At 42.9% G+C, this 288,358-nt stretch overlaps 2 protein-coding genes across 2 annotated transcripts; both read right to left on the bottom strand.

Annotated features, from left to right (window-relative positions):
* Positions 1 to 50,298: 50,298 nt before the first annotated feature.
* Positions 50,299 to 227,838, bottom strand: LOC118084139 (protocadherin-11 X-linked). Its single transcript, XM_060270233.2, has 5 exons — positions 226,937 to 227,838; positions 126,657 to 127,237; positions 72,282 to 72,329; positions 60,084 to 62,570; positions 50,299 to 52,307 (listed from the first exon to the last, which is right to left on the bottom strand). Exons 2-5 carry the CDS (start codon positions 127,194 to 127,196, stop codon positions 52,302 to 52,304), a joined length of 3,081 nt encoding a protein of 1,026 aa, XP_060126216.1. The 5' UTR covers positions 127,197 to 127,237; positions 226,937 to 227,838; the 3' UTR covers positions 50,299 to 52,301.
* Positions 149,785 to 150,381, bottom strand: LOC118084283 (HAUS augmin-like complex subunit 2). Its single transcript, XM_035113659.1, has one exon. It carries the CDS (start codon positions 150,379 to 150,381, stop codon positions 149,785 to 149,787), a length of 597 nt encoding a protein of 198 aa, XP_034969550.1.
* Positions 227,839 to 288,358: the final 60,520 nt, after the last annotated feature.

The following is a 288,358-nucleotide window of genomic DNA, read 5'->3' as shown; positions in this document are numbered from 1 at the left end:
ATTCCCCCCCCCAAAAAAACCACAACTTTCACACCTAAAATAATGATTAAACACAAAAAGTGGCACCCAAATTAGACGTCACCACCAGAAGCTCTGAAGGCAGCATCCAGTAGAAAGGCAGATCGCACGCTGCTGCCTCCAAAGCTGCGCCGCCAGATGACACCACAAAATTCCACAACAACCAACTGAAAACAGTCCTTTGGCAGCAACAAGGCCCAGCTTTTTCAATAGGCCACAGCATTGCCAAGCAGTGAAAACTGAGTAGGCCACACCATTCAGTAGGCCACAGGCAAAACCAAACAGAATAGGGCCGTTCACAACAGGGGGGTCACAGGGATGAGGCACAACAAAGGGGGGGTGACACATAGCCATGGGGGGGGAGGAAGAACCCTGAGTCCGCCAAAGCAGTGGGGGGGTGGGACAGGGAAAATTGAGTAGGCCGCAACATTGCCTAGTAGGTCACAGGCAAAAACAAACAGAATATGGGCCTTTCACAAGGTGGGGGAATCACAGGGATGAGGCACAAAAAGGGGGGGCTCACAGGGATGAGGCACAACGAAGGGAGGGGGAAACCCCATAGCCATGGGGGGGGGAGGTAGGACCCTGAGTCAGCCAAAGCAGTGGGGGGTGGGGACATTTTCAGGAACACGCCCGGGTGGGGGAGTCTTAGTTTTGAAACTTACAGTAGAGGAGTCAGGGTTGGGACAGTGCAGGTGAGGGGACTCTGAAGGTCCATTTAACAGAAAAAGGTCCACTTAACACAAAAACCCACAGCAATGTGTGGCCACTAGTAAGAAATAAATATACTTATAATGGTGAATGTGAACAATTCCAACTTAGAAACTGTCCCTAATCTACCTAGTCTCAGTGCTCTACTTCACCCAGATACAGTTTTTAAAATTGTTAAGTAACTTTGAAAAATCAGTAATTATTAACATTTATGAAAAACTGCAGATGAATAGAACAAATTGTATCAAGCTTCACTTATTATCTGGTGCTACTCCAAAGCCTGTCATTTTATTCAGGCCTTTAAATCCTGATGAAGAATATCCTGTAGGTAAATTTTCCATGCCAGTAATTTGTGTGTGATGTTTTTAAATGATGATGACCACCACTACATAATTGTCCCCTTTTTAATTTCTGGTGTTCATAAGATTGTGCATCTTGCATTGCATTCATAAGTAACTTACAGATCTGCTTCTCATGAGATTGGCCATCATTTTTTTTTTAAAATAAATATTATTTTTAATAAATAAGAAATAATTTTTATTAAAGCTTTCTCACTTAGAAAAGCACATGCGTTGTCTCTTTCTTCAGGTTGTGTTTTCTACAGATCAGTTACATTTGTTGTGAGACATTGGTGGTATGTGCAGTATGGGGTGGCAAAGCTTATATTATTTTATATAGTTTATGTGTGGGGGTTTTGTGTCAGTGTCACTTGCGTAGGTTCTCTTTATATTCACTTGTTATGTTTCCTTGGTAGTGAGAGAGGTTGGGGTGGCCTGGGGTATGGTTGATTGTCTTTGGTTGGCTGCAGTGGGATTTGTTTCTGGATGTGGGGGGGGGTGTTGTTTGTTGGGTTACGTTACGTTAACCATATTGAATCATGCTTTTGGTGGGTTCATGTTGTTGTCTTGTTGGGCTGTGTATGTGATAAAGGGGAGCCATACTGGAGTGAAGGTGTCAGTTTCAGTCTATTGGTTAGCTTTTCTAGTAAGGTTCCCCCCCCCCAAATACTACTTGATACCAGTGTTCCATGTTTATTCCTGACAAGTCCCTCCAGTGTCTGCCTATGATGTTTCTGGCTGCTGAGAGTAGGTGGGCTATGAGCTCCTTATAGTGTGAGTGGGCATTGCTATCATGGAAGATGTTCAGTAGGGCCAGTTTTGAGGTGACTTCTAGCACCTGTTTTGTCATTTTGCTTATTTATTGTATGACTGTTTTCCAGAGTAGTTGGGTTTGGGGGCATTCCCACCACATGTGGAGTATGTGCCTGTGGAGGTGCACCCTCTCCAGCATTTTGGTGAGGTTCGCTGATATGGATTTAAAGGGAGGTTTAGACCCATTCTGTTCCATTGGTGGGGTAGTCTATGTTGTCCTCCCATTGTTGTTGTTTTTGATTATGTCAAGGGGGGTTGTGGGGCTTTGGAGCAGTGTTTTGTATATTTTGGATATCATCCCCTTGTCAGGTCCCGTTGTTGTTAGGAGAAGGTTTTTGAAAGTGGTCAAGGGCCTAGAGGCTGTTGATTTTACTCCTGAATTGTTTAAGATTGTCCCTCAAATAAACATGATTATCTTCCTCAAACCTAACTTCCAAATATAAAAGTAAGGAACATTACTCTAGTTACATTAAATTATGTTACATTACATTGTTAGGCTCTTATGCATTGTAAGAGCCTAACAACAGTGTTTGCCAAGTCCCTGATGTCCCTTTTTGAACATTTCTGCTTCATTTTTGGGAAACGAGATATGTTTGTATCACATAAGACCAGTCCCTCAAGTTGTCACATGCTATCCTCTGGAGGGAAACAAATTTGATTGATGTAGTCCATTGCCCTTAAGGTGCAAGCTTCTTGGGAACCTGTGGGAATGCTTCTTCTGAATTCCATTGAGAATGTAGAGCTATCAATCCTTCCTGTGAATGCATCGCTTATGGCAGAAATTGTAATCATCTATTTTCGATGGGGGAAAGGCACCAGAATGTTGTTTGAACTTAAAAACAACCACAACCACAGAGATTTAGTCACATTTAACATTTGTTATAATAACCATAGCGAACTTTCTAGCTTTTCAGTTAGGCGCATGCCAGCAAAATATCCCATGTTTACATCCTAACTAGAGAAAGAAGATGGTAACAAAAGACTGGCTGGGGCACCTAGTCACTTAGAAGGGCCTCACACTGGCCTGTAACATCTTACTGTTTTCCTTGCTGCGGTGGTGAGCAGACATTTCAGTGTTGGGCAGGTAGGAAAATGTAACACCTTGATCCATGGATATATAGTCCCTGTTGGATCCTAGGATGGTGGCATGTGTTATTATTGTTGCAGAGGGCTTTCTTAGTAGTGGCATCCTCCCTGTAGAATGCCCTCCCTTCAGATGTTAAGGAGATAAAGAATTATGCAACTTTTAGAAGACATCTGAAAGCAGTCCTGTATCAGGAGGTTTTTAATGCTTGGTTAATTAATGCTTGATGTTTTTATTGTGTTTTTAGATATGCTGTAAGCTGCATAGAGAGGCTGGGGAAACTCAGCTAGATGGGTGGGATATAAACAATAAAGTTGTTGTTGTTGTTGTTGTTGTTGTTGTTGTTGTTGTTGTTGTTGTTGTTGTTGTTGTTACTTGCTCATTATCACTTTTGAACATTGCTTAGAATACCCCCCCAGCAGCATTCACACAGAACTGTCATGGGGAACCCATGGCCCTCTAAGATGTTGTTGGACTCCAACCAGCCTTGGACAGTCCAACAATATTGTAGTCCAACAATATTGGGAAAAGCCACAGGTTTCCAATCCCTACCACAGATACTCTATTTTATGTGGGGAGTGTTCACATAAGCTGTTTCATCCACCCAGCCACCCACCCCACCGTTGCCATCATTTTGGAGGAACTTGGGACTCTATATGTCCGACTTTCCAAATAATGGCTGCAGTTTGTTTGTTTGTTTATTTGTTTATTTATTCATTAGATATTTAAGAACCCACATTTTAGTCCAAAGGCTCCCAGAGCAGTGTACAGAATTACAACAGTAATAACAATAAAATTAAGTCATGAAGTTAGAACAGTATAAAAACCAAGAGTGAAAACGAAAAGATGTAAAAAGCCTAAAATGCCTGAGCAAAATAAAAAAGGCTACAATGCCCCAACCAAGAGCCTTAAATTGTTGTTCAGATGAAATTTTAACGTTTTCCATGCAGTTCCATACAGGTGATCAAAGTGCATCACATTTCAGCTTTCCCCAACCTGGTGTCCACTTGATGATTTGGATCTCTTTCCCTCCAGCCCCAGCCAGCATACAGTTCACCAACAAAGGGTGGTAGTATCAGATGGCAGGATTTGGCAGCAGCAGTTACTTGATTTCTGGTCACCTGTGTTGCTGCTGCATTCTGAGATAGAGAGGGGTGAGCTGGGGGTGAAATTAGCACAGTGAAAGCACAGTGAGAGTGTTTATTGAATGCCCTGGCCAGTTAGTTTGAACCACGATAAACGTGGAAATATGCAATTTTGTTAAATTTTATTTTTATTTTTATTTTACTTATTCTTATTCTGAACCCAAATTCTGAATGGCAAAAACTGTATCTGACAGGGGCTTAATTCTACAAAATGGCCACAAACTCTATGTTTGAGTCATAAGGCCATTCATTTTTGCACTAATTTTATATCTTTCTTTCTTTTATTCAAGAAGAAAAATGTTATTTTTTAAATTAGAAAATAAGGGGTTTGTTTGGATCAAAATCTAATTTTCAAGATACTTATATGGTCAATAGTCAGGTATGATGGGAGTTGTAGCCCACCAATATCTAGAATATATCATATTGGGGGAGGTTGATATATTTGTAGTCTTGTTTGTAAATCACTCCCCCACAAGACTAAAAATAGTCAAAAGGAAAGCAACAGAGGAAGAAGGAACAGTGTAAACATATTCAGTTATTTCAGCTATGTGGATTTTTTTATCGCCTACAGGCAGCCACCCAATCTTAAACAACTCCTCACCCACAATAATACAACAACCAGACTTAACATGGACACTGGTTGGGCGATCACACAGGGACACCCCCCCCCCGGACGTTTCATGGTTGATTGATCCCTGTGCCACCACGGTAACTCGCTGCCACCAACCAGGAACTTCCTGGTAATCACTGAGTCCAATCAGGGATTTTAAAGTGAACCAAAACTTCAGTTTATTTCTTAGAAGTATAGCAAGCGTATGGTTTCAAAGATGGTGTTCAGTCAATATTAACTTGGTTCCTATACCTTCCACCCTCAAGTTCACAATTCAACCAACCTCCTCCCAGTTCCCAACCAGAACTGCCTAGGTCCTTTTCTGTTCCTTTCAGATGCTGACAGTCACTGACTCAGATTTAATTTCTCACACAGCTTAAACCAACCCACAGACTCCCCTCAGCTCAACAACCACAACTCTCTCTTTCTGTTTCCTGCTCAGCTCTTATTCTTTCTCTTTCATTTTCCTGCTCAGCTCTATGAGACAGTAGTTTAGAAGTTGATTAATAAATCAGTGGAGATGATGATAATGTGCACTAAATCTGGTCTGCAAATGTGCACAAAGGGGTGCTTCTTGTAGCTGTCCCATAACTTTGGAATTTTCTTCCTTCTCCCTCCCCACTTCAAGCTGTCATTTGGTAGTTAGAGGTAGGGAGGGGACAGAGCAGTGTAATTATCATTGCATTAGTTTCCTAAAGCACTAAATGTGGGATAAGCTGGATGTCAAACACATGCATTATTTTCAGAGTGAAAGTTAGTTTTGTTCTGGATCGAGTTTCTGAATGTGCGAAACTGACCCTTGAGCCTGAGGGGTCTTTAATATCACACAAGGAGGAGAGATTCTCTGTCAATTTCACAAGCTCCTTTGTTAAGACACTAATTTTGCATCTGGCACTTCTTGTCTCCTCCCCCACCCCACCCAACATAAGAAGAAAAATATTAACGTTTTTATTCTTAAAGTTTTTAAGAGGCACATTTCAAATATAGATAGTGCTATTTAAAATGCCTATAAAATGCTCAAGCAAATAGCAATAATTTCTTTCCTTGGCCCCAATACACAGCCAAAAGGAAGAAGGATTTGCAACGTCATACAATACTGCAGGAGAGAATTTCTCCATTAAACTGAAAAATAGTGCTTCAAGTGCCCTATTCAGATGGGTAACATTTAAGTGTCCTTTAAGAAAGAATGGGGAGCCAGGCTAAATGAATTCTATTGTTGTCTTAATTAACACACCAGGAAAGTCTTCTTTTTGACAGAGAGATATGGCCTAAATCATAATGAACCAGCCTCTCCCCCTCTCCCCTCCATCATTGTACAAAAGGACTTTAAAAACTCTTTACCGGAAAGCATGGGTTGTATACACCTTTATAGCTGCTATCTTTCACCCCTCTCTTTCTTCTTTCCTAGTTCAACTGCTCCTGCAGTTAGTAGGTCACAGAGATTCCCTTCACCCCCAAATTCACCTTTGAATTAACTAAAAATGAAGCTCTATCAAACATGAGATTCACAGTTGCTGATCCGTACTCCCTCAGGAAATGTACTACATTCATAGACACCTACTCAGTTTGGCAATTAACGAGAAATCTTCCATTCTCTCACTCAACAACAACCCACCATTTCCTCTAGGTTAAACATATCTAGGCTTTTAACACCCTCTCCTCATTTGACCTGCCTTTTAAATATTCATTTATTAAAAGCATTTCTAAACCACTTAATATTTAAAAATATCCAAGAAGTATACAACACCCTAATAAAAAACAATAATAAAATAGTGTCATAAACACATCGATTACACACACCCCACACCAGTTTTTATAAAAAAAAACAGGAATTTGTAATATCTGGGTAAAATCTCATGGGCCAGAGGAGTCATAGGCAAACTCGGCCCTCCAGATGTTTTGGGACTACAACTCCAATCATTCCTAGCTAACATGACCAGTGGTCAGGGATGATGGGAGTTGTAGTCCCAAAACATCTGGAGGGCCGAGTTTGCCAATGCCTGGGCTAGCGAAAGCCTGGGCAAAAAGAGATATCTTTACAAGATGTCTGAAGTAACTGATGGAGCATGATTCATATATGGCAGAGGGAAAGGCATCCCTCAGTATAGGAGCAATGACAGAAAATGCCCCCCTTTGGTGTGGGTCACTCTCTTGTGATGTTCTGTAGGACTGGGTGCCTCAGGTAAAAAAAAAAAATCCAGGTGATCTGATGGATCTTACAGGTATACGGGTGTTGCTTAGCAACCTAGCAAAGTGACATGATCTTCATTGAGGTAGCACATGCGATTACCTGTGTAGTTTAGGGGGAGTTTTCAGGAGCGTGGCAAGGGGTGCGGTGGGTGCGGTCTGCCCCAGATGTCCCCACTGAGGGATGTGACAAAATGATGAGTGGCACTCACCGCGGAGCCTGCAGCACGCCCGAGCCATGCGTCTCCTGGGAGTGACATGGTGGCTTGCGTGCCCGCAGGCTCCATGCTGCCCAAATGGTCCACTCATTGCCTCCTCTTCAGCTATAGGGCAGCTGAGTGGGAGAAGGCAGGCAGACTCCTTGGAGGCCCCGCCCCAGGCCCCAGGCTTGCTCCGCCACTGGGAGTTTGGTCAAATATAACCATGCTATTTGAAAGGCCTGAACTAAGAAGGACAAAACTGCACTGTTCCATTCCCTCATATTAAACACTGTTTTTGATCAGTTTGCTCAGTAAAGTGTTATCAGGACTTTTCTCTCTGGACCTCATCTGCTTTGTCGTCTTGAGAGTCCCATGGATTGCAAGAAGATCAAACCTATCAATTCTTAAGGAAATCAGCCCTGAGTGCTCCCTGGAAGGACAGATCGTGAAGCTGAGGCTCCAATACTTTGGCCACCTCATGAGAAGAGAAGAATCCTTGGAAAAGACCCTGATGTTGGGAAAGATTGAGGGCACTAGGAGAAGGGGACGACAGAGGACGAGATGGTTGGACAGTGTTCTCGAAGCTATGAACATGAGTTTGACCAAACTGAGGGAGGCAGTAGAAGACAGGAGTGCCTGTTGTGCTCTGGTCCATGGGGTCACGAAGAGTCGGACACGACTAAATGACTAAACAACAACAACAATTTCCAAGGGGGTAGAGAGGATAAGTGTGAATGTACTCTCATCTTTCCAGGAGTCCTAAAGTTAGCAAATCTCACCCATGCTACTGTTATCTCCCTTGCCACCCTTCAATGGCACATGCTTTAAAAAATGAATTTTCAATAGCAGATACACTACATATATTACCTTGGAGATGTCCCCCACCCTACACCAACACACACACACACGAAATCTATGTCACCTTGATATCAAAGAGGGGTGCAGTCAGCCTCTCCTTATCAGGCTAATACTGGCAAAGACTATCTCCCAGCCACTCTTCCCCTGCTCTGCTTCTCTTTGTGCTTTCTGATTACTGTCTGCCCAGTTAATTTCTCCAGCTTTTCAAATAGCACTAATCAGGAATTAAAAGCTAGCATCAGCTTTGTGAGCTGCAGATTCCTGCCCCGACTGGTTAGAGCGGATTTTCAGAACAAGCGCAATTCTCGTCCCTTGCTGATTATCTCCAGACAAGCTCATAATCCAGCCGCTAGTATTTATGAAGTCAAGCAGTGAAATAAACAATGTTGATTATAATCAACTGTTCTTTTTTTATTATTCTCACGAGATAAGCAAAAAAACGAAAAAAAAACAAACCCAGACTTTAATGCCACCATCTTTCTGCCATCTGGTTTTCTCTCTCTTTTTTTGCTTGGCTTGTGTTTTGTTCTTTCTTCCTTTCATAGGAAAAGTAGGACAGAGATGCCTTTGCATGGAAAGGGAAGCAATTTCACTGATGCCCCCTGTACTTTCTAGATCCCACAAGGTGCAACCGCAGACGACAATCCCTTATCTTTTTCAATCTCTTGTTTGGCAAGTAAATTAAGAATTTCAGATGGGATTATAGCGATTAAGATGTTGGCTAAAGAGCTTATGCATTTCTAAACAGGTATAGATTTTAGGGGACAAAGAGAAGGTCAGCAGATTTGGTCAGGAAAAGAAATTCTTTAGAGACAGAAGGAATGAAGGGTGGATGTATCCTTTTGACTAGCGTGTAATCAGTAACAGTGATGCCAGAGTAATTAAATGCTGTTCTTTTTCCAACAGAGTTGAAACTATTTGGAGACGTTAGCATTTCAGGTTCCGTTGTGCGTTTTCTTTTCTTTTCCTTTGTGAATATTTCAGTGGCAGGTAGTGAGTTCAGAAAGGCAAATCTTATCAGTGATGGGGGGGGGTTGTAAAAAGTACGGTAATTTTAAATCAGAAGGTTACAACTAAAAAAGGAAGGAAAACAGCTGCATATCAGAATGCAGATGGTATCTCAGTATCAGCAGTGGGGGGTTTCTTAGCAAGTTCAAATCTAGGGTTGCCACATCTTGAAGAGCAAAAAAAGAGGACAGCCCAAGCTGCTGCTAGCCCAAGTCAGGGAAAGAGCCATGGGGGCATGGATGTGGGGGGCTGCTGCCACTGCACCCGTCCACCTCTTTCCTTGGCTTGGGCTGGCAGCAGCTGCAGCATGCAAGAGCAGCCCAAGCTCAAGCCTGAAGATCCCAGACATTTCTTTTAAAATATAAAAATCTGCCTGGATGGGCATGTTGGCCCCCCAAAAGAGGACATGTCTGGGTTTTCCCGGATGTATGGCAACCCTAATTTAACATGTGGTATGAGGACTTTGATTTGGAGTGTAAATGGCAATATGTGTGGCTGGTATGGATGGGGGCTGAATTCACTGCAGTTTACAAAACTATATGCAAACCGAAACACAATTACCCATTGAAATTCACACTTCTCCAAATTTTGAAATTCAGTTCTCCAGCCAAGGAAATGCACATACCAGGTGAAGTGTGCATAAAAATGCATATATATTAGTGGAGCCAGTATATTTAAAAAAAAGTTTTTAAAAATGTGTATATTAGGCAGAATCACGTACAAAATGTGATTATTAAGATAATTTACTCCAAAATGCAAAATTTAAAATAAAAATAAAAATCAGAAAGTGGCATGGAGAACTGCAATCGGAAAATTGAGAAACAAAGAGAAACTGAAATTGACAGCTCTGCTCATCCCTTCCAGTTAGTTTAAGTCAATGTCATAAAAGGTAAAGGGACCCCTGACTATTAGGTCCAGTCGTGACCGACTCTGGGGTTGCGCATTATTGGCTGAGGGAGCCGGCGTACAGCTTCCAGGTCATGTGGCCAGCATGACAAAGCCACTTCTGGCGAACCGGAGCAGCACACGGAAACGCCGTTTACTGTCCCGCTGTATCTACTTGCACTTTGACGTGCTATCGAACTGCTAGATTGGCAGGAGCTGGGACCGAGCAACGGGAGCTCACCCCGCCGCGGGGATTCGAACCGCCGACCTTCTGATTGGCAAACCCTAGGCTCTGTGGTTTAACCCACAGTGCCACCTGCGTCAATGCCATATGATGGTTCAATACGATGTCTGATAACCTTCCATGAGTACAGAGTGGTTGGGTAACTGTGGATTCAGGAAGATTCAAGAACATGTGTGCCCATGGCCCATGGCTCACAGAGCCTCCCGGTTGAAACTTCTACTTCTACTTGAGCTTGAACCAACTTGAACACATATTCCCTAGAAGGGTGAGGAGGACAGCAATTTTTGACTGAAGTGGTAGGGTTTTTTCTTCTGCTGTTTTTCTTTTCATTTAACTATTCTTTGTTGTAATTTTATTGTTATTGTATAATGGTTTTCCTGTTAATGTGATGTTTTAAAAACTTCCACAGGCCGATAACAAGACCTTTTTGGGGGTGGGTGAGGTAGGGTTAAGGAGGCAGGGAATCATATATACAGTTTAACTTGATTGTATTAACTACTAATGTATTTGTACTCATTGGCTAGAACACTTGGCAGCAGGAACATATTTACCATCTAGTTAGCAACCGGGTAGAATCCTGCTTGTAATCACACACATTCACAAGTAAATGGGATGATGACTTTTTAAATGAATAAATAAATTAAAGAAGCACCCTGGGGTGTCCCTGAGATTCAAAGAGCTAAGAACAGTGTCTAGAAAAGGTGCTACTGGGAAGGTTCCTACAGGGCTACAGTAGTACCTCGGTTTAAAAACAGTCCAGTTTAAGAACAATTTGGTTTACGAACTCCACAAAACCGGAAATAGTGTCCCGGTTTGAGAACGTTACCTTGGTCTAAGAACAGAATCTGAATAGTGGAAGGGCACCGGCGGTGGAAGGCCTCATTAGGGAAAGCGAGCCTCGGTTTAAGAACGGACTTCCGGAACAGATTAAGTTCGTAAACCAAGCTACCACTGTACATGCAATAAGATAGATAGATGATAGATAGATAGAGATACCGTGTTTCCCACATTTTAAGACACCGTCTTATATTAATTTTACTCAAGAAAATACGCCTATGGCTTATTTTCGGGGGGTGTCTTTTTTAAAAAAATATTATTACTGTAAGTACCCCTCCTTACCGCGGCCAGCATTGCTGCTGCTGGGTCCCGCTAGCTCAGGGCGCACAGCAAGGAGGACGCCTCTGACCAAAAGTTTAAGGGGGGCGTGTCGGGAATGTTCCATTTGGCAGGGGGGAGTTGGAGGCACAATAGTCCTCCATTGCAGGGCCTTCGTGGTCCCTTCCAATTCCACAATTCTGTGAAACCGGAGGACATAATCGACAATGGTGGCATATGACAAAGGCGACGCTAAGCAAACCAAGCCGAGAACGGATGGCATAGGCAGAAAAGTCCCTCCTCCCCTCCTCCCCCGACGCTGCGGTGGACCTGCTGGCGGTGCTGAGCGGGGGGCCGAGGCCGTAGAGCATGGCTCATGCAGGTGGCTGGAGCGGGAGCGCTGGGGCTGCCGTGGGGCTGAGCTGCACCATGCAGGCATTGCTGCTGGCGTTGCTGCTGAGGCTGGCGCCGGTGGGGGACATGCCCGTGCCTGTGCCCGCAGCAGTGGCGAGGGTGAGGGTGCTGGCCGGCTCGGCGCGCTGCGCTTGGCTGTTGCTGCGCCGAGCACCGGATCGAGGACCCGGTCTGCAGAGTTAGCGCCCAGCAACGCCGCACGGAGCATCGCCTCCTCAATCCAGCACGGCGCTGCTGAGCGCTGACTCTGCAGACCGGATCCTCGATCCGGTGCTCCGTGCAGCGCTGATCAGTGCTGACCCGGCAGGCCACCGGATCAAGTAAGCAGCCTGGAAGCTTCCCAGGGTGGTGGGAAAGAAAGAGGGAAAAGATGTCGGCGGGGAGAGAAAACGCGTGAGTCCTCTCCCTTTCTTTCCTGCTTAGCCAGCTTGTGGGCAGGCCGAAGCAATCGAGCCGACGTCTCTAATGACAGAACAGCTTCTGTTATTAGAGACGTTGGCTCGATTGCTTCGGCCTGCCCACAAGCTGGCTAAGCAGGAAAGAAAGGGAGAGGACTCACGCGTTTTCTCTCCCCGCCGACATCTTTTCCCTCTTTCTTTCCCCCCTCCCACCACCCCGGAAAGCAACATAGGCGAGGATCAATTGCTTTCGCCCAGGGGTTGCCATTTTACAGGAACAAACAACGTGAAAAGAAAACAGAAGCAACAAGCCCAGTCAGCAGTGCCTCCCTCCCTCCAACTCCCCCCCCCCCCGCCAAATGGAACTTCTCGACAACCCCCTAAACTTTTGGCCAGAGGCGTCCTCGGCCCCGTTCCCACCTTCGCTGCTGGGCGCCGACCCTGCAGGTAGACCTATGTCTTATTTTCGGGGTATGTCTTATATTTTAAAAATCTTAAAAATCCTGCCATGGCTTACTTTATGACTACGGCTTAAAAAAGGGGAAACACGGTACCTATGCAGCTTGAATACCTTTTCTGAACAGGGTTAATTCTACCTGCTAGCTACCTTAGCACATGATACACTGAATTCTTTTCACTCAAGGTGCAAGTTATTTTCTCCAGATATACACAAGCTATTCTAATTGGTGTCTGACAACCTTTTCCTTTTATTTCCCTCACCCTGCATTTTCTTCCCTCCTTGTCTTCTTTGTTTGTTTTTAATCACATTGCACAAACAGCAGCCCTTCTTTCATAGGTAACACCCCCCCCCCCAAAAAAAGAATGTGCTAAAGGACAAATGCAAACTTTCCTGGGTTTGATCTTTGCACTAAAACTTTCACTGAATTGGATGCACGTTATGAGAAAGGATGTGGTATGAACACTTTTGAGGCTTTTCATTTGTTTTGGTTTTCCAGGCTGGGAATCGTGCAACCCCCAAGAAATACATGAAGGCACAAGCCTGGCCCCAGAGCCACGTGACCCAGACCTATAAGGAGAGTCAGACCCACAGCATATTGGTCTAAAAGTGTAGCTTCCTCAGCCTCTTTTAGAACTAATAACCTTCATAGCCAAGAAAATGAGCAAACAAAAACTGGCCAAAACATAATGTGGTGCCCAGAGGCTGACCCCAGACTAAAGTATTTTTGTAGTTCAGGTAACATTTAAGGTAGGTAGGTAAGTCAACCCAATATTGACTGAGGTGACTTGGCTCAGTCTATTTTTATTTTTCACCTCTGAGCTTATCTCCTTGTTTTTAAAAAGTGGTTCTGGGTGGTGATAGTGGTGGGCATATCTCAGTGGTCAGGATTTTTTTCAAAAAGGGCATTCTGAACATGGGCGTATCCAGCGCGGGGCAGGGGGCAGCTGCCCCCCTAGAAGCAGGGCCAGCGCAGCCGTGGGCGAGAGCAGCGCTGCCAGCGGGGCTGGTGCGCAGAGGCAGAGGCGGGGCATGAGTTTGGCGTTCCCGCCCACCGCACCGCACCCTCCCTCCAGCTCCCCGCTGCACTTGTCCTTGCCGGAGGGCGCAACAGGAAGCTGGAGGGCGCGGTGCAGTGGGCGGGAACACCGGACTCGCGCTCTGCTGGGCTGTTCTCCGCCTCTGCCCACCAGCCCCGCCGGCAGCGCCACTCTCACCCACAGCTGCACGCTCCACCAGGGTCCTGGCCATAGTGCACCGAGGGCAGCCCGGAGGCCAGAGTGAGTGCCCTGGCTGTGTGCTGTCAGTGGAGCCCCAGCGCCCCGACTGCAAAAAGCTTCGTGGCGCCTAGGTGAGACCGGAGTCAGTTTCACCTGGGCTCCGCAGCCCCGCCCATGTTCCCACTTTGTGGCCCCTCCCCTCCCGTGCCTTGGCCCCGCCCCTTGCCCCCCTAGTTTTGATCCTGGGTACGCCCCTGATTCTGAATGCAAATGTACTGTGTAAAAAAGAATGACTGATAAGAAATAGATTGGCAGGGGAAGAAGATGAAGGAGCAGCAGTTGCACCTAAGTTTATTATGAGATCCATCAGCTCCTGCTTTTGTAGAATCTACATAATTGTAGGTTTTGATCTAATCTGCACAAAAAAGGAGGGGAGGAGGATTTCTTGAAACTTGATGTGTTTTTTATACTAGCTTTATTATTAAGGAAGTAAGGAGAATGACAAAAACACTTATTGATATCGTTTTGTTTTCATCTGAACATAAGCGAAGGAAGGAAGGAAAGTCTTTAGAACAATAACAATGCACACACACTCACACACAAAGAGAGGGAGAGAATATATGCTTGAATTATTTAGCATATCAGGGACTTGGCTGGAACTCCCGAGAAAGTGCCTCCAGTACAATGCACTGCATCCCTATTTTATACACCATTGCACAGAACATCTCCAAATTGCCCTGGAACTCATGCATTGCCCTAAGGCTCCCTCGCATTATTCCCAAGCTGTGGTTACTTCTAATGCTCTGTTAATCGTTCTGTGCTCTAACATGCTCTGGAGGAAAATCAGAACATCCCCACAAAGTCAAAGAGAAGTCCCACTAATGAAATTAAGCGAAAGGAATATAATGTGTTTTTTGTCAATGCAGACCCCCTTAAGCTAAACTTTGGATGGTGATGCACATGGATTATTCAGTAGGAAACACTTTTAATTAGTGTTACTTTTACACTTATTTTGCAAAGGATGAAAGGAATCCAAACTGTCTATTGTCATTGTTGGGGCAGGGGGATACATGGGACCAGGCAAATCTACTCTCAACAAAGCATTCCTGGAACCTCTACCTGTAACTCAAGCTACCTTAGGATACAATCAAGCTCTTGTCATGGAAAGCGCAAATTCCTTCCCTCACTTGTCTTTTCCCACAAGCTATTTTAATCAGTATCTAGCATTCTTTTCTTTCTGCAGCCTACATTTTTTTATTGCCATGTAGTTCTTTTTGTTAAATGGAGAGAGAGCAAGGGGAAAAAACTATGTTCAAAGAATACGGTGTGAAATCTTTAAGAACATTTAAATTGGCACTGCCTTAAGAGCATTTTGCAGGGTATAAAAAAAGATAAGGGGGAGGGAAACACACATTTCTTGACTATGCATTGTTATTGATTTCTAAGCAGCCTGATGTGTTAATGTGTTAATGTAATTGCTTTAATGGACAACTGTCTACAGCTTGTAAACTCAAATGAACCCACATTGTTCCATTGTAAAGACATCCGAAATAGTATCATTTGTAATAGGGTCCATTAAAAAAATGTAGCAAGAGAGGGTGGTGCTGATGGTGGTGAGGAGATAATCTTTTGGGGAGTCTTCAAACTTAATTTGTAGATTATGTCTAAGTGATAGGAAGCCAGTATTGTCATCAACTGAGTGCTGACTGTCCTTGACAGTTCTGACATTTAAACAGTCAGTTGTGAGTTGACAGATTCAACAGGAATGGCCTCATTATTTATAGTGCTGTGTGGGAGTTGGGAGACCTAGGATTTTCTCCCCCATCAGCCTCTGAATGGCAGACAGCCATGGACCCCCTGTTGCATTTCAAAGTCCTGTCTCCTTCCTTTAGATTCTCTAATTGTATGCTTCTCATCTTCCACCAGCTTCTTCCTGGGGTTTCTTTGTGTCCCAGTCAGCAGGTTACAACCAGTACAGGACTCCCTAAAGTGAGTCATTGTCACAGTGAGAAGTTATCCAGCAAAGATTGCTTAGAAATGAGAAGGCCTTTGAGAGCCCTTAAGCAATTAAGCTAAGAAACTGGAAGTCCAAATCACTGGCTCTGTTTGCAGGATTTACACTTCATCTTCTTCCCACTTACGCCTCACACCCTTCCCAAATCTGCTGCAGTGGGTTCAAGGGGGCTCAAAACACATTTAGGGGGCAGATGGGGAGGAGAGGGGGCAACATTCTGTTGCACAAAGCAGAAATTTTGCACTGATGGAATGCTCAAATAGTGCTACTCACTGGAAGAATTTGGGCAACTATCTCAGTTGAATAATCCAAGACACCAACAAATGTTCTGCCCATGCACCCAGGTCCATATAACAGCATGGCTCAGAGTTGGTTTGATATCAGATTGTTCTGAAAAGTGTTAACCATAGTTTCTTATTTTCAACAAAACATGAAATGGAAGACTTCTAGTACTTATGTACTAGCATCCCTTTCACACTGCAGAACCTGTGGTGTTACAGAATTGTGACCAATATCCCCATGTTATTCATCCATGGGAGTGACAGGAAATAACTGTATGCTGGTCTACTGCCCCAAATTTCATCATTTTACTCCCACAGTTTTCCAAATTAAGGGTGGTGCCAAGGTTTGGGGTCTCAAAAATTGTGTCAAAAAACTGGGGTCATCCAATACACGGATGGTGGCATGGGGGGGAGGAGAAGCAGCATGCACGCACACACACACACACCAGTTGGCGGGAGTGCAACTTCCCCGATGCCGCTGTGCACGGGAAACAATCTAGGAAGTGTTTCCTGTCTGCAGCTGTGGAGGGAGAATCTCAACAACTTTGGGCTATCTCCCCTCATTTTCTTAAAATTGAGTCCCCCCAAAATAGGGGGGTCTTATACATGGGGGCGTCTTATAGATGGAAAAGTATGGTAGAAGGAACTTAGGAAGCACTGGTGGGAATGACCTCTGCTTTAAGAGCTGCAGTTTTCTGTCCTTTACCTATATGCCAAACCACTACTGCTCTGCACTCATCCATCTCTCTTTCTGCCTTCACATACCCTTCCTTGGTTTCAGAAACCATGCTAAGCTTAAGATTGCATGCCTTACAAACACACACAAATATATATATACACACACACACACACACACACACACACACACACACACACACGTCTGCGCACACACCTGCACACTGCATTCTGAGAAGTTTTCTCAGGGCATTAAAAAAAATGAATTTTCAAGGGAAACATTGGTAAATAAGATGGCAGCCAGTACTTTTAGTGGGGCCCACAATCTTTCCCCACCCACACCATTGCTTCAGTTGAAGTGATGCTACATCATGACATAGTCTCATTCCAGAAACATTGTGGAAGAACATGAGAGTCAGTCTGGCTACAGATTGGCACCTGAAGTGGTAGGACACTTTTTTTTAAGAAAAGGAGGATGGGAAGATGCTGCTCTCACTTTCACCAGTAGGTTCTGTAACCCTGAAGTTGTTCACAATATATTTCTGCCCCACACCAAAGACAAAGAACTCGTCGTCATCCCCCCCCACACCATTGCCATTTGCAAACCCTCAAATCATTGATTTCACTGAAAATGTTCTTGTTGAAATATTTGCATCAGCAATATACTCTCCTATACCAACTGAGTTTCCTTAGTGAATTTTTAGCTATATTTAGCACAGAGTTTGAATGTGACTATATTTAACAAGCTCTTGCCAAATCCAAGGGCACAGAGTCAGAATTTTCTTGGATAGATGGAGAATCATGTGTGCAAAGAAGTGTGATGCATGTGATATGCAACACAGTCAAACAGTTCTAGAGTTGTACTCCTGACCAGATCATTGCCAACCATCTCTCTTTAGGAGCAATAGGGGAGGGACTTCAATCAGATCATTAACTCTTCCCCTTATTGATGTGTTCATTGATTATTTGACTGGGTGGTGGTGATTCCTTCATGCACCTAAAGTCATGTTTGGCCCTCTGGCTGCTCCTTCTAATCCACAGAGGTCGTTCTCCTCTGCTGGAGGGCAGAGCAGATCTAGCACTCCCTAAAGTAGCCTGCTGTGTTCAGGGGCAGTCTATCTCATCACCAGTACTGAAGCAAGATTTAACCACTAGATCAGTCAGCTTCTGTACATGGATTAGAAAGGGGATACCATCTTGTCCTTTTCTTCAGGCAGCAAAATGTCACAAGACAGCCCTGCCTATGGTAGTGCCAGTATATATACTTGTTCCTTGCATTCTGTGCTAGTACTGTTAGCAAACATAATGCCCTGCAGTTGTTCAACTCCCATCAGCCCCATCCAGAGTAACCAGGGATGATGTGACCAACAATATATGGACATAGCTGCCAAGTTATCCCTTTTTAAAGGGATTTTCCCTTATGCTGAATAGGCTTCCTCGCGAGAAAAGGGAAAACTTGGCAGCTATGTATATGGAGGGCTATTGTCAGTTACTCCTGAAGAAGGTGGTGGTTCTATTAAAAAAACACACACAACACTATTTTGACACAACAGGTAACACCAAGATTTCATCAGAAGATGAAAAGGGTACATTAAATAATTCAGAGTATCTGAATGCCCCATATAACCCTTTAAGATTGTGAGATGTTTAATCTTTTAACCTCTGCATTTCCTATGAATTCCTGGATGCCTTGCTTCCAACTGTGCCACACTGTCAGGGAAAAAAAGTAACAACCACAAAAGTTTCATTTAGTTTTAATGCTTCCCACCCCCTTTCATTTTTCACACACACACACACACACACACACACACACACACACACACACATATTTGCAGTATAATGGCTAAAGTTAGAGAGGAAAGTGCATTCAGCAAAAGTCCTTAGAAGATATGTTCAGTATTATGATATCTCATCTTACAGGAAACCCACGAAACTCATTGGAATTCTTTAAATACATGATAAAGCAGTAACATTTCAAGACAGCAATTTATCATTTCCAAAGGTTTCCAAACCTCTGGTCAAATCACAATGAAACTGGCTTTAACTCACAATTACCAATGAGGTCAAACTTTGGAGAGGCGTTTTCCTAAGGAACTGAATGATTTAGTCATTTTTGAATGGATGTTTCCAGTATATAGATTAGAGCAGTCCAAATGCCCAGAAATCCATGTAAAATGTCAGCAGTAAAAAGGGATGCTGCTACAGGTGATGATATTACCCCTTTTCATGTACAGTGGAACCTCGGTTTATGAACACCTCGGTTTATGAATTTTTGGTTTACAAACGCCGCAGACCCATCTGGAACGGATTAATTCACTTTCCATTACTTTTAATGGGAAACTTTGCTTCAGTTTATGAATGCTTCAGTTTAAGTACTCCGGGGACCGTCTGGAACAGATTAATCCACTTTGCATTACTTTCAATGGGAAAGTTTGCTTCAGTTTATGAACGCTTCAGTTTATGAACAGACTTCCAGAACCAATTGTGTTCATAAACTGAGGTACCACTGCATTTAAAGACTTTAATGAGTTATTATTAATTGTTTTAAGTTATTCTTATGTTACATTTGAAAGGCCAAAAGTACCATCTTTGGCCTAAACTTGTTAACATCTAACAGGATATGACTAAAACCATCAGTCTAATAAGCACACCTCAGGATGCCTATTCACCCAATGGGATGTTTATTCAGAGCACTTGCAGTGATGAAGCCCTCTAGGCCCCAGATGGTAAGACATTCCAGGCTTCCGATCCGTCACGCTGGTGGAAAGAGGACGCAGGGACTTCGCGCTCCGAAGTCCCTGGCTTCGTGGAGGGGGGGGAAGTCCGCAGAGCGAGCGGACTCCCCAAAAAAACATCGGGTAGAGAGTCCCGGTGACATAGCGCCCAGCTGTTTGCTCCGGACGCGATTCCTCCGCTGCCCAAGAGCTCCGTAGAGTGATCGAGAGCCAGCGGAGTGGAGTCGCGGGAGCCATTTTTGGGTTTCATCTTACCTCCTTGAAGTGAAGCTCCGAGTCCTCAGCCTGCAAGGGGCGGATTCTTCCAAGAAAATAAAAGACTTTTACAAAGTAAGTTAAATCTTTATTTGGACTTTAAAATTTCAATTCTGAAGATAGGAAGAGATTTCAAAACAACGGAAGCCGATCTCTTCCAAATGGTCAATTGGGAGGCGCATTAAATATCCTCAAGCCGAAAGGGGAAGTTTTCTCTAGATTGTGGACCCGAGAGAAAGAAAGACATTACAAAACCTTCCCAGCCCCCGATGTCGATACCCCTTGAGGTTCAGCAGTAACAAGGGGGAAGACGTTTTGACAGCTTATTTTGTATGTTTTGTATGTTTTGTTTCTATAAAAATCAATAAAAATTATTATTAAAAAAAGACATTCCAGAGAGGAGAGGCCCCTGTAAAGAAGGCTTCCTCCTAATATTCTTAATGTGCCTAATAAGCACATAATGGATTTTTTATATGTTGTTTTCACAAATATTTGCATTTTTAGGCAACTTTCCCCTTTTGCTTATATATTACTTGCAGGGAGAACTGCACTGCAAAATTTGGAGAAGTGTGGATTTCAAAGGATGGCTGTGTTTCAGTGCCATGTAAACTTTCACAATGTGTTGGGTAGGTTTACCTATGAATGTGAACTAAATCAAACCTCCCACCCCCCCAAAAAAACCTAGTTCAAAACAACTAAATCTGTGGTAAGAAAATGGAGCAAGATAAACACACAATTCTGAAAACTGCACATTTTCCAACAGCAGCAATTAATGAAAGAGTTTTACCAAGGAGATCCACAATTTTAAGTGTACTCTTTTACATAGTTTTATTCTGATTTGCATTACTGGTGGTATATTTCACTTTACTCAGTTTCCTATGTATTAAGAGCAACAGTTTTTTTCGCATCTTAAGGGGCAAGACTTGATTTGCCCAGAAAATCCAGCATTCTAAGTTTGCCCATGTTACATTTTACTTGTGTTCACCTTGTCTTATTTTTATATTGTTAAACTTTGTTTTGTGATGGCCTAAGGACTAGAAACAAATCTGATTCCGAGAAGCACAGTGGTAAAATCACCACAGTGGAGTACACATAATGTTCTTCATGTAACCCAGCAGCTTTCTTTTCTGGGGGTGGGGGTGGGGGTGGGGGGGATCATGCCATGGAAATTGCCTTGGGATAGAAAATCAGACAGAACAGATACACATTTGCACACACCCACATTTCCAGAGCATATTGATTTATGGCAACAAGCAAACAGCAACAATATTTCTTCCTTTATTCTTTAATTATCCCTATCCTCCTTGTCAATTTCAAGTGGATGGCAAAGATTTTCTGTAACTACTACTGCCATGCAGGGGGGAATTCTTAAGGAGAAAATGCAATCCAGCAAGACAAATTCTTTTCTCTTTTTATAGGAACAAAGAATAAAGTTAAAAAGATGGTATAATGAAATACTATCTGCAAAATACGAAAACCTTTCTTCCTGTGGCCAGGTTTCTGCCTGATGGGTCGTTGCAATGGCATCTCGGTTAAATGAACCAAAGTGACAGCTACTGGGGTCAAATCAGCACTTTGTTTTCTCTCTTTAATAAGATTTGAAGGAAGCCGTTAACTTTTAAAATACTTTTAAAAGCTCATACCAAAATAAAAACTTAGTTGGTCTTTAAGGTGCTACTGAAGGAATTTTTTTTATTTTACTTCGACCCAGACCAACACGGCTACCTACCTGTAATTTTAAAATACAATTATTTGAAAGCCTGTGAAAGTCGTCTCTTCCTTCCCCCCTTTCCCGCCTCCAAATGATTTGTACAGTACTCCAAAACCTCAATCATATAATTAAATATATGCATTTAATTTAGCTTGACATTGATAGGATATACCAATTTCGTTTCCAAATATTGCATGCAAAACAAAAACAGTATTAGGAAGTCAGGTGTTCATGACATGCTCAACACACACATGCATGCTCCTTTTTCATATTTGTAGTAGGTGTTTCAATGTTACAAAATGTGTTTTCTGTAGGGTAAAGGAACATACAGTTTGGAATTAAATGTTCACAAGCCATACAGGGAGCATACTCAGGCTTCAAATTTTATACTTGGGAATAAGTTCCATTTAAATCAATAGGACTTCATTCTGAGTAGTGATAGATAGGAATGTACTAGTGATTGCAGAAGATGACACCATCATTACACACTGCCCAGAAGTGTCTGGCAAGCCACTGTTGAAAACAAAGTACTGGTATTTCAGCCTGTAGTCCAATGATATCATACCCTCCAACTTTTCTCCAATGAAAATAGGTACGTCCCATTTCATACTGGTAATTTTACTATTCATATCTCACACACTTATTAGGTTGCCCCAGCCACTCTGGGCAGCTTCCAACATATATAAAAACCTTAAAACAAAAACAAAAACTTCCTTATACAGGAATGCCTTTAGACGGCTCAAGGGTTAGATAACTCCATACCCTCCAACATTTCTGCGATTAAAATTGGGACATCCTAAGGAAAAGCTGGACAATCTGGGATCAAATCAGAAACCAGGACGGCTTCTCTAAATCAAGGAAGTCCCTGGAAAATAGGGGCACTTGGAAGGTCTGTGATCTATGTAAGCTACCATACCATCTTTCGGCAGAAACATTGTTCCTTTATACAGGAAATTCTGAGTGATGCCTTTGATTAATATTTGGAAACTACAGACAGGATGCTGGCAAGAAGTTATAATGGACCTTATTCCGATATTATCCCAACTCCTTTGCCTCCTGGTTTGTTTCTGACTCCAGAACAAATGCTTTGTTCCACATCCTGCTTCCACCTGTGGTTATGTTGGTGGGTTCATATGACAGGGCCTTCTCAGTAGTGGCACTAGTAGGCTCCCTTCTTTCCTTGGAGACACTTCCTTCTTAGCCTTCATGGAAATGGTGAACACTCCCTCTCCATAGGTGAGTTTTTAATGTTACATGCCCCTATATTATTTGCCTTAGGGAGGGAGTTGTTATTGTGTTTTATGTTTAAGCCACCTTTCATACCACATACCTAACAGAAAAATGGTATAAGAGCAGTAAATGAGAACACATGTCATTGAACATGCAGGAATAACCACACACTTTCAAGCTCTTCACAGCTCTGTGACTATTCTTCCAGTAAATAATAATGAATTGCAGTTAATTGTTGAGAAACAACAGGTGTTGGGGCTCAATGAGATAAAATGGCATCATCATAATTTCTTATTTCTAAAGCACTTAGTATGTGCTTGGTAATGCACCGAAATAAAACACTAGGCCTTGTCTGCAGGCTTGCAACTGAATGAGTGACTAAAAAGGCAATCAATGAGAGTGAGTGACTGAATATTCAGTCAGATAGGAGACATGGAAGGAAAGGGGGGGACTCCTATATTCCCTCCACTAAACAAATTGGATAAAGGGACAGATTAAAAACTCCCCCCTTAAAGTAAGCCTGGCCATTTCAGTATTTTCACTTTCTCACTTTCCCAAACTTAAATTCAGTTCCCCATATTTCTGCAGCAAGCCATTATGCTTTGTTTGTTTGGTAGGGGAAAACATTAATAATAATAATAATAATAATAATAATAATAATAATAATAATAATAATATATTATTTATACCCTGCCCATCTGGCCGGGTTCCCCCAGCCACTCTGGGTGGCTTCCAACAAAACATTAAAATACAGAAATCCATCAAACATTAAAAACTTCCCTAAACAGGGCTGCCTTGAGATGCCTTCTAAAGGTCTGGGAATTGTTGTTCTCTTTGACCTCTGGTGGGAGGGCATTCCACAGGGTAGGTGCCACTACCGAGAAGGCCCTCTGCCTGGTTCCCTGTAACTTGGCTTCTCGTAGCGAGGGAACCGCCAGAAGGCCTTCGGTGCTGGACCTCAGTGTCTGGGCAGAACGATGGGGGTGGAGACACTCCTTCAGGCACATTATTATATGGAGTCCTTACTAATGTACACATTTTTGCATGCAAGTTTCCCTAATATAATGCACTTCTGTATGTTATATTTGTTTCTATGCACACCTTTCCCCAATTTATATATATATATATATTGTAAACACTGTTGGATTGGAGAACTGAATTACAAGAATTGGAAAGCCAAATTTCAAAGGATAGTTATGTTTCATGTATTTGAGAAGTGCAGATTAGATTAGATTAGATAGTTTCTCACTGGAATCGCCAAGCCCCCAAAACTGATCCCATACCTATAGTGCTGATGGATAACTTATGGTGATTGGTGAGAGAGGCAATCTGCATAGCCTCAAGGGCACTCTTTTCAATATGATCATTTCAGGTGTGAGGCCTAGATGTGAGATGATGCTCTAAACCTGAGCTCAAGACTGTGAGCTCTTCATCATCTCTCCCCTCAGCTTCTTCCTGAATGTCATGTCTCCATGGCCAGAAATGTACTAAGTTCTTTTGTAGGTCACACTCCTAAATGCCAGTTGCCAATTCCATGCATGTCTGAGCCTCCTTTAGATTGGGAAGCCTTAGAGAGGATTCTATTTGGTGTCATATTACATATGCGAGCAGTGCCTCCGCTTCACAAAGGAAAACAAAGACCAAGGCACATCTATTTAGCTGTCATAGTGCAGCTATTACAGATGCATGCATTGGATCTATCCATCATCCAAATTTTAAAAGCCCAGAGATGAAACCTGAACGGAGAGAATACCTCTCCATTAAATTGGAGCTCTTCAGCTTCATCTTAATTATGAAAAGGTGACAGATACTATATGGTGGAGAATGTAAGAAAGCTTTTGAGGGTGACTGATAGCCCTTTCTATTCCGACACAGCTGAGGAAGAGAGGTCTTTCTCTGTGTTTGCTGTCAAAAGACCAGCCTGTTAATATGCCAAGCCCTAATGAGACTGACAAGCTTAGTCACAGGGATGGGGAAAGTACTGTTTCTCACCCCAGCCCACCCGCCCTGATCCACTAGCCACTCCGTCATTCCAAATTTGTGAGCTGGTGTGCACATTGCATTTGCCAAGGGGAATGCTGCAGAAATTGAGCAGTTTGATAATGGGGTCCCATCCTTAAAATGGGGCGTGAGTGAATCCTTTGACATGCCAGAGCATCTTTCGTTCTATTTCAACATTTTGTAGATGTTGACGCCTGAATGTGAAGTTGTTTTTGCCAAATTGCTTTAGATTCAACTTTTGCAGTTATTACTTATATAGCCTCTTTACTCTAACTCAGGGGTCAGCAACCTTTTCCAGCCATGGTCCAGTCCACCATCCCTCAGACCATGTGGTGGGCCAGACTATATTTTGAAGAAGAAGAAACAAATGAATGAATTCCTATGCCCCACAAATAACCCAGAGATGCATTTTTTAAAAAATGACACATTCTTCTCATGTAAAAACATGCCGATTCCCGGACCGTCCGTGGGCTGGATTGAGAAGGTGATTGGGCTGCATCCCGCCCCCGGGCCTTAGGTTGCCTACCCCTGTTGTAACTCCTATAATTCCTGACCATCATCAGTTAAACAAAACAAACCAAAAAGTCCCAAAGGGAAAGCACACTAGAGGTACAAGTTGGTATTCCTTTGCATATTTCACTCACTCAGACTTGGGCTGCATAGGGTGTGAGATTGGTTTGCTCATTATGCAAATAGATTGCCTTCCCAATTCATCATAAATTGGGTGTGTCGTGCTTGCAGCTGACTGGATCTTTTACCATTTTGATTTTATTCACCCACCCCATTTGAGTTCTGCATACCGTAGAACATTACCCGCCTATCTCTACCACTGCGTAATTTTGTAGTAACATCCCTACTGCCACCCTTACTCCCTCTGTGACAACGTAAACTTTTTTTAAAGGGGGGGGGGCGGAAATACCGATAGCACTCCCCTCCCCACACCACTGCAAAGTATGCTATATTGCCAAGTGGTGTCATTCCCCGTGGAATATCTGTGAAGCATTATCTATCTATCTATCTATCTATCTATCTATCTATCTATCTATCTATCATCTATCATCTATCTATCCATAGACCACTTTTCCTCCAAAGAGCTCAAGGTGGCACACACGGTTCTTCACCTTCTCATTTTATTCTCACAAAAAAACCCCCTGCAAGGTAGGTTAGGGGAGAGACAGTGGGGAAGACTGAGTGAGAGAGATTGACTCAGGAAACCTCATGCCTACATGGAGATATGAACCCTTGTCCCCCAGATCGCAGTTCAACATTCTAATCATTGTACCACACTTGCTCTCTGGCTGAGCAATGCTGCCCTTCTCAAAAAAATCTCAGCTGGAACAATGGACTTTTAGGATATTATCACCTGCTGAATGCCCTTCTGCAATGTTTACCCAGTGTGAGATAAGGAACCAGCTAACTAACCACTGCATTACACTGGTACCATGGAACAAATGACAAAGGTGAAAAAAAGGTGAGAACAGTTGTGGAGAAGTTTACCTCTCAAGTGCTATGTAAGTTTGCTGAAAGTTTAACACAGTTCAGCCTTACCTTGAATCATGGACCTTCAGTTTACAGTCTGATGTGCTAAATAAAACACCCTGCGCACAAAGACACCTGAATATTTGGAATGAGATGTAGAACTACCTAAAGGCTAGTGACTTTTCCTATTATTCAGTCACCAAGGTCAGCCAATCTACTTTCCTTGTATTAAAAAGCTGGGTGACTGGCTGCAGAGTTCACTCTACACAAATGAACTCCATTAAATATAATTTATGTTCTTGATGTGGGTGCTCTCAGACCTGGCCTGCACGAAAATCAAACCTAAATGGCATTTTTCATCAGGATTTCATCTTGATAAAGTGCTTCTCCCCCCCTCCCTCCCTTTATTTCACAGCAGCATTTGATATGCATTTTGTTCTTGTAACAATCTCTCCATCTTGAACCTTATCAAACTCTGACAGAATCTCTTCATCTTAATGAGACAAAAACAGGGATGCTGCGTGTTTGCCCTTACTTTGTTCAGATCGTCAACAGGAGGAACTTGATTGACACTGGCCAGGGGGTAAAAAAAAGAGAGAGGTATTGATCTTATCTGAAAATATCTATTCTCGGCTTGGGTCCCTCCACCCCCATGGAAAGTCTGTTTGACCTGGTTCAGTTGCACATTGTATAACAGGATCAGATATCCCTCACTGGTTAAAAACACAATAAGAAACTCTCTCTCTTTCTCTCTCTCTCTCTCTCTCTCTCTCTCTCTCTCTCTCTCTCTGTGTGTGTGTGTGTGTGTGTGTGTGTGTATGTGTAATTGTGAGCCATACATGTGTGGGCAAGTGTGATGTAAAGGTTAGAATGCTGGACTAAGACCTGGGAGACCAGAATTCAAATTCCCATTAAGCCATGAAGCTTACTGGGTGATATTGGGCCAGTAAGAGTCTGTCAGCCTAACCTACCTCAGATTGTTCTTGTGATGATTGAATGAGAAGGATAACCTTGAGTTCCTTGGAGGAAAGGTTTGAAATAAATGTATTATTATTATTATTATTATTATTATTATTATTATTATTATTACCCTTCAGTTGTGGCAGTCAATGCAGTAGGCACATGTTTCTGAGGCAGGGAAGCTGAATGACTTGTGCATCATAAATATGCTTATGTTCCTTGGGTAGTGATGGCTACCAACTTGGATGGTTCTAAGAGAGGATTGGAGAAATTCATGGAGAATTCAAGCCTTCCTTTTGCTGCCAGAGCATTACCCCTCTGAATATCAGCTGCTGTTGGGAGAGTGCCACTGCAATCATGTCCAGTTTGCAGGATTCCCACAGGCACCTGGTTGGCCACGTTGAAAGCAGCATGCTGGACTAGATGGGTCATTGGCTTGATTCAACAGGCTCTCCTTATGTCCTTACACCTTGTATAGTTCATGTACAAAGAGAGGCCCCTCTTTACCTGTATGCCACTGAATAAACTGTTTAAGGTGAAGAAAGCTTGTTGCAGGAACACCTCCGGTTGCCACAGTTACTGCTTTCAAAATCCAAATGTGTTGTGCAATGTTATATATCTATGTTGCATTTTATGGGTTTAGTACAGTTATTACCTCTTGAACTGTTTACTGCAGTCAGTATCTTTAAGAAAAATATTGTTTAGTCTAATTATATACATTTCTTGAATCCTATTGAAAGCAACATACCATTGTTCAGTAACATTATTCTTTACATTTCTTTACATTTAATACACACACACACACACACACACACACACACACACACACACACACACTAGCTGGCCCTGCCACACGTTGCGGTGGCTCAGTTTGTTAAATGGAGCCTCAGAGCCTCAGAGTCCTACTTCAGACTCCCCTCACCTTCAGAGTCCCTCTGTTTTTCGTATGTTATGTTTACATAGGCACATCCCTGTGTCTCCCCCCCACCCTGTTCCGACCCATTACCTATCCCTGCCCGCTATTCCTCCCCCCACCCACCCCCAGGCAAGGCCCTACCTCCACTCGGCCTAGTCTGGGAAAGCAGACAAGTCTGGAAAGGCAAGCATGTGGAGAGGGTAGGTTTCCTAGGTGTAGCACCAGTGTAGCCATCACTAGAGGGCACTGTGTTGCAATCTCTCCTGTGCTCCCAGCATGCACTTGCGAGTGATTTGTGAGTTCTGGAACACAGGGTTTTGGGGGTTCTACATGGCGTAGGGGACACATCTGTGTTTGAAAATGGTCTGGGGACACTCGTGCAGTCACATTTGACTTTGTGTCCAAATTTCAACGCTATCGGTCAAGCGGTTTTGTGGAACATTGGAGACAAAGGAACATACCCAGTTCACACACACACACACACACTCCATATAATATATTGTCGATTGTGTACCTTGACTTCAATTTTTTGCATTTAGCAAGAGATAAGAGAATATATTCTCTAGGTTTGTTTTATAATAGCGGACCTGAAACAAACGGATTCATCCATGCCCATTGCTAGACAGTACTGTGTCCAGACCTTGGTCAGATCCAAAATACTGCAAGTTGCTGCATCACGGGTCTTCAGACTGCAGCTATTTCCATGATTTATAGTTCAAGTCCTGGCCCTGTGTTCCCTTACAAGCACCTCTGAGATCTGAAATGACTGAAAAATTGAGCAAAGCCATGGAGGTTTCAGGGTCAAGTTGAAATGAAGGCTTTGGAAGGTTATGCTTCCTTCGCTACTTGCTTGTTTCTTAAGCCTATGGCACAGCACACCTACACCAGTGTGAGAGGGTGCAAAAGGTAGCTTTCCCCATCGTAAGAATTTGGATTCTCTATCAAATGCAGAATGCACATTGAACAGGAGGGGAAACTGCCGACTTGCAATAGCAAAAGGCAACTCTATCTGTGATAAACTACTATAGTACAGGCAATCCCCCATTTACGTGGGGGTTACGTTCAGAGGCACAGTGAGTATCGCATATATTTGAAACACCATTGGAAAAGCCTGTAAGCACTTCATTCTTTCCCCACCCTGCCCCTTTTTTGTGACATTTCTGGGTCACTTCCAGGTTTGGCACAATGTGTGTATGCACAGCCACACACTTATTGAACATGTGTAAATGGGGGCTTGTTTGTACAGAAAAGGCATATTATGCATTTCCTGTCACCCGCTGCCCCAACAGATACATGGTTAGTCACCTTACTAGACCTTTTTCTTTTTCCATTTCAGAAATTTACTGTCCCATTTTGCTGCACATGTAACCCAGGCCTAAGATTATCAGGATGGGGAAACAGTAGCCATGGCTAAAGTTTGACCAAATGTGCTTCAAATTCTATAAGATGTGACATGGAAGGAAAAACAGCAACAAGTAACAACAACACAAGAACAGCAACTCAGATGAAACCAACATTTCACTGCTATGCAATATCCACCCACTCTTGTTAGACTCCCATTCATTTCAACAGGATTTGCAGAAGACGAATTTCAATTGATACAATCATTCATTTACCAATATTTAATACAGGATTGACTGATACTTTCAGATTATCTGGAATTTCGTTTCTGCTTTCCCATACATTTTTTTTATAAAAAAAAGCTTATTGGGAAGCAACAGGGAACCCAGCCAATAAATGTGTTTAAATAAAATAACCTTATATTTGACATTATGGCCAATCAAGCTACAAGGAGAAGGGGGGGGGATGCAAAACTTCCAACCTGGCAATAATACATAATAATAATATTAACTTACTTGTAGCCTTTCACTTGCAGTTTCTAGTGATGTCTATTCTAATTATAACTAACCTTTCAGAGGAAATCATCCATCAGTTTCTATTAAAGTTTGCCCTGTGTCATTGACAGGACATTTGTCCTGTTAGACAAAATGACAAATTTTAATGAGCTGTATCCACTACAAAGTGGGTTACTGCTATGTCAGGATTTGTTCTTCTACTTTTTTTTTCAAAACCATGCCAAGGGCTGCAACTGTACCTCTTGGAAGTTAAGATAAAAATAAGTGATGAATTGCATTTTTAAAAAGATGGCATGCGAAACAGAGAAATGCAGAGTGTTTGTTGTTGTTTTTTTAAAGTCTGACAGACTTGTACTGCACCCCAATATTTGATCCCCAGTATTGGATTGTATTCAGCATAGTTCTATACAGCGTAGACCCAGGGCTTATCCACACTTACATTCTGCCCTTTTTCCAGGCAGAGGTCTATGCTTTAACGCCCCATGTCCAAATGTTTTCTGCAAATTGATATTTGCACCAATTGAGCTTTAAAGAACAGGTTTTCACAGGGAAAGCTTGGGGGGGGGGAGATGCTCAGACATGGAGCTTTAAATCAGACTTTGCCTGGAAGAAAGGGAGGAAAGGTAAGTGTGAATAAGCCCCCACTGAAGTTAGTAGACCTAAGTCCATTATCTAAGTAAGGAATGCCCATTATTTTCAATTGATCTACTTTGAGTAGGGCTAATATGGATCTATCTAATCCTTTGTTGCATTTTTAGAACTAGATTGAAGAGGAGTACAAGAAAGGAGCTCATCACACAGATAATAACAGAACAATTTCCTTTTCTTCCTTTTTCTCCCTCTGTGACTCTATCATGCTCTATCTCTTGATTTCTGTCCATGTGTGTGATCTGTTCCCTTATTTATTTGTACTATTATTGCCTTCATTAGCTATGTTGGTATGTTAATGTGTCCCATAGATCCATTATCGATGTTTCCACGCAGTTTAGAAGTGAAACTGCTCTGTAACTTATGCTCCCCCACTTTCTCTCCCTCTCACCAACCCACACAAACAAAACTAGGGCTGAATGTTTTTTTTTTTTTATGCAACCATTTGGGACATCCAGAAACCCATACCCCCCACACACACATCATGGGACACCTGGGACACATTAACACCATACATTTAATGCACTCTAACACTAATTTACCTGTCACTTTTTCCTCCAAAGGATCCCAGGCACCATAGTTTGTTAAGGATGCAGGGAATTTTAGCCCTATGGAGGGTCTGCTAACAACTGTCTGCAACTGTTAACTAACTATCGTTCTTCGGATTATTTAGGGACATCCATGACTGTAAAGTGAGCATTAAAAACGTGCTGCAGATGTGAGCGTGCTCTAATTATCTGTCAAAGTCTAGTGTCTACCTTCCTCTCCTTGGACGATTTTAGCAAAACTTATTCCACTGAATACCTCAGGCACCAGAAGGTAGTAACACTCAAAAATTACTTTGCATGTTCCTATAGGCAAAATTCCAACGACAATTCTTATTTTGTTTGCAATGCAGGAATCCAGGCCACAGAATTCCTGTCCTGGGTGGGCATGAATGACCAACCTTCCAGTTAACAGCCAGAGAATGTGCTACAAAGTATCCTGGGTGTCAGCTGTTTTACCAAATACCACTTCTTCTTCTCCTCCTACTACTTTTTTTTTTAATGCAGACATTTAATAAACCATTTCAGTTTTAACATAGGCAATATTGAAATGGAATGTAATAAGACTCCTCTGCAACTCTCAGCAAACCCAGTGGCATTCTCCTTTCTGGATCTTGTCCAATCTCTTTCAAAGGAGAGCTTGCAGAGATTTTGACCAAAACACCTGTTTCTTCAATAGGCTGCAATTTCCATCTATCAGTATTTTTTATTTTATTTTATTTTAAAAAAACTAACCTTGTGTAGTACAAAGTATATTAGTATGCAGGAGCCCTACTTCTGGGACACAAAATTTGTTGTAGCTCTTACACCGGTCATTGCTGAATGAGCCTGGAAATTTCCAGAAGTGATTTTTACGAGGCATGTGTGGGAAGGAGGCACAAGACAGAGGCAGGAGGAAGATGGTAATTTAGATTTATTGTTGAGAAAAAGACTATAATTTTTGAGGCATTAGAAGAAATGGAAAAATTGCTTGCACTGCTAGAGAGGTGTGAACTGCAATTCAGAGACTATAAAGGCACTCAAGTCAAAACCATTTTTCTTTATCGATGCATTGTAATTATGCTTGGGTCCTGTCTATACGGAAGCAATGGATGGTTTCACTAATATATGCATGCATGGAAGTGCAGATGCATTCTGCCAGATATGTGTTTATTGCAGCAAATCTTTGAAATGGGTAGCTTTGCATGGCATGCAGGATCACAGAGCAGAAAGGGTCATCTCCCTGTGGTAGAGAACACACTCTGAATGCAACCGTGGTGTGAAACTCACTTGATTCCATGAGTCACTTGATTCCATGAGTCACTTGATTCCATGAGTCACTGTCACAGCCTCCCCTTTCTTTCCCCCAAGAACTAGAATGGAGGAAATGGCAACAGAAGTGACAGCACATACTCCTGGGCTTCAAAACAACATGTTTTTCCTATTGGCCTGCAGGTCCTAGAATCCTTGGTGGGGAAATTGCTGCTGGAAATGTAGTTTCTGCTGAGAAGGCCCCCAGTGGCAGGAAATACTCTGTTAAGATCCATGGGAGCCCACAGCATATACCAGTACTTTTCTCCACCAAGGTATAGCCTGGGCCTTGGATCAAGTTCAGTTGGAAAGCTGTAGCACAGGAGTGTGGAAACTCCAGCTTGTGGGGCAAAGCAGATTCCTCTTCATGGACAGCCTGAGTTGCGGTGGGGGCTATCAGGACAACCTCCCTCCTGTTGGGTGGGATCGTTTAGATGACCAGGGCTGCAATTGGTGGATGCGAGTTGTTGGGAAGATTTGGATGTTGCAATATTGGGGACAGCCCATTGGCTTTTTATTCCTTGCTCGCAGCGTGGGCTTTCTCTTTCCCTTTTGCTGCGAGCTTCAGATCACCTGCCTACCCTCCCTTTAACTAGGCTGTTGCGTTTGACCTTGCTATTCGTCACAACTTGTAAGGTTGCGGTTAGGTATCTCTCTCTCTCTCTCTCTCTCTATATATATATATATATGTAAAAATCATGAAAGTGCGGGCTCCACTTTTCTCCGTAACCGCTTGACCAATTGTCCTGAAATTTTGACACAACGATCTAGGCCACTCCCCGAGTGTTGTTAGAAAGAAAGAAAAAAACCACACATCTCACACGTAAAAACCTGTTTTTCAACAAAGTAAAACAGTGCCCTCAAGTGGAATTCCTCCCACAGTACACCCCCTCCCTTCCTGTGAAATCTACACCACACCCACAAACCAAATAATGACATCATCAACCAAGCAACTGAAAGCACCAAGGCGACCATTACCAGACCCTTAGGCCCCTGCCAGGCTGCTAGGCCCCCACTAGGCTTGGGGGGAAGGGGGGTACCCAGACTGCAGGTCGCAGCACGGCCTTCGTTTTATGTAGGCCCCTGCCAGGCCCCCACTAGGCCTGGGGGGAGAGGGGGAGTGCCCGGATCGCAGGTCGCAGCACAGCCTTTGTTTTATGTATCCCCCTGCCAGGCTGTCAGGCCCCCACTAGGCCTGGGGGGAGTGTGAGTGCCCGGGTCGCAGGCCGCAGCACAGCCTTTGTTTTATGTAGGCCCCTGCCAGGCCCTCACTAGGCCCAGGGGGGGAGGGCAAGCACATGGATCACAGGTCGCAGCACGGCCTTTGTTTTATGTAGGCCCCTGCCAGGCCCCCACTAGGCCTGGGGGGGGGAATAACCCACATCAACGCACTTGGGGGCACGGCAAGGGGTTTTTACTTTAAAATTTAGTGGGCGTTGTGTCACATGCGAGGCTCCGGCGGCCATTTTAAGTAAGGGCAGTCATGCCCCTTTTAACCTACGCTTTATACTATGACTGATCGCAAGCCTTTGCGTCTTTAAAAAAAAAAACCATGCACTTTCTCTCCCCAGTTTAAGTCCTCGGAGGAACTCGCCTTCTGTTGCTACGGGGCTGTGGGTCTTCGCTATTTGACCCCCCCCCCCGGGTGGGGATTATTAAAGTAGTTCTCTAGGTTCTCTGGGTCACTTACTCCAAAATTAGAAAATCCAAATAACAAAACACACACACACACACCAAAACACACAACAATGCCCAAATCATACAATACCCACCAAAATAAATGACAACCCCAAAAATAAAATTAAACAATAATAACTTCTGCTTCTCATGTTCTTATTTCAAAAATTGTTAATCTAAATATATAAAAATGTTCACGGTGCATGTGCAGGGGTCAATGTATGGTGATACAGGGGGGAGGGGACAACACTCCCTGGGGAAAACAGAGGGAAGGGTGTCCTACCGAAACACAGGGATGAGCCAGTGGGTTGGAGGGAGGAGGGGTGGGATACGTCATGGATCGGGACAGAGTGGGGGGAATCACAGGGATGACCCACAGCAATGTGTGGCCGGGCCAGCTAGTTGGTTAATAACGCAGTTGATGGAGGGATCAGGATTGGTTGTGCCGGTCCCTCCAATGGTGTTGGTTGGTGGAGGGGCCAGGATTGGTTGTGCCGGTCCCTTCAATGCTGTTGGTTGGTGGAGAGGCCAGGATTGGCTGTGCCGGCCCCTCCAATGCTGTTGCTGCAAGGGTGACTTCCGTTAAAGGAATCCAGGGGCTCGACATGCTTTCATCCGTACCCATGACTGGGGCTAGGGCCACACAAGAGCCCCTGGGAGCATTTGGCGGAGAGGCGAAGGGCCAGCCTTCCGGCTCCATTCTCTCCCCAAAATGCTTTCCCCGCACTGACTTCAGGAAGCGGAGAAGTCAGTTAGTTCTTTCTTAGAGACAGATGTATGATGTATGTATGGGAAACAGCTGATGGGAAGTAGGAGCATACTGTACCTTGCCCAAGGAGGGAAAATTGCTTCTCCTTTCCATTGCTACCATTGCCTCCCCACACTTCCCCTTTCTACCTCCAATGTCAGGGATGGAATGAGAAGCATGGGTGAAAATGAGATACATTGGGAGGTGAAAATGAGATACATTGGGAAGTTTCCAAAGCACAGAACTAGCACCACCCCATGCAATGTGGTTAACAAGCTTAGGGACTCCACACAAAAGATTTTAACAGGTGGGCTGGTCAACCTAACTGTCAGTTATTACATCATGTGATTGACAGCAGGGTCTTCCCCACTGACCTATCAAAGTTGGATCTGGCCACCAGAGCCAAAAAAGATTTCTCACCCCTGCTGTAGTAGATGCTTTGCAAGAGCCCTTGCAAGCCCTCAACTTGCAAAGGTTCAAACATTTACAGGGCCCATGGTCTAAACTTGCAGAATTCACCAGGGGTGAATCAAAATAGCAGTGGCCAGACTTGAGGTGATTATTCTATCAGTTAAATGGATGACTGCAACTTCCTAGCAGGAATGTACCATAACGACCATGTTAATTTGGTATGGGGAGGTTTCATAGCTCAGTGACAGAGCAGAATGATAACTTCATTCCCTAAATGGAGCAGTGCACGTAGCCTCGTTTGCAAAATTAGTTCAGTATATCGTATGAGTTGCACACAGTTACTCAATGCACTCTTGTGAGTTCAGTGAAAGCAGCTGTGGCTGTTCTTGAAGCCCTCCACGTGTTCCATTCAATTTTCACTGCTGCGGTCCGCAATGCCCTCTGAGACACTGTGACACAAAGAGTCTTGAATTTGAAAAATGTGTTAGAATAAGTTAGTGGAGAGAAAAAAATCCCCTAGTGCATAATCTGTTTTATTTCATATCCGTTTCAAAATCCATGCTACCATTTGCTAATTCAAAAATGTCTTTTTATTTTTAAATAAGAAGAGAGGATTGTTAGAACAGATGCTGGGAACCTTAAACAACTAAGCACACACTCATCTTAGCCATATTTAGTGTTTCAAAGCCAAAGAACTGTAGCTAATCAATCATTCTCAGTGGCTTAAAACAAGACAAGAATGGTGCTACCTTATAGCTTGTATGCAGAATATTTCAAAGTGTTCCCTCCACACACTCAAGAAAGCTCATTGTCATCATCAGTGGTGTTATCCATTTCTCTCTATTCTTTCCAAAGTCAATCTTACCGGTTAGTAAACTTAATCTCACTACATTTAGGCTTCTTTGACATGATCCTTCAATTTTTCTACTTGAGATCCTATGCCTGAATGCAAAATGCCCAGAGTCTCAAACCAAGTATGAAATGTTCCCGTCTGGCATAGAATAAAATTAATGCTTCTTTACCAAGATCAACATCCTTTTGTTGAGAACAAAGGAAGAACTCTGCTGGATCATGTCAAACAACAATCTAGTTAAGCATAGTTCTAAAAGTGGCCAACAAGATGCCGACGGGATGCCTTCAAGCAGGACATGAATGCAAAAAACACTCATCCCCAGTTGTGATGCTGTCTTCTTATTCTATGACTGCCAAGTTATCTTGACCATCTTTTGACATTGCTGTCAAAAGCTTTATGAAAGTCCAAGCAAACAATGTTTAGCAGTTCCCAATTTGTAGCCCATGCTCTTCACCGCAATGCTACAAGAACTAATTTTTGTATAATCTTGTGTGATTTTGATTTCTATAAAGCCACTTTGGAGTTCCAAAGTGAGTTATATATGTTTGCAGCTCTACCTATCTGTTTATTGATCTATAGACAGATCTGTTGTCAGTGCCAGAGCCCAATGACAAGGGATCCTTCAAGAGGAGAAACTCCAAATCCCATGCCTTATGCTCTTGCACCAAATCAGATGATGATGATAATTACACCCCACCCATCTGGCTGGTTGCCCAAGCCATAGTGTAGCAGGCCATTATAAGGCTACATTCTAAATATTGCTCTGGAATATTTGTATCTCCCCCCCACCCCACCCCACCCCCGGGATTTCACATTTTGGTGAGCATAGGAAAGGTCTGTGCAGAGGAACTTCCAGTGCCTCATGGAAAAAGCATGATGAGAAGCTCTGATGACCAGCCTTTTCCAACAATAGCCACACTGAGAGGGTGTACTATTTGTATGGCGAACAGGTGGCTTTTAAGGATAAAGACAGTGCTAGCTTACACTGTTGGGCAATGTTGGCATACACTGCTGGGCAAGATAACCAAACTGGACTCCTCTCTAAGTAGGTCTCCTCCTCCTTGGCACTATCCATGCAGTTGCTCTCCCTCCCTTTGAGCCCAATTTGCACCACTGTCCAGAAGGAGATGACAAGTAGAGAGGAGCTTGGTGTTCCTTCCACTTCTTGCTGTTACTTTTCATCATATGTTTGAAAATGACAGGTGAACAGGTGGAAATATCAGGGAGGAGGAAGAGCAATGCAAGAGGGCTGGAGGTAGGTTCCCTGCTGTGGTGAGGGCATTGGCAGGTGTCCAACGCTGTCAGCCACTGATGCCAGCCCTGTGTAAAGGTTCAAGTGGAATGTGCAGGTGAGGTTGGTGGTTGAGATAGCTTGGTGAAAGGGGAAAGTTATGGAGGAATGGGGGAGGGGGAGGCAGAGAGTTAAGCCTCCCTCCACTCTCACTTTTGCAGAAAAACACCTCACCCAGAGCTGGTTTTGGTTCAGAGTTAGCCCTTCAAATGTATTTTTAATTTAAAAACACACACAGAAAAAACACACAGTTGAACATCAAAGTGGATCAAACCTCCCAAAGAGAACCTAACTTTCATTGACAAAATCTTTAAAAATAAAATAAAATCAGAGAACATCAGTTCATTTGCTTGTCAAGATAAGATCCCCTAGTTTTTCACAGGCACCAAAATGTAGCAGGCAATAGGGGGCTAAGTTTGCAGTTCCTTGTTTTTTTTTTTTTTTTACGGCAAGAGATTGCATTCTCCGCCCTGTCCGATTTGGACTTGCACATTATAAGCCTTTGCAATCTGACACCCATCAAAAACCTAGGCATTTCTTTGACATGCCAGCATGTGTTTTTGTCATTTATGTCAGAAACTCACATGACAGCTTCCTTGTTCTTCCACAGCTGACAGAATGCAGTTTTGGATGACCAGCGCAGGTTTTGCTTTGATCCATTGAAAACTGACTTGCTGTTAATTGGCATTATTCATATGGTTAGCCACATAAGATGCATATACCAGTGTGATTCTTGACATGTGAGGTGAGTTTCCTAGAGTTTTCTTGCAGTAAGGAAGGGGAGTCTACCTTCTTAGCTGTTTCCTGGAACATATGCTGTGTAAACCAGACCTCCAAGTGTGTGGGGGGGGGATTGTAAATATATATGCATCCTTCACTTTGTGAAACTGTTTGTTTGTTTGTTTGTTTGTTTGTTTCCATTAATTCTGCCTGTTGTGGGTTTTAGGAAACCAGTTTTGTACCTTTAGTTCTTATTTCACTGTCCCTAAGATTTAAGAACTAGAGTTAGAACCTATGGACTGCAATCAGAACTGCTTCAGCTACTGAACTCTGAACTCAGGACATACACGTATATAAGCTTTGCTTTACAGAGTTTTTTTCTATCAGAGGATACAAAAATTCCACTCTAAAGGACACTATTAAGCTTAAAAGGTCACTGGAAAACTATAGGGCCTGGACTATCTGCAACCAAGCATGCTGGTATTCAGGATTTATGGTTCTATGAAAAATATACATAGAAAATCTCTAGCTCAACAACAGAGCACATGTCTGGCATGGAATGCTCCTGGGTTCATATCCTAGCATTTCGGGGGAAGCCTGAGAAAAAAACCTCCTGGCTGAAAGTTTAGAGAGTCACTTCCAGTCAAGATACAATCTGATAAACAGTGCCAAGCTTGAAAGGGACGGTGTTGTGATTTGGTTTAAGACAGTTTTTATTTACGTCTAGACTCTAGAAGGTAAGTCCCATCCTACAGGCTCCCATTCCCTTTCCAGAGCTACATTTCCCAGAGTTCTGTGGGGAAAGGAACTACAGTGGTGCCTCGCTAGACGAATTTAATTCGTTCCACGGGTCTTTTCTTATAACGAAAAAATTCATCTAGCGAGTCCCATAGGAATGCATTGAATTTTTTTTGAATTGTTTTTTGCCCATAGGAACGCATTAATTGAATTTCAATGCATTCCTATGGGAAACCGCGATTCGCTAGACGAAAACGCATTCGTCTAGCGAGGCAACCTCCGCTCGAAAAATCATTTCGTTAAGCGGAAATTTCGTTAAGCAGGGTGTTCGTGCCAGGCCTCCTTCTCCTAAACAGCTGCAAAAGCCACCTACTGCCCCAGTGAGGGTGAAGGACACCAAAAGTGTTTGGTTTGCAGGTGATTTCTATTATTCTCAGGACAATGTTTCTGTAATCCTTTTAATTGGTCAACATCCTTCTTGAATTGCAAGAGATATTTATTTTTCCTCACTCTTTTCGGAAATGTTTGCTTTCTCAAATCACTAGCTACATACTGTACCAGCAGAAAGTGGGAAAGGAATGAAATCATTAGATGCTATTTTTATAGAAATCACTTTATAGAGATGCAAGGCCAGGACTTTGAAGCAAGTACAAAAATGGTAAAAAGACATGCCTCCTGTCCACAAGAGAAATACAATAGAGTTCTTCTTGTTTAGAAACAATGCAGGGAGAGTAGAGTTCACCAACCATAGCCAGTTTTTCCTTTTTTAAAAAAAATCACAGATCCAGACACATGGATCCCAGCAAGGGTAGAAAAAAACTCTCCATTTTGCTATCTTACAGGGGTTGTTATTTTTTTCCCCTTTCCCTTTTCCCAATCCTATGTTACATTTTACACATTTCAAAGTAACTTTGCTTTTTAAAATTAAAATTATTTGCATTTTAGATGTATGCACACTTTGCCCTAGTGTGTGCATTTTGTACACACTGCCTAGATGGACAATGTGTGTTTGGTTTTTTTATTAGTTTGGAAAGAGAATTACCGTAGGCAAGTTCACCTTTGAATGTGAACTCAGCCTAATCTATCACCCATCCCTACTTTTAGATTGTTGTATCTTTTCACTGTTAGGAACATAGGAAGCTGCCATATAGAACATCAGACCCATCCTGCTCTGTGAATGACAGGGGCTCTCTGCAGTTTCCCACTTGGAAATGCTGACAGAGATTGAACCTGGGACATTCGACATGCAAACCAGTTGCTCTACTACTGAGCAATGATTCTTTAAAAGCAGAGGGGGCTATTCATGTTTCAATTTGCCAAAGTTTGCTGTTGTTAGCCATGGCTGGTTTCTCAAGTGATGCTTAAAATGCCTCATTGCTGCCAACACTTTCCCTTACATATAGTAAACCTGCACCTTACGTCAGGGTTACGTTCTGGGGATGATGCCTAAAGACAAAATTGTGTATGGTCAAAACACATTAGGTGCAACAGTGGGTGGGATTGGCAAAATCTTTTTTTCCTCAACGTCTTTCCCCCTTTCCAACCCTTATGTATTTATTTATTTATTTATTTGCCAAGCACTTGAATGTGCACAAGTTAAATGTAAGTCGTGGGCTTTCTGTACAAAAAGAACATTGTTCATGTTCCCTTGTGAGGGCTTATTCACACTTACCTTTGTTTCATGCTTTCCAGGCACATGTCTGGGCTTTAAGGCTCTGTATCAGAGCATTCTTTTTTTCCCTTTGCCCTGGAAACCAGCTTTTTACAGGAAATCATGGTTTTCACATATTGTTGTTTGCCCTGCTTCTGTGGGTTGTTGCAGGGAAAGCTCCAGAGGTTATAAACAAAAAAAAAAGATGCTTGGGCATAGAGATTTTAAAGTGTGGACCTGGAAAGCTTGAAGGAAAAGTAAGAGACTGTGTTCAAGGGACACCATTCTTCCATTCACATAATGGCTTGGGTGAGACAATTACAGCTGCTGATGTAGGGTGACACGCAATGAACCAGTCAAGTGTAACCTGAGTGAAACCCTGGCATATCTAAAAAGGCATATCTAACACCTGGGCTGTAGGGACCCAGGTGGCGCTGTGGGTTAAATCACAGAGTCTAGGGCTTGCTGATCAGAAGGTCGGCGGTTCGAATCCCTGCGACGGGGTGAGCTCCTGTTGCTCGGTCCCAGCTCCTGCCCACCTAGCAGTTTGAAAGCACATCAAAGTGCAAGTAGATAAATAGGAACCGCTCTGGTGGGAAGGTAAACGGTGTTTCCGTGTGCTGCTCTGGTTCGCCAGAAACAGCTTTGTCATGCTGGCCACATGACCCGGAAGCTGTCTGCGGACAAACGCCGGCTTCCTCGGCCTATAGAGCGAGATGAGCGCTGCAACCCCAGAGTCGGACACGACTGGACCTGATGGTCAGGGGCCCCTTTACCTTTACCTTAACACCTGGGCTATTGCTCAGCCTTTGCTGGACCAACAAGGACACATACCAAACATAGCTATGCTGGTGGAAATCTTTCTGTGCAAATGGAATATTTAATGGTGAAGAATTTATATGAAAAGAAACCACAGATGGCAAACTATTTAGACCTTAGCTTCCAACCTCACTTCCCCAAGCTACAAAAGCAATTAATCAATGCTACCTCTGTGCATATTTAACCCAATGTTCAAATGGCTTATTTGTTCATGCCCAGAGCTTTATAACCTTCTTTCTCACATGGCTTTGCTGAATCAGAGGCCATCTCTCTGTATGTATTTACACAAGCTGGTTTACACTATAGGAAGTTAACATTTTGCAGAATGTTGCAATGTCACATACTTGAGCTGATACATACACGATCTAAAAATAAGTAATCTATATTCCCCTTTAACCTTTGTGTCTGTTCACTGCCTCAATAATGTTGTGCCTTAATTTGATTCAGTACATGTTGCTGTTCAGTTTGATGTATGCTCTCAGGGAGGCAAACTTATTAGAAAGAAGTCAGTGAATATAAGAGAGAGAGGGGGAGAGAGAGAACACCGTTTTACAGTGTGCTTGTTTGCCTAACCACTGACATTGTGATGGATGTTATATAAGGAAATGCAGGGCAGAAAATATTGGGCACAATCTCCTGAGCAGTAATACTAGGCAAACCCCATTGAAATGAATGGACGGTGTACAAGAACACTGCTATTGCCAATTTTTCTACCTGCTTCAATCTTTTCTGCAATTGTCTTCATTTCAGTTCAATGGGAAGAGGTGGTGCTAGTTCACAGAATATTCTCCATTTTCAATTTGAAACACTGAAAGAGCAATCTTATACACTCTTACCTGAGAGAAAATCCAATTGAACTCAAGGGGGCTTACTTCCAAGAAGACATGCATAGAATTTCTTGCTACTGCATTTTCCTGTTTGCTGCTTTTTCATTTCCCTTTTTTAAACGGGGGGCAGTCTTCCTGGATTTCTCACACAGGCCATTCCAACCTGCAATCTCACAATTAATATGATGGTGCTACATAAACAATCAAGTTTAGTTGTGTCATGGCATTGATAGGATGTGGCAATGGAGCAAGCTGCCTGAATTTGAAGCAAAACTGCTTGACTATGCAGACTCTTGCTCAACTCGGAGAGAAGACTCAAGGCAGGCCATTTCCACTGTCTGTTCTGCTTGTATTCCACCACCTGATATCCCTTTCTCCAAGAGAAAAGTAGCCTCTGATAGGAGAAGATTAGATAGGGAGCATGGGGTTTCAAGCAAAACAAGAAGACCCTAGCAGACCTCTCCTCCAGCAGGAAATGATGGTCAATAGTGGGCATCTCCCATCTCCACTGAACCCTCTGCAATGTGGTTATCCCTTTCCTTTCTAATTTGCAATGCCTTTTCTACCTCAGGGAGTGGGCAAGAAAGGCTAGCCTGAAGTTCCAGCCTTTAAAGTGGTATATATCAAAGGTTTGGAGGATTCCGTTGAGAGTTTCTCAACATGCAGCAGTAATAGTAAGAGTGCAACTGAGATTCAGGGAAAGTCCTTTGGTGCTTGCCAAAACTTAAGTCAATAGGGAGTGAGGGCAAGATATATGAGCATACATGTTTGGGTGGATTGTTTGGTTTGGTGGGGTTCCTGCTAGTACCAAAAATTGTTGTTCAAAAAAAAAAAGGTGAGTTTTCAAAACAGGTGAATTCTGATAATTCGGACACAATTCAGAGGCAGAAAATCCTAATGGCAGGGGTGGTGGTCTGAGGGATGTCAGTTCAGGCATAGAATGAAGTCAAAAGTAGATGACAAGTCAAGGACATCCTTCATCATTACAAAAAGAAAAAGGAAATATCCAGAGACGCTGAATGCTGGGATTCAGTTGATAATACACCCACTGGTTGAGCTTGGCAGAAGCTTTGTGTAGAAAGTGAACCTTAATTTATCTGATGTTCTCCTACCACTTGCAATGACAATAGAAAGGGCTGCCCCATTTATCTTCCTTCCTTCAAAAATTGACATGCATTTGAAGCAGAGATAGGTGAGACACAGCTTAAAAGGTTGTGATACTGCCAGTACTATCTCTTACTGAAGGGGAAAAAATGATGACTAATGTCTAGTCAATTGTATATATAATTGACCTCTATTCATCCCAAATTAAATTTACATTCAATATCTTCCTCACCCATGACAAAAAAAGTCACTGATCCCATCTATCCTTCTATCTGTCTGTCTACAGTAAGCTATGCTCAAAACAGGGATATGCTCAAAACAGGATATTAAATTTAAATATTTTATTTAACACTGGTTTCAGTTCAGTTTCCCTTTCAAATATCAAGCCTTTGGAGGTGCTGGGTAGAATTCAACATTGCACTCTTACAGTTGTTCCTTTCACACAAGCATTTCAGCTTTGCAGATGGAATGATTACCCCTCCTTCTCCTCATGTGGTGTTCTGGGGGCACTCTCAACCCCCCGAGCCAATTTTAGGAGGTGGGAGGGACATATGACAGGGTAAAATCACCAATGCGCCATGACCATTTTTTTAGGCCACATCCACTGATGTCCCGGAAGCCTGCTGAAACCTTCACCGAAAAGGAGAAACGAGAACTTACTGTGGTCCACTAGAATATACCATGGAGCATTATCAGCTCACTGAGGGACACTGTTGTAGGGGCTATATGGCTTTGAGAAACCCAATTTCCCCCATGGATTCCACTCGGCCATCACCCTAAGGTAGGGATAAGTAAATCTGTCAGTTTCAGCTTCTTTTAGTTTCACTCCCCTCACCTCCAAGCTTACGTTCAATTTTTTATATTTCTAAAACAATTCACATTTTTTAAATAAAAAAAATCCTGATGAAAATACCTCAGCATTTTAGTCCAAATTTACCCGAATATACTGATGTCTGCAGCCAGGTTTTTTTTGGCACAGCCATTTCCCCTAATATAACACTGTTTTATATGTTATGTTCACTGATACATGCATTATGATGCAAAATTTATCCTAGTATACCCTAGTGTGTGTTTTAATACATTATTTGGCTGGCAGACTGCACTGTAAATTTCAGAGAAGTGTGTTTTTAAAAAAATGGCTGTGCTTTGATTCATGCATTGCTAGAGAAAGCGCAAATTAGTCAAGTTTATTTTAAATGCAAACCGTTTAAACCCCCCTCCCCGTCAACCCCCCCCCCCCAGACCAGCAGGAGCAGCAGTGACAAAGGGCACATGCCAGATACCGGGACTGGAAACATAGCCTGGGGCTTCCTTCTCCCCCAACCCTCTTTGGTAAGAAGTGGTCTTCAGGATATCTTTCTTTTCTCTCAAAAAGGAAATAAAAATAATTGCAATATATCACTAGCTTTACAAAGTCCAAACTTCATTTTATTTAGATAAAATAATTAAATAAAAACCATTGTGCTTATTAATTGTGTGTGTGTGTGTGTGTGTGTGTGTGTGTGTGTGTGTGTATTTGGTAGGTTACCTTAAAATATTATGTGTCACAGTTTGACAGAAAATGTGTGTGTGTGTGTTCGCGTGTCCCCAACTATAGCTTATATTACACATAAATAAATCTATATAGGCCCGAATCCTATGTGTATTTACCTACTTCTGAGTAGATATGCATCACATTACACAGCCCCTTTTGGGGGGGGGAGGGAACCCCATGGAATGTCTGGGTAGGGAGGAGATAATTCCTCCAGAATCTAATAACACACTCAGTCCTGACAGGAGGACATACAACAGGCTCTCTCAACTAGCTGCAGATTAGGTGCTGATTTTTTGACCTGCACTATTAGCTCACTTCAAATCCAGGTGAGCAATAAATCTGTTTTCGAGATTATATTTGGAAGAACTGAGCTCTGGGAGACGTGCATTCACCTAAAACCCCAGCAAAGGGAGAATGAGAGTGATGTAAGAGAGTGTTTTTGGTGTAAAAATAATATTTGTTACCACTCTGAACTCCTATCACCAGTATTTTTTTCCCCAAAAAGCATGCATATGTTGGGTGGAATTACATGTTATAAAGGACACAAATGGATTTCAAACACATGCTTCCTTCATTATTCCTATACTGGGAGAATCAGTGGGTGAAAAAGATGTTTATCCTTTTCCCCACCTACCAAGTAAGGAGAACTAGAGGGCAGGGTGGGATCAATATGCGAAAAAGTGGGGTTTTTTGGTGTGTGTGTGTGTGTGTGTGTGTGTGTGTGTGTGTGTGTGTTAAACAATCCTACTATGCACCAACCTTGCTACACAAGGGTCAACAAGGGATAGAAGAATGTGTCAAGTTCAGTTTTCTCGTCTTGAATTCAGTTACTAATATTTCAGTTTGCAAATTATTTTTTTAAGTCCTTGTGGAAATCCACCAGCATTTTAGCACAAAATGCTTATATACAATTTTTCAATTTTTAAAATGAACTATTGACTAATGCACACACATTCTAAGATTATTAGTCTAATGGCGGTCATGTTACTGAAGCAAGCCATACTGAAGTGATGTGAATGTTCTCCACCAATGAATGCAACATTGAAACTCACAGCTTAAAGGACTGCCGCATCCAGTGGCGAACGGTGCCACTTGGCTGCCCGGGGCGGCACCCCCTGGGGGCGGGGCGTCGCTCCACAGCGCACAGGACGTGCGCGCCAGGACGAGCCAGGACAGACTGTGCAAGTCTGCACATGCACAGTCTGTCCGGGTTGGTGCTGCTGCTCTGCTTGGCCGGCGCACTCTAAAGCAGAGCGCGTTATGGAGTGGGTTGTTCCGTAGTGCGCTCTGCTTCTTCCTGCTCAGGTGGAGGAGGCAAGGGGTGGGCCAGGGGCTGGGGACACTGCCTCCATGTGCACCACCCACCAGAGTGGAGCTAGGGGCGGCCCGCCCCCTTCACCCCCTCCCTTGCTACATGCCTGGCCACATCCACCCCATTCTCTTCCATATCAAGAGGGAGTCATTGCCCATGAAAACCTGAGTATCAGGAACAATTCTGTCCTCCATGTGCCACCAGACCGATGAGTCAGTGGAGGGAAGAGGAGGAAGTTCAAGCTTCAACATCACCATCCAGTGATACTACCAAGGACAAGTGAAACCACTTAGGAGTGACATTGTTTTTGCAATGAGTGCCTGAAAGTCATTGGACATGGGAGGGTCCCCCTCTTTTCCTTTAAAACAGTTCCAGATTTGTCCTTTCTGACTGACTGCCCTCCTAATATGCCTCCGTTTTATTATTTTCTCATGCTTGTTGTCTTTTGCACCTGTCCCCTAGTTGATTCTTTGGTTTGCCCAGTCTGCTGATTACCAGCCATACCCTGAAACCATAGCAATTGCAGCTCTGGCTCTAGTTTTCAACTTGGATTATAGTCTCTGGCCTTGTTCATTACCTCAGCCTCTAAGTCAGGGGTTCCCAAACCAAGGCCCGGGGGCCGGATGCGGCCCAATCGCCTTCTAAATCCGGCCCACGGACGGTACGGGAATCAGCATGTTTTTACAAGAGTAGAATGTGTCCTTTTATTTAAAATGCATCTCTGGATAATTTGTGGGGCCTGCCTGGTGTTTTTACATGAGCAGAATGTGTCCTTTTATTTAAAATGCATCTCTGGGTTATTTGTGGGGCATAGGAATTTGTTCATATTTTTTTCAAAATATAGTCCGGCCCCCCACAAGGTCTGAGGGACAGTGGACTGGCCCCCTGCTGAAAAAGTTTGCTGACCCCTGCTCTAAGTCACCTGCAGTCCTATCAGTCCATGGAACCCAACCCTTCCAGCAGTCTAAACTGGTCATCAACGCACACAGTGGAAGTGCAGGTCCTGAAACAAACAGCTGCCAAAAACCACAGAGTTAAAGAAACCTTTGTTGTTGTTGAATGCAGTGTTTTGTTTTTAATTTGTGTTGTGTGTTCTGACTACCACCAAGAATTACCGAAGTCTGAGCTAGATGATCAATACCACAAAATGAAGGGGGGGATGTAAAAGGAAAGGGGAAACAGAAATATTTCCGGTGGGGGAAAAAAAAATCTATTTCTCAAGTTATTAAATAGTGTCTCTCAACAGTGGGGGCCCAACAGCCACAGCTGCAAATCTTTAGCACAATATGCTAAACTGCTTCTCTGCTGCCTTGTGGGACATCTTTGGGAGAAGAAAAGACTAAGGAGTAAACCCTATGCAAATCCATAGTGAAGTCCTTAAGATGGTTGGATCACATCTTGTACACCTCCTTTTGGCAACTCCTGCAGCCAAGCTGGGGCAAATGCATTGCTTTCCTTTTCTTTGGGAGACATCAGTGAGATGGGGTGGGTGGGGCTCATGTCATCTGGGCAGCCCAGGACCTCAATAAACACTGCCCAGGCTTGTGCACCATGGAAGGTCACTTTGGTGCTGCAAACACAGCAAAAACAACATGGGAGGCAGCAGTTGCAAGTTACCAGTTTCTGCAGCCACAGCAGTCACTGTGACTCTCCATTGGTTTGACTTCACCCCTGGAGGCACACACCATTGTCTCTTGAGACAGATGGATGCCAACCATGCAATGATAAATTTCAATATACCATTATAAATAGGATTTATTATACTTTACAGATCAGAGAGCCAAATGAACATTTCCTTTCAAAAGAGCCAGATAGCAAACAAGTGAAGGGAACTTGAGGTAAATTTCCTTGTTGACAATCTACAGTTTGACAGGTGAGAAAGTAGGATCACATTGCAAGCCTGTTTAAAGTACAGTTACATCAGATATACAGTAGCATGTGAAATTTCCAGTTTTGCAGCCTACTTAATGGATCCTCAATAGCTTTTAAAATTTCAGTTAAATGTTAAGCATACTGTGTTCTGTTGTTGTTTTATGCAAGCATACATAAAGTCCATCACCCGCATCCAGTGCTATGTTCACGTGGGAACTCAAATATTCACCATGGATTGCCAGTTTATTTCCCCAGAGCAGCTAGTGAGAACCTTTGAATCTCCAGATGCTGCCAAACTACAACTCCCATCAGTGACAGGTATGATGGAAGTTGCAGTTCAGCAATATCAGGAGAGCCAAAACTTTCTCACCCTTGCTCTGGAGAACCAGAACCAGGGGAAGCACCTTTACATGGGCTCAATCCTGCCAAAGATGGAGACTTTCAATACCCATTGATTTTGCTAGAAGAGGATTTATCCAAGAAAACGAAAAACAACAAATTATGTCTTAGGGTGGCAAATTATCTCAAAATAAAACCATGGAGACTGTCAGAATAAATATACTCATTTGTGTGTGGGTTGTTGTTGTTGTTGTTGTTTTGTCCTTCTTTGCTTGAAAAGTCACATGGAACTTTGTAAATGCCAAGTGAAACTTATTATTATTAATGAAATTTATATACCGCCCTATACCTGGAGGTCTCAGGGCGGTTCACACTGTTTACTACTCTGCAGATAACAGGACCCAAGAAAGACTAAAAATAGGTCTACTAGTGTATAAATTATGAAATGAAAAGTGACTGTGGGGCTAGATCCATACACTCTTGGAGGAAATTGATTGTATAGTTCCATTTCAATTGGGGTTTAAGCCTGGTTTTGGCACAGAATCTGTGTTGATCACCCTGTCTGATGATGTCTGATGTCTCCCTGTAGGGAGAGAGAGAAGGGAAATGTTAACTGACCTCGACCTCTCAGAGGTTTTTGATACCATCAACCATAGTAGCGCTCTGGTGTGTCTGTCCTGAGTTAGAGGTGGGTGGCACCACTTTGCGGTGGTTCTGGTCCTACTCGGATGGTTGTTTCCGGAGGGTGATGCTTGGGGAGTGTTCTTCAGCCCCATAGAGCTTTCAATGTGGGATTTTATCCCCTATGCTGTTTAACATCTACATGAAACCGCTGAGTGAGGTCAGCCGGGGGTTTGGTGTACATTGTCAGCAATATGCTGATGAAACACAGCTCTTCTTCTCCTTTACATCTGCAGGTGTGGCAGTGGATATGCTGGACGTTGTCTTGCCTCTGTAATGGACTGAATGAGAACCAACAAATGGAGCTCAACCCAGATAAAAGTGAGGCACTGTTTGTGAGTGGTTCCCTAGACTGGATCAATGGGATTTGCCCTGCTCTTGATGGGGTTACACTCCCTCTGAAAGAGCAGGTATATAGCTTGGGCGGGGGGACTTCTGGGTCCTTTGCTGTTGGCTTGAGGCTCAGGTGGCCTTGATGGCACAGAATGCCTTCCATCAGCTTTAGCTGGTAGCCCAGCTTGACTGTACTGACAGCCAACTGATTTCTGGGCCTGATTCAATGTGCTGGTTTTGACCTATGAAGCCTTACAAACAGCTCAGGACTGCCTCTCCCCATATGAACCAACCCAAACCCCATGATCATCATTTGAAGCCCCTTGAGTGCCCCCTCCATGAGAGGCCTGAAGAGCAGCAACATAAGAATAGGCCTTTTCTGTAGTGGCTCCTCATTTGTTGAATGCACACCACAGCAACATCTGCCAGGCACCTTCATTACATAACTTTAGGCACCACCTGAAAACATTTTTCTATACTCAGGACTTTGGCTGATCAAATATTCTATGACCTTTTAAATGAGATTGTGGGAGGGGAGTTATTGGGGTGTTTTTGTTTCCTTATGTATGATCTTATTTTGTATTTTTATGCTGTGAACCCTCCAGGGATCTTTGGATGTTGGGCCCTATACAAATTTAATTTAAAAAGTTGTGGGTTTTTTTGCTTTTTTTAAAGCCAACTCTGAATATATGAAAGGAGGAGCAAATGCTTAACATTTACTTTTTTAAAAAATCAATGTGAGTTAAGAGTGCTTAACTTTGGCAGGATTGCTGCACTCAACATGTTGTAGAAAGAAATATGGCTGAGAGTAGCACTCAGCTTTTGCTGTGCATTGACTTGTCCGAAAAAAAAAATCAATGTGGGCTCCAGGCAAATATAAAAGGTTTAAATGATTAGGGAGCTCATGCATTTCTTTTTTTTCAGGAGACACACATTTAAAATGTGGAAGCATGTGGCACTTCTACACCTGCTTTTCTTGTGCAAAAGTGCTTCCCGTGGAGCAACTTCTTGTTGATCTAGGCGCACAGTTAATATGTGATTGGGACAGATACCTCTTCCCCCTTCCCCTGCCATCTAGCTATCCAATTTTATATTATCATTCATACATTTCCTTTTTACTCCTTCCCCTTTTTTTAAAAGCACTGAGTGCAATCCAGTAGGAATATTGTTCAAAACATTTGAAGATAATTTCTGTGCTCTTGTAGAATCCTACTTTTCAGTGGGATATCCACAGTCAAAGTTCTAGGTGGACTGTGCTCAATGAATCCCGCACCAATCCAAACACTGTTACATGAAGTGTACATTCTTTTACATTATTGCCCAAGGATGATACAATGCAACACATTAATGCAACACATTAATGCAAACTGTGATAGGCATAGTACACATTTTAAACATGTAATAAGCAACAACCAAAAAATGAAAATGTTACATCTTATGCTAACCAAAGATAAATTCAGTGATCTTGCCAAATTGCCTAAAAAGGCAGCCATTTTAATGCTAGGCAGCAGTATTATTATTTATTTGTACTAGTGGTAGTTAAGGTTTTGATTTATTTATTTTTAAAATCACACTAAATGCAAGACCTTTTGCTTAAATATTGGGGAAGGGCGTGCCATCTAAATTGTGCCTAAGTAGGTATTCTTAAAAATGCTAGCCAGCATAATATAAAATAAGCTTTCATCGAAAAGCTTAACAGTTAGAATAATAATTAAAAAAAAGAATGATAGAGGCTGGCTACAGGTGTATACTATACATATATCTATACGGAATTGCAAGTACGAGGTACACCCTCTCTTGGGCCCAGTTCATACAACATGCAGCACAATCCTATGCATGTTTACTCAGATGTAAGTCCCATTGAAATCAATGGGACTTACTTCCCATTCCACATGTTTAGGCTTGGAGGCCTAGTGGACCTATGATAGAGGAGCAGATATACAACTCTCCCCCACCCCATGGATGCAACATGTGGAGGTGGGTGTTCCATGTAGAGCAAGGGTACCCGTTGTGGTGGGCTATAACTCCCATCACCCTTGACCTTTGACGCTACTGGCTGGAGCTGATGGGAATTGGAGTCCAACAACATTTGGATGTCCCCATGTTTCCTAGCCCTGCTGCACATGGAACCGCCCTTCACATTCTCCATGATGTGTGTCATGGAGAAAATGCATTAGCAGCTGACTTTCCACCATGCTGAGGATTGATGGCGTGTTAAGCCAGTGGAACGAGCCATTTGGCATTTTAAGATCAACAAAGCACTGTAAAATGCTCATATCTGGCTATCCTGCATAGCGGAAAAAAAGTATTTCTTACAATAACCCCCCTCCCCCCCCCAGAAAATAAAAAAATAAACCAACAATAATTTCTCATTCTGGAGCATATGAGACAAAGCATTTTACCAAGAAATGCAGGGAGTATAGATAACTTTACTTTGTCTTTTTTTATGTATATGCCTAAAAGTTATTGCTCCTTTATCATCATGTATATGGGATAGAAGGCAGAAGGTGGGATTGGGGAACCTGTGGCCCTTCACTGTTGCTGGACTAGGCAACTCACCATCCCTAACCACTGGGCATGCTGGGTGGGGCTGATGGGAGTTGCAGTCCAGCAACACCTGGAAAGGAACAGGTTCCCCATCCCTGCTATAAGGGAGGGGAGCAGGGACAACAGATATCCTCAGCGTAAATAAGTTAAGGGCATTAGTCCATTAAGGACAAAGTGGCTTTCAGCAACATAAGAGAATAAAAAGATATATCTTATATAGTTACCACCATTCACACCCAGTGATGGTTAATATCACTTATTTTGCCTTAGGGAAAAACCCTACATTATCGAACACTTATAGCACAATGTTCTCAAGTCTCTCTTTGTCTTTCTTTTCTTTCCTTTTCTGTCTTAGCGTTCTTGCCCTGAATACCTTTCAGTAGGGCAGCTTGAACAGTTCACCGCCACTTCGAAAACCCCTCTGGAGATCAGACGATAAAATTCTTCAGCAATCAGGGAGAGAGGACAAAGGGCTTTCTCGTGCTATTCCCATATTTCCATGTTTGCTGGCTTAACATCATTGTGTATACGACTTCAGTACTTAACAGCTGATGCGAAGACGTTCAGAGCTGGCAAACAGAGAAACAGCATGAGAAAAGCCCCTGCCTTCATCATCACATCTCCAACCCTACCCTAAAAGTCGGCTTGGCAGCTATCAACTAGCTTAATAGTGTCATGGGGATGGGGAGGGACTCAGGGAGATTTTACTATTTTTAGATTTAGATAGGCAATTCAGATTCCAAACATTCATATGGGAGATGCAGGCTTGGGGAACCTGTGCCCCCCACTCAGATGTGGTTGGGCACCAATTCTTATCAGTCCCACCCAGCATGGTCAATAGTAAGGAATTATGGGAGTTGTGTTCCTACAATATCAGGATGACAACCAATTTCCCATCCCTGATTTACAGGATGCTTGCTTTTGGGGTTTATCTGGATATAACAGCTATCCCTCCAAGCTGCCCTACTAAGAGGCATATCAGGATCTATATAAAGGATAGATTTGCTAGGTAGCCAGCATGGTTCTCTTCAGAAGTTGCTGATTTCCAGACCTTGGCCCCAGTCAGTGTGGGCAGCTGTCAGGAATGGTGGAAGATGCATTTCAATATCAAGGGATTAGCCAATGCCTGCAAGGGGTCATTCGATGGAAACTCTAGTTATATATTCTGTGGGGAGGGGGTGGGGTGGAGGGGGTGGGGAAGGGGTGCTAACTAAGCATTGCAATAAAGGACTCTTGACACATTCATCAAATTTCAATTCCCAGGATTCTTTGGGGAAAGACATGACTAGCAAATGGCTTTAAATCAACATAAGATCATAGTACATACATGCCCTTAGTGGAAATACATTACTTAATACAATGCAACTCTTATGTCAAAATATGTGGTACAGCCGGCTTCAGACCTTGTAAATGTATATAATTACAAAATGCCATGCACTCAAGAGACTCACTGCAACATATTTTAACCCCCCATTTTGTTAGAATTCTCTGACATTGAGGAAGGTCTGTATAAATAAACACATGCCACATCTACCTCCCTCCCTCCCTCCTACCCACCCACCAACCATGTATTGTCATCATGTTTAAGAACTTGCTGATATCAAGATAGCATATGTTTAAAATATTGTGAGAAAATAATATTGGGAGAGATGGAATATGGGAGGAAAGAAGACTGAAACAAAGCAGAGCAATTAATGTAAAATATTCTGGCTAAATCGTCATGATCTCACTGTAAAGTGCAATAGTAAAGAATGGTCAAAAGTATGCATGAAAGCAGGGCTGGAGAAAATCAATGCAGAGTAATGGCAAAGGTGTCAAACACACAAAGGTCCTGTTCCTACAGCAAGCATAGTTAAGTTTTCCAAAGTGCATCAGTGCAAAAATGCCAACTTTTGGACCCAGTTTGCATATGTAAAATTGGCCGGCTTGATTTTCAGTGCAACCCATGCCATATAAGAATGGATACTGCCTGCTGGAACACCAACAAACCAAACTGGGGAACTCAAGCAGCAGTTCTGCATGTGCAAATTCAGCTTTACCTGAAATGGTAAATGAATTGATACCAAAGGCGTAAACTTGACACACACTTAGTGACTGCATATGTTAAGAGGTGCAGAACAGGAAAAGCTAGTGAACTCTCAACTTTAAAACATTTTTCAACTTGCACTGAGTCACCCTGAGTACTGTAGTTACGTAGGAAGGGTGTGGCATAAACACTCTTAAATAAACCTTAAATATTTTTCTTCCTCTTTTTACTAATTTGCTTGGATTTTAATGCAAGAAAAAGTAAGTTGTAACTTCAGAGGAGGACCAGGCTCAGAACTGCATTCAGCTCAGATGCAGACAATCTATCCTATATAGTGCTGGGACCACACCATACCCTCCAACAATCCTCAGATGAAAATGGGGACACTTCTTACTCCCCCCCCCCAACTGAGCCTCCTTGAACTCCATTTCCCACCACCACCACCACCACAAAGCATTTCCTATCAGAAGAAGGGTAAGCGCCATCACCACCACACCAGTGGGACACACCACACGTGCCGGGGGTGGCTTTCATAATTTTGGCACTGTCCTTGGAAAATCAGGACATTTGGAGGGTATGCCACATCAGTTTCTGGATAAAGAAGGTTTACTCATCATCAAGCTGCCACAAACTCCTCAGGTTGAGGGAGGATGGAAGAAGTGTACTGGTATAGCTCTGAGTACCTGCAGCAGCTATTGGTTGCCCTGCCTCAGTAATGGACTGGATGAGAGCTAAAGAACTAAAGCTCAATCTAAATAAGTCTGAGACACTGCTGGTGGGTGGTTACCTAGCATGGATGGCTGGGTGATTGTCTGTTCTTGATGAGGTTACATGTCTGAATCTGGTCTGCAATCACCTGTTCAAGAACCTTGCCCATGAAGGGGAGATTAGCAACTTGTGGGTACCGTGGTTACTTAGATCTTCTTAATCAAGGGAGCGTTTCTTGGAGAGTGGTTTTATCTTTAAGTAGGCAGGGACAACCCCCTCTCACAAGGATTCATTAATCCCTCCCTGCCCCAGCCAGCTCCCCCCCCTATTTTTTATCAGTCAAGAGGGACAAGAGTCCACAGAACATTGTTGCACTGATCCAAGCACCTTGTCCACATCATTACTAACTGAAACTCATCCAACACAACAGGACTCAACAGTGCTCTAGACATCCCTTGAGAGTAATCTGCTGTAGCAGCAGAATTAAGATCCTAGTGAATGCAAGAGATTTTGTCTTCAAAATGCTTTGCAAACACAGTGAGGAGCTACAGTAGTACCTCGACTTACGAATGACTCAACTTACAAATGTTTCGACTTACTATCGGAGCTCCGTCTGCCATCTTGAATGCGGTTTAGATACGATTTTTTCGACTTACAAATTTTTAGATCAGGTTGCTTCAACTTACGAATTTTTCTCCCAATGCATTCCTATGGGATTCGACTTAGGATTTTTTTCGATTTATGAATGTGTGTTCAGAATGCATTAAATTTGTAAGTCGGGGTACCACTGTACCATCAATCCCACCACCTACTTCAGGTCAGAATGTAAAAGACCCTGCACTACCCAGAACAGCTCTGCCAGATGGCAGAGTGAGGATGCAATGGAGGCAGCAAATTATGCCTTCCATGCTGCCTTCACTGCTATTAGGTAGGCTCCATTGTTCATTTGCATTCCACCAGATCTTTCCTCCACTCACATTCAAGCCATCTCCCAGCTCATTTCCTCGTTCTAAGCTCTGGAGTATAACACAAGCCCCCCCCCCAATTGGGAGAGGGTGATCAGGAGTCTTCGTGTCAATGACCTGGGCCATTCAGATGTTCTAGAGGTCAGCCAGGGCTTTGGTAGGAGCATCAGTCATATCAGGAGGGAAATCCACCGAAGACATCAGGAAACCCATTAGATCCATCAGTCCCTAAGGAAATCCTCATATGTTCCCTACCCTTGCAGAGGGGGAAAGGTGCTGAAAGCCTAAATCTCAACAGGAAGTGATCTGACCATAACACACGCTGGAAATCACACCCTCCCTGCGCAACTGAGAAAACAAGCTCCATAGTGTGGCCTGCCATATGCATTGGGCCACTGACATGTTGGGACAGCCCATAGACCTGAGCCACCCCAACATCAGTCACGTTGGCATGGATGTTGAAGTCCCCCAGAACCAGCAGTCTCTGAGTCCTCAATACAGTCGTACATTGGAAGTCAAACTGAATCCGTTCTGAAAGTGCTGGCACACTCCTGTGACACTGACCCTCAAGACTGCCCTGATGCTGCACCAAGTACCGAGCTGGGCAGAACCGGGTGAGACCAACTCTAGCATGATCACTCACCCAGGTCTCAGTGATACAAGCCAAATTAGTCTCCTCGTCCATAATCAGATCAGAGAGGTCTTCCTCAGCCCTGGCATTCAGCAACAGCAGCTGTAGAAAGGAGGACTGGCTGATAGCACAACTACAAGTTGGAGGAGGGGCTGGCACACAGCAGGAACCAACTGCCTGTGTCTTGTGTCCCTTGCACAGCTTTCCCCACCTTCCACCTGCTCTGGACCACTGTGACCCCCCCCCCAGCTTTCTCCTGCTCCTCTTCCTAGACACACCCTACATCTTTTTATTATTTTAAAACAAAAACAAACCCAGAATTTAAAAGCCACAGCTCAAAGGCCATTTAGAAACAATTTTAAACATTTTAAACAGCCAGTAAATCCAGTAACATCCGATTCTCAACTCCCAAGAGTTTGTTCCAGCTTTTTGTAACTGGAGTAAGTCTGGGTCATGCCCTCCCAGGTCAGATGAAACAAACCCTCTCAAGCAGGAAGCAGGTCCTCATAATAAAATAATACTGAAACTGATAACCAGTGGAGGTTAACACACATTTGGATGGGTAGGCAGGGAAGTAAGAAAGTATAGTTTTCTCTTCAGCCCTGTATTCATTACATTTCAAAATGTCATGAATCCCTTTTCTATACTGCTACTATGTGCAGTCTGAATGGTTGAGTTGGATCCGAATAAGGACCGCTTACCCCCCGGTGTGCAGCGATTGCAGCCTCCCATGGACCACGGTTGCACTAGGGGTGGGGGTGGGGAGTGCTGGTTTCCTGTGCAGTTGAGTGGGGACATCACTTCTTCCCCAATGGTCACACAGGCTTCTGGTCTTCCATCCATGATTCCAGGCAATCACAGGAGGCCCAGAAGGGGCAAGGGTTCGGAGTGAACCTGAGTGATGCCAGCATGCACCTCCTGCTCTGGGTCTAGTTAGTGGTTAACTTCCCCACCCTCCCTCCTTTCATATCTTGCCATGGTTCTGTTTGAGTGTTAGTGAGCAGAAAGCAATTAGGACCGTGCTATGGAAGCACTGGGTCACCATATTTGGGGCCAGGGAGCAATTTGTCCTCCAGGCAAATTGAACCAGTTGGGAGTTTTTGCCTTCTTTGTAGCAATTGTCACAACTTGGGTGGGTAAGTCAAGGTGGGTGGGGCTGGGAGGTGAGCAGGACTCTCACCTCACATTCCATGGGGTGGGGGTACTTCATTAAAAGGCCCAAAGGGAGGTGCTGTGATCCTTATGCCCAGACAGTGGTTGATTTCCCAGGATACTCTCCCCAAATGGTGATCTCAGAAGACACCCTGCTTTGATGTACGTCACAGGGTGATCCTTAAACTGAGATCAATTATGAGAATCAAACAGCAGTTATGCTGGGTGCCTACTCCAATGCCTACTCCAAAACCTGTTTACATCTGTAATCAATAAAGTTGTAGCTTATTTTATTCCAAAGTGATGGCTTCTTCTTCTTCTTCTTCTTCTTCTTCTTCTTCTTCTTCTTCTTCTTCTTCTTCTTCTTCTTCTTCTTCTTCCTCTTCCTCTTCTTCTTCTTCTTCTTCTTCTTCTTCTTCTTCTTCTTCTTCTTCTTCTTCTTCTTCTTCTTCTTCTCTTCTTTCCCCCCTCCCTGGTTAGCCCCCACCCAATAGCAGCCTTGCTGCACCCAGGCCTTTAATCTATATATCTGGATTAAGGGAAAGGATTCCAGGGCTGAATAGAACCTTTGTTTCTGTTTCCCACACTTGTCATACAATAGTTGCAATTGTTAGTAATGTCTAAAAAGTAGAATGCCAAGTTTACTTTTAATAGCTCAGGGAGTGGAAGAGATAGAGGAAGAGGAAATAATCTCTAGGTTCAATCATTTAAATCACCTTCTTCCAACCTGGTTACATCCAGACATTTTGTGCTTCAGCTTCCACCAGCCCCAGCCAGCATGGCCAAGCCCTAGGAATTATGGGTGCTGGAGCAATAGCACTCATAGGGCACCCAGTTGGGGAAACAGCAACTTTCCATGGTCACAGGCAATAGGACTTTCCTATGATTAACTCTCTGATCATTCAGCATAGCCTGGAGAAGTCTCAGGACAGATGGTATGAGGAGTCATTCCTTTCTCCTTCCTGAACCCTGCACCAACCCAGGTGAGGTCTGAACATCACTACTGGGCTCTTGTTCCAGAATGGCTAGTGCCTAAAACAACATAACTCCTCTTGGGATCAGGAGAAGTTTGCAGAAGGTCCATGGCTAGGTGGACCTTGGCTAGGAGCATCTGCTTTGCATGCAGATAGACCCAGGTCTAATCCCCAGTATGTCCAGGTAGGGCTGAAATCTTCCCTGCCTGAAATCCTGTGGATTATACTGACCTAGATGGACCACTGGTCTGACTCTGCATAAGGCAGCTTCCTACATTCCACATCATTTCATTGCATGTGCCACTTGTTCTGTTTGGAAACTGTCCAATATTCACATTCCCTTCATATATTTTCTGAGCCGTGATTGAATCTCACTCTGATTTGAATAAGCCCAAAGTTTCCTTTAGTGATTAAATATAACCAACCTGAGTCAGCAGGATAGCACTCAAATATATTTCCATTCAGATATTATAACTACTGCTGAAGCTGTGTTTTAGGCATGAGAAAAAAGATGAAGCTTTCCTTCAATCAACACCCATAAAAAGGTGTAGAAAAGTTTTAGGGAGGCGGGTGTTTTAAGTTCCTTCTCCCTTAACTACATTGCCAATTGCCCAAGAAGACCCAAATGAAATCCAAAGACCCGATTCTCAACTGAGACAAGTAATTGCAACACAACCAAAGTAATGGTCAATGGAGGGAAACGGGCGGCGCACCTTTGCTGCTTCAACACTTCTTTTTTTAAGAGAGTCGTTTTGTTTGACCAGCTCCTTGAAAGCCAGACAAGCACTCATTGCAACAGTAAGCACATCCAGAGGCAGATTTAGGGCAAAGTTGCACTGGGCACTGAGCTGCAGGGCATTGCAAGTACGATGTAGTGGATTGAGCAGAACAGAAGGTGAGAGGCGGGGGAACGTGCTGAAATCCCAAAGACCAAAGTCCACCCCAGCGTATGCTGCTAGCATTACTGCTAATACTGAAGTTTTAAATTATTATTACTTTTAATGGAAATAATGCAGCTTTTTAGAATCACCATTTAGAGGTGTGCATTCTCTTTATCAACTAAAAACAAAACACGGTGTAGCTGCACTTTGCCCAACCCCTTCTAACACATAAGCCTGGACTGCGCTTTAGCCATTGACATGGGAGACTAAATTTTTACAGTGTAGTGTTAGTAAAAGCTGGGCAGCATTTGTAATGCCTCTGATATTATCTTTTCCTCCCCCTTTAACTCCAGGGCTGTTTTATGCTGTCAGTTGTGTCAGGTGCCCAGCTTTTAGGAACCAATACAGCAGTGTATATTCCTAGCCTGGAAAAAGGCACTCAGTCCATTAAGGGGAGTTGAGGGGGGCAGCCTGCTTTATTCTTCTTCTTTTTTGCTGAGAGACCTTGAGGTACGGCTCCAACCAAAGAAGTCTGCAATTCCAGACTCCATTAACATTAAGAACCACTTATCAGATCCTGCAAAGCTTTATTGCTTTCCACCTGGCCTAGATTGCTTAGATTCCCAAGCAAAGGAGGCTAGCGAGGACAGGCCTGTAACCTCTCTTTTGTTCTGCAGATCTAAGCTACTGCTATCCACTATGCAAAGCGAGAAGTGCCACACTGCCATCTGCAGACAGGAATTACCTTCTAAATATGCTCATTCAGCAATCAAAATTCCCTGATAGCCAAGAGTCACTTCATTCTCATTTTCTTCCATTTAGTATTGATGGATCACAAACTGTTTACTTCTCAGCGCTTCAGCCAAGCATGAATGCTTAAGGTTTTTTTTATATATTTATATATAAAGATTTAAAAGGCACAGCGAAATTAAAAAAAGAAGAAAAAGATAAAGCAAAAGGAAAGGAGAGAAGCAGAGAGAAAGGTGCAAATGAGCAACTTGGCATTACCTGTCTGGTGTGGATGGAGCCTGGAGTCTTGAACCCTCCTTGACAGCTGCATTCAGAGACGCTGTAAGGGTCTGAGCTGCTGGAGGAGCACTTGGAGAGTGAATCGCAGCCCACCACGAAGGTGTTATCCAGAGGCAGTTCCTGAATGACATGGTGCTTCTTCGGTGGCACTGGAGTCTCGGGTTTTATTTGGAAAGTGGGCTGTGGTGAGGCAGACTTGTAGTGCTTTGCTAAATCTGGGCTGTCAGGCTTAAAGGTTGTTGGTGTGGTGGCCCAGTTATATTTTCCCATAGTCTGTTCTTCCAGCTCCACGGGAATGTCCAGAGTGCCATTGATATGTTCATGGCCAGGATCATCAGGCTTAGATTCTTCGATGGTCACAAAGTTGAGAAGAAGGCTTTTGGGAGAGCGCTTCTTCTTCTTCTTCTTCTTTTTGATCTGACGGTTTTCTTGGTTTGGAGAAACCCACTCACCACTCTGCTTGCTTTTCTGGACAACCTTGTGCCTGGGTGTTTGACGGCATCGCACCAGGGCAGTCACAAAGATGACCAGTATTACTGTCATGGTACCTGCAATGATAGCAATTATGATCTTGACATAGTCATTCGTCTGTGGGGTTATCTCACCATCCCCAACATTTTGGCCAACTGGAGTTTCCATGTTTCGGCGCACTAACTCTTGGACAAAGGATCCATTGGTGACAGTTTCATTCACAAACAAATGCACCAGTGCTATAGTATATAGTGACTCAGGCTGTCCTAAATCATTGACTTTGATAACTAGCCTGTGTAACCCATGATCTGCCGATATGACCTTCTCTTTCAAAGTAACATTGCCTGTTAACTGGTCAATCATAAACAATCCCCGTGAATTCCCACCAATAATGCTATAGCGAAGCTCCGCATTCATCCCTGTATCATTGTCAATGGCAAACACCTTTGTGACTACAGAGCCTGGGCTGGTGGTTATTGGAACCAAGTCATACGAGTAGTTAGATGAAGGCATGACAAAAACAGGCCTGTTGTCATTCACATCAACCACATTGATGGTCACCTTGGCAGTTGATGAACGTTGCAGCCTCCCTCCATCCACAGCCTTCACCTGAAAGGTATAAGAACCTTGCTGCTCCCTGTCAAAGGTAATATTAGGCCGTATGACTCCAGTGAGGGGATCAATAATGAAATTATCTTTGCCATTCAATATAGACAAGGTCACGGCTGCGTTCTCTCCGGAGTCTGCGTCTGTCACAGTGATCAGCCCAACAGTGCCATACATGGGTAGGTTTTCTGGTACGTAGAAATTATACTCGTTATGGGTGAAGGCAGGGCTGTTGTCGTTCTGGTCCAAGACTGAAACTGTCACAGTAGCATTGGTCTGTAAGGGTGGCATCCCATTATCTTTCGCCAGCACAGTGAATGAGTATCTGTCCTGTTTTTCCCTGTCCAGCTTTCTCACTGCTGTCAGAATGCCTGTACGGCGATCCAGGTTGAAGATGGGTGGTGCATCCAAGCCCAGCATGTAGCTGATTTCAGCATTGCGCCCACTATCTGCATCTGTAGCACTAATCTTGGTCAGCTGGGTGCCAGGAGCATTATTCTCAGGGATAGACAGTCCAATGACAGGCTGTGTGAACACTGGTGCATTGTCATTCTCATCTTTGATTTTGATGAGCAACATTGCAGACTGGTTCAAAGGTGGTTTTCCTGAATCAGAAGCCACTATTTTAATGGCATATTCCCGGGTGGCCTCGTAGTCGAGGAATGTGGCTGTCTCCAGCAGAAACTGATTATCAAACACAGGCTTTAACCTGAATGGTACATCGTGGTCAGTGTAGCAGGTAACTTTGCCGTTAAGCTCAGAATCCTTATCCATTACAGTAATGAGGGCAATTTTAGTATTGAGTGGTGCTTTCTCTGACAAAAGCACAGTCCCATTCACCGGGTTGATAATGTACCTCGTGTCTATTGATGGGATGTTATCATTAATGTCTGTGACATTCACTGTCACTGTTGCTCTTGAAGGTGTTGAACTGCCATCACTTGCTAAGACTGTTAACTTGTGTACTGGAGATTCCTCCCGGTCCAGTGGTTCCTTGATGGTGATGAGACCTGTGGTGTTATCAATGGCAAACAGCCTTTTGGCCAAGGTAGTGAGCTGGCTGCTAAAGTAGAAGTGGATCTGGGCATTTGAGCCCAGATCGGCATCAGTAGCATGAAGCTGAGAGACAGAGGTGCCCACAGGGGCACTTTCAGGAACACTGACTTCAATATCATTCTCCTTGAACACTGGGCGGTTGTCATTCACATCAGTAACTGTTACTTGGAGAATAGCAGTGCTGGATCGTGGAGGGTTGCCGCCATCTTCCACTTTAATTTTCATCACATAGGTATCCTTCTGCTCCCTGTCAAGTACCTGCTGTACTATCAACTGGGGCCACTTGTCCCCCTCCGGCGTCTCAATTATATCAAGTCCAAATACATTTTGACCCTAGAAGCCAGGAAAAAAAGATGCAGAGGGGTACATTATTACATATTAGTTTGACATACCTGAACAATATTAATGTGCATCCATCAGTTTATGGCTCTTCTAGTCCTTTAAGTTGCAATTAATGTGAAATACTTTGATGCTTTGTTATGTCAACAAATAAACAGTGCAATTCTAAACATATATTTATTTATTTATAAAATATGTGTATACCACAATTTCATTTAAAAAAATCAGAGTTGTTGACATCAATTATAATACAATCAGAACCACACAAGAAATAAAATAGATTACCAGCTGAATATTGCAAAAATGATTCTCTTAATCATTTGCATAACTCTGCAGCACCGAAATGTTTTCAGCAAATGTTTAGATTAGAAGGTGCTTGCTGAATCTCAGTTGTAAGAGCATTCTCCAGGAGAGGGCCAATAACAATGAAGGCTCAGTTTTGTCTTGATGTCAAATGAGCCTTACCAACTCAATATATTGACTTCCGAGTAAAAAATCACTGAACTCCTATCAAGAAAATCTGGTTAGGGTTTGCTATAAAGCAAAACAACACTTTTATGCTATGTTGAGTTAAACCAGTGGCTATTGGGTTTAGGTATCCATGATTATCACATCAGACAAACTGCTTACATGATGAATGTGTATTCAGTCATGAGTCACAAGTGGGCTTTGAACTGGCATGGTGATTCAACAGAGAAGAAAGTTCAAAATAATCTCCACCCTCCAACATGCTTAATAACCTGACATTCATCATGGCATTGGTGATGTTGAAAGTTTGCAGAGACTGGCAATCTGGTTTGTTGACAGTGACTGAGGAACATCATCAACAACAACAGCATCATCAGTATCAGTTAATGGTAAACAGCAGAATGCATGGGCTTAGAAATATTTATGCAACAAGAGATTGTGCACATAATCTAGACCAGCCTCACCCAACCTGGTGCCCTGCAGATGTTTTGGACTACAATTCCCATCACCCCATGTTAGTATGGCCAACAATCAGGGATGATTGTATCCCACCAGGTTGGGGAGGGCTGATCTAGATCAATGGTCTTTATCTGGCGGGTCACAGCCTGATCTAAGGTGGGTCTCAACAGCAGCACTACCACCATGCAAATATAGAGTGAAATTTACTATTTTCTCGTCGTTATACTCTGCAGTCGTCTGAATCATTAGAAGCCCCATTGTCGTGAAAGCGGATAGCAAATTATTCCCTTCTCTCTCTTAACACAGCGTTTGCCACAGTGACAGTTTTAATCTGTTATTATTTTGTATGCGAGTTTGTTTGATGCCAATAAAGGTTTTACTTACTATAGAGTGAAAGATTAATAAATGAATCCGCAAATACATGCTTGGGTTAAAACTAGGTCATGGGTCTAAAAAGGTTGAAGATACCTGATCTGGAAAATCCTGTATTGTGTCACATTCACAACTTTTAAGTTGCAATTGGCCAACAGGGTTACATCAATCAAAGTTAAGAAGGAAACCTGGCTCTAAAACTTTTGGGGGTGATATCTTTTCTCTATAAGAATATTTAGTTAAATACAGAACAATGTACCTTCCTTGTGCATTTCTACCACTTGTATTTGGAGTATTTGGAGACGTGTGTCTTGTGGAGTACAAGGTTTAATAATTCAACTAATAATAATAATACTACCCTGTCTTATTTTATTGCAGATAAAGGTGATTCTTGTTTGTTCTGCTTAAATTGTAGATGACGGGTTTCTCCAGTGGATATTTGTGAGGTCCAAAAGCAGGCGTATTATTCTGGCTCTGCATCATTCTTGTTAAAGAAGGAAATAAATTCTTGCCAAGTTTTATCAAATAAACACATGGCTTTATAGTTTCTTGAAGTTCTCAACAGGTTAAATTCTCCATAAATGCAAGGCTCAATATATCTTTTTTCCTACCAGAGTTCGGTGGTATAGAAATTTAATAAATAATACTAATAAAAGTAATGGTTAAAGCAGCTGATTCTTTCCAATGCTGGGGAATTACAAGGTGGTGCTGCCACCAGCATGTATTGCATTAGGTGGTTAGTGAGCAACCCCATTTTCTCCCCCCCCCAAAAAAATGAAAGAAGACAGAGTTGTAGACCTTTCACAACTGGATACTAAATTATCAGGTTGATTTCAGCTATTATGTCATCCCAATGAAAGGACACCCCAAGAATAGAATAAAATATTATCCATTAAAACACTATTCTCCATATATGGGGTGCAACTACCACCTGCAAAGTGTCTTAAAAGAGGTTTATCCCCACACCATTACAGAGGCAAGAGATCAGCAACCAACATCTGAATTTCTCCCTGGCACAAGACATGTTTCATAGGAATTTTGTTCCCATTCTTTATATACCTTAACTTGTCCTTCGCTTGACCACATTCAGAGCCTACCCACATGGTATTCTGTAAGTCAACAGACCTTATGGATAGGTGAATGTGAGGGTCCTGTTGGGTCAGCTGACCTGAGTAATAAAGTGCTACTGTTGAAATGCAGCTATGACAGCATCACAGTTGCTTTGGACACTGTTAACTGCATGTCGTACCATGCAACCCCTAGTTTTGCACTTTGCAGTTCCCTAACATGGATTATTTTTTTTCTTCCTGCCTCCTTTGTGACCTGTCACAATAAGAATGAACAGATCTGTGCTACCCTTTGTCAAGCAGAAAGAGAAATAATGCAATGGCTGAGATTCATCCCATGCAAAACTTAAGTACCAGTTCTGTAATTTATCGTATGAATCAGAAATAACCAAGTTACAACTGAATCACACCAGATTATGAGAAACAAATCGAGATCAAGGTAATTCAGTATTTCTCTTTTAATCATAATGCATTCCATGGCTGCAGTGAAAATTAGATTCCAAGTGTTAAAAATAATGCAACCATTACATTTACACACTGAATAATAAGGATCCTGAAATAGGTTTTGTTGAACACGGCATGCCCTTGTTACAGCAAAACAGATGCGTGGGCATGGAGACAGACTCTACAAACATATCTCACACTGCATAGGGCATGCAGGAACGGTGTTTCGATACTGCTGGTGGGAGAATAGAATTTGATTCGTACTAGATGGTGTCTCTCTGGGCACCCAAGCCTGAAAATGTTTTTTTTTTAAATTCCCCTTTAAAGGAAAGTGTGGGGAGGGAAGAGAAGAGAAAGAAACAGCCAACACATCCCCTGAGGAGGAAGAAGTGATTAGCATTCATCAATAGCAATCTCACTGAGTGATGGAAAATGGTGCTGACAGGCTCCAAAGGGAACGGCGCCAACTCTACTTCACCAGAAGCAAGGAAAGGAGTGATAATGCAGAAGCACTGAGGGTGGAGGTGAAAATAAGCACCAGAAAACAAGGGACGTCCAATTTCCCATTTGCTTTTCAAAATTATCAGCACTTGTTGGGATGGATGCCTTCAGTCTGAGAAGTCCAACACTTATGAACACGGGAAGCTGCCTTGTACTGAGTCAGACCATTGAACCATCTAGCTCAGTACTGCCTACACTGGCTGGCAGCAGCTGCCCTGGTTTTCAGGCAGGGGTCTTTTCCAGGCCCAACCTGGCAATAGCCCTCTCTTCAGAGGTGCTGGCCGGGTTTCATCCCAGCTTGAAAACTCACAGGGCACTTTTGCTTGTGATGCTTAAAGCAGTTTGCAATGCAAATGTAAACAGTAAATGTCCCTGTTCTGTGGCAATTCTGTTCTGTTGCAAGTAGAATGAGAGAGACTCAAAGCCAGCTTATGCCTCATGTTGTATTTTCTCATGGAAGTCCTTAGCTCTAGGCTCAACGTTTATTGGCAGGCATGGACCAGTCATTAGGAGGGGTGAAGCCACCACCTTAGGCCCACCTCACTGGCAGCAGAGGTGGCAGCACCAATTTCTGGTGAGATCTCACCAAAAGAGCATGAAAATCTGCAATAACCCCCTGGAAATTGGCACTGTTGCTGGTGGCAGAGGCAGTGGGGCAGTCAGCATAAGTGGCTGCGGTGGTGGCAGCAGAGCATAACAGCATTTCACATTTTGGCTCAAGCATTGAATTGGGTCACATTGCCCCTGTTTTTTTGGTAAGGCAAGATCACTCTGCACATGCTTAGTGTCTCTTACTTTACCGTCATTTGGCTTTTGCATGGAATAACTAACTGACATTCAGAAAACAGATCCCAAGGCTAAACAATAAAAAGCCTTGGGCTTAAAACCCAGGTCTTGGGCTGTGCATATTTGGCAAATATTGTGTCTATTCCACAGAGGCTCCTACCAGCTGTTTTGCAGCATGTGAACAGTGGATATGGAAACACTGGGAACAATCAGTACTGAATAATCCACTGATCCCTCCAAACCCCTAATTTATCTACTAGCACTGGCCCCCAGAATGCTGAACTTCAGGAGCCTCTCAAGCACCCGATGGATATTTACTTAGAAAAGGCAGGGCTTGCCAAACAAACAAAAAATTCTTATACTGCCTCTGACCTCAGTGACTCCATTAAAAATGGATGCAGTCATTCTCCCATCCCTAGAAACCCAGAAACCTTCCCATGCATTAGAGACAGCCCTAAATCTTAAAGCATTTTTTAAGGTGCATGCCTTAAACCCAATAACTGCTCCAGCATGTGTGGAGTGTATATCAATGCTGAAACTCTCTGTCACCACACAGAAACGGACTCTTCTTCCACAAGGAGGTTGTGGTAATGATCAATCAATCCACCAGACAAGTTTCCATATATGAACAGATTACTATAAAGAGTTCCTATTATGTCCCTGCATTCATCATATAGATTTAAACTCTTAGTCCTCACCCCCAAGAGAAGCTAAACTTCAATGTGTTGAAGAGTCTTGGGGCACCTGAGAGAATAACATGGTTATTGTATAAACTATAGTCCACCACGTCAGATGCATGAAATACCATCCGGAGTAGCAGAAGGGCTGGTTTTGTGCGTGTGCGTGTGTGTGCGTGCGTGCATGTGTGAATACTGGAATCTGCCTTTAAACTGTGCCAGACCATAGGTCAAACTAACTCAGTATACTAACTGGCAACAGTTTTTGTCCTCCAGTCCTGCTCAGAGACATTGGGGATGGAGGCTGGGTCTGTCTGGATGGAAAGCAGATGTTCTACCAAAGAGCCACAGCCCTACGTGATTCACAGGGGAGCTTTCAGAATGAAAAGTACAAAGAATTATGATAGCCTTATTAACGCTTAACCAAGCTTCTTTTCTTTTCTTTTTTCTTTTCTTTTCTTATGCAAGAAACTAACAAGACTACCCCTCTGGAAATGTAAACCTAAGCATGTGTAACTGCATTTGATCAGATCAATCAATGCTTTCTATCCCTTTGTCATCTACCCTGCAACCGAAATTAAGTCTTTAGGGCAGGGACTTAACTTTTACTTGAGTGTCAAGTGCTATATAGGCAATATTGATGCTACACTAGTCTTAGACAAACGCTTAAACAAGCTCTGATTTTCTGTGTACTTTTACTGGGTATTTCCTGCATTGAATTTAAAGCGGTATCTTTTTTAGGTTCTTTACCCTGAAGTAATCACAGTCATTTCAAAAGAAACAGTAAATGGCTTGAGGGCAGCAGCCAACTTCTCTCTCTCTCTCTCTCTCTCTCTCTCTTTGCAAAATAGCTGAAATTATATATGCTGCGTTTCTTTTCCTCCTTTTATTTTGCAACGATTGGCAGAAAAAAGCAACAGAAATGGTGAGAAGAGCATCCCTTCACTTCTTTATTTGCACACAAGTTGACAGATGTGCATTGATTATTCTGTCATTAGCTCCTGAAACAACAACACACAGATTTTTAATTCATGCAAATACATACTCTGTTTATCTTTTCTTCAGCAACCACATATGATTGGGGGGGGGGAGAGAAATCATCCCCCTCCCCCAATTACAATGCATAGCATCTGATTTAAGAGAAAGGATAGTTTCAGTTCACTCTCTGTAGAAATATGCATCAGGAAGTAAGCATCGGTGGGCAGGGCAGAGGAACACTAAAAAGCAAATATACACACTAATAACTTTTCTTCATAATTTAGCAAACAAACAAGAAGCGGGAAATGAGATATTAAGCAGAAGGCATGAAAAGATGCAACAGGTTTGGTTCATGATGACTTACCTGATACCGGTGAATAATCACACAAGTTCAAATGATGTGAGAAAGCGTGTTCTCATCATGGAGAGCACGTGTTGCAGTGGGGGCAACCAAGACATCCCTCAGTTGCCGGGTGGGTTAGTATAGATGGCCACGAATCTGATTGGGTACCCCTCAGTCGTTGGGGAGAATTTGGTATTTTATGAGTGACTGTTGAGGAGCTATTTGTTCCCTGTGCTTTGAGCTTCCTCTTTTCGCTGTGCGCATTGGATCACCCGCCCACCCTATATTTAGGGTTGTTCGCATTGACCTTGCTATGCCTGTCTAGGGGTCGTCTGCTTTGGGGGCAGGGGCCTGGTAGGAATTTTACCATTTGGCTGATTGGCTGGTGCCATTTGGTTTTTGCCTACTGCATAGCAAATCATCACAACTTGTAAGGTTGCAGTCAGGCATTGGTTAATTTGGTTGGTGGATGGGGTATGTTTGACTGTGCCCACCCCTCCAATGCTGCTGCTGCAAGGGTATTCTGTTAGGAATCCAGAGGCTCACCATGCTCTTGTACAAACCCCTGTCAAGGGGCTAGGGCCACACAAGAGCCCCTGGGAGCCTTTGGGGAGAGGTGAGAGCCTGGCGCCCAGCTCTACGCTCTCCCCAAAAATGTTTTCCCTTACTGACTTTCGCAGGTAGTCATGAACCAATGTCTATGCAACCACTCACATGCTGTAATCCAGGGGTCCCCAGACTACGGCCCCCGGGCCGGATGCAGCCCAATTGGCCTCCCAATCCAACCCGCGACGACCCCTGCCGCCCGCTGCTGCCGCCCGCTCTTGCGGCGCGCTGCGTGGCGGCGCGCTTCCAGATGTGGAAAAAAACGCCGAAAATCATTTCCGGTGCACTTCTGGGTCGGGAGAGGTGCACTTTCGGGTCGGGGGAGGCCCATACGCATGCGCACAAACAATTTTCGGCGATTTTTCTGGCCTGGAAGCGTGCCACCGCGCCAGTAAATGGGTGTGTACATGCGCACTGGCGCGCACTCCCCCACCCTCCGGCCCGCCGCACGATCGGCGCGGCGGGCACTGGCCCGAAGGCGGGTAAGTCTGGGGACCCCTACTGTAATCAATAAAGTTGTGGCCAAAATTTATGCCAAAAAACCTTAAACAAAAATTCTGTGAGAATTGTGTCTTTATTTGAGGGTGGCTGTGGGGGTCCTCGACACACAAGTTCAAATGTTCCTCTGGGAAACAGTGACAGGTCAGAGGCACAGCGTGCAGAAGGTCTCAGGTTCAATCTTCAACTATAGGAAGGCTTGGACACCCATAATTTATACTATGTTCACCAAATTGTAATTGTCTCCCCTCCCCCCAAAAAAGATATGATATGTATTTTGATAACAGGTTAAATGTTTATTGTGAGTTGCTTTGGATACTGTTTGCTGTGGACAAGCAGCATATAAATAAATAAATTGGACACTTTAAAACAGAGTGGTAGAAGACAGAGGCTGCGTTCAAATGTGACGTTTATTACATTAGTTTTACCAGTTATAATACAAGAGCTTCTGTCTTGATTTCTTTTTGCTCTGCAGTGCCTATTGTGTTATGGAACCATGACTTTTCAATCGATGAACTGCTATGTCGCACTAAATTTTGTGGGGGGGGGAGGACTGGGTACCAGGTTTCCCACCAAAATTTTGATACATGGGTGGTTAGGGAAACAACAGGAAAACTACAAGATAAACATCTTTAGGGTTGCGTATCTGCATACCTGTTGACTTTTTTTGAAATAGCAAACCCAAATTACTCTCCCCAAAATAGTGTTTTTCAAGCTTTTGGAGCTGCTTTTCCAATCGCGTTGCCATACATCTGGGTTTTCCCTGACATTTTGCCAATTTCCCCCTCCCCCCCCAATACACACACACACAAACACCACTTTTACACCAGAAAATCAGGACATGTCAAGAATTTTTCTGGCATATACCAAGCTGAAACTTCATGAAAATTTCCAACTTAATGGGGTTAAAACGTGTGTGTTTTTCCCTGAAAATATTTAACAGGAATTGAGAGTTAAACTGCTGTTAGATTCCACTGGATTTTTTATTTTTTTTGCACCATGTGAGAGATCACCTGAAACACCCAAATCAACTAAGGAAATACTGGAAAGACAGAATGATGAGCCGTCAGAATGCAGACAGAGTGAAGCCCAACTGGAACACCTAAGGAATGGAGTTTAGGTGTGGCCCTAGAGAAAACTCTTGGCTGTATCCAAGGCAATTCTGCTTCAGCCATGCCACAACATGCATGCTAGAGAGGGTGGAGAAATATGTTTGGTCCACTTTTTGGAGAAGACCAACCAGATGCTCCCAAACATATATGTGGATTGAAATGCAACTCCCAGTCACATTGCACATATGGATGAGTGACGATGCATCGACGTCAGTTTGTGATTTAAAGAAAAAAACCCTCAGGGAAATTCATCAGGATTCTAGTGCTAATGTCTCCTATTGCAGATACATTTTTTTTGCATGCGTTGTTGCCTACTATACACATTTTTTTGCCAAGCAATTTCCCTTGATTTAATGCATTTTTATCTGGTTTTCATTATACAGGTATATGGTATGAACAGTGTAGCCCTTCATATGCATTTCTGAACATATTACAGAGCAAAAGAGCTGCAGTGCAAAGTGTGGATATGTGCAAATTTTGAAAGAAGGTCGTGTTTCAGTTCACATATTGTTTTTGAAAATTATTGCTTGCCCTTAAATGCAGGCAGAACTGAATTTCCCCCAAATCCCTAATTACACACTTATCCAGAGTTTGTGATGCACTGCCAAATAAACTCTCCTTTTTACAAGCATTTCAAGTCTTTTCAATATTAAATGAGCATTTGTATGTGCAGTTGTTGTTGTTGTTGTTTTGCATGGCAATACTGCACACACAAAAATGTGCATTTTTTAAGGAAATGCATTGAAATGCATGTATAAAACAGTGGATTTTGGATTAACAGGTGTTCATAAAATGCATACAACTTAAACATGGGTCTTTCATGCATTCTTTTACAATATCTGCATAAAATGGGGTTGAAAAGACCTATAATTGAGTGCCAGCAAGGCTGAAACTGGAAACAGTTTTCTCACTCCCTAATTGCTGTTACATCAAGTGATGGACCATCACAGATGACACATCCTAGTCACAGCTTCCTTATCATCAATAATATTCACATTAACCTTGACACACATCACTTTTCAGTGGAGACAAGCTGCAAGCCATGCAATAGTTAAGTAATATCTAGTGAGATACATGCATTTGATAATGAGCTGCTGGATGTACAGCTGAACCCAAAACAATACTGGTCGATGCTTAACTAGCATTGAAACAGGATGTTACACATTCACATACTGCTATCTTGGAGATATCAGTACCATTTGGATTTAAAACAAACGTTTTGGCTTGTTTTAAAATCAAGTTTTCCACATTCACCAATTCAAATTGAAAATATTGAAAAAGGGTTAGCAACTCCATTATACTTACACAGAGACAATGTGGTGCATTAACAACAAAGGGGTTTTAAGAAAAAGAAAGAAAGAAAGAAATCCCCTGTGGCTTTTATACATATTTACCTGTTCATTTGTAATGGATCCAAAGGTCCTTTTCGGAGCTGTTTTAGGCTGTCATGTAAACACAAAAAATGAGAAATTTTCTTTAAATGTTTTTCAGTGCATTAGATATAGATAGTTAGATGATAGATAGATAGACAGACAGACAAAGAGATTCACAGTCAAACACTTAACCTTGACAATCAAAATCACTCTTCCATCACTCCTATATAGCTTTGCTGAGGCAGAAGCCTGGGCTTGCAATACCTTCCTGTAGGATATAGCACTTCAATTTAATGAGCATTTGCACCTGTGGTGGTAGAGCAATACTCAATACCCTGAAAAAGAAGAAAGAAACTCAAGCAGAAATACATGCAGGGTTGAATTCAGATGCCCATTCTCGTGCACAATGGAATCACTGTTTTGGGGTCGGGACAATGAGTCTGCACATTTCATCTTAGTTATCACACACATAAATCCCTGACTGCTGGAGTTGGGCTTAAATTTCTCAGACTTTCTGATAAATTTGTCTTCTGTTTTTTCTGTGAATGACTTCAATAATTTACTCCCTCTCACCCCCCCCCCCAAAAAATGATGGGCATTCAACTGACTATTCGTCAAATACTCTTTACAATTGGTTGCTGTTGCTCCCATCCCCACAACAGTGTTCCAGAACTACACTAAAACCAGGGCACTGTGGAAAGACCCAAAATGGTCACCTGGCTGCCACCAACACAGATACTGAACTGTATGTTGTTACCACCATTGCTAATTGTAACAGCAGTATTGGAGGGGGGGGGGAGTTTTTAAGAAACAAAAGAAGCCATTCTATTCCAGCTGCTAATGGTGATCACTCTGTCCCAAGAAACTGCCAGATTCTTTTACTCCCCAAGTGAGTATCAGGTGAAATGCTTTCCTAGATTTTGCCACCAATGGAGAGAATGTAAACTTTTCTCTCTTTTTTGCGGGGGGGGGGGGATTTGGATCCAGACCTTATTTGTGGGTTTTTTCATGCATTCATTCAGTAATAATACCCAATGAAAATAATACCTCCAATGAAAAACCAAACTCTACCTGCCAATAAAGTATAAACATGTCAAAACACAGTACAAGTTCAGTGCTAGTTCTGTATTATTTTATTGCTGTAGTTTGGAATTGTGTGTGTTTTCTTTTACATGGTATGACTGTAAATTGCTTTGAGACATATGTGGAGGATGATTCATAAATTCATAAATAATAACAAACAAACAAACAAACAAACAAACAAACAGTAAACCAGTATAGAAAGTGGAGTACATAATACAAACACCCACAAGATGCAACAATAATTAAAAGATGCAAAAATAAAACAATTTGGGAAGGTTTGGAAGGAAAGAAAGGTTTTCAGCTAATCTTGAAAACATAGCAATGTTGGGGCTTGTTTCATTTCAAAGGGAAGAGGATTTGATAGAACTGATGCCACAACTCTAAACTCACATTGTGAAGTCACAGTAAGCTTTACCCCAAGAGTGAGTGGCACAATTAACATCAACCTTACAACTTGCCTCCCCTGCCCCATTCAGAGATAATCAATGTGTTCTGAGTATAATAACATACATACTACTCATTTTAAAGTAGGATGGAGCTGGCCATACATAAACATGGTGGGAGGACATGTCCAGTGTTGACTCATGAGAAGTTCAATTGAAGTGGTTGGTTACATCAAGGACCGGTTGGGGATTTAAGCTGCCAACTGTTACATCAATAGACTGTGATGGGTCTATCAGGATGTGACTGCCCAGTGGAATAACTGAAACAAGCCCGGTTTTCAATATATACAATTGCTAATTCAGTATTTAGCATGAAAAAAGCACATGAAATATCAACAGCAATGTGCCATGTTTAGAAATGTTCCTTAAAGAGAATAACTGATAGGAAATGCCATTATCTGTATCCTGCAACACATCCCATGAGTATAGAATTCTCAGTTTCATGGAATTAAGCATTAATACCTTAAGATGATATACCTTGGGACACAACATAAAATATAGAGGTATTTTTGGTATGATGCCTACTTTTGTCAATTTTTCAACCAACCAGTAGACTGCACCAAACACATTTAACATTTTTGAACACATGATAATTAAAACCCAATGCAGGTGGAGTTTGTTGGCCCTTGGCCAAGTGATTTCAATCAGTTTAAGCACCTTATACTCTCTCTAGATGGAGACCAGTTTATTTACCTAATGACTCCATTAAGACTGCAAACTATTGCCCCCATTAATCTTTGTCAAATTGTCCTTCCTAGTAAGCACACACAGGATCAGGTTTGATGAAGACACATGCATCAAGCAAACACCCCATCTGTGAGTACATGAGCTGTAGCACATGCACACGTGAATTCTGCACTGCAAGTGAATATTAAGAGTATGCATATTTAGTGATATATGACTGTATCTTGGAGGTTTCATGGCAACTGGTCGTGCTCATATTGCCTTATGTAATTGTGTAAGGCAGGTAGCGGCTATTTATTAATTACCCACTAACAGAAATTGAAAACACAACATTAAAAACTTTTCTTAAAAAAATTACAATTACAAAAAAATATACATTTGAAAATATACATTTCACAGATAAAGATATAAGAACATTCACAAAGAATTGCATAATGAAGTTGCCAGGTGCAGTTCTATGAGAGGAAGCTCCTAATGGTTGTCACAGAGCAGGTGCTCTCTCACAGGCCATCCCCACCGTGAGTTTCTGAGGCTGGTGGAAGTATGAAGACGGTCCCCCCTACAATCATAACACTGTTCTGTGGAGAAGGAGGCAGGTGATTCCACTGAGCTATGTCCCCTCCATACAGCTCTAAATATAACTGGGAGGGGGCACCATACTGGAACAAAGGAAGCTGATTCAGTCCATTGCGACTGACAGTTGTCCGGAGATGTCAGGGATGAGCTATGGACCTTCTCTGTAGCATAAATATGATCTTTGGAGATCAGCACAAGCCACCAGAATACATGGGAGACCATATTTGAATGAACATAGAAACGTGTCTTATAGTGAGTCAGGTCAATGATCCTCCTAGCTCAGTATTGTCTATGCTGTTTGGCAAAGCTTTCATGAATTCAGACAGGGAGTCTCTCCCAACCCTATCTGCAGATAATGGGTATTGAACTTGGGACCTACTGCAGTGCTCTACCACTGCAAAGTGTTGTAGGTGTGCAACATCTTGGGCTGCCCCTGTAAGTAAGGATTTCCTGGATGCCTCAGGTCACCACATAACATACAGACTGAAGAGTCCCTCTGCTCACAAGGACAGCTTTTCAGGCTGCAGTGAGGAATGGGAGGTTGGAAAAGTCCTACCCCATGAGCAGCTATCCACTCAAAGTACTCAAAGAACCCTATATCGTTGTTATTTCTGATAAATAATCCAAGCAATTCTTGTCCCCATGTGCTACGGTATGTATTTCAGTGGAAAACATATAAGGGCAAAATCTGAGATCAAACAGCAACTCCCAGAATAATTCATAGAATACTTGAACCTGCAACCATTATTCCCCACCCCCGATTTTGTTAACAGAAATACACCCTTTACTGCCTCCCAACTCAAATTAAAGGGATGAATGCAAATTGTGTGATTTTTATAGTGCTAGCAAACTACTGCCTGGAACAGATAAATGAGAATACATTCAGAACTACAGTAGCGTGAATGTTGCAGCAGTAATAAAGGATGCAGGTCCTCCATCTGCTGTCATATACCCAGTGTGTAATTCAGATTTTCATGCATTCTGAAAGATGAGGCCACATTACACCGCTTTCCCACTTAAAGCAGCACAGAATGATGCTCTTTGCACTGTATCAAGGCAGGCATCTTAATAAATGTACAGCGCAGGAGTTTTAATATTAATATTTAGCGTGCACATTTCAAATATTCAAAATGCTGCATGCGCTGGATATATAACTGCTGCTTGATTTATGTTAACGTTTTTTAGTAGGGCTTTTGTTTTCCTGTACAAATTTAAGCCCATTATATCGCTATGACATCCTCTCAGAAACTCTCACAGCTAGGGTTGGACAAACAGCATATTTGCAGTCTATGACACTTTTGCTTTTGTTCACATGTAAAAAATGAATAAGGAACTGGATAAAGGAAAGGTTACTTTTGGGGCTTCTTTGGTTTAGAGGGAGGACACGACAGAGCTTTATATATAAGTATGCATAACATGGAGAAAGTGTATTGGGAGAAGACTTTCTCCATCTTTCATAATACAAGAACTAGGGGTGAAACAGTGGAAGTGAAGTCTTGGGAGATTCAGGTCAGAGAAAAGGAAGCAGTTCATGCAGTATACAGCCAAGCTGTGGATTTCATTCCCTCAATAGGCAGTGATGGCCAACAGCTTAGACTGCTTCAAAAGACAATTAGGAAATAAATAATGGTGGGTAAAGTTATCAGTGGCTACTATCCACAATGGCTACGTCCGCCCCTCCCCTGTCAGAGGCAGCATGCCCATGTATACCAATTGTTGGGAATCACAGGTGGAGAGAAAGCTGCTGCACTCAGAACCTGCTTGTGGGCTTCCTATAGGCATCTGGTTGGCTACTGAGAGAAGAGGATGCTGGCCTAGATGGGCCATTGGCTCTTTTACGTTGCTAAATGTCCCAGGCATCTCTGCTTAAAGAAACGTAGGAGGAGGATATAAAATACTTCTGCCCAGGACCATGGGTTGCCAATGAAGTGAGAGTAGGCAAAACTGGATTATGTCAACCAATGCTTTGACCTAGTATATTGGTGTGAACAGATTAGTCCAATTAGATGGCCTATAAAGCTGGCAAAATCAGGAGCCATGTCTTTGTAACTCCTACCCTTACTATATTTTGGAAGGCGATTTCTCATTTCTTGGTCAATTAAAAAGAAACAAAAAAAACACCTCCACAGAGGATTTAAAATAGAATGCAGATAGATGAATTAAGGAAGCAAATTCTTATCTCCATCGCACATGATTAGATCTGCTGAGAGACATTTACACAAACCACAGAGAACAGGAGACTGATTCTGTATGTGAAGGACAGATTAGGATATCGGTTATGACTGTGCTTTGCTCTAAATACGCCAGTTTCTCTACAGCCTGAAGGAAGATTCCAGAAACGTTAACTGTCCCAGAAAAGAAAAACCAGACCCTTTCCCCTCAGTTTGTACAATGCTGTTATGATGGAAATGGAGGGGTGTGTGTGTGACAGAATATTTACTCTGACATTTTATACAAATCCCACAGCCATGGGGTTGAAGCACTATTGACACATTTCAGTACACGTCAGATTGTTGCTTCCATGCAAGTGAGGCCACATGGTCTGGGAGTAATAATAAAGCCAACACAAATAAGCACATGGGAGAAAAAAATAAATAAATCTGGAGGTTCAGCACTAGGGATGTCAGAGAATTCTGTCAGAAACAGAAACAAGAGCAGAAAGTGCCACAAACTGCATTCTCATCTGAAGTCCAGAATGGAAATCACACAAGCAAATGCAAGTGGTAATGGTTACAGGTAGGTAGCCGTGTTGGTCTGAGTCGAAGCAAAATAAAAAAATTCCTTCAGTAGCACCTTAAAGACCAACTAAGTTTATATTTTGGTATGAGCTTTCGTGTGCATCTGAAGAAGTGTGCATGCACACGAAAGCTCATACCAAAATATAAACTTAGTTGGTCTTTAAGGTGCTACTGAAGGAATTTTTTTTTTATTTTGCAAGTGGTAATGGTTATGATGGTTTCTTTAGTCTGCAACTCTTATGCAGATAACCAACACTGGGGTTTTTTGCATTGTTTTTGCTATTTCCCTTCCACTGAAACTAATTGTGCAATTAATTACATTAATTTCAGCCTTTGGGATAACAAGATGAATAATATAGGTCTTAGTGGAAGCTGAACTATAGCCGATCAGAAAGAAGTGTGGATTGTGATGAACACCAGGACAAGACAGAAATTGCTGCTCCCTTACACCCCTATTCAGAAAATAGTAACCATCCTGTAATTTATCCTCTGGCATGTTTTAATCCCTGTAGTGGCGAATGAGATTTTGGGAAGGTATTGTTTTCCATTCTGCCCAGCATGTTATGCAAGCAGAGCTGTCTCTGTTCCATTGCAGTTCATCTTCTTCCAAAAGCTAGTAATTCATTATTCATCTTACTGTACAATATTGTGAAAATTTGTAATTCATGTGACTTATTCACATAATTATTTATGTTAATTATATTGCCATTGCAATATTCTACCCTATTCATTTCAGTGCAAGGAAGCACAATGCAAAAGAGGGAGGGGATACTACCAATTATATATAATTTACAGACTGAAATCAAATGTGGATCATAATTGCAGAACTGATTTCTGCTCTGGACATAGGATAAATAAGCAACACATAAGCAATTTTCATTACTGTACTACTCCAAGATCCCCAATACTGTATGGGGGAGTTTGAGCAGTCAGTAAAAGTTTTGTAGTTCTGGATTTTTACTGAATATGGAACCTTTGGGTTATTCCCATAGGAACCACACTACCTCAAATATTATTTCTCCCATACGTACATTTGTCCCATACATACATTCCCAAAATTTTACAGCTGAATATAGACACAATCTTGAGGGAATCAGAAGGAAAATGCATCTTGACTCTAGTGCGTACAGTATATGTACCCGTATATTCCGGCGTATAAGATGACTGGGCGTATGAGACGACCCCCAACTTTTCCAGTTAAAATATAGAGTTTGGGATATACTCCCCATATAAGAAATATGACCCGGCGTATAAGACGACCCCCGACTTTTGAGAAGATTTTCCTGCATTAAAAAGTAGTCTTATACGCAGGAATATACAGCAAATATCTTAACATCCCTAGGGGAAAGGAGGAGGAAGAGGAAGAGGAGGAGCAATCGATTTCAATGTTCATTTTTATATGGTCTAACAGAATCCAAACAAAGTATCAGAAGCCAGATCTTATTGTTGTGTAAGTAACACTTCTTTCAAGGAAAAATGATGACAAGTTTGTCTTAATTTAGGTGAAATGAATAAACAACAGTGCTTTAAAGAAAGAAAGAAAAAAGAATGGAACTCAAATGATCACTATACATAATGAAGCATCAAAAAGAACAGACTCATCCCAGTATGGCATTATTTCATGTACACAGATTAATTTCAATCCCCACCCCCACCCCGTTGCACTCTGTGAAAGAGAAAGAAGTACATCACAGAATGCTGGAACATTCCAGTTTGTGAATAATCTACTACTACTATTACTATTACTACTACTACTACTACTAAACGTTTGGGGGGGGATATAACCCCCCTCTCTTTCATTTGTGCAAAGTAATTGCCTCACTTCCCTGCTTTGTGCTTATATGTGTGTTTGGAGTTGTAGAACTATTTGCAAAACAAAACCATGGACATCATAGCAAGCATTTGTATTTTGCAAATCAAAAAAAGATAGAGGTTTATGCTGAAAGTCCTTGTCCTTGGAGAATCATTTCAGCATTGGCAAATACATATATTTAATTGGTTTAGAAGGGAATCATCAGATGCGCCTAGCTAAACTCTTGACATGTTCCTCAAAAAAATGCCACTCCGCTGCCTGTTGAAAGATAATAACAACACTTCAAAAGTTATAAATCTGATAAAATTGCCCAGACAAAACCAGAGTTACCAGGAAGTACTAAAAATAGTATAGGTGAGATTGGATTTTAAAACTGATTGAATAAAGGCTGTTTACCAAGCTGATTGCAGAACACTGGGAACACAAGAGAAACCTCATTTATACAATCATAGAATTGTAGAGTTGGAAGGGAACCCAAAGGTCTTCTAGTCCAACCCCTTACAATGCAGGAATCTCAACATGCAGTCTTCTATCCAAGTTGAAACCATACTGGACTCTGCTTAGCTTTGCCTTCCTGCATCCCTTCTAGCATCTGATTCATAAAAAGGTCAGCTGGTTGTCCTTTCTATGTCTCAAAAATTCTAACTATTGCCCTTAAAAATTAATCCTCCTTAAAGAAGCCTAAAATCTGGAATATCAAAAGGGGAATTAATCCCAGAAGTGTTGTTTGTCTTGAAGGTTTATATTCAGTGGTATTGAACACCCCACCCCACCAAATATGAAAACATGATATAGCTGACAGAGTGTCAGCCTTTGACCAAGAAGGCCATTAGGTCCAGTCATGACCGACTCTGGGGTTGTGGCGACTCATCTCGCGTTATTGGCTGAGGGAGCCGGCATACAGCTTCCAGGTCATGTGGCCAGCATGACAAAGCCGCCTCTGGCGAACCAGAGCAGCACACGGAAATGCTGTTTACCTTCCCACCAGAGTGGTACCTATTTATCTACTTGCACTTTGACGTGCTTTCGAACTGCTAGGTTGGCAGGAGCTGGGACCGAGCAACGGGAGCTCACCCCTTTGCAAGGATTCGAACCACCGACCTTCTGATCGGCAAACCCTAGGCTCTGTAGTTTAAGCCACAGTGCCACCCGCGTCCCCTTGGCCAGGAAGAGTTGGGTTCAAATCCTCTTTCAGCAACTAACCCCTGGTGACCCTGGAATAGTCATTATTACTTGAAGACATGAACAACTAAAATTCAAAGTATATGTGATTACAACTCCTGATGTTTTAGTTTTAATTTTAAGACTCATTGGGAGGGAAAGGAGAATTGTGTTGAGCTAGTGGCTCTGGTGAGAGTTAACTCTCTTTTTTTCCCTGCAGTATTTTCTCTGTTCTAGATAGCAGCTGGGAGGGAGCAATTAGTCCAACAGGGGCCATGTTCAGAAACAAGAGTGGCAATAAAAATTGTCTTGTACTTGTACTTCCCAATTGTCATTTATTTGGGGGAAACAAACCACAAACATTGGTTTGGTTGCATCACTCAGAGTTTCATGGTTTGTTCCCCTGTACCATTTGTTTAACTGTGGTTTGTGGACCTGTGTTACATCCAAACACAAACCACTGTAAAATAGCATTTCTAAAATTAAAAAGTTCTGATCATGCATCTCCCACAACTCATCTATTCTGTCTCCAAATTATTAAAAAAATAAAAATGTGATTTTGGGTTCTGTTCATCCCAACTTGCAAACAAAAGGTCCTGATCTAGTAATGGTCATGGACAACTAGCCATGAGTAACAACAACTAATGGAACCAACTCAGATGTGTTTCCTCCCCACAAATATCCAAAGACACAGACAAGTCCAATTGAACACTCTGTAAGAGCATCTAGGTGGGGGCGTGCATCCAGATGTTAATTTGTATTGGCAAGTTCTTTAGAAGACTGCTTGGGCATGTGGCTAGCTCTTGCTGTATTGGGCAAAAAAGCACCCAGATGTGTGCTCTCAAATTTTGGGATACATGGAAAGAATGTCACCATATCAAGTCCAACGTATGTGATCAAGAAAGAAAAATTACCACCACCACCCCTTTAACAGAAGCACCTGGGTGATTTATTGTGACAATACATACTTTCTCTTTCATCAGCTTATAACCTTCACTGTGGTGTCATGTTGATTTAAGTTGCAATCCTGGGACAGGAGTTGTGTCTTCATTGGTAAACAGTGGCTTTCCCATGTTTAGAAATAATGAACTAAGAGTCACTATGAGTATTTTCCTCTCCTTCTGCTTCCTTGCAAACTCAAAAGCAGACATGCAAAGAACACCAAAGGGAACTCCCAGAGGTCAGAACATATCCACATCTAAGTCCTTGACTCCAATAAAGGGAATCTCTCACATTGGGATTTGTTAGGAAATAAGCCAAGAAAAATCCCACCCATCTACATATAAAACAATGGCTCAGATTTATTTTTGAGCAAGTCTGAATTCTCTATTGAAATCAATCAACATGTTGGTGTCTTCATCAGTTACTACAGAGGGTTTTAAGGAGGATGTATTTCTCCTAAAAGTAGGGACAAACGGTGGTCCTACTTTTGGAAACCCAGTTTTCCCGAGTTACTTTTAATGTTTGACTGCTGTGTGACACCCCCCCCCCAAAAAAAAAACTACCATTGTGGAAGTCTCTGAGTGGGAAAGGATAAAGCCATGAAGTCTTTTCTGGGTCAGTTTTGAATCCAATCTAGAGAAGAATTCTTGGGAGTTTCTCAAACATTTCCAGGCTCATGTCTAGTGAATGTCACCAGCATTTCTAGAAGTGACTCTAAATTAATCAAGTTTTTTCAAAACACAGCAGCCTTTCAGCATGTGCATCATGAGGAAAGGATCTGTGCAATGATTTTGAAATCACATGCCTTTTCACTTTTCTTCAATTTATCAAGTATTTGTGGCTAAGAAAGCATATCTATTTATTTATTTATTTATTCCTTGAATAACAGCTTACTGAAATGGAAGAACTACCATGCAGCAAATGGGGTCAATTGGCAACAGGCTGTCCTACAATCTCTGCTGGCCACGTACAACTGCAGGCAAATATACCTCTAGTTCAGTGGAGGCACCAGAATAAATTACAGATTTCCTTCCCCAAACCTGTTAGCTATTGATGTCGAATTCATATGATCTCAGAGGGGGAGGCATTTTTCTTCACAAAACTGGGTTGATGGCTTACCTTGTCAGCTCGGTTCCAATCATTATGCAGGAACTACATGTTAATAAGTTTGCCATGTGCCCAGATCAGCAGCAAAGCCCCTCAGCCATTGCATTCATAAGTGCTGTAGCTGCTGACAGGTGTACAGGAAAACTGGCTTGGCTCACATAGTGAGTGTACTTACACTGGGGTGATTAAAAAGGAAAATTGGTTCAAAATAGGGACTGTGGGAGAAATTCAGCACTTGTTGTTATTGCAGCAGCTCTATATGAGTAGCTTCCTTGTACTGAGTCAGAACATCTTGGTATAAACTCAGTATTGGCAGCAGAACTCAAGGGGTTCAGAGTGCCATCTTTCCTAGCCTACCTAGAAATGTCAAATATTGAACCAAAGTGGCTGCTTTACCACTTTGTGGCTTTAATGTGGTTGCTGTGTGGCAATAAGAATGCTTTGTCCCTCACTCATTTCATCATCAATCAACACATCTCCATCTCCTGGATCTGGAGAGCCACGAAAAGCGTTAGAAATGTGTAAAGAAAGAAAGAAAGAAATCTTCATCTTATATCTCTAATCCACACCAGCACTTAGAAGAGGCTTCTCCCCTCCACCTTATCAAATGTTAGGAAGAGAAGCCAAGGAAATAATTTTGCTGTTCTGCTGATCAAGTAAAAAAAAAAAAGTTATCTGCTTAACAAGATGCATGGCTTCTGTAATTTAAAGGGAAATACATGCACAACCAATCAGATTCACCAAATGATATTAATTAAGGCAGATAAAAGCCTCAAACAAGCTTCCCTATCCCCGAGAAGCTCAGCAATTAACTGGGCTACTTTCCCTAATGGGGTTACACATGCATCAACACTGAAGCGAAGCATCCTATACCTGCAGGCATTAATTCTGTGAAGTCGTGAATGAGCTGGGCATGGTTAAAACCAGATAGGATTTCCAAAGATTCCACTGCATGCTCAAATTGATTGATTGATTGATTGATTTTATATAGCATCCCACAGCCAGAGGTCTCAGGGCAGTTCACAAATTAAAACAAAATGCCCCCCCCCAAAAAAACCCAATATTTTAAAAGGGCATAGGATGTCAATAAAATCAACCAAAAGTCTGGTTAAAAGGGAACATTTTTGCCTGGTGCCTAAAGGTGTAAGAGAGAGCATTCCACAGACAGGAAGCCACTGCAGAAAAGGCCCATTCTTAGTTGCCACCATCTGGACCTCTCGAGGAAGAGGCCAATGAAGAAGGGCCTCAGATCTGTTGTCCTCCCATCACCTGATCTATTTAACAAGTATTGCAGAATTGCTATAGGATGAGAAAAGCATGGGCCTCCAGGCTTGCAACTCCCATCAGATCCAGCCAGCACTGCCAGTGGTCAGGGATTATGGGAGCTGTGTTCCACAGCATCTGGGGGAGTAAAAGACTCCCCATCCCCGCTACAGAACAAGCAACGAAGAAACAAAAACCTTTAATTCATTACAGAGTAAAAGAGAAATCTACCAGCTGGATTTGGTAGATTTGGTGCAATTTGTGGGTGTTGATGTCAATATTTGGAAATAATTCTGCTAAGAGGTTTCTCATGTGAACAGCAAAGGAAACACACAACCTGCATAAAATTAGTACTGGTGTTAAATGTGTGATATTGTGTTTTATAGTGTGTTATAGTTTTTTTATAGTGTTTTAATAGTTTTTATACATGCAAAGCACCCTGAGGTTAGTTATGAGAAAGGACTGCCTGGAAATTCAATGAATAAATAAAGTTAAGTATCTTTGAATCTAGCAGAGGAGCAACCAAAATGGCACTTTCCACATATTCTTAGACTACAGCACCCATTTCCTTTGACCAGCATGGCATTGTGATGAAGTTGTAGTCCCAAGAACATACATTGCCTACCCCTGGTCTAATATATTGAAAACAGGAAGTGAAGTGATAGGATAGGCTTCCTCAACCTTGGCCCTCCATATGTTTTGGGACTACAACTCCCATGATCCCTAGCTAGCAGGACCAGTGGTCAGGGATGATGGGAACTGTAGTCTCAAAATATCTGGAGGGCTGAGGTTGAGGAAGCCTGTGATAGAATAATAGAGGATTTTGAATCAAAATTTGGTCAGCAAAACTAGACCAATATTTTTTAGATGTGTGGGAAATCATAAAGACCTGCAGCCCCTGCAACACTAACAAATGGATTGTGGCATTAGCTATCATAGGCAAAGCATGGTTGTGACAAAGCAGACTACAGTACAGAAGAAAGCTCATGCCACTATACATTAATTTACCGATCTACTTTCCAGCCCCTCCTTGCCACCCACATTTGACATGTGCAAAGCTGTCAGGATTTGAGCACAGGTCCTAAACCTATTTACTGGTGACAAATCATACCATCATCACCCTAACTTGGTTCATTTTCCAGGTGCAAAACAAATCCTAGTTCTGTATACAAAGAAATGACTGAAGGGACTCATGCTATGATTTTCAATATAGAAATAAAAATGCACAGTCTTGTGTAAGGTTTTATACAGCAGTCTGATACTTCAAGAAAAATGGAACTCCCAAGCTGGCATAGAAATACTGAAGCATTACACTGACAGAGGGAAGTCCCTTGGGTGAATGGCAATGGAGCTGCACAGAGTGGGAGGGATTTTCAAATATGTTATATATATATATATATACACACACACACACACACACAGAGAGAGAGAGAGAGAGAGAGAGAGAGAGAGAGAGAGAGAGAGAGAGACCCCTCTTAATAATATAATTGTGTCTATTGGGGGTGGTTGGGAAATCCCTTGGGTGAAGAAGAAACTGTGGAGGTGGAGAGATGCAGTACTGCTAAATTGATAGGCAAAACTGGGCAATATTCAATTTCTTTCTTCACTGCAAACCCTTTGGAGGGGCCAGACACTGCCCATCTTCTCTTGCTGGTTGGTTGAAGAATGTTTCAGGGCATATTTACTTATCTTAAGTCCATAAGAAGAGCCCTACTGGATCAGGTCAATGGTCCACATAGTCTAGCATCCTCCTCTCACATTGACCGACCAGATGCATATGGGAAGATCCACATGCATCATGAGTGCAACAACCTTCTCCCCACTTGTGATTCAGCTTTACTGGTTACTCATGAGTTCTAGTATTATGAGAGAAGAATAAAAACTTATCTCTATTCACTTTCTCTGCACTGCATAATTTTATACACCTGTATCATATCTCCTCATGACTCTTCTCCACACTTAAAAGCCCCAGAAGTTGCATACCTTGCTCACATGACAAATCCAGCTTGAGAGAGGGTCATCATGGTTAAAATGTCATTGCATAGCAGATTATGCAATCTACTGCACAGCCAGAAACCTGTTTCTGCATTCTCCTGCACAAGAATAGTCTGTCGGTGCAAAACTTATCACCGCCAGAACAAGTGATTTTAACTTAGAGCTGCATTGAATTCACCCCAATGTATTTCACCTTTTGACCTTGTGATACTCAGGAAACATAAAAACAATCACCTTTTTTTTTAAAAAATAAAACAACAACCCAAAAAACCAAAAGCACAGCACATCAAACCGTCTGCAGACTACAGAACATCAGGGGAGGGGACACACAGAGAGCGAACACACAGAAAACACATCAATCAAGTCCTGTTAAAATGCAAAGATCTTTAGCTGGCTACTGTGCCATAGATAAGAGCTTAGGAGATGTCCTAGGGTGGAGTTCCATGCTGCTATAAAGAAGGTGCGTCTTCATTCTTGCACTCTGTCTTATAAAGTGCCAACTCTTCTAGGAGGGACACAGCACCCACAGGGCAAAGTGCGGTCACTGCCTCAGGCATCAGGACTCAGAGGGGCAGCAGATCCAGCCTCCAAGGAACACAATGTCAATATGGCAGCAGCAGCTCCAGCACAGTCCTTGGCAGACAGATCTGCTACCTCCTTGGCAGCCCCTTCAATGCCAGCTCCACAGCTGCCTCTCGGAGAATAGGAGGCACTGCTGGTCTCCATCCACAACTAGGGAGGAAAAAGCAGGGGCTACCCTCTGGGGTCCCCTGGGCTCTGCACCTGCCCATAATGATTCAAAGCAGGCCCCTTCTCCCCCTCCCCAACAGCCATTGATCCCCAGTTCAATCACCAGGTAAGGCTGATTTGACCCCAATCTCTTGTTCCTGATACGTATCTTTCACTCCCTCCCCCTTATTCCTTGGTGGGAGGACACATTTTTTTGGTTTACCTCAGTTGCCAAAACATCTTGGGCCAGCCCTGGAAGGACAACCAAAATTCAGTCTGCAAGTCCTTCTTTGTCCATTACGTCAGAAGAATCCCAGCTGTCCAGCATCAAGATGGATCAGAATAGCTCCATCATAGCTGTCTCAATCTAACCTACCTTACCGGGATGCTGTTATGGAAAAAAGGTGTGTGGTGCCATAAAAATACAGTACAATAAAACAAAACAGCCCAGCTTTTGCATAGAGAGTCTATCTCTGGCATCCCCCTACCCCGGAGAGGAGGGGGAGGAGGAGGAGGAGGAGGAGGAGGAGGAGGAGGAGGAGTTTGGATTTGATATCCCGCTTTATCACTACCCGAAGGAGTCTCAAAGCGGCTTACAATCTCCTTTCCCTTCCTCCCCCACAACAAACACTCTGTGAGGTGAGTGGGGCTGAGAGACTTCAGAGAAGTGTGACTAGCTCAAGGTCACCCAGCAGCGGCATGTGGAGGAGCGGAGACATCTCAGGTAGCAGTTGTGTGAATTCATCCTTCTTCCCAGTGCCCACAAGAGACAAAACTGTGCTAGATGAACCACCAGTCTAGCTCAGCATACAGTAGAGTCATCGGCTCATATGAGTTTTGAAGCCAGTAGACATTGGCAGTCACTGACTTACCTGTTAAGTTCCAGGTAAAATTACAGATACTGCCCTATCTCTGAACCTACTCTGGATACCAATAGTTTTCAAATCAGTATTTGAAGACCCCAAAATGTGCTGTTTTCTTCCCTCTCAGGAGTTGTCTAGTACTACAAGCAGCGGTAGAGCAAGCCAATCGGGCACTTGGGGTGGCGCGCATGCCAGCCACCTGGGGGGGCGGGGCCAGCCACCTGGGGGGGAGGGCGAGCTGGGGCAGGACGCTCTGCGGGGCCTCCAATGAGTCTGCTTGCCTCCTCACACTCAGCCACCCTACAGCTGAGGAGGAGATGGGTGGAATGTTTGGGCAGCACGGAGCCTGTGGGCACCCAAGCCACCGCGTCACTCCCAGGAGAGATGTGGCTCAGGTGCGCTGCAGGCACCACGGTGAGTGCCGCCTGGCATTTTGTCGCGCCCCCCCCCTCCTGGAGTAGCCAGCCCCCACCACACACACCTTCCTCTGCCCCTGACTACAAGCCACTGCTTGATTTATCTCAGCTACAGCAATTGGCAGTTATGTCCGGTGTGCAGAAGCCTGTTATTTGTTGAGTATAAGATCAGCAGTGCCCTCCACAGCAGGATTGTTACTGGGCTCCAGATTCCTGTGCAACCAAGAGAAACAGATACATCACTAGAGCACTGTGTGGGAGCTCTGCCCCTGTGGTTTGTTCCCACACCACCCCAGCAACATCTGTAGAACAGGATCCAGTAACACCTTTTAATGAATGGAGCTCACAAAGTTTCCTGGTGGGCAATTGATTCTGGAGAGATAAAACGAAACTACTTCTTCACACAAAGCCAAATTTAATTTATGTAATTTTCTGCCACAAGATATGGTGGTGCCAATTAGCTTAGATGGCTTTTAAATGGGATTAGACAAACTCCAGAGGATAGGTCTATTAACAGTCATTAGTAATGAAATAGAACCTCTGGGCTCAAAGGCAATATGCCACTGAATACCAGTTGTTGCAGTAGCGTGGGAGAGAGCCATTGTCTCCACGCCATGCTTCTGGGTTTCCTAGCAGGCCACAGTGGGAATGAAGATGCTGAGCTAGATGGAATTTTGAACTTTGCCTAATGAATATGGTTCATTTTCATTTTATTGCTATCCAACCTCACACATGATGGTTGTGTTTGTTCATTAGGGTGGGTGGGGGATTACTTCTTCATAATATCAAACCACTCCTACTACCCTTCTGAGAAAAACCCCACCCCACCCTCCCACTATATATAAGGGTCTGGTGACTTCTGTTTCAGTGTATCTGAAGAAGTGTGCATGCACACGAAAGCTTATACCCATAACTAACTTTGTTGGTCTCTAAGGTGCTACTAGACATTTTTTTTAAAAAAAAAAATATTACCGTATATCAAACCACTGTTTGCTAAAATTGTCAGGGGGAGGGGGCATCTCTTGCTGCTGTCGAGAAACAAAAGGCAACCAATAAATTCTTACTACCATATATAAGAAAGAGGATTACGTGTGCATGTCCTTTCATATTTCAGAATATGGACTGACAAGATGCACTAGCAGGCCCTCAGATCTGTTTGACAAGTGATGACTGACTCTTTCAGACAGAAGTGTGTCAAGAACTGTATGACAATGATAAAATAAGGATTTGTTTGAAACACATTTTTCATTCATATTCTCGCTCTGCCTCTCTTGTATTTTTTTTCTAGATAAGAAACACAAGCTTACTTCAACCATGTATATTTTTTATATTAGTGGAATGCACAAAGTCACCAGAAGCTTTCAATTAACCACAGTCTACTGTTACATCTGAGACCTATACTGTCTCAATTAACTCCAGTTAATTGAAGCAAGCTAGATTCATAAGCCACAGTATGGAGTAAACTTGTTTCAACAGAATAAGCCCTGGTTGAGAGTAAGCCGGGGCCAGAAAATGGATTCACATTTAAGGGTGAGCCTACCTAAGCCACACTTTCTGAAATAATACAGAAACAGTCATCTTTTGAAATTGCTGTTCTCTGAATTTCAAATGCTGTTCACCAGCCAAGTAACATGTACAAAATGCATATTCTAGGGTGAAGTCTCTGTGGGTGCGCACACACATTCATTCTTGAACCTTCAAAAACACATTCTATTAGGAGAAAATTATTTACAAAAATGTGTGTATTAGGCAAAACTGCATAAAGAAATGGTGATGGATATTCACAAAGATGAAGATTTGGCTAAACAGTACATCTGAATCCAGGTTCATGGTTATCCTGCTCTAGACAAACCACAAGATGTAGCCAAGGTCTGCTGTATCATTTCCCACTTGTGGTTTGTTGGGGGAGATAAACCATCACAGGTTCAGACAAAGTGGGCAGTGATGTGCCAGAACAACATAGTTAATTTGTAGAGCTGCAATTGTGCTGCGAATATGCAAGTGTGCCCGGAATCATATTTTCACCATGCCATGTTGATAATGTGAAATTACCCTCATAGAAAGAATGGAGAGGAGGGCTGCTTGTAAATTGCACGCCCCCATGCCAGGGAGTTTATGTAAAGATCTCAGGATTATGAAAGCAAAACATTCCCCACCACCACAAAAAGTATAAAAAGAAGGACTTTATAACATGTTTTTCAGTGTTTGAAGTCTTTGAAGTCTTGGTATTGACTTAGAGTAGACAATGTGCAGAGATTTTCTAACCCTAGAGCAGGAAAGGGCCTGGCCATGCCGCATCCTATTTCTATCTGAAAGGCTGCTATGTACCCTGAGTTAGGAATAAAGACCAGTTTCAAGCTGAAACCGTATGACTTGAGGTAGGAAAAAAGCCCTCCACAGCACTTCTTCAATGCTGACCTGCTAGAAAGGGAGAAGAAAAGATCAGGAGTGGATTGTACAGGATCGTACCCCATAGCTGGCATCTAGAAAAGTAGCAGGGTCATGACGAAAACAAAGACTGGGAGAAAAAAAGGGAGAAAGAGAGGCAGCACATTTGCAATGTACCAGTTAAAGCAGAAAAGGGGATGATTACTCATGTAACACCAGTAATAATAGCAACACCAGCATGAATAGCAACAACAAGTAAAAACCCTTCAAGTAATACAGAAACCTTTTTCTGCTCCCATTTTGTTTCTTTTAATAAGTGGCACCAGTGTTCTTTGATTGTTTTCCCTAATATCCATAAGTATTTGGTGACTCAGAACAGGCCCTTTTACATAAATTAAAAGTTACATGGCTTTGAGCTGCTCTTTTGGAAATTAAGACACTTAATCCTCACGAGAACTGGATGTGACTAAGCTTGCTGTTTAAAACCATCTCTTCCCCCTCCCCAAACATCTATCCCCACCCTCTGTCTACCCCCGCCCCACTTATTTAAAGCCTTACATCCTACTTTTCCTGTTGTTAATAGAAAAGCAAGGCAGCTAACAGAATAAAAAAAAAGTCAACACAAATCAATACAGGAATTACTATGAACGCACACGGAGACACCATTAAAGGAATAGCAAAAGGAAAATCTAGATGAATCAGGAGCAAATTGACCAGCATTCTTTGACCCCTATAGGAAGATCCTCCCCCCCCCCCCAAAAAAAAGCCAGGTCTGTAGCACAGAGTGGAAGGTATACAGTGGCTGTGGCCAGGTGGCTCTTCTGATGCCATTAATTAGAACTCATTGATTATTATATCCCACAAGCCAAACTTCATACAAGGAAGGGATATGGAGATGAACCTCCAATATTGATCGAAGCATGTTCACAAGGAGAAGCTTACACAGTGTCCTTCCAATGATGCTGGGCTCCAACCCACATTATCCCTAGCCAGGGACGACAGAGAATTCTGATGAGAATGTAAAAGAAGTGGAAATTTGCTTATTCGTTCCATGTCTGGAACAGAAATCAATCCAGTCAGCATTCACTGTTGTTATTTTCAGTCCACAAATGATACATAATGGATTATATTTCTTCCCAATTTAAAGTTGTGTTTCTATTGCATTGAAATGAAATGTGGAATTACATTATTAATTATGTAAAATTAGTAACTTCATTCTGCTATCCACTATTTAAGATAATTTATACAATCACAATGGGAACTGGAGCTCCTCAACATCTGTAGAGCACCACATTGGTACCGCTCCGGTGGGAAGGTAAACGACATTTCCCTGCGCTGCTCTGGTTTTGCCAGAAGCGGCTTAGTCATGCTGGCTACATGACCCAGAAAAACTGTTTGCCTGTTCAGACCCAGAGAGCTCCCCCCTAAATAAGCACATATTTGACTCAAATTTTAGTTCTGGTTTTTGGCAGAATTTAGGCCACAACTTTATTGATTACAGAAAGTGAGTGGTTGCATAGGCTAGCTCCCTGCACCCTTGCAGGCTGACCCAGAGCTCTATCGTAGGTCAGCCAAGGGTGAACACCTGAGGTAGGCAGAAAGCCTGGGAACAGACTATGTCCACGTCCCAGATGCTCCTCTGGACTCAGGCATGGGCACAACCCCCTCTCAGGGGTTGACCAAACCAAGTTGAGTCCTTGTATTCCTTTAACAGAATACCCTTCATATAGGGATGGCGAGAGCGTTCTCCCATCCCTATCACCTGAATCAGTGCCTATCACAACCTTACAAGTTGTGACAATTTGCTATGCAGCAGGCGAAACCCAAATGACAACAGCCAATCAGCCAAGTGGGGGAAATTCCTGCCGTGCTCCTGTCCCAATGACAGATGACACATGACGGCATAGCAAGGTCAATTGCAAAATGCCCTAAAATCAGGGAGAGGTGGGCAGGTGTTCCGATGCACGAGCCAAAAGAGGAAGCTCTGGGTCACGTGCATGGGTATATATAGGCTCCTTGGTCCGTTTAGACAGCACCCCATTGGCCAGATTAAACCCAGCAATGAGGGACCTACCAATTGGGTGTTGTGGCTGTCCAATATACCCACCCACAACCAGGAGGTCAGTATCCAGGTCTCACCGCAACACGTGCCCTCTTTTAGGGAGGACACGCTCTACGGACAAACGTCAGCTCCCTCAGTCAGTAAAGCGAGGTGAGCGCCACAACCCCAGAGTCGTTCGTGACTGGATCCTGGGTCCTTTACCTTTCTATGGTGCACTCAGGTATTTCTGAGATTATTCCCATGTACAGGTACTTGACCCCATGTCTAGTACGTGGCTTGGTCATGTCTGCAGAATGGAAGAAGGCAAGATCCCCAAGGACATGATCGATGTCTACAAATGTGACATGAAGGCTGGCAACATCAACCTGTCATGTTGGAATCCCTTGCAGACCACTGCAGTGTCTGAAGCCAGTAAAATCATGTATTCACAGCAGTGACCAAAGGAGGAATGACCACTTGGAGGAGCACAGAGAGAAGAAATGCCATGGTGCATCTGCAACAGCACATCCAGATGTCTTCATCTGCCCCATCTGCAACAAAACATGTCTCTCCCACATCGGTCGTTGCAACATTCCAACAGTTTGACCTCACCCCCAAAGGCACACTCCTCCATTGTCTCCTGAGATGGATGGATGCCAGTAACAATGACTCCACTGCCCCTTTTCATGTGTCTATATTCCCTTATTATAATGCTAAAGTGGGCAATAGTTTGTAAAACACTCCTAAGGGGAGTGGGCAGCAGTGGCCAATAATTGGCTTCATCCCCAAACTGTGGTTATAAAAGGTCTTTCCCAAGATGAAATTCAAAGCAGGAAACGTTCTCTTGCACTGATTAATAGCACACACTCTCTCTGATGTCTGCACTTAATGTTTCCACTATTGCCTGCTTCAGATGATAATGAAAGATAACAGATTCTGCTCGTTCTTTTATCATCAGCATTTTACAACCTGCTATTGAGCAGGGCTTCATTACATGTAATGCTACTTCTTCACATACACTGTAGAGATGAATAGATGCTTTGCAGGTGCAGCGATGGGGGCTATTTCTGTTTGGCCAGCAGAAGAAACTGGAAGGAGACAACATTTAGTTTAAATAAGTGATGGGCTTCATATAAGCAGTGTGCTAGGTATGACTGCAGACATGGAGGAACTGTCCACGGGGGGTTCCAGGTGAAAAGTAATGATTGCAGGAATGGGGAAAATAAAGGTGGAATTGTGAGTGAGGTGTGGGAAAGAGACAAGTGTGTGTGTGTGTGTCCATGCCAGATTAAGCCTGCAAACTAAGTGATATACATCATCTAGAAACACTTGAGCAGAGACATTTTCTGCTCAAGTGGAGATTTTAATCCCAGTCTGTATTTGTACTGGACTTGAAATTGTTTTCTTAATTATGTTTTTATTGTTGATTTTTTTATTGCTAAATCACTTTGGGATGTTTTATGGGAAACAATTCATAAACGAAATGAATGAATTCTCTTGCAGTACTGCATGTGAAATGAACTCTTTTTTTTTATTTTTTCCCAATTTGCTTTTTGTCATATTTTGAACCAGTATAGCCTGGGCAAGGTAATTTTATGGTTGTACATTTTGCCATATCCATGTGTTGTAAACTACCTAGAGAACGATAATGTAGAACAATTGTATGTAAAAGGAAAGGAAATTACTGACTCCTGGCTTCATCTCCTGGCTCTTGACTTGGGATGCAAGAAGGCATCATTCTCCATCCCATCCCATATTAATCACATACAGCACTGTTTCTGCTCCACAGCAGTTTGTCTTCTGCCAAAAGTTGTGATATTAGCCTCACAGTCTACAGTGGCAAAATTACATAACTTAATTATATAATTAAATGCATTAACTACTACATTGTCATGAAGCTACTTAGCAGGCAATGCTATTCTGGACAATGACATGAGACAAATTAAGTGAACACTGGCAATTTCCACTTCCCATTTCTCTTGGAATTCTATTACGGTACATCCCTCCTTTTGACACCCTTGCCATCCCTTTTGGCTCCAAGCTCCTGAATCACCACTGACTACTGACTACCAACAACTGCACAAAAGAGATGAGGGTGGAGGCAGTCCCTGCCTAGAAGCAGCAAGTGATGGGTGTTGGTTCTTATGGTGCTCTGATTACATTATATATCACAGGGTGACGGCTACCTCTGAACACAAAGAATTTCAGCATCAAGAAGCACCAACATTTACCATGGGGGGGAGGGGAAAAGGCCTTTCTGCTTTTAAAAAGCTCCTGTGTCATTTCAAAGCCAAAAAAACAACATGCAGAGAGACAGAATCAGATATTATTTCATTGACAAGCCTATTGTCATTTCCTGGGAGTCCAACTGGGTCAAATTCTTGCTAAGCTCTCTTTCATGGCCTGAATTCTGTTGCACATTTCAGGTTATCTCCAAATGGCTTTGTTGTAACCCACACGCTGCCTGTCATATCATTGCATACCAAACTGGGGTGGGGGGGAGCATAAACCCTTTCTTTCTACAAAGTCAGGAATACTATGATATAAAATAAAATTCAGTAGCATGTGGTGCTGCCTTTTTTCTCCTGTGGGTCGCAGGTAAAAAATATCCCCACATGTTACTGAAAGCTCGAAGACACTGTGTCTAATCTGGGCGACGAGACAGAAACTTAGAGGGTTTAGGATTGGGGGGGCTCACAGAGCTGGCATCAGGATTCATATCCATTGAAGCTGCCAGGTCCCATGACTCAGAAGGGGGGCACACTATCAACACCTAATGGACACTGGCCTTGCTGCCTCCCCCTTGTCCTGTGCACAGCAAGGATGGGTGAATATGCCAATGCTGAATTCTCCCCATTTATATTTATTCCACATGTTCTTGCACTTTTTTTTCAGAAAGCCCTCATGCAAAACCCATCATTGTAACTACATATATGCAATTTTGCCATATATCTATATCTATCTATCTATCTATCTATCTATCTATCTATCTATCTATCATCTATCTACACACACACACACACACACACACACACACACACATTTTCCAAGCTGATTTTTCCAAAATACAGTATAATGCATTTCTGTGTGGTATTCTCTCTAACAGTATGCACACTTTATCCTTGTATATGCACTCCCGTGCACATTACTTGTCTGGAGAAGCACATCACAGCATTCTGAAAAGTGCAGATTTTGAATGGTGCCTGTGTTTTGTTTTGTGCATTGTTTAGGAAAGTGCAGATTAAGTACATTCACCTTTAAATATAAAGTGAACTGAATTATCTTTAGTGATGGGGATGGCGAGGGGAGAACTCAAGAGTGTGGGACTGCTGACAACATTTTAGGAATACAGAAAATAGTGGAATCTGCCTTATACTGAATCAGGCCATTGGCCCATCTAGCTTAGTGTTATCTGCTGGCAGTGGCGTTCCAGGGTTTCAGAAAAGCAGACAGTTAGTAGAGAGGGGCTGCATTTTGGGCCCTATTCCCCCACTACCACTCTATGTGCTACCGTGGATCTCTGAGTTGGAAAAGCTCATTTAGATCTTTGTGCAGAAGCTTTCCCAAGGTTCCAGAACCAAGGTAGGCCCCACACAAAGATGTAAAGTCATGGTGGCTTCACTATTTCACATGGCCATGTAAACATGTATAGGGCATAAACAGGGCTGGGGGGAGGGAGTGTTATGCGTCATGGGAGCAAAAAACGAACGGACGAATGAAAACCCCAAAGTGCAGCCCCTCTCGACGAGTAACACAAAAGAGGACTCATAATAAAAGCTGATCTTTACATTGCACAGAGCAGTCAAGGTTTGGAACAGTGCCACTTCAGATTGTGATGTGCATGTACATATATGTGTAAATGTACATGAGCGTTCCTGCTGTGTATTTTAAAACTGCTCCCCTCATAGCATCTCAAAGAGGAACGGATCACACCAAACATTTCCTGATGTTTTGGTTTACTGCATGCAGGGAATTGTTAAGTGGAGAACATTCAAATATAAAGCGAGCCCTTCTTCTACAAACGGACTGAAATGGTACAAGTCCAACATTCTGTCCTTTTCATCTACTACCTCATTCTGCACAATATGCTGATCTACACTTAGTTATGCTAAGATAATCACCAACTCAATCCTTGCCCGTAGATCTCCATTACTGCATGATTAAGAGGAGTTACTGGAGGTTTGTGCAATACACAGTTCTGGAGTTTATTTCTCAGTTTATTTCAAGCTTGCTTCTTCTTCTTCTTCTTTTTTGGAAAAAAAAAGATTTTAAAAAATAGATTAGCAGTAATGGGAGGCTCCCTATCATTAATGCAAGATGAAGAGTTTCTAACTTTTAAATGCTGAAGGGGGTTACTTAACACACACAAGACAGATAAAATCTTTGATCACAGTAACACAGCCTAATTGGAAGTAGACGGTACTGTTTAACCGAAACAAATGGCCTATTTCTGAAATGGGTTAGCATCATTAAAATTCCAATCACACAGTAGAGCCTCGTCCACAAATACTTCTACTCTATGCCATTGACAGAGCTGGACTGAGGACTGCCAGAGCCATTGCAGAGATTTCTGGCAGACCTCCCCTCCCCCATTGCAATCCAAATGGCTGATAGACAAATGTGCTGTCAGGGGGCTATGCGCTAAAGAGCTATGCACGCTTCCTGCCCCTGAGAATGGAGAACGCTTAAAGTTTAGCCTTCTCTTGGGCACTCACCCACCCACCAGGTTTCATATCCAGCACAGAGAGCTCTGTTCAAAGCAACCCTTGACCGGGAAACACATCCCTTTAATATTGACGATTATTTATCTATTTTTGTAAGAAGCCTGTTGGATCAGAGTAGTGACCAGTCTAGTTCAGCATCTTGTTCTCATGGTGGCCATCCAGACGCACCTTGTTCTAACAATGGCCAACGGCCATTCAGAAGTATGCTTTTCTCTGATAGTGGAGGTAAGACATAGTCAACCTGGATGCTAAGGCCTCCTGAAGAAATGCTTTGGAGCTGACTGGCTCTTCAAAGTGCCATTCAGATGTTTATCTTGCATTTGGAGTTTTCCTTCTCATAGTCTGAGGGGTACTGCGGAGATTCACTTTAAAGAAGCATTGGATAACCTCAGGCCCAGTAGGCCAACGTGGCCCTCAAAGCTTGTCTCACCCTCAGAACTCTCCCTAGATCACATCCCCCATTCTTCTTATTTGGTGATTACTCGTAGCCAAGTTAAGCTTGTCTTCCATGAATATGATCTTAACAGTGTATCTGTAAGTGACTGTGGAGGTCAATTCTGGATCCACACATCCTTCCACAGTGGGGACATAGGTTTCCAGGTGTGATATCCCCCATTAGCCCTGCTTTAAACCTAAATGTGTTCCTGCCTGGCTGGAATGTGTCTTTGAACAAATGGTTGTGCCTCTTGCTTGCTGGGATGGTAGAGAGAGAGGGGTGTGCAGAGCACTGGTAGAAACCAGCCCTAGGTATAATGATACAAATTTGCATTTGTTGCTCTGCTTACTTTTGCCTGTGACCTTGCCCACCACTGTGGCCCTCAGAAGATTCTATAGAAGGGAATGCAGTCCTCCATTCCAAAGTGGTCTGCAGTATATATTCTTGAATGGCTAAAATAATGAAATTAATTCAATTCAAGCCCCAACCTACATTAGGAAAAAAGTTTCACAACTGCAGCTTGTGCTGCAGCACAAAAATTAGAAAGCTTGTGATGCTTGCTTTGGGGGTCAAGGGGGCATTATTTCTGATATTCCCCAAACAGCCTCCATAAGCTATAACAAGTGTGAATGAGGCATTGTATGGTTCTGCAAGAATGCAAACAAGACAGATTGCCTGGAGCCCTCGATTCCTCCATCTTGATTGTAGCATTCTCCCACCAGAGGATTCCAACTAAGTGCCACAGCAAGTTTTGAGAAAAGTTGTATTAATATTTAGACTCTTTCCTTCTTTCCTTCCTTCTTTCTTTCTTTCTTTCTTTATTTATTTATTTATTTATTTATTTATTTTTTTAAGGAATTCTCTTTAAAATGAAAAAGGCCAAGCTATCTTCATAGCTTCCTACCCCAACCCAAAATTCTCATGAAATCTGTGGGAAGCTAGAACAAAAGAAAACTAAAACTTGGGGGGGGGGAGAGATATATCACACCTAAATATAATTACAGCTTGAAATACCTTGGTAAAAAGCCAAAAGACTATGTTCAACTTCAGTGGGCTTCAGATCAGACCTTGAATCAATAGCAATTATGAAACAGAAGAACAGTCCTGGTAGAGAAATTAATCTCTTAATGAATTGCTCTCAAACACCAACCAAAGTTCAGAAAATTTGGGCTGGATTTCCTCCTGGATTAGGTGGCACTGGGCACATTATAATGATTAATCTTCCTTGTCCACGGCTTTTGCTGAGTAGCTCTTTAAGGGTGTTAGGCAAAGCAAGTACCTAATGACTATGTAGACTCCCAAGAGACTTCCATTCAGGTACTTTCAGAAAACCTAAGCATTATAGTGTTGCTTCTACAAGGAGGCATTCTACAAGCAGAAGTCTTGCTCTCCCCACCCTCATTCAGCCCTCACTCCTGCAGGTTGGGTCTAGGATAGGGATGCATGAAGGTACCAATTTCCTCTTCCAAAATGTATGCATCACATGCAGCAGTATTTTTGTTCAGATGTAGGCTGGTTTCCAACAGAAATGATATATATTTGTCTCTCAGTCCAATTTTACATAGGAAACTGCCTTACTTTGAGTCAGGGCACTGGTCTATCTAGTTGTAGTATTATCTGCAGTTACTGTGGCTCTCCAGGGTTTCATTCAGAAACCTTCTCAGTCCTACCTGGAGATGACAGGGATTGATCCTGGCACCTTCTGCATGCAAAGCAGATGCTCCCACTGAGCTACAACTATTTCCCCCATGAATTATGTAATGCATCAAATTGTTATGTTATTCAACACTACTCATTTCAATGCAAAAAAAAGAAAGCAAAAGCAAAATGCAGTGCAAATCTGCAACTGAAAAGAACAGCGAATCCCAATTGTATTTGCTGGACTTCCATTCTGTACATGGAGCAACCAAGTGAACACTGGTAATTTCTACTACCATTTTCATGAGAATTCTCCAACATCCCTGGTATGGGAAACAAGGGTGAGGATCCTTTTAGGGGGCAGGGCCCGACACTGCATGGAAAGAAAGTTGTTGAGAAAAAGAAAGCTGCATTCTTAAAGCTGATGGGGCTGGACTAGTGATGTGAGGTGAGAATATTCTCTGGAGAATATTCTCGAGATTGAGAATATTCTCGAGAATATTCTCTGCTAAATTCTCATGTAAGAACCAGTTTTACAACCCACATTTTTAAAAAATATATAGTAAATAATAAGTCAAGCTGTGATACTGTCAGTGTTAATGGCTTCTTTTTTATGTGTGTGCATATAGTTTTGTTCATCAAGTTGTGTTTTAGTCACCAAAACAGTTATTAAGTGTTAGAGCTATTAGAAGCACAAGATATCCTATTACTGAATTTACTTGTATCAAACCTTAACATGCCAATTGTATTTTTTGAATTGTCCTATAACATGTACATGTTCTAATGGAAGAATAAAATATGATTTAACTACTGAGTTTCCTTATACCAAACCTTAACATGACAATTACTGGTGCCATCACCTTAGAATCATTAACTTTAACTATAAAACATGTTTTACTTTTTAATTTGATACCTGCAAGTGACAAATACTCGCGAGGAAGACTATTCAGCATAAGGGAATTTCCCTTCAAAAAAGGGAGAATTTGACAGCTATGAAGTACGCTTGTGCTTATATATTTTCACTATAATTCCTTTACTAAACAACAAGTTTCCCTATATGTCAACAGTGCTGACCTGCTGACCAATAAGAGTTTTCTAGACCCCTCCCACTCCCATGATCCCATCCACACTGTCAATCACTTTCAGTTGTTTAGTGCAGGCATCCCCAAACTTCGACCCTCCAGATGTTTTGGACTACAATTCCCATCTTTCCCGACCACTGGTCCTGTTAGCTAGGGATCATGGGAGTTGTAGGCCAAAACATCTGGAGGGCCGCAGTTTGGGGATGCCTGGTTTAGTGTGTCTTGACTGCCTTCAAATCTTGAGTTGTGATTCTTGGGAGCTTAACCACTTTATTTCAAGTTTGGTGCTAATAATAATAATAATAATCAAATAATGTGAATTCACTGCATTGTCCCATTGAATAAAAGTATCTGTACAGTTATTGGTTGCCAAGCAATTACAGTATATAATTTTCAATGCATTAAAACTATATCATTTTCAATGCATTAAAACTATATCATTTTCAATGCATTAAAACCGTATCATTTTCAATGCATTAAAATGAATATTCTCCTATTTTGAATGAAAATTCTCAAATATTCTCGAGAATATTTTCCAAAAGATTATTCTTGAGAATTTAACATCACTAGGCTGGCAGGACACAAAACAAACACACTTATCTCCCCTTCTCTCACTCTGTTTCTTCTCTGTGCCCTGATCAGGGAGCATAGTTCAGTGATAGAACATATGGTGTATATAGATAATGCCCTGGATCAATCCCTGGCATATCCAGTTAAAGAAAACCAGCAACACCCATAAGCTGAACTATAATAAATATTATCATCCTGCCTATGAAAGGATCTTGGGGTGTACCAGGTACATATCTAATTGGATGCTCCACACACAAACATCACACCCCTTTGGGGGGTTGGGAGTGGGAACCACCACACAACTGGGTGACTAAAATTTGCCTTGGTATTCCTTTGCTCATTTTCTTCCAGGATGAGTCCCATGTCTTACCGTAAAGGATTCTGTCTTTCCTCGATGCAAGCCTCTATAATTTAATTTACAATCTCTAGAGGTAAGAATTATCTAGGATTTAGTGTCTACGTTTTCTTTTCATGTAACTCTCAGTTCTCACACTCTTTAATCTTGAACCACTTAATAAACATTTTTTTAAATAAATAAATTAATATCTGGAGTTGACTAATGAGCTTTTACTAGTAGAAGCTCACCCACTGCTGACTTCTCTGACACTACAGATACTAAAAGAAGAGTGGACTCAGGTCTGCTTTTTCCTTTAAAAAAATCTGGATTTCTACATAAAAATCTGCAAATCTGGATTTCTACATAAAAATGCTGGACTCAAAGAACCATACTTCAAATGACGGGAAATTGCAATTCTGAATAAATTAACTTAGGCTATTTGCGCTAGCTAGTAAATGTGTACTCACACAAAAATCAAACATGATTGGGAATGTTTTAAACAATTTTAGAATGATAAACAAATCACAATGACTAGTAATCCCTTTCCGCTTGCCTAAGAGGATTCCCTAAGATGGAGAAGATGCATTTGTATTTTAATACAGAGTTGGCATTAGAGGTTGGCACTTTGGGGCACATGATGATGCCCACGACACAGCAAGAGACCTACTTCTGTCCTCTGGCATTGATCTTCTTCCTCCTTGATACCTTCACCTGTTTCACCTGCCGTTTCCAAAAATATGATAAGTAACAAGAACAAAAGGAAGGTTCTTCTTGCCTTGCTTCCCCTCCTGGCAGTGTTGTGGAGTAGACCCAGAGGAAGACAGGGCAATTGAATGGGTAGCAGGGATGGTGTTTACCCACTCAGTGAGGGGACATGTCTAGGATAAAATGTAGGGACGTGGGTGGTGCTGTGGTCTAAACCACTAAGCCTCTTGGGCTTGCCGATCAGAAGGTTGGCAGTTCGAATCCGTGCACCGGGGTGAGCTCCCACCAGAAGTGGTTTAGTCATGCTGGTCACATGACCCGGAAAGCTGTCTGTGAACAAATGCTGGTTCCCTGGGCCTAAAATGAGATGAGAGCCACACCCCATAGTTGCCTTTGACTGGACTTAACTGTCCAAGGGTCCTTTACCTTTTACCATTTACCTTACTGGAGTAATCTTGCACAGGAGATCCACAAATCTGAGAGCTGGTGCCAAACACTTGCTACCAACTCTATTAAACGTGTGTGTGTGTGTGTGTGTGTGTGTGTGTGTGTGTGTGTGTGTGATGCTTGGAATGATGGGAGAATCTGATAATTCCAATATACCAGTGGGTTTTGTAAATTGAAGGAAGCACTGTTTAGGGAAGTTTTAATGTTTGATGTTTTATTGATGTTTTATTATCTGTTGGGAGCTGCTCAGAGTGGCTGGGGAAACCCAGCCGGATGGGCGGGGTATAAATTGTTGTTGTTGTTGTTGTTGTTGTTGTTGTTGTTGTTGTTGTTGTTGTTGTTGTTGTTGCTATACTGTCTTTGGTTTCATGTCCCATGCTTGGTAATATTTTTGAATTGCAAGATTATGTAATGGTTGCATATATGTATTCATTTTCTCTTCAAGGTTTCTCTCTCTTACACATGCACACACCATCACCACAACTTCCTTCCCCACTCGTCAGGAAGTACAAGGGCATGAGGGTAGCAGCAGAGCAAGCCGATTGCATGCCTGGGGTGGCGCATGCCCTGCACCCAGGGGCAGGGCCAGCCGCCTGCTGGGGGGCAGCTGGGGCAGGACACTCCATGGGGCCTCCAATGAGTCCCCCTGCCTCCTTCCACGCAGCCGCCCTACAGCTGAGAGGGAGGCGGTGGACAGACTGTTTGGACAGCCCCTGGAGAGACACGTGGCTTGGGCGCGCTGCAGGTCCCGTGGTGAGTGCTGCCTGGCATTTGTCACCCCCTCAGTGGTGATACCTGGGGCAGCCTATCCCCACCACATCCCCAGTCCTCCGTCCCTGCATGAGGGAAATTTACAGGATTCACAAAAGTCTGACAAAAGTAAGAATCTATTATTATTTTGTAAGGCCAACAGAGGGCATGAGTGGGGAGCCTTTTTAAGCTTGGGGGCCACATTCCTTTCTGGACAACCTTCCAGGGGCCACAGGCCATTGATAGGTGGAGAAATGAATGTACAATTTACCTTAGTACATTTCACCTCAAGCACACCTCCCTAACTTCCATCCAGGCAAGCATTATCAGCACACAATGTTCCAGCCAAGGAAAAGATCTAAAGGAGGATATGAAGCAAAGCCATTGAGGGGTGTGGCCTGGGATGTTGTCCTGATGGAGAGAAGCCTCCTGACTTTTGTGTGGCTTCAGTGTAGAAAGGTATGAGTCACATCTTCACCAGCCTGCAGTCCCTGCTAGGTTTCCCCATAAACCAAATTGACCATTAAGCTGCAAGACTAACCTTCACCCTGGCATAAGGCCACGATCCGCTCTTTACTGACCACAGAAGCATCACAGAAACCTCACAGCCCAAGTCTCAAGCGAGCAATTCAGCTGTGTGTGAATCTTTCAAATAAAAGGAGAGGAGGAGGAAATGGTCATTTTCCTCATGCACATTAGCCAAAGTGTTTTTAAAAGAAAACCCTATCTTCAACCTGATTAATACATCAGCAATTTTATTTAGTAGCATCAAAACCTTTACCCACTAGAATTTATCATGCACCTGAGATATAAGCTAGTCTTATAGTCAGACACACATATCTCCCAGAATGAAACAAATACTCAGAAATTGTCAGGAGGGCTAGCCAAGTTCCATTTAGCACTTAACACTTGAAATAATTGTTCTGATTTTCCAAGGTGTCAAGAATTCTGCCGCATTCAAGCAAAAGAATTAGAATGAAATTTTATATCCCTGAGACAGCAGCTGGACTCCTGGGTCAATGTTCAAAGTTGCATTCTTTGCCCACTGAAAGAGGTGCAACTAATTTCCTGAGAAACAAGATCTAGGTATTTTAACAGCCTGATCACAGCCAGAGTTTTGTACTGAAGCAGTGGATCACAGGATTGAGTCAAGGGATCCTTTAGCTTATTGCATATACTTGAATGAAACAGCATTAAAAGTAAAATTCGGAAAGATTTACCTAAAATAGGAAGCACAGTATACTCCATTTCTTATAAATTCATTTTGTTGCAATTGCAAAAGGCATTACTAGTAATTTTTCACACAAAAAATATTGATGCAGGCTACTGTGGAGGAGGATTTTGTGTGCGTTTTAAGCCATTTTCCTGTGCATATTTTACTTCTGCTTCTCCTCCTCATTTGTCACGGTACGGTCACCAGGCTGTGGAGATACTATGGATGAAGGCTGTCTAAAGAGAGTTTGATTGATGTTATCAGGGAAGCAGTATATTTGCAACCGATCACATCCATGTTGGTTGGGGAGTCCATCACAGACAAGGAACACTTTAAAGAACTTATTTCACAGGGAGATGGTAGATGAAGCTCGAAGAAAGAAAACTGTAATGTGCCACACCACGAGGACCAACAACACGCAAAGTCTGGATGCTCCCATACTTTCTTTGCAGTGATACCACACTCATCGGAATGCCATTCCATATTCCCACCCCCTCTGCTGAACAGATTTAGTGTTGTTGTTTTTGCTGCTGTGTGTTTTTTCTTCTTATTAAATTTGCTGCAGAAATGGCATATCCAGATTCAATTCAGTTGTGGAGGGTGCGAGGTGCCATTTTCATGAGGGTGTTGTTGTGTGGGTTCTGTGAAAAACTTGCATGCATGAGCAACACTGAGTAGGGGTAGGCAAACTTGTCAATATCAGTTTCTCCCTCCCCCCCCCATCTTAAATTCACTTCTTCACAAATCATCAGGGTGAGCTTCTTCCTTTTAAAAAAAATTGTTGTCATGCAAATTCACCAATATAATGGTGCAGATATGTTACTATATACCATATACACATGTTTGCACGCAATTCACTAATATAGGCATGTATGTAAACATTTCCCCCTATTTTTGTATGTTATTTTCAGTTATGTGGCTTTTATGCATACTTGTATTTTTAAAAATGAAATTTTACTTAAACAACAGCAAACAAGTCACTGCCTCAAAGGGCTTACAAACTACATCTTAACGGTGGGGTTGTATCTAAAGTAGTAGTGCTATATAATTTGTTCCATCCAGAAAAGGTCTTCTGTCTGCATGTCAGAACCCCCCCCCCCACACCCTTTCCTCCCACCATGCACCCCGTAAATGTAGGACCCTCATACCTATGGGACCGCATCTCCTGGTATGCTCCGCAGAGGATCTTAAGGTCCATAAATAACAACACTTTGGAAGTCTTGAGTCCCAGGGAGGTTAGATTGGCCTCAACCAGGGCCAGGGCCAGGGCCTTTTCAGCTCTGGCCCCGGCCTGGTGGAAACGCCCTACTGCAGGAGATCAGGACCCTGTGGGATCTGATATCTTTCCACAGGGCCTGCAAGACGGAGCTGTTCCGCCTGGCTTTTGGGCTGGACTCAGGGGAAGGGGAAGGGGAACCCCCTTCCCCCCATTTATATATATTTTTAAATCTTTTTTTTAATGTAACCCTTTATATGGGATTTGTATATAAATTTCCCCTTGGCTCTTTTTGCTGGCCCATGTAGGACCAGCATGGATAGTTGGCCCCAGTGAATATTTGACATTTTCTCCCCTTATGGCTTTGATCTATGGGCTACCACTAAAACGAGGCTGCATTTTATGCTGCATTTTGACTTATATTTTAATCAACTGTTTTAAAAAAAATGTTTTTACTGTATTTATATTCAGTGTTAGCCGTCCTGAGCCTGGTCTTGGCCGGGGAGGACGGGGTATAAATAATAATAATAATAATAATCATCATCATCATCATCCACTCACTGTAGCAGGTTTGGGGAGTGCACAGGATATGCAAGGTAAGAGATGCAAGGAAAGTCTCATTGCACAAGTGTAAATCTCTACCAGGCATCCCCAAACTGCGGCCCTCCAGATGTTTTGGGGCTGTAACTCCCATGATCCCTAGCTAACAGGACAAGTGGTCGGGGAAGATGGGAATTGTAGTCCAAAACATCTGGAGGGCTGAAGTTTGGGGGTGCCTGGTCTTTACACTGACTGGATGCACTAGCTGAATACTGTTTCAATACAGTATGTAAGAGAAAACAGTAACAAGAGAGGAATGAGAGAAAAGGCTATGTGGGTACAGAATAGGTTAGAAATGGTGCAAGGCTATTAAGGCAGAGAAATTCAGAGCAGCAGGTCAATAGTATTCATCACTCACTGATAGAAGCTCCCCTCTGTCACTTGTGTTTGTGATCTTCTTATTTTTTAAAAAAAGAAAAAAGAAAAGAAAAGCGAAGACAGGAAGTTATCAATGGAACAGCCATAAATACTCTTGGGGCAGAGACCCTGGAGGCAGTTAGCCCTTTAAGGAGCAGCTGATAACCACAATGGCAGAAGCAAAGTCCGACAGTTATTCACGGAACGGCCATTGATAAACTGGGCAAGAAAGCCAGGAGTTAAGCAGTTATCAGAAAATCTCTCAATAACTCACTGCTGCACAACACACTAAAGCTGTTACCAGCTGGAAAAGCTGTCAATAACTCATTGTGGTAAAGCACCACAATTATAGACGAAGGGACCACCTATAACTCATTGAAGCAATGCAAAGTTTAGAGAGCTAGAAAAGAGGTCGATGTAAAAATAAAACAAAACAGGTTTCTATATTTAGGGGCTGCAGAGCCAGGTGGTATTGTCCACTGCCAAATTCAAATCTAATGTGATTGTCTCCTGCAAGTTTCACAATCCCTACTGAACGGGCAGGACCATATTTCAGCAGGCTAATATGATTAATTGTGCTCATTGTTATTTAACGTCCAGGTTAGGAATGGCGAAGCTGGATGGTCCTCCAGGTGTTGCAGGACTATAACTCCTAGGAGCTTTGACCAGTGGCAAACTAGCTAGGAACAATGGGAGTAGGAATCCAACAACATCTGGAGAACCACAAATTCTGCATCTCTGCTCCAAATAAACCAATTATAGAATAAGAGAATCATTGAACTGTAGACCTGGAAGGGCCCCCAATGGTCATCTAGTCCAACTTCCTGCCATGCAAGAATATCAACTAAAGTATCCATGACATATGGCCATCCAACCTCTGCTTAAAAACCACCAAGAAAGGAGACTCCACCATCTCCCAAGGGCAACCATTTCACTGTCAAGCAGCTTTACTGTCAGAAAGTTCTTCCTGATGTTTAGTCAGAATCTCATTTTTTGTAACATGAAGCCATTGGTTCTAGTCCTGCCCTCCAGAGCCAGAGAAAGCAAGCTCACTCCATCTTCCATGTGGCAGCCCTTCAGATATCTGAAGATGGCTATCACATTTCCTCTCAGTCTCCCCTTTTCCAGGCTAAGTATACACTGCTCCTTCAGTCCTTCCTCAAAAGGCTTGGTTTCCAGCTTCTACTTTGCTTTGTTTATAAACTACTTTAAGTCTTGAGTGAAATCCAGAGACCTGTTGTACTGACTGCTGCACGGCAGCTCTTGAACTTTCTTTGCCGGGAGATCTGCCAAAAGCTCTATTTCAGATAGTGTAGCAAGATCTGCAGGGAAACTTGTTGGAGGCTCTAACTTAGGTCCCCACCGTACCTCGAGCAGTCTATTTTAAAGAATAGATACCTATTTGTAAAATGTTGCATCCATAGGGGGCTTTGAAGCTGGAACTACTCAGACATTGTGAAGACGCATGTCCACAATGAATCCTGAACTTAATATATTATCCACCTATCAGTTTAACAAGACACCCAGGGTAACTCAAGAACAGTAATAAAAACAGTATCATTTAGAACACAGTATATAAAAAGAGTAATAGAACAATGAAGCCTGAGTGGGTTAATAAAAACCAGAGTGCCGGCCGGGGGGGTGGTGGTCAGATTAAAATCAGCTCACATGGCATGTAGGAAAATATGGGTACATAACACACACTTTTACCCTCCTCCAAAATAACATCCATTTCTGCCCAATAAGAGCCTTCCTAAATATGACATTCCCTATTTCAGAGCCACAATGGAGAAGAACCTCTTTCAAGTTACCACTCTTCCTACATCAGTAACCCAGGGGACTCAGAAAAAAAGTCTTTTAAAATGAATTCAAGTAAGTACTCATACAAGCTTATATGAAATCTTAGTCATGGATTTGGTCTTTTATGCCTACCTCAGCTTCTGAATATAGGGAAAAAACTAAAACCAGAAAGGAAACTGATTTAAGAGATGGCGTGATATAGCCTGATTTTCTTCCCCTTGCACCCCAATACATTGCTATTGGGTACTTCTGAGTAAAGCACACTTTTACACTAGAACTCATGGGCATCCAATAAAGCTGAACATTGGAAGGTTCAGTACACAGAAAAGGAACTCAGCACACAGTTAAACTATGGAACTCATTCCTGTGGGAGGCAATGGCACTCACCAATGTAGGTGGCTTTAAAAGAGGATTAGAAAGATTCATGGAGGAGGGAGCTATCGAAGGCTACTAGCCATGATGGTTGTGTTCTGTCTCCACAGTAGGAGACAGTAATGCTTCTGAATGAGAGTTGCAGGAAACCACAGAAATGGAGAGGACTCTTGTGCTTAAATACAGTAGGCAGGTTTCCCACAAGCATCTGGCTGGCCGTTTGAGAACAGGATGCTGGCTTATATAGGAAATGGACGGGCCTAACCCATCCATATATTCTTATGTTCTTTTGGGTCTGGAAATTCTTTTTCTGCCCTTTTATGATCAAGCAGGGCCCCTCCCTCACAACCATTTCTATGGACTCAGCTCTCCCCCCCTCCCCCGCATTTGAAAGGAGACTCTCAGTCTCTCACACAAGGAGTCGGAGGCAAGTTGCAGATTCAAATGAAATAAATTGGCTACGAAAATGCTTTGGGTGTTGAATTACCCTGTGGTTCTTCCAGGAACTGCTAAGACTGTTCCATTTACAGTTGCATTTCAGTTATTCAAAAAAACAAACAAACCCCACGACAACCCATGCCCCCGTGCACACGTGGTACTATCATGCCATCGCATCATACAATTTGTTTTCTGTTGAGGCTTTCACAGTGATTTATAGGTGTGGGCCTCAAGGCTCACATTATTGATTGTTTTACCTTTCCTGCAGAGGAAACGTACATTTTAATCCAATTTTAGGAGGTTTAAAAAAAGAAAGATGCAGGAAAAGTTCAGATTTTGAAAAACTGCCAATTACAAGGCGGTTCAATGAGCAAACTCTTTTCCTTTAGGAACCACGCGTGGGGAGAATTACTGTATCCATAACACCCAGCATACGAGATTTCCCTGGGCATCAGCAAAAGACTGTGTTAATGTTAAGACAGATGAAGTATAGGATCCCACGTGACAGTTTTGTCCCTTCCAGCTTTGGCCTATCATCCCTACTACACAAAGACAAGCTTAAGCTGGACACTACTTCTCCTTGACAGCTAGTGAGAAAATCACTGCCTTGGAAGTCAAGGGATACACTGATCAACTCCTGGCCTCCAGCCCCTCTATTCTCTATGCCTGGAAGGAAAGTTTTATCTTGCAGTCCTTAGACAGGGCCCTGAAGAGATGTTAAGATAACAGAACCTGACAGTTTGGAATTTTATTTTATTTTGCCCAGCTGCGATGCCTAAAAGACCATGGTACCAACCAACAATAAGCATGGCTTTCAAATACTATAATTGTCTTTGAGATCTGAGACCACCAGCACTGTCAAGAGAGGTCAAGACACTTTGGCACAGCAGAGGAAGCAGCAGGTCTGTTTGCTGGGACAATCACAAACGTACCATTTCTCTTCCGTAAGTGCTGAAGGTTCCCATGAGATTCAGGTAGGGAAGTCTAATCCAATAACATTATAAGCACCGTCTATGTAGCATGAGACGGACAAGATGGTTGGACAGTGTTCTCGAAGCTACGAACATGAGTTTGACCAAACTGTGGGAGGCAGTGCAAGACAGGAGTGCCTGGCGTGCTATGGTCCATGGGGTCACGAAGAGTCGGACACGACTAAACAACAACATGTAGCATGATTGTAAATTGGGGAAAAGGCTATAGATTGCTGGAAGATCATCTGCTTTGCATGCAGAATGTCCCCTGTTCCATCCCTGACATCACCAGGTAGCTCTGGAGGAAATTCCCTGTGTGAAAGCCACTGTCTGAAAGTGGAGACCCACTGCCATTGAGTGCCAACCATACTGAGCAAGACGGGCCAGTGGTCAGTATAAGGTATCTTCTTATATTGAACACAGAGAATACCAATGGGCTTTTCTCATTCAATGTCCTTGGTTTGCAATTGCCCTGTTCTGCTGTAGACTAATGAATTGTGTATCCTGTACTCTGGGTAATGCCTACACTGTGCTGACTTCCTTAATAAAGCTTTCAGGTTTCCTCGAGCCGATAACTGTCTGAAGGTGGAAGGCAGGTCAGATGTAGGCAACGCTGTGAATTTAAACTGTTAAAAGCATTTTGTCACACCTTTTTATAGACTATATTCTAAGGACGCTTCCCAATGTAAAACAGTGTCTTCTTGAAAACCTTTGGGACATAATATATAATGAAATTAAGAAAAAAAATTAAAGTGACTAGACAGCAAAATCCCAAAGAAAGCCTCAACTGTATTTATGTATGTGACTTCACCGGCAAGGAATCTCTACACTCAGAAATGGAAGGAGGAGAAAGCACAAGGAAGAATGGTTGATGAAAATCTTGGAATATCCAGAGACGAAACCTCCAAGTGTCCCTATTTTCCAGGGACATCCCTGATTTAGAGAAGCCATCCCAGTTTCTGATTTTATCCTGGAATCTCCCACTTTTTCTTAGGATGTCCCTATTTTCATTGGAGAAATGTTGGAGAATATGCAGAGATGGCAAATTTAAAAGCTTTTAAAGACTGAAAACCTTTTCAAGTCTGTATATAGAGTTATTTCCCATAGGTGAAGACCATAGTGGGGTTTGAAGTGGAGGAGAATAGCGAAACTTATTAAGCAACATGTTAGAGAGGATGAAATTAGATCAGACAAAACCTTAAAACAGAATCATATGTAATTTGGGTTATAAACATCAATGTTGGGTGAGCAGGAAAGGTACCAGTAATTTTCAATGACATTTTGTTGATTCAAGCTCTGTGTGTGTTCATCTGATAATCTTCAAGTGCTCAACAAGTTTATTGGAGATTACTGGGCAATGCTTCTTTGAAACATATATTTTACTGTGTCCCACACTTACTAAGTTTTGGAAGAATGTGCTCGACTATATAAAGACACTATGGAAAAAATTTTAGATTTCCAGAGGTGAATATGCTCTTGAACATTGTATGGAAATTGACAACAGGAAAACAAAAATGGATTCTATACACCCTAATGGTGGCCAAGAGACTGATACAGATGAATTGGAAGAATAGAGATACGATTCCCCTTAATCAATGGCTTGACAACATTGGCAACATATGAACGGACAGCTTATAGATGCAGACTTTCTTTGGATAAATACAATGATATTTGGAATGAGTTTACACAACAAGTATATGTGTATTAGTATAATAACAGGTAAGGTAGCTGTGTTGGTCTGAGTTGAAACAAAATAAAAAAATTCCTTCAGTAGCACCTTAAAGACCAACTAAGTTTTTATTTTGGTATGAGCTTTCATGTGCATGCACACTTCAGATGCACACTATCTGATGAAGTGTGCATGCACATGAAAGCTCATACCAAAGTATAATAACAATATACTTATTCTTGTATATTAATGTACAGTAATGTGACGGTATTGTTTCTTTTCTATTTTCATTCTCACTCATCTTTTTTCTTTCTTTTCCCCCCTCATTCTATCTTTTTACAAATGAAATCCTCTTAATAAAATATTAATTTAAAAAGTGTCCAAAATGAATTTTAAAAATGGCACAGCCAGGCACATTTTCAGCTACGCACACAGCTGACAGCCATTCGTGGTGGGCCGTTTACAGGGCACATGGCAATAAAGCCCATAGAAGTTGCTCTGTAAGTTTCCAGAGCCTTGAGAAGAGAAATATGTTTAAAATGGATTTATGATCAGCAGTAGCTATGACTCCTGACAGCAGCAAGAACCCCCTGTAAGCACCTTCAGGGTGTGAACCTTTTGATGCGGCACTCTGAGATTTAGCTATGTAAAGCCACTGAGCTAGGAAGGCATTCCTCAGAGGCTTAGCTATGACAGCTCCCATTTGTCTTCCAGGTGTCATTTTTCAGACCTAGTAAGAAACTCTCCCAGCTCCTTTGCTGGAGCTAGCTCAATCGCTTGCAGCACACTCTGCTAGCTAGCTGGGGAATAGCCAATAATGGCCTTTTAAGAATTCATGTCTAAACAGTGCAAGAGATCTGTCAAAACTTGAACTCATGAGTCCAAGAAGTGTGAATGTTAAGGGAAACTCAAGGCTATGAAAGAGGCATGTGTTCAGATTTTGAAACGTGCAGAGAATCCACATGGATACCAGCAAGCAGCATGCTGTAGAATCACAGAACTGGAAGGGACCCCAATGGTCATCTAGTCCAACCCCCTCTGCCATGCAGGAATCTCAACTAAAACATCCAGGACAGATGACCATCCAACCTCTGCTTATACACCACCAAGGAAGGAGAGCCCACAATCTCCCGCTGTCGAACAGCTTTTATTGCCAGAATTTTCTTCCAGATGTTTAGTATCTTGAACCCATTGGCTTGAGTCCAAGCCTCTGGAACAGTAGAAAACAAGCTTGCTCCTTCTTTCATTGAACCTGAAACCTTCTGCATGAAAAGCTGACATTCTACTACTTAACTACTAAGCTAAAGAGATGGAAGTAGAGCGTACTCTGGAAACCTTCACTTCAACCAGAAATCTAACAGTGGAACCTGGTGAAACTCTTCAGACAAAATATCCCGCCCTGCACCAAACACAGGAACACAGGAAAACTGGGCTTGTTGGTTTTTTTACAAAGTTGGACCTCCATATTGTCTGCACTGACTGGCAGTGTTTTTTGAGGATTTCTTTCACCAGCCTCCTGTACTATCTGCAGGTGCTCTGGGCTGAACCTGGGACCTTCTGCGTACGGAAGAATAATAATAAGAATAAGAAGAAGAAGAAGAAGAAGAAGAAGAAGAAGAAGAAGAAGAAGAAGAAGAAGAAGAAGAAGAGTTTGGATTTGATATCCCGCTTTATCACTACTCGAAGGAGTCTCAAAACGGCTAACATTCTCCTTTCCCTTCCTCCCCCACAACTAACACTCTGTGAGGTGAGTGGGGCTGAGAGACTTCAAAGAAGTGTGACTATCCCAAGGTCACCCAGCAGCTGCATGTGGAGGAGCGGGGAAGCGAACCCAGTTCCCCAGCTTATGAGTCTACCACTTTTAACCACTACACCACACTGGCTCATGCTGTCACTGACCTACAGCCCTGCCCCAAGCTGTTGTCTGCAGTACAACATGGTGATCAGCAAGCATGCCAAATCTGTCCACTCTGGTTTGCAGCTCCAAACAAGGTGGATTCCTTGGAAATTCCTGCATACATTTTAATTCAGTTTCAGGGATGCAGCTTCTTCTTCCTGATCTGTGGGGGGTGGGGAGGGAAAAGAAATATTCACAGCCATTTCCCACAGCGCATAACATTTTTTTTTGGGGGGGGCAGTATTAATAGGTTACTGTACATTTACCGGAGGCATTTGATACTCCTAGAATAATGAAGTCTGAAGTTACCTAATCCTATTTGTGTCAAACTCCATAATTTTCAACAAGTCCTGTCAGCATTAATAAAGGTCTGTTTACAAGTAGAGGGAGCTTCACATTGACAGGTTTTGTTTTCCACATAAGGTGGACGCTGATAACAACCACCCTAGGCTATCAGTGACCTACTTAAAGAGCCAGTATACCACTTTATTGTCCTCTCTGCCTCTCCTCCCAACTGCCAGCACATGAGAAGAGGGCTTGTGAAGATGAATTTCCAAAGGTAGTGATGTGAGCTGTGGTCACTCTGCATCCCGGCTTTGATTCAGGCTAAATAAAGCAATCACTCTACCACCCCCACCCCCCTGAAGGTGGCAGAAAGCAGCAAGTTGGTGTGGCGGCAGCAGTCCTCTAAGTGAAACATTAGGCCCCTTGTAAAAGGGATTCAATTTACTTTCAAGTCGCAGTGGAGTTATTCCATTAGGCTGTTACGTCTGCCACAGGGGTGGCGTTTTCAACTGACATTTGCCTGTCTGTGCTTTCTCTCTCTCTCCCCAGCCTTCGCTCTTCTCTCCCCGCTTCAGATATTAACAGCAATACATAGCTCTGAGCAGGGATGGCATAAGGTGAAGAAAAATCATGTCCTCTAGGCCATAAAAATTAATTTTGTATGTCCTTCTCTTCTCTCTACTGTTGTTATTTTCCATTGCCCAATCAATTTGAATCAGAGTTGCTTGCTCGGCTCATAAACAGTGATTTCTTATGTAACTGAGGTGTTGTAAAGTTAGATTTAACCACAAGCTTGGCTCCAGTCTATAATCCTGGGCTCATATCTACATTTTTCTGTTGTTCACACGTAGTGGTGTGTGGGTGTGTGCATGTGTGTTTTGGGTAGGGGGAGAGTGGATGAACATATCCTTCCACAATGTTTATATACAGTGCCTTCAGAGTCATGCAAAAATCATGGGGAAACAGAATTATTACTAGCTAAAATATAATTAAAAGCTTAAAATTAGGCAGAAATTTCGGAGGCAAGTGGCAAAGGGATATTGGAGCCGCACACTCAGAAGACAACCGGAATATTGGTTTGACACTCTGTCACGTCAACTGCACATTATAAAAGGGTCACAGGGCAGTTGCACTCCCTCTGTAAAGGAGCAGGTTCACAGTTTTGGGGTGCTTCTGGGTCCACTTTTGCCACTGGAAGCTCAGGTCTCCTCAGTGGCTAGAAGTGCCTCTCACTAACAACTGATTAGTTCAACAGCTATAGCTGTTCCTGGACTGGGAAATCCACAGAGGATTTCTAATCACTCTACATGTGATTAAATCAATGCCAGATTGCCTGGGCTATCAACAATTGTTTTGTGAACTGCTGATCTTAATTAAATCATTATCACTGTAGTTTCTGTGTTTCCTTTTCCTCTGATCTCACTGCTTACACACAAACAAACACTCATATTTTTGTTTCACGATGTGTTACTGGTTTTATTGTACATCACCAATAAAATAAACAGAATGTGTGCACCTCAATATAACACTGGCGAGCAATCATAGTGGCAGAGCATCTGCTTTGCATGCAGAAGGTCCTGGATTCAATCCCCATCATCGCCAGGTAAGGCTGGAATAAAATTCTGCCTGAAACTCTGGATAGCTGCTGCCAGTCAGTGTGGACAATACTGAGCTAGATGGTCTGACTGGGCATAAGGCAGACTCCTGTGTTTTTATAAACCTATTTTGTATATGATAAAGTGCACTGAAGCCCACATAATCTTGTGCCGTGATAAATTTGCTAATCATTAAAGTGCTATTATCCTGTATCAATCACCCTTGTTTCAAAAGGTTGGGAATTGGATGGTGGTTTCAGGCCTAGATTTTGTGAGTGTTAGTAACACAGGAAAGCAAACAGGCATGAACCTGTGTGGTTGGACTGCCAAGCACCCATTTGGTCATAACATAGAACCACACACTCAACCTAGAACCACACTCAAAGGACCAGCTGTGAATGGCATTTGTTTTTGAATTTCCATGAGCTGGAGACAATAGCAATGCCATTTCTCCCAGTCTATAGAATGGATGTCCAGGCCATAAAGAGGGTTTGGGGTGCATGCCCCCCATGAAGAGAGCAGCAACACTTGAGTTGGCAATCAAATTGGGTAGATTACCACAACAACCCTCCATCTGCTGGCATTATCTATCAGAGTGTACAACCTTCAATGGGAATGAACATCACACACCACTTAAGGGATTTTTTTTGGGGGGGGGGGGGTCAATGGACATTTCTGCAGAAAGAGAGAACACATAGCTGCCAAGTTTTCCCTTTTCTCGCGAGGAAGCCTATTCAGCATAATGGAAAATCCCTTTTAAAAAGGGATAACTTGGCAGCTATGAGAGAACAACACATAATCCCAGTTCAGTTTCACTGCTTTAAGAGGGGTTTTTTTCACCCTAGAGAATTTACAGTAGAAGGTACCTTCCTGCCAAAAAAAAAACCTTCCAGTGTGTGATATATATATATATATATATATATATATATATATATATATATAGGCTATCAAATTAATCTATTTAGAAGCAAAGTGCCACTTTTATTTCTAGCTCTCCAGGCCAGCAGTGTACTTAGAAAATAGCTCAAAGCATCACACACACACACAAAATGTCTTGGAGATGGAACCACTACACAGAGTTGCAAGTGGGGCTATAAATCTGATACACAGATCCTTCAAATTAAGGGAAAATGCTGCTATAATCATTGTGGGGAATTGATATCACAGCATGACATGCCTGTCCATGAATATATTGAGTCTGCAGCATATTCCTGTGGGGAATCACATTGCTGATTGAATTAAAGCAGAACAACAACAACTGGTTATGTTTAGCCGTCTGCCCTGAAAAAAATCTCACTAAAGGTTAATGTCGGGACAGGACTTACTCTGTGCTTAATAAGAAGTAGGCAAACCTATGCACAGGGGCATTCAAAACCTGCTTCTAAGAAGGGCAGGTTGCAGAATGCTACACAAAATGAGCAATTTTAAACTACTTCTCTTTTGCTAATTATTCTTCATGGGGAGAGATGAAGACCAGTGCAGTTTTGCATTTCCACCTAGTAGCTAACAGAATCACAGAATCATAGAAATATAGAATTGGAAGGGATCCCCAAGGGTCATCTAGTCCAACTCCCTGTACAGTACATTTCCAACAAACTTTGGATCATAACAGGCTGGAAGTCAGGTTCTGCACTTTTTCAGTGACTGCAAGCAGTAACAGAGGAGGGGGGAAACTGTAGCCCTCCAGATGTTGCTGGACTACAAATCCCATCATCCCTGACCACTGGCCATGATTTCTGGGGTTGGAAGGCTACAAGTTCTCCATCCAAAACGTTCACTTCCTTTTCACTTATTTAATTTATGTTGCTTATGCCACTTTTAAATAAAGTGAAGCAAGTGTTTAAAAATGCCTATATGCCTGGTCAGTGTGATTGCCCCCCCCCCTCCCAGCTGGTTGGCATATAGGCATAGACAGTCATAATTAGCATGCCATCTGAAGACATTGGCCTCAAGCAATCATCGGCAACCACTGTTAAGTTTATTAAAAGTGGAGAAGAGGTTGACGGAGTATTTGGAGAGGTCTGAGAGCAGAATTGGCTGTAGCATAAAGCACTGATAATGTTAATGAGTTGAAAAGTTCATTCTTAAATATAGGCAAGGGCACCAAGTCTGCTGTAGTCGGCATCTGCATGTTCTGGCTACAAATTTATAATGTATTACTACTACTTGCATCAGCACTATTGTAACATCCACTGGTCTTCAGTAGATCTTGGACCAAGTTCTGAATGTTCCTTGGAGCAAGGAAAAGGAAGCAAGTCTTTTCCCCTCTTTTTCCCTCTGAGATGCTCTGTTCCCAAATCCAATTCACAGAACCTAGAATTGGAAGGAGTCGGACTCGTATGTTTAACTCCCCATTCACACACTCATTAAAGGCTCCTCTGGATGAATTTTTGTGTCACTGACACAATAACAGTGCCTTTACAACACAGATAGCAACCCAGAACATTTGCAGCATAAAACCCCCCACAGGATTCCAATGGGCCGTTATGGTATCTGCATCGATTGGAAGCAAAGTGGTATGCCACCCCAAAACATCTGCAGCTACAAACAGCATTGAAAGTGGGAACCTGTATGAACAGTCCAATACTATCATGAGCAAAAAATCATCATGAAAGCAGAATAAAATGTACACTTGGAGGGGCACTAAGATAGCAAACCCAGGATACATTGGGTCACAAGCAGTTAGCAGGTGCTGTGCAACAAGACGCATCTGCAGAGCGAATCCTATATGCTAATAGTGAAGCCATTCTCAGAGTGCAGATCCTTATGCCTTATGTCAGGGGTAGGCAACCTAAGGCCCAGGGGCCGAATCCGGCCCAATCACCTTCTAAATCCGGCCCGCAGACAGTCCAGGAATCAGTGTGTTTTTACATGAGTAGAATGCATGCTTTTATATAAAGTGCATCTCAGAGTTATTTGTGGGGCATAGGAATTCGTTCATTTTTTCCTTCAAAATATAGTCCGGCCCACCACATGGTCTGAGGGACGGTGGACCGGCCCACAGCTGAAAAAGGTTGCTGACCCCTGCCTTATGTGGTGAAAATCATCATCACCCCCACACATGAAGGCAGTATTAATAGGAGAGGTTTGGACTCACAGCTGTCCATGGAAGCGCAGGTCAATTCTGTGTCCAGGGCAGCTATTTATCAGCTCCATCTGGTATGCAGGCTCAGACCCTACCTGCCCGCGGACTGTCTCGCCAGAGTGGTGCATGCTCTATTTATCTCTCGCTTGGACTACTGCAATGCGCTCTACGTGGGGCTACCTTTGAAGGTGACCCGGAAACTACAGCTAACCCAGAATGCGGCAGCTAGACTGGTGACTGGGAGCGGCCGCCAAGACCATATAACACCGGTCCTAAAAGACCTACATTGGCTCCCAGTATGTTTCCGAGCACAATTCAAAGTGTTGGTGCTTACCATTAAAGCCCTAAACGGCCTCGGTCCAGTATACCTGAAGGAGCGTCTCCTCCCCCATCGTTCTGCCCGGACACTGAGGTCCAGTGCCGAGGGCCTTCTGGCGGTTCCCTCGCTATGAGAAGCTAAGTTACAGGGAACCAGGCAGAGGGCCTTCTCGGTAGTGGCACCCACCCTGTGGAATGCCCTCCCACCAGAGGTCAAAGAAAACAACAATTACCAGACCTTTAGAAGGCATCTTAAGGCAGCCCTGTTTAGGGAAGCTTTTAATGTTTGATGGATTTCTGTATTTTAATTGGAAGCTGCCCATAGTGGCTGGGGGAACCCGGCCAGATGGGCGGGGTATAAATAATAAATTATTATTATATACGCATTCTGGGTTTTCTAAAGCAACTAGCACATAAACAGATGTATACAACAATGCACATAACTGTCTAAAATAGTTATATATTAATACTTACTAAAAGTATGTAGCAGAAATATAGTACCACATGGAGCTTGCTTCTTTCATAACTTTATACAGTCATACCTTGGTTTAAGTATGCTTCGGTTTGAGTACTTTCAGTTTAAGTAGTCTGCGGACCCGTCTGGAACGGATTAATCCACTTTCCATTACTTTCAACGCAAAAGTTCATTTCAGGTTAAGTACACTTCAGGTTAAGTACAGACCTCCGGAACCAATTGTGTACGTAAACCAAGGTACCACTGTATATAATTTGTTGGATATTTGTAATTTTAAAAAATGGATGAGCAACTGGGCCCTAAGTGAGTGATCAAAACAAATGGTGGTTCAACGCAGGGAAAGACTGACAGGCTTAAAAATGATTTTTTTCCTCAGCAAGTTGCTTCACAGAACCAGTAGGAACCACAAAGCAACCTGCTTCCAAAGGACAAACAGTCAAATTTTGACCATGAACAAAAGACAACCTTTGGAAGGCAAATATACCAAATCCCAAAGTGCATGCACAACCAGCTCTTTTCTTTTCAGTAGCAGCATGAAAGCCATTGATTTGGAGCTTCTTCCTGTGCCCCACAATATTGTGTGGGCCTGGCAACATTACTGCCCCAGGCACATGGAAACAATGGTAAGGTCCTCCATATATAGACAATGCCCTTCCTCCCACGACATAGCTGCCAAGTCTCCCGTATTCCCCGGTAAACCCCCGTTTTTCCAGCTGTTCCCAGCCAAAAAAAACGGATTTTTTTTGTTTTTCCTGGTTTATTCAAAATGGCTGCAGCACGACTTCTGGTGCGGCGGCCATTTTGGAACAGGGCAGAGCAGCATCAAAAGTAGCTTCTGAGCATGCTCCGCCCAGTTCCAAAATGGTGGCAGCGCTACTTCCGGTCTGCTACTTCCGGTCCAGTCCCTTATTTCTCAGGCCGGAACTTGGCAGCTATGTGCCACGACACAAGAAGATAAGGAAACAAAAACACACCAAAAGATCGCCTGTAGCATGGTAGTAAGGAGATGCCTTGGGCCAAATTGATGGAATATCTGCTGCTTTCACTAAAAAGGCCCTCGTGATTTTGCAGCACTAGCAAAAACCACTAACACTTCTAATAGATATTCATCCTGATAATATTAAACCTTCACACACAGCAGCTTATTATCCTATAACAACCCTGTGAGGTAGTTCAATATTATCCCCACATTGCAGACCAGGAACTGAGAAAGGAGAACTTGCCTAAGTCCACTTAATGAATCCATAGCAAATGTGAAATCCAGACTGGAAACTTCCTGATTTATAGCTCATCTCACCACCACCAGTACTATCAGATCTACTTTTAATCAATAGACCCATGGTCCATTCATGCAAATGAGCCACTGCCCCACCAACCAGCCTGCCCTCATCCAGTCTGTCCCACTGCCTGCCAGGGGGTAGATTCTTCCTCCTTTTGTCTCAGGATTCATTCACATTTCCACTTGTGCCATGCCTACAATGCAAAAAGGGGTTTTTTTTTTTTTTTGCATTCCAATCAGTTTTTTGTTTGCCCCATTACTTTCCCCAGGAAAAGTTGCTATTTAATGCTGAATCAGAGCAAACATCAATCTATGGGAAACCCTATTGATGTTTGCTGTAAAGACTGGATTTTCCTGGGGGGAATGGCAAGACAAATGGAAATTTGGATGACCCTGTGTTGCTCTTGTAGAACTTGGCAGTGGGGCTGGAGGAGGGCAAAATCTGAATTGGCTGGCTCTCCCTTTCCTTGGTTCTAACTCCACCTACTGTTGGGTTCCATGGATTCTGCCCTACTAGTTTCAATGGGCACGAGACACCACTGCATGGGAGTAAATCCTGTTGAGCTTAATGGGGCTGCCTACTAAGCACACTTGTACAGGATTGCACTATGATGTACCTGTTATGTAAAACTCCTAGGTGTATATTAGCTCCACTTCTGCCTCATCTAAGAGTTTCTTGGCACTGGAGAAAACAGTACAAGGCACAGAGATAAACAGCTATGTGAGCACGTTTGTATGTGTGTATTTTATATAGATGCAGTATGCATTCACACCAAATCTTTAGGCTATTTTCCAAACACCTAGCTAGACACTTCAGCAAAATTTACACTCCAGTCCAAAGCAACTTTTAATGAGCGATTTCTATACTTATTTGCCTTCTACACAGGTTGGCAAAACCTCTGTTACTTCGAAAATCACTATGCCATATATTTTATGTTGCTTGATAAAGGTCAGATTTCCCCACCCCCCACCGCCCAAGAGCAATCTAAAAGCTCAGCTATTTCAGAATCCTCATTAATGTCATCACCTCCTCATTTATTAAATGGCTCCTCTTCCTCCTTGGAAGCATTTCCTCCTGCAGTCAAGTTGCAAAAGCACTTTTTGCTCCCCTTCCACCTATATCAACCAAGCCCCACCGCCCCTCTCTTTTAATCCTGCTTCCTCCCTCTCTCCACCACAGGCCATTCACATGAATTGGATTTTTACCCAACAGTGCCAAAGCATGCATCATTTTAAATAAATCATTTGCAATGACCTATTTACTGTAAATCACCAAAAAAGAGAGAGGGAAATATATAAAACCCATGCAAACGATTTCAAATACATTTGCAATCTTCGTATAGCACTGCCAAGTCATCATGAAGACCTTTCTCAATACAAAGTGTTCTAGACAGTTAACGCTGCCCCTGCTAAGTCATTTCTTTGCAATTGAAGGATGCTTCCAGGCTAGGAGATGGGTGTGGAACTGCAATGCTTTGTTGACTCACTTTTAATGGGGCATCCACACATCCAATCATGCTCATCCTGTATTTTCCCTGTGGCTCTTCCATCTTTCCCCAAACCATGTTTTTCAGAAGAGCTTACAGCTAGAAATGCATTTTACTGGTATAGACTAATTTAAAATAAAGGGGGGGGGGTCATGAGACTACACACACTACAAAAAATTATAGTGAAGGTGTGTTGAGCTTCAAATGGGCTCACCCACAGCAGCTATGCCACGGTGTACAGTGTGGATGGTAAGGTAGAGGGATATACACAGATGGGGAAAGTGCAATACTCCTAATAACACAGGGATGGTAACTTACAACAGAAGAGCAATGATTCACTATGATCTGTCTCTCCCCACCCCCTTTACACTGTTTATTATGCTTGTCCAGTGGGCAACAGGTATGCCTCTCTCTCTTCTTTTACTATTTCTGCATCTGAGTCCCCAAGACAGTGGGACACTTTAAAGCACCAGCACTGTATCTTGGTAAAGTGATCTATAAAAAGAAACTTCATCATTTCAGCCCATTTCTACTTTCTGCTGGCACGCAGCTAGTGATTAGAGCAAAGAAACAAAGGCAAAGAGTCAGCGGGAAAAAAAAATATTTTGTAGTTCAATTCAAGAGAAGTTGCTGCGGCAGTAGGTGGTCTATGCAATCACTTAGGGAAAGGAGACATAGCTCTTGCCTCACGTTTGCTCAGGTATGCTGCGTAGGGCTGAGGTTTAGCTACTTAACCCTGCCACACCTTCTGCTGGCCTTCAGGGGTGGAGGAAGGGGTAGTGGGGTGGACAGCCCCGGATGTCATCACTGAGGGGGGTGACATTTGGCAGGCTGCCCACTCACAACTCCCAAGCCTATCATGGTTAAGAGCAGTGGACTCATAATCTGGTGGACCGGGTTCACTTCCCCACTCCTCCACATGCAGCTGCTGGGTGACCTTGGGCTAGTCACACTTCTCTGAAGTCTCTCAGCCTCACTCGTCTCACAGAGTGTTTGTTGTGGGGGAGGAAGGGAAAGGAGAATGATAGCCGCTTTGAGACTCCTTTGGGTAGTGATAAAGCGGGATATCAAATCCAAACTCTTCTTCTTCTACCCCGAGCTGTCGGGGGAAGGGGTGGAGCTGTGCCACCTTGCTGGTGGCCTCCCCCCTTCATTCTGACAGCTCGGGGAAGGCTTGGGAGTCATGGGTGGGCGGCACACCATTGCCCCCCACTCCCAAGCTGCTTCCTGGGGGGGGGAGCCTCACCCGAGCTGTCAAAAGGAAGAGGGAAGGGAGGAAGGTTGCTGGCAAAGTGGTGCAGCTCCCTCCCCCCTGCTGCTGCCCAGGAAGCAGCCTACCAAGGGCGGCTCACCCTACCCCCATAGCCCCACCCCCGGGTGCACAGCATGTGCGCCGCTCTGGGTACCCAAGCAGCTAGCTCCAGCTCTGTCAGCCTTCTGGAAGTTTTGTGGCATCCACCAATCCTACTTCGTTCAGTCCAGGCATTGGCAGGTCACCTTTGGGTGGGGGCAGTAGGCTTTCTTTGTTGTTGCCCATCAGTTGATTGGCATTGCTTGCTAGGGTTTTTTTTTGGGGGGGGGAGTGTTTCTTACACTTCACTGGCTTGGTGGCATATGTCCTCAGTGGAGGGATGGGTTGCTGTTAGATTTCCCACATTGGCAGGTAGACAGCTAATGTTTGGTGAGGGTAGTCACCTTTAAGATTGAACGACATAGTCCCAAGTCTTGCCTGCAGTGTTGTCAACCCCCCTGGCAGGGCATACCCTTCAAGATTTCCTTGATGAAAATAGGGAACATCCTAAGGAAAAGTGGGGCATTCTGGGATCAAATTAGAAACCAGGATGGTTTCCCTAAATAAGGGATGTCCCCGGAAAACAGGGACACTATTGGCAGGGTAGAGTGAAACAGTATGGTCTCCCTACTTACCTGAAAACATGATGCAACACTACCTCTCCCCCTTGGTGGAGCTGACTTGCCCAGTTTGTTACGTGTGATTATAGTATCCCACACCTTTGTTCCCTTATTCAGATTTTTGGTGTCAAGCCTTTGTACCTTGCCGCCTTATTTCCCTAGGTGGCTGCAATACATGGCCGTGTAACTTTACACAAAGGAGGTGTGTGTTGTGAAGACTGTTCCATTTATTTCAAAGGCCTGTCTAGTTGAGCATTCTGTTCTTCTGGCGGCCAACAAAATGCCTATGGGAAGTTCGCAATCGGGACCCAAGCACAGCAGGGCCCCACTGCTCCTTTGACTGAAATGATTGAGAAACCTTTCTGAACAGTAGGGCTTCATTTTGGCATTGGAGCTCCTGAGCCTGTATGAAATAAAGGTTCATCATCAGCTAGAAAAAGCAGTAACAGCCAAGACTGCCACCAATCACAAGCAAAAGGTTCCTCGGAGAAAGAAGCAGGTATATACAAGCAATGAAGGAAAGGGGGAGGCACATAGGCTATTCATACAAAAGATAACAAGTTCAACCCCTAACAAATCCACTGAAAGGATCAGACAGCAGGTGATAGGAATGTCCACTACCTGAGATGTTTGCAAACCACTGCCAGTTGAAAGAGGCAGGACAGTGATGTACCACCAAAGGTCCATCTCACTTTCAAGCAGATTCAGAGGTTAAAAATCACTTCTTTGGCTGCAATTTATTTGTTTATATAATACTTAATGGCAATCATTTATAAGTGAGGAACAAGGAATACAACATGGAAAAGGTAAGAATCTGTTAAAACTATAAAAATCAGACCAATTAAAATGTGTGATGGAATAATAAGAAGAAGAAACTTCATTAATTGCTGGAAATTCAGCAAGGAGTGAGTCTGTCTGACCTCAACTGAAATGGAGTTGCATAAACTTGGGCCCATAATACTGAATGCACAGCTCCTGGTGGAGATGAACCATGCATCCAGACTACAACTTCTATCAGTCCAAAAGGCCAGTCATGATAGGAGCTAGAGTATAACAACATCTGAAAGGCCAAAAAATTTAGTCCTTCTTGGTGAGTCACAAGTGTTATCTTTGGCAAACCATCTCCCCCCCCCCAATCACACCCCTGTCTTGAGCAACCAATAAATGTTCACCAGAGATTTTTGCTCATCAAGAAACCAAGGAGAAACTGTCTGCCTCGCACCACCCCAGCATCACGCACACGGAAAATTATTTGTAATGTCAAATGCTCTGCTTGTTTCTACAGAATGGGCATCATTACAGTTGCTCTTTTCTTTGTGTGTGAATAACTTTTCATTCCCCTTTACTATTAAGCTACCCAAGCATTACCAAAGTAGGCTGATTGAGCCAGTCAGATGGAGGGCTTCCTCTTTGCTTCTCCGAGAATGTTAATTTGCTTCAGTGCATATCACTATTCCACGGGGCTCCCTTGTTCGCTTTCATATGCTTCACTGCCAGAGCTACTGGTCACATTCACTAAGTACATCCCTACCTCCAGCTTCTCCTTGACATATATATATATATATATATATATATATATATATATATATATATATATATACACACACACACACACACACACACACATACGCATGCTGCAAGTTTTGAAAAATGTCCAAGCGTGCAGTTCTTATGGGACTGACAGCTCAGGCAGTCTAAAACTAACTAGTACTGAAATGAAAAACATCACACAAAGTGGTTGTGAATTTCCCCACATATTTAGCGCACGGGATGCCAATGATTGGTCAAAATGTTATGTCTGGAAATCCAGCTTATTTTGGATTCAAGGTATATACTGATGGCTATAAAAGTAGTTGGGTGGCAAGATGTCATTCTTCTTCTCATCCCCTCTCCTAGCTAAGGTTCCTGCACCAACAGCAAAAGGCTCACACAGAAGTTGACTGCTCATGTGAGTAGTTAAATGCAGAAGAGAGGGTTTGCCAAGGCAACACATGAATTGTGCCTGAGTGATTCAGAGAGAATGCATTTGTGTGTGTGCTTGCGCTCTCTCTCTCTCTCTCTCTCTCTCTCTCTCTCTCTCTCACACACACACACACACACACACACATAAAAAACACTTTCTTTGGTGCAGCCCACAAACCACATTTCGCCAGTTTAGATCATGTATATAAGGCAGGCAAACTTGAAAATCCCTTATTGCATGAGAAATGAGGAGGGGAATATAGGGAGAGGAGATCCCAAAACGCTAAGATGTTTATAAATGAAACATTGTTGTTGTTGTTACTCAATTGTCTACTATCTTTCCACCACTCCAGTCCATTCCCCACCCCTCTGTTTTATTTTCACTTTTCCACTTTCAATCAATACCCCCATCTTTTCCATCTTTCCTTATTCCTCCTCTTGCTGAAAGTTAAATGCAATGCAAGATCCTAGAAATTATTAAGAAACTCAAGGGGAAATAATGGAGATGAGGGGAGATACAAGGACCAACATTCACCTTAAGGAGTTCATAGTGCTGAATGCCGTTCACTCCAATGTCAGGATCAAGAGCAGATGGGACAGAATACCGGGAATTGATGGCTGTGTTCTCAGGGATAGAGATGTTGATGACCGTTGATGGAAAAAGAGGAGCATTGTCATTTATATCCTCAATCAGGAACCTGATCTTGACCAGTCGGAAAACTTCATCGGGCAGGACAGCAACTTCCACCTCATAGAAACAGCGGTTCTCACTAAATATGCCAGAGCAGAGCTTTTCCCGGTCAATGCGGTTGGCAGTGGTGAATATTTCTCCAGTATTCTCCTCCACGTGCACCAGCGGAACATCCCCAGTCTTATACACAAGCTTGAACTGCAGGGGTGACGAAAGGGGCACATCAGGGTCCAGAGTCAAGTTGAGGTCCTTAAGCAAATTGCCAATTAGGACATTTTCTGGCAACTCCTCCCGCACCGTATAATTCTTCTCCTGGGCACCGGACTGAAACACGATACAGGTTAATAAGGCTGCCAAGAGGTAGGTCCTGGAAAGCAAGTCCATCTCCAGAATGGCTAAGGAGTTGTCCAACTGAACACTAAGAACTAGGAAATAAAAATGAGAAGAGAAGAACAGATTAAGAAATGCCAGCAACCTAATAAGAGATTTAAATCTTTTCTTTCTTTCTTTCTTTTTTAAAAGGAATGGCAAATTCAAACATATCATTTGGCAACGGCTGTTTCGCAATGAGCACTGGCACAGTGAAAAACAAACAAGCAAACATCAATATACATTTACTGTTTGTAAATGCTTAGTGAAGTAGACTGTTTAATATTTGCAAGGCTTCCAGCCAATACATGCCAATTGCCAGCCAATTCCACTGCCTCACAAGTTTTGTTTTCAGGGAGAGGGAGGGAGGACCATCTACTGGGTAGCGCAGCATCTCCTTGTAACTAGAAGCTAAAGTCATACACCCAAGGAATTCCACCAGAGTATATTGGTACCTCTACTTACGAATTTAATGCGTACCAAACGCACATTCGTAAGTCAAAAAAAAATGTAAGTCGAATCCCATAGGACTGCATTGGGAGAAAAAAATCGTAAGTCGAAGCAACCCTATCTAAAAATTCGTAAGTAGAAAAAATCCTATCTAAACTGCATCCAATATGGCGGATGGAGCTCCATTCGTAAGTAGAGTTATTCCTAAGTAGAGGTACCACTGTATTCCCTCTGGGTGTGTTCACCCAAAAGGTTTCCAACATTCAGTTTGCATACCATTTGCCATAGTTGTTGTGTTTTTGTTTTTGTTTTGTTTTGTTTTGTGTGTGTGTGTGTGTGTGTGTGTGTAAAGAAAGTACTTTCCCCATTCACATTTGCAATACCATCACACGCCATATGCAAACACTCTCCACCCTCTTTCCTTAGCAGTCTGTGGTTTGGCTGTTAACACAAGTCATTCCAAACCATTTACTCTGAATTGCTGGAGTGCATCTTCTTCCACTTTGAAGCCCCCAATGATCTGGATTACAGAGTTTAATTTGGGGCAGGAGAATATGCTGACTGGTAGGTCAGAGGTCCTGGCTGCCACACATCAGGGGCAGCACAATGAGGCTTCCTGGCCACAGGCAAAGTGATGAAGATAGGGGGAAATTTTGATTTTGTTCAAATTCTAATGAGAAAATACTTCAAACCAATATGCAAACAGAAACACACTTCGAAATCCACACTTCTATGAATTCTGTGGTGCAATGCCCCATGCAAACAATTGTGTACCCAGATACATCTACTGGGGGAAAGTGCACATAAAATTGCTGAAAATAAAACAAAAAAGCATCATGCTACAGAAGGTTGTTTGCAAAAAATGTGCATTATTAGTCAAAACTATATAATTGTGCTTATTGGGAGAAATTCATACTAAAAATTCATGGAAAAATGACCATGAAATAGTTTGAAAATGCAAATTGCTGTGAGAATTTGGACAACTGAGTTTAAAATTAGGGTAGGGGTGGGATGAAAAAAACAATATTGATAGATTTGACCATCCCCACTTCTTCCAAAGAAGGAAATGCCTAGCCTTAGAATAAGGTTAAGAATATATTTTTATTATTTGTTCTGCCCATCTTGTTGGGTTGCCCGGCCACTCTAGGCAGCTTCCAACACATATTAAAAACATAATAAAATATCCAACATTAAAAGCTTCACTATACGGGGCTGCCTGCAGAAGTCTAAAATTTGTAGTCATTTATCTCCTTGACATCTGATGGGAGGGCATTCCATGGGGGCCCTACTGCTGAGAAAGCCCTCTATCTGGTTCCCTGTAGCTTCATTTCTCGTAATGAGGGAACCACCAGAAGGCCCTTGGAGGTGGACCTCAAGGTCTGGGCTGGACAACAGGGGTGGAGATGCCCCTTCAGGTATACTGGGTCGAGTCCGTTTAGGAACAATCACCAGCTGCCTACGATTCTCCTTGTTCTTCTGCCAACATGCTCCTATGCTTTTGGGCCTCCTCTTTGAGGAAATAAAAACACACTCCCCCTTTTAATCTGTATCCAGCTCCAGATAGAAAGCAAAGCTGTTCAAGGGTTCTCCAAAGCACAGATAGTTCTATCCGTTTTCTCATATGAGAACTCAGGCTGGCATAGAAAGCTGATCAGAGTGACACCCATCTGGCAGAACCCAGCCAAGAACAGATAGAACACATTAGTAAGTAACAGAAGGAGGTTGCAATGGGCATAGCAAACGACAAGTGGTTTTATGTCAAACTGGCTATGTCCCCATCTCAAAAGAAATGTATTTCTCAGCTTCTTTGGATGTTAGATTACACAATGTTGCGGGGCCTGCAACAAGCTCCCCATAGCACAGGCTGGCATAACTCACTGGTTCCCTATTTAAACTGCCTTTTAATCTTTAAATCCCTTTATCTGCAGGATCTGATATAATGAGCTAAGAATGACATTGTGGACACTTGGCCAAACACTCAAGGCCAAGCCTATTCTTTTGTCACAAACATTTACTCCATATGTGGGTGTTTGCATTGAAAAAAAAAAGTTAGCAGGTTACTATTGCTTTTCCAGACACTGCATTTTGGATCTCTGATGTCTTACAACATGGAAGAGGGAGTATGCTTGTTTTCTCCTGCTCCGGAGGGTAGGACTCAAATCAATGACTCCAAGTTGCAAGAAAGGAGATTCTGACTGAATATTCAGAAAAAAGCTTTCTGACAGTAAGAGCTGTTTAGCTGTGGAATAGACTCCCATAAGAGGGTGGTGGGCTCTACTTCCTTGGAGGTTTTTAAACAGAGGTTGGATGGCCATCTGTCAGGGATGCTTTAGCTGTGATTCCTGCATTGCAGGGGGTTGGACTAGATGACCCTTGAGTCCCTTCCAACTCTAAGATTCTAAGATTCTATCACATCACCAGGTAGGCCAATAGTTTGACTTTCTACAGACAATTATTCATGTCATCACACATACACACACAGAGAGAGAGAGAGAGAGAGAGAGAGCGCTGCCCAATGTAACGTGACAAATTCAGAGCGTTAGTAAGAATCTGCAGATGTGGAAATGTAAGCAAACTAGCTCATATGCATAAGCAAATGGAATTTTGCTCAATGCATCTACCCCCCTGACTTCAGTACATCCAAATTCCATACAGGGATGGAGAAGAGAAATACCTCCACTTCCTTGGCATGACTTTTCAAATTTGTTAGTCTTTGGCAACAGCTTGCTTTGAGCAGTCACCTTTAATCTCTATTTTGGAAGAATGTGCATAGGACAAATTGTGAAGAATAATAATAAAAAACCAAGAAACCATGACCCAAAACATTTCCTACAGGAATAATATTTAAACACTCACCATGTGCACTACAACCTAATGCTCCATTTATGTTACTCTGTCTCATCAGCATTCTTTTTTGCTTCCCAACATACATTTTCATGTAGCATTACACAACAGCAAATAGGCCATATAGATTTTTTTTAAAAAAAAAATCTTTGTCTAAAATGGGAATGATTTTAAAATATCGAACTAAAGTTAGCAGCCATTTATTTATGTGAAGTGTTGTAGTAATAGGTGTTTAAATGACAGAACTGTACTGACAGCATTCATATCAGAATGCGTACTGTGCTATTTTCCCTGTCTAGCTTTATAATATACAATATACAAAGTGCAGGTATGTGTGCATATGCACACACACCCTCTGGAACTAGTTACCTGCTTTTGTTTTGGCAGTATTAGCTGGGCCTGGGGTGGGAAGGAGAAAACTCCTATGGGTCTCCCTATAAATCAGAGATGCAAGATCAAAACACATGGCCAAGTTTTGTGCATGATGACTACCTTTAACTAAACCCATGATACGTCCTTGTTCTCACAGGGTCCACCCAGAAGCCTGCGGAAAACTAGCAAGCAGAGCCCAAGCACAAGAGCACACTTACTTTCTGTGGCTTCCAGCAAGTGGTATTCAGGGTTGGTCAAAGTCACGCAAAATCACACCCAGACCCATCTTTCCTATTGGGGCTACTAGCGCATTGCGCCAGGGTGCCACCTCTCAGGGGCACCCCAGCGAGTGGGGGAGCTGCGCAGAGCAAACGCCCCTCGTTGTCCACATGGAGGGTAGGCTGGAATGCACTGCGGAAAGAGCTCCAGTGGCTCCCGAGCCCAGCTGCTCAACGGCGTCTCCTCCAAGCCCCACCAGCAGCACCGCCCTCGTCCGCCTCTTCTTGGGCTGTGGGCGCCGTTGCGGGGAAGCCGGCAGCAAGCCTCCCACTGGTGCGGCAGCCAGAGCTCCCTGGACAGCAGCACCGTGCAGCCGCTTTGGCCGAGGAGGTGGAGGCGGAACAACAGCTAGCAGTGTCCCCGCCCTGCCCCTGCCCGGTGGAGCGAGAGTCCAGCGTTGCCTTTGCCGGTCCTACTTTCGGCGGGCGAGAAGGCACGGCGTGGCATCGCCGGGGGGGGGAGCAGCGCCTTGGAGGTGCGCGAGGTGCAGTTGCTAAAATGAAGTGTGTGCACGAGTCCCCAAGACAGCGTGTGGCTCCGGCTTTCCAGCTGGGAAAGCAGGGGCGCGGGGCGCCGGAGGGATCTCTGAGCCATGACACTAGATAGGGTTAAGACGGCCCTGATCACACCTTCGGTAATAGGTTTGACACCCAGAAGTGAAGTCGGGCAGCAGAAATGCACAAAGCTGATATTATATTGAGTAAGGCTGTCTACTACAGGCCTCCATACCTTTCCATCCACCTAGATTAGGGGTGGCCAACTCCCAAGAGACCGCGATCTACTCACAGAGTTAAAAACTGGCAGTGGTCCACCCCTTTTGGGGGGTTCAGGTCAAAGTTCCTGAGTTTTTTTGGGGGGGAGGAGAGCCTCCCTATTTTTTTGGGGGGGGGGTTTTCAGGTAAAAGTTGAAAGTTGTTAAGCTTCTATGGAGGAGCCAGTGATCTACCCATGCTCTACCACAGGCATCCAGTGATCTACCAGTAGATCACGATCTACCTGTTGGACATGTTGGTCCTAAATGAATGCACCTCACAGCTTATGGTTCAGTGGTCATCCAGAACGTCAACAAATTCAAGATACCTCCAATCACAATTTATTACAAGACCTCCTGGGTGTTTCTGTAGGTATAATACTTCTGTTTGAATACAAGTCTCCTCGTGACTATCAGGGCAGAGTTTATACCCCACAGAAATAGAAAACAACACAGTCATTTGAAACTCAGATTAAGAAGATGTGGAATACATTGGCAACATTGGGGCCACCATCCAGTATATGAAAGAAGAAAGAAAGAAAGAAAGAAAGAAAGAAAGAAAGAAAGAAAGAAAGAAAGAAAGAAAGAAAGAAAGAAAGAAAGAAACCTTCCAAGACAAAGGACCTTTTTTTTTTCTTTTTTGAAACATGAATAGAATGCATTTTAGGGGCCTATTGCTTTACTTGGCTAATATTCTCTCTCTCTCTCTCTCTCTCTCTCTCTCTCTCTCTCTCTCTCACACACACACACACACACACACAGAGAGAGAGAGAGAGAGAGAGAGAGAGAGAGAGAGAGAGAGAGAGAGAGAGAATATGATTTGTAAAAAAAATTTATCCATGTCTCATCCACTCAATTTTGAAAGGGAAATTATTAAATGAGAAATAAGATCATGTAAAAAAATAAATAATCTTTGCAAACTCTCAGGGAAAATCCCTAGGATGCAAAACACATGCACCACCATCAAACTACTGCTACCTAATTTAAATGATGAACCACACAAAAGCATCACAGTAATATAAAAGTATAATCCCAGAGAGTGTTTCTAGTAATGATAAACCGCAAGTCCACAGTGCTGGTGGCTTGTCAGCAGAAGAGAAAACTGTAGGATGCTGGTGTATTATATTGTCAAGAGTGTTGGTATGGAAATGAAGAATTGTGCAGCTGACATACAGATTTGGAGTCCTAAAAGGAGAAATCTTCACAACCTTTTAAAAAAAATGATCCCTGTACTTCTCCCTTCACCTGCCTCTATATTTATTTGCCTGTATTCAGACAACAATACCTGCCCCGCAAACATCTGAACTCTCCAGAAGCATATTCATCGAAATGAATTTGCCTGCTTAATCTCAACCAGATTAAACACCCTCTGCAGGTAGATTTGGCACCAAACATAAGTGATTTTAAGCACCGTGCAAAACCTTTTTCTGTTTTTGCTATGCTGCCATTTAGCTGCTGATGTTATTCTATCTGCTCTGCTGCCTAGATGCTATTTGTCTTTTAATATTTTAATTAGTATCTTTAGATTTAATCAGGCTTAATCTCACATTAGCCCTTCTCAGAGTAGATGCATTGAAATTAAAGATGACTAAGGTTCATAAATTCCAGTAGACCCAAGTAGGACTCATATTGGACACAACCCATTGTTTCAAACCATTACCTTCTGGCAAATAGAAGGGGAAGAAATGGAGGCAGTGAGATATTTTACTTTCTTGGGTTCCATGATCACTGCAGATGGTGACAGCAGTCACGAAATTAAAAGACGCCTGCTTCTTGGGAGAAAAGCAATGACAAACCTAGCCAGCATCTTAAAAAGCAGAGACATCACCTTGCTGACAAAGTCCGTATAGTTAAAGCTATGGTAGTGATGTATGGAAGTGAGAATGGGACCATAAAGAAGGCTGATCACCAAAGAATTAATGCTTTTGAATTAAGGTCTCTGGAAGAGACTCTTGAGAGTCCCATGGACTGCAAGAAGATCAACCCTATCCACTCAGAAGGAAATCAGCCCTGAGTGCTCACTGGAAGGACAGATCGTGAAGCTGAGGCTCCAATACTTTGGCCACCTCATGAGAAGAGAAGACTTCCTGGAAAAGACCCTGATGTTGGGAAAGATTGAGGGCACTAGGAGAAGGGGACGACAGAGGACGAGATGGTTGGACAGTGTTCTCGAAGCTACGAACATGAGTTTGACCAAACTGCGGGAGGCAGTGCAAGACAGGAGTGCCTGGCGTGCTCTGGCCCATGGGGTTACGAAGAGTCATACTTGACTAAATGACTAAACAACAACAAAAAGTATGTTTGACTTTATCAGGGTATTTTAAAATAGAAAGGTGGTGTTGTTGTTTTAAAATGAATACCCCCCCCCCCATTAAAAGCAGGGATAAGTGGTTAACTTGATATAGGGCATGCTCTCTATGTTCTACACATTGCCAGGTCAGGGTTTGTGTCACTGTCAGTGTGGCTCATGCTAAGCACTTGCAGTAGAACTCATTAAATACAAGGTGCCAACTTTAGTTAACAGTTCGTGGTATGTGTGGGTGCTTTAATGTGTCCTCCTGCAAGCGCCAATCCAAATTAGCAAAGCTTATGTATGCCAAGGGAAGGACAGAAAAGCAAGGAACTTCAACTGAGTAGCAAACCTCAGCAGGTCACTCATGAATTCAGTTTCCTTTGAAGCATTCTGTATTTTCAGAAAGGCTTCCCAGAGGAGTATTTGCAGCGGCTTGTTAATCTTCTCTTTTGCATCCTTCCCTCTCTGCACTTTCACTTGCAAATTATCAATGCAATTCATACTTATTTACATAATGAGGCATTGCAGATAGTGTTAGAACATGGGCAAAAAAAATCTTGTACATAGTTATGTCTTTTTTTAAAAAAAAAATGCCTTCCCCCCCCTACTACCCAGAAAGAAAAAGGAGTTCTTTGCTAGACAAGGAAATATTTGGACCAGGTCATTCACATTTGTGCTCCTAATCTTGAACGTACATTTTAAATCAATACAAATGTGACCTTCCATGAGCTCTGTTGATCTAAAGCATGGGACTTTTCTGACCCCCATCTATCACATGTATTGACCAAGGAGCAATCTTTTGTTAGATCCCTGTTCGCTTTGCAGTTTGAAAGAGGGTAGTCCTGATCAGTGGTCTGCCATAAGGCAGCTTCAAAAACAGGTGTGATTCGGAACTAAAAATTATCCGTGTTCTGCAAGCAGAGCACTCACAGGTATCAACAGTGACAACATGTTAATTATAATGCCCTAGTAAACTAAATGCTTTTGAATTATGGTGCTGGAGGAGACTCTTGAGAGTCTCATGGACTGCAAGAAGATCAACTTATCCGTTCTTAAGGAAATCAGCCCCGAGCGCTCACTGGAAGGACAGATTGTGAAGCTGAGGCTCCTAAACTTTGGCCACCTCATGAGAAGAGAAGACTTCCTGGAAAAGACTCTGATGTTGGGAAAGATTGAGGGCACTAGGAGAAGGGGACGACAGAGGATGAGATGGTTGGACAGTGTTCTCGAAGCTACGAACATGAGTCTGACCAAACTGTGGGAGGCAGTGGAAGACAGGAGTGCCTGGCGTGCTCTGGTCCATGGGGTCACGAAGAGTCGGACACGACTAAACGACTAAACAACAAGTAAACTAAATGGAACAGGGTCCTACTTCAGAAAAGAAAAATACAAAATGCTTGGGGGAAACAACCATTTCACATAGACACAGCTGTGTGGGTCTGCCTTAGATGAAGGTGTGTGTGTGTGTGGGTACTATGGCAACAGTTACACAAGGAGGAGGAAGAGAAAAGAGCTGTCTAGCAACAAGAAAACACTTTAAAAAATTGGGGGTAAATGCCTTGGGATGTAAGGAACTCAAACAACCCTGCTACATGAAATCAATGATCCATGTAGTGTAGTGTCCACAAAGTGACCAAACCCTTTAAGCGGAACATGAAGGGAATAAGTACCTCCCACAAGTAGGTGCATCTCTTAACCATTGGTATCCAGTGACATATGCCTTAATTTAGAGATTTCATGGACCATCATGACTAGCAGTCATTATTAGCCTTATCCTCCATGACTTTATCTAATGCCCCTTTAAACTCACGTAAGTAGTGGTTATCAGCCAATTTCATGTTAGTCTAAAACATGGGTAGGCAAACTAAGGCTCGGGGGCCGGATCCGGCCCAATCGCTTTCTAAATCTGGCCCGCAGATGGTCCGGGAATCAGAATTTTTTTTACACAAGTAGAATGTGTCCTTTTATTTAAAATGCATCTCTGGGTTATTTGTGGGGCCTGCCTGGTGTTTTTACATGAGTATATTGTGTGCTTTTATTTAAAATGCATCTCTGGGTTATTTGTGGGGCATAGGAATTAATTTTCATTTTTATTTTCAAAATATAGTCCGGCCCCCCACAATGTCTGAGGGACAATGGTCCAGCCCCCTACTGAAAACGTTTGCTGACCCAACTCCACCCACTGCTGGAGGGAATGGCGGACAATTCCATCTTCTCCGCTCCAACAGTGATTTACGGCGGCTGCCTCGGGAGTATGCAGGCTTCCTTACCCCTCCCGGGATGCTACGGGAGGGGGGCTCTGGCGCAGATGCCCCTTAACCCACCCGGACCCCTGTGGGGTGGGGGGGCCTGGGCTGTGCACCAGTTGGAGTCGGCACTCCTGGAAGCCACCCACCAGGCAGATGGGTCCCAATACTTGAAATTTAATTAGAGGAAAGTTTTGGGCATGCCTCAGATGAAAAAGTGAAAAATTATTGCTTATGGACACAGCTCTGAGTAGCAGAGAGAATGATTTGAATTACGGCCACTGAGAGATAAGAGGAAACATCGTAGGAGTGAAGAACGAGCATCTGGAGAATCCGAGAAGCCTTACAGGGAAGTGCAACCTTTTTCTTTGTTCTTTGCTTATAATTTATTAAATACCTTTCTTGGACGGAACATCGGACTTGATCTAGAGCAGCAGGATAATGGAGAGTACAAACTGGTGGACTTGGAATTTCAAATAAACCTGACATTGGAGTTATATGCAAATTGACATTTTTGCAAAAATCTCCCTTGAAATCCTGGCCCCGGCTGAGAGACTGAAGATTTGTCACTGTAAGGAGGATCTAAGATTTGTGTTGCAGTTCGTAAATCAAGCAAGATGGCGCTGGAATGGAATGCAATCAGAGGTAGAGAGGTAGCCGCTCGGTTTTGAGAAGAGTGAGAAGAGACGTCTGGCTTTCTCTCTACTGGAAAGACTGTGATTCTATTTTCGGAGGAGCCATGGAGGAGAATTTGGATAAAATTTATGACTTAATTGGTATCAAGGGCCAGAGATCGGAGGGAGGTTACAGATATAGTCCACACAGAGACAGAAAGTATTTGGAAACATCCAGCGGGCAACGTAAACTCGGAGGCCGAGAAAGGACAGTAATAGACTTGAAAATATGTGATATTTATATCAGAGGCTGTTAAATAAGGGATAGATTCAGAAGGAAGCAAAGGATATTGGTGATTAGTAGGGAGCTCTGGGAATCTGAGGCATGGGAGTCCGAAAAATTAAGTATAATTGGCTATAATTGGAATGTTTTCTGTAATTGGTATTGTATGATTAATTTGGATTTGTAAAAATGTAATTGCGAATAATTTCAATGTGATTTGATGTGTTTTAATTGGAAAATTTAATAAAAAGTATTAAAAAAGAAAGAAAGAAAACGTTTGCTGACCCCTGGTCTAAAACATCCACAGATATATTGTGCTGGCTGTGTAGAAAGTTAACTTTCAAAACTTGCAGTACAATGCCTACATACACTCTGCCCTAGAAGGATCTGGATATTGTAGAGGGCCATGGTAGTGTGCACATTTTTAGCATGCATTCGCTCCCAGACATGATCTCAGCATTTTGCACAATATGAAAACAGCACCACATTTCGGGGCCAACCTATAGGTGACTGTAGCAGTGTGTTAATTGTGGGTCTACCCCAATCACATAAAAAACAAAAACAAAAACAAAAAACCAGGAGGTGGAAAGGCCTAGTTGGAAATGATCGGAAAGGGTCATCCCTCATCATACAAAACTATCCCTCATCATACAAAGCTTACTTTCCCAACCATCTGTTCTCTAATGTTTAATTGTTTCCTTCAGCTGGACTGTAATACTAGAAGCAAGCCCTGCTGGGATTTTCTTTTGAGCAGAGGGAGTTAGGCAAGATTGCAGACTAGGAAGTAGCAGAAAAGTGCAGCAGCAGCATCCCTCATGTTCATTGTTCTTTTCCTAAAACTAGGTCCATTCCCACCATATTCCACATGATTGTGGTATTTAAAGGAGGAAGATTGGGAGCAGAGTACGAAACTCTGGATGCTTTATATGATCATTATTCCAGGAACACAGGAAGCTACACTATTGGTCCACCTAGGTCAGTACTGTTTACATTGACTGGCAGTGACTCTCGAGGGTTTAAGACAGGGGTCTTTCCTAGCTGTAAATGGAGATGTCTGGGATTTAACATAAGACCTTCTGAATGCAAAGCAGATGCTCTACCACCAATGGTGGTCCTACATTGGGGGGGGGTGAAGCTTGAACTGCTTTGGGAGCCCCTTCGCAACCAACACACCTTTACAACATCTGTGCTACCGACTCTCAAACTTTGGGATTGTTGAAATATATACAGCAAAAAATTAATTAATTAGAGTCATACGACTCAAATTAGGTCTTCTAAACTCAAGAATATTATGCAATGTGGACTAATGCTATTTTGGGCCTTCTTGGGATTAGGGTCTCTGAAGCTTAAGCTTCATTAGTTTTATAGTAGATCCGCCCCTGTCTAACACTGGGATAGGGTCTTTTCCCAATGTGTTTTACATGAAATCCAACTCTGGAGATGCTTTTCAACAGTGTCTCATCAGAAGCAATGGAAAATGCAGTGGCTTCTGCTGCAACAGGAACCATTGTCCCTTTCTTTTGTTAACTGCTGTTTAATAATTGTAGACTGGTGACCTCCATAGATCGTGTCAGACCTATGGAGACGGTCTCTCTTACAGGGGATAATTATTTCCAACACCATTTTTGATCCAAACTAGAATCTGGGCACAGAGTTATGTTCACATCAATGTGTCAAACCTGTGCATCATTCCACAGCGCAAAAGCCCACATGGTATGAGCAAGTACACCTCTGGCATGCAATCTGTGTCAGTCAAACACAGACTGAATGTGCTTGAGCTTTTGATGAACATGAGCCAACAGCACAACTTTTTTTTCACCCCTTGTAAGTCAAGCTGTTGACACATACAATTTCAAGCCAAAAAAAAAAGCTATGGGAATTCTTTTGTTCAATGTTGATTGTTAGCCACAGCTAGTTATTAACCGTATACCATGGACAGCAACAGCAAAATTATTAAGTACAGCAAAAGTATTAAGCATTAAGCAGGTTTTGTTGGCCTGCTTGCAGTGGCAAAGGGTGGGGGAGATTCAATGAAGGTTTTGCCTGCAAACAGTGGACTTCATTGTTTATCATCTCAAACATCATGTTTTATTCAAGGAACTTGCTAGTTAGGTTGAGTAACAATACTTTCAAGAAAAGGGGCAGCGAACACAACTCTTCTGCAACTCTTCTGATGATTTCAAATAGCAGTCAAAAGGTTGGGGGGTGAGGGTGGAGGCAAGGTTGTCATTAAGCCAGCACAGAATCAGATATTCAAAAGCTCAGAAGCCAAGTTGCATGCCTTCTCAAATATTTACCAACTTCTCTTAATTAAAGGCTATTTTCCCCCTGAATCAGTTCCACTCTGTCACTTTTGGTATCCATCAATAATCAAGAAATGTTGCACATAGGAAGAAAACACCTGCCTCCGAGACAGGAAAGTGAAGAACTTCACTGAATTTTGCACAAACACAATCCTTGTAAAGGCCATAAACCTAATCTGATCTTGCAGGTAACAAGCAGCTGTTACTGATTTGGATCACCCCAATAGTGTATTCTCTCTCTCTCTCTCTCTCTCTCTCTCTCTCTCTCTCTCTCTCTCTCTCACACACACACACACACACACACACACACAAACACAATGTAAGTCTGGTTTGCAACATTAACAAGGGAGAGAGCTATGGGGTGGCCTTCCCTCAAGTTTTCCCACAGGACTGGGGAAATGTCCAACAGCAGGCGAATTCCATATAAGAAGCATAAACCTTTAGTTTGGATCAGATATTCAACTTATTTTCTTGATTATCTTTATGATCATTTGGATAAGAACGCCCCTTTTAATCCTGGATCAAAAAACCCAAATGCTCAGCATCCTGAATCCTGTGCCAAATACAAAATTCTGGTTTGATGGTTTCTTATATGAACAGAACACACACGCAGCTCTGTGTTAGAATTGAACCTGTAATCCTATCTGCATTATCTTAAAAGGAATTTGGAGCCACAATAGCTATATAATAAAACAATCATAGAATTGTAGAGTTGGAAGTGACCCTAAGGGTCATCTAGTCCAACCCCTGCAATGCGGGAATCTCAACTAAAACATCCTTGACAGGTGGCCATCCTAGCTATGTGTAAAAACCTCCAAGGAAGGAGAGTCAACACCTTCTAACACAGCTCTTACTGTCAGAAACTTCTTCCTGATGTTTAATCAGAATATCCTTTCTTGTAACTTGAATCCAGGATATGATATGATTATCTATGATATGATATGAGTGTGTGAGTGTATGATATGGTATGATTGCATGATATGAATGGATGGTTGTACAATATGATTGTAGATATATATTATGATAATGTGTTGTGAGTGTATATTGTGATTGTGTGATGACTGTATATTAAAATTGTTTATGGTATTATGATTGTATGATATATATCATAATTGTATTATATTAGGATTGCATGATATGATTTTCTGTTTGTATGATAGTACAATATTGTGATTGTACAGTGGTACCTTGGGTTAAGAACTTAATTCGTTCTGGAGGTCCGTTCTTAACCTGAAACTATTCTTAACCTGAGGTACCACTTTACCACTGTGCCACTACCGCACGATTTCTGTTCTCATCCTGAAGCAAGTTCTTAACCCGAGGTACTATTTCTGGGTTAGCGGAGTCTGTAACCTGAAGCGTCTGTAACCTGAAGCATCTGTAACCCAGGGTACCACTGTATTATACAACTATATGCTTGCATATTATGATTTTATGATATATGGAACTACAATACAGACATACTTAGTTAAACTATTGGGCTTTGCTATTAAGCATATGCACATACAGTATCTGTCTATTTAAAAGCAATGATATATTAAAAGTAAGGCTATATTTCATTTTCCAGCACAAACACCCCCCTCCCACCATATTTCCATGTTTCAACATCTGGCAAAAAGTAGTTGAGTGGAAATATTTCAGATATACTATGACGGTTACCTACTTCATAATCACATGCTGCATTAACTTCCCTGATAAAACAGTAGCACTCAGAAAATAGAGGGCAAAGCAAGCTAGCAATGAAATAGCTGTGCCCTGTGCTTGAACATCAGTTGCACAGAATGAGGACAAAAGGCACGGGAGAAAAGGTGAAGCACTCCCTGCTGATAAGATGTCTACTTCAATTTACTTAGATGGAAAAACTACAGCCCATTAAAAAAGTCCATAATGCAGCAAAATGGCACAGATCGGTGTTAAAAACAGCACTTACCAATAGCAATTAAAGTAATGGAGCAGTGCAGCTTGGCACCATGAGGCACAATGAGGGGTAGTATACCCAGACTGTGTTGTTCAAGGAGAACATCACAGCCTTACTGGGATACTGGTGCAAGCGATGGAGCAAAATTTATTTGATAAGCAAACTCTTGCTTGCTTATCACATGGTTTCCAAAACTAAATCACAGCATTGACAGGATCATTCATCATGTTAGAAGAACCTAATGGGGATGGCTTCTGCCCAATGGGATATACATGTGAACTGGTATTTTGTTTATTCTGCCCAAGATTATTAATTTATCTTGGACTAGTCCATCACTCTGCTATTCTTCTGCCTTCTACATCCCTCCATTAACATGTTCTCTTGCCTTTTATAAAAAAAGGGGGGGGCTGATGTCCTTCGTTTTGCTTTACCAATGTATACTTATCATTTCATTAAAAGAATGCTTGAAACTGCCTTATAATGAGTCAGAACACTGATCCAGCTAGCTCAGTATGGTCAACAGCAGTTCTCCAGGGTTTCAGATAAGCCTCAATATGTTCCCTACCTGGAGATGCTGGGGATTGAACCTGGAACCTTCTGCGTGCAAGGCATGTACACTGACTGAGCTACAGCGCTTCCCCAATTACTGGCAATTGAATTCATCCCTTTAAAATACTGGCACATTTTCTAGCAAATGCATATTGCACTGTGATTATGAAAGTCATATGAACAAATAAAATGTAGATATAAAAGAAATATCAGAAGTAATTCTAAACAAGGGAAGACAAGTGGGGGGGTGTGTGTGCTGTTTTATAACCATAGGAAAACTGCATGCTGACAGGTCTCTCCCACCCATATTTTGAGTTGCTTTGAGTTGGTGTGGATTTTTAAAACAAATATATATATTGGTCCAGCAGGTAGAAGGGAGGTTTCCTCAAAGTCATTCAAAATGGAAAGCAATAATAAATTCATTTTGATATTTGTAATTCCAGCTCAGTCGCATAAAGTTGGTTCATTCTCTTTTTGTCTTTGTTTCTGTTTCTTTCTCTCTCTCTCTCCCCCCCCCCTCCAAATCTCTCTCCCTTGCTATTGTTCACAGAAAGGAAAAGGGTAAGGTATTTGTTCTCTGGGGACTGAGTCTTAGCATGCACATCTTAGATTTCAATTTCCAGACTTCTAATCACAACTTTAAGAAGTTTGCCTGGTACATCCGAGAGAGAGAGAGAGAGAGACCTTTAAATTACAACATCTATTTCCAGAATCTGCTAGAACAAATGACATACATCCTTCTGTGTACCTTTGCAGGATCGGTTCAATTACATTAATATATTTGTGAAACAGGTTGTCAAAAGGAGATGCAAGACTGAAAAGCACAGCACAGGCAAACCAGGGGTGGTGGGGGTGGAAAGGAAGGATGAAGGACAATTGCTGAGGCTAAGCTGAACACAGCTTTGCCTTCCAATGTACACAAATGGCAAATGTTTCCCCTTAAAATAGGATTGCGAGATTACAGTTGTAATACTGTTAGGGAGGGGAAATGTATTTTAATATTGGTTTCTTGCTCAAGTCGTCTTAAGGCCATTGCAAAATGAGAACACACAGCATGTGCCATTTCCTGCCCTTGTTCTTGTTTCCGTGAGATGGTGAATTAAGGGATCAACTTTACAATGCCTTACGTAGACTCAGCCACAAAGAAGATGCAAGCACTACACAGGCTTAATTCTATCATTCTGCAACTAATCCTCTTGCCTTCTAGTTTACCATGTTATTCAGGGCACGCCAGATGCTGCCTCCTGCAGGATTACTGTTTGCATTATTATATTATTTAAAATTTATGTTATGCTATTTATTTACTAAATTTGTATCTCACACCTTCAGCGAAAGAAATGGAAATGTCCTCAGGGCAGTGAAAGAATGAATGAATGAATGAAAGAAAGAAAGAAAGAAAGAAAGAAAGAAAGAAAGAAAGAAAGAAAGAAAGAAAGATATAGCATGTAACTTTAAGATGTACAAGAAATGAAATTTACATGAGTTTTATTGTATGATGAATTGTGACTAAAACAGGTGCAGTAACTTGGCCTCGGTGTTGCAGAGGTTCAAAAAGCAGCAGGTTACTAAAGAGCTAGAGTGGGGGTGGGTTTTTTTATTATTTAATCAAAATAGGCATCAGGCAAGCTTCCCTGGGAAGGGGTTTCGAAAGGCAAGAAGTCACTATTGAAAAGACTGAGCTTCACTGAGCCCCGAACAATTATCTTAGGAAGACTGGTTTGGAAAGAGTCCAATAGGAGGTACTTGAATACCAAGGCTTTAAAGCAGGAGTGGGAAATCTTGGGCTCTCGTATGTTGATGAACAACAACTAGAAACATCATTGACCAGTGATTTTCAGCCAGTGTGTCGTGGCACCCTGGGGTGCCTTGAATGATGGTCAGGGGTGCCACAAGCAACACTGGTCTCTGTCCCTCTTTCCTTCCCTCCCACCTCTGATGCCCTCTTGTGTCTCTGCCTGAAAGGCTTGCACAGCTGTGTGTTGCAGCAGCCCTTGCTAGAAGCTCCCCTGGAGAAAGATGCCTCCATGTTTGGCCAGGGGTGCTTCACATGCCCCTGTGGGGCAGTGCGAGGAGGAACCTCTTTTGGGTGGGAAAGCTCAGAGATCAGGGGTGGCAGCTGTGGGACTCCCAAGGAGAGAAGGCTGAAGCAACACTCCACAATGGAGGGTGTTCGAAAAGGGCTGAGGAGCTTCTGTCTCTGCAGGCAAGGGATGATATAACTGGGCTCCTGAGCCCCACAGGGGTGCCGCAGAAAGAATGCAGTTGGTCAAGGGAGCCAAGGACTCAAAAAGGTTAAAAACCTCTGTCGTTGGGCATTGGCCATGAATCCTGGGGTTCTTGGGAGTTGTAGTTCAGCAACATCTGGAGGGCCAATGGTTCTTGTCTCTAGCTTCAAGAGTTAAAAATGGGCACTTTGTGGGAAAACATACTGAGAATAAAAGAGAGTGTTTTCCTAATGAGCTTAAAAGTTACAATGAGAGGAAGAGCCAAGTAATTCTAGTCAGGCAAAACACCAGGAATAACCTTCTGATAGTAAGTTGTTTGGAACGGACCGTCTTTGGAAGGTGGTGGACTCTCCTTCCTTGTTGGTTTTAAAGCAAAGCTTGGATGGCCATCTGTCATGGATGCTTTAGTTGAGATTGCTGCATTGCAGGGGATGAGACTAGGTGACCCTCAGGGTCCCTTCCAACTTTATGATTCTACAATTCCATGATTCTATACATTCAATGGTGTAGTCCAAAACATTTGGATGCACAAAGTTAGAAAAGGGTCCTTTCGGGCATATAGTCATGTTACACAGACAACAGGAACACAGGAAGCTGCTACCAGGTGAAGTTCTCCATCTAGCCCAGAACCTCCCACTCTAACCGGCGGGAGTTTCCTAGGTAATTTTAATAGAGCTCTTTTCCAGCATTGGTAGCAGACACTCTTAAACATGAGATCCCGGAGATTGGAGCCTGGATCTCCTGCACTAGTAGTGTGCTCGTAACAAAGAGCAAACACTTCACCCACACAAGCCCAAATGCGCAAATAGCTCCTTTACAAGTTGAGTCTTCAGAGCTGATGCACAGCTTCCCCCAAAATTTAGAACCCAGGGAAAGGGCTATTTATTTATTTTTAGCAATGCATTTCTAAGAGGCATAGATACCAGTGTATAAAAATTTATCAATCCTGTCATCCTTCATTTTGCTTTGAATAAGTGTTTCTGTAAAAGGTTACATTCCCTAAGTAAATGAAGAGAAAGCCCGGGCCACGGTGGCCAATGTGGTCTTTCGATCTGGCTCTCAGGATACCTCTCGCCAGTACTTTTATTATTATTACAGTATTTTAAGAAAGAGGTGTCACTACTCATATTGATAAGGGTGCTAGCACAAAATGGCTGCCATGAGCAGCAAAAGATAGGTGCCAATATACTATTATGGTGAGTTCTCTCTCTCTCTCTCTCTCTCTCTCTCTCTCTCTCTCTCTCTCTCTCTCTCTGGCACACACACGCACAGCCTCTTACCCTCCTTGGGTGTTTTTGCCTAGCTGGAATATGTCCTAGAACTGGTCCCATTTACACTATACTGTTGTAAGTTTGGGGGATCAGCCTGCATGATGCCCTGAATCCCAATTATTGAGCTCCTGTATCTGTGAGAACAGAAGATATGACAGCAAGCTTGCCAAACAAGTCTCTTTGTCTAGGCAACTGTAAGACACTGGCCTCACAGCTGGACACTTAAGCACCATAATTAGCATAACCATAAAGTTGTTCTGTGCCATAGGGCAAATGGGTGCCCCCCCCCTTAAGAAAACAGGGCTCTGGACATATGTTTTCTGCACTGGATTAGATGATGGTGATCTTAAAGAGTGGATGAACTTTCTACAGTTCCATTGTCAAGCTCAGGTGGTGGGATTTAGATTTCCTGGAACACAGAGCTTCTGCAGAGGTGGGCAGCTGTTTTAAATAGTCTAGGCCTGGAGGCTGGTGGATCCAGATGATTTCCTGGCTGCTCTTGGAGAGTTTCAAGTTGCTTCAGCAGGTGATTCTATTGATGTCCTAGTGGATCTATGGACTGCAGAAATCACCAGGACAGTGGACACAATCACTCCCGGGCATCTGCTCTCACAGAATGGAGCCAAACCAGCCCCCTGGTTTTCTCGGACACTGGTGGTGATGAAACAAATGAGATGGTGACCAGAGTAAAATTGATGGAAAACTTGGAAGAAGTCCAACTGAATACAGGCTAGAGTCTACTTGAAGACCTACTCTGTAGCAGTGCAAGCAGTGAAAAAGCTATTTTTCTTTGCTTCTATTGCATCCAGCAGAGCTGTTCCTTTTACAACCTTACCCACGTGAGGAGATTTTAGACCACTCGATGGCCCGCTGTGAACAATTTGCTCAGTACTTTGCTGACAAAATCACTCAGATCTGTTCCAACTTGGATGTTACAGTTGACACTGGTCTAGTGGATATAACTTTGGTGCCTGCTTCTTCAATGATAATTGATACCTTTCAATTTGTGCAGCCTGAGAATGTGGACAGCATCCTTGAAAATGTGAGAGCTACTACATGTGCTAGTTTCTTGCCCTTCCTAACTCATTAAAAAGGCCAGTAGGGGACAGACCAAGTGGTAAAGGGGAACAGCAAGGCAGGAATACAGCACACCTAAAACAAGCAGTTATAATATGTCATCTGAAAAAGCCCTCCCCGAATCCAACTATATTGGATAAATTTTGGCCAGTTTCCAATTTCCCATTGCCGGGCAAAGTACTAGAGCATGTGGTAGCATCTCAGGTCCAGGGGTTCCTGGAAGAGAAAGATTATCTGCATGCATTTCCATTTGATTTTAGGCCTGGTTATGGGACAGAGTCACCTTTGGATGGCATATGTTGGGAGGAATTGGACAATGGGAATGTGTCCCTGTTGGTTCTGCTGGACCTTTAAGCAATTTTTGATACCATCAACTATGGTATCCTTCTGAGTCCCCTTGCTGGAATGGGACTTGGAGTAGTAGAAGTAGTAGTAGTAGTAATAATATTATTTATTATTTATACCCCGCCCATCTGGTTGGGTTTCCCCAGCCACTCTGGGCGACTTCCAACAGAATATTAAAAATACAATAATCTATTAAACATTAAAAGCTTCCCTAAACTGGAGGCACAGTTCTAATAGCCTCTCCATTCCTTCCTGGTAGTGCTGGGGGACTCCTGTTCAACACCTTGATCATTGGCCTGTGGGCTCGTTCAGGGCTCTGCTCTGTCACTCATGCTATTTAGCATTTACATGAAACTGCTTGGAGGAGTTGCTCAGTTTTGGGGTTTGGTGTCACCAGTGTGCTGATGAAAGCCACCTCTAATGTAGTAGTCCTTTCCACTTAAATCCAAGGAAGCTGTCTTTGTTCTAAACCAGTGTCTGACATCAGTAATGGACTAGACAAGCGTGAACAAATTGAAACTGGATGGGGTAACCCTCCCCCTGAACATAGAGTGTGTGCTCCTGGATTCAGTTCTGAGCCTCGATACCCAGGTTTCTGCAGTGCTGAGGGTTAAAGCTGCACAGTTAAAGCTAGTGTGCCAGCTGTCCCCATTCCTAGAGATGCCTGATCTGGCCACTGCAATACACACCCTGGTTGCAACTGGCTCCATGTGGAGCTTCATTTGAAAAGTGCTCAAAACTGCTACAACAGACTAGTTACTAGTCTGTTTCAAGGCACAATTCAAAGTGTTGGCTATGAGGCCTAAGAGGCTTAGATCTAGGCTATCTGAATGCTATCTGAATGACTGTATTCTCCAATATGAACCTGCCTGTGCTCTGAAATCTTCTAGAAGGCCCTTTGCTCAGTCACATCACTCTCAAATGAATATTTGGTGAGGGCATGGGACAGGGTCTTCTTGGCGGCTGCTCCAAGATTTTGGAATTTCCCCTAGAGAGGCTCCTTGTCCTTCTGCGAGCAGGGGAAGACTGTTTTACTTTGACAGGCTTTTGAGACTGATTGCTTTTTTTATGGAAATGGCTTTTCACAGTAAAAACAGCACCACACTATTTGTGCTTTAACAGAATGGTTTTTATATTGTTTTAATTCTATTATAATTTATTTCCCTTTTAACTATTATCTTTTAAGCTCTCTGTATTTTATCAGTATTTTAATTTTTGCAAACCGCCTTAAGTCCCACTGTAGGGAAAATGCAGTGTATATAAATTAAAAACATTCTAAACTAATGAGTGGGGAGGGGTGGCACTCCCCTGGTGTTCAGAAGGAGAGCATTTCAAGAGTTCTCTGATAGAAACCCCCTCCTCCTTTTATGTTCTTCCCTTTGAGCCTTTTTCCAGAAAGTGAAATGTCACACATGCCATCTATTTCCTCCAACGAAAACTTTGCAGAGTGTGGAAATAGTCAAACAGAACAATTTAACAGTCGCACAGCCCCCGCGGGACCCTTCAGTTAGGAACACAAAATGTTTTGCCATTTACTTTCCCTGGAATTGTCTATACAGCTTAATGATTTTTAAAAAATAGTTTTCAAATGTGTGTTTTGCTTTGAAGAATGAGAGGGGAGACTCTTGGTTGGTTCTCTCCCCCTCCACTTTTCTTTCTTTCTTTCTTTCTTTCTTTCTTTCTTTCTTTCTTTCTTTCTTTCTTTCTTTCTCTCTCTCAGATGAGGAGAAAATTGTTGAAAGCCCTACATTTAGCTGCAAAGCAGGTTTATTGTAAATCATATCTTGCGAAAAAGTGTCTGGATGTGTCTGCCCAGAGAGATACACCAGACGTGATATTCAATGTGCCTTTGCATTTAACCTGCAAGGTTCCAAAAAATAAAATAAAACAAAGAGCAGCCACTGGGGAGAATGGTCATTACTGGGAATGAAGTAAGTTGGGCAAGAGGGGAATTTAACCCTATCCTGCCTTGTTGGCAGGATATACAGTTATCACCCTCCATGACTGCTATTAAATGCATGGAGATTAAATGCAAAGATTCCCTTAATCCTGTATGTAGTACAGCTATCCACCCCTGTGATCCCTCCTATGATAAAACATTCCTCTTGCCATGCTTCACAAAGTGCAGCCATAATTTGGTTGCCCCTTGAAACCCAGCAGTCTTCACCGGGCTGAAAATAAAGTGGGGATATCTATAACAATTAGGAATTTTTACCTACACTTTGTAAGCACATCTGCATCATACATTTAAAGCAATATTTTACTACTTTTATTAGTCCCAGAGAATCTGGAGAACTGTATCTCTGTGTGGAGAAGAGAGGGGTCTTCCTAACAACTCTCACCACCCTTAACAGAGTTCTTAGGAGACCCCTCTTCTCCACACACAGCTGCATTTCGTAGAGTTCCTTGGGAAGAGGGACTAGTTGTTAAATCACTCCTGGAATTCAGCAAAGTTTTACTCAGGGTAGACCCATTGAAATTGATCAAGCATCGAACTGATCAAGCATATCCATTAATTTCAAAGGATCTACAGTATTCTGAGTAGGACCAGTGTTGTTAACAACCTATAGCTGTTGTTTCTAATCTATAGTAAAATAAATAAAATGCTTAGCCATGCAACTTACATATTGCTGCTGAAGTTACTATACATTTTATTAAATAGATAAATAATAATTATCAATGATCAGAGCACTGTGGTCTTCATTTATAGTTTCTGACCACCTACTAGAACTCACAAAATTGCTAAATATCCTAGGACTAGGGATGGATGAAGTATTGCACAGTTATTCTTCTGGGAGTTCAACATCCTCTCTCAATTCCTGAATTTTTCCTGACAGCTCTTCTCCCTTCTTCATCAATGATTTAATTTTGGCTAGTGCACTCTTCATGTTACTTGGATACTTTTGAGGAATAAGACTTACTGCATTTAGATAGCTTTCTAATTTCTCAGTGAAGGCTGCTGCCAACACCAAAAATTTGCCTGCATATTTGTGGAAGTCCGAGTCAACCGAATTTTTGTGTGTCGTACAGACCAACCGTATCCCCTGCCTAAAATAAATTGTCCTTTTCAGAACTTCCTCTAGGTGACTGTTCATCATGGTCAGAACCTGGCATTTATGTGTCAGGTGGTAGGGAGAAAGGATCTTTCCTCTATCTTTTGCCACTAGCAGAGTTTGAAGTTCTAGTGTGATCTGTTGAATTTCAGCTTGCAGATCTGCAATACCTTCCAGCTCTGGGTCGTGAACTCTGAAGGGAGTTGGATCTAAGCAAGGAGCTGGTCCTACATGTTGATCCAAAGGTTCCTGGGACACATCTCCTGCCAAAACAAAGTGAGGAAGCTGTGAATCCTGTTGCTGATGATCCAGAGGATTTGAGGCCATAGCAATTATTGCTTTTCTTGACCTCCAGAAGCTACCTTTAAAAGGGGGGGGGTAACTTGCCTTAACAGAAACAAGAAAAAAACCATTAACAAAACTGCAAACTTGTGAGTAACCATGGGAGACGAAATCTCTTCTGAAATGGGATTTTCATTGTCTCCCAAACTGCCTTATACTCATGCAATTTCCTGTACTTCACATTTTTTTATTCTTTCTTCCCTCCTCAAGCTAAGAACAGGAGCCTGAATTATTACAAAACATGGCCTCAAAATCGTAAATCCAGTTTCTAATGCTTGTTGGCAAACCATAGTGGCGGGGCACTTCACTTCCACATGGAGCCCTACCTCATTTACCCCACAATTCCTTCAAGCCTTGTAATCCCTAGAGCTTTGAAATATTTGAAATATTCACTCGCCAAGAGAATGACTACACTATGGATGTGGCACAGAATAATTTCAATAAAATGGAAACAGGAACAGAACCTAAGAGGAGGAATTTCATGCATGCAAGGTGGGACTGTACAGAGATGATGTACTCTTAATGAACAATAAATGTTTCAATCAGAGTTCAATTGTGGCCCCATATAATTACTGTTGTTGTTATGGTCATTGTTATTTATGTAACACTTAATGCCAAAATAGGCTTCTAAGTAGTTTACCAATATAAAAACCAATGGCACAAGCATGCACATTATATGGGAGTTTGCTCTATCCATAATTTTGGCTCTCTTGTTGTGAACTGTTTTCCATTCTAAAACATCTTCGAGGTTCAGCAACCAGAGCACTACAAACTATTCCTAGTGTGGTTGCGCCATATAACTTTATCTCAGTGATTGGACATCTGACTTACAGACAGAAGGTCCCAAACTCAATTCCCTAGCATGTTTCAGCGGGACTGGGCATGTTGCTGCTGACAGTCTGTGCAGACAGTACTGACCTAGTTGCTCCAATGGTCTGATCGAGTACAAGGCAGCTTCCTATGCTGCTAAGATTCAAGTGGTCCAGTCTGGCCAAGGAAGAGAGAAGGTGTTCCAGCAGGGTTGAGAAGGCTTTAAGGAATAGAGTACACCCAGACATGAGGATTAGTGCATTAGTTTTACTGGTTATAACTGTGGCTTTAGATCAGGCATCCCCAAACCTCGGCCCTCCAGATGTTTTGGACTACAATTCCCATTATCCCTGACCACTGGTCCTCTTAGCTAGGGATCATGGGAGTTGTAGGCCAAAACATCTGGAGGGCCGCAGTTTGGGGATGCCTGCTTTAGATTGATGTACCACCACATCATGCTAAATTTCATTGGTGCTAAATTGCTAAATTGGTGTGGCACAACAATGGACGTCATTGGACCTGTCACCATCCTTTATGTAGACAAGTGCTTCTGTTCCCCCATGATTCACCCATGCAGGAGCTGTGCACTGGTATAGCACTCCAAATTTCATCATACACAATGAACCCTGAAAACAGCTGCAAATTTACAGCACAAAAATGGAACTATTTCCCCAGGTTCACAGGGTTTCAAACTGTTCTCCCCCCCTCAAAGCAATTAACAAGGAAACAAGCACTAAACATCCACTAAGTTCCATCAGATTTCCAGAAAGGGCTTTTAAATTTGGGGAGGGGGGTGTCACATAAATCAGAAATGATCAGCTAAGGGAATGTTAGGAAAATGGAATAAAGTGCTCTTTGAATGTAGCCTTAGTTAAGAGCAAACTTGTAAGTTCACCATTTAGAGAAGAAGAAGAAGAAGAAGAAGAAGAAGAAGAAGAAGAAGAAGAAGAAGAAGAAGAAGAAGAAGAAGAAGAAGAAGAAGAAGAAGAGGAGGAGGAGGAGGAGGAGGAGGAGGAGGAGGAGGAGGAGGAGGAGGAGGAGGAGGAGGAGGAGGAGACTTGTACTATCATCAAAGGACAATTCAAACATCAAGCCCAAAGGAAAAGGGAGTCATTTCCTCCAAACATTTTCCTTGTAGTCAATATGTTGAAGTATTTACATTTAACTCTTTGGTTGCATTGCTTCATGATTTAAATTGGATGTTTGCTATTATTCCCTCCATTGTTTTTTTGCAATTCAATACTGGTCTAGCGCAAGGGGCTGGTGAGGACAGACCACTTTGTTTAGGGCAACATTCCCCCATGGTCAACCTCCCAGGGGAACAGAAGAAAGACAAGCTCCATAGCTTCTTGTAATAAGCTGTTCATTTAGCTCAGCTGTTTGTATCTCTTAGCTTTCCATCAGTTGGATGTCAGGGAGGGAAGGAGCAAGAGGCAAAAAGTGGGTGGGGTCAGCATTATACAGTGGTACCTCGGTTTAAGAACAACCCTGTTTACGAATGATTCAGTTTACGAACTCTACAAAACAGGAAGTAGTGTCCCAGTTTACCTCAGTCTACCTCTTTACCTCAGTCTAAGAACGGAATCTGAACAGGGGAAGGGCACTGGCAGCAGGAAGCCTCATTAGGCAAAGCGCACCTCGGTTTAAGAATGCTTTTGTTTTCAGAACGGACTTCCGGAATGGATAAGTTCGTAAACCGAGGTACCATTGTACTTGCTTCTCTACCTTTGTATGGTAGTTTACATTGAACAACAGCAAGGTGAGGTTGTTACACCCACCCCAAACTCCCTAATCCAGGCAAGCAAGGAGGCACAGTTTAAGGAAACATTAAAGTCAGGCAAAAGCACACAAGGGCCCTGGGGGGGGGGGTATAGTCCAGGGAAAGCCGAGTCAAGATCTTTGTAAAAAGTAAAATAAAATGCAAGACTTTTAGGAGGTTTGTAGATGTGGCAAAATGGCCACTGAGAAAACCCTCCCCGGGGGGAGGGTTCCTGAAATGTGGCTGAACTCAACAGCAGGTCATCAAGGTCATTAAAAAGCTTCTGCCCTGGATTATTAGAATCATCTTATAATATTATGGCTTGATTCAAAGACTTGCAGCAACAGCAAGTAAGTGCTTAGCAGAGACATGCCAGTTTTCATTTCAGTGTGCCAAGCTGTATTGATGCTGGTGCAGCTGATTAGGAGCCGGGTTGAGGGTTATATTCTAGCATTCATGGGTTCACTGGTTACACGAACAACTTGCAATTTCTATAGCTAAATACACAAAGGGAACGAAAATAATCCAGTCTTTCTAATACCCCTCCCAATTCCAAATGCCTGTAGGGAGCTACTGTGATCCTGCTTTCTTGCTTGCATTGTGTAAAGAATGACAAGAGCACTCAGCAAATAATAAACGACAACTTAAATACAACGGTAAAGTCAACAAAATTAATGCCTTTAGATTATTTTGTTTACGAAAATAATAATAATAAAGCTTTCACATCACTGTTATAGAATCTGAGTACTAATTGTTCAATTCCGCAGCCTGGGGATAATGAATGGCACTCACTTTCTCTCTCTCTCTCTCCCTTGTTCAAAGTATTCTGCCAATGCCCTTGGTTACATTTAATTTGACATTAAATCAAATGAGCATAAAAATAACACTGGAGAATAAATAGTGCGTATTCTGCATTGCTAGTCTAGCAGGCTATTATAATATATATTTTACCCCTCTGAAATGTTTCCCTCATTATTTTGTTACCATGTCAGCTAGGCGACTAAATAATATTTGCTGATGCTACAGGGGCATGTGAACATGGTGGCATTTGGTCAAGTAAGGAATGTAATAAAGAACTGTAAAGAGCTGTATATATGTGTGTGCATGAGTACACACATGCACATAACATTTCTAGACCACCTGTCACCCAGGGATCAAAAAAATGTCAAAACTAGATACATATAGATGGTAGATAGATGATAGATGATAGAGAGATAGAGATAGAGATAGATAGATAGACAGATAGATTCTGGGGTTGCGGCACTCATCTCGCTTTATTGGCCAAGGGAGCCAGCGTACAGCTTTTCCAGGTCATGTGGCCAGCATGACAAAGCAGCTTCTGGCGAACCAGAGCAGCGCACGGAAACGCCGTTTACCTTCCCACTTGGAGCGGTACCTACGGATCTACTTGCACTTTGACATGCTTTCGAACTGCTAGGTTGGCAGGAGCTGGGACCGAGCAACGGGAGCTCACCCCATTGCAGGGATTCGAACCACCGACCTGATCGGCAAGCCCTAGGCTCTGTGGTTTAACCCACAGCGCCACCTATGTCCCAGGTAGATAGATAGATAGATAGGTAACATTAAAACAGCCAAGCGACAAATAAAACTGCAGCACAGAAGAGCAATGTACATACATTTCAAAAGAAGGCATGACCCACTCAACCAAAGGTCATGGTAGGGCTGTTCACACATTACATTCAATGAGTGTACAACCTGTCTGCACTTAAATGGTTCAGTGAATGTACACAGACTGTGTACACCAGGCATAGTTAAACGTGGCCCTCCAGATGTTTTGAGACTACAATTCCCATTATCCCTGACCACTGGTCCTGTTAGCTAGGGATGATGGGAGTTGTAGTCCCAAAACATCTGGGGGGGCGAATTTGACTATGCCTCTTGTACACAGTAGTTGGCCTGCACAAATTAAGAAGTGTGCACACTTTCATGCATAGAGACAGCTTGCACCCATCTTATGTGTGAACAAACCTGATGTTTCATTAAAAGCTGAGTGAGTCTGGTTGCATAGCACACCTCACTGGCACACTAGTTTTCTATATGACGGGATTTCATTTTAAAGGGAGGAGCATTCAACCATGTCCTGCAGCCTCACAGACAGTTCCCCCCCCCTGTGATTACTAGGCCCAAGCCACTGCTCACTTTATAAAACTAATAATGGAAACAGCAGCCTGAAATAGCTAGCAACTTGTAATACAATAGGTAGCTGTGTACAACAGGTAGCTATGCACGCACTGGAGTAAATGAAATGGTGCAGAGGCAAATCTGGAGCTCTGGAGCTTGTAAGTATGTTTAGAATTCATTGAATTCTATTTCCAAAGAGTTCGGGATAGTAACTATCCTACTTTACTTACTTACTTACTTACTTACTTACTTACTTTTACATTTATATCCTGCACTACACCACACTGTATCCACACATCCATCTTGTGAGATGAATCACTCACTCTCCAGTCTAACCTAAGATCACCACTGAGCTTCAAATCTGAGTGGGAATTCTATATCAGTTTGAACACATTATCCATTTTATCACAGGACTCCTATGCAAAGGTTGCTTCACCCGGGTATGATCTCATACAAATGGTAGATGAGCAACAGGAGTAAAGCGATCACATGGACAAGATTGATCACAGGGAGTTTCTTTCTTTTCTTTCTTTCTTTCTTTCTCAGCTGGCCTTCCACCCTGCAACTCCACACTGGAAAGGTCACTTCTGAGAATGAAAGAATGAAGAAGCCTCATAGCTGGGCTCAGTGCATGGTTCCCTCCCTGCAACTCCACACTGAAGTTGTCACTCAATCCAACATTATGGGCCAGACAAATGAGTCTAAGTACCAAAAATTAAGACAGAACAAGCACTGAGAGAATAAACCAACTGCATGGGTCTTTCCTGATTAGTTAAGAATTATGGACCCACATTTGCACCACACTTAAATGAGAAGACCTTAGCTAACACCATCATCCCCTCATGTTATATTTGATAAGGTGTGTAATCTATTTTTCTCTTTGTCAAGTGCAACATTGTTTGCTCGGGGCCATAGATCAGTGGTAGAGCATCTGCTCTGCATGCAGAAGACCCAAAGTTCAATCCCCAGCATCTCCAAATAAGGCTTGAGATGTCCCCTGTCTGGAGAGCCGCTGCCAGTCTGTGTAGATGATACAGAGCTGGATTGACCAGTGGGCTGCCTCTGTTTGAGGCTGTTTCTTTTGTTTCTATGGCTGCATGCCAACTGTGGGCATGGATGAAGCCATTTGTACAGACACCTGTTCCACTGTTCTTTCTCTTTCTGATACCCCCTCTTCTCTCTCTCCCTTTTCCTTCTCATCCAGTAAGCTGCTGAAGAAGGGACAGAACTGTCCAAACCTCTGGCAAGACTGGACATTTGCAAACCCATATTGAAAATTGGTGAAGGGAACACTTAACATTAGGGTGAGGGATGCAATTGGGCTCAGGCTGCCCATACTTATCTTAGAACAACCACAGTTCTAAGATTTCCAGCCCAATTTGGAACTCTGACTGGAGGGCAGTGGAAAGCAGATGTTTTCACTTTTCTTGTTGTCATGCAAGGAGAGAAGGGGAAATACATGGCTCCTAGTTTGTGTGCAATTTACTTCCAATCACCTGAACCATATTTCAGCCAATTTGATACGTTCTTGATGTTGATGGACTCCCAACTCCCATCAGCCTCAGCCAACATCTTAAGGGCTATCCCTGGTTCTGATTTTTGTTTGAACAAGGGTCAACAGACACGTTAAGGATCTCTTGAGCCACTGCATCTAACATTGGTAAAGTGGTTACTACCCAGATCCAATTCAAGACAATGGAACTAAATTATTCCAGTGGCTGGTGGTTGATCAATCTATTCCTACAAAGAACTAAAACAGAAGGTCCTGATAGAATAAAAACTATTGTCCTAGCTCTAAGGAATTGTAATAGTAAACAGTTGAACATTATGGCTTGGATTTATTATTTTTAATCGCTTTGTCTGGAGCGAGTGGGATAGACTCTCCAATACCTGGTAGTGTTACTTTTAATCCACCAGCAAAAGAAAAATTACCTTTCTGAAAGGAACATCTCAGCCTACTTCCCAACTCATAGAGACTGCAAGATGTGCCTTTGTGTATCAAAAGGATAAAAACGACACAAGGCATAATTGCTCAGTTTTCAAAGAGCTGTAAGATATTTCCCATGGAAAAAAGCTTCCAGACAATAGAATAAAAAACCTAGCCCTAGCAATTTCAACACATTACAGCTCCCTTTGTTAGCTTTTCAAACCATGCAAAAAAACTTCTATCCCTCAAGAGGCTACCCACACCCATTAGAAATAATCCCATTCTTGCATCTCCCATGGGCCACTCTGCATTGAGAGACATTTAAAAGCTAACTGTTCTTACTTCTTACCAACCTGTTGCTCCCACTCTGGAATAGCACTCTCCCCTTCTGTTCTCCAAAATAGCAGGACACCACTTTTACGACAACTGATAAGAGGGAAGACTCCCAAAATGAGACCATAGCTGCTTCTTACAATTATGATTGGTAAACTGTAACCATCCCTACGAAGGATGCAATAAAATACCAATGGTGAAAAACTGAATATCTGTTGTTGTTGTTGCTCCTGCTGTTGTTTATAGATTTCTTAGTAATTTGTTAACTAAAAGTCTCCAGTCAACTTACATTTAAAATCAGAAACACAAAGACATTATTGCAGACTTGCAAACAACAATGGCAGGGACAGGTTTTTTTGTTTTTTTGTTTTTTGTTTTTTTTGCAATTGAGCCAACTGCACAGAATCAAGGAAACCTCAGGCATTCTACCGTAGCAGCATCTGACACCTGCACAACAGCTACATGCTTCCCTCATGGTGCCCAAGTTCATCCTCACAAAGTTCCCGATATGTACATACATACATACATACATACATACATACATACATACATACATATGTGCACATAGTTCAAAGGACAATATTTGAAATAAGCCAGGACGATACTGCATTTAGGGACTTGTAGACCTATAATCATTTAAAACTCTAACCTTTCCCAAATAGTATCCATGCAAAAACACACGTTATTTGCAGAATTTGCCACAACTTTCTATATGGTAGCAAGAAACAAATTCAGCACACACTGCATTATCTGTCATTTATCCATTCTAGTTGTTGAGTTGTTGTTGTTGTTGTTGTTGTTGTTGTTGTTGTTGTTGTTGTTTTTAATGAACTTCGCTTAATTACCCCTCTTTTAAGAAATACAAATAGAATGCTATTAAAGAGAATGGGAACTTATCCCAACATCCTTAAAGTAAATCTACACACTACGAAGTACTGCTGTGTCCTATCGATCTATGGAAGGGGAAATAGGTTCAGAGATTTAAGCTGAATGGTGCAGCTAACCTTATACTTTACAGTATTAAAAATGTCGCCATATTTCGAGGATAAAAAAAGTGCTAAAAGCATATTCAGCTCCTCCAAGGCTCATCATCATTATTTGGGGTGGGGAGGTGGAGAAGTTCCAGCTGACAACGACAATGCAGAGGGTTCAGAAATGTCCAATGTAACAGGGAGCTGGACCTGATGCAACAGAGCTACAACTTGCAAAGAGGGTTGATACTGATGTTAAAAATAATAGGAAAGACCCACAACTGTAGCCTTCCTAGGTTCCCGTAGGCTGACTGTAACTCTGAGAGACCTATGTCAGCTTGAACACACTGGCGACTGGTTTAATTTATTAGCTAATATTTGTGCAGAGTGTTTCGCTTTAACATCGCAAGACACTGTAAGAGTCTTATCCAAGCTGAAGTTGAAAGAGATTATTATGATTAATACATACAAATCTTGTTTGTAGTCTGTCTCCCTCCCCCCCACACACACACACAAAGTGGCATGGGCATTTTGGATCTTTGGTTCAGTTATGGTCCTGGGGGACATCACAATAACATATATGCCAGTGTTATAAGTGAACCAAAAACCAAAATTTTTAGAGTAAGTACAAGGACTTGTTCGGATGTCAAATTCCAGAGTACCATACACATCCAAGTCTGTACAAAGTAGTTATGAATATTTTCCCTCTAATTTAGGATAGAAAAACATTAGCATATTGATAACGTAGCATGGATTATTAGAACAGATACATTAAGAACCAACAGATTACAGAAAAATGTAGGAACAAATATATTTAAGTGTATTATGCATTATGCATCCATGGAGTTATGGATATGGGATTAATTCTTCCTAGTATGTGTACTGTATGCATTATCAATTAAACATGTGGTACACTGCCCTTTTAAAAGAAACAGCTGTGACCCAGGAGGCTTGCTGACTCAGAGGTGCAGCCTGGTTGGAAAACTAGTTTTTTTGTTTTTTTTAAAAAGGTCTGTGCAGGCTCCCAGAACCCTTCAAGAATTTGAGAAACCTGAATCTGAACAAGTCACAGAATTGTTTATTACCACTGGCTTTCTACTAGACGCAGAGAATAGTAAGTCATCACAGAAGATGTCACCATGTATTCTAACAGAATAATTCATAATGCCAGTGATTGCCACCCAAGGGTGCCCATGGGTCCAAAGAGGCTTTCCCTGGAGCCCACAGGGTCAAATCCACTGAAATTAAGCTTGAAAAAAGTGTTCTATTACAGCCTAGAGAATAGGCAGCAGTGACCTTTTGGGCATGATGAGCATAAGTTTCTACTGTTTGCAAATATGCCTGCAGGCCCTAAATGCATTCAGTTCTCCTTTCTTCCACACACACACACACACACACACACACACACACACACACACACAAAGATAACAGACATTTATTTACTTTCAATCTCCTGGAGAAATACACTTTTGCTTAGCAAACTAGGAACCTTTACTTTAAAAATCTTTTAAATAAACATGGCCTTGCACTTTGGAAGATTCTATACTCTTATAGATCTTTTTTCCCTGCATGTTTGCTTGTCCCACCCTGTTCCAATGGGAATCCAACAAGTGTGCAAAGAATTAGCTTGAGTCTCCAAGGAAGTGAACTTGCTTCCTATCATACTTGTATGTGTACAGAGTGAGACACAAAAGCAAAGCTTCCTCTTAACTAAGCAGGACCTAGTTCTGCAAACTGCAGCACAACAGTCCTGTGGGTTGCAAAAAGAAAAAAGAAAAGAAGCAGCAACAAGGCAACAATAGCACAAAAACCATTTGGGGTTCGGTTGAAGAAAAATAGGTATTTGTCCTGTGTCCTTGGAGGTCACCTTCCTTCCTTTTCTTAGGGGCTGCAGGCTCTTATACATAGGCTTGGTTGAGTTGTAAACCAATACACTTCAGTTATCCAAGAAACCAGCCACAATGCATGCTTCCCCAAGAAATATATGTATTTCAAAACAACAACAAGAAAAACAACAACACACCATCACCTTCATTCACAGCCAGCCAGTCCTGGATCAGTGAGAAACAAACAGTGAGAAAACTTTTTTATTTCACATGCATTGGACTACAATATTTGAAGTTAACATCACATCATGCAAAGCCAAATAGTAAGTCAAGGACTGTATTAGCTGCACAGAAACATAAATAAATCTGGTCAGCATGTATGCACACCCAGTATGTGAAAACGTTCCTTCAAAAGCACAACCCAAAGTTACTGCAGTTAACCTCCTTAGGTAAAGATTGGCCTAATAGTTCCATATAATACAACATTGTAAACAACACATTCATTCTCTCTCCCTCTCTCAATAAGAGGAATGTAAGCTGAGAGGTTAATATGCATTAACAGCTGGCCATTGTGCATCGTGGAGAATTGGGGGGGGGGATTTCCACAAAGAGGGAAGTATGAATATATGACCAAATGCTGTACATTCTTCAATCATTATGTACATTCTTTGGCCACTATGCAATGTTTCCAAGAAACATGCATCCCCCGCCCTCCCGATTTCTTGGTCTGCACAGAAAAAGTGCAGTACAGTACATGATACAAAAGGAGCACCCAAAATCTTCTTGCAGTGTCATAAGAAGGCACTAGGTGGAACACAGAGGTCATATATCTGGGACATGATTAGGTAAGATTCCCTAGTACGCATATATTGTGCATTTAGAAACACATCCTTCTATTATACTCCTTTTCTTAAAAAATGCAACTACCGGTAACACTGGTGAAAATACACAACAACCCTCTTACCATGTAAACAGAATTTGCTCTCACTGGGCAGCTCTGAGCAAGTCACTAACACTCCCAGACCTACCTTGAAGGGTTGTTCTGAAGCAAAAATGCCACTTTTAAATCTTTGTTCAGAAAAGGTGAGAAAACTCATTAAACCAGTGCAATATGTTTCCCCCCCTCCAAGCTTCATAATCCAAAATGCCCAAGAATAACAAAACTTATTTGATATATGCATCATGAAACAAAGAAAAGTTTCTTATGGAACAACTCACTAAGCTTCTAAAACAGGACACTCCCAGTGGGCCTAACTACTTCAGTGACAAGTATTTTTAAAACTGCAGGTGTTCATTATTATTTTTTAAAGCAAGAGGAGCAATTACAAAGACTTCAGGGAGACTGCAACAGAATGAGATAATTACTGAAAGTACATGAGTTTGCACACTACCTTTGGGAAGGAACTGTTCAAACTGACATGAGCACCAGCATATGTGCACACTGCTTGTTGTTAGTTTGTTTTTTAAGGTTTTTAGCCTATTTTATATCAGATTAACAGGCCTATTTAATGAGAAGGAATTCTTCCCATTGGATATAAAACGATAGGTTTTTTTTTTTTTAATCCCACTGGATAAAGGATAAGACACTCTGAAAACTCCTCAAAAAGTCATGAACTTTAATCTCTCAATTCTTTTTCTTTTTTTCTTTTTTCTCTGTCACTGAAAACTATCTACACACACACATCCTCAATACAGTGGAACCTCGGTTTACGACTACCTCCGTTTACGAAAACCTCTGTTTACGAACGCCGCAGACCCGGAAGTGTTTACATCCGGGTTCTGCAGCGTCGGATGTGCAGACGTGATCTGCGCAGCTCGCACATGCATAGAAGTTATCTGCGCAGAGCGCACGTGTGCAGAAGGACTCTATCGGCGCTTTGCACATGCGCAGAAGCGTGCCTTCATTGAACGAATACCTCGGCGAGTGAACGCCTCTGCGGAACGGATAGCGTTCGCAAACCGAGGTACCACTGTACAAGAATCAGAGGCAATTCATCTCTGAATGCCAGGACATTGCACTCAGACCCTGCTTATAGGCTTCCCATAGACATCTGCTTGGCCACTGCCAAATTAGATGTGCCTTTGGCCTGGTGCAGTGGGTGTCTTCTTATGCTCTTATTCACTCTGCTGCTGGTCCCAATTTCTGCTTCTATGGGGTTATAGGAGACAAATAAAAAAGAATTCAAGCTTTCTATCCTGTGTTTTGTTATACATCCTACATCTCTTGCTATACTCAATAAAGAGACAGGTAATTGGGGGGGGGAATGACACAGTGTTTGCCCACAAGACTAGAAAGAGTGCTTTGTCACCATTATGGCTCATTATATAAAATTGTCGCCCCTTTGTAAGATATAGATGAGATGTCCCAAATTAACATTATTTCCTCCTCCAGTGATGCCAAGGAAAATAATAAAGATTAAAGACAGGGTAGTGACCAGATCCGTTTTCTTCATCTCCCCCAGCCCGCCACTGCCAACCCTCTTTTTTTTTTTTCAAATGCAGCACATTCTCTGGCGAATTCAATATTGTATAACATTTGCAAAACCATGGACAGGGAAGAGATTTACTACTGCACTGTTCTATTAAAAGAATCAAGAAGGTTCAGCTTTCACTTAACCTTACCATTTGGAGATGTGCAAAAGGCCCACTGAACATGGTGTAGATAGTGCTAAAATGCATGCCATGGAGTTCAAGCTTATGTACAGCAAGATTTTACATGGGTGAGTGGCATTCAAGTATGCAGTCCAAAGTGGTACACTTTTAGGACCAAGTCCATCTACACAAAGCTCAGAGGTTTCTATTTCCCAACCACCCACCTCCACTGCCTTCTCCACCCGGGCATGCAAGAGGCATCATCACGGGTCAAGGACACATTTCAGCCAGGCAATAGCACTTCAAAGTTCAGAGCAGGGGCAGTGAGGAGCATGTGAATAATAATAATAATAATAATAATAATAATAATAATAATAATAATAATAATAATAAATTACTTATACCCTGCCCATCTGGCCAGGCCTCCCCAGCCACTCTGGGCAGCTTCCAACAGGATATTAAAAACACAATAAAACATCAAACATTTAAAACTTCCCTAAAGAGGGCTGCCTTCAGAAGTCTTCTAAAAGTCAGGTACTTGTTTATTTCCTTGACATCTGATTGGAGGGTGTTCCACAGGGCGGGCACCACTACCGAGAAGGTCCTCTGCCTGGTTCCCTGCAACTTCACTTCTTGCAGGGAGGGAACCGCCAGAAGGCCTTCAGAGCTGGACCTCAGTGTCTGGGCAGAACAATGGGAGTGGAGACACTACACTCCTTCAGGTATACTGATAGTCCTGAGGGCCACACAAAGCTGTCTGGGGGGGCACACTCCACCCTCATGTCCAAGATCCCCCACCCCTGCTTTAGTGTAACACCTGTTCATCCAAATATACATGAATTACTTTCTCGACCAGTGTGGATGGAGAAAAGTATCCACTTTGAAAATACTGACTTATTTATTCTCTTCATATTCAGGTGGCGACCATGTTCACATGTTTCCAAGTGGCCATCAATGCACAGGGCCTTTTGGACCCAGAAGAGGGCAGAACACAGGGCAGAAGAGGGTGGAATGGGGTGTGACCTGGGTGTGGGTGTGTTATGCACTCTCCACCAACTTGTGCAGTGGCCAGGAACGCAACCCACATGCAAATCAGGGGTTGCCTGTATTTCAGTGTTAGGCCGTGACAATGAAAATAAATATGCCCTATGATTCTACCAGCAATATAGGCTCTGTGCTCTTGGCGGATGATCTGTTCCAGCCTCCTGTCCCAAAGCACATGTAGGATATCCAACAGATGCTTTGTCATTTTTTCCCACCAAAACAATTTCCAGGAAGAAAGATTCCATACAGTGTATCTCAGCTACACATGGCATAAGGAAAAGTAAATGCAGCACAATATAGACATCAAAGTATTCCCACTCAAGGGGTATGCTACCCAACAACAACAGGAAAACTCCAAAACAATACACAAATAGCTTATAACGAGTGCAGAAACAGATTGGTTCAAAGTTCAATGTAAATTGGCATAAGCATGCATTTTAGGTTGCAGGTGGCTCTTTAAGAGTTATAGCCCTCCAATGCTGTGGTTCTATACCCAGTTACCTGGGAGTAAGCACCACTGAATTCAACGGGGTGAACTTCTGAGTGGATATATTTAAGAGTAGGCTGTAAGTCACCATCTAGTTTATAACAGGGATGGGAGTTGTGGGCTACTTTAGCAGAGGGCGATGAGTGGGTTTTCTCTGTTCTGCTCTGTTATCCCCAGGGTTCTACCTTTGGCAGGTAATGATGAAACAAACAAACAAACAACAACAACAACAACAACAACAACAACAAAAACCTGTACCATTTAGGCCACTGTGGAATGCACAAAAACCACAGGAAAAAATGATGAAATTTGTAAAATAACAGAAGACAACTTAAGTTAATTTAAAAAGTAAAATACAGTGGTACTTCGGGTTAAGAACTTAATTTGTTCTGGAGGTCTGTTCTTAAACTGAAACTGTTCTTGACCTGAAGCACCACTTTAGCTAATGGGGCCTCCCACTTCTGCCACGCCGCCACACGATTTCTGTTCTCATCCTGAAGCAAAGTTCTTAACCTGAGGTTCTGTTTCTGGGTTAGCGGAGTCTGTAACCTGAAGTGTCTGTAACCTGAAGCATATGTAACCCAAGGTACCACTGTATGTGATACGAAGCGTCATGTTATGGTTGGTATGAGTTGTAGTCCCACCAACATATGGAGAGCACTACAACAGCTACCACTGCTTTAAGGGATTATATAGATATGTATGTCAATATGCAGACCAAGGCTTTGTTTCATCCCAGAGAACTCATGTCTTGTTTTAGTTAAGATCCCTTCTCTTTAACATCAAAGGGGGGTGGGGAGAAGTTATAACTATTATGACCATTAGTATTATGAATTTAAATACTAAAGTTAATATGCTGTTTTTGCAGTCTTGTTAACATTTTAATTCCATTTTTATTCATTACTGATGATTCAACGAGATACAAATGTGCTTTGTAATATCCAATTACAGCATTTTTTAAAAAAAAGTGAAGATTTTTAATTGCATGATTTTAACACTACAAATACAAATGCAGACAAAAATAAATAAACAAAAGCAGGAGTTAAAATAGGGACAGGTAACTGGTTGGTCAAAGACATCTGGTTGGCCACTGTGATGACAGGATGCTTGGCTACATGGACGACTTGTCTGATCTAGCAAGGCTCTTGTTATGTTCTTAAGGAGCAGTGGGAGATGAGTGAAGATGGGTACCCAACATGGCAGTCTCTAGAAGTTGTGGACCTTGACTGCCCAGACAACATGGTCAATGGTCAGGATGATGGGGATTGTAGTTCTGCAACATCTGGAAGCACTACGTCATCTACCCCTGGGTTAAGACATTTTGACCATATAAACTAAAAGGACCAATATGACTAGAATATGGCATTAAAAAAACAAACAAAAAACACCGGACCATTTTCCAATTATTTGTTGTTTAAACTTTTCTAAAAACTTGTCTATCCATTAGAGAATTACTTGAAGAAGAGGAGCCATTTGTGGCCTGAGGAGCACTGGGCCTTTTTAAATTAATTTGTCCACTTATTTTGTGCTTTCAAAAAGGTCCCCATAAAAATTCATTAGCATTTTAGTGTGAATTTCTATTAAAACACATGGTTTTTACAAGGCAATTTCCATAATAGAATGCATTTTTATATGTCATTTTTACTGTGCCTTTCCATCCTAATGTATACATTTTGTACACATTGTTTGGCAGTAGAAGAGCACTGCAAAATTCAGAGAAGTGTGAATTTTAAAGAATGACTCTGTTCCCCTTTGTGTATTGTTTCAGGAAGGTATGAATTAAGTAGGCTTACCAAATCAAATTGTGTCCTGTACCTATGCACTGGGCCATGACACACTGTGGATGAGACAGCAGTGGTCAGCTGGTGCAATGATATTCTTCACATTTAAAGCACTACATGAAACACCACGTTAAACAGCCATGGAATCCCCCAAGGAATTCTGGGAGCTGTGTCTTGTTAAGGGTGCTAAGAGTTGTTAGCCAACCCCTATTCCCCGCACAGAGCTACTCTATTCAGGGTAGTTCCACTTCCCATGGAAATCTGGGAACTATAGTTTGGGAATGAGGGGAATAGGGGTCTCCTCACAACACTCAACACCCTAAACAAACCACACTTTCCAGAAACCTTTAGGGGAGGACATGACTGTTGAAAATTGTGTCATTGTGTTTTAAATGTATGGGGTGAATGTGGTCAGTGATTCAAATACACACATAATTTCTGGTTAGAGGCCTGGCAACCAGAATTAAAAACCTTCGGCAGTCCCCGCCCCCTTTCATTCCAAGTAAAGGGTCTGACCCCTTTTAAATACTCTGTACAGACCAATATTATTGCTTAACAGCAGCTGAAACAGCAGGGTTTTCTCTTTTTCTAGGAACTGAAATCTCCCCTCCCTCCAAAAAAAACACCCACCCCCAAAGACCATCCCTCTCCATTCACATCTACCAACTACTGGTATGACCTGCTGCTTACTATGAACTGGAAATGACCTCACCCTTTAACCAACTCATCCCATCCACCAGTCATGTAGTTTTCCTCAACAATTGTGGCTGTAATGATCTGCATTTAATTAGCACACACAATGGCTGGTTTATTGATTTTGCTGAAATATGTCTAGTTATAGAACTATGCTAATTAAATAATTGATCACTGGACATATTTGCTGAGTTACTGAAATCTTGTAACAGATGCGACCCTTAAATGTTTAACATGTTCCCTCCAGCACAAGCAGCTATTTGCTGATCTCACCTCACCCACCATCACAGAGCGCAACTCAAGAACCATGTTTTACACTTTCAGTTAGAGAAGACATTACAATGCTTCTTTGTTGTAGTAGTGCACTTCCACATCCCGACTATGGCATAACCGCACAACCATTTTGCAGATCTAGTGACGAGCTTTAGAAACCATCCACTCAGTCACACTGCATAAATATGCATGCAGGACATTTTTCAAGCATGCAAAATACTTCATTGCTTGATAATCCAGTCTTTCTCCAACTTAGTGCCTTCCAGAAGTTGTTGAACTCCAAATCCCATCAGAACCAGCTATGGTGGTCATTGGTCTGGAATGTTGGAAGCTGCAACAGGGGCGTACCCAGGATCAAAATTAGGGGGGCAAGGGGCGGGGCCAAGGAACGGGAGGGGAGGGACCACAGTGGGAATGTGGGCAGGGCTACGTGGCCTGCGCCTTTCAGCTCTTCCGAGGAGGCGGCCCCAGGCTCCCGCTCCCGGCGCGAAGCTCCAGAGGCATGCGGGGAGCGCAAGCCTGTGGCTGCCTCCTCCACGTCTCCCAGCACTTCCGAGGAGGCGGCCCCAGGCTCCCGCTCCCGGCGCAGAGCTCCAGAGGCGCGCGGGGAGTGTAAGCCTGGGGCCGCCACGCTGCGCCCCTCAGCCTTTTGCTTCTAGGGGAGGCAACTGCCCCCCTGCCCCCTGCCTACGCCCATGACCTGTAATCCAAAAGACATGGATGACAGCAGTCTGGGAAAGTCTGGAAACAGCTGGAGGATGCTAGGCTTGGAAAGGCAGAAAAGATCAAAACAACCTTGTAAGGTTTATCTGTGGGATGTAAAGTGTTAAGAACAGTCAATCATAACATTCCTAGAGAGAACACACAAGGGGGATGAACTTCTTTTAGCTCCTGAGCTGAGACAGACCCTCCCCTGCATGTAGAGAGTTGGGGCGTGGCTTGACATGTGCTCTTACTTGCAAAATGTGAGCACTAGGTCCGGCTACCATCTTCTGTTTCTCTTCTTTTTCATCGAGTTCTTGCAAGAAGCAACATCTTAGTTAGAAATCCTCTCTCAACTTTCAGCCGAGAGAGGACAATGGAGCCTACTCCTTAAGAGTAGACTCCCCGTGTATATATGTCTTTATAAGCTAATCTGCCTTTTCTGGGTTCCGGTTGTGAACAGAAATGATTATGCGAGTAAACTGTTTATACTTTAACAACACTGTGTCATGTCTTATTTTTAAAGAGGGAAGAAGGGGAAGATATACCAGGAATATATATTATTACAGAGGTTCTAGCGAGCCTGAGCAATCACTGCTGCTGCGTGTGTTTTTAAAAGGGAATGTAAACTCTGCAAAGTTTGTGAACTTGTAAACGCAAGTTGGGATAGGATATTATAAATAATATAACCTTTCCCGCATCCCTGAACATTCCCACATTGTCAACACTAACATTCCCATAACATAGATGCAGAGTGGCAGCAGACAAAATGGCGGCTTATCAGTGAGTTCATGAGGAGGCAACATCTAAATTATTCCTGGCTCACAATTTGTGCTCTAAGCCACTATACAGAACTCCATATCCCAAGGAAGCTTGTCTAATCCATTTCTTTGGACCAAAGGTAGAGACATCCATCCTCTACCAGGCCCTCTCAGTACAGACCAGGATCAGGAATACTAAGCTATCCTCAAGCTTACACTGCAGTCTAAATGGAGACAAGGACACCACTGAGTGTTTCTGGGACAGCAAAGTGAGAAACATCAGCATGGACATGAAAATAAGCCATTCAAATCGTTAACTATGTTAATGACCAAAATAAAGGCTTTGCTATGCCAACCTCTGTTATCTTCTCAGAGGAGATGTTATATTAAGCACTATGTTTGAACATTGGATGTGTAACTTTATGGCTAAAGTCAAGAAATAGTACACACACCATTAGATGTGCTGCTGCATAAGAGTGTTTAATATTTCTTGTATTTGTTTAAGAACCAATAAAGAATTTGTTTTGTTTTGTTTTTAATAGCCTTGTTGCAGTTGTCAGCCTAAACAACACAAGGCTGAATGTATGCTCCAAGGTGCAAGTCCTTGGACAGGGAGGTTTCAGAACTGTGATGGCCTTGTACAATTGCTTAAAAAGCAGGAAGTGTGAGCTTTACTTGCATTATACGACTTCCTCATTGAGCAATGGGATGAAATGCATAATTGGAAATACTGCTGTGAGCCCTTAAAGCCATTATTCTGAAAAGCCTTGCTCATGTCCTAGAGGGACCTAAGCTTGTTGAACCATATGCAGATCTTTGCACACAGATGGGATATTTGATGCACAAGGATAAGGAGCAGGTATAAATCTTTTCTAGATTAATGTGGGGGTGCGTATTTGTTTCATTTCTCTAATCTAGAGCTAGAGAGACGATGGAGGAGATATAGAAAGCAGACAACCCAGCAACCTAATGATAGCTGCATCTCTGTCAGGTAAATAATAATAAAAAGTTGTGTCCAATTTTCACAGTATCATCATATTGCCATCAAATGAACATGTTTGTGATGCTTTCTGCATTATTAAAAAAAGTCAGATATGCTAATCAATGATACTTTCTATGAACTGACTCTTACTACAAGTAGCAGCCAGCTTTGCCTTAAACTTTGCTTATGCTAAAGAAAAGAAACATACCAAACAATCCGATCAATCACCTTCCTCCATCTGCCTTTAGGTAAAGTACACATCTGGCTATGTTGCGTTCATCTGTTACATTGTTTAATGTATGATACAAAAACATGAGGATCATGAGATGGAAATCAAATCCTAATTCCTATAACAAAATCACAAGCCCACAAACGAAACAGCATGATTTTTAGAGAGAGAGAGAGAGCAGAGTACAATATGTTCACCATCAAAACACAGATTCTTTTTTCATTTGATTGTCTTATCTTTTTGGATACTGCTTTGAGGTGGTGATGGTGGTGGTTGTTTTACAAATCAAGCGGTGCATCAATATTATGATATAAATAAAACAGGAAAGGCATTTAACCAGTTATATGTGCTTTTACCAATTTGAACGATGCCAATATGGGCCAGAGTGGCATGGGAATTTCCCTTATACAGAATCAGACTTTTGGTCCATCTAATTCTGCATTATCCATGCTCACTGGCAGCTCCCCATGGTTTTTGACAAGGGATCCTTCCTATAGATGCCAGGGAACACTCCTATATTCTGAGGAAGGCAAAGCAAATTGGAAAAACGTAATAAAAGCCCTGCTAGATCAGACCAAAGGCCCATCCAGTTCACCATCCTGTTCTCACAGTACCCAGTCAGATGCCTGTGGAAAGCCTGTAAGCAGGATTGCCAGCTTGGCCCTGCAACCGTGGGTGCCTGGGACTGTGGGTGCTATGCAGCGTGCATGGCCCTGGCACTGAAATTTGTGGGTGCCTGGCCCCTTCATGGGGAATTGTGTGGGTGCTCAGGAATCCAGGGCCCCAGGGAGTTTGCACCTATGCCTGCAAGTAACACCAGTGTGCATAACACCAGTGAGCACTCCCCAGCACCTTGTGATACCGAGCAACTGATTGTCAGAGGTATACTGCCTCCAGTGGTAGAGGTGGAATATAGCCTTATCCTCCATGGATTTGTCTAATCCTCTTTTAGAGCCTACACTTGTAGGAGTGAAGCCCATAGTTTAACTATGCACCGTGTGAACTTTTTTCTGCCCTGAATATTTCAATATTCTGGGTCATTTTGCTGTTCCAAAGTTCTATCGTTACGAGACTATCCACTTTCTCCACATCGTGTATTCTTTTATACAGTTCTACTATGGGTACTCATAGAGTAGATCAGGCATAGGCAACCTTGGCTCTCCAGATGTTTTGGAACTACAACTCCCATGATCCCTAGCTAACAGGGCCAGTGGGTCAGGGATCATGGGAGTTGTAGTTCCAAAACATCTGGAGAGCCAAGGTTGCCTATGCCTGGAGTAGACCCGCTGAAATTAATATACCTAATTTAGCTATGTTGATTAATTCCAATGGGCCTACTCTAGGTAGAGCTAACACTGGATACAACCCAATACCTCCTCTTCCTCGCCTTTTCTCCAAATGAGTAAGACCCAGAGGGGAGTTGCTCTATTCCCTTCAGCATTCCAACGTCTAGATAATGCAATGCCTACACTTGCTTTCCAAGTTGTTTTGCTACACTCACAAAACACAGAGGATGCCATCAAGTCTGCACCAGAAACATTTTCTTCCATATATCGAAACATGCAATAAATCCTTTTGTTGTAGTTAAAACAGAAAGAAACCAGTTAGATGTTAAACAACCTGTAGCTCTTTAAAAAGGAGTAAAATGTAATGTGTGCACTTCACAAAATACACGTTGCTATGTTTCACTTAGCAACACAATATAAATAGGCAACAGCGGAGATAACATAGTATTAGAGGGAAGAAACTCCCCCTTCCTCTTGTAGCGGAAATATGGAACAATCGTAGTAAAGCATATTTACAAGGACTGGCAGGAGCCAAGAGCTGTTCCAAGACACCAAATCCTGTCCCAGTGAACTACAGGTGGCATTCCATTGTGAACACTGTAACATCCCTAGTATGTACAAATTGGTTCCTTCAAAAAGCTGTTACCCCTTCTCCTTGACCTGGCACTCCAAGGGGTCACTAGATAAGGCAGGCTAAAGTGTGTTTATGCACCCCCACCTTGCCATTGGGCTAAAACCTACCTTAAATTATCCTGGCAAATTAGTAGACAGCACCACTTATACAATAAACAAAGAAGCAGAAAGAGAGATCTGACTGGGGTTTCAAGTTCCTTTACTACATCTCAGCAGGGTTGGGTCACTCACCTTAGCCATAGCGTCTCAATGTAGCCCTCCAAGCCTTGCTATCTGGTCCTCAGAACTTTGCCCAGGCAACATTTCTCACCAGTACACCTCTCCCTCTTCAATAGTATTTGCCTAGCTGAATGTGTCCTTGAACTGTGATTACCTTTCTTGCTTGGATGGGGGGGAAATGTTTGGACAGTGTGCATGTGTGTAGAAATCTTTGGATTTTGTGTGCTTGGAATGCAATTACCACATGGAGAGACACTCTGCTCACTTTCATCTCTCGCTTTGCTCATGCAATGCCTCTTGACGCATCCACCACCCTCAAGTTGGAAAAAGGTGCCCTACATCTGCCCTAGAATGCACAGCAGAACAACTCAAGGCAATAGCATAGGGTGAAATGACAATTCAGAATCTACCCGTATCAAGACATTTAGTTACTTAAACATCCTCTCTTTTGAGGCGTGGGGAGCTGCCATAACAAAGAGAACTTAACACAGTGGAGATGATGATAGATGATAGATAGATAGATAGATAGATAGATAGATAGATAGATAGATAGATAGAGATAGATGATTGATAGATAGATGATTGATAGATAGATGATAGATAGAGATAGCGATACGTAGATAGAGATGAAGATGAGAAGATATGAAGAAGAAAACATTGTTTCCAAGTCAACGAAGGCTTCTGAACTTGGGCTACTTGATATCATTAGCAAGTTGTAGGCCTTACATATTGCACACATTCCATTTTAAACAGCAATAAATATGAGGAGCCAAATATGACTCCTGTCATATAATCAAGAGACGCTTTACAAGGCACAGCAAGTTAGATACAGGGGTCAGGTTTTCCTGAAATGGCATAAACAGAAGTCACAGCAGCTGGGAGCAAAGGGCCACTGTGACAGGGATTGAGACTGTCTTTAAAGGACTCATGGTGCCATGTAGTAGGTATTGAACTCAGAATCAAAGAAAGGTCAAATGTCAATCCAGCCTGCATAGAACAATCAAGCTATTGCCAATGCGGGGGCGGGGGGGGGGAGAGACTACGAGTTATCTAGGTCAGATTAACAAAATAGAGTAAAACTGGTGAGGTCTGAAGTCTACAAAAATTTAGCAGTCAGGCTGTGACCCTTGTCATAGTTAGGCACACACATCCATACATGTGTTTAGGTTAATTAATTAAACTCTGTTCTAAGTGCAACAGGTAGTCTAGTGGCTAGGAGTGGGCTCTCTTGGTGGTGGCACCAATCCTTGTTGAGATTTTTCTCATGAGAAACTCACCAGGGACTTTTACTGATAATCTTTTGTAAGACAAGTTACTGTTTTATTTCATAAGGCTCATTGAGGAGCGATGCCTAGCCGTGTAAACAAAACTGAAGTGAAAAAGAGTTGTGGGAGCCTTAACTGCAGCAAATAATAATAATAATAATAATAATAATAATAATAATAATAATAATAATAATAATGTGCACAGGTTCACTTTGGGGAGGGCAGGGGAGGGATTGTGCCACCCATCTTCACTTCTCTGCTCAAAAAAGCCCTTGAAAAACAAGTTGCTGACCAGAGATATTGGTTTTCACTGTGGCTAAAATTGACCCCATCCATCACCCGCAGCAAAGTGTGGCAAAATGAAAGGATGAGCTATGCCTCCTGGGGGTGGGGGGGGGGTGGGGATCACCAAGCCAACATGGTTTGTGCACTGCATTTAAATCTAAAACATGTATATTAGTCTACCAGCCCACTTAAAAAGCAAACAAACACACATTTCCACAGCTTGCTTGCTTGCCTATGTATAATAAATAATAATAATAATAATAATAATAATAATAATAATAATAATAATAATAATACATAGTTGATTTCCACCAAGAATACACAGGAAGGAAATCTCATATACTCTGACCTCCTCAACCACACTCTAACAACAGCTGCTGACAATGAATGAATAGCAGGGAATGCTTACGCATGAATAGACCAGCAACTCTGAGCCCATGAATGCATACAGTGCCATTGATCATTGGCCTGGATCCAAAATTTCTGGTATTGGCAATCTCAAGGACTGGGGGCCTCTCCACCTCCTCTTCTGACAGTTCCACAAATTTTTCATCAACAAGGAAATCCTCAGCATCGGATTCTGGGGGCGCTCCCTGCTCCAGGCCAGAGAGCGAGGCATGATACTTCCTACTCAACATGGAAAGATTAGGAGTGGAGGGGCTGGTTCATCCATCCACATGGCACCTCCATGGAGACAACTAATGAATGTCTGAAAAGGTCTCATCTTGGCATGAAGTTGAGTCTACTTTCTCCTGCTAGATGAAGCTGGCAATCAGAGATAGGTATTGGCTTTTTCATGTGCTTTTCAGTCTTGTAATAAAGAGTTTTTAATTTATTGACACTCCCTTAATGTTAAGGTCTTGCCCTGAATCATATGACCTGGGCAATTCCTTAGGCCTTAAGGTTCTTGCAGAGGGTCTTAAAGGCTCCTCTGAATAAAACTCCTGTTTTAAAAGTATTCCTCTTTCTTGGCACCAAGAGATCCAATCAATCAGGGATAGGCCTGTAGATTCCAGTCTGCCTTCTACATATGGAGGAGATATACTGTATTTTGTTTACATATGTGTATGTGTGTGGTGTGTCTGTGTATACCTTCAAAATGTGCACTTCTCTGGATTAAGTAATGCAGTTTTCTGAACAAGCAATATGTGTAAAACTGCATGTATTAGGGGAAAATGCACATAAAAATGTGTGTATTTGTCAAAACTATGTGTAAAAGAAGAAGAAGAAGAAGAAGAAGAAGAAGAAGAAGAAGAAGAAGAAGAAGAAGAAGAAGAAGAAGAAGAAGAAGAAGAAGAAGAAGAAGAAGCAGAAGCAGAAGCAGAAGGAGAAGAAGAAATATGCATTAAAGTGCTGGCAAATTTTCTTGATTGCAACTTGCTGCTTAAAGAACCAAGAACCAAAACAGATTGGGATTGAGAGATTTGTCTATCCAGCCCCACCCTCCCCGCAGCCGCAGCCTTTCACTAAACTTTGTTTGTGTGTTGGTGGTGGTGGTGGGGAACTGTATCGCTCTTGAAGGGAACAGAACATAAAATGAGCCCTGCTGTGAACCCTCTCAGATCATACCAAAGGCTCATCTACCCTTACATCTCATTTCTCACAGTGGTCAACCAGATGCCTCTGGGAAGCCCAGAAGCATGGCATGAAGACAAGGCTTTTGCCTTTTGTGGTTCCCAACAAATTAGAGGCTGCATACAACATGCAACAGATTAGCTTGCATTGCTATTATCCAGACTCAGCAACTGCCATCATTGGGTGAAGGACCAGTGGCCAAGTGGCACCCCTGATATATGGAAAGAGTCCTGAACTGAATTGAAAGAAAATTTGTTAAGTTAAGGGTAGCTTTTCAATAGTGTGAAAGTCCTTCTTTTTCCCCTGGAAATGAAGTTTCTTGAGATTTTTTAGCATGCTGAATAATTTAGTATTTTCAATGTTAATAATTTAAGGGAACACAAAGTGGCAAAACAGCAGGGCTTGGGGGGGGGCGAGGTAGCAGTTCAAGTTAGAACTAAGATTACTGCCTTTGTAACAAAGAGCTGAAATGCTTTGATCTATTTATAATGAGTATTTCGAAGGGTTTACTAATTATGTGAAATCTGGAAAAAGAAACTCCTAGTCCATTACCCCCTCCCTCATTTGAAATAAAGCCAGATACTCACACACCCCAAACATGGAAAGCATGAAGATGGGCATTCTAGTTTTTGCTGAAAGAAATCCACCACAAGTACCATTAGATTAGCACTACCCTTAGGTTTAAGTCCTTGCCTGGCTGATATCCATAGGTGACATAGGGATTTCATATAAGTGAGTGAATGAAGTAGAGGAGTCCATTTGGTTTCTGTGCAGAATGTAGATCTGAAGGGAAACTCAGCCCTCAGTCCCCTTCCAACGTTATTGGCAGAAGGCAAATTATATACATTAGGGAGAATGTACATAATGTGCATTAAATACAGCCACTGTGCACACTCACCAGGCCTCACGGAGAATGTGCACATAATATCTTCACATGGACCTTTTCCACTCAATATACATAATCTCCAACAAGCCGTCCGGAATGTGCTTATTTCAACACACATCTTTTCCATACGGGGATCAAACCTGCAACCTTGACATTATCAGCACCACACTCTAACCAACAGAGCTGGGGTGCACTGAATGTTATGTTTGTTTTTCGATCAAGGAGATCTGTACCCAAATACACACTCAGCCTCAAATAGTGCATAACCTTCGGCTAGACACCACCCTCACTCTAGCTCAAGTCTAAAGGCTGCCACAAGAGTTAATCTCCCTTTACATTCTGCCCAAGTCCTTTGGGAATCCTTCCACTGCATAATATATAGGCTGCATTTCTGACTTTAGCAGGAAAACACCCTTTTTCAACAATAATGAGTGGTTTGAAAATAGCAATATAGCATTTAAGTCTCAATCTATTTCATTTCATAACCTAATGCAAAGAAAATGGTACCCAAGTTAATTGTTACATCTAAGCTAACAGGCAATTCATCCATTTGAAGTGTAATCTGCAAACAAGTAAAGAAGGGGGGAAATACTCCTCTGAATGTTTAATTGATTACAACCATTTATTTAGCAAACAGTATTCATTTTTCAGCTGTTTGCAACATACTTTTTTGCATTCACCTTTTATGCAAATTTTAATAAAGTTGCATCTCTTACAGAGAAGGAAAACACAGCATATGCTACACTAACATTACTCAGAAGGTGAATCATGAATCAAACTTAAGAATCTGATTTCCCAAAGATGCAACTAACTCATACCCTCATATTCAGCTTTTATTTCTGGGTTAGCTTCCAACAGCGTTTTCAACCAAGAAGATCTCCCAGGGGGAAAACAAAGCTTTGTTTAGAATGAGTTTTACACCATGCATAGACGTGGTCATTCCCAGTCTCTGTAAATCACATGAAACATACTTGTCTTAATGGAGTTCCCCGCACTAACATCAAGGTTAGAAATACCCGCTTAAAGAAAAGAAAAGAAAAGAAAAGAAAAAGCTAATCCCAATTATTAAAGCAAGAAGCAGTTTTGATGAAGAGTTTTTAATTAGTTCTGTAAGGGCATTGCTGCCTGCAGAGTGGAACACTAACTTCTGCGTCAAGATATACGCCAGTAGAGGGGTGTTGTAAATGTTGGGCTGGTTTAGACATACTCCTGGTTTGGACAGCAAACCATAGTTACCAATTAAGACACAATGCCAAGCTATTGTTTGCTTGAACCAGGATGTCAGGAATAGAATTGGAGTGTGTCAGAGAAGATGGGAACGTTCCAACTTTAGGGAATTTTTCTGAAGGGCTTCATCATTTCAGGAAGGGAAGGCCCGATTAGTTACATCCCCGACGACCTTTGCTAGCAGACAAACATGAATTTTCTTTAGGCAGGTCTTGAAGTTATGTGGATACTACCGGTGTGTCATTTTAAATAATATTTTACTTGCCCTTTTTAACATTCCTTTACTTCAGTGGCACTCAATTAACTAAGTACTGCAGACCCCCTGTTTTTCAAAAGCCAGGGGCATGGATCTCTGACTTTTGAGAATTCTGAAGTCTCTATGGTAGTCTTTTTGTTATATGCAACCCCTGGACAGGTTATGTAGACCCCCTGGGGCCCGCGGACCACAAATTGGAAACTACTGTTTCACTTGTATTTTATTGCTGCTTTACTGTCTGTAAAAATAAAAATAAAGTTGTATGACTGGTGACAGATTCACATATGTTGGTATGTTTCTTTTGGGGGGGGGGATGTGTGGGGAAATGATCTTCCCAATGGACAGCAAACGAGGAGATACAAGAGCAGATTGGTGATAAGAATAAAATCAGCACCACACAATAAAAGACACCAGATACAAAAACCTAAAAAGCCCCCCCCCTTTTTTAAAAAAAACACCTCAGTTTGCCATTCATTGAAAGCTCAAGCAAAGTTATGCATAAAAGGCCTTTCACAACAGTAGTTCATAAGCTGGTAACATACCTTAACTGGAAACTGCATTACATGAATTGACCACAATTTGTTGTGGCCAATTCTACAAACTTTATTTATTCCTGTCTAAGGTAAGGTGCTTAATCTCTGGGTCTCCTGCAAGGAGTCCAAAATTAAGCTCCCCTACCCCCCTACCAGCAAAATGGAAGTCACATTTTACTTAGGCAGCTTGATAAGACAAATTCTGCAAAGTATATAGCCAGCCTACTACAGACAAATATTACGCATCACAAGATGTCTTCCAATAGTGCATCACGAAAGCCATTCATTTTACCTGGTATGTGTGTGATGTGGGGAGGGTAAGGGTTAAGGGGGTAAGCCTAAGCTAGCTTCTCTTTCGAATCAGAAGTATGACAACTACTAGAGCACACAGATAGAGAAGAGAAGACTGCAACCAGGTCTGAGCAACTCAATTCAGTCTGCAATTTCCTGGTTTTTGAAAGACAGTCACAGCAAGAGCTGTGCAAACTTAATTCTGGTCTTTTTATTGTAGTTCCTAAAGAGGTCAAGATGCTTGTACCACTGTACAGCAGGGCATATCTGAGGATTAGTGGTTTACTTTACGTCCCATCCATTCCCACTTTACCTTGTCCTCTGTAAGCTTGGATAAAACTTACTGAAGTACTACGCATCTTCCCTGACATTTAAATGCATAGCATATAAAATATGTGCTGGGGTAATAAAGCATTAAGCACCTAATACAGGTTCTTAGCTGTTTTACCATGGAAAGTACCTAAAGGATCTAACTAGATGCAACATTTGTCATATTGCTTGCATTGCATAGTAGCTTTCTTTCTTTCTTTCTTTCTTTCTTTCTTTCTTTCTTTCTTTCTTTCTTTCCTTTCCTTCTTTCTTCTAGCACATAACAAAAGCTGGGGGCAGCAGTATGGGAGGAGACAAACTGGAATGATAAAATAGGGGTGGCGTGTAGGGGTATAATTGCCCCCCCCCAATTATAACCCAAGTATGTGCTTTTTTCAAGCCACATCTATACCATACGTTTAAATGCTGCGACAACACTTTGAATATTCATGACTTCCCCAAATTCATAATGGGAACTGTAGTTTGTTAAGGATGCTGATTGTTGCTAGGAGAGACCTACAGTGGTACCTCGGTTTATGAACACAATTGGTTCCGTAAGTCTGTTCATAAACTGAAGCCTTCATAAACTGAAGTGAACTTTCCCATTGAAAGTAATGCAAAGTGGATTAATCTGTTCCAGACGGTCCGCGGAGTACTTAAACTGAAGCGTTCATAAACTGAAGCGAACTTTCCCATTGAAAGTAATGGAATGTGGATTAATCCATTCCAGACGGGTCCGTGGAGTACTCAACCTGAAGTGTACTTAACCCGAAGCATGGGTGTAATTGGTTCTGCAAGTCTGTTTATAAACTGAAGCGTTCATAAACTGAAGCAAACTTCCCCATTGAAAGTAATGGAAAGTGAATTAATCCGTTCCAGATGGGTCCGCGGTGTTCGTAAACCGAAAATTCATAAACCGAGGTGTTCATAAACCGAGGTTCCACTGTATTTCCCTCACACAGCTATAATTCTCAGAATTTCCTGTGAAGAGGGATGGATTGTTAAACCACTCTGTGAATGGATCTGGAAATGAACAGCAACTAATGCAACTATTTTATGGAGTCTTAGTGGCACCAGTGGAAATCTTCCTCCCAGTGTAAATCAAAAGCATGGGGTGGGAGGGTAGGATTCCAATCAGGAAAACTTTGGTGGCATAAGATTAAAATTCCCTGTCAAATGGGATAGGGCCAACCCAGCTGTGTGTGCCCACACATGTGCCAGCTGTGGAACAACTTTGGAAACAAGGATGTGCAGGCAAAACAGTGTGTGTGTGTGTGTGTGTGTGTACTGATTTGCTTGAAGAGAGGTAAGATAACAACTTCCAGGAAACATTTTCCTGTATAAGCCTTTTTTTTAACCATGTGGCTGGACACAGAATTTCTCCAAGTAACTTAAAAGAGAGGAGGAGGAAGAAAGGAGCTCTTGGACAACCTCATCTCTCTCTCTCTCTCTCTCTCTCTCTCTCTCTCTCTCTCTCTCTCTCTCTCTCTCTCTCTCTCTCTCTCTGCTTTTTAAAGGATGCTCCTTTAAAATCATCCTATAAATAGCATTGGACAGAGCCAGTTTGTTGGGAAAACCTAGATATGTATATGGTTGCATTCAGGCTGTACTGCATTATATTATCCTGGTGTTTCCTTCACACAACATAAAAGCTACTTCTGCAAATCTAGTGGAAGTTTGGTGCTTATTTCCACATCAATTGGTTCCAGAAAGAAATCCATGCACAACCCTGTTAACCCAGAAAATCGTAGGAGTTTTGCACTGTGATTTCCCTGTGGTTTTCACTGCCACTCATGTGAGGAAATTTGGGCTGACGTTCCAGTATATGTTTCTTTTCCACTGCTTTCATGTGTGAATCATGGGAGAACAGAAGAATGAATGTGCATAAAGGGCTGCAATATGTCCAGTGATGTCCTCTGTTGTGTCACACCATGCCCACTGGTATGAATGAAATTTAGTGCAACACGGTGGTATGTCAATCAAAACCCACAGTTCCATTCTGCAGAGCTCAATCCAGTGGATGGGGTATACCAAATTCATATTTCTACTACTCTGAAATTCAACGGAGACAGTTATTATATAGAATCAAAAGGGAACTGAATAAACACTGAGTAGATTGGGCACACTTTCTAAACCCCTTGCCACAAGCTCCTCTATTTAATAATATTAAACCAAATCTACTAAACTCAATAACAAATCTATTTACTATTTGTACTAATCAGATATGGAAAAACCTGGCAACCTGTTATTTTTTCCATTAATCCCAATATCACATCACCAAGATTTTTCCCAACATGGCAGAGATAAGAAATTTGAACAATGGGATTCCAAAGGTTTCTAATACGCGTCATGAATTTTCTATACAAATAATCAGCCTATATTTATTAACCAAATAAAATTAACTTTGTCAAATCTCAACACAAACTGGATTCATTTTAAGCAAATACATAGTTTAATATAAAAGAACATTTTATAAGCTCCAAGATCCTTAACAAAATTTGAAAATGTATCTAGCATAATGTGTAGAGGAAAAAGGATTTGTTTCTAAATTGCACTATGTATTGCTTAATGTAACTTATGGAAACTAGATACTGGCACACAAATTCTTCCCAAGGATTGGAATAAAAGTTGTAAATCACAACCCTTAAAATCTGTTTCCAGTTTTCTTTCTAAAACTCCCACAAATTATTACACAGACACTATTGCACTCCTTTGCAAATGTCAAACATGTTTTCTTCTATATCACCTAATTGGTGGGGCTGCAATAAGTTTGTTACATATTTTCATTTACATTGGGAATGTCAGTTGGTGTAAGATTTTTTAAAAAATGTAATTTTGACAAAAATGATATATATTTCTAAATAAACTATTGTTTGTTGCCCAAAATTAACGTTACTGTATATTTTTGATGACACCAATGTAAATATATTGTCAAAAGAATTGGTCCTATATATGATCTTTGCAGGATGAATAGGAATTGCTACTCAATGGAAAACAGCCCAAAATCTTACACTGGATACCTGATACTGATCACTCTGGAATACAGAAAATCACGCATAATATGAGATTTGGATGAGGACTAGAACCTCCAGGCACTTTTTATATGATTTTGCATTCCTTTATTATATATACAGCAGAACTGTCATTTTCAAGACCTCTTCGCAAGCCTGGCAAATCTGAAACTATAGCTGAAATCTAATAAAGCTGATAGTCTTTCCTTTGAGTTTGTTATTTTAAGTCAGGTGCAACTACTCTTATTTTATAATTTTATAATTTTTATGAATTTTGCTTTTCAACTTTTAATTTTCATCTGTCCTCTCTGTTTCACTCCAAAAAGCCACAGTTCCACAATGCAGCAAGGAATACAGTATAAAAGGAAATGTTGGAAACTGGGATAAAAGTGCTACCATTATAACACAACAATTCCCACATCTAAATGCACCCCTGATGATCTGTGCATCCCTAAAAAGTGGCTACGTTGCACAAGACCTCCAAATAAACTTTAATTGCTCAATCTGAATCCAACCCCAGAATAGCAGTCTAGACCAAGCAAGTTATCGCAGAATAACAAAACCTTATCCGAAACATGACTCCCCAGTCTTAACCTGTGGATAAGCTCCTGATTTTCAGACAGAGTTTTAGCCCAGTAACTGCTTGTTTAAGCACTTAAACATGCAACTGTGCTTGAGTGAATTCTACACACTTTAACAGGACATACAATAGATCAAATCCTTTACAAGAATGGTACCTAAGGAGCTAATTGCTTGAAGAGTCACATATCCTCAAAGCAAAGTATGCAACCCACTGTTCACTTTACCTAGCAAGTCTGAGGTGGCAAAAGTCCTCACTCCCAAATTTACCTTTCACCTTTTAATTTTTTATAACATCAAACCTAATGCCTGAGAACATGAGCTAAGTTGCAGCATACATTACAGAATGTATTATACAAAATAATTTGCAGTTCCAATGTAAGCGTTTTGGAAGATAAACTTTGTCATTCCTGCATTTGTGAGATCTGCTCACACATCCCAAGGCCACTAATTAAAAGTCTTACAATTTTCAGAATCAAGAGGTTATGCTTAAGGTCAGGGATGAGGAACCTATGGTCCTTTAGATATTGTGGGACCACAACATCCATCATCCATGACCACTGGGTGGGTAGATGTGTCAATTTCAGTTTCACATTTTTCCAATCTTAAATTCAGTTGTCCACATTTCTGCATCAGTTTGCTGTTTTTGAAATCATCAGGAATATGTCTATCAGCATTTAGTGCAAATTTTGCCCAACACACACAATTTTGCAGGACATTTCTCTAATGAAATGCATTTTTGTACCTTATTTTCACTAATATGTGCATTTATATGCACATTTCACCCCTAGCCTATGCATTTTTGTACACATTACTCAGGTGTAGAACAGCGCTGCAAAATTCAGAGAAGTGTGAATTTCAAACAATGGCTAAGCTTCAGTTCACATATTGTTTTGGGAAATGCAAACGAGGAAGGTTTGCCTTTAAATGCAAGCTAAATTGAATTCTATGATTCTACGATTCTCTGCGATTGGCCATGCTGACTGGTGCGGACAGTCCAACAAAAACTGGAGATTGACAACAGTTATATTTGGAAGGAAACAGCCAGGAGCTATTAAGAAAATGGAAGTTGAAAGCTTTCATACCCACAACAGAGGAGCAGTGAGGATAACATTAGCCTGAAGCTTGCTGTACATTATAGGTAAAGGTAAAGGGACCCCTGACCATTAGGTCCAGTCACGGACGACTCTGGGGTTGCGGAGCTCATCTCGCTTTATTGGCCAAGGGAGCTGATGTACAGCTGTTCATGTGGCCAGCATGACTAAACCGCTTCTGGCGAACCAGAGCAGCGCACAGAAACGCCACTTACCTTCCCGCCAGAGCAGTACCTATTTATCTACTTGCACTGACATGCTTTCGAACTGCTAGCTTGGCAGGAGCAGGGACCGAGCAACGGGAGCTCACCCTGTCGCGGGGATTATACATTATACCCTTCACAGTAAACCATGGGTCCATCATCCAAACTGTCCCAAATTGCTGGCAGAGAGGTAGCATAAGACACAACACAGAACAGAACGTATGTTTGACGCAGCATTCAACACAACAGGGAACTCCTTAAGCATCACACTATGGATTCCTTTGCTTTTCCACTGTGCTCTGTGCACTCACTCCACACGCACCAGAATAAAACACACAAATGTTGTATACTCAGCTTCCATTTCAGAATTTACAAAGGGATAAAGAACAAAGTGACAGATTGCTACAGGGAGCTATTTATTTTTAAGTAAATAGTAATGGATCAATCAATGGATCAACCAGCATATTATTTGCTGTCAGAAAAACAAGTTGACAAAGATGTGTGTGCGCGTGCGTGCATACGTGCAGATAAGCAAAATGTATTTACTTATTCCCAAATAAAGATTTTGCATGGTTGAGACATAACTCAAATAACTGTGGAAGTGGGCTTCAAAAGTTCATAAAAGAAGGATTACTCTCATCAGAATAACATTCACATGATACTATATTCCAAAACATTTGCTAAACGTGATGGTATGGAGAAAAAGCTACCCACAAGAGACAGGCATTTAAGCATTCTAGTCTTGTCCATATGTTGTCACTGCATCTATACCATAATTACTTTATCCCCAGAAGCCCTAGACCAGCTATAAATCATAGTGCAGGCCACGTACACAATCATGGTGTTAACAATGTAATGAGCTGCATCCCAAATGCATTATTCCAGTAACAATGTCCTCCTTTAAAAAACAAAGAAACCACACACTCTGTTAGCATATCTAGCAAAAAGAAGAGCAACAATACTGTTGTTATTCTTTATTAATAAGAATGAAAAAACATATGCAACAGCAGCAAAGTAAGACTGAGCACATATTTAAAAGCAAGCTGTAAAAACCAAAAGAACAAGGAAACCCACAGCTATTCTGCCACACCAGAGAGAGTTTAGACATGGGCCAAAATCACACGTTTATAGTGAGTGAATGAAATTGTATAACACTTCCAATATGGTTTCTTATCCATAGCACTAAGAAAGTATCCTCTGAAGAGCATCTTCCACTTTTGTTAACAAGGGACGTGAACCCCAAGCAAAGTAAGTCTGCCCCAGGATAAAGTCAGACCAGTGTGTTGTAGTAGTTAAAGGCTTTCTCAGCCTTGGGTCCCCAGATGTTGGACTCCAACTCCCATCATCCACAGCCAGCAGGGGCAGCAGTCAGGGATGATGGGAACAGCAGTCCAACAACATCTGGGAACCCAAGGATGAGAAAGCCTGGGTTAGAGTGTTGAAGTAGGACCAAGGATACAGTTTCAATCTAGTTTCAATCTCCCACTCAGCCATGAAAGACCCCTGGCTGACCTGGAAGCAGTTGCCACTACAAGCTGGCAAATTAACTTCATGGGATTAAATGAGATCAAGGAACAAGCGGGAGAGAGACAGCTGCCTGGAAGAGGAGGAGTTGGGAGATGCACTGGTACCGGTTAGCATCAAAACTCCAAACCCTCTAAGAGGCATTTTCATCAGGATTAGGTCCTGCTGAACTTGTAGACTCCCCAGCAAGATCATCAGGTTGGCTGGAGGGATAGGAATTCTAGCATCAGTTAGAAACTGCCTGGTCTAGATGAAAATATTCACAGCTATGTTGGTTTTCACAACAAATGGAGTATAAAGAGAAGCAAAGAAGATTTTATCAGAGTATGATAACTAAAATTCAACAGCTTAGAAACAAGCGAATTTCTAAATGTTTCTTAATATACTTAAAGTTCATTGGAAATTTTATGAGCCACCGTGGGCACAATTTTGTGGATAACGGGCATACAACCAAACAGATGATGAGATGAGTTGTTACCTCTCCTTAAATGCATATCAGATGCAAGGGATGTGCACCATCGTGATTAGTACCACTTGTTATAAGTTATACGAGTGGTGAGCCTTTTTATTCTCCTCTATTAAATCTATTAAGATTTAAAGCTTCGCAAGGAATGTCTTGTCCTGTGTCCATTATAGGCTAGCCTGCCACATTATTTAAATAGACCAACCTACAGAAATAAGCAAAATTACTAACCAGGATGTTATAATCCATTAAGAAAAGAAATTCAGCTCAAGTTATTGCACAAGGAACTTATCCCTTTTTTTCTTGTAGCGACACAATTGCTCAGAACAAAAATAAAAATGGAAATGACTTGGTCATCTTCACACCACTCAATGGTAAGAAAATGTAAAAGGTAAAGGGACCCCTGACCATTAGGTCCAGTCGTGACCGACTCTGGGGTTGCGCGCTCATCTCGCATTATTGGCTGAGGGAGCCGGCGTATAGCTTCCAGGTCATGTGGCCAGCATGACAAAGCCGCTTCTGGCAAACCAGAGCAGCACATGGAAACGCCGTTTACCTTCCCGCTGTAGCGGTTCCTATTTATCTACTTGCATTTTGACGTGCTTTCGAACTGCTAGGTTGGCAGGAGCTGGGACCGAGCAACAGGAGCTTACCCCGTCACAGGGATTCGAACCGCCGACCTTCTGATCAGCAAGCCCTAGGCTCAGTGGTTTAACCACAGTGCCACCTGGGTCCCTATGTAATGAAAATGTAAAGACTGCTTTATCTGAAACCAACTAAGAGACCACATGCCCCGACTGGCACCCACCAACTATGTATATAGGTTTATTGCAAAATTTGATGCATTCATCTGTTCTGGAGGAGGGGTTGGAGGGGGTTTGCCAATTGTTTTCATAATGTTTATATTCATGCTTATATTTCTCTTTAAAACAACAATAATAACCACCATCACCACCACCACCACCACTGAAGGTAACCCACTGGGCCAAAACACATCTGTTCTTTAATAATTTTTTGTTGTTGTCTATTGGACATATTAGGATGCTGATCAGGCTGAATACAGTCTATTTGTATTACGGTTTCATATTCTCAGATTGGATTAAAGATACACTTCACTTTCTTATAGGATTCAGAGCATTCCATATATTTTATTCTTACCCAGCTTAGGTTCTTTAGGGCTCATCCACATTTCCATTTGTGCCGCAATTTCTAGACATGGGTCCAAGCAGGCTTTTTTTTTTTTTTTTTTGTCCTGCTGCTTTCCAAGAAAAGCCCGCTGAACTGGAACAAATGTCAATCAAGTTTTCCCAGGGAATGCAGCAAGGCAAAACAAACAAACCACTCAGACCTGTGCCTACAAATCATGGACCTGTGCCTAGAAATTGTGGCACAAAAGGAAGTGTGGTGGTGAGCTGTTAATCTATTTATTTCTTGAACTTATTTCCCACCTTTTCTCCAATGAACTCAAGATGCTGTGCATAGTTCTCCCTCCCTTATTTAATACCCACTTAACAGCCCTGTGAGGTGGGTTAGGCTGAGAGGAAGTGACTAGCCCAAAGTCACCCAGGGAGTTTCATGGCTGAATGAAGCTTTGAACCCTTGTCTCCCAGGTCATAGTCCAACCCTCTAACCATTACACTCCACTGCCTCTACAAGATTTGTAAGCTGGGGTTAACACATCCTTTCTTGTGTTGTCCAGGGAACAGGAGGGTTACACTTAGAAACTGAACTGCAAAGGCTGCCAACGAATCTACAGCAAAGTAAATGGAATTGATATTTACTGGTATGGTTTTGCATTGTATTAAATAACACCATTACAACAGAAATTAGAAAGTACATTTTAGAGATTCAATGTGGTCAAATATGACAATATCACAAAGTGCTCTACTTCCTTAGCTGCCCCACAAGGCAAAACTGGAAATGGCATCTGAGATAGAGTCCAAGTTGCTTCATGCCACTCCCGCAGAACCAACAGCCGCCACCTGCAGGGCATTCAATGAGAGCCATCATTTCTATATCTGGTTAGTTCTCTACCGGATGGGCTTTAGATATGCTGCTATAGTTTCACCTCCAAGATGAAGACAGGGGACTGTCAGAAGAGGTAGAAGCCAGTACCGAGGTCACTTGCCAGCTATTTCACACACACACACAACAAAACAGCCATCACTCCAACATACGGCAAATTCCTTTTGAAACTAAGGAGATTCTCTTGTTTGCAACATAGAATGAAACCAGCTGCTCACAGCCGAAAATTCTGCAGGATGTGTTTGAGCCCCTGTGTCTCTTTTGATTCTGACCCCAGAACAGAACAGAACATTTTCTCAACTTCACTCAATCCGATCTCATCATCAGCTGCCAATTCATTCTAGTACTTCTAACACAGAAACCTCTGCAAAACGTTCCTTTCTGGCACACTCTCACACTGTTCAGCTCACCTCATAGCGCAGCGTCACTACCAACATTAAGAGAGTTGCATGCCAGCTTCGGAGCAGCTAACAGCAAATGAGTCATTGCTTCTTCTTTAAAAATAAAATAAAATTTGCATGCTGTGATATGAGCACCTGTTTCTTCCCCATACCATTTTGTAAGTTGGCTGAGAAGCTATTCTTATCCACCCCAAATAGCACACAATAGATCTGAAGTGTGGCAATAATCCTCACAAGCTGCTAAATGGGTACCACCAGAGCAACAGATCCTATACTACACTCCAGCCTTCCTCAGCCTGATGTTCTCAAGATGTTTGGACTACAGCTCCAATCAACGCCAGCCAAAGTTTGCTTTACAAACATTCCATGTGTGAAAGGGTATGTGTACATATATGCATATCTTATTCTCACAGACACACACACAAACATTAGTAGCAACCCAGAGAGAGTTAAAATCAATTTTTATTTAATCATTCAGCAATACATTTAAATGTAAGCATGTAACTAAGTATTGTTATTGAATGGATTTCCAAGTGACTCAAGAGTTGCCAAACATTCACATGTAACTGGTCCGCTATAATCTCAAGTATGGAATATGGTAAAGCCTTTTACATGCAGTTGTCCATCTGTTATGTTTATATTGTTAGAAACCGTGGCAGTTTGTGGCTACACAGAATTTAAACTGATTTCAACTTACATTTTTTAATTTAAAAAGATCTTTGAAACATTTTGTAACTTCTTGGGAGAAAACCAATGACAAACCTAGACAGCATCTTAAAAAACAGACAAAGGTCCGTATAGTTAAAGCTATGGTTTTCCCGTAGTGATGTATGAAAGTAAGAGCTGGATCATAAAGAAGGCTGATCGCTGAAGAACTGATGCTTTTGAATTATGTGCCTGGCATGCTCTGGTCCATGGGGTCACGAAGAGTCGGACACATGACTAAACAACTAAACAACAACAACCTGTTGCATTATGGAACAGTGGCTTTTTTTAAAAATCAATATCCCTCCATGCTGCACTACATTTTAAATGGCAGAAATGAACATATATGTCTGAATACCTCCCCAAATTTTGTCACATAGAATGACAATGCAACACTCCTGAAATTTTATGGGTTGAGAGATTGCAAACAGATTTCCCCCCCCTACCAGATCCTCTCAGCTCACCCACAAACGGCTCACAACGAGAAGAGTTCCTGGAAACAGTGGACATATCACTATTGAATTGCCTTTTATGGGCAGGCCCAAGGTGGATGGTACTTCCTCTGGGTGCCCACAGCTGTGTCCCATTCAGCTGCACTCTCCACTCCCGGTTCCAGGAACAGCAGGTTTGTTGAGTTCCCCAGGGGGTCCAATGGATGGGAAAGGTGCCCCTCTCCACTCACAGCTCTTTCGGCACCCTCTGTCCTCTCCTCTTCCAGTTCCTTACTTCCTCCTTCCTGGGAGTGGTAGATATGGGCATTTAGAAAGGTCTACCAAAACCGGGCAAGGGTGTCCTCCACCCTAAGATCTTCTCTTTCCACAAAGGTGTGGAGAGAGAGTGCTGTGTTGTCCCAGTTACAGCTCTTCCCTCAATTCCTCCAGTCCCATCATTTAAGAAGCCCTGAAGCATCCCAGAAGGCTTCCTGGCCTCCCCTCACCTTTAAAGCCCCATATGCCCCACCTGTTCTGCAGCTTTTCCATCACTGAAGCTTGAATAGGACATCTGACCACATTTTACAGGGTTTGTTTTGTGTGTGTGTGTTTGTATGTATGTGTCTGTGAATTTATTATTTTGCTAAACTGGCTTCTGCTCTAAATTAAAATTCCTACTTGGTATGTAATGCACACAAGGCATCACTGTACAATCGTAACAGAATGACAAGAGCACTAGAAGCATTATTAATTTTATTAATTTAAAACAGATTAACCAGGAAACATAGCGCACCCCAGCTGGCACCCAACATGAAACAATAAAATACACTTGGAAGATATGACTACTCAATGAAGTGCAATGCAGTCAAAAGATGTTCTTTTTCTTTTTTAAAGAGACTGGAGAAGACAGGCAAAAGTTAAGCCAGTGATACACCTGATGCATTAGTTTCTTGCAGCAGAGGGTATCCCTTCCCACCTCCAAGAATTTTCCCCATTAAATGCCCATGCATGCAGAACACTGCAAGCACACAAGTGTCCCGTATATGCAACTGGGAGTGCACAGATCACCAAACTGGGCCATAAAAATGGGGAAACCATATGTGGTTTCCCTAGAAGTATCTTTAAGATTTATCACCTTCCTATCAAAACCAGATACAGCACAGCTAGATGGATAGATATGCCTATCAAAGGATAAAGAAAAGAATACATCTGTGCATCGGATTTTTGGGCTAATAAAATGTAACATGTTACTATGGTTACCACTTTAACAAATCCAGCCCTCTGCCATCAAATCAGTTGTATTCCGTAAACAGTTGTAGAACTGAAAACAAATTATTAAAGGTAATGAACATTAACAGATAAATCTGTGGATGGCTCCCACAAGGTCAGAGATTTTCCTCTTCCCTTCTCTTTCTCAAATGGAAATCCTCTCCAGGGTGTATTGGTGATACAACATCAGGAGGAATTACTGGGTCAGAGCCTCCTCAAATTGTTCACAGCTTACTCACTGTATATATACCCCAAATATAGGATTTGAGGGGGGGAAAGAGACCCTATTTCACTCTGCAATGCATAGTTTTTTTTTAAAAATGAGAGTTTTTACAGTCTTGCTATTCCATGAATATGAGGAGAGCAAATGGAAGTCATTCCTTTACACAGCACACTGAACCATGACAAACATGCATTACTTCACATTGACACAATTTCACACACAAATTGCAGTCAGTCTGGTCCCCTAACCCTGACTAGAGTGCGACAAGTTTAATTCAGGCTGAGCTAAGCCAAAGTGAATTTAAGCCAACTTCCACCTTTTCCAGGGCCTAGACTGTCATGGCTGAAATTTAACCAAGAGAAGAAATCTGTTCTCTCAAATCTAATTTAAGACACACCATATTTGTCTTCAGATATCCTGGGATCCAGTCACTGCTCTGCATCCTGCTTTGCATCCTGCTTTTTTTTTAATCAACAGTCACTCAACACAAAGGATACTGCAAAAAGATATGGCTTTCCCTGATCTCATATAAAATGCAGTACATATGCTGGTAAGTCTTCTAAACAGCCAGAAGATTTGTGAAGATTGTAATGAGAAAGGGGGAAGGAACACCAATCAGAGGCATACAGTTGTGTGCAATTAAGTAAGCAATGCACAACATTGAATGCCTTTCCACACTTCCCATTTACAGGGGTATAGTTGCTTTTTTAAATGGGTTTTTTTGGGGGGGGGGCATAATTCCACATGATATCATTACTCAGCTGCTATTCTGGGATAATGAGCTTGAAAACCCTCTGCTTTTCCTTCTACCACAAAAATACGACTTTTGTGAAATATCTGGAAGGGACCCACAATTATTTTCATTAGTGTGGCATGTGTGCAAACATTGTCCTGGTTTCTGTGTGGAGGGGTTGTGGACATGGTATGGGAGACATCTGTTTTGTGTCTCTTCCCTCTGACTGGTGTGTGCTGTCAGTTTGCTAGCTCCATTCAGAGGAGAAATATGGCTGATGGGGGTGATGGTACTGAGTCAAAGTACTGCCAGTGACAGCAATCATTAGTTGCCAACAAAATTTCACAGCAATAACCAGGTTCACCATAGCTCAGTCAGACATGTAGTTCCTCTTCGAATCCTCTATACTCTCACAAGATAGAACTCTAGAAGTACAAGCATTTAATACAAAGGCAAAACAAAGAAAGCTACAAATGGGCTATCCATATGCACATGTTCATAACTCCGTTGTTTAGTGGCTGGAGGAACTTATAAGAGGATATAAGGGCTGTGGCTAGAGCCACAGAACTTTGCTCAACTGAAGCACAACCCACATTAGTGTGGAAAGGAAAACCCCAATCCTACTCTCTACTAAGAGTAACGTGACCTAAGATGCTGACATCCATAGGAGCTATAAACTCACTCTTTAAAAAAAGTCTGATCAATTAGCAACTATACCACTATAAACCATAGGTGCGGAAAGTCAAATCTGCATTATTCAGCTTAGAAGAGAACTGTAGCACCTATTAAATGTCCAAGGGATGCAGTTTTTATCAGATCCAGCTTCTGTGGCCACTGGTCCAAGTTTCATGAACCTTGCAGCATGGTTTAGATCAGGTCTAGGTTGGCAGTTCCCAACGTACAGTAATAGGAGGAGGAGGATTAAATGTGTGTTGGGGGGGGGGAATTCCAGGCATTGTAGTCCAACAATATCTTGGGGCATTACCAATGGCTACCAATGCCTTAGATGTCTTTGAACTGAAAGAATGCCTGCTGCCAACCTGGAATGAGAGGGGTATATGTGTGTACAGAGAAATAGGCTTCTGATTTTTGCATCATTGGAATGTATGTGCTATACAAAGTTTAAGAGTCACATCCATTTAGGGTTGCCACCTGTCCCTGGAAAAATGAGACCAGCCTCTCTCCCTCCCTCTCCCTCTCTCTCTCTCTCTCTCTCTCTATATATATATATATTCAATGGGTTCCGTAAGTGACTGTGGAGGCCAATTCTGTATCCACACGTCCTTCCACAGTGAGGACATTGGTTTCCAGGCGGGAGTTGATCACGGTGTGGATTTGCCAAGCGTGCTTTCCTCTTAGCACATTTCTCCCTTGCGTCCTGAGATCCAGTTTCTCCAAAGCCCATGACACCTTTGGTAAAGGCTGTTCTCCAACTGGAGCGCTCGCAGGCCGGTGTTTCCCAGTGTTTATACTACTTTTTTTAAAGATTTGCCTTGAGACAGTCTTTAAACCTCTTTTGTTGACCACCAGCATTACACTTTCCATTTTTAAGTTCGGAATAGAGTATATATATATATAATGTCCTCCTGTCTTGTTTAGACTTCAAAAGGGACACCTTTTCACATACTGTATTGAAGTTCCTCCTCCTCCTTAAAACTGTGTGGGCAGAGGGTGGGTCCATGAGGATAAGTGAGAGTAAGAGTTATCCCAGGACACAGGCAGAGGGTGGGGCTCAGAGTAGGAAAGAGAGAGTTTTTGAGCAGGCAGAGGGTGGGTTCTGGAGAGCAAGAGAGCAGCTTTGCAGTGCATGGACCTGCTACAGTGGAGTCTCGAGTTTTGTGTGGGCAGGGGGCACAGCAGTTCAGAGGGGGGTATAGAAACAAACTGAAATACAAGGAGGAAACGACGACAACATAATCATTGTAATCATGTACCAGCTTCTCCCCAGGGAGCTCAAAGTGACACGCAGGGTTCTGCCACTCCCTATTTTTATATTCACAACAACCCCGCAAGTTGGGTTAGGCTGAGATACAGTGAGGTCACCCATTGAGTTTCATGGCTGAGTGTACTTTTGAACCTTGGGCTCCAGCCAGTACACCACACTTGCTCCGACAGCCACGTATTCAACAGGTTTGTCTGGATAATGACTGGCAGTACACTACATGGCAGTAAAAGAGGAACGGACAACAGTTAGAAATCTCTCCTCCACCCGAAGCATAAGTGAGAAGTGGAGAGGAGGACATTTCTTTGATTGCAGTGACAGACCCAAGGTGTCTTAACTCTCCATAGTTCAATGGGGGGGAAACAAGACACAGAAGTGAAGGGATTTTTCATAGAAGTCTACACTGGCCAAGGATAAGGCCTCAAGGTCTGTCAGATTTATCAAGGAAAGAGTGCGCAAAACTGTTATTTCTCCTAGGGAGAGTATAAAATGGGAACGTTTGCTCACAATGGCTGAAACAAAAGGCTGCACACCAAAAGTGCTCCGATGTTCTTTTTGTCTTCAAAACTGAGAGGTGGGAGGGAAAGAGGCCCGTTTTCACACAAAGACCTTTAAAAATGGAGTAGCCAGCAGGACTGCTGGTTTAAAACTCAACACTCATCTTGACATTAGCCTAGAGGATGGAGGTCTATTTTGTTGCTTAGGTCGAGTGACTACATCCTTTACCTTTAGAGGAAAATATTAGGGCAGTTAACAACTCCAACAGGGCTACAAAAACAAGACTCTCTCTCTCTCTCTCTGTGTGTGTGTGTGTGTGTGTGTGTGTGTGTGTGTGTGGCAAGAGTGTGTAGCTCATGTACACATTTTACAAGAGACTTTCTGCAGCAACAATGCTACAGGCAGTTCCAAGTTCAGATTGATTATCATGGTGTTTAAAACAAACAGCGCTCTGCTGAGATCTCCTGCTGCCTTTGGTTCCCCTCCAAATTTGCTACTGGCACTATCTTCATTTCGGGAGGTTGCTTTGAGAGACTTTGCTGCAGCTTCCTGCCAAGGCATTGCCTATTTAAACTAAATTATCGGGCTCTCCTTTGCCCATTCTGACCCTTTGCTACAAGGGCATCAGCATCCATTTCAATATAGGCATTCTTGCAAAATATAAGGCAGGGAGATTCTCTGCTCCTATCCTTCCATTTTGCAAAGCCTTGTACAGTGGTACCTCGGTTTATGAACACAATTGGTTCCAGAAATCTGTTCATAAACTGAAGCGTTCATAAACTGAAGCAAACTTTCCCATTGAAAGTAATGGAAAGTGAATTAATCCGTTCTAGACGGTCCGCGGAGTAAGCGTTCATAAACTGAAGCGAACTATCCCATTGAAAGTAATGGAAAGTGGATTAATCCGTTCCAGACGGGTCCGCGGAGTACTTAAACTGAAGCGTTCATAAACTGAAGCATGGGTGTAATTGGTTCCGGAAGTCTGTTCATAAACTGAAGCGTTCATAAACTGAAGCAAACTTTCCCATTGAAAGTAATGGAAAATGAATTAATCCGTTCCAGATGGGTCCGCGGCGTTCATAAACCGAAAATTCATAAACCGAGGTGTTCATAAACCGAGGTTCCACTGTACACACTAACCACTAGTCTATACTAGTAAGCCTGCAATTTGAGCACATTTAACTCAAATTAAAAAAATTAATAGAGAGCAAGATTCTGGGGGAAATGACTTTGACCATTGAACCCAATGGGATTCTGGCTTTAGGCACAATTCCCTGAGCATAATCACCACATAAGTCGCAGGCCTACTGTACTGAATGGCAGCAACATTCAGAAAGGGTCCTTTTCCACCCCCTCCATCTGATCAGATGCCAGCCTTGCGAAGAGGCTTGGGGCCTCTGTGGCTTTGGCAGCAAGGGCTGGGCTGACACGTGGCAGGCTCAGTTTGCCATATGCCTTTGGGGCTCCATCGCTTGTGGCGCATGTGCACACCTACGAATCCCAGGCACCAGGAAAGCATGCTCTGCTGCTGGGGCAGGCGCCAATTCTCACCATTAGAAGGAAAAAGCAATAGCTCAGTGGTAGAGTTTTTCATGCAGAAGGTTTGATATCCAACAACTCTAGCTAGAAGTAGTGGGTGATGTGAATCGTCTCCACCTGAGATGCTGGAGAACCACTGCCAGACAAAGTGAGATTGGCAAATGGTGTGGCACGAAGCATCTTCCTGTGAGCCCACTATACATGCGACATCAGATATAATGCAAATACACTTCTTTGAGAAACCAGCTTTCAAGTTCTTCTCCCATACAGTTTTTACTCCCTTAAATAAAACGAATGCTTGCTGGATATGCTTATGACAGGGTGATAGAAGCTGGTCGATTTACTATTCATTAAGATGAGAGCAAGCATTATAACAAGGCTTAAGAAAAGCTTGTCCAACTTTTAAATCTTGGTCATAGAGTTTAAGTGTCACCAGGAAAATGATTTTTTGTTTTTTTTAAAAAATGAAAAGAACTGTGGGGGAGGGGAGAGCATGATCTTATTAGAGCCCCATCATTTTCACCAAGCAGCATGGTCTTTAGATAATGGCAGCAAGCACCTACTTGCAAGTTGTTAAGGTTAACATTTGGCTGCAGCTGCCAAGCTCTCAGCATAGTTGCTGGCTTTCTTCCTAAAAACTTGCAAGCTCTCGTGACACAAGAGAGAAGAAACCAACATTTCAAAAGTGCTTTGCATGCACATAGAATAAAGAATTAAGCTTTTCGCAAGATGACCTGGATGGGGGAAGGATGAACTCTGTAAGTCTGATCTATTGGCAAACTAGAGAACAAAAGCCAATTACCCAGCAATTCGGGTTTGAGTATTTGAAGGCATCTCTAAAAGTGTGTGGTGTGGGAGGTCTTGTACATGTTACAAACTTTTACAATCTGGCAAGCTGCACAAAATCCCAGGGTAGAAACCACTTTCACAGTGGAGCTTCAATTGATGCAAGGAAACATAAATTTTCACAACTGCTTTCTTCAATACTAACTTCCACATTGGACACCTGGAAGTTCTTCCATTCTAGATAGCTCTAAGGCAGAAATGGGAAAACGTTTGGCCTTCCAAATGTTGTTGGACAGCAGCTCCCATCAGCCCCTGCCAGTATGGCTAATGGCCAGGTGATGATGGGAAGTGTAGTCCAGGAATATCTAGAGGGCTACAGGTTAGCCATCTCTGTTCTTCAAGAGCACCAAGCAAAAAACTGAAAGTGTTCTATGCAAGTTGAACACTGTTGAAAATTATTATACATTCATGAGGCCATGAATTGGTAGTGGCTTCAAAACATACTTTAAAGAAAAAAAGAAAACCATTGTCATCCATTCTGCTTTCTAACAATAATGACCATTCCCTCATGAACTTTCCATAGGTTCACTGCCTCCATAAACTGCACTCTATAAATGGGGTGGTAAACCTGGGGAATATGCTTTCATTCACAATTAGTTCCAAGTTGTTGACAGGCTCACACATCATTGTGAGGGTAAAAGTAACTCTGGGTTGTTCCATCTGCTCCATGACTCCTCATCATGGATGCAGTGTTTTCTGCAGAAAAGCATCACAGTGTTCACATTGCTTATTACAGTCATACCTCAGAAGTCGAATTGAATCTGTTCCGGAAGTCTGTTCTACTTCCAAAATGTTCAAAAACCAAAGGATGGCTTCTGATTGGCTTCAGGAAGCTCCAGAAGCCAATCGGAAGTCACAGAAGCCCTGTTGGATGTTTGGGTTCCAAAAAACGTCCACAAATGAGAACACTCACTTCTGGGTTTGCGGCATTTGGGAGCCAAAACATCAGAGTACCAAGGTGTTCAACAACCAAGGTACAACTGTACTACTATTAGTAGTAGTACTGGCAGTAGTAGGGGTGTGCAGAGAGGGAGAGGAATTTATTAGAAAACCCTATGGATGAGAAACCATGAAGCTGTATTTTATCCCAGATACAGCTAAAACAGAGATCACATGTTGTCGCTATCAAAGCTTGCAGCATATTTGTGTGCTCCATTAAATAACGATGCCAACAAAGCAAAGAAAATACAATCATTCACAAAAAGAAAGAAAGAAAGACTTTTCGTGCTATGCGAGTTGGGGGTAGGTGGGGAGAAAGCATGAAGAAGACTAGAGGGGGGGGGGGAATAGCTAAAAATAAAGCATTTTTAGTTGGTCATAACACACACAAACACAAACAAACACACACACACACGGCTTTCCTCTAGGGCTATTTCTTCTCCAAAGATGAGAGCTACATTGGTTTAATAAATTACTAACTTGCTATGCTTCCTCTTCAAGTTCACACTGATAGAAAGAGTTAACAGTGGGCCTTCATTTGTTGCTTAATGCTGCAAAATGTGGGACAGGAACAAAATAAAAAACAAATGGGAGGATGGGAGCCACTCTGCCCTGATCCCAGAGTTTATTCCATCCTGCCCAATCTTTGAGCGGTGCTTGCTCAAATGAGAACTGAAAGTGCTGCTACTATTACATGAAGTTTACAACCAGTTTGTTGTTAAAGTGAGGAAGGACTGGTAATGTGAATATCTCTTTAAAAGGGGAGGAACATTTTTATCCCAGCAGTTGCCAGCATGAAGAAGGAGTTTGGATTTGATATCCCGCTTTATCACTACCCGAAGGAGTCTCAAAGCGGCTAACAATCTCCTTTCCCTTCCTCCCCCACAACAGACACCCTGTGAGGTGAGTGGGGCTGAGAGACTTCAAAGAAGTGTGACTAGCCCAAGGTCACCCAGCAGCTGCATGTGGAGGAGCTGAGACTTGAACCCGACTTCCCAGATTACGAGTCTACTGCTCTTAACCGCTACACCACACTGGCATTCTCAAAATTCCTTGCTCCACAGCTCCCATCACTTCCAGCAACTGCCCCTGCTGGCTGAGACGATCACAGCTGCTATCCAAAAAAATCTGGAAGGCACCACACTGGTCAGTTTTTGAAATGGGTGAAGACATTTGAGTAATTTCGCCTCCAAAGGCAAGAATACTTAAATTCCAAAATGATAGGCGAGCAGCTATCCAGCTCTGAATTCTGTACTGTAGTTCTCAAGCCAGGTGATAGGCACAAAAATGTACTGCAAAGAGTGCATATAAATGCAGACATTAGTGGAAAATGCATACCAAGGGATATAATATATGGGTAAACTGCTTTTCAAAAACGTATATATTGGGAAAATTTCGTCCTGAAACGCAGGTGAATTTTCATGAGTTTTTTTTTTTTTTTTTTAAGTGCTAACTAATGTGGAAATGTGAATACAGTGGTACCTTGGGTTACAGACGCTTCAGATTACAGACTCCGCTAACCTAGAAGTAGTAACTCGGATTAAGAACTTTGCTTCAGGATGAGAACAGAAATCGTGTGGTGGTGGTGCAGCGGCAGCGGAAGACCCCATTAGCTAAAGTAGTACCTCAGGTTAAGAACACTTTCAGGTTAAGAACGGACCTCCGGAACAAATTAAGTTCTTAACCCAAGGTACCACTGTAACTGAATTTAAGACTGGAAGAGAGAAGCAAAAATTGACATATTCACCCATCCCTAGTCACCTTTGATATAACTTCTTGTTCATGCACAACAATTCATCTCCTTCTTTTCAATGGTGGTTTTCTAAACTCAAGAGTTAGGACACATTTATTTAAAATAATTTACCGTACATCCATCTTCCTACTATTTGATATTCAGGGGTGGGGTTCACAACAAAAAGTTAACATATAGTAACTTAAATTTTTCCACTGTATCCACAGAGGTGATCCTGAATCTACAGAGACATTTTAAGTACCAGTAGTTATGACCTAGAACACAGCATGCATAAAATTAGCTCTCTCTTAACTGTGCTTAAGGAATGAGAAGCCAGCCTTGAGAAACCACGTCCCCTGCTTAATCACTGTGAAGGGAAATGTTGGAAACAATCTGAGCCATGTCATATACTAACCAGAGATCATGTTTAACCAAGAACTGAAACTACAGCTGCTCTTGCAAAAAGTGGTTTTGTAAGTAATTGTTGCTACTTTCTCATTTAGAAAAGGGTGTGGGGAGCTAGCTTGCTGAAGTCTTAAAGGGTGTGTGTGTGTGTGTGTGTGTGTGTGTGTGTGTGTGTGTGTGTTTCCCAGGATTTAGGCATTTCCTCCACAGAAATGTCATTTGGTCACTTTTTACTTATTTTGCAAAACCTTTCACATCACAAAGTAAGGTTTGCCTAATTTGAAAACGTTGAAAGAAAATGTCGCTTTGTTTCCTCACACTTTCTACTCCTCTGGAAACTGGGTTCAGTAGACACCCTGCTTCAAATGGATTATATTGCTATAACATGAACATGCAGATGGATCTCACTTCACTCCTCCCCTAGTGCAAGCAGTAGCAACAAGCCACAATCTCTGGTTTACTGTTAACCACACTGAGGATCATGGTTTGTTTCCTTCAAAACGAACTACTGTACAATGTAACACCAATGCTTATTCTTGGTTTGCAGCTCATGGTTGGTCTGGATTACAAAACATAATTACTGGTTCAGATGTAACACAAAGCCAGGGATTGTAGTTTGTTGTTCCCACTCAGGCAAAGTGACTGCTTCTGTGCAACCACCATGAATTATGAGTTAACTATGGATAACTGTGACATGGCCACTGCCCCCCCCCCAAAAAAAAATAGATGCTGCTGAAGGGAAAAAGAGAGACTAAATAGGTTTCATTTAACCTTTCTGAAGGTATCATCCCAAAATGCAAGATTTAAAATGATGAAAGAGCATTGCCTTCATTTCTAAATACCTTCGAGCATCATTTCCCCTTCCTTTAAGATAAATCATGGTCCCATCTTCTTTTTGTTCTCTTAATGGTTACCTCCACAGAATATTTACAATAGTTTCCACCTTTACGTCTACTGAGTCTCTCAAGAGATTCATTAAAAACCTAAACAGGGATTGCTTCTCTGACAACAAATGATATTCTGGTAATGCCTTCTAATAATGAAGTTGTTCCAAGGGAAATTAAGAGTTTTGTGATTTCCCTGTGGGTAACACAATTCAAACCAAGCGTCTAACCTGCAGTAGCATTTCTAAGTGGTCTTGGGCTTCCCAGTTTGGTTAGGATTGAAAGCAGAGGGGTAGAAAGGAGGGTGGAAAAGCTGGTGCAGAACAGAATATCACCTGTAGAAAATGGCCCTCTCTCCTCCACCACCACGACCCCCCCCCCAATAAAAAGTGATAAAGAAAGTTCAGGTCATTTTGTTGTAAATATAGGAATTAGCTTGTAACAAGACTAGTCCCCTCCTGACAAAGGGTTTTTACATAAATGGGTTGAGCTACAGCATGTCCTAATCAGAAAGCATTTCCTAGAAGAAGAGGACATTCCCTACCCATTCTCATGATTCTTATTAGATCCTTCTGAGAAGTGATGAAAAGGACTAGCCACAGTGTCTATTTGAAACTGCCAAGTTCAGAGGCAATGATGCCACAGAACTCCAGCTGCTAGTGAACAACAGGAAAGGAGGGCTTCTGCCTCCGCAAGCTGCTTGGGGGCTTCCCCGGAGGCATGTGATTGACCACACTGAAAAACACCATGCTGGATTCCATGGACCTTTGGTCTCGTCCAAGAGGACTTCTATGCTTCCCCCCCCCCCTCTCTCTCTCTCTCTCTGTGTGTGTGTGAAGATTCTCCCTAAACACCACTTGGGGTAATTCTATATTGCATTCAAGTCCTCATACAGTAGTCCTTCACACATACTCTCATCTCTTTACAAGCAGATCTGTGAGGTGTGACAAGCTCTTACTGACTCTACTGCAGTTAGGTGGAGAAGCTAAGACAACAACAGTTTTACATAGGCTACCGATACAATTTCCCAGACCAAGGGGGTGACAGTTTTGCTAAGGCAATGAGTGAATTCCCCAGTTCAAAAGCACTTGATACTAAGCCAGCTCTTGCCATTTATTTTATTTATTATTTTATTTATACCCTGCACTTCCCCACAAAGTATCCTGTACTGTTCTTCGGTCTTGGTTAGTGATGTTAAATTCTCAAGAATAATCTTTTGGAGAATATTCTCAAGAATATTTTCAATTAATGAGAATATTAGAGAATTTTCATTTAAAATAGGAGAACATTCATTTTAATGCATTGAAAATTATATAATTTAGTTAATATACATGTTTATTCATGGGTAAACTTGTTCAAGTGGCTACCCCAAACTGTACAGATTTTTTTTTTTTATTCAATGGGGCAATGCAGTGAATTCACATTCTTTGATTTTTTTTTGCACCAAACTTGAAATTAAGTGGTTACGCTCCCAAGAATCACAACTCAAGGTCTGAAGGCAGTCAAGACACACTAAACAATTGAATATGATTGGCAGTGTGGATGGGATCATGGGAGTGGGAGGAGTCTAGAAAACTCTTTCTTATTGGTCAGCACTGTTGACATATAGAAACATCAAGTGTTTAAATCAAGGCCACCTCACATGCGGTTACACATAATTGTATAGACCTAGGTACTAGGTACTAGGTACCTAGGTACTAGGACCCAGGTGGCACTGTAATTAAACCACTGAGCCTAGGGCTTGCTGATCAGAAGGTCAGCGGTTCGAATCCCTGTGACGGGGTGAGCTCCCGTTGCTTGGTCCCAGCTCCTGCCAACCTAGCAGTTCGAAAGCACGTCAAAATGCAAGTAGATAAATAGGGACCGCTACAGCGGAAAGGTAAACGGCGTTTCCATGTGCTGCTCTGGTTCGCCAGAAGCGGCTTTGTCATGCTGGCCACATGACCTGGAAGCTGTACGCCGGCTCCCTTGGCCAATAATGCGAGATGAGCGTGCAACCCCAGAGTCGGTCACGACTGGACCTAATGGTCAGGGGTCCCTTTACCTTTAAGTTTATAAAATATTAAAGCTACTTTCTGTAAAAAATAAAAATAAAAAAATTCACACTGTATGGCCAAGGTGTGGAATTGCTAAGAATAAGGTCACACCAAAATAGAAAGGAGGCTACTGCATTACATAATGTTGAAATACATACGAATTCAAATGTTCATCAAATTAAATGAATAGCGTTTTTAAAACAAAACAAAACAATGTTTTCTATAGCTCACATTTCAGAACTGCCAGTGGTGAATGACACAATGCCCAGTAATGTAAATGGATTTTTTAAAAAAATCATTATTCATTACTTACACTGGCAATATCACAGCTTGACTTATTATTTACTAGATTTTTTTTTTAAAAAAAAAATGTGGGTTGTAAAACTGGTTCTTACATTGAATTTACAGTTTGTGGAGAAAATTCTCCGGAGAATTTTCTAGCAGAAAATATCATCAAGAATATTATCATTCTTGAGAATATTCTCCGGAGAATATTCTCATCTCACATCACTAGACTCTTGGTTTTCAGAAAGTCTGACAAAGGAGGAAAATCTTCACTGATTGAAAAAACTGTTCTACAAAGAGTAGAACTTGCTCACATCCTTTATAAAAAAGGAACACCATCACCATTAACACCCTCCTCCTGGCAGAAACATACAGAGTACCTTTTGATTTGGCAATCCTACGCAACATGCAGTTTTCCCCAACAGCTTTGCATTTGAATATAAAAAATAAGCCCCTGCTATCTCAGGGAAATGCCATGTCAAACACCTTGTGAAAATCCAGAAACAAATTATTTCCTCCCATTTCTATAATGTGCCTGTCAATCAGCTTCCAGGCACATACAATATAAACAGCAATAAAGAACCTTCAACATGTCATCACCTTGACTATTGTTAAGTAGTCTGATCGCAAACTTACACTTCACTTGTTCATAAACAAAGCTTCTGAAAGATTTCACTGGAACACACAAACACACACACACACACACACACACATTTGCGATATTTTGGAAGGCAAAGGCATGAGATGTCTGAAGTTGTAGGCGGGGGGGAGATCCAGCTCCCCCCCCCAACACACACACACACACACACACACACACACACACACACACACACACACACAGCGCATACGTTCAATTCAGAGAAATGCCAAGGAGGGCTATCAGCCAATTTTAAAAGTCTTTAATTGTACATGTTTTAGTCAATTTATCAATTAAATCTGCAGATGGAGTAAAGACAGCCTTCCTGAAGTGAAAGACACACTTTGTTTTTAAATGATGAATGCGCGGATCTGTGAATACAGAACTCCCACATCGGTTTGCCCAACATCAGAGAGAAAGAGAGGGAGGGCGGCTTTGTAGACAAAACTTGGTAACTGCATTTTTTTAAAACCCAGCTCTTCATTCAAAAAGGTTCCCTAAGTGGCTTGTAGGACAGAGAGGGAGGGAGGGAGGGAGGGACCCTCAGGCTTACAATCTAAAAAGACATGACACAAAAGGAAAATGGATTGGAAGGGAAGAAGAAATTAGCAAACTTTGGTTGAGGTTTTTAGCTACACGAAGAGGTATTGGTGGCAAATGCAGAGCATGTTACCATGACCCAAGGTCAGTCTGCCTAAATGTTACAGGTATGAGTGGCAACACAACACAAGGGTGCCATATCTTCAGCAGGACACCAATCTTTGACCTTAACTGCCAGCAGGCTCTATACAGAATTGCTTCACAGAATAAAAGCCCTATTTGTTCCCATCATTTCAGTTAGGATCTAGGTCCATCCTTTCTCCCCAACAGAGATGCTGGAATGTCACAAAAGGCAATAACATGGCCCAGCCAATACACCTAGTTGGATAAGCCTGTGCACGTCAGCTCACAAGAAACAACCCCCACCCCAATTGAGGTACATCCCAAGACTGTGCTGAAATGAGCATGTCTGTGCTCCAAGCTCTTAATGCCAGATACTGTAAGCTGCTACTTCACCACAACAGCTTCCAAGACTGGAATGTAAGATGTATATTTTAGGAGTTGCAACGCCTCTAAAATTCTCTTTCATCAGTTCCCACTACAACCGCTTTGAGATTTAGCTAGATCTTACAGCTTTCCTTCTGATTTTTTTCTTTTAAACCAAAATATATCATTATATACCTATAACTGCTGGGAATAAAATACAAACGAAATGACAGAAAACTCCAGCCAGTTGCTTTGAATCGTGGGAGATTTCGAAGCTGATCAGAAAACAGGTCCAGCTGCTTCAGTTTGATACTGTTAATGGCTTCGACAATTTTCCTTGGAAAAAAGGTGAGGACTTTTTTGCCTGACAATGACTAAATCAAGACAAGAGATCCAATACTCTGGAGTGACAGCATTTTCAGAACTTTGTTAATCCTGCAGCAACCACCTGCCAGCCTCGTCTAAATCACTTACTCTAAAACCCTTTTTCAATTATTTCTTTCAAGATTCCTTTCAAAAAAGTTTGCAATACAATAAATCCTAGGAGCTGTTCTTCATGCCAAGACAAAAATGCATACAAAGGAAGTGAAAGTAAGGGCATATCCAAACCATAACCTCCAGCTAAATATTGTTTAATAATCCCATTCGTAAATCAGGATTGGGGAAACTTTTTCAACTGAAGGGTTGTACTGGTCCTAAAAGACCTATAAATTAGCTCCCATTATATTTCCAAGCCCAGTACATTTCTGAGCACAATTCAATGTGTTGGTGTTGACCTTTAAAGCCCTAAGCAGCTTTAGCCTTGCATATCTGAAGGAGTGTCTCCACTCCCAGCATTCAGCCTAGACCAGGCATCCCCAGACTTCGGCCCTCCAGATGTTTTGGACTACAATCCCCATCATCCCTGACCACTGTTCTGTTAGTTAGGGATCATGGGGGTTGTAGGCCAAAACATCTAGAGGGCCGCAGTTTGGGGATGCCTGGCCTAGACGCTAAGATCCAGCTCCAAGGGCCTTCTGGCAGTTCCCTCACTGTGAAGTTACAGGAAACCAGGCAGAGGGCCTTCTTGGTAGTGACCTCCATCCTATGGAACACTCTCCCATCAGATGTCAAGGAAATAACCAATCATACGGCCTTCCGTAGACATCTGAAGTCAACTCTATTTTAGGAAGCTTTCAATGTCTGATGATTTGTTGTGGGGGGTTTTATATTCTGTTGGAAGTTGCCCAGAGTGACTGGGGCAATCCAGTCAGATGGGCAGGGTACAAGTAATAAATAATAGGCAACTTGCTGAGGGTCATGTGCCAGTGGTGTCTGCAGTCAGTGGCAAAAGTGGATGCAGCAGAACATGCAAATTCCACCTTTTTGCAGTAGGCCAGTTTCTACCCTCCCTCACGCACCCATTCCTATTCTCCACCCACATAAGCAAGAACCGTTATCAGAGTTCAAGGAAACCTTCCAGCCTAGCAAAAGCACGTGGGGGCAAAGCAGAGCTAGTGAAGGGTGTGGCCTGGAGAGCATTCTGAGGGCCAGCTGAAGAAGCCTGGATGGCCATATTAGTTCCTCAGGTTTCAGTCCCCCCACCCCCGCCCTGAGTGAAAGGAGGAAACTGGAGACACAAAAAGAGCCCATGAACCGGAGCAAATTAGACTCAAGTCCAACCAACAGGAGACTCATCTCCAGCAAATAACCTTATGGGTGCTTTTGGAGAGCTCACCGTGAGTAGATCGTGAAGGCTGCAGCATTTCCTTGTTCCCATCAATGTGCTGGTGGACTAACTTTCAGGGTATTTGTTGTACCTTCCAAGGTCGGCGGTTCGAATCCCTGTGACGGGGTGAGCTCCCGTTGCTTGGTCCCAGCTCCTGCCAACCTACCGTGTTTCTCATATTTTAAGGCATCCCTACAAAATAAGGCATGGCAGGATTTTCCTGAGGTGGAAAAATATAAGGCATACCTCGAAAATAAGCCGTACCGAGTGGTGGAAGAAGGTCTGTGGCAAAGAAGGGTTGCTGCTGCCACGTTAACCCCCGAGACCTGGCTGCAGCCTCAGCGCGCAGCGCGTGCAGCCCCAGAACCCGGCTGTAGCCTTTGCGCACCGCGCGCGGACACCCAGGACCTGGCTGTAGCCTCAGCGCGCAGCCCCAGGACCCGGCTGCAGCCTTTGCGCACGGACACCCGGGACCCGGCTGCAGCCTCTGCCTGCCGCGCGCGCAGCCCCAGGACCCGGCTGCAGCCTCTGCCTGCCGCGCGCGCAGCCCCAGGACCCGGCTGCAGCTTCTGCCTTCCGCGCGCGCAGCCCCAGGACCCGGCTGCAGCTTCTGCCTTCCGCGCGTGCAGCCCCAGGACCCGGCTGCAGCCTTTGCCTGCCGTGCGCGAAGACCCGGTGGGAGCAGGTCTGTGGTCTGTACAGATACCGGTACCGGTACCGTGTTTCTCATATTATAAGACATGTCTTATATTTATTTTTTCCTCAAAAAAACACACTATGGCTTATTTTCAAGGGATGTCTTATTTTTTTCCTCCTCCTCCTGCCGCGGCCGGCATTGCTGCTGCGCCTATCACTATGTCTTATTTTCGGGGTATGGCTTATATTCCTTGAATGCTTAAAAATCCTGCTATGGCTTATTTTATGGGTATGTCTTAAAATATGAGAAACAGGGTACTTAATTAAAAATAAGACATCCCTTGAAAATAAGCCATGCTGTGTTTTTTTCAGGAAAAAAATAATATAAGACATGACTTATAATATGAGAAACACGGTAGCAGTTCGAAAGCACGTCAAAATGCAAGTAGATAAATAGGAACCGCTATAGCGGGAAGGTAAACGGCATTTCCATGTGCTGCTCTGGTTCGCCAGAAGTGGCTTTGTCATGCTGGCCACATGACCTGGAAGCTATACGCCGGCTCCCTCGGCCAATAATGCGAGATGAGCGCGCAACCCCAGAGTCGGTCACGACTGAACCTAATGGTCAGGGGTCCCTTTACCTTTACCTTTACCAAGTGTGAAGAGCAGCTAAAGATCTCCTGGACGGTAAAGTCCAGACAAAGGTGACTATGGGGTTGAGATGCTCAACTCGCTTTCAGGCCAAGGGAGCCGGCATTTTTCCATAGACAGCTTTCCCTGTCATGTGGCCAGCATGACTAAACCACTTCTGGCACAACAGGACACCGTGACGGAAACCAACACAGCAGTACCTATTTGTCTACTTGCACTGGTGTACTTTTGAACTGCTAGTTTGGCAAGAGCTGGGACAGAGCAACGAGAGGTCACCCCGTCGCTGGGAATTGAACCACCAACCTTCCAATTAGCAAGTCCACCCATGCCCCACAAGAGCAGCTACATGCAAATAGGGACATACAGCTAAAAATGCTGTGGAAACAGCCAAGGAAGTAAGGAAGAGAAATCTATCCTTCCTTTCTTGCATTATTGGGCCCAATTCACATCCGAGGCCAGATTACCGTGTCCTAAAATCAAGTAATAATTTAGGGTGTGGAAGTGCGACCTAAGTCTATTTATATACTGCAGCTGTATCCAAAAATGTATTTCAGGATGGCATACAAAAAGACTTAAAATCCGCAGTATTCAATATCCTAAATCATTAAGACAATGCAAATGGAATAGAGAAGAATGACAAGCAGTTAAGAATATGGAATTTTTGGCTACCTGAGCAAATTAGAAAATTTTAACCTGTCACCAAAAAAGAATAGTGTTGGTGACACCCATACCTTCCTCAGGTGGGTATTCCAGAATATTCCCTCTTTTGTATTTCTCACAACATAAAATTTGAAGCTCACATGCATATGTTTGTGTGCAGATATTTGAAGCAAATAATCCTGTTGAAATTAAGATGTCAAACAGGGTTAGCTACAATTATGTGGGGCAGAAAAATTATCAGCAGTTTATTTTCCCCACCTAATTTCCCCCCTCTATTTCATAAGTTCATTAGTAACAACGAATGGGTGCCAACTGCAAATAAATGTTAGGCAAACTTGGCAGTCAAATTTTCTGGCTTTTATTTTTTAACTTGTATTTAGTAAACATGCGAAATGAGATCACTCTAGGGCATCAGAAAATTTTCCAGTACAAACTAAAAACTTCTGATGCAAATGACCCTAATTTGCATAAGAACATTTTCTGGAAGTTTCCCAGAAAACCCATATCACTGGATTGGATTTATCAGACTGCTTCTATTCTACATCACTTTCAAACACACTTAGTCATAGAGCTGTTCCACTCCCAGGTTTGCAGGTTTTATTTTATTTTCTGTTTTTTAAAAGCACGAAAATTCACATTTAAATTATACACATTTTAAAACTGTGTATAATTTTGTGTATAAGTTGTGTGTTTTTCAGTGCATATCCCCAAAACACAGATTTTTGCATGCATTTTATCCCCAACAGAAACTGCACCATAGAAGTTAGAGAATTGTGTCTTTCAATCTATAGATCTCCTCCTCTGTGCATGTCAAGTCTGGGACTTCCAAATCACTCCAATTTGCTTTAAAATGCACAACAAATTCTTTTGTCCCGCATCTCCTGTACCAAGGGCTTCAATCAGAGTCCTACACTGCAACTGACCAAAAGAATCCAATTTCTTAGTTCCACTTTACAAGTCCTCAGAGAAATTCATGTTCATTGGTGTTTATCTCACATCAAGGAGCAGATTCCCTCCAATATGTTGGGGCCCATAGCCTAGGCATACCTGCAATATGGCAGGGGGGGGGAAGAGTATTCACTTAGGGGCACCTCCATCTTTTGAATTGGAAGCTTGCATGGCCCTTACTGTCATTTCAGCCCGAAATACTTTTTCATTTCCCCAGGCTTTTTAGAGTCTTAAAGACCCTTTTGAACCTTACAAGGGCTAAGCAGAAATGGCCTCTTGAAATTATCCACTCTGCAGGCAGCAAAATCGAGGGAGACATTTCACTGAATATTCTCCAGGGGAGGCAGAATTCTCCAACTGTTTGAGAGATGGAGGAAACAGGAGAAGAAAATTACCCAAAAACCCTTCTGAGAAAGTTCAGAGCAGGTTTTTTTAAAAAAAACTATTCAGGCTACTAGGGATCCTGCATTCTGGAGTGATGTCTGCTATTTTTAAGATGTCCTATGGACAGATATGTTGAGATTAACTGAAGACATGCTTAAAAGCTAGATCCCTTTGAGGCAAATGAATGGATATTTGTGCATCCTATTTATCCTGCTTATTCTACTGCTGTTTCTTCCGCGCGCTGCTGTAGAAGCTTCAGTCGCTGAAGGATTGCTTTATCAATGTAATACAAATACATATAAATAAGTATTATGGTCTTATGACAGCATGAGATTTGTAATGCTGGAGGCGCATGTTCCTGTGCAACTCTGGGTGCACAAAGAACACCAAACATAGCAACTGTGTCCGTGTGCAAAGCACATCTCGCTCAAGCAACACTGCAGCACGAGTTCTGCAGCATTCACAGTGTGAAATCACATTTGTGTATGCACATGCTTTTGAAAGCAGCATGATATTGCAAGTTGCAGGAGAATCACTGTAGCAGCATGAGAACACTGAAAACTCCCTTGATGAGAAACTGATCCAACAGAATCATAGCTGATTTTGGATACATTTGCCAGTTTCCAGAGTGGCTGGAATTTTGTAGAATTAGTACTGTGCTGAAAGTTTCTCATACCTTTCCTCCTTGCCGCCCCCATTCTCCATCAGTTAATGAGAAAATGAACTGCTTTTGGAGGCTTATCAAAGAGGAGACAGACTTTCTGTGAAATTCTCATGCATCGAGTGCAGTGTTTTTGCTGTCCTTACTTTATTTTCAAGGTGGTCAAGTCGTGTTTGCAAGTGACCTTTCTATCCTTTTACAACTCATCTCCCCAGTGGTCTGGACTCTGCAACCTTCCTTGGTCTTCATCTTTCCTGAACACCACATGACAACTTCAGCTGGTGGGAAGGCTGTCTATTGTGTACTTGATGGTTGTCTGATGTTATTTATTATTATTATTATTATTATTATTATTATTATTATTATTATTATTTCTACTCTACATGGGGCTGCCTTTGAAAAGAGCTGCAGCCAGATTGTTGATCAGAGAGTTGGTTATAGGGAACACTCACTGGTTGCCAATCTGTTTCCAGGCATAATTTAAAGTGCTGGTTATGAGCTATGAAGCCCTATTTGGCTTGGTAGGTTATCTGAATGGCTATCTGAATACCCATATTCCCTCATATGAACCTGCTTCAGTTTGGGGATCTCTGGGGAAGGACCTTCTCTTGGTCCTGCCACCCTCACAGCACCTTTGATAGGCATATGGGAAAAGGCCTTCTTGATGGTTGCTCCCAGACTCTGGAACTCCCTCCCTGAAGAAACTGGACTGGCTCCCTCATTGTTGTACTTCTGCCAGCGGGTAAATACTTTCTTATTTCAGATAGATAGATAGATAAAATACACAACATAAAACAAAAGAATGTCTCAGAATTACACATTTAAATTTTCTGCAGAAATTTAACCACGCTAACCTTTCAAATATAGATATGGTACTTTAATAGAATCACAGTTTGTGAAGTGGAAGGTGTCCACTAGAAAAGCCAATTCAACAAAGCTTGCTTTTTTAGCTTTTTTCTAACCCAGTTCCCTTCAAATTTGCAAGTACCATAATAAATTCCCTACAAATTGAGGGGCAGTTGGTCCCAACTATTATAAGTGGCTGGTTAAGACACACCTTTTCCAATGGGCATTTTGAAGAGAGACCCCATTACTCAAATTTAGAGATTTGTTATGACTTGTGTTATTTTAAGAATTGATTCGGATTATCGATTTTATGTACTGTATTCTTTTTATATTGTCTGTCTTCACTAAACAACCCAGTGGTTTGTACAAAGAGCAGTATATAAATTGTCCATGGTGGGGGGGGGGTATATAAAACAGTACTTCTATCAATCAACAACACTACATGTAAAGTTTACCTAGATACCGGTAACATTAGGGCATCATTTTTTGAATGTATGGACACTAATTTCAGGAGTGATTTCATTCATACTTCCAGAAAAAAACCTGGGTTCTGGTGTTATGGGAATGGGACAAAAAACAATTAGGCACATGCTTCATTAAAAACAGACGACAACAAGGCAGACAGCATTGATAACCAATATAATGCAACCCAAACTGGGAGCAGAATAGGAGCAGCCTTGCAGAAGCATCAGCTTGGAGACACTGCCATGTGCATTTTACAGGCCATCATACAGGGGTGTGGCAGTGCGGCAGGGAGGGGTGCATAACTGCTAATCTATTTAGAATTGGCATGATGCAGGGCTTTGAGTCCTCTTGCTTTTCACAAAAGCCTTCATCAATATACAAAGCAGAGTCACCACAAGAACAGAAGCCTGCCTCTAATTAACTGTTGCCAGGTGGTATCTCTTGGCCAAAGTGTGAGGAATTCCTTGCCCAACTCAAAGGGAATCTTGACAAACAAGAAATCCAACGAGCCAGAGAAATTAGAAATGGCAGAATGGGGATGGCTGGAAAGAAAGGGCTGCAAGTTGCTGTTGATGCTTTCTTCTTCTTCCAAGCTCACTGGAAGAACAAATTAAGATAAATGTACAGATGGGAAACTGTTCACAGGGTTCTGCATTTATTTTGATGCTTCCCAGGCTTAACTCACAAACTCAGGACAAGCTGCAACAATTGTGTATAAGTCAGACACGTGTAGCCCAAAGTTCTGCCTGGATTTTTTTTAGTGAATATGCACTGCTGCCCCACCCCATCAACAGCACAAAGCTCTCCTATATATCCTACTCCTGTGCTACATCTTTCCTCTGCCACACCTGCCGTTTGGTTCCCTAGATGCACGTCAGCCTCCCAATTCTAACCCTGTCTTAGATCCTGAATGAAGTTCTTTCTCTCCCTGGCTGCACAGATCACCCACTTCATCTGCAGCACTCAGGTATGTTTGTGTTTTTATCACTGAAAGGTGGGGGTAACGTATTTCATTGCAGGACAGAGGAGAAACTAAGGAGGGGTAAATCAATTGTATATTTAAAATATTTGGGGGGGAGCCCTCAACATTTAAAACAATAATAGATCAGATCATTTACTAGGGAACTAATTTAGAATGCATAGCTTTGTTGTAATTTTATACTGGACTTTTTAATTATTTAATTGACCTATGTGTAATGATTGTTAATGCTGCCACCATCATTCGTTTAATACTGCTTGCATATATTGTGTTTTCGTGACACTGCAAGTCCTTTTGGGTATTCCAAAAGGCAGTGTATAAATAAATTTGTAAATAAGATAATAAGAAGAGAGTTACTGAAATCCAATCGAACAGGTTCCTGGGCTGGGATATACCGTAGTTTAGGGGTTTTTGTTGCTGATGTTAATATTATTATTATTCTTTGCATCGTTAATTTTAGATCCTATGATTTATGTGGAAATTGTTCCATTTGATTGTGTACTTTTTGCTGTGTTTTATTTATTGCTTATTACTACTTTTGTTATGTTTGCAATTATACGTATCCCATGATTCAGAGGCTGGTGCGAACGGCGGTAGAGCCACGAATGAAGCCATGGTTCCGATGCCTACGTGGATGGCGATGGAGACTGCACAGTGCTCTAGCCAGAACGGTCAGCTCTGAATGTGATTTCGCTCAGTGATCAGCTCATTGCATGTCCGATTCTGGCTGTGCTCTGCTGTCCTTCCATCCCATCCTCGTCGCCAGTATTAAATAATGGGTGGACAACAGAGCGGTTCTTCAAGAAGCTCTTTATTCGGAAGCCAGAACAGAACTGAACTGCATTGCCGAGCCGGCCTGCTTTTATAGAGGCTGGCTCAAACAATGTATCAAACATAATTCAAAGTTCCCTCCTAAACTTCCCTCCTAAAACAACTGTCAAGGACCTGAGGGAAAACTATATACACTAATACATAACATAAATCTTCTTATCTTGTAAGCTGCCTTTAGCATGGTGTTTTAACTATGGAAAGACGGTGTACAAATAAAGTGATGAAGATGACACAGCCAGACTGTGTAATTGGAGACATAATTGGTACAACCTTGTGGAGCTTTACAGCCACATCTATTCCTGTGATAGCAGCTGCACTTTCCCCTAAATTAAACACAATAATATAATAATATAATTTACCCTGCCCATCTGGCTGGGTTTCCCCAGCCACTCTGAGCGGCTCGCAAACAAATATTAAAAACACAATACAGCATCAAACATTTAAAACTTCCCTAAACAGGGCTGCCTTCAGATGTCTTTTAAAAGCAGGATACAGTGGTACCTCGGTTTATGAACACAAATGGTTCCGGAAGTCTGTTCATAAACTGAAGTGTTCATAAACTGAAGCGAACTTTCCGAATGAAAGTAATGGAAAGTGGATTAATCCGTTCCAGATGGGTCCGCGGAGTACTCAACCTGAAGCATACTTAACCCCAAGCATGGGTGTGATTGGTTCCGGAAGTCTGTTCATAAACTGAAGCGTTCATAAACTGAAGCAAACTTTCCCATTGAAAGTAATGGAAAGTGAATTAATCCGTTCCAGATGGGTCCACAGCGTTTGTAAACTGAAAGTTCGTAAACTGAGTTGTTCATAAACCAAGGTTCCACTGTAGTTGCTTATTTCCTTGACATCTGATGGGGGGGGCATTCCACAGGGCGGGCGCTACCACCGAGAAGGCCCTCTGCCTGGTTCCCTGTAACCTCACTTCTCGCAGTGAGGTAACCGCCAGAAGGCCCTCGGGCACTGGACCTCGGTGTCTGGGCCAAACGACGGGGGTGGAGACGCTCCTTCAGGTATAATGGGCAGCACCAACACTTTGAATTGTGCTTGGAAACATACTGAATGCAAGGCTAAGAAACCTGCATTCGAATTCCTAGAAGCTTCAGAGGGCATGCTTGTCCGATTCAGTATTTTTACTTAGAGAAGCAATGTCTTGCTTTCTGATTACCGTATGTTCTTGCTAAGGACAAAAGAAGACTTTCTCTCAGATGGTATTTTGAAACAAACTGACCTAACTGCCCAGTCTGGGATCAGAATGAGGATTGTAATTCAAAGGATTGTGTGTCACTTCTTGGATGACACACATCTACCCCTATGTTGTGGTGCAATTTAGGTTATTAAAATGCACACACAAATGCTTATACGCATACAAAGCATTTGAAAGATGTGTACCATTTATTTATTTTTTCATTCAATAAAAAAAAAATGCAAGCTCTCTCTCTCTCTCACACATACAAACATACACACCCGAGAATGCAATAGGCCTATGAAAGAGCATATATGAAACTTAGATGAAATGGAAATTAGTTCAGGCAAGAAACCATTTGAGGACTGAAAAGATGAAGGGAAGAGCCTAAAATTAGTTCAATCATCTCCCAGTTTACAAAGCCTCCTGAGAATATGAGACGGGCAAAACACAAGGAATCCACAGAGAAAAGATACATGAATGAGCGCATGACCCTGCCTCATGCAAAGTCTATCTCACCCAATACTAACAGATAGTCTGTCTATTTTAACTGGCAGTAGCTCTCCAGAAACTTGGACAGGATTTTTTATATATATTTTTGGGGGAGGGGGGTACTGGATAATAATTGTGTTAACCGGAAATGTCAGAAAGAAATGTCAGAAGCTAAGCTTGGGTCTCATACATGCAAGGCTTGATGACAGCGTAGTTGGTAGAGCATGAGACTCTTAACCCGAAGGTGAAAATTTCCTGCGTTGCCGGGGGGGGGGGGGTTGTTGGACTAAAAGACCTTGGCGGGGCTTTTCAACTCTACAATTCTATGATTCCATGATTCTATATGCTCTAGAATTGAGCCGGAGCCCTCCGTGTTTTGAAGGCCAGGCCACAGAACAAAGCCAACAGCAGCAGAGCAGAGACAAAGTGAAGAAGACCATCATCAATGGACATACATTGGGCCTGCTACTTATGCAAGGGTTCAGTTCCGAGGGTCTGAGCACAAAGACAAAGTCAGGAACCCTGGAACTGCCTCCCCCTGTGTGAGGCAGAGGGCTGCTTACAGGGGTCTAGGAAGATGGGGTGGGTGGGGGGAATTTCCAGACTCTAGTAAATGAGGCTGCACCTTCTTACAGGAATTTGAGGGGGGGCAGAGCTCTGCACCTTATACCTTACAGGAATTTGAGGGGGGGCAGAGGCCCCCACCTTCTACCATGAGGCCAGTACAGAAGGAGCCACACCATGCTTACCAAGCTTTAGGAAGTTGTGGGGGGCTCTAGGATGCTACCAGAGCCCTCATGCTGCCTTCCCAAAGCCAGCAGCACCCCAGCTTTGGGAAGGAGGTGCTTGGGCCCAGAGCCTTCCTACTACCTTCCTAAATCCAGGTAAACAAGGCCAGTGCCTTTGAGAAGGAGGCAGGAAGGCTTGGCATTCCCTTCACCTCTCCATTCTGTATCATTGCTGCAGTGGCCCCCCCCTGCAGTCTAACCTGTCTCAGTACCCTAAAACTGCCCCTGCTGGCAGTGTCCTAGCGTCCTGGGATGCTTCCAGAGCCCTCCTGCCACCTTTCCAAAGCTAGGTAAAGGTGAGGAGCCCGCTGCCTTCCCAAAGCCCTGTAAATGAGGAAAACCCGCTCGGTGTGCAGGTGGGGAAATAAAGAAATGGAGAGCACTGAGTTTTTTATTCATTTCCCTCCCACCTATCTGCATAAAGTTATGATTGTGTAAGGCAGGCATCCCCAAACTCGGCCCTCCAGATGTTCTGGGACTACAATTCCCATCATCCCTGACCACTGGTCCTGTTAGCTAGGGATGATGGGAGTTGTATTCCCAGAACATCTAGAGGGCCGAGTTTGGGGGTGCCTGGTGTAAGGTAAAATGAGTGCAAGTTGTGGGTTTAGCATACTGTATACAGAAAGCAGTTAAGAAACAGAAGGTCCTTCCCCGCTGGTTGGTTGTTGTTGTTCTTTGGGGGGGGGGGTGAGTGTGTTCTATAACATGTCATTGATGTGATAATTGTGCATTAGTGGTGCACTGGGCAATCCACACATCATTCTCATCTCTTGTTGAGTCTGTAGTGCTTCACCAATGTCATCGCTTTATTGCCATCTGGGAGGGACAAATTTGCACTACAGTATAGCAAAACAGAAATGGGACCAATACAAGAACAAGAACAAGAACTCTTGTGGAAGGAAGAGCTACAGGATTTCATCAGAAAGCCAGAGACATGCACTGATAGAAAATGAAGCAGTTATGTCACCTCACAACGTTTTACAGATGCAAAGAGTATCGAAAGCAGAATCATGTATAACCTCTCTTATATCAGCATAACACTAATCATCATGAATGCACAATATAAAGGACACCTGGAAAGGACCTCAGTTTCCCCAGAAGGCTTTTTATTCCAGTAGGACCAGTCAGAGAGAACAGTTGATATAGTCACCTCACCACAGCAGTTCCAGGCTGCTGAGTCCCAGCCAAGCAGCAACCGAATTAATGCTAAATCAGAACAATGACTGACATGAACCATACAGCCAGCTATTTTTCCTTTTACATTTCATTCTTCCTTCCTTCCTTTCCCCTTCTCATCTATTTACAGTGGGTTCGGTGGGGGGGGGGGACTATCCATTTCTTCATATGTTTTAACATAAGTACATTTGTATTCTAAGCATATTTTTTTTAAAAAAATGAGGGACAGATCTAAAGGAAAGCACCTCAAATATTTTTCCACCAGCCAAAAATAAAATGAGGATTCCAACCTTACAAAGCCACTCTAAAAAGAGAAATCTAAGAGATCCAAGGTTGCCAAAGCAGAAGAAAAATGGAGGCAGGGAAGAGAAAGGAGTCCTGCAGTCTTTAAGGAAATGGTTTCATTATATTAACGCTATTGCTGTACTTCCTTATAAAGCAACCTCACTTAAAACCAACCGCCAAATAAATATTCCTGGAGTCACTTAAATGACTGACAGAGTAAAAGAAATTACTCCATTAAATGCACTGCTCCCCCCCCCTTTCAGTCTTCACATCTCCAGCTTATCAGGCACACATTTATATATACTTGCAGTAGATAGAAGAGACAGAGAGAAAACTCTGCATCAAGGTAAAAGTAGAATGGAAGTCCCAAATTGTTTTCAATAGACTGCAGCATAATAAATTGAAATTTCAAGTAAGAACCATAAGTCATAAGATGACATTTCAGTACATGCAATAAGGTTCTGCTTTCATTCTCCTCCCCATTCTACCTTTTGCACATCTCCACAATTTAAACAAAAAAATATAAACTAAAGTGTATCTTAATTTATTCCAACTCAGAAGCATTGCAGAAAGTTTTATCCCTCCCGAACCCCAAATCTGGTGAGACATGGAACTTTGGGAAGAAACTGCCAGTGCTCTGTCCAGACCCAGTGGTGCTGGGTTTCGGGAAGGAGATGCAAAGGCTCTGGAAAAATCTCACTCTCACACCACCTTCCCAAACCAGGGGAGTGAAGTGCCAGGCTTTGAAAAGGAGCCACGGGGGCTTGGCAGTGCAAGAGACAGAGAAGCAGGGGGGTACTGGATTTTGGCCCTGCATAGGGTACTACTGAAATTTGAGACCCCAAGGTCTGCCAGTGCTTTGACTCCACAACATGCCAGAGCCATCCCGCTGCCTTCCCAAAGTCAGGGAAGCGAGCCACCCAAAGCCAAAGTTGCTGCCTTTCCAAAGCGGGCAAGTGAGATGGCAGGCTTTGGAAAAGAGATGTAAAGATATGAGGGCTCTAGGTCCTGGCACTGGCTCTAGCAGCTTTCCAGAGCCCTTCTGCTGCCTTTGCGACAGCCTCATGAAAGGTATAACATTGTCCTGGTACTGGGCTCTGGAAATGAGGCACGAGGGCTGAAGGTTTTGGAAAGGAGGCCCTGGCTTTGCAAAGGAAGCACTGTCTTTACAAAACTGGGAAAGGGAAATGCCAGGCAAATGTTTGGGAAGGAGGTGCAAAGGCTCTGAGGGAGGTGGTGGCACTTTCCCAAAGCTAGGAAAGCAAGGTGTGAGGCTTTGGGAAGCAGGTGCAAGGCTACGGAAATGAGATGCAAGGATTTGGGAAGGACGTATTTATGCTGCACCATCCCAGAACCCTTCCACAGGTGAGACAGTTGCCAGAGCCCTCCCTGCCCGCTTCCTAAAGCTGGGTGAGGTGCAGGGCATTGAAAAGGAAGTGGGAGGGCTCTGGCAACTGTCTAAGCACTGGGCATTGGGAAGAATGCCCTAGAGCCCTCCCAGACCTTCCCAAAGCCAGGTAAATGAGGAAAACCCTCTCAGTGCATGGGTGAAGGGGAAATAAATAAAAGGAGAGAGGAAGTACAAGGTTGTGATTGAATAAGTAAAGTGGGCACAAGCTGTGGGTTTATGGTACACAGAAAGTAGTTAAGAAACTGAAGTCCTTCCATACTTCAGTATTGTGTTTTTGTGGGTGAGCCCTATTTGCTACAGCAGAAGGGAGAGGGAGTGATAGGACTATACTGCATCAATATTAAGAAACCATTCAAAAGTGGGTTTTTTTGTTAGGAAGTAAGCCCTATTAGTCTGTTGTCATAAACGTTTGCAGCAAAACATACAAAATGCCTTTAAGCAAAATGTCTTTAGGACTCTCAGTGAAAGCTATTCAATTCCCAGAGGAATTTTTCAAGAGCCTCCTGTTTGTGGAGCCAGGTGACAAATGCGAAGCTTCTTAGGAACCACAAAGCTCTTCGTTGTTAGAGAAACAGGAGGCATCTCTGAGTTGCGACCTGGCAGACTCTAGGCCAGTGTGCTGAACAGTAAATAAAACAAAAGAGAGAACAACAGTTTTGTATATCATCACTGCAGAGCATTGCAAGTGACCCAACTGCATACAAATGTGGGTACCAATACAGCTCTATCTGCAGGTTTGCTGGTATGCATCACCCCCCCCCTTGCTTAACGACTTCCACCACTTCTTCTATCTGAAGAAGTGTGCATGCACACGAAAGCTCATACCAATGACAAACTTAGTTGGTCTCTAAGGTGCTGCTGAAAGGATTCCCCCCCCCCCGACTATGTCAGACCAACATGGCTACCTACCTGTAACTGGACTTCCACCACCACTGTCTGACTGTGGCTTATAAGCTAGAAACCTCCAAAGTTTCTCCATGGGGCAACAAAGCCAAAAGCATTTTGATGCACTATGAGCGGCAAGAAGCACACAATGACTGATGGAAGTATCTCAGCATACTTTAAATAAAATGAGGGTCAGCCCTGCTCATCCTGGGATCCAAAAGAGTAATTTAAAGCACACATTAAGCTAGTGCAAAGGGAACCAATGGTCTATCCCATTTACAACCTAGCAAATTACAGTCATACCTTGGTTTAAGTACGCCTCGGTTTGAGTACTTTCAGTTTAAGTACTCCGCGGACCCATCTGGAACAGATTAAGCCACTTTCCATTACTTTCAATGGGAAAGTTCGCTTCAGGTTAAGTACGCTTCAGGTTAAGTACAGACTTCCGGAACCAATTGTGTACTTAAACCGAGGTACCACTGACCAGCCCAATCATAGAGCATCTTGAGTCCGTTACCGCAATTTCTCATGGCAAGTTCTCTGTTATAATTTAATTATCCTTACTGTGGTTATGCAAATTGTATGCTACCTTGCTGTATTATTTCATTATCAAATTTATATCACAACTCTTCCTCCCAAAGAAGTGCAGGGTGGCAAACAAACAAATGACAAAGCACCTAAAAAGACTCCCAATATAGAGGCAGACTGGGAAAGCGGTCTACTTAAAAGGCTTGTTGGGAAAGGAAGGTCTTGAAAGGAAGCTACCAAAAAAACCAAGAGACTGTACTATATTTGATGAGAGGGAATTTCAAATGATAGGTGCCACAACAGTTAAAGTCCTGATCCAACATTGTGCAGAATAGACCTCCTGCAGGATCAATCCTGCAGTCCTCACCTGCAGGGTTGATCAGGTATATAAGGGGCGATCTTTCAGGTATCTTGGTTCCAAACTGTATATGGCTCTATACCAGCACCTCAAACTTTTCCCTTGAACTTATTTCAGTAAATAAAATAAAGCCATCCTTTGCTTAGAGAAGTACTGCCTGGTTTTGAGAGATGCTGCTAGTGGCAGAAATAAAAGAAATCCCCACTGCATCCATCCAAAAGAACTCAGAACCACCGAGGGTAGAGGACAAACTGCAGTATGCATTTCTGCATAGCAATCTGAAATTTTGAAACAGAATTATACCAGTTGATGCCCTGCATTAGCGATATTTGTTCAAAACTATCAGAAGCTGATTAGGATGCACATGAAAATTGAATAGGGCCACAAAGCAAAAAAAAAAAAAATTAAACACACACACACACACAGAGAGAGAGAGAGAGAGAGAGAGAGAGAGAGAGAGAGAGAGAGAGAGAGAGAGAGTTGTATAATAAGTATATTTATTAAGCAGTATGCTTTCTTGGTACACCACACTGGTTCTCTTCTGGCCTTGCCATTACTGCTGGTATAGTGGACCGGTTAAGGATGGAAGTATGATAAAGAAGAAGGGGGTTATATGGAAAGAGATTGTGAACTGCAGGCACCTACAGACCACCCTCTGCCAACTCAACCAGGCTAAGTCAGGCTCCCGCTTTCCATATCTTAAACCTCCATTTTACTCACTGCCTATCTTATCAAAGATAGCGTAAAATTCTGCTCTGGCTTCCTGTTCCTCCTTCTGTGACACCTTCAATTGAAATTAAATTCCACAGAGATAACTGCACATTGCATTAAAAAGATTTATAAATAAATGAGTGGTGTGGAAGCTAGGCCTTAATTAAAAAGTCACACACACACACACACACACACACACACACACACACACACCTCTTTAGCAAAGGGCTCCATGTAGCTTGTTGTAAAGGAGAGCTAAATTGTGCAGCCTTTGCTCAGTCGAGTCCAGCTTCCAGCACTAACTAGAGCATACCGTCTCAGAATAAACGTGAGCTGAAGCTTGCAATACTTATAAAGCAAAACCACAGTTACGTAGCTGTCACAAGAATTTTACCTGAAGCAAAACCAAGATCATCTTCAGGCCAGACATTTAAGGAAACTCAACCAAATACAGTTATAAGGCAACTTATATTATGCCTTGTTCAAGTTCTACGCACACTTATCAATGATGTATTCAAAAATGTATCCAGAATGCCCAGCAAGGCCTTTGAAATTGCCCCAAAGGGTTCCCTTCAGTCTGATGGGTTTTGGGGGTGCCTTCTCCAACTTGTAATTGGTGCAAAAGTAGTGCATTAGTGGTGGATTATACTGGACCATGCACACATCTTTTGTTGTTTGTGATGCTTCCCGAACATCACTCTTGCACTGCGGTGTCACAACAGCGGGGCAAAAAAAGAGGAAAACAAACACACCCAGACACAAATAAACCAGAACATTTGTGAAATAAAAAGTTGCAGGAAACAAATCACTATGTCCACACCAAATCATTGGCACTGCAAACAGTGTTGAAAGTGAAATTGCATATAATCACCACAATACTGTACCATCGCGAGCACAAATCATGACTGAACAATCAAAAGGATGTCGGAGGCAGTTCACTGAGTTTGGGATTGTGCATTCAGAGACGTAGGTGAGCACATTGATCCATCTAGCCCAGAACTGTTTACACTGACTGGAAATGGCTGTCCAGCACTTCAAAAGAGTCTTTCCTAGACCTACCTGAAGATTCTGGGTATGACTCTCAGTTCTTCTGCATACAAATCACGGGCTTCATCAGCAAGCCATAACCCATTCCCCAGTAATGCAATGCAGAAGATTTTGAAAAATTCATATAATTGGTGGCGATTTGGGATGACTTGACAGGAGGCCTTGAAATAAGACCCCAAACAGCTTTTTTAAAGAAAAAAGAGAGAGATCTGGTTCTATTGAAATACCTATTATGTGCTTCCCAAATGCCATTCACCCACAGAAACATAAATGTCTCTGATACACCTTTTCTTTATCTGCACTTGAAAAGAGCGGGGGGGGGGGGAATCAGTGCTATAAAGTGTTGGTTTTTTATTTTTAAAAACGAGGGAAATAAGGTTTTTTTAAAAAAGTAACATATCTGCTGCAGGTGATAAATTGATAATCTACAGAGGCCACTTTTATTCCACCCACAACACAAAAGGAAGAGTTAGAAGTGAAGTTTAAAATCTGCTAACAGGGATTTTGCAAGCAGAGAAAGGTAATAGCACGTTATACAATTTCTGTCAAGTCACTCTACTAAACTCAGACAATAATTGAAAGAGATTGACTTTCAAACTATTTGGAATAATGAAATGCAGAAAGTCCCTTTGCAAACCCCGTAGGATGATGGAATGCACCCTTCCAATTTACTTTTTTTTTCCTGCTTGCTCCTTATTTCATCCCATCTTTCCTATGTCTAAGCACTTATTTCTGCCAAGAGCATCAGCCTTCAGGAGAAGCCTGTGTTAAAGTTCAGTTTCACACACTTGGCCACTGTAGGCAACAAAATGGCTGCAGCGCAGCACTCTACACAATTGCTCAGGGATATAGACCAGTGACATCACCAGGACTTGCTCCCAAGCAAGATGAGGCTGCAGACAGCACGGTGCTTCTACACCACATTTGCTTCATGGTAGGAAGAACCTCCAGGGCTAGAATCCTGACCCTGCTAACTCAACATCAATGAGACTTTCAAATGAGCTAAAGGATGCTGGAGTTCTGAGAGCAGGTCAACATTAAACACAGAGAACCACCTTCTTCCCAAGGACATGTGTCCTATCAAGGGCAAGTGTTTTCAGAATTGCAAAACCAGGGATTTCGTCATCCTCTTATCTTCTGTAGACTCAGTAGTATTATGCTCAGAGGAACATAGTGACAGATTTTGGACACAAATAACAGAACTGGCTCTTATGACTTGTACGACCCTATTTCTAGGTAGCTCACATAGCACCGCCTCTGAACTACCGGTACTTAGAAGCAGGCAAGCATTTACCAAGGGATGTGCTCACCCCCATCAAGCTTAAGGCAAGGGCAAGCAGCAAGCAGCCCAATGGCTCAAAATTTGAGTCATGCGCAAAATTCCCACAGAACATTTCACATGAACTTTCCATGTACAGGATGTTTACAGAGCTCCAACAGTGCCATGGAATGGCATTATGGGCAGAAAGACAAACATATGGAATGGGAAATGCATTGTTTTCCCGTTGCTCAACATTTCGCTAGGACTTGTAGAATGCATAAGTCTATGTGTTCCTTCTTCCCAATAACCTCGCAGAGCAAATCACTCGCTATCATTCTTAGCGCATCAAGGCGGTGCTCTCAGATTGCACTCACTGTGGAGTAACCCCCACAAAATACAATGAGGCTGACTTACGTTGAGAGTAATTATGCCTAGAACCAAATCATAGATATATGAGGTCAACCAGTCTGAGGCTACAGAAACAAAGTGAATGCAAGACCAGAAGAGAGAAAAGCTTGCCTATGTCCCCAGTACATTCTCAACCCTTTGAATTCACCGGAGAAAACAATGTTCTGCATAAAGCCAACACACCTTTTAGGTAGCCTCACTAATTTTATGTGCTGACTTAACTATATCTTTGTGAACAAAGGAATGGCATGGTGAAACACATTCTATAGCACTCCAAATCAAGATTCATGCATTATATGCCAATACTGAACTATGCAGATTAAATTTTGCTGCTTGCAGTTCCTAAAACTCCATTACCTTATACTACAACGTACCTTCATTCTTTTTGGATATTAACCATAACGTAGCCTTAAGTGCACTATCAGAAGTTAAACCACCTACAGTTCCCCGGTTCCCCGAGTGAACCAAAACCAACTCAACACATTCCTTCCTTCCAACAGTGATGCTCATCTGTCCCAGGAAAAGCTTCATCAAGCCCATAACATGAATCAAGCAGTCATCTCATCTAGAACACAAAGAAACCAGAAGCTGCTTTAAAAAAAAAAAAAAAAAGGTCAGGTTCTTCCAGCCCCTAGACCCTCACCACTTTCTGATGATCACCATCAGAAACAGACTTTAACAGCCTGCAATGTGTACATATAATGCAGGCTGCATCAGTAGGCTCTGGTTATAGCTCAAAGCACAATTTGGATGGGTAAATAATAAACCACTAAGCAAATGAGTGCTAAAAAGAACGGAAGGAGATGGACACAATCTTAACTATATGAGAGAGCGACAGAATGTTGCCTAGGCCCATGTAAGAATACAAATGAGTTAGAGGTCCAAATCTTTGATCTTCCTTTTTGCAGAGGCTGTGATGTATAAAACCAATTGTACCAAGCAGACAGTCCTATGCTGAATATAAATTATCCTGCAACTATGGTCATGTTTAAAAGAAAAGAAGGAAGAGCTATACAGCCATGAAGCAATAATACTTCTTTATGGGGTGGGGGAATTAAAATGCAGTTATCTGTATGGGTAACCACCCTGAGGGAAGAAATAAAGCAACAGATATGCACCTTAACTGTTTAATTTGACAGAAGGAGGATTTAAATAGAAAACGTTCACACATCTTGCAATAACAGCAGCATCTCGTTACTTGCTACCCATGAGAGAGTTGATTCTGCCATACCATCCATACACACATATATATATATAATCACAAGAATCATTGACTTAAGTAATGTTCAGTTTTATTTTCAGATTTGACTACAGACACAGCTGAAGTAGAACATGCCTGGAAATTTAAAGACCTCTCTCTGCCAGCTCACTCTTCAAAAGAGCTTGCCTTTTGCTTATCAAGCTAACCCCTCGCGTCTCCAGGGTTTAAGTCATTGATATTCTGATCCCGTATTTGCAATTGACACCCACATGCCAATTTTTCTACATAGACACACACACACAAACAAACAATATAGATAAAAAAAACATGGGGTGGTTTTTAGTTTTTGCTTAGCGGGGTTTTTCTGTGCTGTGCTGTACTGTACTGTACTGCATAATGTAAACTCATGCCTCCTTCTCTCGCTTTCACCTTTATCTTATGCAAAATTTACAGTTTTGGAAGCATTCAAGTATGAAGGCATACCCCGAGTTCCCTTTCACATTTCAGATGTGAAAACAAACCATTTCTGACAAGCCAATAAAGCTTTATTTGAATATATTTACTGAAGTCAGTCTCTCTCTCTCTCTCTCTCTGTGTGTGTGTGTGTGTGTGTGTGTGTGTGAGAGAGAGAGAGAGAGAGAGAGAGAGAGAGAACTTAGCCCCATCCTAGAGCTGTTGGCAATGTTACAGGAGAGGTTTCTGCTGGACACTTTCTGCACAATAAAGAACTTTGTTTAACTTGCAAGCTTGCACACCAATTCCATTGACAGAAAAAGTCACTCATCTGTCATTTTCCATTACCAATCTGGGAAACCTTGACAGATAAAATAAAATAAAAACTCCACAAGGTTCTAATTAGATTTTTTTTTTAATTTGTAGTGTTACTTATGGAGGAAATCAGTCATTTTGTAAGAGTTCACTGGGCAGAGGAAGTAACTTCTTGCCTCAATACTTCTCCCCTGCCCCACTTTAAACAATTCATTGCTCCTATTTCAGCCCAAAATTTACTTGCATCCTTTCATTCGTTTATAACCTTGGCTCATTTGCAGCAAGAGTTCTGCTTGGATCTTCTGCATTTTCATATTTACAGCAGTGGGAAGTTGAAATATTATTGCCTTCACCATCGCATCATGCTCAGAGACCCTATGAGATGCTCCGAGGGCACTTTCCATTTTTGATGGGCCAACACTCCTGCATTATCAATATTCTCTGCTTTTTATTTTATTCTAAAACATCAGATCAGGGTGGAAGTCACAGGCTTTGCCTAAGGCAACAGGCTCTTTATTTTTTGCCTTCTTAACAAAATGCTTGCACTCAAGCTATTTTAAGGCAATGCTGTATTCGCATGGTCCACGCCCCCTCCCCCCCCACGCATGATCATACAGAACCTAATGCCTCCTCCCCTGCTCCTCATCTCAGACCTCAGAGCTACTTCTTACAAGTTATTACTATGCTAAGCTTGCATTCAGGAAAAGAGAGAGAGACCCTCCGTTCTGCAGCCAAGCTGCAATATTTCCATCTGCAGCCAGCAGGTTTTAAAGATCCACACTGTGACCAATTTCTACCTAGGAAGGGGGAGGGAGCCATATTCTGATTCCTGTTTTACTCACTTTCTCCCACTACTGCTAAGGAAAGAGAAAGCCATGCTTAGCTTAGTGCTCCCTAAGTCTTTCCTTTCCAGGTCCATGCAGAGCTGGAACTAGCTATCAGAGATATGAAATGTTAAATTTCTTCTCCCGCTCATTCAAGGGCTCAAGGAAATCACCAGTATATTTGCCAACCCACCCAAATACTGATCTGTGTTACATCTTATTCTAATATGCCAAATGCACAGTAACTTTAAGCTCATCACCAGAGTTCAAGGAAATCCTTCAATCAGGGAATCTCATCAATCCAGCACATCGCTGGTCCGTGGAGTGTTGTTTTTTACTTTCCCTTACTCTCTGTCTGTCTACAGTATCTGTCTGACACACTCACTCTCTCTGTGTGTGTGAGCAGTTTTTTTAAAAAAATACAATCCCCCGTCTAATGCAGTCTCCATTACAGGATTAAAACTGCATCAATAAAAAACTCCATATGTTTTTCCTCCCCCATTCACATCTCTGACCCTCCCCCCCCCTTCACTAAGTACTCTGCACCCTGACACTCAAAAGCTGAACTGCTCGCGATGGGCTTTGCATTGCAAACGGGAGGAGAAAGACCGTGCGATCTTCAGCGATCGGGAGAGATCACATCACATATCAGTTTGCGGAAGGGGGGTTCCCCTCCTCCCATAAGCTACACAGTTTGGCTTCTCTCTCTTCCACCACCACCACCACCCCCGCCGCCCTGCAAAATCTAAGCCACGGGTGTACCAGCGCTGCATACCTAGATTGCAAAGATCTACAGTGTGTGAAAGGATAAGGAAGCAAAAGGAGAATCTAGATAGAGAGAAGGCGCTTGCTTGTAGACCGCCAGCGCTCTCCCCAGACGAAGTCTCTCCCCAGCTCTCCTCGAGACGCACCACCCACTTTCTCCGCCTTACCTTGAATTCCTTGTGTGAGCAAGAGAATCTCCGTCTAAAGCTGCTCCTCAGCCATGCCGTTCCTTTCCGTTGCCTTCAAGTCAGACCCCAAGCGCACCATGAGGTGGGTAAAGAAAAGAAAAATCCTTGTTCTGCTCAGAATCTTGGAAAGAATTATTACATGGGTACGGTACGGAGGAGATCGTCTAGGACGAAAAACAGTGAGCTCAAAAACAAAAGTAGTGAGACTGGTGGGGGTGGGTGGGAAGGGGGTGCCCTTCTTCCACAGCGTGAGGAGAAACAGAGACAAAACGAAGAGATCCTAACTTGAGAGTTATTCAAACACGCTTGCTGCTGTAGGGCAAGTGGGAAACCGGGGAAGGCAAGTGAAGTCCGCGTACCCACCGGCTTCTCAACTACCCAAAGGAACGCTGGAAGAAGAGGATGGGGCCAAGTCTGGCAAGCTGCTGGCTGGCTTGATTTGGGTTTCTTTTTTTCTGGGGGGGGGGAGAACTTGCACGAAGAGATTCGTTGCAACTTGGAAGGAAGAAATCCTCCAGCTTTATGCAATCACCGGGATGATTTACAACGTCCTTCTTTTCGAGTGCCGAGCCCCTCTGAGAGGTCGGCGGGGGGCGGCGGTGCTGGTGGTGCAGGGGGTCGGAACAAGAGGCGGCTAAGGGCGAGACGATATCCCGTCCCCCTCTCCCAGGAGAGGGGAAGTCCTTTCCCCGGGGCTCAGGTGGCCAGTCTGCCCCAAGAGCTGTCTCGGTCTACGCAGGACTTCCCCCGAAGGCGAGCCGGAGACTCCGGGCGCGCTCCCGCCCGGGGGCTCGAGATTCGTGTTGCTGCTACTGCTGCTGCTGCTGCTGCTCCACGCACTGGCCGCATCCGCTCCGCGCTCCGGCTGCTGCCGTCTGAACTCCGCTTTCCCAACCACTGCCAGCAAGTCCTCGCCGGGGCTGACATCACTGCAAAGGAGGCGGGGAATGGAGGGGGAAATGCAAATGAGGAAGGCGGGTGGAAGAGAAGGAGGGGGGTTAAAAAAGATTTCCCCCTCCCACCGCTCTCCTCCCGTGGTCTTAAAGGGTTCTGTAATCTGCTGCTTTCAGCTCATGGAAAAAGCAGGCGAAGGCATTCAAAGCAAGGCAGAAAGACGCTCGTTTCTCCCAAAAATAATAAGTGACCTTTAATAAATAAAAGAAGGCGGGGGGCTAATAACTCGAGGGTCTGACCGAGCTAGGACCGTTCTTGGGCGTTCGCCTTGGAGAAGGAACAGATGATTAATCTAAAAATTCGTTTCCTTTGATCTTTTTCCTCCCCCCTTGGGTGATACCCAACTTATTCAGAGTAGTCCCATTTGAGTAAATGGAAGCAAGCGATTCTGCTATGAATATAGGGAGCTATCTCATACTGAGGCTGGTCTGTCTAGCTCAGTCTTCAGCAGCCCCAATCCTATCTTGGAGACCTGCTGAGGACTGAACCCAGGAGCTGCTCTGCCACTAAGCTACAAGCCTTTCCTATTCGGCATGAATGCGGCATGGTGGTGGCTCCTAGGCTGCTGTCTTAGCAGGTGCTCTGCTACTCACAAATGGTCCACCCCAGAAGACTCTGGGGCTGGCTATCATTGGGTACCACCTGCTATGTTTATTTGAATTCTGTTTGATTCCAGTCTTTCTCCAGGGACCTCAAGGAAGGGCAGCTCATTCTCTCCACCACCCATCCATGAGGCAAGGTGACGCAATCGCCTCGGGTGGCAGAATCCACAGGGGCAGCAGATCCAGCCTCCAAGGAATGCATTGTCTGCTGCTACAGCTGATGCAGCAGCAGCAATGGCTGCAGTGGGCTCCTTGGAGGCTGAATCGGCCACATCCTTGGCAGCACTCCCCATGCTGCCTCTACAGCAGCCTCTTGGTAAATAGGAGGCACTGCTAGTTTCCTCCCACCCTTGTTCCCAATGTAGATCTTCCCCTGTTCCTGATGTAAATCTTCACTCACCTATTCTCCCCTAGTGGGGAGGTGTCATTTTGTGGTTCGCCTCAAGTGTCAGAATGCAGAGGTGAAGCGTGGGTGGAGCAGGGGAGCCTTAGCCCTGGGCACAGGTTTTTTTTGGGGGGGGGGTCTCATTCCTCATGACACCCTCCCAGCATGCAGCGCACTATGAGAAGGAAGCAACAGGCATGTGCCCTCCCAGCCCTGCACCACCTTTGCAAGTATCACAAAGCAGCACTGGATGTTTCCAGGCCCATAGGCAGGTAGAGCTGGGAATCGTCTCCTGCCTGAATCCCTGAAAAGCTACTGCCAGTCAGTGTGGGCAGTGCTGAGCCAGCTGGACCAGTGGTCTGACTCAGTATAAGTCAGCTTCTTCTGCACAACATCTTTGTGAGATACTAATGGAAAGAGAAGGGGAGGGGCATTAGAGACCGACCTACAGTCATCCAGTGAGTTTAATGACTCAGTGATATTCCTAGTCTTGCCAGTGGAGGCTAGCCCGACCTTTAGGTAGAGTGACAGGTTTGCCTCAAGCAACTGATTGATGCAAAGGCAGAAAACTGTTAAGTTAGGTGAGTGATGGTTATTGTCTTTCTAGTGCCAGGGAGGGGGAGAGGACTTTGTGGCATTTTCTGACCCAAACATCAAAAGGACTTGGCTGCATCCTGGGATACTATGTACCTTGACTTGCCAGGGGAAAGCACCATTTGTTTTTTTTTTGTTTTTTTTTAAACATACTTTTTATTAATTTTACAAAATACAAAAAAACAAAAAAACGGTACATACTTAAACCCCTTTTCCACCTCCTTCCTACCCACCCACATGGGTCCTCCCCTGCCACAGAAGTATCCCATGTTTGTGAACAGTCAGAAATGGTCCATTTTATGCTTGGATTTCTGTCCTCCTCCCCCTCCCCTGACCCCAAAGCCCCCCCCTGCCACCAGGGAGCTCCAGCAAACCAGGGCAGTACGCAGGAGGACATCCATCCAACCATCTATTGTTATACCAAAAAAAGAGAAAAATAGAAATAGGAAAAAAAGGGGGAAAAGAAAGGGCGAAGAAAAAAAAGAAAAAGAAAAAAACAATACAAAACAGAAAAATTTTTCTTGCATTCATAGTTGAAAAACCATATTTTATGGGCTTCCCCTCCCCCCCTTCCCCGGTTTTCATCCCTTTTTTATCATCTGCAACAGTTTCTTACTTTATAAAAATACACCTTTGTATCTTATACAACTTATAAATCAATTGTTAACATTTTCATCTAATATTCAAATCACTGAAAATTCAAACTCCCATTTTCTCTTCCCGTGCCTAATTTTTTTTTCTCCCTCTATAAGCCTCCATATTTTCACATTTTCCAAAATCCATTCACTTTTAAAACTATAACTATTCTCAATTTAACCTTACATCCCCGATTACCGGCTCCACCCCCCCCAATCCAGCAAATTCCAAAATCAGCAGACCAGTTATAAACCTGTTAATCCATCCTTATAATCACAACATCACTTTCCCTTCACCCCACCCCCTGTTTACAGTCTCTTGCCATCCAGGTCACCATACAGGACCCCTGAATTTCTTCTCTTCTCTGCATATTTTTTCCTTCTTCCCTGTGGGCGTTCTGGAGTTCCAATAATACCAATCGTGCCCCCCTCAAAGACAGGGCACTCCATCCAACTTTTTGTAGAGTAGAGTCATCATTTTTTTCATGGTGTGTTTCATTTTGTGTTGAATCATCACAGTCCTCATCTTCATCTTTTCCTTCCCCATCATTGTCATTCTCACATTGCTCTTTTTCAGTGTCAAAAGCTTCATCTCCTAGAAAATCATATTCCGCCATCACCTCCTGAAATTTCTGCTGTAACTCCTGTCGTCGTGTCTCCTCTTGACATAACTCTATTCTTGTTTCCCACATTAAGGTCAAAACAGACCGCTGGAACTCAGGGGAACACTTTTTTGTTGACATATTTCAGTCCTGCCAAGGTCAAAACTTATCACGTGGGGTGGAATATGATCACAGTTTATTTTCTCGACTCCATTTTAACAAGCTGGCTGCATTCTTCAAGTCTTGTTAACAATAAAGTTCGAACTCACATTTCACAAGCACTTAAGCCAAAAAAGAAATTCCACAAAGTCCAGAAATACAAAGTGAAGTAAAAATTGACTTATAAATCCTGATCAACTCACTGAATTGCCTAGGCTGCCGGCTCCCGAGGGAAAGAAAGGTTTTTCTTAGGCTTTACCTCATTGCTGCAGGGCAGTCATAAACCACAGTCTCTCTCCCCTTTTCACCCTGCATCAAAGGGGATATTCTCTTTGATGCCTTTGAGGGATCCTTTTGAATTACAAATCTTCTGTTTATGGCTTCGGGTTTCTATTTACTGTCTCTTTGTTGCCGTGGGGGGGGGTGGCTTCCTCTTTTCTCCCCTCTCTCCCAGACCAAATTGTTTTATAATCCAAATCGTGAGGTTACTTACAGTCTTTTCCAATCGTTTTATTTTCGGAAGAATCCAGCGCTCTCCGCCTTCGGCTTGAAGCTTCTCCCTGCTAGAATAACGTTGCCGCTCAAAATGGCCCCCGCGACTTCTACCCTCCTCGCTCCGGAGCTCTTATTAGAGCTAACCGAAGAGTTGGGGAGTCCGGATTGGGTCTGTGCCGAGCAAATTGCCCTCGGGACGCCCTTCCCGAGGTTCTAAGGGGCGCAGCGTTGCTCTCGCTGCCCTCCCCACTCCTAGCAGAGACGGGCCGTCTCGGAGACGAGACGAAACCCCGCCGATCGACGCTGGCGCTGAATCCGGAAGCCACGGGGAAAGCACCATTTGTTCTCCGCCTAATGTAGCAAATTGTCTTGGGCCAGCCCTGATGACAGCCTAACCAAGCCGTCCCTAAACTCTTTCCTCCAGATGTTTCAGACTGCAACTCCATTCCTAACCACGCTGATTGGGGCTTTGCAGTGCAAAACATCTGTAGGACAACAGATTGTGCAGGGCTTTTTCTAAACTCTGCAACCAAAACCCTGGAGAGGAAATCTATCTCACTCAAGAGCTCCTCAAGTACTATGAAACTGGCAGAGTTACTGCACATCAAATGAGGGTTTGGCAACTGCATGAAGTAGAGGGGCCATCCCATTAGGGAAAATAGGGAATCTCAGCCAATCCCAACCTGCTCTGAATCCTTATTTACAACCATTTAAGCTTTGCCTGCTGTTGGCTCTGACTCCACTTGCTTTCTGTCCTACTAGTGAGCCTCTCCCACAAGAGATCTTTTCTGCATTGGCTCCCCATCTGTGGAATGGTCTCCCAAGGGAGGCTTGTCTGGCACTTCCATTATACATATTTACGCACTAGGCAAAAAAAAAGTTCCTTTGGCTGATTAACATATTGTACCCATTTTAAATGTGTTTGTGGGAGGTATGGGGAAGATGGAAATTAGGGAGTGGGGTTGTTCTTACTTTTATTATGTATTTTGTGTTTTTATATTGTATTTTTATGTTGTGAGCCACCCTGGGATCTATGGGGGAAGGGCATATACAAATTTAATAAGCAAATGTTCATCAGCCACCACTAGTGTGAAACAAGAGGCCTTCTACTCATTGAAGCCTGCCATGCATTTTGAAACTCTCAATAAGAAGACTCCAGATTTATGCTATTCTCATGAGCATGGCGGGTGGGCAGGTGAGCAGATGGAAGGGGTTGAATGGAAAAGAAGGATCTATGACTAAGAGGAGAGGATCTATTCAGGTCCCTTCCAGACGGACTGTTTATTGAATACTCATTCTGATTTGCAAAGCTTATATGTAGGTTTGACTATGCCCAGTCTTCACTGAATATTTGTTCTGATTTGTCTGCGCTTTAATCCACTTTAATTGCACAACACTGCATTTTGCATAGGCATTTGAGTCCCTTCTGCAAAATATGGACTTTAGGTGGTGATTTGTTGGCAGAATATTTTGTGGAACCACTGTATAAAATACATGCTGTTTTTTTTTAAAAAAAAGCCTACTTTGGTGGCCAGGTGCAAAAGAGGACATATTTCTTTCAACTTTTAATAGTTGTGTAGAAGTAGGAATTTCAGCTGATGGAACTTCCATAGCAAGCAACACATGCTGAAATTTTTATGTCAGTTTTAAACTACAGCAACCTGTCCTCGCAACCCTCTCCAATATTATTTTTTACCTGACCATGTTCTCTGCAGTATCAGAAGACAGTTCCTCCTCCATGAAGTGCCATATGACTAGTGCCCTCCAAGAACAAGAAATAAACCCTATTAATTATTATTATTTATTAAATTTCTATACCACCCATCATCCAAATATCACAGGGTGGTTTACAATATAAAAACAACACAAAAACACCATAGTAACAAACAAAATCAATACCTCCCCCTCCCCGCAGAGAATCCTATGGATTTAATTTCATTTTTAAAAAAGAAAAGATCTGCCACTTTCATTTTAAAAAAATCTGGGTTGTTTGTTGAGATTTGTGATCTGCCTGGAGTGTATGAAGCTTGCTAAACAAAATAATTAATACATGCTTTAGCAATCACTTTTCCTGAACTTCGCTACCCGGAGGAGATTTTTTTAAAAAAAGAAAAAGAAAAAAAGAAGAGAAGGATACAAATCATAACCAGGGAATGAAATATATTCAGGTCTTGGAAGGCAGAGAAAGTCTGCTTATAGTAGTTTTCCTTTTAGGATTGGAAGATAAACCCCCCACTCGTTCATCATGTAGTGGAGGTGGATTATAGTGTCTGTGCTGCAAAATACCAGCAAAATATCATTGTTGCCTTCCAGTTTGTGCTTACAAAGTGAGACAGGAAGGCTGAAAAGCATTCTGAGGCAGCTGGTTCAGACACCAAATCACTCAGTGCTGCATGCCTACTTCCCGCTTACTAATATTTTATTTAGGGTACACTTGTAATCAATTTACATCAGTCACATTACCGTACTTGGATTTCGCAGGGTATTTCTGAACTGATCTCCCCTTGCCATTTTGTCAGGGAAATGGAAATGAAAACAGCAATCCTAAGGACATTTAGGGCCTCTTGGTGGTGATGCTGCCCCTGAATGTTTCCCAGTTGGCACTCACCTATGGCAGGGCCTTTTCAATGGTGGTTCCCCATATGTGGAGATGAGGTTTCTCTGTCTCTCCCATTATTAACATTCAGATTGAACATTCCTGTTCACCTAGGCATATGATGGCTGTTGACATATACTGTCTGTAGCCACCTTAAAACGATTAACTATGATGGTATGTTTTCAGATGTTCTTCATGTTTTGTTTTGTTTATTTGAAATATGCTTTTCTTCCTTTTAATTGTATTTTTCTCCTTGTTGTTTACCACACTGGGCTCCTCTGGGAGTAAAGTTCGGACAGAAATCTAATAAACAAATACAACTAATAATAATTAATTATTAATTTACTAATAAGAAAGCCCTGGTGAGCCAGCTGCCCCCCTTCCTGCTGGTTTTTATCAGCCAAGATGGACAAGGGTCCAGAGCACGGGGTTGCACTGGTCCAAGCACCTTGTCCACATCCTTGAGCCTTACCAACTGAAACTCATCCAACACAACAGGACTAGACAGTGCTCTGGACGCCCCATGAGATTCATCAGAGTCAAGATCCTGGTGGATGCAAGTGATTTTGTCCTCAAAATGATTGTGTTAAAAAGCAGTTAAAATGATTTTAAAATGTTCAAAACAGTTAGGACATTAAGATAATAATAGCAGCAACAAAAAGCACCAAGAAATATTCCACCCCAATAGTATTCAGTCCCCTTAGCTTTTGTAGCTGGAGTCAGCAAGGGCCCCACTTTCCTAGGCCATGTGGGAAAGGCCTGCAAGACAGGGAACAGGTCTTCCAGGACTCACAGCAAAGATGGTCCACAGTCTCAGCTTTTGTAGCTGCAGTCCTAAACACACTCCATCCTTTTGTAGCTGCATTCTTAACAAACTACAATTCCCATGATTCTTTGGGGGAAGCCATGGCTGATTTAAGTGCTATGACACTGTTTTAAATTGTACCCAGGGCAGATGGGGGCTCTGTTTCACTCTGAGTTGTGAGTTTTGTCATAGCCCTATATCTCTAAAAATATACCTGTGTTTTAATCAAGAACTTGGAGAATAAATTTCAACAAGGACCAAAAGCTGGATTTTAATTATATTGGTGGGAGGGGAGGGGGGAGGAACACACATACAAACAGCTGTAAACATTGCTTCATGAAGCAAATGAGTTAGCTGGCTGATGACAATGTAATTACCTTTCACTTTCTTTACAGTAATGAAGCTCTATAAAAGCTAAGAAAATGAATACTCAAAGACATCACTTTTGTTTTTGTTCTTAACTGTCCACTTAAACAAATGCATTATGCTCCAGTACATCAGCAGGCATTGTTACCCCCAAATTGTTGGTTATGTTTATCAACAATGATACCCCTGACCCAAATTTTATTTATTTTAAAATTTCTAAATTGCTTTCCTGCCACTGTACCAAACACAGTACAAATGTGCCCAAATAAGAGAAAGCAAAACAAAGGTCCTTTTTCGGTGTAACAGTAAACTATGGTTTAGTGCAGGGGTCAGCAAACTTTTTCAGCAGGGGGCCAGTCCACTGTCCCTCAGACCTTGTGGGGGGCTGGACTATAGTTTGATATATATATTTTTTTAAAAAAACGAATTCCTATGCCCCACAAATAACCCAGAGATGCATTTTAAATTAAAGGACACATTCTACTCATGTAAAAACATGCTGATTCCCAGACCGTCCGCAGGCCGGATTTAGAAGGTGATTGGGCCGCATCTGGCCCCCGGGCCTTAGTTTGGGGACCCTGGTTTAGTGTTACACAAATAAGCCTCAAACCTGCACCCCTCCTCTTTCTCCTATTGCAAAGCTGTGAAGGAGAAATTGTATGGTTCTCCATCTAAACTCATCAGAATTCCCCTTTATGTACAGACTTGGAATCAAGCTACACATTAAGTGAAATAAGAACATGACACTTCTGGTTACAGATGCTTGGCTTCTCAATTTACATTGGGACTACAACGCCCAGAGAGGGGAGATGAATGGAATATTTCCCCCCACCCCACCCCAAGGTTAAATGTGGCACTGGGGGCAGACAATGTGGTGCTGGGAGGAAATCTTTCTCAGGATTGTGTCTGGTGAAAGAAGGGTTAAAACTCCAAACACAGAGGTTTGGATGCAAATCCTTCCCACTCTGATTCCAGTGATTCCTGAATTAAAGAAAGAAAAGCTCCGTTCCCTAGCTACCTTACGTAGTCCAATTAAAATACAGTTTGACCCTCAAGGGAAATACAGTTAGTTCAGCAAGCTAAAGCAAATAATAGTTTATTATTCTGACTTGCTCACTAACCACTGTTTAAACTAGCCAGAGTTGCTCTGAGTTCAGATATTGCGTGTGAGGCCACCCCTCATTGGTGAATAAGACACAAGGACACAGATATTAGGTTAATAGTTAATGGGCAAATTTAGGCCACAACTTTATTGGTTACAGAATGTGAGTGGTATTGGCTTAGGCACAGGAATTCACCCGACTATATCTGACTCCTGCCCGCCATGCAGGGAGACCTGTAAGGGTCAACCACCAATAGGGGAGCCCATTGATGCAAATCAACTTGAGCTCACCCCAGGGTTCCCGATGGGGTCATGGCATGGCCCTAGCCCCTCCCCAGGCTTCAGACAAGATCCACACACCCAGATTCCTTTAACAGAATACCCTTAATATTGGAGGGGCAAGTGATGGCCACACCTCCCCTCCCCCAAAATAAGATCAACCAATGCCTAACCGCCAAACCTTTAAAAAGTTGTGACGATTGCTACGAGGCAGGCAAAAACCAAATGGCCAGTGCCAATTTTCCAAGTGAAAAAATTCCTACCAAGCCCTTCAACGGCGACTAGCCATTGTCCATAGCAAGGCCAGTGTCAAAAACCTGACAAAAGGGTGGGAGGGTAGGAGATCAAAGAACCAAACCAGAAGGAAGCCGGCTGGCCCATCCAGGTGGTTAAAAGGTCCCGGCCACGCCCCCGGCCAGCAGGATTGGTCGACTGTGGACCATGATGTGGCTGGGACATTGTCCCACCCCTGTGCTGAGGGGGCAGCCACGTGGGTCTGACTGCAACTCCTCTCCACCTGGAAGTGGAGCGGATTAATGGGAAATGCTGGTAAGTTTCAAAGCAGAAGGGAAGGGAATGTTTCCTGTCATTCCTTTCAGCCATGCCACAGGGGAGATCAGGAGGGGAGAGCAGGTGAACCCAAGGCTCTTTCATGCAACACTAAACTATAGTTTAGTGTTGCATCTGAACCAGCCCAATATGAAATTACAACTGATAAAGGGGTGCATGAAATCAGCGCTAATTTTGTATGAAAAGGGGTGCCAGAACTCACCATTAACACCTCCCTCATTCACTTAGAATGGCAATGGTGCCCACCTGAGAGGTGCTGGAGCTGAGTTCCTGTGAGTTCCCCCTGGGAAAAAAAGCCCTGCACGATGAAACAGACCTGAAAATATTCATTATTTTCATTAAAGGGCATGCGTGGGGAAAGTGTCTCCCTAAAGATGTTGTTTGACTCCAGCTCCCATCATCCCAAGCCAGCATGGCCAATGGTCAGAGCTGTTGGAAGTTGCATTCCAGCAGCATCTGGAGAGCCACTGGGTCATACCAGCTTTGTGGGATTCCATTCCATCATTGCATTGTATTCTGCTTGTCCTCTAGTTAATTTGATGATGATGATGATGATGATGATGATGATGATGATGATGATGATATGGAATTGTAACTCTCAAGAGCCTGCTTCACAAGTAACATGCATAAAGAGGTATTTGTAGAATTCCAGAGGATAGGGGCATGCTGCTAGCTCTATCCCTGATGTGCTACTCCTTTCATCCAGACATGATGTCCATTAGTCAAGCACAGACATCTCCCACACTGGAAGTATAGAGGTCTATACACCTTAATTGCAAAGCATTCCATTACCTGGGGAAGCTGATTTCTGTCACAATATAGGCACATAGATTGCCTCTCAAAAGTCATCACCCTTGCCAACCAGCTAAGATCTGCTTTATAAATGCTTCTCAGTGCAGGGAGGAGGTGCTGTCTTCTGAGAAGGTAGTTATTGGAAAGAAGTTCACTGCAGAGGCACTTACCACATTTTGCCCTCTCACTCACATGCAATGATTTGGGTGTCCTTTTTATGATTCTTTGAGGGAAGCCAGTTGATGTTACCAATGGAATCCACATTCTCCTAAGGTTTTGCTGCAGAAGACCTCTCAGAAAAATCCTACATGATGATCTCATATTATTCTTAGGAAATTTATTGGGGGAAATTGCAGCTACCAGCCACTAGGACAAAGACAAAGAACCTGTGAGTGTCTAGATAACACTAAACTCCAACCCTCACAAGCCCTATCCAATATGGCCAGTTATCAGGAATAATGGGAGATGCAGGCCAACATTATCCGGAATACAACAGTTTCCTCATCCCTGTGTTAGTACTATTAAGCCTGATCATAAACATATTTACTCAGTAGTAACCCTCATGACATTCAGTGTGGCTTGCTCCAAAGCTTTCAAACTGCTGAATGTACCAGAGTTGCAACTGCTGCTGTTTGAAATTATTTGATTGTCTTTCTTATTTATTCAGCTGTCCTTCTGAACTTCTTCTTCTTCTTGTTGTTGTTGTTATTGTTATTATTGTTATTGTTATTATTATTATTTGTAATGCCGTGGTATCTGCCTTGGGAGTTTCTTATTGAATGTATGTTGTTATTATTTTTCTAAATAAAATAAGTAAACGGGAGTGCATACATTTGCAGCCTTTTAAGAAAATGTAACAAGGCATAAGATAGATGCTTTGTTCCTGCTCCCTTTGTACGCACAGAGAGTAAAGTCATCAAGGAGCAGAACTTAGAGCTCTCATGGGCTCTCAGTTAGCCTCTAAGGCCAAGGCAGGGGCTATATCACCAAAGCACAATGAAACAATCCACACACATTCAAAATGAATATTGTACAGTAGTATCTTAATACTGTAGTAGCATTTATGAAAATGTCTCATTGGTGATTTAGAATTTCCTAACATATCATTTGAAGGCAGTAGCACATATTTGAACAGTCAAAATGAGAGTGTGCATCCATGTGTCTCCTGTAATTTTTGTGCAGCTGAAGACAGCTTTCAACTTAGTGGAGGGGAATAATGCATAGCTGCCAAGTTATTCCTTTTTTACAGGGATTTTCCCTTATGCTGAATAGGCTTCCTCGCGAGAAAAGGGAAAACTTGGCAGCTATGGAATAATGTGTGGCCTACAACTCCCATAATCCCTAGCTATTGGCCATGGTGGCGGGGGCAGATGAGAGTTGTAGTCCATAACCACTGGAGGGCACCACATTGGCTACCTCTGTGACAAGACAAGCCATGGCTGAGCTCAACATAGCACAGCAGCAAAACAACAGGAGAGAAGCAAAGCAGTTTGAGTCTCTTCTCCAGTACCCTGCATGTTCAAGCTAAGCCATGGCCAATCTTGGTGTAACTGTAAACAGATCTCTTTCTATTGATTACTGCAGTGTATTAGGTGAGCCGGGGCTTTTGAGAAGCTTTTGTGTGTTTTTGAGGCAACAAATGGACAAAATTCTCTACAGTGTTGTATTATGAATTCAAAAGCAAATCTTAATTAGTGGTACAAAGCGCTAGCATCAGTTATGCCCCAGTCTGTAGACAACAGTAAAAAAGAAAAAAGAAAAAGAAATAATAAAAAATCAATAGAAATACAACACTGAAAAATGCTGCAAGTGAGGGGTCAAGTACCTTTGAAGTCACATAACCAAGGCAGAATGCAGCCCCTAGCCATGTTCACCTTTTCTGCCTATCTTTGCTGAAAAGGCCCTCAATGGCACAATGAAAGGGCACTCAAATCATGCACTGAAATTAACTTTTTAAACTTTGTATGTTCCACACCATGCTGCTCTCTGAGTGTTTTAAAGATCTCTGGGGGTTAATGACTTGTAAAATAATAGCAATTCATGAGAAGTCAGAAATATATTGTCTCCCTGCTATGCTTTATGGCACAGCTTAGGTAGGGGGGAAAATAGAGCCCCAAGAGCAGTCTAGACATGCAAAAATGCTCAAACAAACAATACCTTTATTGTAACGTTAAATTAGCTTTTACAGGGAAGCTATAAATTTCAGGCTAATGCACACTAACAAGGCACAGTTTGTTGTAGGTATCCTATGCGTTTCATTCTTCCTTTAAAAGGTATTTTCAATCGGAAAGGATTCTGTTACCTGCTATTTTAGTTTAAGATTATGTCAGTACCCAGCAATTACAGGGAGATTCATTTAAAATCTTCTCCTTAGAATGTCTTTCATTTCCTTGATTACTGTTCTGCAGCAGGGCCTGGAATACAATAGGGTTTTTCAACAAGTGGGGAATTCATCAGTTGGTCACCACCAGAATTCACTGATTGGAGAAATAATAGCCCCAACAGTCTCCTTTTTCAGTGATTTAGATGGATTCATCAGGGCACAACAGGCCATGGGGTTTTGCAGACAGCTCCGCAAAGCTAAGATCTCAAGCAGGGATTAGAAACCTTCAGGTGTTATTGAACTGCAACTCCCATCATTTCTTACCATTAAGAATGTTGGTGAGGGGTGCTGAAAGTTGGAGTTCAGCAACATCTGGAGGAGTGCAGGTTCCCCACCCCTGATCTAAACTAGCATTTGGGCCCATTGGATTGAGATCAATGAGACTATTGTTTGAATAGAGAACGGTTATGTTTGCATTTAACAATAAGTCACGAACTTTGAATTAATAGAGACAAACTATGCATGAGCTTTGTGTTGGTGCACATAATGCTGATAGCTCCTACTTTGTTCCTCCATTAATCAGGAAGGTATAACAGCATTGGGTTGTTATACTCAGAGCGGACTCACTGAAATTAATGAACCTAAATTAGGGCTAATCCACACTTATCTTTCCTCCACTTTTTCCAGGCACACCCACGATTTAAAGCTCTGTGTCTGAGCACCCTGTTTTTTTCTTCAGAGCTTTCCCCACAGAAACCCATTCTGTAAAGCTCAACTGGAGAAAAACATTGCTGTGGAAAACCTGAATGGATGCTTATTCCAATTCAGCTTTAAAGAGTGAGTTTTCATGGGGAAGCTCGGGGCAAACCAACGAACAAAAACACTTGGACACAGCACAAAAGATAGATGTGGATAATCCCTTAGTCATCTCCAGCATCTTCAATGGGTCTACCTTGAGTAGGTACCCATTGCATCTAAACACAGGAATTATTTTTATAGGCAACTCCCAATTTGTGTGGGACTTGCATTCCGGGTCACTGTGTGCTTGCCTGAAAATGTGTGCAATTGAAACACCCCACCCCACATGGTGGGGGTGGGAGGGATGTGTGAGCCCAGTGCCTGACCATTCAGTCTTACACCCTTAAAGACTAGAATTATCACATGACATGATGACCCCAACACTAAATAACTCACTGCTTATTGCTATATGGTGGTTTTAAATTATATCCAACACAAATAATATGTGTCATTAGTAATGGCTAGTAAATCTACAGTCTCACAAATTTCCATATTTACCATGTTGGTCATTTAGTCGTGTCCGACTCTTTGTGACCCCATGGACCAGAGCACGCCAGGCACTCCTGTCTTCCACTGCCTCCTGCAGTTTGGTCAGACTCATGTTCGTAGCTGTGAGAACACTGTCCAACCATCTCATCCGTAATCGTGAAATTTGGTTAAGTGAATTCATAATTACATTGGTGTACTCCTACAATAGACTTCCTTTTGTAGCATGCTTTATATTTTTCACAATGAATGCTTTTAATATTCATTATGAATATTATGAGTTTCCATGGTTAGAGGCAGCAATGTTTCTTAATACCATTTGCTGGAAAATGAGGGAGGAGAGAGTTCCCTTGTGACGCTTGGGTCCTGCTTGTGTGTCTCCTACATACACCTGGTTGGCCACTCTGAGAACAGGATGCTGGACTAAATGGGCCTCTGGCCTCATCCAGCAGGGCTATTCTTATGTGCAAAATAACTGGGGACCCTATTGTACTTTTCTGCACAACTGTACTAATTTGTTTATATTTTATATTGTTACAATACCTGCAAATGAAGTAAAGAAGATTACCCCCCCCCCCAAAAAAAAGCCCCATCATATAAGCATAGGAATTACAGGACACTGTATCACCTAAAGATAGGAGTGATCTGAATGTTTCTTTTTTGATGAAATGAATTCCATTCCACACAACTTTCATGCATCATTTCCCATCTGTTTAATATCCTTTTCAAATGTACTTTCACATGGTACAGTCTGAGGTCATCACAGCCTGGCTATCCACTGAATGCTAAAAATATATTGTCCAGATCATAATGGCTTCAGTGTATTCTGTACCATCTTAGAATTGGAAAGGACCCCTGAGGGTCAACTAGTCCATCACCCTGCAATGCAGGAATCCTGCCCACAGCTCTCCCTGTATTAGGCAGATGCCTACTTTCATGTGGCAGTGAGACACAGTGCCTTGGAAAGTGATAAGCTCTCCCATGTCTAAGCAGAAGCTTAAATGTTGAGGGTGCAGGTTTACTGAACTGACCAAGGTGTTGGACTGGATGGCATCCAAGATCCTTACAATATGTAGGGTTCTTCGGGAGAATGTGGTAAATCTCAAAGTTTCCCATTATCTACAGGCAATTACATTCGTAAACCCTCCTTTGGTTCAGCAATACCAATGAAAGAGTCAAATTATCTTCCAGCAGACATTTGGTAATATCTTAGAAGTGCAGAATAGGTTGACCTTATTATTAGGCAGTTTTTGAAGGTCACAAATATACAGCCCCCACCAGCTTTTTGAGCAATTGAAGACATTATGCCATGGTCATCGTTGTCTAGTAAATAATAGGACCAGTGTGGCTTCCAGATGCCTTTTGCGTTGTCATGAGATGTTTATGCCCCTTTCTTGACAGTTGTAGCTGGTCGAGGATAATATAACACTGTACCTTGGGGCTAAGCTCATTAAGTTGCATTATGTAGTCTTATAAAAGATCTTGCAGCTCTGCAGTACCTGGGGAACTCCCCAGATGAAAAATAGATTTTGTGCCCTAAAACAAAAGGATTACACTGATATTATTCCACCTGAAGTGAGAACTGTCCCTATTTTCTCCATGTCTGGCTCAATTTTGGCATAAGATCCATGTGGGGAAAAGCTATTCAAAAGCTATAGAAGGCAGTAAGGTAAGGTGGGCAGAGGAATGGGCCAATCTGTGAACTTCTGTTTCTCTCAGTTTCTCATTTTCCCAATCTTTGGTTCTCCCTATTTCCACCTCCAGTTTGTAGATTTTAAAGTCCTCATTAAAATTCATCAGCATTTTATCACGAATTTATCTGTATATGCAGTTTTGCCTGAAACGCAAGCAATTTGGCGAAGCAGTTTTGTCCACACACCCTTAAAGAAGATGCAAGAAACCGTAGCTGTGGTGAAGAAGATTGTTCCAATATAACATACAGGATTTGCAAACTACCAAATAAACATAAACATTAGACAAATCAAAATATAGCTTGGGCAGGGAAGTTTCCCACTCCTGGACATGTTTGCAGGCTCCACTTGTGGTCCTGCAGCAATGGGCTGGAAGGAATTGTTTGTCTTTGCTATGACAACCTTGAGTATATATGAACCTGACAAGTGCACCATGGCATCAACAGGTCAGCATTCATCCCAGTGCACCTCCAAGCCTAAAGGGCACCCCCATTGACAAATGGCCAAGGTGGCATAGAGAGACAAATAGGGCCTTAACCCAATAATGCCTCGAGTATTTACCCCAATAAATTTTCTTTTCTTTCCTGCTCAGACTGAAAGCCTATTAAACCAATAAAAACACCACTCCAAGAACAGGACTCTCAGCAGTATGGAGTAGGCAAGAAAAACAGGAGCCCATGACTAAGCAGGAGCACCCCAAAAATTCCTACTTGGCCCCCAAACAAGCAGCCAGCAAAGCCCAAACTACATATAGAGGAAGGGCACTAAAAAGAGAATGGTGCAGTGTTTGGGGTGGATCCAGCTTATAAAACCTGGCTTCTTCCCCTTCCTCATTGGCCTAATGACCTACTTAGCCCTTTCCTAACTCCACTCCAGAGCATTTGAGTCTTCTTCCAAGGGGAGTTGGGAATGTGGCAAATTCACCTCCAGTTGATGATGGGAGTGGCATTCTATAGTTGAATGATTTTTTTTGTACCCATTATGTGACTGGAAGTGGGAGCAGGTGGTGCTGTGGTCTAAACCACTGAGCCTCTTGGGCTTGCTGATTGGAAGTACAGCAGTTCGAATTCATGTGACAGGGTGAGCTCCTGTTACTCTCTCCCAGCTCTTGCCAACCTAACAGTTTGAAAGCACACCAGTGCAAGTAGATAAATAGCTGCGTTGGGAAGGTAAATGGTGTTTTTGTGTGCTCTGGCACTCATCACAGTCCTCTGTGCACCTGTAGCAGTTTAGTCCTGCTGGCCACATGACTTGGAAAGCTGTCCTGCAGCAATGGGCTGGAAGGAATTGGCCACATGACTTGGAAAGCTGTCTGCAGACAGATGACGGCTCCTTTGGCATGAAGTGAGATGAGCGCCGCAATACATAGCCAAGTTTGATTGGACATAACTGCCCAGGGGTCCTTTACCTTTACCATACATGACTGGAGAACTACATGGAAAATATATATCCACTTTTTCCGCCCCATACAAAATATACATCTTTATTGCATCCCCCCCCCTTACATTCTTTTCCTCTAAACTATAAAACAAAATAGTTGTGTTGTGACCTTAGTTTTTGGGGTAATTATTACTGTCCATTGATCATTTTTCTTGCCGTTTTCTGAACTGTTTCCAGCTTTACACTATCCTTTTTTGAGGTGTGACAATCAGAACTGAACACAGTATTCCACATGCTGTTGCACTATAGATTTGCATAACCCCATTGTCTTATTGGCAGTTTTATTTTCAAGCCCTTTCCTAATGATTCTTAACACGGAATTCACTTTTTTAAAAAACAGCTGCCAGAGACTGAGTTGGCATCTTCAGCATGCTCTCCACCATGATTCCAAGATATCTTTCCTGGTCAGTCACTGCCTTTCAGACTTCATGAATTTAAATGTTAAATTAGGTACGTTTGCCTCAGTTTGTATCATTTTAAGCTTGCTTACACTGAATTGCATTTGCCATTTTAATTCCTATTCACTCTGATCGGATAGACCTATTTGAAGCTCCTTCCAATCCCTTTCTGAGCCATTACTACTGTGAACCATTTTGTGTCATCAGCCAACTTGGTCATCCCACTGTTCACCCGTAACCCTAGGTCACTCGTGAACAAGTTAAAAGTACAGGTCCAGTTCTCATCCTTTGGGGCCACACTTCTTACATCTCTCTATTGTGAGAACTGTCCATTTATTCCTACTCTCAGCCTCCTGTTCTTTAACCAGTAACTATACATAACAGGACCTGTTCTCTTATCCCATGACTGCTAAGCTTAATCGGGAGTCTTTGTGAAGGACTTCATCAAAAGCTTTTTGAAAGACTATGTAGAAAATGTCTGCTGGATCATCCCTATCAATAGACTTATCGACACTCTCAATGCACTCTAAGAGGTTATGGAGACAGGACATGCCCTTAAGGGAGTCATGCTGGTTTTGCTTCTGGAAGTTCTTTCGTATACTTGATAGTTCTATGTTCAAAAACATTTTCAACCATTGTTCCAAGCTAACCATCCTGTTCCTTCCCAGGTACCTTTAATTTTTATCTGTCTATCTATCTATCTATCTATCTATCTATCTATCTATCTATCTATCATCTATCTATCTATCTATCATCTATCTATCTATCTATCTATCTATCTATCTATCTATCTATCTATCATTGGCCGCTTTCAAGTTCTTAGGCATAGAAGCTGATCTTAGGGGCAATATCTGATATGAATTCTTTGAGAACTATTGTGTGGATCCCACATGGACTCAGTGTTTTCTTAGCTTTTAATCTGTAAAGGAGCCAATAACTTTCTCTTTTCACTCACTTCCTCCAACTCTCCTCCTGAGAAAGTTATGGAACAGGGATCTGCCTTACACCATCCACAGTTAATACAGACGCAAATAATTAACTTGTCTTCTCTTCATCTTTTCCCTCCTTTAGCACCCTTTTTGCTCCCTTGTCACCCAAAGGTCCAACTGCTTCCCTGGTGAGTTTCCTGCTTCTAAAGTTTCAAATAATAATAATAATTTGTTGTTGTTGTTGCTGGTCTTTTACTCAGGGTAGGCTATTAAAATCAATAGCTCTAACTTAATAATATTCATTCACTTTAATGCATTTGCTCAGCCTCTGAGTAGGCCTTGCATTGAATTCTACCCAATTGCTTATTTGACTCTGCTCATAAACCACAGTGGCATTCTCAGCCTTTGTGGTAGAAGTTTCTGCAAAAAATAAATAAATAAATTCTCAGAGAGATTCAGCTCCTGCCACACAATGCCTTTGCAGTGCCCTCCTTGTGATTTGACTGGATGCTTTAAATAAATAAATAAATAAATAGGTTGATGGTGGTACTTACTCTCTCGTTGCACAGCTGCTTAACTCACTGGAGTTACACAACTCTTTGTCCGCTAGGTCTCTGTTAAAGAATGGGGAGATAAAATGAGGGGGTTTGTCACAGCTTCTAGATTGACTCGTTATATTCGTTTTAAAGTAAGAAACAACAATAACAAAAGAGAGTGACATGACAAATTTGTAACATACTGGAGCCCCTTTATTGAATCTATCAAGAAAAATGGGCGGATATCAGATATAAATCATGGCTTTGCAATGTTGTGAATATTTCCAACTTCAAGGCTTTCTTCAGTGTTACATATAATATTTTGTTCGCTGCTTTTCCAATCAGTTTGAAAACCATACCTTATTTTTCATTATGTTTAATGAAAGTGGCCTTAATAATGCTTGAGTTTGTTTGTAAACTTGGTTTCAAGATTGGTAGATTTCTGCTTTATCTTTTGCCTTTGCTGATGTTCATATTTTGCTGATGTTCATATTGATTTTATCTTTGTTGATGCTTGATTCCCTTTTCTAGTCAAAAAAGAACTTCCTGAAGGTATAATCTGTTTGACAGTGTAATAGACTGCCAAGTAAGTAGGGATGGATGAATCTGTCAATTTCAGTTTCACTCAGGTTCTAATCTTGAATTCAGTCCTTTACATTTATGCACCGGCTTGTGATTTTCTTTTTTAAAGGCCTCATGAAAATTCATTAACAATTTAGTGTGTATTTCAACTAATATATACATATTTTTGATGCGGTTTTATCTAATGTGAATGTCTTTGCAAAACAATTTTCTCTAGTGCACCTTTTATGCTTCCTCCCTGGTATATGCAGTGGCAGAGCAGGGGCATGGCATGCATCCTAGGGTTGTGGCGCCCAGAGCGAGGGGGCAGCCACTATGACACCCCACCGGGATCGTGCCGCCAGGAGCGGTGCGCTCCCATTGCACCCCTGTTCCTCCGCCAATGCGTATATGCATTTACTTTACCCCAGTATAAGCATTTCCCCCCACTTTTTCCCCACTGGATAACTGCCTTACAAAATTTGGATAGGTGAACATTTCAAAGAATCTCTGCATTTTGGTTCTGGTATTGCTTTGGAAAGTGTGCATTAGTTGGTTCACCTTCAAGTGCAAACTGAATAAAAAGATTTCTGCCATTGATACTAGTAAGGTACTAGTGGAGCTATCTTTGAAGGTGACCCGGAAACTACAACTAATCCAGAATGCGGCAGCTAGACTGGTGACTGGGAGCAGCCGCCGAGACCACATAACACCGGTCTGGAAAGACCTGCATTGGCTCTCAGTACGTTTCCGAGCACAATTCAAAGTGTTGGTGCTGACCTTTAAAGCCCTAAACAGCCTCAGTCCAGTATACCTGAATGAGCATCTCCACATCCATCACTCTGCCCGGACACAGAGGTCCAGTGCCAAGGGCCTTCTGGCGGTTCCCTCACTGTGAGAAGCCAAGTTACAAGGAACCAGGCAGAGGGCCTTCTCGGTAGTGACGCCCGCCCTGTGGAACACCCTCCTACCAGATGTCAAAAAGAAAAATAACTACCAGACTTTTAGAGGACATTTGAAGGCAGCCCTGTTAAGGGAAGCTTTTAATTTTTAAGAAATTAGTATATTCTAATATTTCTGTTGGAAGCCGCCCAGAGTGGCTGGGGAAACCCAGCGAGATGGGTGGGGTCTAAATATATTATTATTATTATTATTATTATTATTATTATTATTATTATTGGATTCTGTATTTGGAGTTCATTTTTTAAATGGCCACCTATCAGGGAAGATTTCCTGTATTGGCAAGGGTTTGGGCTAGACGACCTTTGAAGTGCCTTCTAACTCTATTTTTCTATGGCATCCCAGTCATTCTGTTGTGGTATTTCCCAGCACAAAGTAGGAGAACCACTGCTCTACTGCTCTTCTTTGCTTTTGTTTGAAATCATGGTGCAGAGGATGCTATTCATAGATGGTAGCAATTTTTCAAAGAATTCTCCAGTTGGAACACAAGCAAAATGACAGGTTGAAGATACACTTATTGCATCCTGTTTTGCTAAACCTTCCAGCCCTGTGCTTAACTAAGGTCCTGGCAGCATCGCGGCCTTTACTAGTCTTCTTCTCTCCTGAGGCAGAAGAAATCAAAAAGGTGTGAACAGGATGTTCAGTCTTCTTTCCCAGTCATTCTACCTGCCACAACATCACCAGCTGCTCATAGAATCCCTGTGGTGAATTTGTATTATGACTTGAGGTGTTTGGTTTTTCTTTCTTTCTTCCTTTCCCCACTAGATATGTAGAACGAATAAAGTGGCTCTGCCCTCCTTTGTGATGGAAGCAAGGTACAAGTGATTTTCTTGACAAGCACAATGGTGTTTGGTAAAGCCAGGAAGTCATCCATACCATCTCAGCCAAGTAGAGTAATCTTAGCTGCTTTGTTGAAATGCAGTGGAGAGGAAGCGAGGAGGGGGAAGCTGACTCTCCAGCCGATGAATGTGCCCAGAATCTCTGATTACTTTGATGCAGCATCCTAATGAGACACTGATTTGAAGAAGCCCATTGACAAAAGGTTGCTGAAGTGTTCCCATTTCTCTGAAGCAAAAGGCAGCTGTTTAGAATGGTGGGATTTTGCTTTCTTATGCACACTCATTTGGGAGGGCAAGTGTACATTCGTAGGAAGAGAATATGACTAAGTCACTCGACAGAAATGCAGGTAATCATCAATTGTGCCAAGGAAATGGAAGGAGTCTGTTCTTCATCTCTGATAAAATGCAAACTTGAGGCTAGCCAGTGAATTGGTGGGCAGTAGGTTCTGGAAGTTCAAAAGAAACCCAGTCTCAAATAATAAAAGGTGCATTCTGACACCCACCCACCCAGTTTGGTGGGTAGATTTGGATTAGGAGAGATGTCCTCTCCACTAGCACAGAGCTGCCTGTTCTACCTGCAGAAGATACAGATTGGAGTAAGTCCAAGCAGGAAGCCACAACACAGTGTGAGAAGGGAGGAAGAAGAGAGAGGGTTTGTTGGTCCATGATCCATTGGATGCCTTGCTTGCCCCGCTGCCATTATGTGATGGTTGCTTGGTACCTGCAAGTAGGTACCAGGCTGATGCAGCGGTTTGTTTCCGCCTCAGCTGGCATACATAGCAGGGCTGTGGATGAGGTGGTCTCCCTGCTGCTTCTTTAAACATCGTCAGGCAGTTTGGAATGTACCCTAAGTTATGAATGTGACTGCAAGAAGACTGGTGATGCCAAGGTGTTTGTTAAAATGGATGATACATATACAAGGTGTGAGGGACAGGGGATATCGCGAAGTCCCTCCCCTCCTGAGTTCAAGCCCATCCCCGAGCACAGGGGAAAGCAGAGAGAGTTCCGATTCCAGTGGGGAAGCAGGAAGTCGTGTCCGAGGCTCAGGCAAGGTAGCGGAGCCAGGGTCTCAGATGGAACAGGAAGGGGCAAATAAGGGGGGGAGACCCATCCCCCCAACTCCGGAATTGCGCAGAAAGAGGAGAGGAAAGAGGATGGGTCTACCGAGGCTTTTGTGTTGGAGAAAGACGCGCCAAAAGCCATTAGGAGGTTCTGAACCCGACTGAACACATAGCTCCGTGTATATAGCAATGACTTCAGCACTGTAAATACGCAGCACCAATAAAAGAATAAAATGCAGAGCTGTGTAGAGTCGTTACTCTGAAGTAGCCCGCTCCGGCCACTGTGACAGCAACCTCCGAATCTTTTTTCGGGCTACTTTGGAGTTGCCGGGATGAGTGCGTCAGAGGCGGAGAAATGGCGGCAGATCGCGGAGAAAGCCCAACAGGACCTGCAGCAACTGGCGCTGCAGGCACAGGGGGAATTAAAGGCAGCTAAAGAAGAAACCAAGAAGGTCCAGGAGGACCGGCTACAACTTGCGGAACAGGTGAGAGCGCTTCAGGAAAAAGAGCAGCAATTAAGGGCGGTGGCGGTAGAGCTCCAAAACAAGCTGGATGCCGAGAAAAACAAGGCGGGAGGGGCCCCCCAACTCCAAGTGCTGCCAGGAAGGAGAGCGGGGACCCTAGTAAGCAAGTTCAATGGAGACCCGAGGGAATATCATGGCTTTGAGACTGAGATCGTGTATGCTCTTGAGCTGCACCATGATGAGTTCCCTGATGATGAGCACAGGGTAGCGTTTATTGTGGAACACCTTACAGGGGCAGCCAGGGAGTGGCTAAGACCGTTAATCGCGACAAAAAATCCTTGCATGAAGAATGTCAAACTATTTCTAGAGGCTTTAAAAACTATGTATGCGTCCGATAGTCATATGGACCAGACCAAGGAGGAACTGCATAATTTAAGGCAAAGAACAATGACAGTTCGCGAATATTGGGCGAGATTCACCATGCTAGTGCACAGACTGGGGTGGGAACTGCACTCGCCTCCAATGGAAGCGGCGTTCTACCTGGGGTTGAATGAGGATGTGAAAGATGAGCTCTCGAGAGGTCCAAAGCCCAGTAATATGGATCAGCTGAGCAAAGCGGCTCTGGCGGTGGTGGTGAGACAGGAATCTCGGTGGAACGACAAGCAAGCAACGCGCACAAAGCGGGCTTGGTTCCCACGGTCGCAGGAGAAGCCACTCCCCCAACAACCCTTCCAAGCCACGCCTGGGACCAGCCAGGACCAGGAACCCATGCAAATTGATAGCGCGCGCGCGCGGGCTTTTCAAACCCCAGCGGCGACAAGACGCAAGGAGGGAAGGGGCGGGAATTGCTTTCTCTGCAACTCCCCCCAGCATCTCGTCAGAGACTGCCCACATCGCAGAGAGTGGCAAGGAAGGGCGGGAACGGTTGTGCCCTCCCCCACTGACGCAGCACCACAGCAGGGAAACGGGAAAGCCTGGTTGCAGGAGACAAGGGGCAGCAGCCAGGCGCAGTCAGCAGACAACAGCCCCAGCCCGCCCACCCGCACAGCGCGGAGCAGAGCCAGCCCACCCCTCCCAGAGCAGGAGTGGTTCTAGAAGTGACGTTAACGCTCCCAAATGGCTATCCCCTGACAGTCCTCGCCTTAATTGACAGTAGTGCATCTGCCAACTTCTTCTCGAGAAACTTTGCAGAAGAGCACCAAATACAGCTTCTGCAGCTGGACTTTCCCTTGCACGTAGCCACCATTGACGGCAGGGAGCTGCTGGGAGGGGCCATCACTCATCAAACCCCCCCCCCCCATGAGAATGACGGTGGGAAGGCACTCTGAGACACTGGCATTCAACGTCACCACCATCTCAGACCCCCCATCGTCTTGGGCATGAGCTGGCTGGCGCGCCACGACCCCTCCATCAGTTGGCACCAGAGATGCATCACGTTTGGGTCGGACTTTTGTCTGGAACATTGCATGCAGCACCAACCAGGGGAGGGGCCTCCAATAGCCACGGTGGCCACCATGCACGTCAAAGGGGGTGAGGCGATACCCAAACCATACTGGGACCTGCAGGAGGTCTTCAGCGAAGCGGAGTCCGACCACCTGCCCCCACACAGGTCTTTTGACTGCCAGATCAACCTGGTGCCAGGGGCAACGATACCCCCAGCCAAGCTGTACGCCATGTCAGATCAGGAGCTGGAGGATCTGCGTGCGTTTATAGACAAGAACCTCAAACGGGGGTTCATCAGAGAAAGCAAGGCAGCAGGGGGCAGCCCGGTCTTCTGGGTGGAAAGAAAGACACGCAACAGCGCCGTCTTGTGGTGGATTTTAGACGACTGAATTCAGTGACAGAGCCAGTGGCTTTCCCCATGCCCAGAGTGGACGATCTCCTGACAGCGGCACGCAGGGGCAAGATTTTCACCAAGCTAGACCTGAGGGGGGCGTACAACTTAATCAGGATCCGGGAAGGCGATGAGTGGAAAACCACGATGTTCACGCCCCTGGGCTCTTTTGAATATCTGGTGATGCCCTTCGGGTTGCAAGGGGGCTCAGCATGCTTCCAGGCCTTCATGCACCACGTCCTGGGGTCCCTCCTCTTCAAGAACTGCTTGGTCTTCCTGGATGACATCCTTATCTATTCCAACGACCCAGTGCAACATGTGAAGGATGTCAGGGAGGTGTTGCAGCGCCTGAAGGAGAACCACCTGTATGTGAAGCTGGAGAAGTGCAAGTTTCACACCAGGGAAGTAGACTTCCTGGGCTACAAACTGTCAGACAAGGGGCTGGCGATGGACAAGGACAAGGTACAAGCCATCCTGGACTGGCACAGCCCCAGGAGGCGCAAAGATGCCCAACGCCTCCTAGGCTTCGCCAACTTCTACAGGAAATTCATCAAGAACTTCTCACGGGTTACGGCTCCCATCACGGACTGCCTGAGAGGCAAGCAGAAGTTCAGGTGGACACAGGAGGCGCAAGCAGCGTTCGAAAGCCTCAAGAGGGTGTTCGCTTCGGACCAAAACCTGTTCCACGTGGTGCAGGATGCGCCCCTACGCGTTGAGACCGATGCTTCAGACAGGGCTTTGGGAGCGATCCTGTTGCAACTGGACGCCAACAGAGAGTGGAGACCTTGTGCCTTCTTCTCCAGGAAGCTGACCCAGCCAGAACGCAACTACACGGTGTTTGATAGGGAACTTCTTGCGATCCACGCTGCTTTCCAGCACTGGCGACACTTCCTGGTGGGCGCCAAGCACCCCATCCAGGTGTGCACAGACCACAAGAACCTGGAGTTCTGGAGAACAGCCAGGGTGCTCAACCAGAGGCAGATACGGTGGGCAGAGTTCTTCTCGAACTTCAACTTCTCCATCCACTACATACCGGGGGAGCAGAACGTCAGGGCAGATGCCCTCTCCCGCAAACCAGAGTACATGGAGCAGGAGTTGCCACCAGCACCCAGGCACATTTTCCCCCCATCAGCATGGTCCTGCGGAGCAGCAGTGGTGAGCGAGGCAGAACTCACAGCACTGACGGCAGCAGATGAGTTTGCCACCCGCATCTTCAGAGAACTGAGAGGGGGGGGTGCAGGCAAAAGACTTTGCAGAACGCAGGGGGCTGCTTTTCCACAAGGGGGCACTATACCTGCCCACCACCCAGCTTAGACGTAAGATCCTCAAGCAGATGCACGACAACCCGACGGCGGGTCATTTTGGAAGGGACAAAACCGCTCACCTAGTCATGAGACACTTCTGGTGGCCAGGGGTGTGGGAAGATGTTAGAGACTATGTACGGGGCTGTGACACCTGCCAGCGGGCAAAGGTAGTCAGAGCAGCGCCAGCAGGATTGCTGGAGCCCTTAGCCACACCTCACAGGCCGTGGGAAGTGGTGTCCATGGACTTCATCACGGACCTGCCTGCATCCAGGGGCAAGACCGCAGTGTTGGTGGTGGTGGACCTTATGTCCAAAATGTGCCACTTTATACCGTGTGCCAGGGCGGTCTCTGCAGAAGAGACAGCCAAACTGTTTGTTGACCACGTCTTCAGACTGCATGGATTACCTTTAAGGGTTATTTCGGATCGTGGCCGCCAATTTGTTTCCAGGTTCTGGAGGCGGCTCATGAACCTCCTGCAGGTGGAGGTCAGCTTATCGACGGCTAGACACCCGCAGACTAACGGACAGGCGGAGAGGGTCAACGCCATTCTGCAGCAGTACCTGAGATGCTACGTCAGCCAGAGGCAAACGGACTGGGTAGATCGCCTGCCACTGGCGGAATTTGCCTACAATAATGCAGTGCACGTCTCCACAGGGGTGTCGCCCTTTAAGGCCAATTATGGGCGCGACCTCAGATCTTTCCCGGAGAGGGAGGGGGAGGAGGAGGAGGAGGGCCCACGGGCAGAGGATTGGGCAGAGGAACTAGAGACGGTGCACCAACAGCTCAGAGAGCACTTGGAGAGGGCCAAGGAAGCGTACAAGAAGGGGGCAGATCGCCACAGGCGACAAGGGGAGGTCATCAGGGTGGGGGACAAGGTTTGGTTGTCCTCGGAGGGCCTTCCCATTAGAGGGAGGTGCAAAAAGCTGGCGCCCAGACGGCTGGGCCCCTTCACGGTCACGCAACAGGTCAATCCGGTGGCCTTCAGATTGGCACTACCAGAGGACATGAGGGTGCATCCAGTGTTTCATAGATCGCTGCTGTCGCCGTACAGGGCAAGCAGCAGGCTCCGAGACAGCGACCAAACCCCCGAGGGAGGGGGGGAGAGGGAAGGCAGGGAGCAACTCAATGAGGCCACGGCCATCCTGGATTCACGGAGAGGGGTGGGGGGCCTGGAGTACCTCATGGCATGGGAGGACGCCCCGCCATCCCAAAATGAGTGGGTCCCAGCCTCTCAGATACAGGAGGAATTCTTGGTGGAAGAATTTCACGCCCTCTTTCCCCACAGACCCAAGCCCTGGCACATGGGAAGGGAGGGGGAGGGGGAGAGGGAGGAAGTACTGGAGAGCAGTTCACCATGGGGATGGGAAGCGGAGTTTGAGGAACCAGAGGAAGAAGTATGGGCGTCGCCGAGATCCACTCAGTCAGAGGAAGAAGCAGACTGGCAGCACATTTTTACCCCCACCAGCTCTGACGCCACGGACTTTTTGGGATTCCAGTCCTCCCAGGCGGAAGGGGGGGGCTCGCAAGACTGGGGGGAGGTGTTCACACCAACGGGCTCGGAAAGTACTGAGTTCTTAGGCTTCCAGTCGTCACCGACACCCGGGGGGGACCTGGGGAGGGGAGAAGGGGAGCTTGGAAGGGGGGTGGATGTGAGGGACAGGGGATATCGCGAAGTCCCTCCCCTCCTGAGTTCAAGCCCATCCCCGAGCACAGGGGAAAGCAGAGAGAGTTCCGATTCCAGTGGGGAAGCAGGAAGTCGTGTCCGAGGCTCAGGCAAGGTAGCGGAGCCAGGGTCTCAGATGGAACAGGAAGGGGCAAATAAGGGGGGGAGACCCATCCCCCCAACTCCGGAATTGCGCAGAAAGAGGAGAGGAAAGAGGATGGGTCTACCGAGGCTTTTGTGTTGGAGAAAGACGCGCCAAAAGCCATTAGGAGGTTCTGAACCCGACTGAACACATAGCTCCGTGTATATAGCAATGACTTCAGCACTGTAAATACGCAGCACCAATAAAAGAATAAAATGCAGAGCTGTGTAGAGTCGTTACTCTGAAGTAGCCCGCTCCGGCCACTGTGACAGCAGGCATCCATGGCATCAAAATATAGCCTCCATGTACAAAGTCCCATGAATATCAAGTGCTAGGAGGATAAGCAATCAAGGATAAATGGCTACCACCCTCATGTCCTGCTTGCATCGGTGGTTGGTCCTCTGTCCGAGACCAGTTCTGAAGTACAGGAGAATAATTGCAAACATCAAATTCAGCCCTTCAGAACATTCCACAGCCATACCCATAATTCCTAGTTCATTAGGATGAGAGTGAGTGTAGGCCTATGCCTAATTTCTTGATAGTAAGCATGGTTTTTACTGCTTACTGTATAGGTCCAACTTGCAAAACACACTGAGCTTTAACAAATGATGTCCAATCAGCTGAAATCCAATGTTTAGTGTTTAATTAAAAGAAAGCTGATCACCAAAGAATTGATACTTTTGCATTATGGTGCTGGAGGAGACTCTTGAGAGTCCCATGGACTGCAAGAAGATCAAACCTATCCATTCTGAAGGAAATCAGCCCTGAGTGCTCACTGGAAGGACAGATTGTGAAGCTGAGGCTCCAATACTTTGGCCACCTCATGAGAAGAGAAGACTCCCTGGAAAAGACCCTGATGTTGGGAAAGATTGAGAGCACAACAGAGGGAGAAGGGGACGACAGAAGACGAGATGGTTGGACATTGTTCTCGAAGCTACGAACATGAGTTTGACCAAACTGTGGGAGGCAGTGGAAGACAGGAGTGCCTGGCGTGCTCTGGTCCATGGGGTCACGAAGAGTTGGACATGACTAAACGACTAGAAGGAAAAAAAATGTAAACAATCTTGCAAAGAAGGGCTACCATTTAAACTGCAAGCATGAATTCAAATTTCTCAGAGCTGCAATTCCCCATTTATACCCCAGTGGAGGATAGACCATTAGGACAAATGGGGCACTGCCCCACCACCCTCAGTCTGACCTCAGCCACCTACACTTCACTGTCTTCTTACTTGTTGGTGGCACTATCAGCTTCCTCATCTTTTGGCTCAGTGTGTCCCACAGCAGTTAGGAGGATGTGAACAAAGCTAGAATAAGCTGATTCTGCCTGTTACAGGCTGTGGTTACACAGCCTATTGTTGGTCTGCTTGTCTTCTGCCCGGCTGGTTCGAATGGCCATGGGCCACTTCTGCTCTCTATTACATCACTGCCTGAGACTGGGAGTACCAGTCAGAATAGACAACACGAGGTTAGATGGACTAATAGTCAGAACTAGCGCAGCACACATTTCCTTCTGGGGACAGAGAGCAATTTTTATTTGATGCAGGTGGAAAATTCATAGAATTTTCAAGGCAATATCATTTTTGAAACGGAGAGTCGTTTGCTCATCACCTTGGTTAAATCCCTGAGGTCACTACTATCAAGAACATGTCGTGACTTTCCGTTCTGAGAAACCTGAACTTAAAATTCCTTCAAGAAAGCACTTACATATGATTCATGGATTAAATAGTTTAACTCAGGTGAAGAAGAAGAAGAAGGAGAAGAAGCCCGAGTTTAAATGGGAAAAATGTTGATGCTGAATGAGCACAAATTGTGAATTATTTCCCACATTTTTCTACAATGCATGAGGAAGTATAGATTGGGAAAGAATCAGACTTCCTTGTTATTGTTGAGAAAGTTGGCCTTTTAATGTGCATGCACTGTAAAAAGAAAAAGGGGGGGGGAGATGATATTTTATATGCACTTTGCAGTTTAAAGCAGGGGTGGGGAGCCTCTGGTTTGCCAAATGCAGTCCTCTAACCCTCTCTCTCTGGCCCTTGTGGCTATCCCCAGCCTCCTCCTCCTCCTCCTCCTCCTCCTCCTCCTCCTCCTCCTCCTCCTCCTCAACCCCCTCTCCCCTGGTCACAACCCTCAAAAGCTCTGTTTTGCACTGTCTGTGAATGGTTTTTTTTTTTAACTGGTTGGAATTTCATTGAACTCTGACACTGCCTGCTAGTTGTCTGAATGCAGAATACAAAGGGTTGTAAGTGTGTGTAAAAGTAGCCTGCCGCAACGGTAAAACTTGCATTTGTTGCTCTGCCCACTTTTGCTTCCAGCCCCACCAGCTATTGGCTTGTAGCTCCCAGAAAGGTGCTCAGGAGGGAATATGGTATTTGGGCTGAAAAAGCTAATACCTTTTTTTTCACTTTGTTATACTTTGTCACTTATATTCCATTTTCATGCATTGGCTTAGTGACAGAACGAGTTCATAGCAAGGCAACAGAACTTTCGTTTCCCCCTCTAGTTTGCAGTTTATTGACCTTCTTGGCCATTATGGTTTACCAACTCGAGGTTCAGTCATGAAATTAATGTGTGAGAAAATCTATTTTGTCAACTAAACATAGTCTTTTTTGTTGTTGATAAAATTGATTGAATTTGTTCATTGGGTGATTCTTTTTACCCCATCCCCCACAAATAGTCCCCTTTTAATATTTCAAGGAAACGCTTGCAGACACCAACCCACAAAACGTTTAAGTGGTGTAGAAAATATCACCCTCGAGATGCCATGAATCAACTTGCTGTTAATTTTTGTTTGGCTTCCTGCTTAAATCTAGCCTGGCGTTTTCCCCTTTGTCTTCAGGTGCAAGACATTATCCCGCAATGGCCATGTTCCTCTTTCCCCCCAAAATGTTTTAGTAATGTGCTGACAAGAAAGCAAACAAACATTTGTCGTTGAAGATTTAAGGCTATCTTTACATAACCAGACATTTGGCGTAGAAAAAGGTCCTGAATCCGAGGAACCCCTGGCTATGCCATTATCCTGCCTCTGGTGTTCACTGAGAGTGCTGAAGCTAAATTGCCTGGAGATTTAGTTCGCAGGGTGGGGTGGGGACATGATAGAAATTCAGTGGAGGCAGTTCCAGTAAGAACTTCTACCTCAGTTGCCCCCACCTGCCTGCTTTCTTACTTACAAGGAAGGACTGTAGTTCATTGGTAGAGCACCTGCTTTGCATGCAGAAGGTCCCAGGTTCAATTTGTGGCATGTCCAGGTAGAGCTGGGAGAGACCCATGCCTGAAACTGTTATGAGCCACTGCCAGTCAATGTAGACAGTACTGAGCTAGATGAACCACAGCTCTGATTAAGATATGCAGCAGATTCCTATGTTTCTAATTATATAGCCAATTTAGCGGGTGGCACTGGCTGTCAGCTTCTTCCTCCACTTAGTATCAGTGCTGCCTCTGCAGAACTCATTATGGAAGAGGATGGAGGTGAAATTAGAATTAGTTGGCTGTGCCTGTCATAGGCTCTAGCAACCCTTTGCCTCTGTGCTTTACACTCAACCAAACAAGGGGCACCAGACACCATGGTAACAGTTTATGCATAGTGTCAAGAGAGGGGAAAAGAAAGGAGGTGGAAGTGGGCTGGCTGAGGGCAGAGTGAGGTTGGTGGGGCAGTGCCCCATTCGCCATAATGGAGCAGCCACCGCAGCAATTTGGGCTTTCTTTGTGGTGGCACCCACCTTGTGGAATGGCCACTCCCTAAATATATGGCAGGTGCCAACGGTACTAATGTTTTTTCATGCTAGTAAAAACAAGCCTGTTCCCGGGTCTTGGATACATCATACTAGTTTGTATTGATCCTTAAGGGATGACAGATTTTTATGTATATACACAAGAGTGGGGTTTAATGTGTTTTAGTCCATTGTCTTGAGCTATGATGCTTTACAGTGCCTTGGCAATTTCTGGTTTAAAGGTGGCACATAAATGATTTTAATAAACAGACGAACAGCAAATCATACTCCACAGGTAGAATGCCACAGCGTACAACAGAATAGAGTGCTGCTTTTTGAGCCCATAAAGGCTATGTTCTCCCTCCACTATTGGAGACGGTATGCCTCTGAATGCAATTTGTTGGGAACGGCAAGTTTGGAAAGTACTGATGTTGTGCTTTGGTCCTGCTTCCAGGCTTCCCACAGGCATCTGGTTGGCCTCTGTGAGAACAGGCTGCTACACTACATTGGCTATTGGCCTGATCCAATAGGGTTCTTCTTGCATTCGTATGTTCAAGCCCTACTTTCTAGACACATCTAGTTAGCCCCTGTGGAAGACAATGTAAGTAGACCTTTCGTCTGAGTATGCCCTTTCTATTCTCTTTTGGTGATTCAGTGATTTGTAGATAGCATCCCCGCCCCCCGGCCGCCTTCTCAAGGCTTGCTGGGTTAATTTGGGTTTTCACACAGAATCCCCAAATTACTTTTTTATAGCATAAGCAGAGAAAGGATAGTACTGTACACAGGGATGTTGTTTTCTCTCTGCTTATTTAGTTTCTCCATAGAAGTGTGACATTTGATCTTCAGTGCAGAACTCAGCATCCTACACACCTCAGTTTTCTTTCTTTCTTTTTTTTAAAAAAAGCAACAACCCACAACTTTCTAGCCCTTGTGTCACTGTGCAGTCAAGCTTGAAACTGCATCTACAGTGCCTGCTGCAATCTCAGACACCAGAGGAGAGCTAAGCAATATTTGCAATAATCAGAGGATGGTTCTCGGAGTTTGGATAGATCTTTACCACCTTCTCATGTGTAGCCAGAAGAAAAATATATGCATATGCTCCACAGACAAGTAAATATGCATATATGTTTGATTTGAATAACAATTTTGGACTGCAGAATGTTGTCTTTCTTGGTGCAAAATATAGAAGGTAAAGGTAAAGGGACCCCTGACCATTAGGTCCAGTCGTGACCGACTCTGGGGTTGCGGCACTCATCTCGCATTACTGGCCAAGGGAGCTACAGCTTCCAGATCATGTGGCCAGCATGACTAAGCCGCTTCTGGCAAACCAGAGCAGTGCACAGAAACGCCGTTTACCTTCCTGCTGTAGTGGTACCTATTTATCTACTTGCACTTTGACGTGCTTTTGAACTGCTAGGTTGGCAGGAGCTGGGACTGAGCAATGGGAGCTCACCCCGTCGCTGACTTTCTGACCAGCAAGCCCTAGGCTCTGTGGTTTAACCCACAGCACCACCTGCGTACCAAAATATAGAAGAGGTTGGTGCAAATTTGGGTGTTTGTGTGGTACAAATCAGACATTTATTTATGTGCCCTTTATTTGCCTGTTCACTCATATTGCTCTTTCCCCAAAGTCCTCAAGATGATTTACATTTTACAGTAATGGTTTGTACGGTAAGAGGCATGGTCCAAAGTTCAAAGAAGGAATGGTGATGGCTGAGGAAAATGTGCACACTCAGATACAAAGTTGTTCAAACTGTTAAAACGTGGCATAATGGACACATCTAATGACAATTGATGGAGACTGCACTGATATGAGAGGAGCTGCTTGGAAGTCCTAGCTAAGCGAATGGAAGGGGCCTCACTGTCTCCATTCTTCCTTTGCTCTGGTAAGGCAGAAAGGCTGTTGATGGAAGTGGTGCTGGCAAGAGAGGAGTCTCATGACAGTTGTCTCAGCAGGGCTGGTGGACGGGACCTCACCACCCCACTCCAAAAAAGTGTGTGTGTGTGTGTGTGTGTGTGTGTGTGTGTGTGTGTGTGTGTGTGTTTTCTTGGTGCTGCTCTGATGATAATTTATCAACCACCTGCTTACACAGCATACATTTGAGGAAGTTTTGCCAAATACCTTAATTCTGATTTCCCCACAGTGCTGCAAACTTAGAAGAAACCAGGGCCATTTAAAGATCTCTCTGTCCGGTTTCCCATAATGACTTGTTCCTTTTGAGCTCTAAGCAAATGTATTTCTCCAAGATTTTTTTATTACTTTCCATCAAATAGCAGTCAAAAGAAAATAATCACAGTAATTGGAATTTCTTCTGCGGGAAATTACTCTCATCCCATCCCCCAAAGTCATATTTTTTGTTATTCTTTATCCTATTGCCTAGATGAATATGATTTATTGCCACACTTCTGAAGAATGGTTGGAAACTGCATTCTGGGTATCAATATTTTAATAGAGAGGTGTAACTAAGAAGAGGGCTTGTTGTTGCTTAGCCAGTTCCTAGAAATGGCTGTCATGTTCACAGCAGCCTCACTAGGGGGAGTTGCAGCCAATATTAGTCAACGAGAAGCAAAGCAAAGTTTTCTTTCTAATTTTTCTGGGTGGGGAAAATGGATAACTCCCTTCCAAGCTGTTCATTATTGACCTACATAAGAGGATATTCTATCAGATAGATGACTAGCCTTTGAACTTGGAGTGAACTGTGTGTCAATTTATAACTGTTCTGTGCACTTATAATGTGGTCTCAGACCGGGAAACACAGGGTGCTGCTTTATATTGAGACCATCTACAATTGGTCCATCTACTGCCTACGTAAGCTGGCAATAGTTATCTCCCAGCCCTAACTAGATATGTTAGGGATGGAACCTAGGATCTTCTATATACCTTGCAGATCCCCTACCCTTACCTGCCTTCCTCCATCAGAAGACTACTGGCCTCATATGAACTCGATAAACTGTATTAAATTTGACCTCCTAGTCTAGGATCTGCTTCTCCAGGCAGAGGTCTTCCCTTACAAGTTCCTACTTTTCAGAAATTAAACCTGGAATCAATTGCAATGCAATGCCCGTGTTCTGTCACTGTGCTAAATTCTGTCATCTCTTTAAGCTCTCTCTCTCTCTCCCCCCTTCTTTCCTACTTCTCATATTTCTTCCTCTCAATTCCCAGCAACAGCAGAGGTAGAATATAGCCATAATTGCTAGTAGCCATAATTGCTAGTAGCCATTGATAGTCCAATCATCTGGAGGCTTTATTCTCTTTTAAAGCCATTTAAGTCACTGGCCTTCACTGCCTCCTGAGACAGAAAATTCCACAGTTTAACTTTGCACTGCATGAAGAAGGGCTTTCTTTTATCTGTCCTGAATATTCCAACATTCAGCTTCATTGGATGTCTGCAAGTTCTAGTGTTATGAGGGAGTGAGAAAAACCTTTCTCTAGCTACCTTCTCTGTGCCATTTCACTTCCATGTCTCCTCAGACACATCTTTTCACTAAACTGTTCCTGGAAAGTCTGAACAACAGAATCATATGTTGCTGGGTCCAGCACCTAAGACCAGACTATTAAGAATATATGGAGAAATCAGCACTCAGATGAAGGAGGGATTTAGTATTGTTCATTTCACCATTGTCTTCCCCAAATTCTTTGCAAGTCTTTCCTTGAGTTTTATGTAGGTTCAAATACATCAGAGGGGGAAAAAAAACAACGCAGGAAAATGGAACAAGGAGAGTGTGGGTTTTTCAGGGGAGAATATATCCATGCCCCTCTATTGGACTATACTCCTCACTGGCCCTGCTTCACATCCCAGATATTTTTGCCTGGTTGGAATTTGTCATTGAACTCTGATAATGCCCCTTGCTAGTCTTGATGGAGAATAGAGAGTGGTGTGTGAGTGTGTATTGGAACTAGCCTACCAAACACAGTTATTTCCATCCACTTCCTCACTGTGGGGACCCAGGGGGCGCTATGGGTTAAACCACTGAGCCAGGGCTTGCTGATCAGAAGGACGGCGGTTCGAATCCCTGTGACGGGGTGGGCTCCCGTTGCTCGGTCCCAGCTCCTGCCAACCTAGCAGTTCGAAAGCACGTCAAAAATGCAAGTAGATAAATAGGAATCGCTACAGCGGGAAGGTAAACGGTGTTTCCGTGTGCTGCTCTGGTTCTCCAGAAGTGGCTTTGTCATGCTGGCCACATGACCTGGAAGCTATACGCCAGCTCCCTCGGCCAATAATGTGAGATGAGCTCGCAACCCCATAGTCAGTCACAACTGGACCTAATGGTCAGGGGTCCCTTTACCTTTACCTTCCTCACTGCACCCCCCCCCCCCCGCTCCACCAATTCCTAGCATGTGACTCCGAAAAGTTTGTGCACAAGGGAACACAACCATCAGACTGAAAAAGGGTTATATTTCTTGGTTTAACTCACTAATGAACAGAACATCTGCAATATTATTTCTGCATTGCAAACATAGAGGGAAAAAATGGATTTGCAATCGTCAGGGCTAGTACACTCCAATAGGGAGCCAAATCTATTGTATCTCTTGCTCCTGCTCTTTATTTTGGTTTCTTATTCCCTTTCCCTTTCTGAGCACTTTCCCAAATGAACATGGAGAGGAGTAGAGTTCTAAAATGTGTGTGAAGCCCCATGAGTATAGAGGCTCCCACTGCTCACAGTCACCATTCACATATTGGAGGGTGATGGAAATGGTGGAGGAAAGGAAAATCTGGTACTATTGTTCCCATTATCCCCCTTCACATGCTTCGTTTACGCTACATTATAAGGTGTATTATATGAAATGTAATGCCTCTAACAAATTTGCTATGATGTGTGAATATTTCAGCAAGTGTCACTTCTCATATTCTTGTGACATACATCTTGACCCTAGCCTGACCTGGTGATATCTTCCAATGGTTTCAGCAAGCAAAAACAATGCAAGGTCTTTGTGGAAGGGGGAGGGCACCTGAAAACACTGATAAAGGAGCTAAACTACATATAGGGGAACCTGCAGCCTTCCAGATGCTACTGAGCTCCACTCCTATCAGTCCAAGACAATGATGAATGATTCACAATGTGGGGAGTTGTAGTTCAACAACACCTGGAGGAACAGATTTCTCTATCCTTTGCTAAATGGTTCAGCTGAGTGGCTTGCACTATCCTTTCTAAGGTCTAAAACTGATTCCCAAAAGCTTGCAAGACTCCTTTTCTCACACATGAAAACATTCCTTCGTGAAAGAGTGAATGGAATTGACAGCTTAGGTATGTATTTCATACACATATAACCTTACATATGGAACTGCTTTAAGTGGATGCCTTTTCAGAATCAACTTTGAAACAAAGCAGCCCAGGAGTGTGACATTTTATTGCTGATAAATCTGAGTAGATAAATACCATTGGAAAACATTTTTTTCCAGCCGAAGGACCCATTATCTCAGGCTATTACAAACTCCATTGTGGATACATTACAGAGTTCAAAAGTCCCGTTATGAGCGATCTGGTATATATCCGCTTTTCATGATGGCTGTGAGCTGGTTTATGTATCTAGCAGACAGTCCAGACAGCTGCGTTTTAAAAAGAGCAGTTCTAAAACAAACAAACCAAAACAAAATTCTAGTAGAGGACAAAGGAATACACATTTGGATGTGCTGCTGATTTAATGTGGCTGAGTTGGGATGCTGAGTTGCAGTTTAGGAAGAGAGAACTTGTGACCCACCAGTGTTCTAGGACTCCAATTTCCATCAGCTGTAACCAGCATAGCTAATGGTCAGGGATGATGGGAGTTCGAGTCCAACCACAACTTGGTTTGCCATATGGTCCCCATCCCTGCTGTAGGCAAACTAGAAATCTGGCAGGTTGGGATAACTGCTGCCAGGCAGCATGGGTGTTACTGAGCTAGATGAACTGTTGGACTGAGTATAGGGAACTAAGTTCCAGCAGGGGGCCTCAGAGCTGTGATAATACCTCTCCCTTTCTGGAATGGGTGCATTCTAGCCAAAGAAAATAAGAAAGATGGGAACAGAACTGGTGATGAATGTGGCCTGGATTTGGGGAGGGGGTATAGCCTGGGACCAGATAGAGACCTGGGCAGATAGATAGAAAGAGGGATATTTGACACCTGGCACCTGATGTAGATTCCAAGGCTTCTGGCAGCCAACCTCATATATGAACCACAAAACGAGAGGGGATTGCAGGTTGCTATGAATTACAAAGACTCTCACATCAAGGGATTTTCTTGACATTGTAATGAACCAGAGAACAGAGCTTAAGTGGTTTATTATGTCACTTGGAACCCTCACAGTGTACTTATAGCCTTGTTCACATCACTCCACATTTTTAATTTATGTTACACAAGAAAACAGTTGAAAAATCCTCCTCGAGTCTTCACCACCTTCTTCCCTTGTGTCTGGCTGATGCTTCCCAAGTTCCAATCTCTCTGTCTCCCCCTTTGTGACCCACTTTTAGAAGAAACTTAGGTGCTAATTTTTGGCCATTTGAATTTTCTTCATACCTTATATCACAAGTCATCATGGACCTATACCTGTGTAGAGTAACTAGGTAAAGGTAAAGGGACCCCTGACTATTAGGTCCAGTTGTGACCGACGCTTGGGTTGCGGCACTCATCTCACTTTACTGGCCGAGGAAGCCGGCGTACACATGGCCAGCATGACAAAGCCGCTTCTGGTGAACACTGTTTACCTTCCCACTGTAGCGGTACCTATTTATCTACTTGCACTTTGATGTGCTTTTGAACTGCTAGGTTGGCAGGAGCTGGGACCGAGCAACAGGAGCTCACCCCGTCGCTGGGATTCGAACCACCGACCTTCTGATCGGCAAGCCCTAGGCTCTGTGATTTAACCCACAGTGCCACCCATGTCCCTATAGGCTACCAGATAAAGATGTCCCTAGATGGTCAAAGCAGTGCCTTCCAGATGTTGGACTCCAAATCCCATCAGCCCCATCCCAGGATGGTCAATGGTTGGGGAAGATAGAATATCTGGATAGCATCATATTGGTTAGTCCTAGTACTGAAATATTGGTGAAGGAAATAATCCTTTCCACACTGTCCTGGACCCCATCCCCAAACACAGCAAAAGTTGCTCTTGTAATTAAGAAAAAGGATACTTACCAAATGAGAACAATGGTACCAAATGAGAAAATGATACTTACCAAAAGAGCCATTCAAGTCCCAGAGCTCTCACATAATGAAGGGTTGGTGGCCAGGCTGGGCCTAGGAACAATAGCCTAGGTGGACAAGTTCAATGCCATGTACAAGAAGTTCAAGAGTGCATGAGACCTGAGGAGTTATTTTAACAAGTTTGCCATGCCCCCTTACCTAGCTTTAAAGATGATCTGGGCTCTGCTCTTACTTCCACGGACATGAACAACTACAGACAGTACATACATACATAATTTTATTTGTATGCCATTTTCCCATATTTCAAACCATGCTCAAGGCAGCTTACAACATGAAAAAAACCGTAATAACAAAAGTAGTAATAAACAATGAATAAAACATGAAAAAATGCAAGCTAAATTGAACATAAATAATAATATATAAAATAACAATACAAAAAATGAACAACATCAACAACAAAACTCCCTAAACAGCATCCCAGCCCAAGAGTCTGTTCAGCTTTTGTAGCTGGAGTCAGTCTGGGCCTTGCGTTCCTAGGCCAGGTGAAAAATGGCTAGCAAGGTGGGGAGCAGGTCTTCCAGGACTCACAGCCAAGCAGGCACTGCCTCTAGGTGAGAGCATCTGGCCCCTTCTTCTGAGGCAGTGCTTTGGATCTCCCCCACAAATCCTGCTCAGCCACCCCAGGCCAAGGCCTTATGCTCTCCCTGGATTCTGAAAATGCTATTTCCCTCTCAGGAGGGAAGAGAGCTACAAGTCCCATCTCCACACTGGAGCCAGACATGATGGGGGAAGTAACTAGGGAATACCAGTTAACCCTGAAGTCCCATATATGCCTGAATTAAAAGAAAAGTGTGGGGCTTGACTCAGTTTCTAACCAAAAGAGTCCTCAGGAGAGTTTAAAACTAAAATATATGTGCAGAGTTTGCAAAGTGTGGGGCTACATGGGTTGTTAGACCTTTGAATGTCCCAGTACTAAGCACTGACAATTGTGCTCTACCTCTCTCGGCATGAATAGACCACAACTTTAAGTAAGTTTAAATGTTTTATTTACAGAAATCAGAGGTCTCACTTATGTATTGTTCAATGCTACAAAATATGGGAAATAGTCTCAAGCAAACAGACTGGATCTGGAGTCCCAGCCTCAGATGTCTGCTCAGTTACATGGTTCGAAGAGAACAGAGGAGAGGAGAGGAGAAGAGAGAAACAGGAGACAACCCCAATTTCCTGTCTTTCTGAAAGTGAGAGGTCATGACCAATCTGAGTCTTCTCTAGCAAATAACAACTCTGTGGTCCTTAACCCCTTACCTCCTGGCAATTAAGTACAGTTGTCTGCATAAATCTCTCACACTTACATCTGTTCCAGACTCCTCCCATACTACCTTCTATTCTTACTCATATTCCTCCTTGCCATCCCAGGCCAATCTCAACAGAGACACATAGCTCTCTTGTTCCTCACACATTGACATGAAGGTTGACCCAGTCATGAGGTGTACTGATGAGCTAGTTTCTGGACAAATTGTGCCTTCAAATAGATATGTACCTATGGTCCTGAGTTGACATCTAGTAAAAAATAAATAAATCCTGCACATATTCTGGAGTCACAGTAGGAAAATATTGAACAAAAGGCACCAGCAGGTCCTCACAATGAAGGATTTTCAGTCCCTTGAACGGAAGCATCACTGATCACCGGTAGGCTGACAAGTTGAACTTGCAAAGAAGAGGTGAATGACATGTGGAACAGTGGGTAAGTGCACCAATCTTTTTTCTCTTATGAAACATCTAACATGACACAGGGCTGGATACATCGCATGCTGCAGCATTGTCAAGGTCAGAAAGAAAAGTGGCTTGATATTTTTTGTTTGCAGTATTTGCCCTGCTTCAGCGCTTGAAAGCAGCCAGATATTAAGAAAGAGTTTCTCCTCCCCTCCACACTCCAGATGCATTTGTCTGGCATCCTTCCTCAACTTCAACTTCAACCACAACACAAATGAAATAGATTTGGCTGGAAGCAGAGGGAGAGACCACAGAGAGCTTAACTTCTTTCTTTCTTTTTTTTCTTTTTGTACTTGCACAATAGGGATGGAATAGAAATTTTATTCAGTTTGCATTTATAGGGGAACTTTCCTAATTTGCTCTTTCCAAAACAATACCTGAACAGAAGCACAGCCATCCTTTGACATGTGCAGTTCCCTGAATTTTGCAATGCTCTTCTCCAGTCAAATAATACCTATGAAAATGCACATACCAGTGTCAAGTGTGTATACATTAGTGAAATAAGCATATGAAAAGGCTTCTCATAAACATGTATATTAGGCAACATTGTGTACCAAGATGTGTATACTGGGAGAAATTTGCACTAAGATGCTGCTGAATTTTCACAAGGACTTAAAAATAATAATAAGCGAACTGATACAGAAAAATGAGAAACTGCAGGCAGCTGAAATTCCAGATTCATCCATCCCTACTGCAGGGCTAGCATCGGGGGGGGGGGGGTCCTGCATCCTAGGGCATCTGCCAAAGTTCACACTGCAGCCATGTGATGGGAGGAACAGAGACTATTGACTACCAGAGCCCCCTAGCCCTGTTGCTGTTTCTCTAGCCACTGCCACCTATTCACCCCTTGCTGCTGGCACAGAGGGAGAACAACAGCAAGCAACAGGAGTAAACAGAACAGCAGTCATCAGCTGCTGTTGCCTGCTTACTCATCTGTCATTTCTCATTGGACAGCAGTGGGAATTATGCTCAGAGGGAAAGAAAATGGGAGTGGGCAATTGCAGAGAATAGACAGAGGGACTGAAAGGTCACCCTAAGGTGGCATTAAGTATTTAAGGCCTGAAGCCAAAAAGTCTGGTTCATATTAAGGATGCAAAATTCACCCCACCCTTTACTCTCTGTTGCCCACAGTTTCCCAGCTCCAAAGCTACTCTCCCTGCCTATATATGACAAAAACACACACTACATAGATACTGCATGAAAGTATTCTATGGTTTTGCATACTCTTCTACCCCCCACTTTCTCAAATCTGGGCCTCCTGTGCATCTGAAGAGAAGCAAAGACTGCACACCTATGTACATATATAGGTTGACCCAGTGCTTTTTTGGGGGGGGGGTTACGCAGGGGTATGCATACCCCTATACATTTTGTGGATCTTAGTACTTTTGTCCATTTACTGTATTATTTTTCTTGAGCACTGGGTTGACCAATATGCTTGCTATGGATCTGCACTCATCCCGTTTTGGCCAGAGGAATAACCTTCTTCTGAGAATCCAACTTGGGACCAACCAGTTTTTCCTATTTCCAGCAGACACGCATACAGGGCGTTTGTTGTCTTGTTCTTGTGGATATCATGAAGTACTTGCCTTGCCCAGAGCAAAGTTTCACATTAAAAGAAGGGGAGAGATTGACTCCTTCCTTCCTTTCTTCCTTGCCACATTTACGTTTGACCAGCTGCACTTCAATAGTGAGTGTAGCCATTCTACATGCAGTCTCTCACATGCCTACGCCTACACCTACACCTACACACACACACACACACACACTTAACAAGGTAGATTTTTGTAGAGTAGAGTAGATCGAGTGGTAGTGGTTTGATGATTATGATTGGAACAATTGACTAAATGGTGTGTTTGTGTGCACTTGAGGATGTGTGAGAGACAGCTGATGAGTAATGGGTACTGCATTATCTGTGTTTACGTAGTAGGGAAATTGTTTGGGACATGGGAGCAGGTATTAAAGCAGAAGCTGGGTGTGTTAGCAGAGTGAGCACTGAATTTGTCCCTCGGGACATGGCTTGGCAAAGCAGAGGATGAAGAAGGAAGGGACTCCTGATTCATTAGATTCATTAGATGTTTTCAAATGTTATGCGGTAGTGGTGCAGGCAAGGTGGTGGTGGTGTGCACTTAGTAATCAGCAGTGACATGCAGAGCTGGGAATCTAAAAGTGAGGGGGAGCAGTAAGGCTGCAGGAAGCTCACCATGGTGTGAGAGCAGCAGCTGCAGCAGAGCCAATCCAGTTCCTGCCACTGTTTCAAGCTTCCTGCTGCCTCACCCCTCCCAGCAACTGGCAGCCAAGCAAAGTGAGAGAAGCCAAGTGAGCAACATGCACCACCTATGCTGCCCCCACTGGTTGCTATTGGTGCTACAATTTCATTTTTATTTGTTTTGGAGGAGAATTTGTTGTTTTCGTTAGTGTATATATTTGTTATTTCTTCCAAATATGTGATATAAATCAATCAATCAATATGTAAGGCAGCGTTTCTCAACCACTGTTCCGCGGCACACTAGTGTGCCGCGAGACGTTGGCTGGTGTGCCGCGACGTGTGGCAACGAGAAGGGCGATTTGCATTGTCACGTGCCTGGCGGCCGCCAATAAACAGCACTGGCCCGCCGGAAAGCAATATTTCTCCTCCTCTTTCCCAAAGCTCAGTGCAAACGAGCCTGGCGGCCGCCAATACACGACACTGACCCGCCGGACGGCTTGTGAAGCCTTATTACAGGAGATTGCAACCAACACAGCAATTGGCAAGTGTTTCTTACAGTCATAATTATAGTCAATATAGGGCAGCACAGAGTTAAATTTTTTAACTTTTTTAATGGTGGTGTGCCTCGTGATTTTTTTCACGGAACAAGTGTGCCGTGGCCCAAAAAAGGTTGAGAAACACTGATGTAAGGTACCTTTTTTATTAAAGAAAAGGAGAGAGAGATGAAAGTGTGTCTGACACACAAAGAAGGGTCAGAAATGAAGGCTACTTTTGGATTCAGGTCTATTGTTTGCTAGAGACATACGGAAAGAGATATTGCCCCACCATGGAAAACAGAGCCAATTCTGTGCACATGGGAAAAAAAATATTGACAAAGTTAGTAAAAGCTCTCAAGGGGAGGGTAGCTAAATCATAGGCCCCACCTGCAATGTATGTTCAAAGCAGTATCATTCCATTTTGAACAGTGCCAGCTTCCCCCAAAGATTAATCAGAATTGTTAAGGGTGCCGAGAATTCTTAAGGGACCCCCTATTCCTTCCACAGAACTACAGTTTTCAGAGTTCCCTGGGGAAAGAGATTCAGAATTGTATGTCTGTAAGTGAAATATGGGTCTCTTAATAACATTCAGCACCCTTAATATAATACCATCCCCATGATTGTTTGAGGGAAGCGGTGACTGTTCAAAGTGATTTGATACTTCTTTAAATGTCTAGTGCCAATAGGGGCCATAGATAGGACACTTGTTGGCCTATATGTTATCCTTTGAGCCAGCTTTGTGCTTTGTTCAGTTCTATACTTGCCACTTCTGCTACTGAAATAAAGATAGAACACAGTCAGTGCTGCTGCAGCAAGAAGTGATTACAAATAGGAATGGGCATTAACGCTCCCAGAACATGTACCACTCATGAAACAGCATACAGAATGTGTGTGTGTGTGCTACAGGGACTTGATGAATTGTCTGATCTGCAAGTCAGCCTCCTATTTATTCATGCCCTGCACTATTTCATGCTACCTAAAGTACTGCTTAGAAATGGGAAACCTAGCATGTACATTGAAAAAAGAAATATATTATCCCTTTAATAATGGCTCAAAAAAGAAAATGTGATCTTGGATTACAGCTGCATTTGCGTATAACTGTAGATCATTAGCCTGGCAGACTGGATGGAAACAGAAGGAGATTCCTCAGCTTCTATCCTATTTCTCATACAGCTGCTGAATCAGAAATCATAATACAGGTGGGGGGGGGAGAGGAAGAAGAGACCAGGAAGGGAATGACAAAACAACCTTCCATTCATATTTGGATGAACCACTGTGGGGCAGTCAAAACAAGATATTCATAGGCAAAACAGCTAAGGCTTCCCCCACAGCCTGTAGATTAGTGTGGAACACGCACACAGAATCCTAGATTTTGAAGGAAGTTTGAACGTGCTGAACAGCTGTTTCTAGATTCAGCTTTCCTCAACGGGGGAAAGGCATTCTCTTGTCACCATTTAGAGCACCAGGAACAGATCTTAATTAATTTTGCCAGGCAACAAGACAATTAAAACATATTAAGGAAAGAATTTCTTAGGTAATATATTCCAGTCAAGAAGAGGTGCTTTGCCAAAGAGAAACAGCAAGAGGAACATTGCTAACATTTAACATTTCCTGAGTCAACTAGGGATGAATGTATCTATCTATCGATTTCTGCTCCTCCCATTTTTCCTATCATAAATTCCCAACATTCCCACAACATTCCACAACATTTTCCTCATTAAAAGTCATCAGCATTTTAGTTCAAAAAATTCCGTAGTATGAATTTTTGTGTGCAATAATGTGAATATACAAATTTCAGCAAAGCATTCCTCCCCACCATAATACATTTTTGTATGTTATTTTCAAAGCACATTTTACTTGAATATATACATTTCTGAACATGTCAATTGCAAAACCTGGAGAAATGCAAATATTGAAGGATGGTTGTGTTTCAGTTTGCATATTATTTTTCAAAGTGTGAATTAGTTTAGTGGGGAAAATTCCTTGCAAAAATTGGTAAATGTAGTGCCAGCTCCAAATCTGAGCCTCTCCCTGAACTACTATGGTGGCTGGCTTTGGGCTGTAATCAGATAACCAAGACCGGTGTCCCCACAGCAGAGAAGATGCAGCTAGGTATCTTCCATTTGCAAATGCTGCTGGGCTGTGGGCTCTACCATCTCCTCACAGGGTGCAGTTCAGCATCTGTGTGCTGCAGCAAAATGCATTTGGCAATGGCGAGGAAGCAACAATCATGCAGGCTTCTCTGCTCTGGTTCTACCACCACTCCCTGCCTATTGCCCTATCAGTCTCAATGGACACCAGCCTCTACTGATCAACCATGTCCACTGGATATCACAGAAGCAGCAGTGGCAGCAGCAGCAGCAGCAGCAACAACAACTATGCAAGTGGTTCTGGGACACCCAGGCAGCCTACTGAGGCAAGACTGGTCAGAAATGTCCCAGGATGGCAACGGGTCTACTCAACAGTCTTTGGCTTATAAATATGCCAGTATGATTCTGACTACACATGAGGAATGGAATGTGTCTTGCAACCCAGATTTAATGCACAAAATGATAGCAACCTCTGACAAGTAAATTGTTAAAGTGGAATGGCAGCTGATCAGGTATTCCCTTCAATATTTCCTCCCATTCTTTGTGGATGCACAAATCTTAAATCACTCAGATTGTTTGAATTGCTGCCTTGAGAAATGTAAAAGTTAAACATTGTGATGCTGTCACAAGTAGAATCTGAGCACAATTGAGTTTTGCTGCTACTAATTATGCTGCATTGTAAATTCTGGCATTCCACATATTTTCTGCATTTGAAATTTCGAATGAGAACATAAAAAAATGTTGTCTGTGCTACTGTGCATATGACATCATGTGTCATTCCCAAACTACAGTCTCATGCATGTATAGAGGAGTGCAATGGACACAGGAATGTAGGAAACTGCCTATTTATGCGATCAGGCTATTTGTCCACCTACTCAAACACTACATGTTCTGCAGGACCATAGATCAGTGAAGGAGTATCTGCTTTGGATGCATGGACCCAGGTTCAATCCCTGACATTTCCGGTAGGCCTGGAAATGTACCTCAGTTTGAAATTTTGGAGTGCCATTTCCAGTAATGTGTAAACAGTACAGAGTTAGATGGACCAATGGTCCAATTCAGTATAAGGAAGCTTCCCATGTCCCTAAGATCAGTAGTTGCTCTCCAGGTTTTTAGGCAGATGACTTCCCCAGTTGTGCTATATAAGGTCTTTACCAATGATCACCAGCCTTTTTACATGACTTTCCTAAAGTCACACATTGAGTAGGCTGTGATATTGTATCAAACACCAAACTTTGAAAACTACGTTTCCATGTATTGATCAATCATGATTTGTGGCAAGGCAGCCACTCGGCTCCTTTGCTACACATCACATCTGACCTCACACTTCTCACTTCAATCTGCTTTTACAATCAGGAGAACTGATCATCCATCATTTAGAGCAGGCATCCCCAAACTGCGGCCCTCCAGATGTTTTGGCCTACAATTCCCATGATCCCTAGCTAACAGGACCAGTGGTCAGGAAAGATGGGAATTGTAGTCCAAACCATCTATAGGGCTGAAGTTTGGGGATGCCTGATTTAGAGCAAATGTGGGGAACCTTTGGCCCCACAGATGTTGCTGAACTACAACTCCCATCAGCCTCAGCAAGCATGTTCAATGGCCAGGGATGTTGAGAGTTGCAGTTCAGCAACATCTGTAGGATCAGATGTTCTGATTTAGGGAATAAAGGTAAAGGGACCCCTGACCATTAGGTCCAGTTGCGGACGACTCTGGGGTTGCAGTGCTCATCTCGCTTTACTGGCCGAGGGAGCTGGCATACAGCTTCTGGGTCATGAGGCCAGCATGACTAAGCCACTTCTGGCAAACCAGAGCAGTGCACGGAAATGCCATTTACCTTCCCACAGGAGCGTACCTATTTATCTACTTGCACTTTGACGTGCTTTCGAACTGCTAGGTTGGCAGGAGCTGGGACCGAGCAACGGGAGCTCACCCCATTGCGGGGGGTTCAAACTGCTGACCTTCTGATTGGCAAGCCCTAGGCTCTGTGGTTTAGCCCACAGCGCTACCCACGTCCCGATTTAGGAACTAGGTACTGTACTACCAGGTAATCCAGAATCTATGTTACCTCTTCTTAATTCATTCTAGAGGAGGAAGACATGTGGAAACAGGAGACAAAATTAGCTGCGTAAAACAGTAATATTGAAACACTCATAATTTTACTTATAATGTGGTGAAAATATATGTTAACTTTCCTTTAACATTTGGTTTTTATCAATTTTTGGTGAACATGGATTATTATTATGGATGATTAAGCCTAATATAAATCCTATTAGTTAAACAAACATCTCAGAATGGCCAGGTATGTAGGTGGAAATGAGAATAATTTTCTCCCTCTTTTAAAATACTAGAACTCAGGGCCATAATTAAAATATGGAATTCTTCCCACTACCAAATTGAAGGCTTTAAAATGGGGCTAGACAAATTTATGGATGTAAAGGCTACCAGTGGCTACTACTCATGATGCCTAGTCTCTGACTCCACAATCAGAAGAAGTAATGCTTCTGAATACCAGTTGTAGCAAACCACTGAACTTTGTTTGTGGGACAGGAATCTGGTTGGTCAAGACAAACCTTTGACCTGATTCTGCAGAAGGATCCATAGAGGATATGGCCACCCAGGACTATTAGCCGTAATGGTTATGTTTCACCACCATTTGCTTGGACATCAACTGTTGGGAATCGCAAGTTGGCCATGATAAAAAAAAAAAAAACAGGATGCTGGAGTAGATACACCTTATGTCTGATCCAGCAGGGTTATTCTTATGTTCTTGTGCTAATCTTAATATAAATTACAGGGCTTCACTTGTAAAAACAAAAGCACGTGAAGCCAGGATCCCTCAGAAGCAGCCCTGCCAGAAGGCAGAGGGCTTTACTTCGGAAAGGTGGTGCGAAGGCTCTTAGAGCCATCCTACAGCCTTCCCAAAGTTAGGTAAGAGAGGCGCCAGGCTTTGAGAAGGAGGCATAAGGATGCTGCCTGTCTGTAGCCTGATAACCCTGTGATCACAGCAGATTGGTAGAAGGAATAAATAAATGGAAAGTGTACGCCCTCATTTATTGATTGATTGATTTCCCCTCATCTATGCAAAGCTGTGATCACATAAGTATAATATGAGTAAGATGAAATTTAACTGTTAAAGACTTTAAGAAATAGATGAATGATGACCTATTTGCCATTCAGACTATATGTTACGCTGAAGCCATGTTTAATGACAACTCCAATGGTCCATTCTTCATTATAGAGAACCCCTTAGAAGCAACCATTCTGAAATGCAACATTTTGCTTTTCCCATTTTTTAAAAGAAGTGTTGGTGCTGACCTTTAAAGCCCTAAACGGCCTCGGTTCAGTATACCTGAAGGAGCATCTCCACCCCCATCATTCTGCCCAGACACTGAGGTCCAGCGCCGAGGGCCTTCTGGTGGTTCCCTCGTTGCAAGAAGCCAAGTTGCAGGAAACCAGGCAGAGGGCCTTCTCAGTAGTGGCACCCGCCCTGTGGAACACCCTCCCACCAGATGTCAAAGAGAAAAAAACATCTACCAGACTTTTAGAAGACATCTGAAGGCAGCCCCATTAAGGGAAGCGTTTAATGTTTAACAGACCATTGTATTTTAATATTTTGTTGGAAGCCGCTCACTGGGAAACCCAGTGAGATGGCAGGGTATAAATAAATAAATACCTCCCTCTGCCATCCCCTTTTCATCTGAAACATCTTCTCCATATGTGCATTATTTGGTACTTTGACTGGAAAACTACACCACAAAATTGAAGGAGTGTGGATTTCAAAGGATAGCACTGTTTCTTAATTTCTCATCCATCTCTGCCAGCATGCAGGGATGAACCTCCATACAGGTTGAATACTGGCACTTCCCCCATCTTTTTGGGAGAGGGGGTATTGTGCCCCCTGAGTTGAGAATTCGCTGCAAGAAGAACAGACCACCCACCAGCCATCTCATTTCACAGTGAGACTCCCCTTCACCTGAAAGAAATTGTTCCTGTTGTTTATATTTACAGTGTAATCAAATACCTGTCTACTCAGAAGTAAATCCTAGTAGTATTTCACTTGAAATTATTAATTTCTGGGGTTAAGATGGGGGACTTGAGAGCTTCCAGACTAAAACATCTGATAAGTTTTTAAACAGTCCACAACCACACCACATATTTAAAGCGCAGTCATGGCTTCCCCCCTCCCCCAAAAAACATATCCTGGGAGTTGAAGTTTGTTAAGGATGCTGAGAGTTGTTAGGAGACCCCATTTCCCCTCAGAGAGTTACAATTCCTAGAGTAGTGTAACAATCAATCCCTCTTTGCAGAGATTGCCCCCATTTACCCCCTACCCCACAGACCTACTCCTCAGAATATTCAATGATGTTCACCAAGGAGAAGGAAACCATTCTAGAACATAGGCACCACCTTCCTTCCTGATAAGTCATGTATAATTAATTATCAGTGTTATGCTAGGCGTGGTGATACCAGAAAAGATCCAATATTATTTTTTCTCAATAAGGGTTGTTGTACTTTCTTTGTGTATCTCTGTGGGTCCCTCTCTGCTGCTTTAGTTTTTCAGTTTTGTTGACATTCTTCGTTCAAAATAAAGTTTTGCTGGAGTTCATGTTGCCTCTGGGTGAAGCTTAAATATTTGCATTAGAGTTGTGAAATTTTCTGTAAAACAGATACATGCAAAGAATGTACTAACAACAACAGTCACTTGCTACCGACTCAGCTAACAGAAGAGCAGTCATGTGTGGGTGTGGGTGTGAAATAACCATGCACACAGCCACACACACACTAATAATTTTATAATAGTAAGTCATATGGCTAAATAATTGGCATGGGTGAATCTGTCACTTGCAGTTCCTTTCAGTCCCCCCCCAAGTATTAAGTTCCGTTTTCCACACTGGCTTGTGGTTTGATAGTTGTCATTTCTTTTCTTTTCTTTTTAAAAAAACAACTTAAAAATTCTCAGCATTTTTGGGTGAAATTAACCTAATATTCAATGTTTGTATGCCATTTTGCCTAATCTGCAGGTTTTTGCAGAGCAATTTCCTCTAATGTAACGCATTTTTGTGTTTTATTTTCACTAGCATTTGCAAGTTTATCTAGGTGGTTTGTATTTTTGTACACATTACTTGACTGAAGAACTGCACTGCAAAACTGAGAGAAGTACAAATTTTTGAAGCAGAGAGAATTCCAGAATAAGAATCAAAAGCAGAAGGAGGAGAGGATGGAGGCCAACAGGCAGAGATGAGTCAGGCTGGTGAATAAGCCAGGGGGTCTCCCCCTCCTGCCACAACAAGCTCCGCTCCACTCCCCCCTGATCTTCCAAGACCAGGAGAGGTGTGAAGTAGCAAGAGCAAAGTCAGGTAAGGCATGGTCTCAGATTGCTTGGGAAGGAATTGGAGGAGGAGAAGACTTAGGCAGATGTGGGAGGGTGGGGACCTTCACTCTCTGCAACTGCCTCATGGGGCAAGACCTACCAAGAAGAGTTGCTGTCCTCATTAGGCCTGGAACTCCTGAGCAGCCTTGTTTCTTCTAATAATGAATTAACTTCACTTATTCCATGTGACCTATTGCTAGCTCGCTCCTGACAATCATGCATTGCTGCTGCTTTCGAGCAGGCAGGGAGCAAGGCAACAGGGAGCTCACTATGTTGTTGATACAGCAACAGAGGCTATTTCATGCTTCTGCCACTGCGCCTGCACCATGCTCAGTAAGTGGCAGCAGCGTGTGATGTTGGGAAGCCAGGAGAGCAATACAACGTCACCCATGTAGCCCTGCCCTCAAACCACAATTATTCTAAGCGAAGGAGTGGGATGATTCCAATATGAATAAGCAAGCAACATTTAGACTCAAAAACCAAAACAGTAAGTTTCAAACAGATGGAATAAATGAAAAAGAACTGTAAAGATCATTAAGGGTGGGTAAACAAAGGATTGGATTGGAATGAGGTAAATTAGTTCTGTTGGCAATGAGAAAAACACAGACAATACAAAAGTGTTCAACTACAGTGGTACCTCAGGTTACAGACACGTCAGGTTACAGACTCCAGTAACCCAGAAATAGTACCTTGGGTTAAGAACTTTGCTTCAGGATGAGAACAGAAATTACATGGTGGCGGCGCGGTGGCAGCGGGAGGCCTCATTTGCTAAAGTGCAGGGCCGCCGCAAGCATGTTGGGCGCCCTGGCGCGGTGGTGCAGAGATCGCTCCAGCGCCCCTGCCCTGGTGGGCGGGCACACCGCGCAGCACCCCCTGCCGGCCTGACGCCCCGCGCCACCCAACCTACTCCCTTGCTAAAGTGGTACCTCAGGTTAAGAATCATAGAATCATAGAATCATAGAGTTGGAAGAGACCACGAGGGCCATCCAGTCCAACCCCCTGCCGAGCAGGAAACACCATCAAAGCATTCTTGACATATGCCTGTCAAGCCTCTGCTTAAAGACCTCCAAAGAAGGAGACTCCACCACACTCCTTGGTAGCAAATTCCACTGCCGAAAAGCTCTTACTGTCAGGAAGTTCTTCCTAATGTTTAGGTGGAATCTTCTTTCTTGAAGTTTGAATCCATTGCTCCGTGTCCGCTTCTCTGGAGCAGCAGAAAACAATCCATCTCCTTCCTCCATATAACATCCTTTCATATATTTGAACATGGCTATCATATCACCCCTTAACCTTCTCTTCTCCAGGCTAAACATACCATTCTCTTCTCCAGGCTAAACATACCCAGCTCCCTAAGCCGTTCCTCATAAGGCATCGTTTCCAGGCCTTTGACCATTTTGGTTGCCCTCTTCTGGACACGTTCCAGCTTGTCAGTATGCTTCTTGAACTGTGGTGCCCAGAACTGGACACAGTACTCCAGGTGAGGTCTGACCAGAGCAGAATACAGTGGTACTATTACTTCCCTAGATCTAGATGCTATACTCCTATTGATGCAGCCCAGAATTGCAGGTTAAGAATAGGTTTCAGGTTAAGAATGGACCTAAGGAATGAATTAAGTTCTTAACCCGAGGTACCACTGTATAACACAATATGCCTGTGGGATGGCTCAGTCTGTAGAGCATGAGATTCTTAATATCAGGGTTGTGGGTTCAAGCCCTACAATGGGCAAAAAAGATTCCTGCATTGCAGGGAGTATAACTAGATCACCCTTGTGGTCTCTTCCAACTCTACAGTTCTATGATTCTGTGAAAAATTAATTTAACATTACTGCTTCTCAAAGAGCATGAAGTATATTTCTTAACTTCAAAGTGCCTCTCCCAATGCATTTGGATTGGAGGGCTGTGACGACCCGTGTCCCACTCTACCTTACTATCACTGTGACACAGGAATCCAGAGGGGAAAACACCCACCCTCTGCTCCAGCCGCCTCAAAAACAAACCCCTTTTACTAATGGGTCTCTTAGTAAGGAGAACCTTCCAGCTTGCGTGACCTGGTACCTCAAGAAACTCTAGGCTGTCCCACGGAATAACCCCTTTGCCTCCAGTAAAGGGTCTCCCTCAGTTGGATTCCCCACTGTAGAAGTTTGCCCTATGCACTCTGGCAACTTCTTGGCACCTCAGGTTACCCTTCTAAGCCTCCTCCGTGTAACTTCAGGACACAAACTGCCACCTCCCTGCCTGAGGTGAGTTTTGCCCTCTCTTGAGCCACCACGGTCGTGAGTCCTGGTACCTCGCTGGAAAAATAAAGACGGACCTCTTTTTGGCAAAAACAGAGATGAAGGTTTATTGTGATAAAAACATAAGTGTTTCTTTAATGTGTCATTTATTAATTAGCTTTGTTCCAGTTGTACAAAATAAACTCAGTCAAACATTTAACTAAAGTTTTCCTAGCCTCTTCACTGTCTTCATACAAGCCACCTCATAACACCACACCACACCTTCCTCCCTCTCCCTCCTAACTGACCAAACCGACTCTCCCTCCTTTTTTAAACCGGGCACAGTCCCGCCCCCATCAGAGTTCTAAGTCAGTCAGGCTGGAGGTGGGTTAACTCTTTGCCAGCCGGGCAGAAATAAACATTTTAAAAGTGCTTCAATTTGTCACATATCTCCCCCCACCACAAAGACATTGCGTCGGCTTGCTCTTAACTAACTAGAGCAATGCCAAAGCAATGGGCTTGGGGTTAAAAAAAATACTTCAATGCATTCTATAACATTCATATTACAAAGTCAACTAAATTCACATCTCATAAACTTGTACACAGATAAACCATGTTTGGCATGTGTCAGATTATAACGCCTAAGCACAAATGTTCTGCTAGGGTTCCCACCATTTCATATAATAATTTGCACCATTCTATTCCTCTCAAAAATATCTGGATAAAGCGTCCGCTATGATGTTTTCCTTCCCACTTATGTGCTTACCCTGTGTCTATTTTATGAGTTGCTAGGCTGGTTCTCCCTGGGATGTTTGAGAAGATCTGAGCAAACTGAGCAAGGACTATTTTTAACTGCTCCTTTTGCTCTGGGGTCAGACTTTCATCGAATGACATCTCTGCTAGAGTTGTGCCATTACTCAGCTCTCCCCACCCAGTTAAATGAATTCCTTGTGACATCTTCCCCTTTACCTGTAACACCAACTTATTTCTGTCAAAATAAGGCTTAAGTAAATTTACATGAAAGTTTTTACATCGGTTCCCTTCCCCATCTAACTCTACCAAATAGTTCACCGCAGAAATCCTCTCGACCACTTTGAAGGGACCGTCCCACGACATCTCCAACTTCTTTCGACGTCTTGTTCTTAACACGAGCACACTGTCACCGGGCTGGAAAGTTCTGTCTCTTGCGTGTGCATCATACCACTGCTTCTGTTGACGCTGTGCCTGCTGCAAGTTGTGAGCAGCTTGCTCCCATAACTCTTGGAGGTCGCTCTGCAGTTCCTGTAGATACGTCACAACATCAGGGCTGTCAATCTGCTCCTCCCCTGACCACGCTGCTTTCATCAAGTCTAGGGGTCCTCGTGGCTGTCGTCCAAATAGGAGTTCAAAAGGACTGAACCCTGTGCTCTCCTGCGGCACTTCGCGATAACCAAATAGGAAGTGTTGCAGCCTCTCATCCCAGTCGTTAGGATGATTGATGGAATAGGTTTTTAGCATCCGGCTCAGGGTCGAATTAAATTTCTCCGTCAAGCCATTCGACTGTGGATGATAAGCCGTAGTTTTAACATGCTTAATCCCACAAAGAGTTAAAAGCTCTTCCATGGTCTTGGACGTGAAGGATGTCCCTAAATCTGTTATAATTTCTTTGGGGAATACCAGCCTTAAGAACACCGACATGAGGGCTTTTGCTACAGTCTTGGAATCAATGTCCTTTAGAGGTATTGCTTCTGGATAGCGCGTAGCATAATCCACGAGGCATAAAATAACTTTATTCCCCCTTTTTGTAACTCTGGAGATAGGCCCGAGGATGTCCACTCCTACTCTGGAAAAGGGCTCAGTAATTACAGGAATAGACTGTAACAAGCCTCGCGTTTTGTCCGCTCTTTTGCCTGCTTTTTGGCAGATCACACAGGACTTGCAATACTCTTTGATGTCTTTGCCCATCCCAGGCCAGTAAAATCTTGCTTGGATTCTATCACTAGTCTTCCTAATGCCTAGATGCGCTGCTGAGGGTGCGTCGTGTGCCATTTGTAGCACTTGCAACCGGTAAGCTCTTGGCAACACTAACTGTTTCTTCCTTTCCCAAACAGCAGCAGTTTTCCTCCTCCTAGAAATTCTATACAGTCTTCCCTCAATGGTGGTAAATAAGCAGGGGTTCTCCACAGTTACTTCTGCAGTAGGACTTTGTGCTTTACTCCACAGCTCTTTTATAGTTTCATCCTCTTTTTGATCACTCAAGAATTGGGCACCGTGCTCCTGGACCACTGGCACGCTAATCAGCCCTTCATCCTCACCAGGCTCTATGGGTGTCTCTATAACTGCAGGAGGATTACTTTCAGTGACTTGAGACTGTGACCTAGTTATCACTTGAATACGGTGCTTCTGACTAGCTAGGTCATTCCCTATTAAAAAGGGCACCTCCAATTCATTTAGGATTCCTACTCTCCATTTGCCACAAAATCCTTTGTAGGTAATATCAACTTCAGCTAATGGTACTTCAAAATGTGGGCCCCATATGCCTTTTAAACTATAGGACTGACCCTTGAGGTACTGCTCCTTTGGAACAAATTGTGATTTGACAAGTGAGACTTCTGCTCCGGTGTCCCTCAAACCTAAACAAGACTGACCATTTAATTCAATTGGCTCCATGTAATCTTGGTTGCACTCCTGCTCAGCCCTCCAGACCTGCAAGACCTTAGAAGTAGTCTCAGCTGGACTGTCTGCTTTCTCTGAGCCTTCTGTCTGAGGCGAGCTATTTTCCTGTGACTGCATTACCAGTTTTACTTGTTTAGCTGCAGTAGGTGTAGTTTGCGACTTAACCAGCAGGGGGCACCTGGCACGTACATGGCCCTCACGATTACAGAAAAAACAAGTGATTTTCTTAGACCCTGTCTTATCAGAAACTGATTCCCTGACAGGAAAATTTTCTTGCCTGTCTTTATTTTCTCTGTTTCTCCATGGATTACCCTTCTGTGAGTGTTTTGGGAATGCTATTTCATTGAAATCTCCTTGTAGTTCATCTAAGACCTCTGCAACCTCTGCCACAGTTTTCAGCTTTTTATCCCTCAAGAACCAACGTAAATTGCTAGGGATTTGCTTAAAAAATTGTTCTAAACAAATTAATTGTTTTAACTCGTCAAAGTCCTTCACTCCACTCCCTTGAATCCATCTGTCAAATAATTTATCTAAGCGGCTAGCTAGTTGGGCATAAGTCTCTTTATGTTCCTTTTTTGCCTCACGAAAAGCCTTTCTGCTTTGTTCAGCCGTGAGCCCACATCGAACCCTGACCCTTTGCTTAAACACTTGGTAACTTGACAGCTCTTCTTCCCTCAGGTCAGCATAAATTTCACTTAGTATCCCACAAATTTGAGGTCTTAAATAAAGCATCCAGTTCTCCTCAGGTATTTGAAATTCCACACAAACGCGTTCGAAGGTAAATAGAAACGATTCGACATTATCGTCTTTTCCAAATTTGGGGAACCTTTTTAAATTAATTGCGATACTATCATTATTAACTGGGCTACTAGTTAATTCTGATCGCAAACGTATCTCTTCAAGCTTCATTCTGTCCTGTTCTAATTGAACCCTTAACCTCTCGGACTGCATTCTCTCCTCAAATGCCATCTTTTCCCTCTCAGCTTCAATTCTAGCTTTTTCCCTCTCACTTTCAGCTTCAATCCTAGCTTTTTCTCTCTCACTTTCAGCTTCAATCCTAGCTTTTTCTCTCTCACTTTCAATTCTAGCTTTTTCCCTCTCACTTTCAGCTGCTATCTTTTCCCTCTCAGCTTCAATTCGGGCCATCTCAATTCGTAGTTTCATCAGTTCTACCTCAGAACCTGGGCTTCCCTCAGCCCCTTCCGTTCTTTCATCTCCTTTTGCCTCTCTGGGTTTTCTTACGTGAGTCATTTTCCTCACAGGAAAATCCTGACAGACTCAAACCAAACTAGGCGCGTGAGCTTTGAATTTCGATCACGACGCTGCCACCAAAAATGTGACGACCCGTGTCCCACTCTACCTTACTATCACTGTGACACAGGAATCCAGAGGGGAAAACACCCACCCTCTGCTCCAGCCGCCTCAAAAACAAACCCCTTTTACTAATGGGTCTCTTAGTAAGGAGAACCTTCCAGCTTGCGTGACCTGGTACCTCAAGAAACTCTAGGCTGTCCCACGGAATAACCCCTTTGCCTCCAGTAAAGGGTCTCCCTCAGTTGGATTCCCCACTGTAGAAGTTTGCCCTATGCACTCTGGCAACTTCTTGGCACCTCAGGTTACCCTTCTAAGCCTCCTCCGTGTAACTTCAGGACACAAACTGCCACCTCCCTGCCTGAGGTGAGTTTTGCCCTCTCTTGAGCCACCACGGTCGTGAGTCCTGGTACCTCGCTGGAAAAATAAAGACGGACCTCTTTTTGGCAAAAACAGAGATGAAGGTTTATTGTGATAAAAACATAAGTGTTTCTTTAACGTGTCATTTATTAATTAGCTTTGTTCCAGTTGTACAAAATAAACTCAGTCAAACATTTAACTAAAGTTTTCCTAGCCTCTTCACTGTCTTCATACAAGCCACCTCATAACACCACACCACACCTTCCTCCCTCTCCCTCCTAACTGACCAAACCGACTCTCCCTCCTTTTTTAAACCGGGCACAGTCCCGCCCCCATCAGAGTTCTAAGTCAGTCAGGCTGGAGGTGGGTTAACTCTTTGCCAGCCGGGCAGAAATAAACATTTTAAAAGTGCTTCAATTTGTCACAAGGGCCCTGGTAAAATCATTCCATCTGATAACAAGATAAATCTGTAAATCACAATGAAGCATTCTCTCCCACCAACACCCACACATTCTCATGCTGGCATTTGTTGGGGGGGGGGGGAATTAACGCCTGGATGCCAAGATCCAAGTTTGGAGCAAGTAGTCTTTGGTGAGAGAATGCCAGCAGAGATTTAACATGGCAAAACATGCAGCAAAAAAGTGAAGTGTGGAAATATAGGCTGTTAAATCATTTAAAATATGCCCCTTCAAGTGAGTTCCAAGGTGTTCCCTTTAAAACCTGCTACCAAAGTTCCCCAATTCCCATAGCATAGAAGAGGACCACATTTTTGGTAAGTTATAAAATGGTTTACTTACAAACTCTCCGTAGGTCAGATTCATGTGCTTTTCATACAGCACTCAGAAAAAGTCACGGAGAGTGTAAAACCTAGCTTGGTTACAAAACAGTAAAAGTCCTAAACTATTGGTATAGGAAAACACTAGTTTCAGGCTCCATTCTTGTCAGAAGCAAAAGAGGTTGGTTAAAGCCATGCAGCTGAGCTGGAACAACCAGCTCAGACCTTCTCACACACCAAATTCAAATGGCTGACTGAAGAAAACAAAGACTTGATTTCCTCTCAAGGTGAGGGAAGTGGCATAGCTAAGTCTGATAGGGCAGCTTACTCTATGGTTTTAACTCCTTAAGCATGTTGGTTAGATGTGGCTGGTTATCCCCCCCCCCTGGTTTCCCTTATATTGTATTACGTTCCATTTGAGCAGATGTGGAGGTGTGGTTAGGGAAAAACAGCCTTGGGCAAAAATGAAACCTCTGATGGGCCAGTGGGCCAGAGGTTGCCCACCCCCAGAATAGAGTTATTAGCTCTGCTGCACCAGAAATATCAGACCTTAAAACAGCAACGTTCTTAAATGGCCCATCTAAGAATAAAAAAGCATCTTCCTCCATCCAACATTGACAAATACAGTCCTTGTTCTTCTCCAGCTCTTCTGTGTATTGTCAGTTGAACAAGCTGGAGGCATTTGCAGCAGGATTCCACTGACTGCATTTGGCCTTCATTCTGAGTGAAGTAGAGCTAGGGTCGAATTTGCTCTGTAATTGGCACCAACATAGGCAGCCCTTGTTTTAGTAAATTCCAATTTGAATAATTTGTATGCAATTAAATATTGGTATTATGACTGTGGCTGCTATAATTAGCCCATAATAATAATCACACTTACATTGCACTCTTAATTCAAGGATTTCTTAACAACAAATGTTAATTAAAATCTAACAACGCCCTTGGGAAGGAAAGAAACAGGAAGTCACCCATTTCATATATGGACAGATAAACAGGCTTTGAGAGTATTTGCTAGGGTTTATGTAAAGGATAAGGCTTTGCATCATTTTATATGGTTGCTTTTCCCAGTTGTGTAAGTATAAATTAGGATTGCATCAGTGCTACAAAGACCTTAGGCTGTTGTTGTTTGTATCTGTGCAACACCATGCTTATGGTATAGTCAACATGCAACTGTTGGAATAAATAGCTAAGTCTGAAAATATAAACATAATTTATATTAGAATTAAAACATACACAACACTAACAAGATTCAGAAGCATATTTATATATCCAAAATGACAGTTAACAGGTTTTTTTGTTATTCTATTTAAGTTTTTTAAAAAGAATGGTGCTTTATAAATGGCTGATCTTCAAACGATCTCTTAGAAGGCCAGATCTGCTTAGCTTCAGGAGTGTGATTATCTCATCTGTCTCCAGACTGATGCTTAACTATGTTAGGAAACAAGATAATAGGGTTCAATGTTAGATAAAATATAAATTCAGAAATAGTTTCAGATAGAGATTTAGGCAATCGTGCAATATGCTTGGATTTCATGTTGTTTGTAGGGCTGGTGACTGAAGGAAATCCTTATCAGAACCTTCTGCAGCCACAGCTAAAATTAATGAAGATTTGCTTCTTGAGTCACAGTCTCTCTTTCCCTCATCAGCCTTGGGCATTTGGGCATCAAATCTTTGCCTGATTGGTCATAATCACTTTGGTACTTCCTCTTCCCATACCACCCAAGTGTCCCTATTTACTAGGGGCAGTCCCAGAATTCCAAGTTACCCCAGCTTCTGATTTGATCCCCGAATGTCCCCATTTTACCTGACAGTGCCACCATTGCTGAGCTTGGAGAGGAAGATGAGCCAGTGTTTGTCCTTGGTGGTGGTGGCGACAACAGTGGAGGCTGTAAGGCAGCATTCTGTTCCCCTCTCTGGCTTCTCAGTGGCCTCTCCATGGCCATAGTTGTTTGTTTGTTTTTGTTACTGTGCTGCCAATGCTGTTACTGTTGTTATGGGGTGGGGTGACTGATTTACATTTGTTGCATGGGATGTCAATGTTTATGTGACTTTTAAAATGTATTTATGTATATATTCTTCAGTGTATAACACTTGGAGACCTGTTTAGTAACAAGTGACATTTAATAAAATAAATAAATTATTTTAAATGGGAATACAAACAGTTAAAAAGAGATGTATAAGCTATTCACAGTACCTGCCCTTGAAAGGCCAGAATCACAATCTTGACATTGCAGATGCGGTAGAACTGAGGATGATCGAATAGTAGTGCTACACTCCCAGTTTCTTGGTGCAGCGAGAGTTCTAGGAGCATGCCTTACCCAAGGCTGGTTTTCTTTGGAAGGACAGATTTCTGGAAGCAAGTAGAGTAGCTTTCCCTAACCCAATGCCCTCCAGATGCTGCTGAACTCCCAACTCCCATCAGCCCCAGCCAACATGGCCAACGGTCAGGGATAATGGGAGTTGGAGTTCAACAGCACTCAGAGAACACCTGATCAGGGAAGCCTAAAAGCAGAACATAGGTTGAGTTAAATAGCTTTTAAACCCATTAAAATACCCTAATCTATTACCTTGTACCAGGTCTCCAAAGGGAGGCACCATTGGACCAAAGATGCCATCTACACTTAGCACACTCTCACCCTGTCTGAGTTCATGCCTCATTCTGTGTATCTCCACTGTTCCACAAACTGATTTGTTACATCTCTCTCTTTCACACAAATACTCCCCCCTACCTACCCTCACTCTTTTTAGAGGAAGGGCCATAAGCCAGTGTTTTGCCAGTGTTTTGTAGATTTTCCCAGGTTCAGTCCCCATTGTCCCCAGGGAGAGGAATGTCACCTACTGTATCTGAAATCCTGGAAAGTTGCTACTAGCAGTCTAAACCATACTGAGCTAGATGGACCAATGGCCTGACTTG

This window comes from Zootoca vivipara, chromosome Z2 (assembly GCF_965207765.1).
Source record: "Zootoca vivipara chromosome Z2, rZooViv2.hap1.1, whole genome shotgun sequence".
In the NCBI taxonomy this organism is placed as follows: Eukaryota; Metazoa; Chordata; class Lepidosauria; order Squamata; family Lacertidae; genus Zootoca; species Zootoca vivipara.
This window is presented reverse-complemented; position numbering and strand designations above follow the sequence as displayed.

What these genes read in the sequence shown, in the direction of transcription:
- LOC118084139 (XM_060270233.2), bottom strand. Translation starts at nt 127,196, where the DNA reads ATGGACTTGCTTTCCAGGACCTACCTCTTGGCAGCCTTATTAACCTGT. An exon ending in AGCACTATGAACTCCTTAAG is followed by an intron (nt 72,330 to 126,656) that starts GTGAATGTTGGT and finishes TTTACATGACAG; the next exon opens with CCTAAAACAGCTCCGAAAAG. An exon ending in GATCCATTACAAATGAACAG is followed by an intron (nt 62,571 to 72,281) that starts GTAAATATGTAT and finishes CCTGGCTTCTAG; the next exon opens with GGTCAAAATGTATTTGGACT.
- LOC118084283 (XM_035113659.1), bottom strand. Translation starts at nt 150,381, where the DNA reads ATGGCCTCAAATCCTCTGGATCATCAGCAACAGGATTCACAGCTTCCT.